The sequence below is a fragment of the Kogia breviceps genome, chromosome 6 (assembly GCF_026419965.1).
Source record: "Kogia breviceps isolate mKogBre1 chromosome 6, mKogBre1 haplotype 1, whole genome shotgun sequence".
In the NCBI taxonomy this organism is placed as follows: domain Eukaryota; kingdom Metazoa; phylum Chordata; class Mammalia; order Artiodactyla; family Physeteridae; genus Kogia; species Kogia breviceps.
This window is the reverse complement of record NC_081315.1, coordinates 57,487,767-57,727,399: the sequence shown is the minus strand read 5'-3', so window position 1 is coordinate 57,727,399 and position 239,633 is coordinate 57,487,767. Positions and strand designations below refer to the sequence as shown.

At 40.6% G+C, this 239,633-nt stretch overlaps 4 protein-coding genes and 1 long non-coding RNA gene across 7 annotated transcripts; 2 read left to right on the top strand and 3 right to left on the bottom strand.

The window, feature by feature from the left end:
- Positions 1–10,405: 10,405 nt before the first annotated feature.
- Positions 10,406–36,377, bottom strand: FAM47E (family with sequence similarity 47 member E). The gene is made up of 7 exons (XM_059066886.2): positions 36,011–36,377; positions 33,655–33,782; positions 27,561–27,711; positions 19,845–20,045; positions 15,010–15,165; positions 13,031–13,108; positions 10,406–10,775 (listed from the first exon to the last, which is right to left on the bottom strand). Exons 1-7 carry the CDS (start codon positions 36,152–36,154, stop codon positions 10,710–10,712), a joined length of 924 nt encoding a protein of 307 aa, XP_058922869.1. The 5' UTR covers positions 36,155–36,377; the 3' UTR covers positions 10,406–10,709.
- Positions 36,378–73,394: 37,017 nt separating this feature from the next.
- On the top strand, positions 73,395–142,112 carry SCARB2 (scavenger receptor class B member 2). The gene is made up of 12 exons (XM_059066873.2): positions 73,395–73,866; positions 92,805–92,962; positions 113,206–113,353; positions 114,420–114,608; positions 120,020–120,111; positions 124,005–124,124; positions 127,810–127,979; positions 130,600–130,718; positions 132,121–132,194; positions 133,543–133,594; positions 137,761–137,919; positions 139,408–142,112. Exons 1-12 carry the CDS (start codon positions 73,750–73,752, stop codon positions 139,444–139,446), a joined length of 1,437 nt encoding a protein of 478 aa, XP_058922856.1. The 5' UTR covers positions 73,395–73,749; the 3' UTR covers positions 139,447–142,112.
- Positions 142,113–145,999: 3,887 nt separating this feature from the next.
- NUP54 (nucleoporin 54) lies at positions 146,000–185,389 on the top strand. 2 transcript variants are annotated; one of them, XM_067035850.1, is made up of 13 exons: positions 146,033–146,190; positions 146,887–147,048; positions 150,005–150,088; positions 150,507–150,656; positions 158,186–158,412; positions 160,020–160,207; positions 160,945–161,141; positions 163,517–163,571; positions 164,001–164,094; positions 169,695–169,802; positions 174,129–174,248; positions 182,024–182,134; positions 184,542–185,389. In XM_067035850.1, exons 1-13 carry the CDS (start codon positions 146,124–146,126, stop codon positions 184,668–184,670), a joined length of 1,692 nt encoding a protein of 563 aa, XP_066891951.1. In that variant the 5' UTR covers positions 146,033–146,123; the 3' UTR covers positions 184,671–185,389. The 2 variants fall into 2 exon arrangements, with proteins under 2 accessions (XP_058922855.1, XP_066891951.1); XM_059066872.2 differs by lacking the exon at positions 146,887–147,048 and having other exon boundaries at positions 146,000–146,190.
- Positions 178,336–184,003, bottom strand: LOC136794361 (uncharacterized). The gene is made up of 3 exons (XR_010841024.1): positions 183,928–184,003; positions 181,520–181,604; positions 178,336–180,011 (listed from the first exon to the last, which is right to left on the bottom strand). It is a non-coding gene; the product is annotated as an uncharacterized lncRNA (long non-coding RNA).
- A 2,100-nt stretch (positions 185,390–187,489) lies between the features above and the next one.
- On the bottom strand, positions 187,490–223,130 carry ART3 (ADP-ribosyltransferase 3 (inactive)). Of its 2 annotated transcripts, XM_067035852.1 has the most exons (10): positions 223,025–223,130; positions 221,799–221,876; positions 215,169–215,880; positions 197,577–197,609; positions 196,695–196,727; positions 193,715–193,747; positions 193,065–193,097; positions 192,386–192,418; positions 189,406–189,435; positions 187,490–187,774 (listed from the first exon to the last, which is right to left on the bottom strand). In XM_067035852.1, exons 2-10 carry the CDS (start codon positions 221,865–221,867, stop codon positions 187,644–187,646), a joined length of 1,107 nt encoding a protein of 368 aa, XP_066891953.1. In that variant the 5' UTR covers positions 221,868–221,876; positions 223,025–223,130; the 3' UTR covers positions 187,490–187,643. The 2 variants fall into 2 exon arrangements, 1 of the variants encoding a protein (XP_066891953.1); XR_010841023.1 differs by lacking the exons at positions 187,490–187,774; positions 189,406–189,435; positions 192,386–192,418; positions 193,065–193,097 and adding an exon at positions 197,072–197,134 and having other exon boundaries at positions 193,717–193,747.
- Between the last annotated feature and the right edge of the window lie 16,503 nt (positions 223,131–239,633).

Below are 239,633 nucleotides of genomic sequence, written 5' to 3'. Positions count from 1 at the left end.
GGAGAGAGAGCCAGCCGAGACCTGGAGGAAGACGTGAGGAGGACGCGAAATCCTGGACGGGGATTGCGTGGGAAGGAGGAAGTCAAGAACACCAGCGGAAGGGGTGGCCTCGGAGGAAAGGAGGTGAGGAAACAGGCGTGGAAACAGAAAAGAAGGCGCAAAAGAAACATTTTGAGATACACAGGGCCCCGTGAGTGAGGTTAGCTCTCAGCTGAGTGAGAGAAAGGAAATCCAGGTGAGCTTCTAAGGAAAGCAGAGCAGGTAGGAAGGAAATGGCCGCTGGGGGAAGAAGTTGCCTTGGGAAATCCTGTGGGTCCTTCCGTCACAGGCTGGTTGCATCGCTCCCTTCCTGCCTTTCCCAGAGCCCGCACCTCCGTTCACCCCCCCCCCTCACCTGTCCAGACCTTACCATCCTCCCGCACCTCCCTCCCCTCTGGCTGTGATCCAGTCTGCAACCATTCCTGATTTAATTCTCCTAAAGCACAGTCCGGGGTAGGGTGTCTTCTCTGTCTACCAGACTAAATCCAACCCCATTTTGGCCTTCAAGGTCTCCCTGACACACGCCAACAACCTCTCCAGGCCTTTCTATTATGGTTCACCTGAACTCCAGCCAAATGGGGACTCTCCCGCGGGAGCCTTCTCTCATCGGTTTAGACGTTTTCCCAAAACCCACTTCCTTCCATGAACATTTCCCCAGCCCTCAATCCCACTCTTAGCCCCCAGCCCTCAAATGGATATGCCATTCTTTTCTTTGAACCCTGATTACATACTGTAACTCTGTTAGAGTAAAATACAAGGTTTTCTCTTATGGTATAATTATTTTTGTCGTTTATCTCATCCTCATATTAGATCATAAATCCTTTGAGGGCCAGAGTTTGATTATTCTTTGTATTCCCCAGAATACAAAGTTTGTTATGTAATAGGCCTTTTTATTGTCTTTGTTCATTGAATACCTAATACACACTGGCCCTAAGCTAAGTGCTTTATGAGGATTATCTCATGTTAAATCCCTGAGAGGAGTAATCCGCCCAAGGTCATACAGCTGGAATTTGAATCCAGTGTTCTGACCTCCCAGGACTCCTGCTTGAAACTCTAGCTACATTGAATCCTAATGCTTTTAAACCATGTCCAAATTTCAAAGCATATATTTTAGAAGTGAGTGTGCAAACCTGGATGTGTGATACCAGCGTATCCCTCTGGTAGTATTCCAATTTTTACGGTGAATTTCAGCCTCGCTCTTGGTTTGTAATTCCTCTCTCTGCAAGCCGTCACCTCATTAGGGAAATGTACTCACCACCAGCACCTGTCTGTTGCTGTCAAGCCTCTGGTTCCTGCTACTCCACATAATGTTAACCACAAGTCAAACCTTCTGCAAAGCAGTCACATTGGAGCTGCCCAGTTTCATATTTCATAGGGACATTTTCTGAGTGCAACTGTTTGCAAACCTCTGACTCATCTTAGTTCCAATATAGACTCCAGGCTGAGATCTCTTACGCTGAATGATGAAATCTTTAGAGCAAAGGAAAATCTGTGTCAGGAGAACAAGTTCACTATGTAGACAAGAATAAAGTTAGATTACTACTTTGTACCACGTAAAACGGTGGACTCCGGATAGAATAAAGTCCTGAATGTAAATGGTCAAAGTACTACTAATAGAACAAAATCCAAGAGACTCTCATTGTGATATTGCATAATGTAAGAGGCCAAAAAATTTCTTGACTTCATCAAAATAAGGCTGTCTCGTCAGTGAGGCTGCTATGGACAAAGTTAGCAGGTAGATCCAGATGCGGAGCAGATTTTCGTGTTGTTAGAACTGACAAGGCACTAATATGTAGATATAGGATGAACTCATACAAACTGATCCAAAAAATAATAATAACTTGACACAAGATCCAGTATAAAATGAACAAGGGATGCTTCTCCCCAGTGCCTGGAACATATAATAGGCACTCAGGGTAATTTTTGGTTGAATAAATGAATGACTAGCAAAAGATGCAAAAATGCTCAAATTCACTGGTAGGTAGATAAATGCAAATTAAAACAAGGATGTTACACCATTTTACATCCACCAGAAAGGCAAATATTAGAGAGGTGCAATGCTGCTGATGGGAGAGTAAACCGGTACAAACAATCTGGAGAACAATCTGGAAGAATTTTGTGAAAGTAAGTATGCATATACCCCATGACCAGCAATCCCACTCCTGAACATGTATGGCCAAGAGATTGCACAAGACTGTAAGGGGGCACATAGTGTTATTTGGGATAACCTTAAGTTCAAGGCCACCTGGCTGCCCATTGTGGGCAAATAATAAGTAAAATATGGTGGATGCCGATGAAATGCTATGAAGTCATTATAACAATGAACTTGATCTACACACAGCAATGTAATTAAATCTTAAATACATATTGGTGACTAAAAGGTAAGAAACTAATATCTCGCAAGTTGCACAGTCCGCCCCCCCCCCCCAAAAAAAAAGAGAGAGATTTGTGGCTTTCGCTCTTGAATAATGATGTGGACTGTCTAAGATTCACAGGAGACCTGCAAAGTTTTTTGAAAAACAATAGTGCAATAAACACTGCCAGCTTGGACTAAAATGGGGGTTGTCTAGAAAGGGGATAAGTGTATTTTGCATATGAGAGCAACATAAATAATTTGTGGCTAAAAGACAGACTGCGCTGGTCTTATACTATGGCCACACATTATTTGATATTCTTCCCTTCGAGGGAAATTTGGAGGAGTTCAGTTCTCCTCTTCTTGAAGGTGGGCTGTACTTAGCCACTTACTTCTAAGGAATAGAAGAATATGGCAGAAGTGGTGATGTGTGATTTCCAAGACTAGGTTATAAAAGGCATTGTGCTTCCTCCTTGCCTTCTCTTGGATCACATGCTATAGGGCCGACTTTTTCAACCTCAGCACTATTGATATTTTAGACAGGATTATTCTTTGTTGTGAGGGGATGCCTGTGCATTATGGGATGTTTAGCAGCATCCCTGGCCTCTACTCACTCAAAATTCCCAGAAATTGAATTGTTGTGTCAAAGGCTATATACATATGTACATATGTACACACACACACACAAAGTTGCTTATTTATTCTGTTGTGTTTTTTTAAGGCTTTGGATAGCCAAATTGCCCTTCAAAAAGTCTGTATCTTTTCCCACTTTCACAAGTTGAATATACACTTCTTTTTCTTTTTTTTTTTTTTTTTTTTTTTTTTTTTTTTTTTTTGCGGTATGCGGGCCTCTCACTGTTGTGGCCTCTCCCATTGCGGAGCACAGGCTCCGGACGCGCAGGCCTAGCGGCCATGGCTCACGGGCTTAGTTGCTCCGTGGCATGTGGGATCTTCCCGGACCAGGGCACGAACCCGTGTCCACTGCTTCGGCAGGCGGATTCTCAACCACTGCGCCACCAGGGAAGCCCCACGCTTCTTTTTCTTAGCATTTTTGCCAATATTAGTTTTGTCTTTAAAAAAATCTTTGCCAATTTGATAGACAAAAATTGATACCTTGTTTTAATTTTTTTTTTTATTGGTGACCTTGACCATTTAAGAAATGATTTGGTAGCTTCCCTGGTGACGCAGTGGTTGAGAGTCCGCCTGCCGATGCAGGGGACACGGGTTCGTGCCCCGGGTCCGGGAAGATCCCACGTGCCGCAGAGCGGCTGGGCCCGTGAGCCATGGCCGCTGAGCCTGCGCGTCGAGTCTGTGCTCCGCAACGGGAGAGGCCACAATAGTGAGACGCCCGCATACCGCAAAAAAAAAAAAGAAAAGAAAAAAAGAAATCATTTTGGTCTGTTTTATTTTTTTATGACTTAGCCCATTTTTTTCCTGCAGCATGAGCAAAAACATAGAACCTACTTTCTGTGCGAGCAGAGCAGGTGGCACTGCACATTCTGGTGTGGAGGACTGGAGAAGCCCTGCTTCCCTCGCCACCCCTCCGAGGCAGGAGCCCACTGTAGGAAATTCTTCCTTTAGAAATTCATTCCTTTGGTTCGTTCTCCCTCTAGATTTTAAAATATCAAGCAAATCCACTCTAAGGTATTGGCGACACATAAACTTTATTTTTGACACATTTTAACAGTTACCAGTACTTACAGTGCCATGGTTGGGTAGGTGGGTGGGATCGGGAAGCAGTTAAAAAATAATACCGGGGCTTCCCTGGTGGCGCAGTGGTTGAGAGTCCGCCTGCTGTTGCAGGGGACGTGGGTTCGTGCCCCGGTCCGGGAAGATCCCACATGCCGCGGAGCGGCTGGGCGAGTGAGCCTGCGCGTCCGGAGCCTGTGCTCCGCGGCGGGAGAGGCCACAGCAGTGAGAGGCCCGCGTACAGCAAAAATAATAATAATAATAATACTGAAAAGAGGAAGAAGACAAGAAACAGGGGATAATGGTCACCTCAAACTTTGCCCTCATCATAGTTTTGCTTAGGTATGTCCTTTTCTAGTCTACCTCACTCTTTCCCAAGAAGATAACTGTCAATTCTTAAAAATAATTTTTTGGGGGAAATTTGCCTCTTATGTTTTGGTGCTTCACCATTCCTGATATTCATCCATTCAGTCAATAAATGCATAGTCTGAGCCCCAACTATGTAGGACTCTAGGCACTCTGCAGGACACTAGGAAAAACCTATACATTCCCTGCCCTCATGAGCTTATACTCTAGTGAGGGAAACACACCATTAATGAGTAATCAAAGAAGATAACATGATGAATGATGGGTGATATAACGGCTATCAGTGAGGTTCCAGAACTGAGAATAATCTGCAACAGCTCTGTTGGCCTGTTGGTGCAGGAGTGGTGCAGGCATGACTTTGGAGGGGGAGGTTGAGAAAGAATTCTGACCTACGTTCACTTCAGTAACAGTTTGCTCTCATATACAAAATATACTTAGCCCCTTTCTAGACAACCTCCATTTTAGTCCAAGCTGGCAGGGTTTATTGCACTATAGTTCTTCAAAAAACTTTGCAGGTCTCCTGTGAATCTTAGACGGTCCACATCATTATTCAAGAGCCAAAACCACAAATCTCTTTTATTTGGGGCTGCAGCTTACGGGATCTTAGCTCCCCAGCCAGGGATTGAACCTGGGCCCCGGGCAGTGGAAGCACAGAGTCCTAACCACTGGACCGCCAGGGAATTCCCCACAAATATCTTGAAGATAAGCCCTTCTCTACCTTGAGAATATGCTGAAGAACCACATCCTCCAGTTTCTTAGATGCCTTGTTGTTTGACTAAAGCTGTGAGGCACACTTTTAAAAATTTCAGTAGAATTTTTGTCCGCCTAAATGTACTCTGAAGCATCATCTTTGAACTTTCAGAGGTCTTAACAAGGGATTTAACAATTATATCCTTGGATTCATCTTTAGACCATGTTTTCCTGGCATGTCCTTTTATGTGTCCTTTTGGATTTGATCTTTGCTACAAATCATTTCTTAATTTAAACATCGTTTGTCATCTGAGAGTCTAGGAGTTTATAAAACCATCAACTCCTGGTTGCTTTTGGTTAACTTGTCCCTTTGGCTTATCGATCTCCTCTTGCATTTTACTATAAGCAGCAAGAAACCAGGCGGTACCTTCAACACTCTGTATAAAAATCTCCTTAGTTACATCACCAGTTCATTAGGTAGTTTTTCTACTTTCCATGATACTTCAGGTGACAGTATGGATAAACTTCCTGCTATTACATAACAAGGAGACCACTTCTCTCAATTTCCAATTGCATTTACCTCATTTTCCTGCAAGCCTTCACCCACAGCCTCTTCACAGTCTATGAGACGTCTGCCAACAGTTTCTTCAAAGTTCTTCCAGTTTCAACTCACTTCTCAATCCTGCTCCTTTTCATATTTTACATTCTTGTTGTAGCATCCCACTTCCAGGCACAAAAATCTATTAGTTATCTATTGCTACATAACAAATCATCAGTAAATTTAATGGTTTAAAACAACAAACATTAGAGTCATTTTTATGGGTTAGGAATTCAGAAGCATCTTCTCTGAGTGGTTCTGACTCAGGATCTCTCATATGGTTGCAGTCAGGATGTCAGCAGTGGTTGCAATCTCATCTGAAGGCTTAATGGGGGCTGAAAGATCCACTTCCAAGATGTCTTTTCACATGGCTATTTGCAGAAGGCTTCAGTTCCTTGCCATGTGAGCCTTTCCACAGACAGCTCGAGTGTCCTCACAACACAGTAGCTAATCTCTCCCAAATGATTCAAGTGAGAACAAGGAGGAAGCCACAGTGTCTTTTATGATTGAGTCTCAGGATGACACCTCACTTCTTCCACGTTCTGTTCCTTAAAATCAAGTCTAGGTACAACCCACATTCAAGGGAAAAGGGGTTAGACACTGCATTTTGAAGACACATGTATCAAATAATTTGTGGACCTTTTTTTAAACAAACACAAACCTCCCCAATTAGGAAGTCCTTGGGATTGTCTAAAGTAATCTCATGTCTTGCAGCTATTGAACTGAGAAAGAAAAGGAAAGAAAAATGATCTTTAATTTGCTGAATCAAAACATCATTTGAATTCACAGCTTTGTAAGATCTCGTAGGTGAAGACAGAGTATAGATTGGGAAAGAGCGAGACCCTGAATGCTGAACTGTGAACATATGGGAATGTTCAGATGGCCTCAAGTTCCCTAAACTCCCAACCCTATGAAAATATGCTGCTCAGATCTCCTGTTGCAAGGAGTACAGATGACTGACGGACCCAGTTGCTACCCCTCTGGATCTTTCGCCCTCTCACTGGGGCCATACTCCCTTGGGCTGCTCCCAGCCAACGACAGAGCATGCAGAAGTGCCAAGGCAGGCCCATTTTAGCAAAATGTGAGACTCCTCCTCTTGGCGACTTTGACTTGAGGTCTCCCCATTGGCCAGGCCTTCATTTGAACTGTGCTGTAGTTCAAGACCAAATCTTCTTTTCCTTCCACAGGGATCACACATGCATTAGAACCTAAAGGCTCTCCCTATGTTCTGTTGCTCCCGCCCCAGTAAACCTCTCGAACATCTAATGCCCTTTTGCCATTTGCTCCCTGGCAGACCCAAACTGCTGCAGCCTTCCTTGTCAGAGAAATTCTCTCTACTCCCTCTGTGGTGAGGATTTTCCCACTTTGCGCGAAGACTCTGTAATGACCTTTGTGGAAATAGGCTGGCGGGAGGCTGGGGTAGCCAACTCTCTTTATTCTTCACCCCTAACATCCCTCACTGCTTTGAATGCTACCCATGTGCTAGAGGCAGCTTATCCTAGCTCACAAAAGCCAACTGTTAAATTTTCAGGAATTTAGCAAGTTGGTTGGTAAACACAGTCATTATTAAAACTTAAATAGACTTACAATTAAAATAAACTATATTAAAACTAAAGGTAACAGAACTCAAAACCTCATCTCTTCCTGGTTTTTAACACCTTTTTATTACTATCTATGCTCTTGAGGTTATTTACATCTATTATATTTGGGTGTTGGAAATAATATATAATGGTGTGCTACTTGCACTTCTCTTTGGATTTTGGAGGCCAGATTTAGATGTGCTGTTTCAGCTCATTTCTTTAGTAATCTGAGAGGTTGCTGGCTTTGAGGGCAGTCTGAAGCAAGAGAAGGCTTTCAGCTGGTCCAGAAATCTCTGCCCTCTGATCCAATGAATCCAACGTGCTCGAAGCACCTGTAGCACAGAGAGCTGCTGAATGGAGCTTTGGCATGTCCAGAAAGGCGAATCAGAGCACAGGCCCCCAGGGCTTTGCAGCTGAGCCAGGAGCTCTGTGGCATGTAACTGTTCTCCTTTAGAGACTCCAATCTCCGTTTGTTGCTTGGCACCAATACGGCAGCCTGATCATGAGACCTTAGGTAACCAAGCAACTGGTGCCCATCGTCGACCAAGGTCATCTGGTCCACTAAGCCATAAAGTCTGCTAACATTTAGTGTGTGTGCACAGCGCCAGGCTGTGTTCTAAGCACTTTACTGGTAACATACCCTTTAATCCCCACCACAATTCTGGGAGATAGTACTGTTATTATTGCTACTATCCTTACTTTAGATGAGAAAACTGAAGCAGAGAGAGGATAAGCAACTTGCCCCATAGTCATATAGCTAATAAGTAGCAGAGCTTGGTTTGAATCCAGGCCCTACTGCTCCAAAGTCCACACATGTAATTACCAAATTATTTTGCTTCTCGTAATCAAGTGAAAGTTTTCTCTTTAGGACTGGGCTTGACCAGGAATTGAAGACAGAACAAATTGCACGGTGTGCCCGCTCCTACCACACTGCCATCTTCCTCAGCCTACACATCTGACCTGGGGACATTCTCTAACTCCAGGTGACGAAACAGACAACCTCCACTATATGATGGCAGCAGCCACAGGTGGACTGCCACGACACTGTAGCCCAACTCAAGGGTGGCCCTGAAGAACAGCTGAGAAGGGGAATTTTCCAGTAGACAGAAATGTAAGCATTTCATCCCGTTGACCACTTTGTCTGAAACGAGAAATGGGCTGAGGTGCATGTCACCAACTCAGCAGCTGATGGCTTAGCTTAGTAGCCAGAGACTTGGAAGGATCAAGAATGCAGGGATAGTGACAAAGAGATTTGGGAGAAGAGGTATACAGGCGATCGCTCAGAATGGATCCAGAGTATGAGAGTATCTGGTTCTTTGTGAATACCCACCAAAAGACCTCTACTGTAGAGGAAGTGCTCAATAATCAGGTGGAAAATTTGACCTAGCCTCTGCATGCCAGCCCGCTTCTTTCTCCAGAAGTTCCAATGTTGCCCAGTGATCTCATGAGCAAAGTGGGCATGGAGGCAGAAATGCAGGCTCCACATGGGTTCAGCAACTTGGATTTCCCCTCACGAAGGCTGACCTGGCTACTGCTTCTGTGGAATAATTGTCCAGTAATTAAAACCAAACTTGAGTTCCTGATATGAATTAGGCTTGAATGTAACAAAGCCAGGAACAATGTGTCCAGGGAAAGAAATGAATTCTCTCCAGACCACCACCACCACCATCTTGGCTCAGCACTGGAATGTCAGAATCCTGCCCCAGCTTGCCTGGTAGAACTGGATGCCTCCTCTGGGCTCACAGGCTTTGGGGCTCCCATGGGCTACCATGAGGGCATGTATGACCAGTTGAAACAGCAAGGGAGTCAGAGGAAAGTGGCCTGATTAGACTAGCAACCTATTCTGCAATTGGATTGCTTTCCTGCTTAACAAACTTTTGCCCACACCAACATTCCTACACTTCCTGCATGCTCATTCACCACCATGATATCCCACTCAACACTGAAACTCATTTCACAGCAATGGCTGACACCATGGGTTCTTTGCTTCTGTCATGTACTCCATCACCCTAATGTGTCCAGATGCATAGAGTGTATAGTAAAGACTCACAGCCTACAGATTATTGAAATGGGATCATGACAGACCCAGAAGATGAAAGGTCGTACATCACCCAGAGATTCTGTATTTGAAGACAAATACTATAACTGATAAAACTTGGGGATCCAATATCCTTTTAATAAATTCCTTTTGATTAAATTATTTGGAGTGTATTTCAGAGGGAAAGATCTGGAAGGATGCATTCCAATGAGTAAAGAGAGGTTACTGCTGACTCTATAGGAAGTATTTGTATTTTCCACATTCTTTTTTTTTTTTTTTTTTTTTTTTTTTGCGGTACGCAGCCCTCTCTGTGTTGTGGTCTCTCCCCTTGCGGAGCAAAGGCTCCGGACGTGCAGGCTCCGCGGCCATGGCTCACAGGCCCAACCGCTCCGCGGCATGTGGGATCTTCCCGGACCGGGGCACGAACCCGTGTCCCCTGCATCAGCGGGCGGATTCTCAACCACTGCGCCACCAGGGAAGCCCTACATTCTTTTTGTTAGTCTATATTTTCTACTTTTCCTAACATGCGCATTAACATGTTAAAAAAATAATTTTTAAAAATTTAATGTAAAAATATGTCATCTTGAGTTTCCATTAAACTTTATGACCCATGACCTTATATTACAGGTACACATTTATTATCAAGATTAACATGCTGGGCTTCCCTGGTGGCGCAGTGGTTGAGAGTCCGCCTGCCGATGTGGGGGACACGGGTTCGTGTCCTGGTCCGGGAAGATCCCACATGCCGCAGAGAGGCTGGGCCCGTGAGTCATGGCCGCTGAGCCTGTGCGTCCGGAGCCTGTGCTCCGCAACGGGAGAGGGAGGCCACAACAGTGAGAGGCCCGCTTACCGCAAAAAAAAAAAAAAAAAAAAAAAAAAAAAAAAAAAAAAGATTAACATGCCAAAAAACCCTCAGTAAGCTTAATTCAAAATGAAAGAAAATTATATTGTAAAGAAAGAGTAAAGGAGCTATTCACTCAAAACCAGGGAAAATAATACTCTGGGAAAATGAAATAGAGCAATTCTGCTTTTTTATGGTTTTATTTATTTTTACAAATAGTTGATATAACTATGTAATGTTGACAATGCTACCAAAATGTTCGAATACCAAATATGAAATTGATCTCACGGTTGATAAAATATATAAAATGTTGATTAACTGAAGCAGAAGACTATTCTGAAATGTGTGTAAGTATTAGTTATAAATTTTATGGATGTTGCCAAGTCAAAATTATACAACTATGGTGGGACATTCATTATAAATTTTGTTTAATGTTTAAAGAGAGAAAGAAATAGCCAAGTATATAGTAAATGAAATCTGTCTAATCATCTTCCCAAGATTCTTCTGTGCTTGAGTTATTTTACAGAAGTCTTGTTACATTCATATTTACATTCCTTCCTCATACACATCTTCTCAAGGAACTAAAAAAAAAAGATGAGAGAAACTCCTTTTAATTGGCAAATGAAAATTGTACAGTCTAAAAAAAAATCTTTAAAAAAAATTGTACAGTCTAGTCACAACCACTACCATAGCTGAATTTACAATCTCACACTCTGATGTATATCCTGAGAGGACCCCAAATCTGATGTCAATGATAGACCACGAGAGATGGTGGACTTTGGAAGGTAGTTGCACACCATCAGAAGTATCTAGATATAATTCACACTTGTTCTGTGGCCAAGTCCAGCCCAGCCCAGCTCAGCACAGCCTGTGCTGCTTGTCTCTGCCATGAAAGGCCTGGGACTTCTGTGTAGCTGAGGGAATGAAACTGTAGGTAATGCACAGAGCAGTTGATCCAGCAGCAGATACTGGAATGTGTATGTAAGTATGTATGCTCATGTAACATGCATAAACATGTATGGATACAAGGTGTACCTAGACATTTAAGGGAGTAAAAAGAGAATGAATGCTCACATATAAATTTAAATAAGTAATGATTTTATAGATAGATAGATAATTTACCATCATAGATTCCCCCCTCTCTTTTAGTTGAAATCCTACTGATAAAACAGAGGATATAGGATGTAAGAATAAAGGGAGAAAATATTCCAGTGTTTTGAGTGACAGGTGTTCTCAGGGGACTCAGCCATAGCCAGGGGTATCACCTCTCTTTAGTTGATGCAGCTAAAAGAGTAACCAGTGAGTCAGGCATGCTTCCTTTTGCCCAAAATTGAACTAAATGTTCAACAACAGAATGGATTAAACCAACAGGGGACAAATCAAAATGATAAAACATCCTCTTTTGTCACTGAAGAAAAAACTATGAGTCACTATAATGTCAAGAGCAAATAGGGAAGTATACATATATCTCCTTGGCAAGAAGAATATATATGTCTCTCTGTGTGTGTGTATATATATACACATATATATCACATAATTATATTTATGCTTAAGTATAATTTTGTGTGTATTATATAAATATATAATCATACATATAATTATGTTATATTAAAATATATAAGCATATTTTATATATTATACATATAAATATATAAAATATACTTATGTAGGCCATATATGCAGATGAGGCAGTTACATAAATACATAAGTACAAAAATGTGTGTAAGTATATTAACTATATCTTATATATAAGATATATACTTATATCTAAGTATATAAAATATACTTATGTAGGCCCATTGTTGATGCTCAAAGCTATTGGAGAGATTTCATCCTACTTCTATAATGGAATCTTCTAGCCCATTAGTCTATTATTGTACTCTAGACTTTCCCTTCACATCGCCTGATTTAACTTTGAACAAGTCTGGATCTGAGATTGGTCAATATATCTATTTGCCAGTAAGTGTAAGCTGTTGTTAGTTCTATCGCTCTTGGAAAAAAAGAAATCCAGTATCCTAGTTCCAGGAACTTCTACCATCTTGGCTGCATGTCCTCCTAAGGATGCCACGGGCCGTGAGCACAGGGGACGCTGGACAAACACAGAACTTATCAGCCACGACTTGGGTCCCAGGCCCAGCTGGCTTCCTGCCATGGTGGCAGGGCTGGTCTGGGGACAGATCTCCAGGCTGCAGGCCCTCCTGCTAAATGGTCTGCTCTGCCGGCCTCCCACCCCACTCTTGTTATCTGTGGCCTCCCGGGGGAGCCCTCCATGTGGGAGGCGGGGGGGGGGGGACCAGCCCCACAAGCTCAGGGAGAGGGAAAGACAAAGTGGGAAAAAGACAGAAGAGGCTGCAGGGCTGCCCGGGAAGTGACCTTTTGCCCCAGTCTGCGTCCTCATGTACCCCACAAATAGCACAGTAATAGTCCTGTGACTCCCAGCTCCACTTCAGTCCTGACCCCAGCACGGCTCCTTGGAAGTAGAAGTGAAGAAGACTTGACACTTCCTAGAGAATTCATTGTTTTCGTAGCAGGCTCACCCCTGCACATGGATCCCTTTCACTTTGGCCCTGTTAAGGCCAAACCCAAGGAAGGTGAGTCAGCAGGGAGACAACACCTCTGACAGCAGGAGCCAAACAGGCAGAATGCAAAGAGCAGAACGCCAAATCCCATCTGTGGGCCCCTGTCTGGGGAAAGCACACCCCTTCTCCCAGGGCTGAGTCCTGGTGTGTCCCTGTAGCAGAAGTATTTTGATTTTGTCAGGGTGCTGACCCCTTCACGTCAACAACTGTGAGCCCCTCAGCAGGTCTTTCCGAGGTCTTCAGGACCCTTTACTCACACTCGGCATCCTGTAGCCCCTGCTCAGAACGAAATCCTTAAAGGTAACTGTTCCATGAAGGTCTGCAAGTAACTCCTCCTAAAAGAGGGTCCACACTTTAAAAAACTGGTCAGCTGTCAGAAGCTTGATTTCATATTTGTCCTAATTAAAAGCACTTAGCCGTTTATCAAGTATGTTATTTTATTTACTTATTTATTTAGCGGTACGCGGGCCTCTCACTGTTGTGGCCTCTCCCGTTGTGGAGCACAGGCTCCGGACGCGCAGGCTCAGTGGCCATGGCCCGTACAGGCTCCGGATGCGCAGGCTCAGCGGCCATGGCCCGTACAGGCTCCGGATGCGCAGGCTCAGCGGCCATGGCCCGTACAGGCTCCGGATGCACAGGTTCAGCGGCCATGGCTCACGGGCCCAGCCGCGCCGCGGCATGTGGGATCTTCCCGGACCGGGGCACGAACCCGTGTCTCCTGCATCGGCAGGCGGATTCTCAACCACTGCGCCACCAGGGAAGCCCAAGTATGTTATTTTAAACGACTTCCTTCTCATTTAGGAATATGTGTGTAAATAACGTTCAGAAGTTGATGAATACAAAGGCTTTCAAAAGATATCCAACCTTCTCTCCTTTCTCTGTTCTTTTTCTTACCCTTGTATCAAGGATAAGCAACACATTTTATCAATTATATCATTATTGACCTAGGATGTCCGGAATCTAACCTATTTGAGATTAATAATTGTGATACTGTGATTTATAATGAGACAGATATTTGGTCTTCTTCCCATCCCTGGCACAGAGGCCTTAAAACCCTTGGAATTTCCTAAGTGATGAGAGCCACAACAGTGAGAGTCTTTTCTTATTTATAACAAGCCCCTTTCAACCACATTGCGATTTATCTTAATGAAGTGTTTTTTGGAAAGCCCCTAGATAGCTACTAGATGGGGGCTGGTTGCCAGGGAAACCAACCACGTGATTAGAGGGTTGGCACTTTCAGTTCCACCTCCCCAACTCCAGGGAGGGGAGAGGAGCTGGAGGTTGAATTAATCACTAATGGCCAATGATGTAATCAATTACACCAATGTAATGAAACCTCTATACAAACCCAAAGGAGGGGGTTTGGAGAGCTTCCAAGTCGGTGAACCTGTAAAGGTACCTGGAGAAGGCAAGGAAGCTCCAAGCCCCTCCCCACATACCTTACCCTATGCATCTCCTCCATCTGGCTGCTCCAGAGTGTACCTCTTTATAATAAACTGGTAATCTTACTAGATTGTAAGTAAACTGTTTTCCTGAGTTCTGTGAGCTCTTCTAGCAGATGATCAAACTCAAGGAGGGTGTTGTGTGAACCTTTGATTTATAGCCAGTCAGCCAGAAGCACAGCTGACAACCTGGACTTGAGACTGGCATTTGCAGTGGGGGCAGTTTTGTGGGACTGAGCCCTTAACCTGTGGGATCTGATGCTCTCTCCAGGTAGGTGGTATCAGAATTGAGTAAAATTGTAGGACATACTGCTGGTGTCAGGGAATTAGAGAATTGCTTGGTGTGGGGAAAAACCCCCAACACATTTGCTGACCAGAATTGAGAGTGGTAGAGGAAGAAATGAGAGTGTTTTCCTACTCAATATATATCCACAAATTTTAGATCTTAACTCCAAAGGGCATGATAATCAAAAAAGATTTGATCCAGTCCCAACATCTTAGGGGTATTCATGCATTCATTTGGCTTTTCCTTTTATTTATTGGAATTTAAAATTTGGGATGTAGACGTTTTATATCATTGTAATTCTGTTCTTTAAGACCATTTCATCTTCCAAATGAACTCAATCAAGAATAGTCAAAAGTCATGTGTTTCCAGCAAGACAGCCATGTCATCATAGTGTCCCTTACCAGCATATGATTGCACCCATGTCTTGTGAATTGACTTCAATATGAGGTCATATTTGCACTGTGACAACCTTCAGCTCAGATGATCAAGTCTCAGCATATACACATACCTGTTCCCATAGCTCCTTTTTAATATTCTCATCTTGAGCTTTACGTAAGACCTTCGGATCAACCAAAGGTTCATTGGCTCTTTGCTTTTTCCACAACTTGGTGTTCAGATACCATGCTCCGTACCTCATCTTTACCCACTTTGGTTTACAAGGATTCTGTAGAAATAACATAATTCCCAATTTTATTAGTTTGTTTGGTTTGTCATTTCAATAAACCTAAGATTTAGCTTATGAAAGCAGTATCATTTATTTTTAATTTATGGTTACTCCTTGCCAAAGTATTTTATGAAGTATCAGTGTGCTTTGATTTACAAAGGTAACATGAAAAGTTCATGACTGAGAAAATAATGTGGTAGTTAAGCATGGCTTTTGGATTTAGACAAACCTGGGCTGAAATCCAGCCTTCCCCACTTAGTAGCTATGAGTCCATGGACAAGTTAGTTAAATTCTTCATTTGTAAAGTAGAGATAATAGTGTCTACCCCATAGGGTTGTTGGGAAGACTAAAGGAGAGAATTATGTAAAGCAGCTAGAATTCATGTAAGAATCACATATTTCAGTGAAGGGTAATGACCTTAAACAATACAGTCAACCAAAATAATAAGTTATCAGCCTCTCTATGAGCCCAGCTCTATACTCAGCTTTGTAAATGGTACACTACTTTTGATCCAAATGCTATTCAACACCAGGCTCTTGCCTCTTTATTTTTTAGTTTTTAAAAAATATTTATGTATTTATTTATTTATTTGGCTGCACCACGTCTGAGTTGCGGCACGTGGGATCTTCATTGCCGCCGTGTGTGGGATCTGCAATTGTGGCATGCAGGATCTTTTTAGTTGCAGCATGCGAACTCTTAGTTGCAGCATATGGGATCTAGTTCCCTGACCAGGGATCAAACCCGGCCCCCTGCATTGGGAGCGTGTAGTCTCAACCACTGGACTGCCAGGGAAGTCCCTCTTGCCTCTTTAATTGGAAGAGAGAAAGAGGGAGGAAGAGATGTCTTTCCTTTCTTTCTCCCATTCCTCAGGAGTGCATCGGTTGGTTCACAGCCTGATGCTGTGATGCAATACCCGCTGATTGTCTCATCATGAAAGGAGGTCTAACGCTTGTGTAGGACAAAGAAACATGAAACACAAAGACCCTGCTCCTCCCTATTCTCACTCATGTCTAAACTATGAGGTGGAACATGTGGCCATTCTAGAGTCAAGCTAGAAACACCTGCCTGAAACAGAGATGATGGGACAGAGCAGAGGGGAGGCAAATCCCTCCTCAGAGCTGGATTTAGCATTATGATCCCTCCATTCCAAGCAGACTGGCCTCCTTTCTATTTCTAGAGCACCTATTACACTGCTGCCTCAGTGCCTTTGCACTCACTGTTCCCTCTCCATAATGCTCTTCCCCAAGACACCCACATGGCTCACTCTCTTACCTATTTCAGGTAATCTTTTCAGTTGCATCCTCCCTGACCACCCAATTCAGAAACTGTAACCCCTCACAACACTGCTTGTCTTCTTTCCCTGCCTCATTTTTCTAAACAGCACTTATCGCCGCTTGATATGCTGTATATTTTTCTGATTGTTTGTTGTCTCACCTCTCATCTTCTAAAATGTAAGCTTCTGAGCTTGTTCCCTGCTACATCCCCCTGGCATCTAGAACAATACTTAGGACACAACAGGTGCTCAATAAGTATTTGTTGGGTTAAAATCAGGTTTCTTAACTTCAGCGTTATTGACATTTTGAGCTGTATAATTCTTTGTGGGAGGTGGGGGGCGGCGGTGCTGTCCTATGCATTGTAAGATGTTGAGCAGCATTCCTAGTCTCCACCCACTCCAAATTGTGACAATCAAAAACGTCATCTCCAACGTTGCCAAATATCCCTGGTGGGGTGCAGGGGTGGGAAGGGGAACAAAATTGCCCTGGCTGAGAACCACTGAATTAAAAGGAGAGTAGGAGAGGAAAGAGAGGAAAAAAGAAAGAAAGGGAGAGGAACGCAATCTACATACTGCTCCACTAAAGAACTTGAGCTCTGGAATACGTTAGGTTGCCGGGTACCTGGTGATCTTTCAAGATTCAGTACAAACATAATTCCTTCTGTGAAGTCTTAGCTGTACCCACCCTCAGCCCATGCCTGGTGGAACTGGTTACTTCTTCCTACAACTCGGATGAACCATGACATCATTTCATTATAGTTAGTCATTTATCCATTGACCTCACTAGACCGTAAGCTCCTTAAATGCAGGAAACAGTCCTTCATTTGCTCCCAGCACTTTTTGGCACATAGTAACAGATGCTCAGAAGCGTCTGTTGAATTAATGTATAAATAAATGGATGAATGAATATATAGGGAAAAGAGAAACATGCTACAATAGAGGCACAAACTGCTGTGAGAGATTAGAAGTAAGAATAAATTAATGTCAACCGAAGGACCTGGAGAAAACTCCATGGAAAAATTGGCATCTGACCTGTGTCTAAAGGAAGATGTAAGAGTGTAGACATGAGAAGAGGGGCACATCAGGCAGAGAGAATACTGTGAGCAAAGGTAAGGTAGTCGAAAAGCTCAGAGTTTTAAAGAACATCGAAGAGCAGAGGATAATAGGCCTGAGAGTATGTGGAATAAGAAAATAAAGATAGAGATTCCATCCCTGGAATAGGGACCAGATTTATCCTTCCACCTGCAACAACCAAAAAATGAAATATAAATATATTGAATTTATTTATTTATTTATAAGACACTGGACATCAAATAGCAAAGGACAGTGATCCCTGAGAGGCAAAAAGTGAATGAGATAAGCCCCCCAACTGCCCCAGTTCACTGTCTTCAGAGAGTTCCCAGGCCACAGAGCAGGAGAAGGAGCCCAGGAGGAACCTAGTGGACTTCCTGAGTTGAGAAAACAGAACTGAGAGTCCAGGAAGACCAAGGCAGCTAAAGTTTGAAACACAGAGTAACAGAAAGGAAAGAGCTGCACAGAGAGGGAACTACAGAGGTTTGCAGAGGGTCTCCATCTGTGTAGGTTTGGGAGGAAACCACCTGAGGTCTGGGAAAGAACTAACCAAAAGGATTAGAGAGAACAGTGTCCTGCATGCACACAGGGCCAGGGCCAGGGCCTGTTCCCTCCTGGGAAACTCAAAGATTCACAGGATACTGGGTAGAATACACAGAAGGGTCTTGTGTCAGTAGTAGGGAGTTAGCCCTAGACTAAACATTATTTTGACCCTTCTCAACAGTTCTTAAAAGCAAGACCCAAAAGGATCAAACTTTTCCAGGCACAAGAAACATGAAGACATATACACCAATGTGTATAATAATCACACTACTCAAAACCAGTGACAAAGAGAAAGTATTAAAAGCAGCCAAGAAAAAACAGGTCCAGAAAAACAAAGATAAGGATGACATAAGATTTCTCATCAGAAACAACACAACCAAGAGGACGGTGGAGCAACATTTTTAAAGGACTAAAAACAAACAAACAAAAAACTTTGAACCTAGAATTCTATACCCACAAAAATATCTTTAAAAATGAAGGAAGAACAAGGATATCGTCAGACATAGAAAAACTGGAAGAATTCATCACCAGCAGATCTACATTAGAAATAAAGGAAGTCCTTCAGGCGGAAGGAAAATGATACTCTGTGGAAATCTATTTGAACTTTTGCATAGTGATCCTCCATCGGCCAGTCAAAAGTTCGATTTTGGCAATAACCACCATGCTTTATAAAGCAGCATTTGTGCAATTCTTTGTAAATACAGAGAATTGAGCAATTTCACTCAGCCCAGATTCAGAACAAGCAGTGGTTCAGGCCCCACGTGCCTGAACCACATGGATATAATTTGCCTGTCCAGCATCATTCTGCATTTTACCCTTTAGAAAGATGAGAGGAGAATAGAAAATTTAAAGTGCTGAATTAGTGATGGAATGCATAGTTTTCATAAACTTTATGCAACAAAGTCAAAGATGGAAAACATCATGAATGTAAAAATAAGTCAGCTGATCATGTGCAGTTATGAAAGGACAAAGTTAGTATGTCAAAAATATTGGAAATACAGTATCAAAAATTTTGTGTAAAAGAGGGAAATTATTATCTTCACTTCTAGAGAAACTAACTCTATAATCTCCCTGCTTCCAACCCACACTTAGGCACGTAAATCTGTTGTTAGACTGGCACAATTTGACTTGTGTATATATATTTGCACTAACACATTGTGTAGAAAAGAACTTAGGGGCCCATAGTACTTCCCATTAGAACACAGCTTGTTTTTTCTCATCTCCGCTTCCTTGTTCTGTCTTCACAGGAAATTGGTGTGGGAAACTGAGCGATTTGTTAATTATCAGGCAAGCATATGGTCAAGAATGATGGTCTGTGGTCAAAAAGACCGCCGTAAAAATTCAAGAATTCTTTGGACATACACAGTATTCACAATTGTTAACTGCAGCATTTTACTCTTGCAATAATAAACATTCATGTATATTTCTACTGACTATTAGAATTTCAACATGTAAAACACATAAAGAGATAGATTTCAACATATACAACACACAAAGAGGTCGTCTCAACATATAAAACACATAAAGAGAGAAATAATGACTGTTCAGATATTAACAATAATGCTGAATGGCCTGCCTTGTTTGTATAACTGACTTTTTAAGATGTATTAAATATTCATTCATTTAATAAATGTTTATTGTATTTTTTTACAAATATTAAACATCAAAAAAATTTCAAGAATTTTACTGAAAAAGGTCAGTGCCTTCTGAAGTACCAGAAGTCAAGAACATTTAATATTTTAATACAATTTAATTTCCTTTGATTCCCAGTCTTCTCCCTTTTTGCAGTTACCTGTGGTTTCTGAAGTCTCTGTTCATAGTGTAGTTCCTGGAAAAACTGTGGCTCCTGCAGTTTATTTGGCTCAATCCTTTTCTTTAGCTCCAGAGAAACCTGGTTGGGTCTCATTGTATGGAGCACATTATAGCTTGGTTTGCTCTGACAGTTAATGTCAAACTGTTGCAGGATGAACTCCTCATCAATGTTCAGGCCCCCCTGGAAGAAAAGCACAGGGCATGAGTCAAGGACAGATGGTGAAATCCTCCTCCTTCCTTCTTTAATCTACAGGAGGTATTCGACCATGGCCAGAGAAGAGAGAGGTAGTTTAAAGGAGAGGTAGAAAGTGCTCTGTCACCATCTGTAGGAGACAAGAAGTATTTGGGGTCTGGAGAGCTTTGTCAGTGCATTAAGTTGGTATTTGATCCTGAATTCTAAGCCACCTAGGAGAAGTAGTCATTTTTCCCTGGGTATCTCCCATGTATATATGAGGTATACTTGTTAATAAACTTCTGTTTGTTTTTCTCTTGTTAATCTGCCTTTAGTTATAGAGATCCCAGAGAGAACTTAGAAGAATAAAAGGAAAATTATTTTTTCCTGCTCTACAGGCTCAACACAATCCTACTTTGGAATATATAAGTTGGGGAATATAGAGAATGAGGTCATTAGCAACTGAAGCTGATGTTGGAGTGAAATTTATAGACAGGGGTCATAAAATCGAGTCAGGGGTATAAACTAGAGCAAGCAGAGTCAATGGGGTAAAAAAATAAATAAATAAACAACACAGAAGGAAAGTATAAACTAGTGCTATGGAGAAAATACCACAGGGTGATGTGATCGGGACCAAAGTAGTATGACCGTTATGGGACCCTGGTCATAAGGGACTGAAAACAAGGCTGGTTACCACAGCAGTTAAACTATTATCCTAGGGTTCCTTACACTTCCTGTCTCGAAAGAGGAATAGTCTCCAGCAGTAGGAATGGGAGAAGTGGAAGGGCTGGGACTTGGGCAATCCTATCCAGTCAGCTTGTAGACAAGCAGTGGTAGAGTGGGCATCACCTACCCTGTCCAGCATCACTACTCCAGTCACACTCTGGGGAGCCTCCCTCCACCACTTTCAGTCAATTTGTTGCAAATGGGCTGGACATGCCCCCCTCTTGGCCTCAGGGTTGGACGTGTGACCTAGACCAGTCAATGAGCATATTCCATCTCCTTACTCATAGTGGATAATTCAGGCACAGGTGTGACCCAGGTTAGTCTGGTGAGAGTAAGCCCTGGATTTTTCCCTATGGGAAAAAGCTTGCTCTTTTCCCATGTTAGGTTGTTGCCTGGTGGGATATAAGCTTGGAAAATTTAGTGAATACTTTTGATATCTCTTAGGGAAAGACTACAAGAACTGAAGTCAGAAGAGAGTAGCTAAGTGACAGGGAGAGCACCTAAAAACATTTTAGCACCCAGATACAGCTACGCCTGAAGCTCTGAATACTTCTGGATGATTCCCTTTTCTCACTTAATCTAGTCTGAATTATATTACCTGCCAAAGAAATAGTCCAAAATAATATATTGACTAAAACTAATACACTTTAAAAATGGGGGGAGGGGGATTGAAAATTCTAGAAAGTCTTAAGTCCAGGAAAAAGCATCAGGAATCTAGACATCTACAGGGACTCAGGGAAAGGAATAGGTAACTAAAAAGGGTCTTAGAAGGAGGGCAAGAAAAGAACTTGATAACTGAGTAAAAAGTCTCTTCTTGTCAAATACTTTTCATTAACGACTGTAGTCAAGCACAGCTTTCCAAGTACTTACAGATAAATATAACTGAGAAAAATGAATTGAAGAAGGAGGGAAGGATGAGAGAAAAGAAGGTCCTAACACTGAAATGAAATATTAAAATATGAAACAAAGGGGTGGGGGAAATGGGGAGATGCCCAAAGGGTACAAGCTTCCAGTTATAAGATGAGTAAGTTCTGGGGAATCTAATGTACAGCATAGTGATTCTAGTTAACAATGCTGTATTATATACTTGAAAGTTGCTAACAGAGTAGATCTTACATGTTCTCACCTCACACACACAGAGGTAATTACATGAGGTGATGGATTTGTTAACTAACCAGATCATGGTAATCATTTTGTGATATATACATGTATCAAATGATCACATTGTATACCTTAAACTTACACAATATTATATGTCAATTGTATCTTAGTAAAGTTGGCTGCAGAGAGCCACTTTAAAAATATATGAGAGGGCAGACAGCAGAAGCAAGAAGAACTACAATCCTGGAGCCTGTGGAACAAAAACCACATTCACAGACAGATAGACATGATGAAAAGGCAGAGGGCTATGTACCAGATGAAGGAACAAGATAAAACCCCAGAAAAACAACTAAAAGAAGTGGAGATAGGCAACCTTCCAGAAAAAGAATTCAGAATAATGATAGCGAAGATGACCCAGCACCTTGGAAAAACATTGGAGGCAAAGATTGAGAAGATGCAAGAAATGTTTAACAAAGACCTAGAAGAATTAAAGAACAAACAAACAGAGATGAACAATACAATAACTGAAATAAAAACTACACTAGAAGGAATCAACAGCAGAATAACTGAGGCAGAAGAATGGATAAGTCACCTGGAAGACAGAATGGTGGAATTCACTGCTGTGGAACAGAATAAAGAATGAAAAGAAATGAAGACAGCCTAAGAGAACTCTGCGACAACATTGAATGCAACAACATTCGCATTATAGGGGTCCCAGAAGGAGAAGAGAGAGAGAAAGGACCCGAGAAAATATTTGAAGAGATTATAGTTGAAAATTTCCCTAACATGGGAAGGGAAATTGCCACCCAAGTCCAGGAAGCACAGAGAGTCCCATACAGGAGAAACACAAGGAGAAACACATTGAGACACATAGTAATCAAATTGGCAAAAAATGAAGACAAAGAAAAATTATTGAAAGCATCAAGGGAAAATGACAAATAACATACAAGGGAACTCCCGAAAGGTTAACAGCTGATTTCTCAGCAGAAACTCTACAAGCCAGAAGGGAGTGGCATGATATACTTAAAGTGATGAAAGGGAAGAACCTACAACAAAGATCACTCTACCCGGCAAGGATCTCATTCAGATTTGATGGAGAAATCAAAAGTTTTATGGACAAGCAAAAGCTAAGAGAATTCAGCACCACCAAACTAGCTCTACAACAAATGCTAAAGGAACTTCTCTAAGTGGGAAACACAAGAGAAATAAAGGACCTACAAAAACAAACCCAAAACAATTAAGAAAATGGTAATAGGAACATACATATCAATAATTACCTTAAACGTGAATGGATTAAATCCTCCAACCAAAAGACACAGGCTCACTAAATGGATAGAAAAACAAGACCCATATATGTGCTGTCTACAAGAGACCCACTTCAGACCTAGGGACACAAACAGACTGAAAGTGAGGGGATAGAAAGAGATATTCCTTGCAAATGGAAATCAAAAGAAAGCTGGAGTAGCAACACTCATATTGGATAAAATAGACTTTAAAATAAAGAATGTTACAAGAGACAAGGAAGAACACTACATAATGATCAAGGGATCAATCCAAGAAGAAGATATAACAATTATAAATATATATGCACCCAACATAGGAGCACCTCAATACATAAGGCAACTGCTAACAGCTATAAAAGAGGAAATTGACAGTAACACAATAATAGTGGGGGACTTTAACACCTCACTTACACCAATGGACAGATCATCCAAACAGAAAAGTAATAAAGAAACACAAGCTTTAAATGACACAGAGACCAGATAGTTTTAATTGATATTTATAGGACATTCCATCCAAAAATAGCAGATTACACTTTCTTCTCTGGTGCACATAGAACGTTCTCCAGGAGAGATCAAATATTGGGTCACAAATCAAGCCTCAGTAAATTTAAGAAAATTGAAATCATATCAAGCATCATTTCTGACCCCAATACTATGAGATTAGAAATCAATTACAGGGAAAAACACGTAAAAAACACAAACACATGGAGGCTAAACAATACATTACTAAATAACCAAGAGATCCCTGAAGAAATCAAAGAGGAAATCAAAAAATACCTAGAGACAAATGACAATGAAAACATGATGATCCAAAACCTATGGGATGCAGCAAAAGCAGTTCTAAGAGGGAAGTTTATAGCTATACAAGCCTACCTCAAGAAACAAGAAAAATCTCAAATAAACAATCTAACCTTACACCTAAAGGAACTAGAGAAAGAAGAACAAACAAAACCCAAAGTTAGTAGAAGGAAAGACATCATAAAGATCAGAGCAGAAATAAATGAAATAGAAACAAAGAAAACAATAGCAAGGATCAATAAAACTAAAAGCTGGTCCTTTGAGAAGATAAACAAAATTGATAATCCATTAGCCAGACTCATCAAGGAAAAGAGGGAAAGGACTCAAATCAATAAAATTAGAAATGAAAAAGGAGAAGTTACAATGGACACTGCAGAAATACATAGCATCCTAAGAGACTATGACAAGCAACTCTATGCCAATAAAATGGACAACCTGGAAGAAGTGGAAAAATTCTTACAAAACTATAACCTTCCAAGACTGAACCAGGAAGAAACAGAAATATGAACAGACCAATCACAATGAATGAAATTGAAACTGTGATTAAAAATCTTCCATCAAACAAAAGTCCAGGACCAGATGGCTTCACGGGTGAATTCTATCAAACATTTAGAGAAGAACTAACACCTATCCTTCTCAAACTCTTCCAAAAAATTGCAGAGGAAGAAACACTCCCAAACTCATTTTATGAGGCCACCATCTCCCTAATACCAAAACCAGACAAAGATACTACAAAACAAGAAAATTACAGACCAATACACTCATGGATATAGATGCAAAAATCCTCAACAAAATACTAGCAAACAGAATCCAACAGCACATTAAAAGGATCATACAACATGATCAAGTGGGATTTACCCCAAGGTTGCCAGGATTCTTCAATATGTGCAAATCAATCAATGTGATACACCATATTAACAAATCGAAGAATAAAAACCATATGATCATGTCAATAGATGCAGAAAAAGCTTTTGACAAAATTCAACACTCATTTATGATAAAAACTCTCCAGAAAGTGGGCATAGAGGGAACCCACCTCAACATAATAAAGGCCATATATGACAAACCCACAGCAAAAATCATTCTCAATGGTGAAAAACTGAAAGCATTTCCTCCAAGATCAGGAACAAGACAAGGATGTCCACTCTCACCACTATTATTCAACATAGTTTTGGAAGTCCTAGCGACAGCAATAAGAGAAGAAAGACAAATAAAAGGAATCCAAATAGGAAAAGAAGTAAAACTGTCACTGTTTGCAGATGACATGATACTATACATAGAGAATCCTAAAGATGCCACCAGAAAACTACTAGAGCTAATCAATGAATTTGGTAAATTTGCAGGATACAAAGTTAATGCACAGCAATCTCTGGCATTTCTATACACTAATGATGAAAAATCTGAAAGAGAAATTAAGGAAACACTCCCATTTACCACTGCAACAAAAAGAATAAAATACTTAGGAATAAACCTACCTAGGGAGACAAAAGACCTGTATGCAGAAAACTATAAGACACTGATAAAAGAAATTAAGCATGATTCAAACAGATGGAAAGATACACCATGTTCTTGGATTGGAAGAATCAATATTATGAAAATGACTATACTACCCAAAGCAATCTACAGATTCAATGCCATCCCTATCACATTACCAATGGCATTTTTTACAGAACTAGAACAAAAAATCTTAAAATTTGTATGGAGACACAAAAGACCCTGAATAGCCAAAGAGGTCTTGAGGGAAAAAAACGGAGCTGGAGGAATCAGACTCCCTGACTTCAGACTATACTACAAAGCTACAGTAATCAAGACAATATGGTAGTGGCACTTAAACAGAAATACAGATCAATAGAACAAGAGAGAAAGCGCAGAGATAAACCTATGCACCTGTGGTCAACTAATCTATGACAAATGAGGCAAGGATATACAATGGGGAAAAGACAGTCTCTTCAATAAGTGGTGCTGGGAAAACTGGACAGCTACATGTAAAGAATGAAATTAGAACACTCCCTAACACCATACACAAAAATAAATTCAAAATGGATTAGAGACCTAAATGTAAGACCAGACACTATCAAACTCTTAGAGGAAAACATAGGAAGAACACTCTTTGACATAAATCACAGAAAGATCTTTTTTGATCCACCTCCTAGAGTAATGGAAATAAAAACAAAAGTAAACAAATGGGACCTAATGAAACTTAAAAGTTTTTGCACAGCAAGGGAAACCATAAACAGGACAAAAAGACAACCCTCACAATGGGAGAAAATATTTGCAAACAAATCAATGGACAAAGGATTAATCTCCAAAATATATAAACAGCTCATGCAGCTCAATATTAAAAAAACAAACAACCCAATCCAAAAATGGGCAGAAGACCTAAATAGACATTTCTCCAAAGAAGACATACAGATGGCCAAGGGGCACATGAAAAGCTGCTCAACATCACTAATTATTAGAGAAATGCAAATCAAAACTACAATGAGGTATCACCTCACACCAGTTAGAATGGGCATCATCAGAAAATCTACAAACAACAAATGCTGGAGAAGTTGTGGAGAAAAGGGAACCCTCTTGCACTGTTGGTGGGAATGCAAATTGATACAGCCACTATGGAGAACAGTAGGGGGGTTCCTTAAAAAACTAAAAATAGAATTACCATATGGCCCAGCAATCCCACTACTGGGCATATACCCAGAGGAAACCATAATTCAAAAAGACATATGCATCCCAATGTTCATTGAAGCACTATTTACAATGGCCAGGCCATGGAAGCAACCTAAATGCCCATCGACAGGTGAATGGATAAAGAAGATGTGGTACATATATACAATGGAATATTACTCAACTGTAAAAAGGAACGAAATTGGGTCATTTGTAGAGACGTAGATGGATCTAGAGACTGTCATACAGAGTGAAGTAAGTCAGAAAAACAAATATCGTATATTAACGCATGTATGTGGAACATAGAAAAATGGTACAGATGAACCGGTTTGCAGGGCAGAAATTGAGACACAGATGTAGAGAACAAACATATGGACAGCAAGGGGGGAAAGCTGCGGGAGGTGGGGGCGTGGTGTGATTAATTGGGAGATTGGGATTGACATGTATACACTGATGTGTATGAAATGGATGACTAATAAGAACCTGCTGTATAAAAAATAAATAAAATTCCAAAAAAATGTAGTGATAATGGCACATTAATTTTTTCAAGTGTACCATACTAATTATTAACATGAGAGATGTTATTAATAGGAGGAACTGGGCATGAGAAATATGGGAAATTTCTTACTATTTTTGAAACTTTTCTGTAAATCTAAAACAATTACAAAATATAAAAAGCGAATTAAAAAATTATAATTAAAAATTTAAAAATTTAAAAATATATATATGAAACAACAGCAATGTACATATAAACAATAAACATTCAAACATTGACTATAAGCTTGCAAACTTTCCAGAAATTTCACCTACAAGAAACATTTCTATTTTAAACAGTGGGAGAGTCAAAAGATTCCTTTACGACTTTGCCTATTTGACTTAGATTATATCCAAACACTGTTTTTTTAACAAAAGCAACTTTGAGCTCAACTTGTAAGTATTACCAGTAACTTACAAACTTAGTAGCCCAGCTGCAGAAGTCCCTAACTCCTTTGCGTACGTTTTCGTGAAGAAGTGGACCATCATTGCAGGGCAGATCTGTTTCACTTGGCTTCTTTTCTTCATAAAGCCATTGGCCTGGATGTGACACAGGAGTCTTCTTGGGACTAAAGTTAATGAGATCATCAAAGAATCACAATATAAAGCGCCATGGATCCAGGTGGATTTCAAATAGTATCTTGGGGAGGAGCTCATAATGCAAGTATGTTTAACAGGCAGGCTCTTGCAAGCTGGTGCAAATTATATGTTAATATTTTTCAAAGATCATATTCTCATTATCAATATCATAAAGACAAGTATATCATATTTATTTAAAACAATTAAAGCTGATGTAGAATTTTATCACTGTAAGTTAATTTTCTTTAAATTATGAGTACCATTTATTAAGACCTATTTCAGGTAAAAACACAAATTACAGTGCTTGGAATCTGTCAAGACTATCTTGACAAGTAGGAGATAACCTTGCCTTCTCTCTCCCTCAGCCCTAAACTCCAGCCTATTAGTAAATCTGGTAGATTTTAACTCTGTCTCCTTCTCTGTACTGTTGCAAAAGGCTCCTTGCTGGGGTCTCTGTATTTTCTCTTAAGGCCCTAACTGCTAATCCCTAATCCATTCCCAAAATGTAAATCTTGTCTTACCAAATGCAGCTACCCTTCATCCTGGATTAAGCCTCTTCAATAGCTTCTCTTTAAAAATTGAGATATAATTCACACACACTAATATTTACCATTTCAAAGTGTACAATTCAGTTGCTTTCATATATTTACAAAGTTGTGCAACCATCACCACTAATTCTGGAACATCTTCGTCACCCCCCACAAAAAAGGCCCATAACCATTAACAGTCACTGTTCATCTCCCCACCCCCACCATTCTCTCTGCTCTTAAAAACCACTAATCTACTTTGTGTCTCTGTGTATTTTCCAATTCTGGGTATTTTTTCTGAATGGAACCACATAATATATGATCTTTTATGTCTGACTTCTTTCACTTAGCATAATGTTTTCAAGTTTCATACATGTTGTTGCCTGTATCAGTAGTTTCTTCCTTTTTATGGCTGAATAATATTCCATTGTATGGAGAGACCACATTTTGTTTATCCATCATCAGTTGGTTGATGGATATTTGAGTTGTTGCCACTCTTTGGCTATAATGAATAATGCTGCTATGGACATTCAGGTACAAGATTTTTGAGTTCATTAGCTTCTTGTTACTCCTCCAGTAAAGATCTAAGTCTAAACTCAGTTTTCAGGGATCTTCATGGCCTGTTCCTTGCCTATCTCTTCAGATTCTTCTGTAACTACACCCTCCCTCACTCTCTGAGCTCCAACCATAGTGGCCCCCTCTCAGTCCCATGAATTTATCATGCTCCCATCCAGCCACAGGGCCTTTGTACATGTTATTCTAACTGACTGCAATGCCAACTCCATTCCCTCATTCCCATTATGTCTCAACATACATGCCACTTCCTCAGGGAGGTATTCACACAGTCTGTCCCCAGAACCCACATTTCATTCATAGCACCCTGTACCTTTTATTCATAGCACCTATATATTAATTCATCCATCCATCCATTCAACAAATATTTATTAGGCACCAACTATGTGCCAGGCACCATTCTAGGCATTTGCATTCAGCTGTAAATAAAGTTAAGACCCTGTCCTCACAGAGCTTACAATTGAGTAGGGAGAGACAGATAGGAAAGAGCTAAACAAATATGTACCAGGTGATTATAAGTGGTATAAAGAAAAATAAAACAGGGCAGGAGGGATGGAGAGTGATGACAGGGGGCTCTTATTTATACAGAAAAGTTCTCTCAAAGTAATCTTTGAGCAGAGACCCAAAAGAAGAAAGGGATTGAAGCATGTAGATATCAAACAATGCAGACACCAGGCAGAAAAGAAAAGCATATGCAAAGGCCCTGAGGTTGGTGCTAAGCATGTATGAGGCACACAAAGAGGTCAATGCAACTGGAGAGGAGTACTTAAAGGATATAATAGTAGAGGATGAGGCCTGAAGAGATAATGGGAACCTGATCATAAGGAACTTGAGAGGCAACTGTAAGGACTATGGACTTTACTCTGAATAAGTAAGCAACTGGAGAATTTTGAGCACAGGACTGATACTGTATGACTTAAGATTTTTACAGAATCACTTTAGCTATTGTGCAACAAATAGACGGGCAGAGGATGCAGGCTTGGGGGAGGCCATGAAACCAGTTAGTAAACTATTCCAATAATCCAGGCAAGAGATGATGGTATCTTGGAATAGACTGACAGTAGTAGAACAGGTGAGATTCTAGGTATATGTCAAAGGTAAAGGCGTTAGGATTTTTCGGCAGATTGCAACCACTGTTTCAAAAGCCACTGGAAGAATGGAGTTACTATTTACTGATCTGGAGAAGACAGAAGCGGGTGTAGGTTTGGGGAAGAAATCAAGAGTTCAGTTAGGACTTGTTGAGTCTGAGATGCCAATTATACACTCAAAGGCAAATGTTAAACATCCATACATAGACGAACTGAATGAGGTGACTTAGATTGAGTAAACATGTAGAAAAGAAGACGTCAGAGACTGACGCACTTCAAGGTTAAAAAGAAGGTGAGGAAGGACCAGCAAAAGAAGACTGGGGAGAGGGCCATGACTCGGGAGGAGAACCAAGAAAGAGGATGTACCAGAGACAAAATGACAAAGTGTTTCGAGAAAGATGATATCAATTGTGTCAGCTGCTACTGTTACATCAAGTGGTGATCACTGAGAACTGATTAGGTAACATAGAGGCCAATGGTGACCTTGACCCAAGGGAGATCCAGTGGAGTGCTGATTGCTGTGAGTTCAAGAAAGAACGAAAGAGGAAGTGAGTATGGACACCTCTTTCAAGGAGTTCTGCTCTAAAGGAAAGAAGAGACTATATAGTTAAAGAAAGTTGTTTTAAAGATGGGAGATATTACCTCACGTGGGAGGCTGCTAACGGCTCCCAAAGAGATCAGGTGCTGATCTTTGCAACCTCTAAAGGTTACTTTATGTGGAAAAAGAGTCTTTACAGATATGATTAAAATAAGGAGTTTGCGATGGGGAGATTATCCTGGATTATCTGGGTGGACCCTAAACGCCATCACAGTGCCTTATAGGAGAGAGGTAGAGGAAGATTTGACACACACAGAGGAGAAGGTGATGTGAAAACAGGGCAGGGAGAGATTTGAAGATGCTGCCCTTTGAAGAATGGAGTGATATGGCCACAAGCCAAGGAAGGCTGGCAGCCTACAGAAGCTGAAAGAGGCAAGGAATAGATTATTCCCTAGAGCCTCTGGAAGAACGGGTACCTGCAGATACTTTGATTTCAGCTTCAGTAATACTGATTTGATTTCAGCTTCAGTAATACTGATTTCTGACTTCAGGCCTTCAGAACTGCAAGATAATAAATTTCTATTGTTTTAAGCCACCAAGTTTGTGTTACTTTGTGTAGCAGCCATAGGAAACTGAGAAAACACTGACAAAAATACCCTCGCCATTATATAATTATACATTCATTTTGTGATATGACAATTTATTAACACATTAATTTTGTTCATTTCCTCTATACTTTACCTTCTCTCCTCTTAAGTAGGTAACCCATTAGCTTGAAATTTCTTGCCCTGGAGATTTTTGCAGGGTTGACCAAGAAAACTGCCTAAGTGAAAGACAGATCTTATATTGTGTAGAAACCCAAGCTCACTGAAGTAATTATGTAGGTGTTGAGATGGGATGGGGAGAGTGAGTGGATGCATAGAGTGTGACAGAGACAGCAAAGGGTGGAGAAAAGAAAGAGTCCCCCAAACCAGAAAGAAATTAAATATCAATTTAATTGCCTCTGCAATTGCTAGAGGCCTAGCCCACTTTCTTACACTACAAAAAATGACCACGACTGAAGGTTTGCTATTCGGTGGGATGAGGGCTTGGTGTCAGATATAAATAGAAATTTTTAAAAAGTAATATTTCACAAACATATGGCTTTGTGAACAAAGACTCGATGCCCTTAATATTTAATGCTTTCTTCCACACCAGTCTGCAATCACCACGCAGATGGGGTCCTAACTTGTTTACCACTGTGTCCTCAGAACCTAGCACTGACCATGACATAGTAGGTGCTTGATAAGTACTGTTGATCCTTTTGCATAAATAGAATGAGGTAGTGGTCGCTGAGGGTCAAGAATTCAAAGATGCTCACAGGGCCACACTGACCCACACTGTTGGAGTCTCCAAGGGGACCCCCTACTTACAACACTCCTCCCTCTTCCCCACCCACATTCTAAGCACTGAATAATGATACAAAGAGCAAAGACAAGAGCCAAAATGTCCCCTTTATCACTGGCAGCAGCCATGTTCGAGCACTTGGGTTCAGGTCCAAGGGGACTTGCTAACTGAAATCCAGAAATGGGCAGACTGTCCCATCCGGGCAGCAGCAGCATGGACCAGTTTGGGGCTCCCCTCAAGAAGGAAGGAAGAGAGGAGAACTCGTGCTTCCATGGGCCATCTTGCTTTCCAGTAAAAGGGCAGAGCTGAGAGAAGTGTGCTCAGTTGTTCTCCCCAAACTGACCAGGGGTACACTAAGGGGCCAGAACAGTGGGGTTCCTGTCACCTCGTGTCCCACCCTAACCAACATGTATAATTAATCAGTGGATTCTCTCTCACTCCACTTCCATGTAGCTAACTCGTGTGACTAGCAAAACGCTCCGTGGCCCCTTCCAAACACCCTGGCCGTGGTCCTGGGTCCTATGTAAGTGGCCTGGGTGCTGTGGCTGGGCTGCCCTCTAGTTCACCCATACGCTTCAGTGCCTGCCAGTGATCTCATTAATTTCAGCAGTCAAATGCATATCCCAAATCTGTTTGTGTCAAGTATACTTATCATGGCATTTACATTTTAAATTAAATAATATGTGAGTGGGGAAAACAAAAGTGTGATATGAAAGAGAGCGGTTTCTATGAAAATTAAGCTTAGTGCTTTGGAAAAGTTCAATGAAGGTGGCGTTACTGGTGTAGTTTAAGCAAAAAAGATGACTGGGAAATTCCAAGCAGCAGACCCATACTCCAAAAAAGGCTTTATATTAAAAGACTAGCAAGTGAATGTACAGTTAGGTTTTAGGATAAAGTAAAATGTGTCAAATACTAAAGTATCATCTTCTACAATTCCCTATGTTAGCCTCTTGGTTGGTTGGTTTGGTTGGTTGGTTATTCAACCAACTACTGGTCTCAGATAATGCAGAAAGCCATTGTGGGCTAATCAAAGTCAATCAGGTTTTCTGCAGTTTTCTTCTTCTTCGACAGCTGTCCTAGAGTCACGCAGATACACCTGTACTCGCTCCATAGCTGGCTAATTCACATCCATTTATGAAGTAAACACTATTCAGAGCAGGACCCGAGGCTCCCTTCCCTCCTCCTCAGGAACTCAGTTACTTTTGCTTCTCTTAATTATTCTAAAGATTCTTAATTATTCCTAAAATATTCTAAAGATGAGAAGCTTTGAGAAGGTAACTACAGATAGTCACTGACTTATGATGGTTCGACTTACAATTTTTCTACTTCATGATGGAGTAAAAGCAAGCAACGTTCATTCACTAGAAAATGCACTTTGAATTTTGAATTTGGATCTTTTCCTGGGCTGGTGATATGCAGTGATGATACTGCCTCTTGATGCTGGGCTGCGAACCACAGCCCCCGTCAGCCACGTGACCACGAGGGCAAACAGCCAATACACTTACAACCGTCCTGTACCCACACAACCATCCTGTTTCTCACCTTCAGTGCTGTATTCAATAAAAGACATGAGATATTCGACACTTTATTATACAATAAGCTGTGTGTTAGATGATTTTGCCCAACTGTAGACGTTTAGGGTAGGCTAGGCTACGCTATGATGTTTGGTAGGTCAAGTGTATTAAATGTATCTTTGACTTATGGTATTTTCCATTTACCATGGTTTATGGAGACATAACCCCACCGTAAGTCAAGGAAGATCTGTACTAGAACGTTTCATCATGGGACAGGAATGAGTGAGAGGTTAAGAACGATACTTACCATCCCAGGTAGACTTGGGTAGAACGTTTTTTTAAAAGTTTTGTGGGTTCTTTCATTCTTTTCCCGATGTCCTGACAATAACCCCATGTGTCCTCTAGCTTCCTGTCAGGATCCAGCACTTCCAGCACCTTTAATAAGAGTTACAAACAGAAAACAACTTTGGAGGAAAGAAAGATGAGCTGAAAAGGGTGCCCCTTGATTCTAAAACAGAATGGACCTAGTTGTCCCTTTCCTTTTCCTTTCCAGTTGGTCAATTCTGTTCATCAGTTCCAGTGCAAATCCAGCGCTGGGTGCTACAGGTAAACGTCCATCACCTAGACATTAGCTATGTGGCCTCTTTACTGAAGTTCCATCTCCTCTAGATGGAACAGTGCCTCTGGGCCCACCCGGACCCCACTGCCCCACAGAAAATGTGTCTCTAGAGGATTTCCATTTATTTGACTGCCCACCATCTATTCTTCCTCCTACGAGTAACAGTATCTAGACTTTTCTTTGGCGAATCATGTCTCCCTCCACTCTCAGTCCTTGTGATCTGAATTGGCCTGACCACTCCTCACTCTGCAGGCTGACCAGCTTAATCAGGCCCACAGTGACTGGCTTAGGAATGGGTATAAGACCCAAGTGAGACCCAGGGAAATTTGGTCATGGAATTTTGCTGGAACCGTGCAAAAAGAGGTGTTGTTTTTCTGGGTAAAATTTACATCTAGAGCTGCTGGTGGCCATCATGGCACCACAAGAAGAGATCCTGCTTCAGAAGGAAGCCAACACATCTGTTTGAGGAGGTCAGACATGGGAATAAGAGCCACAGTCCCATGTGCCCTCTAAGGATGTGTGCAAACAATCTCTGTCACGGACTCAGAAGCTCTGGCCCGCAGGAGGCAGTGAAGGAAAGCCCAGGGGGCAAATGATTGATTCGAAATTCCAGTTGTCCTTTCTACAGACTTCCCTGACACTAATCACTTACTCATTCATCATCCATAAATACTTATTGAGTGTCTACCATATGCCAAGTATTGGTGGTACACAGTGAAAGACACAGATAAAATCCCTGCCCTTGAAAAGCCCTTCCCTTGTGGAGCTTTTACTCCAGTGAGAAGCCCAGCGCTGACAACTGCTAGGACGGAAACAGATCATGGTAAGGGACAGAGGATGAAGGGGAGGGGAGTATCATTTTATGTAGGCCTCTCCAGTGAGGAGATAATTGAGGACATCACTGAATCAAGTGAAGGAGTGAGCCTGGCAGACACCCGGGGGCAAGTGCTCCAGACAAAGGAACAGAGACCTAAACTGGACATGCTTGTTCACGTCTGCTGAGCAGCCAGGAGGCCAGAGTGGCTGCAGTGGAGTGAGGAGGGCACAGGAGTAGGCGGTGAGGTTGGAGAGGGTGGAGCAGGGCAGGAACGGGATGGAGCACAGAACACGCAGGGCCTTCCAGGCCATGGCAAGGACTTCACTCTGAATGAGAAGCTTTGAGCAGAGGAGTTTACCTTCTCAACAACTGTCATGCTTGCTGACCTAGGGAACAGACTGCAGGGGGTAGGGGGGTAGGGGGGTAGCAGGCACTGTTAGTTCCCTGTCCAATATCCATCCTGCCCCCTTTCCTTAAGTCGAATAGAATTTTGTCCTGGATTTTGTTCAGTGCTGCAATACCCACCCAAGAAATTCAATTTTCTAGACTCCCTAGCAGCTAAGAGTGGTCAGATGAATGAGATGTTTACTGGGAAAGCTACTATTTGCCTAATTAAAAGAGTCAGCTGGCATGCAACCTTTAAACTTTGCCCCCTCCCCTTCTTGTCTGAAAGACAGACTTGATGCCTGGAGGTGTGGAAGCCATTTTGAGCTATAAGGACAAGAGACATATGCTAAGGACATTAGACCTGCAAGTTAAAAGAAGCCTGGGACAGTGGTGACATAATGCAGCTGCTGCCCAGCCCTAGTCTCGGCAATCTGGTGAAATTTTCCATGACATTTCAGGTGCTCAGGTGCCTTTCTCGCCATCAGTTCATAATTCTCACGGACACCTCCCAAGACCAGGCTAACGTGACTGAAGGAAGACTGAACAACTCCTCCACTATATTCTCCCCCTAAAAAGTCACAAGCAAAGTAGACTGGTAGAGCTTCAGGGGTAAAGAAGGCAAACACTTCCGGTTTGCTGGGCCTTTATAAGTTGGATGGCCCCATAGGAAGCACAAGGAGCAGCGGGTATGTTGCTGCCATTTGCATTTCTTAGAAGGCTGCTCCAAACCCCAGGAGAACCCACCCCACCCCACCCACCCCCCGGGGAGACATTCATCACCCTCACCCCCTGGAGGGAACTCCCCAGGCATCTAAGGAGCAATATTCTCCAGGTGGTCACCTCCGCAGGCATGTCTTCCTCTAGGTCCGGGTAGAGAGCCAAGGGGTGCGGGGTCAGACGGGCCTCAACGTCCGCCAGGAAGTCCTTCTGTGCCTGCCAGGCCGGCGAGAGCCTGGAACACAGGGCTGCTTCCCTAGGCAGCATGTTCTTCTGTCTCCTCTTCGGGGCAGGTCGGGGAGCTCTGTGATAAATCTGGGGGAGAAAGCCCTCCTCAGGGCCCTGAGGGATCACACCTCCGCAAGGCGGGCAGCCTTTCCGGAAGTCATCCAGTGGCGTTCTCACAAATCTCCACTGCCGGCTGTTCAGTGACGTGGGGCACGGCGACCTGCGCCTGTGCTTTGTGAAGCACTTGAACGTTAGATCTTCTCTGTACCTGCAAGACAACATGCCGGTGTGATGGACCACAAGGACCACAAGGGTGGGGGGAAGGAGGTTGTGAGCAGGCTGGTCTCCACCTGTTTTAGGAGGAGAGTTGGGGGAAGGGAGGGTCACGTGGAGAAGTCTGAGTTAATCATAGTCCTGGCTCATGGCACGTTATCGCTGGTCTGTGCAAGGCCCCTCTCCTGTTTTCTTTATTCCACGTTATTCCCATATCCTACCATCATTGCCCTCCCCTGCACAAGCAAAACCACTCTAACAGATTTGGAACGTACCCGTTGTTTGCAGACATCCTTCAAAGACCTGTGTGTCCTTTGTGTACATAAATGGTACTATTCTGTTACTTGCCAAGCAGGATACCATGAAGGCTCATCCGTGCCACTATGTGTAAATGTAATCCATTATTACATTTGGTGGTGATGTCACCACCATCCAGCTATCCAGTCTCTTTGTGAAAAATACTCACCAGTTGTGACCCCCTCGTGGGACTCTTTCTTATCCTTTAAAGGGACACGGTGCAGTGGGAAGAACTAGGACACAGTGACAATTCGCCCCTAACTAGCTGCATGACCTTCGCCCTTCATTTAACCTTTGTGGGCCTCGATTTCTCCTCTGAACTCAGGGGGTCAAGGGTTGCAAACTGGTTGTTCATGGACTGTATCAGGCCCACAAACCTGTCATTTGATCCCATTTGTGTTTTAATAAGAATCATAATAGTTCACATGTATTGTGAACTTTCTATATAACACGTATTGTTCCAAGTGCTTTACATGAATTAACTTATTTTAATCTCATAACAATCCTATGAAGTAGGTACTAATATGATTCCCATTTTCAGATAAGGAAATTGAGGCACAAAGAAGTTGAAAAACAAACACTTGTCAAAGTTCCCACAGCTAATAAGGGGGAGAGCTGAAATTTTAATACAGGTAGTGTGCCTCTGGAGAAAGGTGTTTTTTAACCACTATGCCAGAGCTTCTGACATATAAAAAAGTTCACACAAATAATCTGGAACAAAAATCAGGAGCTCTTGGGGACACTGGGTCCACCTATCCATGGAGCCATTATTGGTATAAGGGCTGCCATCTTTAGATAAGTCCTATGCTCTCTTATTCACAGTCTCTACCACTTCCTACTGCCTTATATGCAGACTGCTTCACTCTGTTTCTTTACCCATCAGACCCCTGTTTGCACTGACTAGTTAGGGCATGAAGCTAAGATGGACAAATAGGAAGGAAAATGGGACCTGGATAATCTAATACATCCAGCCATTGCCAGTCAGGACTTGGGACCTGAGCAGCTTAATGGCAGGTCTCTCATTATCCTAATACATCACACTGCCCTAGTCAGATATTTCTATATTATTGGTGTCTTTCCTTGAAGCCTCTTCCACCTCCAGGCCCTTCTCATCTATAATTACTCGTTACAGCAAATCTACTCCTTGTTGAACTCATCCTTATAGGCACAAAACATTTTTAAGAGGTTCCAGCTTGATCTCTATTCTTTTCTTATGAGTCCTAGAAACTTCTTGCTGGCTGTGCGTGCATGTGTGTTTTAAGGGCCTAACCCATCTCTACTGCGAAGATCTAAATGAAAGGATATAAAAACATGAGTTTACAAAAAGTTGCCCTTTGCAATTAATAAATCACTCAAATGGCTAAGTTGTGGGAATGTCAAAATTCCATCTAATCTTGAGATTTGATGACCCACTCAGTATGACCTGTTAGCAAGTCACCCTCCACAGTATTAAATATCTTTACCAAAGTGTATTTTCCACACATTTACAACAAATTCAAACACCTAAGCACTTCATAAAATCAAATCTGATAACCAATATTTTTACTTAAGGACAGTCATACAACTCAAAATGGGAAAGGTGTGGCAGCTAGCTCAAACCTCATAGATTGTTAGAGCTGGCAGAAACTTTGAAAGAAATCTAGTCTACCTTCCTCACTATTCAATAAGGAAACTGAGTTCCAAAGAGGTGAATAAGGCAACCAATCTGGCTGGAGGGCTTCCCATGACCCCACTTTACCTCTCATAGCTCATAAGTTTACCTCTCTGCATTCTGTTAAGTTCATGAAAAATTTTGCTTGACCCAGAAAATAAAACATTTTTTCTAAACATTTACTATTTTCACAGTCACTATATGATACTTGGATATTTCCACTTTTAAGAACTGCAAAAGAGTGTCAGGCACTTATCCTAAAGAAATGAAAACTTATGTTCACACAAAAACCTGTATGCAAATGTTCATAGCAGTATATGGAATAGCTAAAAACTAGAAACGACCTGAATGTCTTTCAGCACATGAATGGATAAGCCATGGTACATCCATGCCATGAAATACAGCTCAGCAGTAAAAATTAACTAACTCTTGATGCACACAATCTCTTCGATGGATCTCAAGGGCTTTCGCTGAATGAAAAAGAGCCAATCTCAGAAGTTTTATACCTTTAATAAAGGTATTATTCTATTTATCTAACATTTTCAAAAGAACAAAATTATAGAAATGGAGGCCAAATTAGTGGTTGCCAAGGGTTGTGGGTGGGAAAATGAATGATAATAAAGGGATAGCATGAAGTGGTTCCCTTGCGGTGAGGAAACAGTTTTGTATCTTGATGTATACATATGGCAACATTTTACTGAACCACACACACACACACACACACACACAAGTACAAGTGAAAACTGGTGAAATTCAAGTAAAGTCTACCGTCTAATTCATATACTGTGCCAGTGCTGATTTCCTGCTTTGGTAATGTACTATCATTATGCAAGATGGTACTACTGCAAGCATCTGGAGGAAGGGTATATGGGGCCTCTGCACTATATCTGCAACTTCTTGTGAGTCTATAATTATTTCAAAGCAAACAGTTTGAAAATGGGGGTGGGGAGAGATTCTCAAAGAGTTCATAATTGCTAACATGTATACAGTGCATGTATGTGGCAGTAACTGCTTCACAGATGCTATGTCAGTAAATCCTCACAACAATCCTATAAAGCTGATTCCTTTTATTGTCCCCATTTTACAGGTAGGAAAACTGAGTCCAGAAACAGCAACTAAGTTGCCTAAGGTCACCAGTCAAACAAGAGGAAAACTGGCCTTCAACTCCAGCCTTTCTGATTCTAGACTTTGTAATCTTAACCACCACATCGTGCTGCCTACAAGAGAGTCGAATTCCATTCTCATAAGCAGCTCGAGAAGTCAGCAAAGGCAGAAAGCCTCAGCTTCCTGTCCTGCGGCAGTGACACTGAGGTAGGAGACAGATGGGCCCCTGGGCTGGACAGCTGGCGTCTGTCACGGGGAGTAAAATCGAAGCTTTGTTCTCCCCCAGACACTCCAAGGACAAAGCTAGTGGCAGAAGCTGAGCTCTGCTGAAGTAAAGAGATAAGATATCCACTCCTGAGGTCAGGAAAACTTCCCTTTCTGCACATGCGCAGGAAGGCTCCTTGGGGGTCAAAAAGGGAGGGGGCGCCACCCCATAGTAAGTGTGGACATGCACCCACAGGCCTCTGCAGTGGGATCCATCTTAGCAAAAAGTTGCACACACATGTTGGGGAGCATCCTAGGACCAGTCAGGTGTGAAGGAAGAAACAAGATAATTGGCCAGATGTAAACAAAGACCTGGAAGGACTGTCCTATAGAAGGGATTTAAATCACCTCTTCACTGCTTTTCTCATTCAGGAGGCCAGCACTCCTCTCAGGTAGTTTCTTTTTCTTTTCTTTTTTTTTAAAAAACATCTTTATTGGAGTATAATTGCTTTACAATGGTGTGTTTACACCATTACACTGCTTTACAACAAAGTGAAACAGTTATACATATACATATGTTCCCATATCTCTTCCCTCTTGCGTCTCCCTCCCTCCCACCCTCCCTATCCCACCCCTCTAGGTGGTCACAAACCACCAAGCTGATCTCCCTGTGCCATGAGGCTGCTTCCCACTAGCTATCCACCCTACGTTTGGTAGTGTATATATGTCCATGCCACTCTCTCACTTCGTCACAGCTTACCCTTCCCCCTCCCCATATCCTCAAGTCCATGCTCTAGTAGGTCTGTGTTTTATTCCCGTCCTACCACTAATCTCTTCATGACTTTTTTTTTCTTAGATTCCATATATATGTGTTAGCATACGGTATTTGTTTTTCTCCTTCTGACTTACTTCACTCTGTATGACAGACTCCAGGTCCATCCACCTCACTACAAATAATTCAGTTTCATTTCTTTTTATGGCTGAGTAATATTCCATTGTATATATGTGCCACATCTTCTTTATCCATTCATCTGTTGATGGACACTTAGGTTGCTTCCATGTCCTGGCTATTGTACATAGAGCTGCAATGAACATTTTGGTACATGACTCTTTTTGAATTATGGTTTTCTCAGGGTATATGCCCAGTAGTGGGATTGCTGGGTCGTATGGTAGTTCTATTTGTAGTTTTTTACGGAACCTCCATACTGTTCTCCATAGTGGCCGTATCAATTTACATTCCCACCAACAGTGCAAGAGGGTTCCCTTTTCTCCACACCCTCTCCAGCATTTATTGTTTCTAGAGTTTTTGATGATGGCCATTCTGACCAGTGTGAGATGATATCTCATTGTAGTTTTGATTTGCATTTCTCTAATGATTAATGGTGTTGAGCATTCTTTCATGTGTTTGTTGGCCATCTGTATATCTTCTTTGGAGAAATGTCTATTTAGGTCTTCTGCCCATTTTTGGATTGGGTTGTTTGTTTTTTTGTTATTGAGCTGCATGAGTTGCTTATAAATTTTGGAGATTAATCCTTTGTCAGTTGCTTCATTTGCAACTATTTTCTCCCATTCTTAGGGTTGTCTTTTTGTCTTGTTTATGGTTTCCTTTGCTGTGCAAAAGCTTTTAAGTTTCATTAGGTCTCATTTGTTTATTTTTGTTTTTATTTCCATTTCTCTAGGAGATGGGTCAAAAAGGATCTTGCTGTGATTTATGTCATAGAGTGTTCTGCCTATGGTTTCCTCTAAGAGTTTGTTAGTGTCTGGCCTTACATGTAAGTCTTTAACCCGTTTTGAGTTTATTTTTGTGTATGGTGTTAGGGATTGTTCTAATTTCATACTTTTACATGTAGCTGTCCAGTTTTCCCAGCACCATTTATTGAAGAGGCTGTCTTTTCTCCACTGTATATCCTTCCCTCCTTTATCAAAGATAAGGTGACGATATGTGTGTGGGTTTATCTCTGGGCTTTCTATCCTGTTCCATTAATCTATATTTCTGTTTTTGTGCCAGTACCATACTGTCTTGATTACGGTAGTTTCTGACCTATTGCCTCCTCCTCATTAAGAGAGGACACCCATACCCTTTCTCTCTGGGTGTGTATTTCTGCCTAGCTCCTGACTTAAATAAACTGTTTCAGTGTATGCTCTCCCATACATTGTGCTGTGTCTCTAATAATAAACTCTGTAACTGTTTTTACAGTTTTTGCCTCCTTGAAACATTCTTGCTTTCAATGGGGGTAAGAGGCAGGGGAACTTTGCTTCTAGCCTCTAGCCCCTGGTGGCTAGGATTCCTGGTTTTCATCCAGGCTACCCAGGTTCAATTCCTGGGCAGGGAACTAAGACCTCTCTTCAGGACAGCTGACTGCTGTCTCTCCGAGATCAACACATTCAAAACGGCAGCAGACCACCCCAGTACCCGAGGTACTCTCCAAACACGGTTTCAGCTTGGCCACAGTTACCAGCTGGGTGGCCAAGGCTCCAGGTGCTGTCTAACCTGGAGAAGGGCGGGTCGCAGGCTAAACCAGTCTCCGCAGAGGACTCTATGGCCATCAGTTTCCCATCTGGAATGGGTATATTCATCTACATCATCTGGGAGGCTGTGAGGATAACAAAGAAACAAAAAAAGGTGTCCTTGGCGTTGAGGAACGTTGCGCGCTGGTTATGGTCTATTTTTGCGGGGGACCATGAGGAGGAAAGGGAGTTGGGTCCTTTGCGGCCCCTGGCCATCCCCTGCCCCAGCCGCAGCAAGCAGGGAGTGCAGGCTCCCCCCACGCTCCACTCGCAGGATGCGCCCTCGCGCCTGCGCGCGCTTACCAGGGCCTGCAGTCCATGCCCACCGACATCCGGGCCCGCGCCGCCGGTGCGAACAGCCGCTTGTGGTCAGCCCTGGTTCCCCGGCTGCCCACCCGGCCTCCGGTGGTGTGTTTCCCCCCGCCTCTCGGGTTGCTAGGAGACCCGCGGATCTGTGCGCTGCCCAGACTCGCTCGGGGCGCCCCCCTGCTGCTAGCGGGGAACACGCGTCCCCGGGGCGTCCCTGCGTTCCCCAACCCTCGCCTCACCAGATCCTTCTCCAACGTCCCGGGGCTTGGACCGTGGCAGGGGAAGCGCGAAGGATCAGGTTCTTGGTTTAATTATGTTTTAATCTGTTGGGAAGGCGTGTTCGTGTTTATTTTGTTCACCACCGTTTCAAAAAATGTGTTGAAGAAAAGGAAGAAAGCAGCTGGAGAGAGAGCAAGAGAAGGAGTGGAAAGGGGGCGAAAGGAATAGACTGATTTCTAATGGTGGGAAGGCCTTTTAGCACGGAATGCCTTTTGGGAGGTCTTGGAGCTCCGTGAATCTCACCGCCTCAGTAAATCGGAGGCTGCGTACTGGTATCTAGCTAGTCACCAGCTGGTTTCCAGAAGCCCTCCCAGATTTCCTAGTCTGAAAATGAGGGAAATAGTAGTATCTGCCTATGGGGTTATTGGGGAATTCAGTGAGATAATGCATGTGAAGCATTGAATGTTGTGCTGGCAAGTAAGAATCCCTCAATAACTACTGAGTATTATTATCTCATCTGTGAACTGGGGATGTTAATATTTGCCCGGCTCCTCCACAGAGTTCTTATCATAGTTGATAGAGAAAGTTATGAATGTAATCATGAAAAGGAGCCCTGTTAGTTGTTTTCATTATCTTCGATAATATCGTTAATATTTGTTTGATTCCAAATTCCAGCTTTTATTACTCTGAGGAAGTAGGATTTCTCCTTAGGACTGAGGATTCGGGTCATGTCCACCTTGCTCCTAGTACGGTGTATAGTACACAGTAGGTCCTCATTCAACAAATATTGTTTGTTATGGCCATGCTAGGCACTGGGGAGGCAATGGGGGATAAAACAGACTTGGTCTTCGTCATCTTGTTACTTAGTTTGTAGTGTTGTATGAATTAATAAAAAGCCACCTATTTTCAGGACTCCTGTATCCTCGCAAGCTGATATTTGCTCCATGTAGTAAGTCTGATTTCATATCTGGTAGGAAATAACTAAGATTCTTTTTATTTCACCACATTCCATGCCTTAATTATAGTCATTACTCAGAGAATCTCTCATTCATTCTCTTCTCTCTCCCCTTCTTTCTCTTTTGCAACACAAAGGTAAAATGTGTTAAGTATAGTAATCCAACAAGTAGATGTTATTTAAGAGTGAGGATGATGGAGTTTTGTTTTGTTTTGTTCTTAGCCCTATTGGCAGATAGTGTGACCATTTTATTTCCAAAGAGGGTTACTCAAATACCCGTAACAGGGTTGCCAAACACTGTTACTGGATCTTTCCCACTCAAGGACTAATTACTATCTCTGTAACATTTTACTACATACTCAGCAATACTTAGTGCATGGTACTTTCCAGAAAAAAAGCATTTGAACGACAAAAACCACAGAACTTTAAGCTGAGATATTATAAAATGGTCTTGGCTTAGTAGAAACTCTTGGCATCTGGACAAGGTGTTAGGTTGCTTCCATATGTTGGCAATTGTAAATTATGCTGCTATGAACATTGGGGTACGTGTGTCTTTTCAAATTAGTGTTTTTGTTTTCTTTGGCTATACCCAGCAGTGGAAATGCTGGATCATATGGTAGTTCTATTTTTAATTTTTGAAGGGACCTCCATACTGTTTTCCACAGTGGCTGCACCAATTTACATTCCCACCAACAGTGTACGAGGGTTCCCTTTTTTCCACATCCTCGTCAACATTTGTTATTTGTAGACTTTTTGATGATAGCCATTCTGACAAGTGTGAGGTGATTTCTTATTGTGGTTTTGATTTGCATTTCTCCAACGATTAGCGATGTTGAAAAATTGTTCATGTGCCTGTTGGCCATCTGTATGTCTTCTTAGGAAAAATGTCTATTGAGAGGCAATATTTTAAAAGATAATAGCTAAGAATTTTCCAGACTTGATTACAGATACAAATTCTCAATTTCAGGAAGGACAGTGGACTCTGAATAAGATAAATAAGAATAAAATCTCACTTAGCATTTCACTATGAATACAAAAGACAAATATTTGACATTAAAAATAGCCAGATAGAAGATAGATTACTTACAAAGGAACAAAAAATAGACTGAAAGCTAACTTCTAAAGCAATTATAGAAGTCAAAGACATTACATAATCAAGGTTTGAGTAAAAACAACTGTCAATTTAGAACTGCCTACTTAGCAGAACTATCTTCCAATAATATGGCTCAAAAACATTTCAGACAAACAAAACATGGCAGAATTTATCATCAAAAGAGCATAACTAAAGAAGATTATAAAGGTTGCACTTCAGATAAAAGGGAAATGATCCTCAAATGAATATCAGTGTGAGATGGAATGTTGAACAAAGAAAACTATAAATACATTAGTATTCTTTTAAAAAGTGGGTTGTATAAAATCATAATACATTCTAATCAGTGGATATTAACAAAAATAACTTATCTAAAATACTGAATTATTTTATTTAATCAGTAAGAAGATAAATACATTGATTGAAGAAATATAAAGAAAGATGTACCAGGTAGATATTAAGCAAACGAAACCTGATGTAACTATATTAATATCAGACAGAATAGACTTTAAGGCAAAAAAGATCATTTAGCGATATATAAAGAGTATTAAATGTATCATTATGCAAAATGATAAAAGGTTCAATTCACACACACGCATACACAGTAGATAGAGATACACAATTCTAAACTTAATAACATAGGTTAAAATACAAAAAGGAAAATTGATAGACCTACAAAAGAAATTGATTAATACACTATCCTGATGGGAAGATTTTAGTACAACTCTCAGTAATAAATCAAACAGACCAAAAAAATCAGTGAGGACAAAGAATTTAAAGCTTGATCTAATGGACATATGCTGAACGTTGCATCCAACAGTCATAGAAAACATTCTTCTCAAGAACATATACAACATTATATTTGCAAATTCATAAAACAAGTTTTACACATCTCTGACTTGGTATCATTTAACCCACAACCCTGATCATATTGCAATTAAGTTAAAAATCAATAATAAAATCATATTTAAAAGCATTTATTTGAAAATAAAACAAGACAAATACTTCATGGGTCAAGGAATATATCAAGACAGAAATTTAAAAATAAATGTAAAAATATCAAAAGCTGGGAGATGAAGCTAAAATGATACTTAGAATGAAATCACCTTAAATTATTAAACTAAAAAAGGAGAAAGGTTAAGACCTAAATAAATGGAAATATCAATATATCTCATGTTCACAATTTGGAAGATTTATTATTAAGACAACAGTACTACCCGAAGTGATATACTGATTCAATGCATCCCTATCTAAGTCCCAATGATGTTTTCTGAAGAAATGGAAAACTCTTCCTAAAATTTATATGGAATTTTGGGTTAAGAGACCTAAAATAATCAAACAATTTTGAAAAAGAACAAAGTTTCCTTATTTCAAAACTTACTAAAAGCTACAATAATCAAAAGCATCTGTATAGACCAGTGGAATAGAATTTAGAGTCTAGAAATGAATGGTCAACTGATCTTTTTTTTTTTTTTAACATCTTTATTTGAGTATAACTGTTTTACAATAGTGTGTTAGTTTCTCCTTTACAACAAAGTGAATCAGTTATACATATACATATGTTCCCATAACTCTTCCCTCTTTTGTCACCCTCCCTCCCACCCTCCCTAACCCACCCCTCTAGGTGGTCACAAAGCACAGAGGTGAACTCCCTGTGCTATGCTGCAGCTTCCCACTAGCTATCTAATTTACATTTGGTCAACTGATCTTTGACAAAGGTGCCAAGACCAATGAGGAAATAATAGTCTCCTCAGTAAATAATGGATAGCCACATGTAAAAGCATGAAATCGGACCCTTACCTTATAGAATATACCAAAATCAACTCAAAAATGGATTAAAGACAATTTTAAGAGCTAAAACTATAACAATCAGAAGGAAATACAGGATCATATTTGCATAACCTTGGATTTGGCAATGGTTTCTTATATATGACATCAAAAGCAGAAGTAACGAAAGAAAAAATAGATTAACTGGACTTCATAAAAGTTACAGACCGTTCTGTTGTGCATCAAAGGAAACGGTCAAGAGAGTAAACCGTCCACAGAATGGGAGAAAATATTTACAAATCATATATCTGATAAGAGTATAATATCCAGAATATATTTTTAAAATCTCCTACCACTCAATAACAAAAAGACAAACAACCCAATTAAAAAATAGGCAAAGGACTTGAACAGTTATTTCTCCAAAGATATACAAATGTCCAGTAAGCGCATTAAAAGATCCTCAAAATCATTAGTCATTAGTGAAATATAAATCAAAGCCATGATGAGATAGTACTTCACACCAACTAGGATGGCTATAAAAACAAAGAAAGGGACTTCCCTGGGGGTCCAGTGGTTAGAACTCTGCTCTTCCACTGCAGGTGGTGCAGGTTCAACCCCTACTCAGGAACTAAGATCCCACATGCCACGCGGTGTGGCCTAAAAAAAAAAAGAAGAAAAAAAGTTAAAAGGTTGGCAATGATGTGGAGAAGTTGGTACACTTGTGCATTGTTGGTGGGAACATAAAATGGTGCAACTGCTTTGAAAAGCAGTTTGGCCATTCCTTAAAAAGCTGAACATAGACTTGCTGTATGACCCAGCAACTCCACTCCTAGGTATATACCCAAAATAATTAAAAACAAGGACTCAGTTATTTGTACAGTATGTTCATAGCACCATTATTCACAATAACCAAAAGGTAGAACCATCCCAAATGTCCATCAAAAAATACATGGATAAACACAATGTGATATATACGTACAATGGGATACTATTCAGCCATAAAAGGAATTAAATTCTGATACGTGCTACAACATGCATGAACCTTGAAAATATCATGTTAAGTGAAATAAGCCAAAAGCAAAAGGACAAATATTGTATAACTCCACTTATATGAAATATCTAGAAGAAGCAAATTCATTGAGACAGAAAGAGGTTACCAGGAACTCAAGGGGGAGAAGAATAGGAAGTTATTTCTTAATGAGTACAGAGTTTCTGTTTGGGATGATGAAAAATTTTGGAAATAATCATGATGGTTGCACAACATTGTGAATGTAATTAATGCCGCTGAATTGTACACTCAAAAATGGTTAAAATGGTAAATTTTATGTTATATGTATTTTGCCACAATTTTTAAAAATTGTAAAAAATGCAAAAAAAAAAAAAAAAGAAGAAAGGTTGAAATTAATGAGCTAAGAATCCAACTTAACAATTTGGAAAAATAGCCAAATAAATCACAAAGGAAGGACATTTTTCATGTTGAGCAAAAGAAACCAGACTCAAAAGAGTGTGTACTCTATGCTTCCATTTACAGAAGTTTTAAAACAGGCAAAATTAAGTAATAGTGATAGATGTTGGTATTATGGTTATTTGGGGTAACTGATGGAAAGGAGGCAGGAGGGGGCCAGCTGGGAGGCTAAAAATGTTCTATATATTGATTTGGGTCGTGGATATATGGGTGTACACATGTAAAAATTCAATGAGAGGTACACTTCAGCCTTGTGCACTTTACTGTGTAATGCTGTAAATGAATAGAAAAGCAAAAAACATACGGAGCATGTTCTATCAGGAATATAATCCTGGAGAATTCTCTCTGCCATCATCACACATAGAAAGGAGGCTCCTGGGAATCATAGGACACCCAAAAGTCTACAAACTTTCCCCTATGCTTCTTTTGTGATACTCCTCCAGGGGAAGGATATTTAAAATATTTAACAACCAGTAAGCCATATGCAGGAACCAATTGGGAAAGTGGCGAGGCAGATTGCAGCAGCAGAGTTCTAGAGTCCCCTGGCCAGGCCAGACATATCCCTTTAGTTGCTGATCTTGGAGGGAGGGGTGCTTCCAAGGAAGTGGCTGAGGCTGTCCGGGCACAGTGGTCACTTGGCATTGCTCAGAGCAGAGCCTATTTATCAACCAACACAGTGTTTTGACAACCATCATGGTCTTAAACTACGCTTGTTGACTGAGTATCAACTCTCTCCCTCACCCACAGGCTCTCCCTACAGATTTCCCTCCACAGTGCCACAAGTGGCTTGTTGAAGACTGCCACCAATGCAGTCTGCAAGCCAAATCATAACAATAAGGGGTAAGGCATGACACCAGTAATCAAGTATATTTATCACTTGGTCAGTAGCATTGAGCATAATGACAAGTAGGGCCTTACAAATAAAACTGATGAGGTGGGGGCTTCCCTGGTGGTGCAGTGGTTAAGAATCCGCCTGCCAATGCAAGGGACATGGGTTCAAGCCCTAGGCCGGGAAGATCCACGTGCCACAGAGCAACTAAGCCCGTGTGCCACGACTACTGAGCCAGCACGCCTAGAGCTTGTGCTCCGCAACAAGAGAAGCCACCACAATGAGATGCCCACGCACCGCAACGAAGCGTAGCCCCTGCTCGCCACAACTAGAGAAAGCCTGTGTACCGCAACGACGACCCCACACAGCCAAAAAAACCCCAAGAAAAACCAAAAACTGATGAGGTTGCTGCCCTCAAGAGGCTATGGCCCAATCCACGGATGGGTTCCCGAGCTCCAGGAAGCTGCTAGATTTAAGGAGCTACCTGAGGCATCTGCAATAGGCTAGACACATTCAAAGGAAGATGGAAGAGATGTCTACTGCTACTTTCTGGAGTATAGTAGACCATAAAGAGTAGATGGTATGTGGGGACATGCTGCTGAGAGGAGTATAGCTGGTGCTAGTTATTATGGAGAGCAGTCTAGCAGGACTTAGTCAAATCAAGTATAGGGTGTGCTTACAACTGTCTGCCCTCTCTTTGTTCCTCACCTGTCCCTGCTGTGCTCTGGCACCTGCAGGATGCATTTGGTAATGCAACAGAAAGCACTGATAAGACACTGGGAATGGGAGAAGGGAAGAGTCAGGGTATTTCTCTCTTTCCCTCTGTCTCCAAGGGGGTATCTATATTTTTTCCTTCTCTTTCAGCTTCCACCGGGCAGCTTCCATCAGACTCAGGCTCCTATTACAAGTAATTCCTGCAGTTTGGGTGTGGTAATCGTGTTCTTGCCATTGCTAATCTCTCAGGTACCTCATATCCCCAGTTTGGCTCTCAGCACTTCCATCACCTCTGCAACATGTTCTTTGCATTAAAGTCCCTTGGTTTTACATGCTTAGAGTGGGTTCTGTTTTCCTGGTGGGAACCAGACACATATATTACGTATACCCCAGTATTTCTGCTGCCGGGAATGGTATAGGAATCCAGAGGGAGTCTCACCTGTAAGGGAAGATGTATGAGGATGTTTGTCACAGCATTATTAGCAATATCGGTGAGTTGAGGACAATGTGCATGTCCACTTTTGTGATGTAGATGGGTAAAATGGACGGATAACTAGGTATCAGATGCAACAGTCTAGATTTTACTTGACAACATGGTTAGACTTTTTTTAAATGTAGTAAAGAAAGAGAGTGAGATTTTTTACGATATGATTTATATAAATTTAAAATGTATGCATCAAAACAAAAATATACATTTTACAGAACGCATACACTTAATGATTGCTTATGGTGAGAGCAGAGGAATAGAAGTGGAAAATGGAGAAGAAAAGGAGTATATAAATGAATGATTAAGAGAGGGCCTTGTACACCCAGTTGCTAATGGAGTGCCATCAATTAAAGAATAAGATTAACTAATGTGCTGTACCTGAAGTTGAAAAAAAAAAAACGGTTGCCAGAAAAATAGTTACTAGGTGGCACTGCGACATAATTTCCAAGAACACTTTGTGGCTTGTGGAATGTTGAAACTGCTTCAAAGCCAAGTTAGTCGCAGTAATGAGAACACAGGACAGATGGTGAAGCAAGGAGCCGGAGCTAGTGACAAGTACTGGATAAAGTGGGGCTGCTATCGAAATTCCGTGGCAAAGTTATGTGATCCGAGCTTGAAGAGGATTCTAGGTCAGATTTTTTTGTCAGTTGCACTCAAGCATGAGTAGAGATTATGACTTGGAGTCTCACAACGGAATATAAGCAATACCAAAAATTTCTCTTTCATGCTTTTAAGGATCAGCTATGGCCTTGAAGAGTGAGCTGCTTTCTCAAGTGGGGCTCAGATTATGATCAGTATATGCACTAAAAAATTAGAAACAAGAAGCATGTGGAGTGTGTTAGGGAGGACATGAATTCTCACCAATGTAATTAAAATATGACAATAACAGAAAAGAAATACTTCTGCATGGCACCAGGTTTTCCTTTCCCTTGCTTTTATGTTGAGAGTTGGTATGATTTTCTTAGTCCAAAACAATTCAAGTTCTGGAAGATTCTTTGTGTAAGAGGTTGTAAGAATACTTGAAAAATGATCATATGTGAAACACCCAATATAGTCAATATCAATTCAAAACCATATTGTAACTGTTGTTCATTAAGTTTAAAGTGAGCGTTGCTCTTCTCTTTCTACAACTGGAAAAGTTAAAGTGTGTTCTGTTCATTCATTCTGGTGTTACTCCAAACATAATTAACTCCCTCTCAGGAATTAACATATTTGATGGTGTTTATTTGGGCTTTTTCACAATTGTACATAGTGATGTTAAGGAGACATTTGCTAAGTTGAACTGAATCTTTGTTTCCATAGATTGTGAAGCCAAAGAAGTGATTCAAATAAGACAATAATGCATTATTGACTTATTAGATGTATTAGGCTCCTGTCTAATGACATAAAGAGATTAAGATAATCACTCAAGCTCATGCAAGCAATGAGCAGGGGAGACCACATCCTAACCCAGAGTTCTACACTTGAGTCACCCACAAAAATACTGACTCATAAAGCAAGCTGAAGAGGCAGTTTATTATAATATAGTGGTTAAGACCAACCCTGGTTTGAACCACAGCCCCAGCACTTAATAATGCTGGGCAAGTACCCTGCAGTCTCTACACCTCAGCAATTTCTTCTTCAATAAACAGACCTAGTAATAGTCTATGTTATAAGGTTGTTATGGGGATGCAGAATGGAGATCATCTAAAGCTGTGCTCTCCAATAGAAATACAATGCAAGCCACAAGTGTGAGCCATTTATGTAACTTTAAATTTTCTAGTAGTCATATTTTTAAAAGTAAAAAAAAAAAGGTAAAATTAACTTGAATAACATATGTAACCCAGTGTATCAAAAATATTATGATTTTAACATGCAATCAATGTAAAAATATTAATGAGGTAGTTTACATTCTTTTTTTTGTACTGAGTCTTCAAAATTTAAGCACATCTCAGTTTGGACTAGCCACATTTCAAGTGCTCAGTAGCCAGCCACATGTGGCTGGGGGCTACCACATTGGGCAAGACAAATATTAAGTGTTTAGCCAAGTGCCTGGCACAGAGGAAGCACTCAGGGAGTACTGACTCAGAAACATTCCCTGGGTTTATCCACAGATTGGTTTGCATTCCTTACTGTTACAAGCATAGAAAATATTTGTTAGCAACGCAACCTTGAAATCACGTACTTCCTCCATTTCAGTTATTCTTGCACTGTTTACTCCCGGGAATGTTTCCTTTTTTTCCCTCTGACATGAGCAGAGGGTTGCTAGCCCTGTGAGCTTTTTCAGAGGAGGGACTTTCCAAGATGAAGAGTGTAGCCTCCATAGAGGATTTCACAGGACTTTTGTCCTAGTGAACAAACTGCATTTGGCCGGGTAGTTATTTAATGTGCTCTTATTACCACTGGAGTATGCCTAGAGTCAAAATGATAACATGTATTTATTTGAACCTGACATGGGTAAACACCTTCCTTTTATCCTTCTCATCAGATTTCTCCTAGGCTTCCTTGGGAGTCTGGCCCCAAACGGTACAATTAATTCATCTGAATTGCCTCTTTTACGTCTGCCTGTGGCATCATTGTTGCCTTTACCTGCTGAATTCATGGTGATCAGTAGGCTGAGCTAGGAACCCTGCCTTCTGCTAGTGTGGCTCTGCTGAAGCTAAGTCTAGAATGAGGGGCCAGACTCCCCATGGCCCTGGAAGGATCTCTCAGAAAGCCCACAGGGCAGTGTCCAGGTGTCTTGGAAAAATAGCACTTATATTTGTAGCATGGTAGAAACAGGTTCCCCAAGCAAGTTCCAAGTGTGCAGGCAAAGGAAACTCTGTCCACAGTCCCTGAAGGCTGAGGCAGGCTTGGAAACATCATCCTAACCCAGGGTGACCTGGAGACATTCAGCCTGACCCAGATCAACAGCTGATGCAGGAAAATCTTTAGAGTCTTGGCAAGCACAGACTAATAATGCCATAACCTTCCCTAAAACCTTGCACAGTTACCCATTAAATACAGAATACATTCAGGCTCCTCAGGCTGACATTCAAAAACCTTCCAAATCTGGCCTGCTCACATAGTTCTCTTACATCCCAGTCCGTCTTCTCTCCAATTATATTATTCTACTTTCTATTTTTCCCTTCCATATTCTTTCTTTCTTTTTTTTTTTTTTTTTTTTTTTTTTTTTTTTTTTTTTTTTGTGGTACTTGGGCCTCTCACTGTTGTGGCCTCTCCCGTTGCGGAGCACAGGCTCCGGACGCACAGGCCCAGAGGCCATGGCTCACGGGCCCAGCCGCTCCGCGGCATGTGGGATCTTCCCAGACCGGGGCACGAACCCGTGTCCCCTGCCTTGGCAGGCGGACTCTCAACCACTGCGCCACCAGGGAAGCCCCTCTTTCTTTCTTAATGTGGTTCATGTTGTACCCTTTACCTAAAAAATCCCTTAGTGGTTGCTCTCCACCATTATCTTCGAAATCCCACTCCAACCACACATCTTTCCAGAGATGGAATCCTTCCTTCCCCCTTTTACCTTCAACAGAGCCCCCTTCTATTAAGTATCAAGCATTTGGCATTTTTATTGGACATTATAGATATTTCTTCAGTAATTATACTACCCTTTCCCCATTATGTAGCAGTCACTCATTTGCAGAGAATGACTGTACCAGCTCTAATGATTGACTCTGATTGATAGAAACCACTATAATTGAATTCTACCTATGACTGGTTCAGGTATGGACAGTAACCCAGTCTGAGTCAATCAGTGCATGGCATTCCCTAGGGGTCTGGTTCAGATTGATCTAGTGTTTGATGTAAGTTCAATGGCTGGGGGAAGGGAAGACCTTTGTCATGCTCCCAGTGGTATTTATCATTATAATTTTTTTTATGGAAGTGTAGTTGACTTACAATATTGTGTTAGTTTCAGGTGTACGTCAAAGTGAATCCAGTTACATATATTTTTTCAGATTATTTTCCATTATAGGTTATTATAAGATATAGAATATTATTTGCTGTGTTATATATAGTAAATCCTTGTTGCTTATCTCATTATAAGTTATAATTAATTTTTTTATTCACCAAAAGTATTTGGGATGGTTGACTTTACCATTGAATTTGAGCCATCGGAGGCCATAAAGCATTTACCATCCTTCCTAGCTCCTAGCAGAGTAGCTAACAAGGAGCTCTACAAATGTTGGTTGAATTTATGTGCAGTCTCTGTGGACTCGGAGGACACACGCCAAACTCATCTGTGGACCCAAACTCCTGGGTCTGTCCTTAGAATGGCTGGACTTTACTTTCTGTGATACTGGCAATATATGGAACAGGATTGTGACAGACAGGCATCTAAGGGACTAAAACTAACCCTGAGTCATACATACCTTTGCTCTCCTTCCTACCAAGTCAAGCCAATTTTGACCTAAATGTGGACTCTACCAAGCTGTAGCAGTTTCTAACCTGTGTTATTACATGTCACCTTTGATCATCTCATTACATGAAATGAAGATAATGTGGAAAAGCTCCAGACTTGGTCAAGGTCACAAGACATCTAGATTACTACAGAAACAAAGGAATGTAGATAATTGTGCTTATACTGGGGTGAATCATCTAATGCCTGTTTGTTTTCATTATTTTCCTTTAAAATTCTTGTGACAGCTAGAAAGTGACTTCACTTGAATAGCCAGCCTGACAGGTTTCTGTCGGTTTGGGACAATAATTAAAATGGTCCTTAATCTCTCCAAACCACTCCATATATGTACAAAGTTCAAACTGATTATTCCACTTTGTTTTGGTGTCAGAGCTTATACAGGAGACTGCTGAGAGCATGAACGGTGGTTCCAGACTGCCTAGATTTGAATCTTGGCTCTACTGTTTACTAGCTGTACAATCTCAGGCAAGTTATCTAAACTCTCTATACCTTATAAAATAGATAACTAATAAGGACCTAAGGCTTGTGTGTAGGCTGTGTATAGCACAGGGAACTCTATTCAATACTTTGTAATGGCCTATATGGGAAAAGAATCTTAAAAAGAGTGGATATATGTATAAAAAATAAAATAAGTAAAGAACTAATAGAACTGGAAAATAAATAAACTAACTCTCTATACCTTGGTGTCCTCATCTGTAAAAATGAGAATAGTACTAGCATTGTGAGGATTAAATGAGTTATCACATATAAAGTGCCTGGAACAGTGCCTAGCATGTAGTTAAGCTCTCAGTAAATACTAGGACTATAATTCAGAGGATTTCTGAAATGGGGACTCTAAATAGAACTAATCAGTGAATTGCAGTGATCTGTGTATCTGGAGATTCCCAGGCCAGTTTTGTTAAACAGCAGGACATGGTAACAAGGGAGTAATATGAAAACAAAATCCACTTTCTTTTCCCTCATCAGGTTGACAGTCTCTCTTGAGCCCTTAACTGGGAATCCATATCTGTGCCTAGTTACTAGCTTCATGATTTTAGGCAAGTTATGTAATCTCTCTGAGATTACCCCCGTCTTTTTCAAATGTAAAGTGAGGATATAATCCCTACCTCAAAGGATTCCTGTAAAGGAAGGAAAATATGGGGAGTGCCAACCACTGTCCCTGGCACGCAATAGAGACTTCTCTCCTCCTAATGCCCACCTTAAATTTATCAAGGAAAGATAGGTTGAAATTATATATTTAAAACTATTTCCCTAAAATGAAATTGATCTTAGTTTAATTTTACTATTTGAATCAGCCACAAGACAGTTTTAAAGATAGACTAACATTCCCCAAAATGAAATAATGTTGGGGCATCATTTAAAATTTTCACTTAAACAAATCCCAGTGGTCCATTGTATATGAATGAAAACTATTTACACACACACACACACAAAGATTGTAACTATTGTTTAATTGACTTTATAATCAGCATTTTATTTTTTTCCCTTTTTAAAAATTTATTTACTTATTCATTTATTCTTTATTTTTGGCTGCAGTGGGTCTTCGTTGCTGCGTGCGGGCTATCTCTAGTTGCAGCGAGCGGGGGCTACTCTTCGTTGTGGTGCATGGGCTTCTCATTGCGGTGGCTTCTCTTGTTGCGGAGCGCTGGCTCTAGGCGTGTGGGCTTCAGTAGTTGTGGCACGCGGGCTCAGTAGTTGTGGCACGCGGGCTTAGCTGCTCCATGGCATGTGGGATCTTCCCAGACCAGGGATCGAACCCATGTCCCCTGCATTGGCAGGCAGATTCTTAATCACTGCACCACGAGGGAAGTCTCAATTCAGCATTTTAAGAGAAAGTTTCTAAGTTATTTCATTTCGTACCTATTCAGCATTTCTATGTGTCAACTTTTTAGGAAGGCATAAAAACAATTTGTCTTATCTAAGTGAAGCTTCTTGCCTTTTATAAAGCTTCAAATGAGAGCACCAGCAAGTTTTGTCCCTCCTTGTAAACCTAATTTCTGTCCTATTTAGAATACTTAAGAATGGTAATAATATTTATTGACACTTATGTAGTGCCAGGCACTTTATATGCTTCATCTCACTTAGTCCTTAAAACATCTCCATCAAGTAAGTACTATGTATTATTCCCATTTTATAGATGAAGAAACTGACACACAGAGAGGTTAAGTAATTTGCCTAACGCCACAGAGCTTCTAAATGATGGAAGTAGGATTCAAACACAAACGGGCTTTAGTGTCCACTGACAACGTTGAACTTTGTCTGAGCCCTGTGCTCCTAAAAAGCAATTGAGATATCTCCCGGCCTTTTTGCATTCCAGCTAACCTCAAAGGACCACCCTGCCTATGGGTGATAAGACCTGTCATCACCCTTCCTCAGGACTCTCTTGTTTACCTGCCTCTACAAAACTCTTGACATTCTTTCTTTCTTTGAGACATTCCTCCTTATTGAGCACTTTCCCCATTGCAATAGCCTGAATAAGATGATCTCTTTAATGTTCCAGTGTGTTTTGTCTTCACATCAAAAACTTACCCACTCAGGACAAGTTCCCCAATACCTGAGAAAATAAAATCCAATTCGGAGAGTTCTAAACTGTTGTCAGGTACATAATGCCTTTTCTGGTAGAGTGGCCTACACACATTTCATCCAGCCTCTCATAATCAATTCAGAAATTTTTACCAACAGGGAGAGAAGGCAGATCCCTGGGAAGATGTGAGGTAAGGTTACTTTATAGAAAACATACACTGCTAAAGCTGCCAGCTGTTGCTAAAAGAGAGTGTAAACAGATTTGAGGGTTTGAAATCAGAACTCCTTTCCCCAAATCAATCTCTCTCTCTTCCCCCTTTCCTCTCTTCCAAGATTTTGCCCAAATGCAAAGGTTCTCAATAGAACACTTGAGTAAAATTCTCAGTCAGCACTTATGAGCATCCGTTATGAACCACTGTACCCCTTTCTAGGGTACAGAAATAAGTAAAATCAACATCTTGCTCTCATGAAGTTCACACAGAAATGGAGCACAAATCTAGGTGTATTCCACCCTAAAGCTCTCTATGTAGGATTGCTGGTTGAAAGCACATTGGATGAAGACAGCTAAACAGGGAGTGCTCTAGAACAATGAATAATACCAAGTGCAGAGATGACCATGACAAAAAAAGTTTCATTTTCTCTTAACTAGAAACCTGAAATTACTCCCACCTTAGTCAAAGGCTGGACATTCAACTTTCAACAGATACTAAGAACCTCCTATGTTCCAGGAACTCTTCCAGGCACTGCAGAAATAATCACGTGGTTGAATCTTTCTGTGCCTCAGTTTCTCCATTTTTAATCCATGTCAAGAGTAAGGCACACATATAACACGATGAAGAGTTCTATCTCCTTTTCCGCATGACACTTGCTCTCAATTTCCAGGAGGGAAAACTTCAGGACATACAGCAAAGGTTTTTATCTCATTCTCAGAAGTCTACCCTATCTGGTACTGTTAGTGTCCAAGATTTTACTTTTTTTTCTCAAGATGCAGAGAAAAACTTTCCTTTTTCTTCTAATAGTACAATAGATGGTAAACAAAACAAATTATTTTTACAATGTTCTTTGGGACAATCTTAAAGCTCTCAGTTAAAATAAATTTGGGAAGTGTCTAGTAGAAGGGAACAAATATTGGTAAGGTCATTAATCAGATTAGCTATGTCATTGAGAATAATTAACTAGGTTTCTGTCATTGTTGTCTCTCCTTTATTATAGAAATTATGGCCCATTTACAGGACACGTCATTTCTTAGCAAGGGCTGTAGCTATACTCAGCATTTTCATGGTTGTAATAGCAGGTAATATTTAACTTTTGATGAGACAAGAGTAAATAGAGAATTTGAGAGGCTTTCAACATTAGCAAGAAAAGGATGGGTTTATACTCTTTTTTTTTTTTTGGCCATGAAATAGATGTCTATTTTATTTTTTATTTTTATTTTTTTTTTAACACTTTTACTGGAGTATTGGAGTATAACTGTTTTACAATAGTGTTAATTTTTCCTTTACAACAAAGTGAATCAGTTATACATATACATATATTCCCATATCTCTTCCCTCTTGTGCCTCCCTCCCTCCCACCCTCCCTATCCCACCCCTCTAGGTGGTCACAAAGCACAGAGGTGATCTCCCTGTGCCATGCGGCTGCTTCCCACTAGCTATCTAATTTACATTTGGTAGTGTATATATGTCCATGCCACTCTCTCACTTCGTCACAGCTTACCCTTCCCCCTCCCCATATCCTCAAGTCCATGCTCTAGTAAGTCTGTGTTTTATTCCCGTCCTACCACTAATCTCTTCATGACATTTTTTTTCCTTAGAGTCCATATATATGTGTTAGCATACGGTATTTGTTTTTCTCCTTCTGACTTACTTCACTCTGTATGACAGACTCCAGGTCTATCCACCTCATTACAAATAACTCAGTTTCATTTCTTTTTATGGCTGAGTAATATTCCATTGTATATATGTGCCACATCTTCTTTATCCATTCATCTGTTGATGGACACTTAGGTTGCTTCCATATCCTGGCTGTCATAAATAGAGCTGCAATGAACATTTTGGTACATGACTCTTTTTGAATTATGGTTTTCTCAGGGTATATGCCCAGTAGTGGGATTGCTGGGTCGTATGGTAGTTCTATTTGTAGTTTTTTACGGAACCTCCATACTGTTCTCCATAGTGGCCGTATCAATTTACATTCCCACCAGCAGTGCAAGAGGGTTCCCTTTTCTCCACACCCTCTCCAGCATTTATTGTTTCTAGAGTTTTTGATGATGGCCATTCTGACCGGTGTGAGATGATATCTCATTGTAGTTTTGATTTGCATTTCTCTAATTAATGATGTTGAGCATTCTTACATGTGTTTGTTAGCAATCTGTATATCTTCTTTGGAGAAATGTCTATTTAGGTCTTCTGCCCATTTTTGGATTGGGTTGTTTGTTTTTTTGTTATTGAGCTGCATGAGTTGCTTATAAATTTTGGAGATTAATCCTTTGTCAGTTGCTTCATTTGCAACTATTCATTGCAACTATATATATCCCATTCTTAGGGTTGTCTTTTTGTCTTGTTTATGGTTTCCTTTGCTGTGCAAAAGCTTTTAAGTTTCATTAGGTCCCATTTGTTTATTTTTGTTTTTATTTCCATTTCTCTAGGAGATGGGTCAACAAGGATCTTGCTGTGAGTTATGTCATAGAGTGTTCTGCCTATGTTTTCCTCTAAGAGTTTGTTAGTGTCTGGCCTTACATTTAGGTCTTTAACCCATTTTGAGTTTATTTTTGTGTGTGGTGTTAGGGAGTGTTCTAATTTCATACTTTTACATGTAGCTGTCCAGTTTTCCCAGCACCACTTATTGAAGAGGCTGTCTTTTCTCCACTGTATATCCTTCCCTCCTTTATCAAAGATAAGGTGACCATATGTGTGTGGGTTTATCTCTGGGCTTTCTATCCTGTTCCATTAATCTATATTTCTGTTTTTGTGCCAGTACCATACTGTCTTGATTACTGTAGGCTTGTAGTATAGTCTGAAGTCAGGGAGCCTGATTCCTCCAGCTCCATTTTTCATTCTCAAGATTGCTTTGGCTATTCGGGGTCTTTTGTGTTTCCATACAAATTGTGAAATTTTTTGTTCTAGTTCTGTAAAAAATGCCAGTGGTAATTTGATAGGGAGAGCATTGAATCTGTAGATTGCTTTGGGTAGTAGAGTCATTTTCACAATGTTGATTCTTCCAATCCAAGAACATGGTATATTTCTCCACCTATTTGTATCATCTTTAATTTCTTTCATCAGTGTCTTATAGTTTTCTGCATACAAGTCTTTTGTCTCCTTAGGTAGGTTTATTCCTAGATATTTTATTCTTTTTGTTGCAATGGTAAATGGGAGTGTTTTCTTAGTTTCACTCTCAGATTTTTCATCATTAGTGTATAAGAATGCCAGAGATTTCTGTGCATTAATTTTGTATCCTGCTACTCTACCAAATTCATTGATTAGCTCTAGTAGTTTTCTGGTAGCATCCTTAGGATTCTCTATGTATAGTATCATGTCATCTGCAAACAGTGACAGCTTTACTTCTTCTTTTCCTATTTGGATTCCTTTTATTTCTTTTTCTTCTCTGATTGCTGTGGCTAGAACTTCCAAAACTATGTTGAATAAGAGTGGTGAGAGTGGGCAACCTTGTCTTGTTCCTGATCTTAGTGGAAATGGTTTCAGTTTTTCACCATTGAGAATGATGCTGGCTGTGGGTTTGTCATATATGGCCTTTTTTTTTTTTTTTTTGCGGTACATGGGCCTCTCACTGTTGTGGTGTCTCCCATTGTGGAGCAGAGGCTCTGGACGCGCCGGCTCAGCAGCCATGGCTCACGGACCCAGCCGCTCCACAGCATGTGGGATCTTCCCGGACCGGGGCACGAACCCGTGTCCCTGCATCGGCAGGCAGATTCTCAACCACTGCACCACCAGGGAAGCCCCTATGGCCTTTATTATATTGAGGAAAGTTCCCTGTATGCCTACTTTCTGCAGGGTTTTTATCATAAATGAGTGTTGAATTTTTTCAAAAGCTTTCTCTGCATCTATTGAGATGATCATATGGTTTTTCTCCTTCAGTTTGTTGATATGGTGTATCATGTTGATTGATTTGCGTATATTGAAGAATCTCTGCATTCCTGGAATAAACCCCACTTGATCATGGTGTATGATCCTTTTAATGTGCTGTTGGATTCTGTTTGCTAGTATTTTGTTGAGGATTTTTGCATCTATATTTATGAGTGATATTGGTCTGTAATTTTTCTTTTTTTGTAGTATCTTTGTCTGGTTTTGGTATCAGGGTGATGGTGGCCTCATAGAATGAGTTTGGGAGTGTTCCTCCCTCTGCTATCTTTTGGAAGAGTTTGAGAAGGATAGGTGTTAGCTCTTCTCTAAATGTTTGATAGAATTCGCCTGTGAAGCCATCTGGTCCTGGGCTTTTGTTTGTTGGAAGATTTTTAATCACAGTTTCAATTTCAGTGCTTGTGATTGGTCTGTTCATATTTTCTATTTCTTCCTGGTTCAGTCTCGGCAGGTTGTGCATTTCTAAGAATTTGTCCATTTCTTCGAGGTTGTCCATTTTATTGGCATACAGTTGCTTGTAGTAATCTCTAATAATCTTTTGTATTTCTGCAGTGTCAGTTGTTACATCTCCTTTTTCATTTCTAATTCTATTGATTTGAGTCTTCTCCCTTTTATTCTTGATGAGTCTGGCTAATGGTTTATCAATTTTATTTATCTTCTCAAAGAACCAGCTTTTACTTTTATTGATCTTTGCTATTGTTTCCTTCATTTCTTTTTCATTTATTTCTGATCTGATCTTTATGATTTCTTTCCTTCTGCTAAATTTGGGGTTTTTTTGTTCTTCTTTCTCTAATTGCTTTAAGTGCAAAGTTAGGTTGTTTATTCGAGATGTTTCCTGTTTCTTAAGGTAGGATTGTATTGCTATAAACTTCCGTCTTAGAACTGCTTTTGCTGTATCCCATAGGTTTTGAGTCGTTGTGTCTCCATTGTCATTTGTTTCTAAGTATTTTTTGATTTCCTCTTTGATTTCTTCAGTGATCACTTCGTTATTAAGTAGTGTATTGTTTAGCCTCCATGTGTTTGTATTTTTTACAGATCTTTTCCTGTAATTGATATCTAGTCTCATAGCATTGTGGTTCGAAAGGATACTTGATACGATTTCAATTTTCTTAAATTTGCCAAGGCTAGATTTGTGACCCAATATATGATCGATCTTGGAGAATGTTCCATGAGCACTTGAGAAAAATGTGTATTCTGTTGTTTTTGGATGGAAAGTCCTATAAATATCAATTAAGTCCATCTTGTTTAATGTATCATTTAAAGTTTGTGTTTCCTTATTTATTTTCATTTTGGATGATCTGTCCATTGGTGAAAGTGGGGTGTTAAAGTCCCCTAGTATGAATGTGTTACTGTCAATTTCCCCTTTTAAGGCTGTTAGTATTTGCCTTATGTATTGAGGTGCTCCTATGTTGGGTGCATGAATATTTATAAGTGTTATATATTCTTCATGGATCGATCCCTTGATCATTACGTAGCGTCCTTCTTTGTCTCTTGTAATGGTTTTTATTTTAAAGTCTATTTTGTCTGATATGAGAATTGCTACTCCAGCTTTCTTCTGGTTTCCATTTGCATGGAATATCTTTTTCCATCCCCTTACTTTCAGGCTGTATGTGTCCGTAGGTTTGAAGTGGGTCTCTTGTAGACAGCATATATATGGGTCTTGTTTTTGTATCCTTTCAGCCAGTCTGTTTCTTTTGGTGGGAGCATTTAATCCATTTACATTTAAGGTAATTATCGATATGTAAGTTCCTATTACCATTTACTTAATTGTTTCAGGTTGTTCTTGTAGGTCTTTTCCTTCTCTTGTGTTTCTTGCCTAGAGAAGTTCCTTTAGCATTTGTTGTAGAGCTGGTTTGGTGGTGCTGAACTCTCTCAGCTTTTGCTTGTCTGTAATGCTTTTAATTTCTCCATCAAATCTGAATGAAATCCTTGGTGGGTAGAGTCATCTTGGTTGTAGGTTTTTTTCCTTCATCACTTTAAATATGTCCTGCCACTCCCTTCTGGCTTGTAGAGTTTCTGCTGACAGATCAGATGTTAACCTTATGGGGATTCCCTTGTGTGTTATTTGTTGTTTTTCCCTTGCTGCTTTTAATATGTTTTCTTTGTATGTAATTTTTGACAGTTTGATTATTATGTGTCTTGGCGTGTTTCTCCTTGGGTTTATCCTGTATGGGACTCTCTGTGCTTCCTGGACTTGATTGACTATTTCCTTTCCTATATTAGGGAAGTTTTCAACTATAATCTCTTCAAATATTTTCTCAGTCCCTTTCTTTTTCTCTTCTTCTTCTGGGACCCCTATAATTCGAATGTTGGTGCGTTTAATGTTGTCCCAGAGGTCTCTGAGGCTGTCCTCAGTTCTTTTCATTCTTTTTTCTTTCTTCTGCTCTGCAATAGTTATTTCCACTATTTTATCTTCCAGGTCACTTATTCATCCTTCTGCCTCAGTTATTCTGCTATTGATCCCATCTAGAGTATTTTTCATTTCATTTATTGTGTTGCTCATCATTGCTTGCTTCCTCTTTATTTCTTCTAGGTCCTTGTTAACTGTTTCTTGTAATTTGTCTATTCTATTTCCAAGATTTTGAATCATCTTTACTATCATTATTCTGAATTCTTTTTCAGGTAGACTTCCTATTTTCTCTTCATTTGTTAGGTCTGGTGTGTTTTTATCTTGCTCCTTCATCTGCTGTGTGTTTTTCTGTCTTCTCATTTCGCTTATCTTACTGTGTTTGGGGTCTCCTTTTTGCAGGCTGCAGGTTCATAGTTCCCTTTGTTTTTGGTGTCTGTCCCTAGTGGCTAAGGTTGGTTCAGTGTGTTGAGTAGGTTTCCTGGTTGGGGGGACTAGTGCCTCTGTTCTGGTGGATGAGGCTGGATCTTGTCTTTCTGGTGGGCAGGTCCACGTCTGGTGGTGTGTTTGGGGATGTTGGTAGCCTTATTATGATTTTAGGCAGCCTCTCTGCTAATGGATGGGGCTGTAGACCTGTCTTGCTCTTTGTTGGGGATAGGGTGTCCAGCACTGTTCATTGCTGGTCGTTGAGTGAAGCTGGGTCTTGGTGTTGAGATGGAGATATCTGGAAGATTTTCGCCATTTGATATTGCGTGGAGCTGGGAGGTCTCTTGTGGACCAGTGTCCTGACGTTGGTTCTCCCACCTCAGAGACACAGCCCTGATGCCTGGCTGGAGCGCCAAGAGCCTTTAATCCACATGGCTCAAAATAAAAGGGAGAAAAAATAGAAAGGAAAGAAAAGGAAGGAAGGAAAGAAGGAAGGAAGAAAGGAAGGAAGGAAGAAAGGAAGGAAGAAATGAAGGAAGGAAGAAAGCAAGAAAGGAAGGAAGGAAGGAGTAGAGGGAAGAAGGAAGAGAGGAAGGAAGGGAGGAAGGAAGGAGGGAAGGAGGGAAGAAAGGAAGAAAGAAAGGGAGAAGACAAAGTAAAGTAGGATAAAGTATAGTTATTAAAATAAAAAATAATTATTAAGAAGAAAAATTTCTATTAAAAAAACCCAGAAAAACGGGTCGGTCTAACAAATGGTGAAAGCAAAGCTATACAGACAAAATCTCACACGGCAGCACACACATACACACTCACAAAAAGAAAAAAGGGGAAAATAATAGTATATCTTGCTGCTAAAGTCCACCTCCTCAACTTGGGATGATTTGTTTTCTATTCAGGTTTTCCACAGATGCAGGGCACTTCAAGTTGATTGTGGAGCTTTAATCCGCCGCTTCTGAGGCTGCTGGGAGAGACCTCCCTCTCTCCTCTTTGTTCGCACAGCTCCTGGGGTTCAGCTTTGGACTTGGCCCCGCCTCTGCGTGTAGGTCGTCCGAGGGTGTCTGCCCTTCGCTCAGACAGGACGGGGTTAAAGGAGCAGCTGATTCGTGGTCTCTGGCTCACTCAGGCCAGGGGGAGGGAGGGGCACGGAGGCGGGGCGAGTCCGCGACGTCAGAGGCCGGCGTGACGCTGTACCGGCCAGAGGCGCGCCGCGCGTTCTCGCGGGGAAGCTGTCCCTGGATCCCGGGACCCCGGCAGTGACGGGCTGCACGGGCTCCCGGGAGGGGCGGCGTGGAGAGTGACCTGTGCTCACACACAAGCCTCTTGGTGGCGGCAGCAGCAACCTTAGCGTCCCACACCCGTCTCTACTGTCCGTGCTGACAGCCGCGGCTCGCGCCCGTTCCTGGAGCTCCTTTACGCCGTGCTCTTAATCCCCTCTCCTCGCGCCCAGGAAGCAAAGAGGGAAGAAAAGGTCTCTTGCCTCTTTGGCAGCTCCAGACTTCAACCGGACTCCCTCCCGGCCAGCCTTGGCGCACTAACCCCTTCAGGCTGTTTTCACTCTGCCAACTCCAGACCTTTCCCTGGGATCCGACTGAAGCCCGCGCCTCAGCTCCCGGCCCCCGCCCGCTGCGGGGGGGGTGGGGGAGCAGACAAGCCTCTCGGGCTGGTAAGTGCCGGTCGGCACCGATCCTCTGCGGGAATCTCTCCGCTTTGCCCTCCGCACCCTGTGGCTGCGCTCTCCTCCCCGGCTCCGGAGCTCCACCCCCTCCGCCCCCTGCAGTCTCCGCCCGCGAAGGGGCTTCTAGTGTGTGGGAATCTTTCCTCCTTCACGGCTCCCTCCTACTGGTGCAGGTCCCGTCCCTATTCTTTGTCTCTGTTTATTCTTTTTTCTTTTGCCCTACCCAGGTACGTGGGGAGTTTCTTGCCTTTTGGGAGGTCTGAGGTCTTCTGCCAGCATTCGGTGGGTGTTCTATAGGAGAAGTTCCACGTGTAGATGTATTTCTGATGTCTCTGTGAGGAGGAAGGAGATCTCCGCGTCTTACTCTTCCGCCATCTTTAAGCCGTCTTTGGGTTTATACTCTTGACCCCCTAGAGAATCTGGTGATTACACAGGACCTGAGAGGCCCGTCCAGGACAAAGCTGGGGTGCAGGGCAGTGGGGAAGGGAAAAGCTACGGAGATGATCAGAGAGATATCCTCAGAGGTCAACGAACTGGATGTTGTTCAGAAGGACTAGAGACTCAATTTAAAAAGTAACATTTTGGGGCTTCACTGGTGGCGCAGTGGTTGAGAATCCGCCTGCGGATGCAGGGGACACAGGTTAGGTTGAGAATCCGCCTGCCGATGCAGGGGACATGGGTTCGTGCCCCGGTCCGGGAAGATCCCACACGCCGCGGAGCGGCTGGGCCCGTGAGCCATGGCCGCTGAGCCTGCGTGTCCGGAGCCTGTGCTCCACAACGGGAGAGGCTGCAGCAGTGAGAGGCCCGCGTACCGCAAAAGGAAAAAAAAAAAAACCAAACAACTCTGGCATTATATTTGACTAGGACCCTCATTTCGTTTTGTTTTTTTTTTTGCAGTACGCGGGCCTCTCACTGTTGTGGCCTCTCCCATTGCAGAGCACAGGCTCCGGACGTGCAGGCTCAGCGGCCATGGCTCACGGGCCCAGCCGCTCCACGGCGTGTGGGATCTTCCCGGACCGGGGCACGAACCCATGTCCCCTGCATCGGCAGGCGGATTCTCAACCACTGCGCCACCAGGGAAATCCCTAAAAGATCATATTCCAAGAGTGATTATCACTGAAATCAGAAGTACTATATGAGAAAGAAAAAAAAAATCCTTGGAAGTATTTGATATCTATACATCTTCTTATACACTACCATCTCCTCATAAATTTCCCCTGCAATTTGCGGTTTTTATTGAAGTGAAATCCACGTAACATAAAACTAACCATTTTAAAGTGTACAATTCAGTGACAGTATAATTGCATTGTTGTACAACTACCGTCTCTGTCTAGTTGCAGAACGTTTTATTACCCCAAAAGAAAACCCCATACCCATTAAACAGTCATTCCTTATTCCCCCCTACCCTTTCCTGGCAACCACCAATCTGTTTTCTGTCTCTAAGGATTTACTTACTCTGGATATTTTACATAAATGGAATCATACAATATGTGGCCTTTAGAGTCTGTCTTTCACTATTTACAAGATTCATCCATGTTGTAGTCTGTGTCAGTACTTCATTCCTTGCTGTGGCTGAATAATAGTCCATTGTACATATTCCCACATTTTGTTTATCCATTTGTTGGCTGATAGACATTTGGCTTGTTTCCACCTTTGGCAATTGTGAATAGTATTGCCATGAACATTTGTATACAAAGATTTGTTTGAGCACCTGTTTTCAATCCTTTGGGGTACCTACCTAGGCATGGAATTTCTGGAATATATGGTCATTCTATGTTCAGTTTTTTGAGGAATCATGGTTGCTATCTTTGTCTCCTCTGGTTTAATTAGAAATGCAGAAAAACAGTGCTGCTCAAGATAGCCTGTAATGCAGTTGAAGCAATCCCTTATCCTGAATATTCTGAAACATTCTTCACTGAGGCTAAAAAGAGACAGTGTTTGTTGTTTATCAGAGAACTGGAAATGTTTCTAAACCAGTAGTTAACTGATTAACAATCTTCTTTGAAGTTGGACCCTTACAGGAGGCTTCTGAGTGATAATTTCAGAGAGACTCAGGGAATGTGGTCAGTGCAGTGGCCAGGAGTCCTGTGGGTGCTAGGCTAGAGGTGAGGTGCAGCTCTTATTTTTGCCCTTTCCATAGGCTAACTCCTTGACCTGCACCCCGACCCTTACTGCACCCTGTCCCCAGCCGAACACTGACCCTCACGCAGTCCCCTCTTCACTGCCCATTGCCCCATTCTACTCCCACTCAGAGATACTGAGTAAAGTTGACTTTGTCATTTAAGACAACTTCTAACCATGGAATACATCATTAAGGAATAACTGTAAACTCTTGTGTGGTTTACTTAGCACGGATTTCATAATGTGCAGGAATCAGACAGCCCTGATATTTCATAATACACTGGCTTGCCACACTGAGTTGAACGGCTATCTAAACACACAGCCCAAGCTTCATTTGCTTATAGAAAGTACCACCAAACCACTGAAAGTGACGACAGATTAGAATGCTTTCCACATGAGAGCGTGCATTGAGGATTATATGTTTAGCCATTTTGTGGTTGAGGGGAACCTGCAGCTCATTCCTGGCTTGCAATTCTAATCCATCAAGTCCAGGCAGGCGGAAGTATTCTCTCTCTCAGTGAATTCTGATCCACTGCTGCTCCTGAAGGGCATGGTTGCCCATGTGACTGAGAATGATGGTACTGCCACAGCTTCTTCAATTTGCCCTGCTTTCCTTTTGCTCTTAGTAAACACGAGGCCAGAAATCCCAAGCAATGGTTAAGCGGCTAAGAGCCCAGCTTAAGTGTCTGACAGACTCAGACTTCAGGACTAGTTTGCTTCATACAAGCCATGTGACTTTGGACCACTTTGTCAACCTCTCTTTGCTTCAGCTTCCTCATCCTGACAAAAGCATGTCTAGTTCAGGGGGGCATTATGCCTGTTAAATGAAGTAACGCGAGTCCAGGATCTAGCACAGCACTTGGCACATTGTCCAAGCAGCAGGTCGAACTGTTGACATATTAACCAATTTTTGCCCAATATTTCTTTTTTCCTCTTTTGCTCCTCTGCCTCCCCCTCTACCCACCCCGCTGCCCCGCCAACCAGTCTCAGTTAGAAGAGACTCTGATTGTGGTTTCAGGGGAGGGAAGGGAACAGGACAAAAAAGTTGTCTCTTCCTAGTTGTTTCAAATACTCTGCAGCCTTAGAGGAACAACAACAACAAAAAAGAAACATGGATTTGAAGAGGCAGATTCTCATTTTCCCGCAAACCCAAACAGAATCAGACCCAAACCCAAACCAAACAAACTAGAAAAGATTCCCCTCACTTGGGGTACAAAGATGATAACAGGGAAGCTGTAAGAGTTCTTGGTTGGATGAGGCAGCAGATGGGACAAGGGCAGCCTCCCGGATTCCCTCTGCCTTGGTTTGCTGTGTGATAGCATATGAATGGTAAAGCAGCTCTAATCCAGGAGCCTGTAACTTGTCTCATAAAGAAGTTGTGTAAATGTGAGAAGTTTGGGGTGCTTGTTAAGTGGGAAGGGAGGTGACAGAAATTCTTTCTTAGGGATCCAACATTGCTCAGGGTTAAGGATGCTCCACAAACATTTAGAAATAAAAATACCAGATCACTAGAGTGTGATGGTACATTTTCTAGGTCACCTTCAAATCACAGTAAGAAAGCTAAGAGTTTAGATTCCTCTTGGAGCCAGGCCAATCACAAAGTAAGTAAGGCCTAGGGCCACCTGCATCCTTGTTCAGGCTCCTAAAATAATGAATAAATAACAAAATATGGTATTTCAGTTATCCATTATGGCATAACAAACCACCCCAAAATGTAGTTGCTTAATACACAGAATTGGCTCCCAATTCTGCAATGTGGGCAGAGCTCACAGGGACAACTCATCATGTCTGTTCCATGTGGCATATGCTGTAGTCATCCGGGAGCTTGGATGAGCTGTGATTCCCCTCTCCTTCTCCAGGGTCTCTTTCCATGTGGCTTCTCATCACCCAACGGTCTAATCTGAGCTTCTAACATGGCAATTGGATACCAAAAAGGTAAAGGAAGGAGCTGCCTAGACCTAGAACGGGCACACTCCCATCAATTCTGACACATTCTACTGGTCAAGGCAGGGCACAGGGCCAGCCCAGATTTAAAGGGAGGGGAATAAACGCCATCTTTGACTGGAGGAGCTGCAGGAGCCTACAAAGAAAGGAAGACTTGCTGACAGTCATATTTAGAAATTATTTCCCACACAGGGTTGTAAAAACTGTGGTGTATTCTAAATGTTTACATTTAACACATCGACACTTTTAACATAACCGTGTACAGTGACTACACGATTAACCTCCTTTGAGTATAATATCAATATTTTAAATTTAAGGTGGGGCCCAAAGAGTCCTTCTTGCTTCTCCCTGACTCAGAGTCTGTTGTCCTGGCACCTGTCTTAGACTCTGTGAAGGAAGTTCTTTCTTTTCTGAGTCCTGAATGATTGTGTAATTTGCAGCGGGCACCAACAGTCATTCATTCACAAAGACACTTGTTCTTCTCAAGTTCTTGTGCTTCTGATTTTAGGTGTAGAGGGGTCACTGGGAAAATTCCTGACTGTCTCCCTGCCAGGGCATCAGTATCCCCATCCAACCAGTAGCAGCAGTAACCCCTTCCTCCACTGTCTGACCCTCCAGCATGTGAGAGGAGCTTAATAGTCTGTGTACCTGCCATGCAGCAGCTACTCCTTATATGTAGAGATGAAGGCTCATCTGGAAGGGGAGATGATTCAACAGCACAAAAAAACCCAAACGTAAGAGTGCCAGTGAGCAGAGGAGGTGACACATCCTACAGTTCAGAAATGAGGAGGAGGTCTCAGGAGCTTTGGAAGCTTGTATGAGAATTTGGGGGGCTTTGGGCAAAGTCTCTGTCAGTAGCTGCCACGGGATGGTGAAGATGAAACCGAACAGAAAGACAGCCAGGCCAGGAGCTCAAAAGTCATCAGCTCTTTACATTACGAAGGAAATTGCTGTGGGATCACAGATTGCTATTTTGGAAACACGAGTTTTTTTTTTTTTTTTAAGCTGTTTATATTTTCTGTAATTTAGGTCCTTTTTGTTCTCTCGTAGTGTTTATACATTTTTAAAATGCTAGTCTGGTCAGCTGGGCTAAGAGGAACCAAGAAAGAGGTTTTTGTCCAGTTTGGACCAGAGTTTTAAAGGGGAAGCAGCTTACCAACCACGTGACAAGGTGAAGACAAGTGCCGTTGACTGAGTGAGAGAGCCTCAAAGGGAAGGTAAACCGAGAGCAACTGAGTTGGAAACTGTGGTTTAGATGCTCCCCCCACCCCGAGATGTGTTTATCAAATCTGGGTCCATCTCTCCATCCCAGCAGTCTGTTACTCCCCTAGTGGCCCAGACAAGAGGCAAGAAGAGACCTCAATGAACAATGAGAAGGAACAGCACCCTGGGATTGGTGGCCCAGGGCTGGAGTGGGCGGGTCACCATGGAGTTTGCCCTCCAGAATGCAGCCGGCAAACAGAAAAGCTGCTCTTAGTCTGGAGACAGGGGAGGGGTGTTCAATGAGAGCAGGAACCTCTGGGTGCCAAGTACTCAAGCAAGCAGTTTACCAAATCTTTTTTCTAGTTAATGCAGGAGAGGACACACACAGGCTGCAGGGGACCCCGACCAGTGCCTAGGAAGGGGATGAGTGAGGGTTACTGGGGCACACGACAGAGCTCAGGTAGATAGGTGGAATCTAAAGCAGAGACAGGGTCAGAACAGGCCATTATCACGGCAGAATTGGGGGTAGGGAAAGGCTGCTGATGGTGGCATGAGGACTGGGGACCACTCAGGCATCCTGACCGTGAGGTTTGGAGGAGCTGAGTCATTCCAGACTCCACCCAGGCCTGGTTCTCTGGGACTGCTGCTCAAAGACCTTTGGTAGCTACAGATGGGTACAACTGGGAGTGGGCAGCCACTGTCATTGCCAGAGTCATGGGCTCAGGCCTGCCCTCACAGTCTGCTCCAGTTATCTAAAACCTAGTAACATGCCAAAACATAGTGGCTTAAAACAACAATAGTCCTTTATTTTGCATTTCAAGCAGGGCAAGGCAGAGACCACTCTGCTCCATGTGTCTGGGGCCCATGACTCAAATGGTTGGGGACAGCAGGGGGCTGGCAGGGCATCTCCCTGTGGTCTCTCCCCTGTTCTCTCCAGCATGGAGGCCTCAGGGTAGCTGAGCTTAGTGGTTGCTCAGGGCACCAAGAGCTACCATTTCCAGAGGCCCAGAGAGAAGCTGCAAGGTGTTTATGATCTATCTCAAGAAGTCCCAGGATATAGTGATTTAGTGCTTTCCATCCCTAAATCCAGCCCAAACTCAAGGGAAACGGTATAGACCCCACTTCTCAATAGAAGGAGTGTCAAAGAATTTGCCACCATTTTTAATGCATCACAGCCTCTCACAAAGTCATCAGCAAAGTCTCCCAGCTGAACTCCCTGTTTCCAGATTCTCACTGATGGCAGCTGGGAGAGAGCAATGCACTGGGTAGAAAAAGTGAGGGCTTTGAAAGTCACCGGGCCTGCATTCTGGTGGAGGCAGGATTTACCACGCAGCAACTGGTTGAGCTTGTTAGGTTACTCACCTCTCAGAGCCATGGTTTCCTTGTGTGTAAAACTGGAACAATACTACCATAGTGGCCAAGAAAACATACTCTCAGAACTTGCAGTGCAGAGCATAGCTGACCGATGGCCCTGTCCCAGCTCCTGAGCCCTAAAATCTATCCTCTGATTCTCATCCCCAGCTTGGTGCAGAGGCCAGTTTCCTAGGGCTGCTGCCAGCCCACACCTAATGACAAGAAGCCAATTCCTGGGGGATGCTGGACTCCTGGGACAGGGCACCTTGGCTTAGGATCCCCCAAGGCCTTAATGAACTTTCTGAGAGCTTCACTGTAGCATAAGATGCTTCCTTCCATTCAGCCTTCCTTCCTCACCTCTCTCCTTCACAAAGGCCACACCTGCATCCCAGGTCCAGCTTCCCGTCCAAGTGCCCTCATAAATCTCTGGCACAGTGCTCCCATCTGGCACTGCTTTGGGGGAACTGGGACAAACAGCCACAAGGCTGCTGTGTGTATTAAATAGGTGTGTGTAAGCATCTAGCCAAGGCTTGGCATATAGTAGATGTTCATTCAACTAATACTTATTGAGTCCCTGCTGAGTGCGGACTTTAGCCTGGCTGCCTTGGGACATATTGGTGAGCAAAGCAGATGAGAACATCAGGGCCACCTGCTTGAAGCCTCTTGCTGACCCCACTGAGCAGGGATAAAGTCCCAACTCTCCTATGGGACACAAGAGCCCTTCAAAGTCTGACCCCAAGGGGCCTCCACACGTCTCACCCTACACTGCACACCTGAGCCTAGAGTCAAAAGTAACTTCTTTCCTCCTACAATCTCGCTTTTTCACCCCCAATGTCTGAACACAGCTTTTTCTTCTCCTCCAAATGCTTCTTCCCTCCCTTGCACACACCCCTCACGTGACAAACCCTTACCCATCCCCCAAGACCCAGTTCAACTGTGAGGTCCTAGGTCGCCGGGGCAGAGGTGTGGTAGGCACACATCTCAGCACGCACCTCGTAAAAGCACTTGTTACAGTGCGCCTTAATTGCGGCTCACAGTGTCCCCGCTAACTTGTGAGCTCGTCTAGAGCAGGCGCAGTGTCGTATCCATCCTGAATCCCCCGTGCTTGGTCCATAGCTCGTATCTGAGGAGAGGGTAGAGCCGGGGAGGGCAGGCGATTTTCCGGGGTGGCTGCGGGGCCTGCGACGAGGGGGCGGGGGGCGCTGCCGGGCGGGGGTCAGGGAGCCGCTGGCGCTGGGGGGCCGCCGGGACTGGCCGCGGGTCGCGCGGGCCGAATCGCGACAGCCGCTGCGGGGCACATGACTGCGGGCTCAGCCTCCGCCCCGCCCGCTTCCCAGCGCAGCTGCCGGCTGTCGCCTCCCGGGGCTGCGGAGAGCCCGGCCGGCGAGCGTCCCCGCCCTGCGCGCTCCCTTTCCCTCACGAGCTGCGCCACAAGGGCGTTGCGGCTGCCCCGGCCAGGGAAAGCGAAACCAAAGCGGGCCTTCCACTGCCCATTGGCCGGCCGGGGGCAGCGGGGCCGCGCTCACCCGGCCGCGGAGTCGGGAGCCGCGCGCATCGGCCGGGCCGCAGGCGCCGGAGGGGCCCGGATCTTCCGGCCGCTACTGCGGCGGCTGCGGCGGCGCCTCCCTCCCTCCCTGCTTCCCGTCCAGTCGCCGGCTGCCCGGCCCGTGAGCGGTGCGCGGAATGGGCAGGTGCTGCTTCTACGTGGTGGGGACGCTGTCCCTGCTTCTGCTGGTGACCAGCGTCACGCTGCTGGTGGCCAGAATCTTCCAGAAGGCCGTGGACCAGACGATCGAGAAGGTGAGGCGTGGCCGGCTGTGTGTGTGTGTTTGCGCGCGCGCGCGTGCGTGTGTTGGGAGGACACTTCCAGCCCACCCTCCCTCTGCTAAACCTTGTGCAGGGAGGATCTGCACCCCGGCGAACCCTCTAGACTAGAGCCCTGCTTTCCTCCTTGTCTTCTTGGGGTGGGTTGGTAAGGGTTAAAGAAGGAGGAGAGGAATGAGAACGCTTCTGTTCCTTTCAGAATAATAAACGAGACTACGGATCTAGACTTTTAAAGAAAGATTTCACATCTCTTCTGTCGTTTGTATCCCCGCGCACCCCGGGCCCTCCCTATACCCCAATTTCTGTTGGGCCCAAACTCATTTCCCTCCCACTTCTTGAAGAAACAAAACTAAATGAAAGACCCTACAGGTGTGTTGGCTTCTTGCTGTGGCCTTGGAAGTGATGTGGGGTGGGGTGAGAAGCGGGTGTGCGGTTTGTTGTGTCCTTGCCTTCCTGGGCTGAGCCCGAGCTTGGTAGCCAGGCCAGGCCTCTGTGCTGGGTGACTTTCCAGTCCATCAGAGCCTGTGCTTACCCGCCGACTTAGATGTTTGATATCTTGTACCAGCAGTCTGTGTTGCTTTGTTTCACCGTGGATTCTTGCTCGTCTCAAACAGCCATAAGCTTCGGGCAGAGATACACTTAGATCCTTAAAAGAAGCTGAGCCCGTCTCTTCCTCCTAGATGTGTATGCTGGAGAGCTGGTCATTTCAGATTTCTCCATCCTATGATTTCACAAGTAGTCATTTCTCCTGCCCTTTCACCCACAGCCACCAACCTGTGTGGAAAGAGGAACCAGAGAGAGTTAATGGGATCGCTTTTTCCTTTAAAAAAAGATTATTGGAGCAGCCTTTTTTGTTAGCACTCATAACTGCATGGCTAATTTCTTCCACTGGTTGACACTTGCTGTTGGCCAGATAATAAAAGCCCTGGGCCTCCTCCAAGATTGATCACTGCACTCCCAGTTAGCAAAATTGTTTTGTTCCAGGTGGCAAAAGACATATTCCTTTAATAGAGGATTTTCTAAAGGCCATCAATTACTTGAAATCTGACAGTTAAAGGCAACTTAAAAAAAAATGCCATGACAAAGCATAGTTTCATTTTTTAAAAGTTCACACTGCCAATGGGAGACAAGGCCCACTGTCTGAGCTTCTCAAAGGCCATTGTTTTCTCTGAGCACCCATGTTCAAAGAAAAAACTAAATTGAATCTCTCCACACTTGTCCACCTGCAGATCCATGGCAAGATTGTTTAAGGATGTAACCTCTTGCTTGGGTGACTAGAGTTCAGCAATCCAATTGCAGTCAATTGAATTTTCTTGTGTGGCTTTGAAAGGCTGTTTCAGAAGAGCCCTGTAGGTTGAGTGATCTCCCTTGTGTCTCAGATATCATCAGCCTTCTGACGCTCTGTGGGTCTACATTCATGGGCGGTGTGCAGGGAGGATGCTGGGGGGTGTTGGCTGTAAGGCAGCTTGGCTGGGACTTGAGTTGGTGTTGATATTTGGTAATTGGCTTTTAAAGGTGGTTTTCTCCGTGAGGAGTGGACTCTGATCTGACTAATAAATTATAGTACAGAGGAAGTGAACTTTCAGAATTGCCTCACCCTGTTAAGGAATATTGCACAATGTGGTATGTGAAACTAAATGACAGGGCTAGTTTCCATGGGACAGGTGTGGGAATATTGTAAGGCAACCAGAGGTCACGCATTACACCATCATTACCATTCTGCTTTCCTGGATCACCTGTTGGACGGTAGCAAGAGATGGTGGGAAAGAGTAAGGTCTCTGCAGGTCAATTCGTGGGCATGAATCCTGGCTCCACTGTGTACTAGCTAGGTTACCTTTGGCTGGTGCTTAACCTTTCTTGATTTTAGGTTTTTCCATCTGTAAGTGGGGATAATAACAACTCACATAAATAGAAGGACTATAAGAATTATTGGAGAAAATGAGTGTACTTTTCATGGGGTATAGTTAGTATGTATAGTTATTTGTAAATGATAACAGTTTTATTTTCGTTAGAAGGCACATAAGCAAAGAAAAAATACATGAGATTTGAGGTCAGGCACCCTATGTTCAAATCCTAGCCCTGACATTTCCAAGCCTTTTGACTTTGGGCAAGTTACTTCTCTGAGCCTCAATTTCATTCCTTGGAGAAGTGAGGATGTTAGCCATTTGGGGCACAGTGGTGCATTTACCATGAAGCTCACGAAGCTCAAGCTTTGGGTCCCTCGCTTGCACAGACCCTTCCAAAGCCTTCTACCTAATTCTGTATCCAAAATTTTCTTTTCTTAGGGAGGGCCTCCACACCATGTATAAGCTTCACACAAACCCAGGATCTGCCTCTGTGTGTGCTGTTGTGAGACTGAGTGAGGTAATCTGAGCACAGTATCAGGCACGGAATAGGTGATCAGTTATGGCTGCCATCATTCTTTCCATTAATGTTGTTATGGAAAATTCATTCATAACTAGACTTTAATATACTTGTAATATTATCCACTCTGATACTCCCAGTTCTTAATTTTTTCATTTGAGGACTGTGTCCTGTCTTGTCTACATCAAAAAGAGAAGAGAGAAAAAGGATGAAAATCAAATGAGTAGGTTGGGTTAATTGTGAGAAGCTTAGTAACATAATTCCTATTAGAAGAATTTGTCTCATGTGATAATTATCTTTGATCCCACAGTAGCCAGGGGTGATTGAAGGGAGATTTAAATTTTGGCCATTGAATAGAGTGGAAGGAACCAAGACAGTTTGGTTCCATTCTTGGCTTGTTATATTATGCCTTGCATTGGGCAAGCCCTGTAATTGTTTCTCTTTTCTCAATTGCAGAAGAGACAGAGTAATGCTTCCCTCCTTGGCCCACACCCGCATCCTGGGGGATACTCTGAGCATTAACCAGGCCTTCTCTTTCCAGCATTTTAACCTCCCTGAAGACAGAGCTTTGCAGAGACCTAGCAATCTCTTTTCCTCCCTAGAACCTGGAAGGGCAGGATTTTATGTGACATTTCATCTGGTAACCCTGCTAATTGTTCTAGCACCTAGTGTAGTGTCTGGTACATGGTAGGTAGCTAAAAAGCCTGCTGCCTCACTTTTTGATCGTTTTACTTGAAAGAACAGTGTCCTAAGAATCAGCAGAACTTGGTTAAAACTCCTTTTTCTGTCACTAACAAATACTTGGATTAAACTGGACAAGCCAAGTAGCAAAGTATTGAACCTCTCAAACCCTTAGGTTCCTCATCTTGAAAATGGGCGTAATAAGAATACCTACCTTTGGGTTGGTGCAATAATGAAATAAAAGGATTGATGGAAAGCATATAGCACAGTCCCTCCCAAGCACCTGACTTTGTTATTGTTATTTGTATAGGCAACATATTTGTACAGACAACAGTAAACATTTGTTATTGTTTCCAGCTATTCGTTTCTCATCTAGGAACTGAAGCTTATATAGTAGATAAAGTTCCTTCAAGCTTCAAATTTCTGAGATTCTATGACACAGGCATACGACCTGTGCTTGAGATCAACTCTGCAGCTCAGGATATTAAATTTGCCTTTAGGCTTGTTGACGGTTTAAACATCTCTCAGAAATGAGGACACAGAGCTGGCCAAAGTCAAGGCTGGCTAATAAGAGATGGGCTGGCAAGGGAAGCAGTGAGAGGGCAAGAGACTGTTGACACTTTGCTTCCTATTCACAGACCAAGGAAGAACGATAGCCTTAGGTCTCAGCGATGAGACAAACAGGACAGATTCCCTTACCCTTTGCCAGAACCTGAGGCTCTGGGCAGGTACCAGCTGGCCTCCATCGGGAGCCAAAGCAACTTTGGAGCTGTTCTAGTGCCTCAAGAAATAAAATATAATCACTGATAATTTAATCAAATAACATTGATTGGTGAATATATGGAGTCTTTTTTAAAAGTCAAATGAGTAAAACATCTTCATTGTTGTTTATGTAAAGACAATCAAGTATATGTAATCTTAAAGAGCTCCTTCTTGCCCGTCTACCTCATCTCCTTAGTTGTCTCTTTTCAGAGTTAAGAAGACATAGAATCTTAGATTAAGAAAAAAACCTTAGGCATCACTTAATCTGTTATTTTCTAGTTAAGGAAACTGAGACTGTGTCAATTTTGGAATGGATGGTGGTGGGTATCGAATTACCTTTATACCTGTATGGCACTGGATACGTAGATAAGTGACTTACCAAAGTCCAAATGGAGAGGCTTGGGGGGCAAGCTGGGTCTCATTCACTTTTCCCATCCTGAGGATGACCCTACATCCCATTGCCTGTGACAGTTCTGGCTTATTTACACCTGTTATCCCGGAGCAGTTACTAGCACCTTATTTCCTTTCTAAAGATTCCTGGTGACAGTAAATTCTACCCTCGCATATCACATCATCCTCCACTTCTTGGCATTAAAGAGGAGCATGCTCTCTGAGGAAACGAGGCACCCTTACGCGAGCTCAAGAAAGAGCTAGCCAGCTTTTTATAAAGCCAGAAGAGGAAGCTTATAGAAATTGAAGGGTGAGAACCACATCACAGTCAGGCCTCCTGCCAATCCAATAGAAACTGGAAAGTCAGGAGGACCAGGCACGCTCTGTGTCTCCCACGCGTTCCTCTGCTTCCCCACCAACCAGCTTCCTTTGTTTCCTCGGGACCAGGCTGTTTCCTCATCTGGAGCATCCCCAGCCCTGACCCTATATGACTCTTCAGCTGCTGAGCCTCCCATGAACATGCTTCATCTCTCAGTTCCTTCTTTCCAGATTCGTGATAGAGTGATGTGATTGGCTCAGCACAAGCAGAAACCATAGATCTGTAAACAGAGGCCGTATCCTTGCCAGATGCTTTAACTCGTAAGCAAAATTTTCCAACTCCTCCCTGGCTTTTAGAAACATGATCTGGTGCCATCAAAATCATATTATGTTTCTTTCAGCTGTTACTAATTCATGGTGACTGTGCGTGCATTCATTACTAATGGTTAAGACAGTGGAGTAAACCAGTAGTTCTCAGTGTTGTCCCTAGACTCTAGGGAACCACATCAGAATCACCTATGGAAATTAAAAAAATAGAGACCAGCCCTGCTGAATCAGAGTCCTTAGGAACAGCACCTAGATCAAAGAGCTAACCCTGAAGTCTGTGACTGGTTTGGATGGTGATTATGTTAACCCATGTCTTCACTCCTTGAGATGGCAATTCTTTTTTTTTTTTTTAAACTTTGTATTTTATTCTTTATTTTTGTTTATTTTTCTGATTAAAAAGAATACATGCCATTGTAAAAAGTCAGATAACAAAAATTAATAAAAGATAACCACTGTTAAATATATTGTTGATTAATCCACATTTTTTCATTGTGCATATATAGTAATACATATACTTTACAGAAATGGGGTGCTTCTATTTATTTTTAATTTGCTGTATTTATTTTTAATTTCAACTGGTATGACTAACATATAAAAGAGTTGATAATTCTAACTGGGGCGATTACTCTTAGTAATTACTATTATTCTGCATGTTTACATTATAGGAGATATCTTTAGGGAGGGAGGGGAAGGTTCTAGATTGTTAGAATCGTTTTTGTTTTCTTGTTGAATAAAGTACAAGATTTCATTGTCAGGCCGCAGTGAAGGGGCCATCTGTTCTGCCAGACACTTGCTTGTTTCCCAGGGAAGAATCGGCAGGTGGGATTATAAAATCATTAATGAAAACACAGGATGTTGGCCAAGTGACTGGGCGTTGATGGCCTATATCATCAAGATATATATTCTATATACATGATACATTACATGAAGCGACTTTTTTTTTTTATCAAAGCTGGTAACTAGTCAGAAGCAACTGAGGAAAATAAATGCTACTTTCGGTGTTTGCTCTCTATATCCAAAAGCACTTATAGGTGTATTCTTTGGCAGTCATCTGTTTATTTAGCAAATATCAATATTTAATGAGTGTGAACCATTTGTGAGGCGGTGTTCTAAGAGCTACGGATACAATAGTAAATGAGACACAGTCCTTACCCTTATGGAATTTATGATCTAATTCAGACTTTTGGGACCCAGACCCTTTTATTCTCTTAACATTTATTGAAGACCCCAAAGAACCTATATTTCTGTGCGTTATATCTATTGATATTTACAATATTAGAAATTAAAACGGACACATTTTTAAATCACAAGAATACACAAACACATTCTGTTAGCTGTCAGAGCGATGACATCATTACAAGCTGTGTGACCTCTCGAAAGCTCCTCTGTATGTATGCTCATGAAAGAATGAGAGTGAAAAAGGCAGATTATGTCTTAGTATTATTATGGAAATAGTTTTGACCTTGGGGAACCCCCTGAGAGGGTCTTGGGGAACCCCCCAAAGGTCCTCAGACCACCCTTCGAGAACTACTGATCTGGTTTTCATTTAATTAATTTTGTTGATTTTTAGAATAATTTTAAAAATAACATAATGTCTCTGCTTTATTTCTGTAAGGCCAGTTTGGAAGCTATATTATTAATGTTTTCAAACCACCAGGATTTTGTTTAGTTTGTTATTGGGTTGGCCAAAGTGTTCATTTGGTTAGTGAATGTTCAATAAAGTTCTTGGTGAAAATGAAAAATGTGTCTTTTATGTTTACTTAAAACCGAACGAACTTTTTGGCCAACTCAATATATATTCACATGTCCTTTTAGTTTCATTAGTCCAGTGTGAAGGATAGTAGTTTGGGCCAACGGTAATGCAGGTTCAGCAAATCTCCTGTCTTTTCCTGCATGTGAAACAAACTAGACTAGAACATAAGCAGCTCCATAATTGAATTCCTTGATAATTCCCCTCTAGCCTCAGCCCTGCCAGGGATTTTCTATTCATATGACACAATTTAGTATTTAAAGCTAGCCTGAAAGCTCTCTTTGAAGGTAGGGGTCCTGCCTTATGTAGCTTTGTATCCTCTTCCCAACCTGCTGAATGAATGTCATACAAAATAGATGGTCATTAAACATTGCGTGGATGAATGGAAGAATGAAAACTTAACATCTTCAGGATGATTTTGTTTGTATATTGTTATTTGGCTTCACATTTTTGTTCCGCTCTGTAGGTCAGCGGTCACGTTTGCCTCACTAGTAGTTTATACCTTTAAAATCTGGAAAATTCACCAAATAATCCAGCTTTCCAGCTTCTCCGGAAACACGTGGCTGTTTTGCCGTGCTGACCCCATCACAGTCCTGTGTGGCAGCAGCCTGGGCAAAATAGAGACTGCTAACCTCCCTCCCTGTCCCCACATGGTCACACCCCTGTTGTCGCCTGACTGCAAGGCTCAGTGAGGGTGCCCTTTGTCATGGTGCTTGCTCTGCTGTCTTTCACAGAGTAGAGAAATATCTGTTTGTGTCTGACGCTCTTTACCAAAAGAAGGAAAATGAAAGACAGCCTGTGTTTAACAAAATGTGTTTAACAAAAATGGGAGAGGGCATATTTCTGTGTAGAAGTGAATATTATTGCTGGGATTTGGCTTGCAAATATGTACAAACCTGTACCTGCTTCACTCTTTGACCTTTCCTTCCCATGGGGCTCCTTTGGCATCTGAGTTTTATACTCTTTCTAGAGAAAGCAAGGCAGAATGCCATTGTTATGGGAATGTAATCATTACTCTTGCAAGTCCCCTTTTAAGGATATTACTTTTAAGACTATATTTCTGATAGTTCACAGTAATGGAGGGAAGAGGACACGTAGAACATTACTTATTTCATCTTTGAGAGATATAATCACAACCAAACAGGCTGTAAAAGAATGACTGGCTCTACAGGTTATACACAGAACCCAGCATTATTGTCACGGCCACACTTCTTATTTATTCACATCTTAAAATACTTTCTCTCATCCACTCGTTCAGCCTCTTCCCCCCAAAACCCCGCTGGCTGGAATCCACATATATTTCCCCAATTTTCACCTGGTCCTTTTGATTAAGTTTCTGTCTGGTGGCTGCCTTTTCTTTAGGCTGGCAGTTCTCAACCTTGGTTTCACATTTGTAATTACCTGGAAGCATTTAAAAAGTACTCTAGGGCTTCCCTGGTGGTGCAGTGGTTGAGAGTCCGCCTGCCGATGCAGGGGACACGGGTTCGTGCCCCGGTCCGGGAGGACCCCACATGCCGCGGAGCGGCTGGGTCCGTGAGCCATGGCCGCTGAGACTGTGCGTCTGGAGCCTGTGCTCTGCAACGGGAGAGGCCACAACAGTGAGAGGCCCGCGTACCACAAAAAAAAAAAAAAAAAGTACTCTAGTGTGAATTTTGTAGCAGGAGCTTTTTCAGGATAACTGTTCCACCTTCTTGTCTTGAATGTAATTTTTTTTTAAGGTCAAGTTTTTTTTAAAATATAAATTATTTATTTGTTTATTTTTGGCGGTATTGGGTCTTCATTGCTGCGCGCAGCCTTTCTCTAGTTGTGGCAAGCGGGGGCTACTCTTCAGTGCGGTGGCTTCTCTTGTTGTGGAGCATGGGCTCTAGGTGCGTGGGCTTCAGTAATTGTGGCTCACGGGCTCAGTAGTTGTGGCTCGTGGGCTCTAGAGCGCAGGCTCAGGAGTTGTGGAGCACGGGCTTAGTAGCTCCGCGGCATGTGGGATCTTCCCGGACCAGGGCTTGAACCCATGTCCCCTGCATTGGCAGGTGGATTCTTAACCACTGAGCCACCAGGGAAGCCCTCCTTGTGTGTCATTTTATAGACAGAGTAGCAGCTTACACATAAACTAACATTTGAACTTCAACTGTCAGATCTCATTAGCCGAAATTGTTGGAGTTGCAATTAAAGCAAAATGAGTTCAACAACAGTGACATTAAAAAAAAAAAAAAAAGCCAAGGCATTTGTTCTTGAGTTAAAATAAGGTCAGAGAATAAGGGTAAAATGTTAATGGTAGCGTAGTTCTTTTACCTCAACAGAGAATTTAAAAAGGTAAATAGTGCAAATTACATACATTAATTACTTACATTAATTAATTAATAAGAGTCTGCATTGGGTTTGCTTAATTTCAGGGAGAAATTTTTAAAATAACGCAAACCAACTGGTGTTTTGCTATATGGTGAGTTTTATTAATCTGGAATCCAATGAGAATCATCCACATGCTACTGGATCAGACTCTCAAAGTTGGTCTGCATCATCTCTGGGTGAATTTAGATGGTGTAGATGGCAACATGGATGCTGAGTTTGTGTTTAATTATTAAGTAGCACTTTGTTGAACTAAAAGAACAACCAGCAGTGCTCTTGAAGCCTGGAAGTTTCCTTTAAAGTATTACTTACTCCCATCAAGCCCAATGCAATTCCCTGAGTGCTTGTTTTTATCATCTGGACGTGGCTTATACCAGGACAGCTGGGTCAGCAGCCATCCTTGTGCTGCCTTCTCGAAAGATCTCTGTCAGGCTGGCTTGGATGTGTTGTATCTTGTGGCTGTACCAACTCATGTCAGCTCTCAGCAGATGCAGCTAATCCAGCCCATACTTGGGGGAAGGTGGGCACTTGAGCATTGCTGGTGCTTAAAGGACCTGTCAGCGGATGACAGAGGATGGCAGGTGATGGGCTGTGTCAGGTCAGGAACCTCAGACTTTATCCTGTGAGCAGTAGGGAGAGTGTCTGTCCTGATAGAACTCTCTGGGAGCTGATGTGGATAATAGCTTTGAAAGGGCCAAGGCTGGAGAGAAGGAGACCAGTTAGGAGACTACCTGTTACCTAATTACCTATTAGGAGACTAGCTCATACTGAACAGTATTGTCTCAGTCCACGCTGGTGATGAAATAGGCACAGGAATAGAAGTGGAGAAGAGGAGGAGGTAAACTCAACAGGACTGAGTGATTGATTAGGGGAGAAGATCATGAGTCCCTTTTTTGGTCACGTTGATGTTGAACAGCCTGTGAGGTATCCAGATGGGGATTTTAGGATGGATCCATACAATTGAAATGATCCAAATAATTTCAGGCATAAGCCCCTCTTTGGGCCTTGCACTGTTACATACAGGTCAATTTTGTGTCCTTAGCTAAAATGTCTTCTTGAAACAGGGCCTATGCTTGTTGGGCATAGAGAAAGCTCTCATTATATACATATTGGCTAATTAACGGAAAGGTGAGTTTTTCAGTCCAAATGATTAACTTGGCTGTTGACACTACAGATTGACCACATAACTTGATCATCTTTCCAATCACCTGTTTTGATGGTAGTGCCACCATGTTATGCCTGGAACAATTCACCATGTTCTGCAGTATCCAAAGTCACATTGTAAAACTGATTTTGGACCTTACGCTGATTGTTAATTTAGCATAAGTGGAAAACTCTGCTGGTTACAGGGTTGCCTAGTGGCCCAGGAAGGTCTTGGAGCCCAAGTGATGGTTTCTCTACAGTTTCACGGTCTCTCTGGGGTAGGTTGCCAGATAAAATACAGGATGTCTAGTTAAACTTGAATTTCAGATAAACTACAAATAATATTTTAGTGAGTATGTCTGTGCAATATTTTGATTCATTTCAATTTATCAGTTGTTAGCATCCTCCTATATAGACGTCATCTCTCTCTCATATACTTTTTCTTGAATTATTTGAATGCAAGTTGCAGATATTACAGCACTTTGCCCCTGAATTCTTCAGCATTGCATCCTAAGAATTAAAGCATTTTTGACATGGCCTATGCAATATTTGGGACATCCTTGGGCATCCTTTGTTTTTATTCACTAAATCTGGCAGCTCTACCCTGAGGGTGTGATGGTGGGGCAGCTGCTAGAGTGGCCGAGCATGGGCTTTGCAAACCCACAGACCTAGACTTGGTGGGATTTCACTTGACTTACTGGCTCTGTGAGTTTCGGAAAGCCGGTGCCAACATTTCCTTATCTGCAAAATGGGAATTCTTACCTTGCAGGGCCAGTGTAAGGCTTAGAGATCCTGTCCATAAAACCCTAGCACAGCACCTGATTCCTGGAGACTTCCAGTAAGTAGCATTTTAGCAATGATAATTGTCCTTCTCTGAGCTGAATGTCAGGGAAGGAGATAAAAATAAAGAAGCAACTGTTTTAGAAATGTTGGCAGCTGTATTTATAAACTCCCTTCTGTTCTCTCATTCCCCTTCCCTACTTAATGTGTACACACACACACATACACGCACACATGCACATGCACCACCCCACACCATCCACTCTGGGATTTACAGTGGGTTCCATGACAGCCATTTAGCAGGGGAAGAAAAGAGACGTGTTAAAGGTACAGGAAAAACCAACACTCTTGAGAGCAAGATTTGAATGGAATCAAAGGTGGTCTGAGACTTGTTTGAGTGTTGACTCAGCTAAGAGTAACCAGGGAGAGGCCGGTGATGGGGGTGGAGGAGAGTCCCGGGTTGTCACAGCACCTGCTGTCACTGTGGCTCTGGCAAGCTGTCAGGGATTGTTCCTGTTAGTAGGTTTTCATTTGCTTTGTTTAGCGAAGGACTCCAGTCTACCAGATGTTTATTTCCATCCTGGAACTTCGTCATCCACTTGAAACTTGGAGGAACAAGTTCACATCAGACTGTCATGAGAACAGCTAGTCTTACCCTGCCTTCTGGCAAAGATATTGCCTTCCTTCTTTCTGGGAACTCTTCCCCTTGTCTTTGGACTTGTTTTGGCTAAGCTGTATACAAACCAGGCAAGATAAACTTGGGCGGTTAACCGTCTGTTCACTCACACTGACTGACTCTTTTGGGGTTCATAATTCTGAGATGATTTTCTTCACTCTAATAAATAAACAAGGTTGCAAATCCTTTTTTTTTAATTGAAGTATAATTGATTTACAATATTGTGTTAGATTCAGGTGTACAGCAAAGTGATTCAGTATTATACACACACACACACACACACACATATCTATATTCTTTTTTTCAGTTCTTTTCCATTATAGTTTATTACAAAATATTGACTATCGTTCCCTGTGCCATATAGTAAATCCTTGTTGTTTATCTATTTTATATATAGTAGTGTGCATCTACTAATCCCATACTTCCAATTTATCCCTTCCCACTCCGCCTTCCCCTTTGGTAACCATAAATTTGTTTCTATGTCTATGAGTCTGTTTCTGTTTTGTAAATAGTTCATTTGTACTACTTTTTAAATTCCACGTGTAAGTGAAATCATATAATATTTATCTTCCTTGGACTTACTTCGCTTAGTGTAATAATCTCAATCTCTAGGTCCATCCATGTTGCTGCAGCAAGCCCTTTCTCACGGTGAAGTTCTTCACACACTGTGACGCTTGTCAGGAAAAGCTGGCGAGGAACGCAGAGTGTTACATCAACCGTCCTGACAATAACAGGAAAAGAAATGCTGTACAGCCCAGTGTGGCGGGTGGAGGCCCTTGGCGCTTGTGAGGGAGAACTGACCACAGCTGAGGAGGCATCGGCCTTACCTCTGTTTTGCAAGGACAGAGGAAAAGCTAGATGAAGCTTGTTCTCTGTATCTCCTCCTGCCTTCCCTTGGGGTCTGTTAATACATTTTGTAGAATCTGAGTTTCTTTCTTAGATTTTCACTTAAAAAAATGATAAGGGAACAGTTATTTTTTCTGCTTACAGAATTAGTTTACTTCTGTTGTAAAAAAAAAAAATCCAAACAATGCAGAGAAACATCACAGAGAGAATGCAAGACCCCTCATAATCCTGTTGCATAGAGATAAATGCTGTTAGACATTTAGTGTGGAGGCTTAGTGATTTTGAGGGTAACTAAAAGATTGAAATTTTAAAATTATCTATATATCACCCCCCTGGTTTCATGTTTGCACTTTATCTGCTAGTCTTGTCCACACTTACGCATATTTTACATTGTCTGCTTTTACCATTTAACATAGATTATGAACATGTTCCTTAGGTCTATGTAGTTTTTATAATTCTAATTGCTTTCTACTCCAGCCTGTGAATTATTGTAATTCACTAAGTCATTCTTGTCCTATTCAACATTTTGGTTATTTCCGAATTTGTACTAATTCCTTGTTGTTTCAACCTAAACTGAATTTTATGTAGGGCTGGAAGAGGGAATCATGACTAAAGACTTTATTTTTTCCCCCTCTTTCATTGTTTAACATTTGTTGGGTTGTCTATATTTGAGCAGACTCATGGAAGTGACATGATTCCTTTTTTTCTTCAGAGTAAGTCCTGGAACCCTCTCATCCCCAACCTGAAGATGGTAATAGTCAAGATCGCAGTCACCATTTATTGAGTATTTTGAGCATGGCCTGCGATAAGCGCTCTGCTGAATCTTCATTTAATCCTTACAACAATCTCAGCCAAACCCTCCTTCCCACATATGCCAGTGTGACCTTCTGAAACACCTCTTGCCTGGGTCAATGCAAAATAGGCAACGTGGCACAATAGTTAGGAGTGTCAAATAAAAAACAAATCTGAGGGCTTCCCTGGTGGCACAGTGATTGAGAGTCCGCCTGCCGATGCAGGGGACACGGGTTTGTGCCCCGGTGCGGGAGGATCCCACATGCCGCGGAGCGGCTGGGCCCGTGAGCCATGGCCGCTGAGCCTACGCGTCCGGAGCCTGTGCTCCACAACGGGAGAGGCCGCAGCAGTGAGAGAGGCCCGCGTACCACAAAAGAAAACAAACAAACAAACAAAAAAAACCCCAAATCTGATTGTAAAGGGGAAAAGACTTTGCAGTAAGGGCAAGGGGCTTGCATTAGGGAGAACCTCTGTGTGGTCTGCAGGGCCTCAAGGCTTAGCCAAAAGGGTTTTCCTTTTATAGGGAGGAGTTCATGGGGCTGGGAAGGAGGGAAACCTATCCAAAGTTTGGTTAACAAACATTTTTCCCCTCAGCTTTATTGAGGTATGATTGACAAATAAAAATTGTATATATTACAGGTGTACAATGGGATGCTTGATATGCACCGTGAAATGATTACCACAATCAAGCTAATTAATATATCCATAACCTCACGGAGTTAATTCTTTGTGTGTGTGGTGAGAACACTTGAGATCTACTGTCATAGCAACTTTCAAGTGTACAATACAGTGTTATTAACTATGGTCACCATGCTGTACCGGCATTTTGCTCCCATTGATCAGTGGGGTCAAACTGTTCAGCTAATCATTATGAGCAAAAAATGGGAATCTGGAGGGTCAGTGCCTAGCCTTGTCTTAGGTAAACAAGCGAGACATCTGTGAATCTAAGTCACATGGGGAAGGGTGTTTCTTTGCAGTCAACCATTTCCTGGAACATGGAAGCAGAGATTCCCGAACCATTGCTGTTTTCCAGGGTCATGAGGCTCTGGTAAAATTCAGCATTGCCAGGAGCACAGGTTTGCAGTGAGTCCTGGGGTGGGAGGCTGGCTGCACCCTCTGCTAGCAAACCTCAGGCATTCACCTAACCTCTTTGAGCTTTGGTCTCCTGAGTTGTAAAATGGGGATGATGATTTCCCTCTTGTAGACTATTAAGGGGATTAGATGAGATAAAGTGGCAACATAATGCCTGGCTCTTGATAGTATTCTGCACCTCGGAAACCTTCCATACCCCCTCCTTATATATCATATAAAATCTAGACTCCTGGGACCCCAACCGACCTCTCTAAATCAATCTCCCTACTCCCTAGAAAGCCCACACCCAGTCACATCTAATACCATCCCTCCTCTGTATCTTTTACTGTCCCATTCTCCACATCCACTCTTTCTGATTAAGCAGAGGGCTCCAGGAGAGATGGACATGGAGCAGGCAGGGAGGAAGGGCTTGCTCTGTCCAGCCACACAGGATAGTTGAATCAACCCCAGCTATCCGTAAGGAGCCCACCCCCATGACCTCCTCTGCTTGCCAAATTTTTATTCATTGTTCCTCGCTCACTTTAAGCACTACCTGTCTCCGTCTCAGTTCGTAGAATCCATTGTCTGAACACCACGGAGACCATTGCCTGGTATACTCATTGACCATTTATTACGGGCTCCTTTCCATTGTTGATTATCTTGCATGTGTGAATCACCATCCCACAAATAGAGGGTCAACTCCTGGAACACAGAAACCATATCTGTGTTGCTGGGTATCTCCTACCTGCAGTGCCTGGCAGAGACAGTGTTTGGATGATTTGCATGTATAGTTCTACACTTTGCAAGAAAACCATGGGTAAACCACTGCTTTAAATAGTTGTTAGGAAAAGGCATCACAGAGACACACAGATTTTTCTTTCCACCCACAAAAGGAACTGGCTGCACTTAGCTCTTTAGCGTGCTGGATTACCGATAAGACACGCAAACTAATAGGTGCTAGATCTATGTGTTTCTGATTCTAGTGAATCAGTATCTGAATTGCTTTCTCTGTATCTGAATGTGGCTGAAATGGCTAGGGAACAACCACTTTCTCTGGGTACACTTTAAAGGCTCCTTGGACTTGTAGCTGTCGAGCTGCTGTTATAGGGCCTTGACTGTGGCTTTGCCTTTGACCGATCATGCCTTTCTTCTGTTCTTCTCTGGTTGTCTCACATCAATTTCTTCTCTCCCAGCATCTTATAAGCAAAATTGACAGAAAATATAGTTTTCTAGTACTAAATTTTGTTGATTGAACCAGTATTTCTCCAAAACCTGCATTGTCCTTGAGGAGTGGGGAGGAGTAAAGAAAAAAAAAACCAAAAAACCCTACTCTTTTTTTGTAGGTCAGCACCTTCTGTTTTGAGAAGCCAACTGTTAACCTAATATGTTCCAATATAGTAGCTGCACTTTCCTTCTCATTTTTGGTTGCTAATATCACTGCTTCATGTAGATTCCAATTAACCTCAATTTTTAGAAGATGTTTTCTGTCCTGAGCACTTTTGTTCCTAAGAAATTCCTATGTAATGTGCTATAGGGTTCAAAGGAAGGGATGATCCATCCAGTGAAGGGGAGGGTACCAAGGAATTCATGGAGGAGGAGAAATTATTGCCTTGCCTTTTTCTGGAAATTTCTGGATAAGGAAAAGAGGTTCTTTTTTTTTTTTAATGTATGTATTTATTTATTATTTGGTTGCACAGGGTCTTAGTTGCAGCAGGTGGGGTCCTTAGTTGTGGCATGCAAACTCTTAACTGCAGCATGCGTGTGGGATCTAGTTCCCTGACCAGGGATTGAACCCAGGCCCCCTGCCTTGGGAGCATGGAGTCTTAACCACTGTGCCACCAGGGAAGTCCCCAAAAAGAGACTCATTTTAATGAAATCAGATGACTTTGAAGGTATCTGTGGGCCTTCAGAATCCTCTAGAAGACAAATAATTATTATTTATGTGTTACGCTTCTCGTAGTTAACATACTAGTTTTAGGTAGGTTATATTCATGTTACTGAGCTGTTTCTAGGTGCTGTGTGTATACCTTATACCAGAGAAACTCTACCATATATCTTGTATAACTAAAATGTGTAGTAGGTTTATACCCATTTTATTAAAATGTTGTATGCTGAGGTGGGGTGGGAGAGTGGAGGAAAGGGGCACTGGGTTCTAGACCCAGTTCTGACATGAAGCAGCTGTACAACCTTGACCACAGGCCCTTCCTTACCCTGCCAGGGCCCCTGGGTTCCAACTGGTAAGCCTCTCCAGTTATGCCGCCCTCTCTCTCTCTCTCTGGGCCCGACTCTCCCTTGTTCCTCCTCAGATAGCTAAGACTCCTGTTTAGAAGATAAGATAAAAGACCACAAAACTCTGAAAAAACTGCCTAAAATGATCGGTTAGGCTGCTCTATGGCCAGGGCAGGGAGAGAGTAATGTGTGCACGGGCAGGCGGGGAGGGCTTCACAAAGGAGGGAGTCTAAGCTGGACCCGGAGCTTGGAGGAAAGGGGTTTCGTGGTTTGTCTTTAAATTTTTCTATCTCAACAATCTGACCTCAACTCAGTAAATCAGTACTGATAGTAAAGGCCAAGAATATTTCTGTAATGTGTTGTTTGGCTATAAATCTGATGATTAGATGTTCCGAACTGATGCCAAACCACAAAGAGTCCCCAGTTCTATGACATGGCTGACTCATGGATGTGAGTTGACTTCCAGCCCTCCAGATGACTGTTTTTGCTTTGACAAGCTTAGGTTTTCTGCAGCCATTTATTCCGGTGCCACTGTGTTTCTCCCTGCAGAGATTCTTGGGATATTTTCCATTGAATAATAGAGTTATATCATTAAGTTCCCTTGCAGCATTGCTTCTATTAAATTGGAGGCCTGGACTACTAAAAATTGGCATCCTGTTATGTTCTGTGTCACAGGATGTTTTAGCGTGTGATTTCTGTCATGTTTTGAAGCTGTCCCTCTGTTGATTGTCATTCAAATCCTTACCGCTAGAGGAGTGACAGGTGATATCAGGGGATGCTTCTTTTGCAATCTAGTCATTGTTTCACTAGTGGCCCTACATTGTCTTTATCAGCAGATCCCATTTTCCTCTTTAAAAAATTTTTCTCAGTGTTAATTTTTTTTATTCATTATAAAAATTTGGAAAATACAAAATCTCATCCAGGAGAAAATAACAATGATCCAAATTCCAACATGCAGAGTTAGTCACTGTTTGCATTCTGGTTTATTTATTCTGTCTATGCTTTTATCCTTCTCGAGTACTTCAGTAATCTTCACTTTAAAAATGAAATTTTTCTTTATTAACAAGTTAACTACTAGATATTAGCTTTCTGTCTATTAACTTTGGGTGCTGTATTAATCAGGCTTCTCTTGCAATGCTGGATAACAAACAGCCCCCAAATCTCAGTGGCTTATAATAGTAACATGTACTCCATACTCCTTACGGCCAGGTTGGCTGCAGTTTGAGCTTAGCTGGGTCAGCTGACTTCGGCTGGACTCCTGGCTTCATGTCTGGTCTACACATTACCATTTTAGGGCCTTGGCTGAAGGATCACCAACTACCTGGGATAGGGCAACAGAGGGTGGCTGGTGGAAACTTGCCATGCCTCTTAAGGCCTCAGCTCGAAGTTGGCGCTTTGCCATTCCACTCACATTCTGTTAATCAAATCAAGTCACTTGCCACACCTGAAGTCTGTAGGGTGGGAAGGATTCTCCTTCCATAGAGGGGCCACGGTGTATTAGTTTGCGAGAGCTGCCATAGCAAATACCACAGACTGGGTGACCTGAACAACAGAAATTTATTATCTCACGGTGTTCTGGATGCTAGAAGTCTGAGATCAAGGTGTCAACAGGGTTGATTTCTTCTGAGGCCTCAGTCATGTTGGATGACAGCCCACCGTAATGACTTCATTTAACCTTTAATTTCTCTTTAAAGACCCTATCTCCAATACAGTCACATTCTGTGGTACTAGGGGTTAGGACTTCAATATATGAATTTTTTTTTGGGGGGGGTGGCAGGAACACAATTTAGACCATATTCCATGGTAAGGGTGGGAAACAAAGGAAGGATTGTAGACAAAGGATACCCTAAGCACTTAACCTCAGTGTGGCTTAGCTTTCTCATCATTAAAACAGGGATATGCAAACCTTTGTTAGGGGTTTGTTGGGGATTAAATGAGAAAATGCATGTGAAGCCCCTGGTGGTGAAAGTGGTAGAGCTGGCTGTGGTTCTACCTCAAATGGAAGGACCAAAGTAACCTTCTGGGGCCTCTCTTCCTGGTCTCTCACATGGGCGAGCTGGGAGAGTGCATGGAGCTTCTCAGAGTGGCCTGACTTCCACGGAAGCTGTCCGATCAGTAGACTCTTTGTGACGAAGCAAATAAGGCCTTTCGGGTACTCAGACTGTGGCCTTGGTTTTGGTGACACCGTGTTTCCACCCATGAGCTATGGCTCTAGCATCCTGTCTTCACAGATATGTATAGAAAACCTGTTTTGGCTTCTGAGGGCTGTGGGCTTCATATTGGCGTAAGGCATGTCCCTGCTCCCAAGGGACAGCAGCTGAATGCCTGTGGAAAAAATAAGTGAGCCGGGAGGTCAAAGGACAGGGTGTCCCTTGTTCTGCCTCTGTGTTCAAAGCCAACTGCCTTGCACTACGTAAATCCCCTTTTGGTTTTCTCCCCTAGAATATTGTGTTAAGGAATGGCTCGGAGACCTTTGAGTCCTGGAGGAAGCCCCCTCTGCCCGTGCACACCCAGTTCTATTTCTTCAATGTCACCAATCCAGAGGAGGTCCTCAGAGGGGAGACCCCTCGGTTGGAAGAAGTGGGGCCTTACACCTACAGGTGAGTCCCTACCCCCTCCCTGCCATACCACTGAGAAAATGGATCGACTTCCCGCTGTGGCCTGAGCCCCCGTCTCTTCCCACGAGCATCCTCTTGTGTGCTGCGTGGGGGGCACATGTTCGGCTACAGTTGTCTGAAATGCTGCTGGTGTTTGGCACACGTGTGTCAGTAGCTTTGTGGACCTGGCCAGTCTCAAGCCTGTTACGTTTAGAAACGCAGCTGCTTCCTCCTGAGGTGGCAGAATGTGGCTACTAAGCGACAGAGAGCTGCCCTCCACTCCCTACCCTTTTAAGGTCGTGCTGCGATTTTCTTTGGTGGCTTTTAGGGTCTTTTCCTATTTCTCTCTGCCACATACCTAGTTTTAGACCAGTTCCTAGAATTCATTGTTGGTCTGGAGACAGGCCTTTCTGTCTCTTCTTTTTCTTTTGTTTTTAACTGAGGTATAGTTGACTTAGAATGTTGTGTTACTTTCTGCTGTACAGCAAAGTGATGCAGTTATACATATGTATGTACATTCTTTTTTATATTCTTTTCCATTATGGTTTATCATGGGATAGTGAATATAGTTCCCTGTGCTACACAGTAGGACCTTGTTGTTTTTCTGTCTCTTCATATTCACTCCTTTTCCCACTCCTCCAGAGTACAAGAGATAACCAGGTGGCAGGGTGGGTTAGAGTCTTTGGCAGCGACCATCAATTCCAAACGCTAGGGGGTGGTGGTGGTTAGGAGCATTGCTTTAATCATTTTTTTGAAAAGATTTGTAGAGGTAGGTGCTGGGGCATCTTATGGTCAAAGTATTTTCCCCACTGTTGCCGTATCCCCGCAACCCGCTAGGACAGTAAACTGCCCCACACGCCTTGCAGTCATCTTTCCAACAAAGTTTCTCCTTACCAAGTTAAAAAAAAAATAGTAGAGGAAGCAGACAGTGAGATCTTTCTTCTTCAGAACTGCTGCATGGTAAAAATGCCTCACAGTTCTATTGTAACCGATTGCTCAATAAATGGTTACCAACTGACTCATTTCCTGTAAGTCAGCACTATCTCAGCGCTGGAACTGAGAGATAAAAATGCCCGATCCCTGCCTCAGGTGCTCATGGTTTGACTCTGGAGTCGAGTGACCTGTTGTGAACCTCACTTCTGCCACTTACTAGTCCTTCGTGCCTCAGTTCCCTTATCTATAAAGTGGGGATAAAAATAGGACATCCACCATGGGATTGTTATGAGGACTGAGTCCAGTATTTATAAAGTGCTTAGACTAGTACCTGGCACAGAATTAACGCTAATTATGTGTTTGATGTTATTATTAGTCTTAGGGAATTGTCTTAGTCTGTCCTGTGGAAATCAGTACCCAGAATTGTAAAGATGAGCTTTATCGTTATATAGTAGAATTTTAAAAAATAAACAACACTTGGGTCCTCATTTCCAAAAGCATTTTTATACCTTTAAAGCGTCGAGAAACTCCAGGTATGGGGTAGAATCAGGCCTGCATTTGAGGCTGTCCACCTTGGTGACAATTAGAAGTTGAGCCAGAATTAGGCTCTGAGCGTCCTATTTGTTTGTTTTGCAGTTTTAACCATTTTTATGGTGATTAAAAAAAGAAAACCCACATAAGATGTACCATCTTGGGCTTCCCTGGTGACGCAGTGGTTAAGAATCCACCTGCCAATGCAGGGGACATGGGTTCAAGCCCTGGTCCGGGAAGATCCCACATGCTGCAGAGCAGCTAAGCCCGTGTACCACAACTACTGAGCCTGCGAGCCACAACTACTGAAGCCCGCACGCCTAGAGCCTGTGCTCTGCAACAAGAGAAGCCACCGCAATGAGAAGCCCGTGCACTACAACAAAGAGTAGCCCCCGCTTGCCGCAACTAGAGAAAGCCCGCATGCAGCAACCCAAAGCAGCCAAAAAATATATATATATATTACAGTCGTTGTTAGACCTGCTGCTACATCTTATTTAAAGTGTCAGTAAAGAAGCACACATATTGCCAGATCACAGATTTTTACAGTGACACCTGTATTTCAGTCATTGGTTTCCTTTGTAATCCTGGGTATTTTATTTTCTGTATGTAAAGACATTTATCTGAGAAAGGATCTAGCAGGCTGCCACAGGGCCCAAGGCACAGCAAAGGTAAGAATCCCAAGAGCAGATCCTGTAGGTTGGAAGGCAGATTGGTCACTCACTGATATTTCATTTTTGCTCCATGAGTTTTCCTGCCTCCGGTTTTCACCCTGCCCTGGTCTCTCCCATTTCACTGCCACAGTGATTTTCCAAAGCACACAGCTGACATTTCCTTTCCTTCCCTGCTCAGGGTCCTAGTGACTCTCCCTGTGTGATGTTCAAGGCCTAAGCACCCCGCTTCTTCTGTATATATAGCCCCTTTGTTTGATTTTAATTTAATTTTTTGGCACTCTCAACCTAGAATTTTATTCTGTAACCAGAGCTAATTCTATGCTATAACCAGAACTGTCCAATAGAAATGTAATATGAGTGTCAACTTAAAAAACAAAAAAATGCACAACATAAGAGCTGTGAGTTGAGTTTATTCTGTGCCTTACGGAGGACTATAGCCTGAGAGACAGCCTCTCAGATAGCTCTGAGAAACTGATCCAAAGAGGTAAGGAAGGGGAACTTCCCTGGCGGTCCAGTGGTTAAGACTCCACGCTTCCAATGCAGGGGGCACGGGTTGGATCCCTGGTCGGGGAACTAAGATCACATGCCACTCGGTGCAGCAAAAAAAAAAAAAAGAGGTAAGGAAGGAGTCAGAATATATATGAATTTTTTTTGCAAGAAAAAGAAACATGTAGTCAAAACATCAAAAGATTACTTCTAATCACAAATACAGACATCTCAGGTTAATGGTTTTAGTGCTTTTCTGTGTATGGGGAGATGCAAGAATCTGAGGTCATTGAAATATTTCCTTAGGTAGGTACCTTAATTATCTATGGGCTGGTATCTAAAGCACAAAATGCTTCCTGTTTTTCTCCATCCTGAATTCCCCTCAGGCTCAGTTTTGGTGGGCAACTGCAGGAGCTAATGGCTTGATCCTATAGAACTAAAAGAGCAAGCAACATTTTTTTTGTTTGTTTACAGTGCCCCACGTTGGTCATAAATTTGACCGAGGCTTGGGAGGGCATTTCATGACCAATTTGTCCCACAGCCCTAGGAATGCTTATCCCTAGGTCAGGCAAGGACCTTAGTGATAGGCCATTCATATGCTATATCTGGCTTAGGCCCTATTAACCTAAACAACCTAAAGTCCTCTGGATCTTCTGTTTTACTACTCTATTATGATCCAGGAAATGTTTTCCTCTTGTTGTTTCTTCCCATATTTAAAGTTGCACTATTACAATTAACTTTATCTGTATATATGTGATATATATGTGATCATATATATATGTGTGATCAATTGCCTCAAGATATTTAGCCATCATTAATTTTGTTGGAGGCCTGGTTACACATCAGGTAATGCAGGTTATAACAATCTTATAAAGTAGAATATAAGTAATATAATGAGTAACATTAATAAGGTAGTATAGCAGAGAGACAAAAAGTATAAATAGTTTGAAAACAACAAAGAGAGAACAAATTAAAACAATGATTAGTATAACTAGTTGTAATCTGGATCTCAATAAGCCATCAAGTCCAGAGGGGAGCCAGTTAGAGAAACCAAATTCTGGAGAGATTAGGTAGAGAGAAAAAGATAAATGTTTCATCTTCATTTGCAGAGGTATACTTCATCAACTTGCCACATATCATAGTTAGCATAAGAGGAAAGGTTTGCTGGAACACAAAGATTAAAAGCCAGTATATTTCAGAAAAAAATCAGATTATAAATCATATTTATCAGTTCATTAAGTTCCATATAATTAATTCTTGTTGATCTTGATAAACGCATTAGGTTTTCTATTAGAGTTTTATAATTTCTTACCCCGTTCAGTGGTATGATCTAAAAGTCATCAGAAACCTATCAGAAACCTATATTTGTCAAAAAATCCTTTTTATGAATTTTCTTGAAGATTTTCATTTTTGTAAAAGCATCAGAGTAAAACAATGACTGTCTATAAATAAAAGATTTTAAATGGCATGGTTAAAGATTTGATTACAGTGCAGTTGACAAAGCAACTTGGTTATTTCTGTGACAGTACAACATTTTAAGGAATAATTAGAATCATAACTGATAATATTATACTAGGACATATCAGGTTGTTAAGAATTCCATATAATTTCTAGAATATCTATGTTAATGACATTTACCCATGCAATATAACCTAAGAAGGTTTGTTACCACTTGTTTGACAATGTTTCCCATGTAATTTAACATATCAAATAAACCTAATTAGTTAAATATCTCTTTTTTTGGATGCTTTGGGATCTCTCTGAAGCATCCGAAAGTTAGCTACAGGTCAGAAGGACTTCATTTAGAATTGACTTGGGGAAGTTTGTCAAAGATATCAAAAGGTTTAAAACACATGGTCATATAGGATCATAGGTCACTGTGAAACAATACTTATTTACTAAACCCAAATGACAAAAGATTTTAAAGGCAAATATAGAATGTTACAACAGATCACTTAAAAGGTAGAGAAACTTTTTATAATCTGTTATCAAAAATAGATCAATATTCTAAGAAAACTTTGTTCTCTTAACATAGAGAAAAAAACAAATTCTAGTATTGTACCAGCTTACTTTTAATGTTAAAATTTATTTACTCAATTAAATTTTATTTTAATCCTAGCCAGTCCTGACCATGTACAAAACTTTTTCTTTTCAGGGTTTCTTTCCCACAAAACTAATAAAACTTTCTTTTTTATCTTCAGGTTTTGTCCTATGCCTTCCTTTTCTTTCTCTCTCTCCAGGACAAAATTACCTTCTTTTCCCTTAGCAAAATGCATTTCCATTCCTTATACTTTTTTTTTCCTTTCATACAAAGATGTTTTCCTTATTAATTTTAGTATTTTTAATTATATATATTAATTAGAATGCTTAACCTTTAAAACCTTAATTTCTTTCTCCAAAGAAGACATACAGATGGCCAACAGGCACATGACAAGATGCTCAACATGGCTAATTATTAGAGAAACGCAAATCAAAACTACAGTGAGGTCAAAATGGCCATTATCAAGAAGTCTACAAGTAATAAATGCTGGAGAGGGTGAGAGAAAAGGGAACCCTCCTTTGCTGTTGGTGAGAATATAAATTGGTGCAGCCACTATGGAAAACAGTATGGAGGCTCCTTAAAAAACAAAAAATAGAGCTACTGTATGATCCAGCAATCCCACTCCTGGGCATGTATCTGAAAAAGATGAAAACTCTAATTCAAAAAGATAGAAGTACCCCAATGTTCACAGCAGTACTATTTACAATAGCCAAGACATGGAGGCAACCTAAATGTCCATTGACAGATGAATGGATAAAGAAGATGTGGTCTTTATGTACAGTAGAATACTACTCAGCCGTAAAAAAGAATGAAATATTGCCATTTGCAGCAACATGGATAGACCTAGAGATTATCATACTAGGTGAAGTAATTCAGACAGAGAAAGAAAAATATATGATATCACTTACATGTGGACTCTAAAAAAATACAAATGAACTTATTTACAAAACAGTAACAGACTCGCAGACATGAAAAACAAAATTCTGTTTACCAAAGGGGAAAGGCGGGAGGGTGGGATAAAATAGGAATATGGGATTAACAGATACACACTACTATATATAAAATAAACAACAAGGACTTACTGTATAGCACAGGGAATTATAGTCAATATCTTATAATCTATAAAGGATAAAAATCTGAAAAGAATAGAAATACACACCTAGAAACTATACACCGATAAATTCTTTTTAGGTGTGTATATGTGTGTATATATATATATATATGTAAAGGATAAGAGTCTGTAAAACAATCTGAAAAAGAACCTATAGAGGATAAGAATCTGAAGAAATCTGAAAAGGAATATATATCAATATGTATGTATAGATATATATACATCTATATCTATATCTATATATATCTGAATCACTTTGCTGTACACCTGAAACTGACACAATATTGTAAGTCAACTATACTTCAATAAAAATTTTAAAATTTTGAAACGTTAATTTCTAGTGAAAACTAATAAGTAAGCAATTATGTACTTTTATGTTAGCATTCTGTAGATTGGCAAACTTATAAATACCATTTATGATTTTTATAAACGTGCCTTTGGGGCTTCCCTGGTGGCGTAGTGGTTAAGAATATGGCTGCCAATACAGGGGACACGGGTTCGAGCCCTTGTCTGGGAAGATGCCACATGCCACAGAGCAACTAAGCCCATGCACCACAACTACTGAGCCTGTGCTCTAGAGCCCACTAGCCACAACTCCTGAACCCACGCACCACAACTCCTGAAGCCTGCGCACCTAGAGCCCGTGCTCTGCAACAAGAGAAGCCACCACATTGAGAAGCCCATGCACCGCAGCGAAGAGGAGCCCCCGCTTGCTGCAACTAGAGAAAGCCTGCGTGCAGCAACAAAGACCCAACGCAGCCAAAAATAAATAAATTTTAAAAATTAAGATCTTAAAAAAAATTAATTAAAAATAAACATGCCGTTTTATGGAAAAATTTTCAGTGTGACACAAAACATTTATTAATGGTGCTAAATATTTTTAATTTCTCTGTAAAAGGAAGCCTATTTTCAGTAATCAGTTTTTCAGTATCTTTATTTGGGAATGATCTAGATATTTAGTACATTTCCATCATTTAACTTAACTTAGCAAAACTCTAAAGTTTCAAGTTACCAAAAATCTGGAGAAACTCTTTTTAAGTAGACATATCATAAAACATAATAATTCTAAAACAGTACACTAAATGGCTCTTATCCCATTTATATCTATTTAACTCATTTGTTTCCAACAATTAGATTACCCATGAAAACTTCAGGAGACATTAGACCAAGTCAGCCATCATTCCAAGCTATTTTTCTTGCTGGTAAATTTTAAAACAGAAATAATATGAACATATTTGACTAGTTTCAATAAAAGTAAGACATGTCTGTATTAATTAAACCAACAAACTTAAACTTTAAACCAAATATTAATTTAATATTGAATATTTCCAAGATCACATGGACTTGAAATTCATTTGGGTTAGTTTCTATCACATTCAAAAATATTTAATTTCTAAGTGCTTACTTTTAAGTCAGTTAAATAGGGCTCCTTTTTTTGTTGTTGTTTGTGTTTTTTTTTTTTTGCGGTACTTGGGCCTCTCACTGTTGTGGCCTCTCCCGTTGCGGAGCACAGGCTCCGGACGCGCAGGCCCAGCGGCCATGGGTCACGGGCCAAGCCGCTCCGCGGCATGTGGGATCTTCCTGGACCGGGGCACGAACCCGCATCCCCTGCCTCAGCAGGCGGACTCCCAACCACTGCGCCACCAGGGAAGCCCAATAGGGCTCCTTTATAAATTAATATTGATGATACTGTCTGGAGGTAGAGACATATCTATAATGTACACACAGACATGTAACAGACATAATCAGAGATCTCATAACTTCATTTTATAACTTAGTCGTGAATCAGGTATTACAATATAAACTTACTAGTTTATAAATAACAGTTGGCATAAGTTAAATTTATTTGCTTAGATGACTTAGCGTTTTTACAAAGACAGTTGCTTTCAATTCCCCAAAGAACTGGTCTGCCTGAATGATATCAAATGATTGATTTGTGCAACTACATTTTCTTTAATTTGCTTTTTTATATCAATGAGAAGATTTCCAGCTAAACTGGAAATTAGGAGTTCTATGTTCTAGAACTTTAGGGTTCATTTTATCATGCCTTCAAAAGTTTGCACAAAGCATCAACAAAGGCCCTCTTTCTGAGTGCACAAGTCAAACCCAGACCACTTTACCCTAGGGGCAAAAAGAAGTCTCCACTATTGCTTTATTAGGCCCTGAATATTAGCCCCCAGTTTTTGTTTCATATTGTGCGGGCTCAGATAACTCTGTTTCCTTTAGTATGTTTAATTAATACTGCCTTAGGGGCAGATTTATATACCAGGCAGGAGAAGCATTCCCCAGTGAGACATAATGTCTATCCCACAGTATAATCAGGCAAAAGAGATGATACCATCTCACATAAAGCCCATTCAAATATACCAATTTTTTTTTAAAATTTATTTTTGCCTGCATTGGGTCTTTGTTGCTGTGTGCAGGCTTTCTGTAGTTGCGGCAGGCGGGGGCTACTCTTCATTGCGGTGCACGGTCTTCTCATTGCGGTGGCCTCTCGTTGCAGAGCATGGGCTCTAGGCACACGGGCTTCAGTAGTTGTGGCACACAGACTCAGTAGTTGTGGCTCGCGGGCTTTAGAGCATAGGCTCAGCAGTTGTGGCACACATGCCTAGTTGCTCTGCAGCATGTGGGATCTTCCCAGACCAGGGATTGAACCCGTGTCCCCTGCATTGGCAGGCAGATTCTTATCCACTGCGCTACCAGGAAAGCCCCAAATACACCAATTGTTTAAAAATAAATTTTTATCTCAATTCTATCAACTCTTATACCTTTAACTTTAGCCAAGTGACCCAGGCCCTTTTGTCAATCTTTAACTTTATTAATTGACCTAACTGTTGCCTCAAGCAACTGCTGGTTAGGTATCTTAGTATACTTTTATTCCAGCCTTAAAAAAAAAATTTTTTTAAACTGGGCTAAATAAACCAGACTTGTTTGGGGCCCTTTAATGTTGTGGGGACCAATAGGGGGTCTCTTCAGCCCATTCAACTTTAGGTAATGTTGTATCAAAGCCTTTGTTTTATTTTGTTTATTGGCTACTGCTGTGCAACTTGCAGGATCTTAGTTCCCTGACCAGGGATTGAACCTGGGCCCTGGGCAGTGAAAGCACAGAGTCCCAACCACTGGACCACCAGGGAATTCCCTGAAGCCTTTGTTTTAATCTCATCAATGTCCATTTTATTTATCGCATTTTAAAATCACCATCTAAAGATTTCTATCCTGCTGGGACGAGTCCCTTTAAAATTTCCAGCTTGTTGGGAAGCAGTCTCTTGACTTTCCCCTCAGCATTTCCTATTCCCTTGTTAATCAACCTGATTAACATTAATTAAGCTAATGTTTTTATTAGTATCCTAAGACCCATCAAGGGAAAGCCAAGACTACAAATAAGGCTTCCCAAATCGTTTTGTTTTATTTTGTTTTAAACTATGGGAATTCTTAAGTTTAGAATCTTAAGAATTCCCATAGTTTATTCAGAGGTTGTTAATAAACCTCTGTATCTACCTTTTAATTTGCTCTTTTCATAGGTACCAATAAAACAGCTATTTATAATGAGAGCTCTCTAAAAATTTACCAGTTTAGAAGTTTCTTCAATTTAAAGGATCCATTGTCTGGCCATTGATGAGTAGTATCTTAATAGTGATAACCAGTTAGACGCAACAGGCACCCGCAACAAGAGAGGGCAAAGGATGCAGCCTTCGGAAGATCCAGAAAGTTTACTCCAAAAAACAGTGTAAGAAAATAAAGGCCTTTGTTGTACAGGTGGATGCAACGAAGGTTGAGAAGACAAAGGTCTCTTATGAACTGGGACCCCTTATGACAAATTTTCCTGAGAGCTGGCACAGCCAGACAAAAAGAGTGTTTGGAATCCCAGTCTATTTGAGGGGCTGTCAAATGTACATCGTATGTGTACTTTCCTGATGGCTGACACTGTGCTCTCAAAACACAGAACAAAATGCCTAAGATGATCAGGTAGAACATTTACATCTCAAAGGCATAGGGAGAGAAATGCAAGTTCCTCCTTAGTCCTAAGAGGGCTTTTGTTCCTTTAAGGTCAGAAATCTGAAAAGATATTTTATCACGCTGGCTTTCTCTAACTGGGTATGCAAAAAACAGTTTTGGAATGTCAAAAAGAGCCCCATCTCAGCCATTTTTAGGGTGAGACTTCCTTAGTTCTCACTTAACTACTTGCGAGTATAAATTCTGTACATCCCTAAACCTGGCTGGGTTTTAGTTGTTAGTTGGAGGTTGGCTTTCTGATACCCCTCATTTCTCTGTTTGAGAAACTGTTTCCTATTTTAAAGTTGAATTTGTCAGGAATAAAATTTACTAATGAAATTGTGTGATGGGCAATGTGCTGCTTGTGAGCTTAACCCCTCTAGGTGTTACCCTAGAGTCACTTCTGCTCTTCTATGTGTCTCTTCTAAAACCACCGTTGGTGCTGGGATCAGTGAGTTAGTGGCCAACTGTCATACATGGTCCCCACACAAGCACGTTTTAAACTAATGAGTGGGTTTCCTTATGGGACTCTGCTTCTATCACTCCTATAAATTTCTTAGTTGCCTGAGAAAGCCATAACGGACTGGGAGAAGCCAGGGACAACTCTTCCTCTGAGCAAAGCTTTCATGTGATATCTTCACTTTTATCCCGACAGAGTCTGTTAAGGTAGCCAAATTGAGGAAGGATGTCAGGTCAGCTTCCTACTTAATCTCCTAGTCCAAGCCTCCTTAGGGTCTTTCAGCTGAGCAAAATCATCCCAGTGTTTCTCCTCTGAGGGTAACCTCCGTGTCTTTCAGTTGAGCAAATATAGGTACCTCTTCTGGAACCTAAGTTCAAGGATAACCTACTCCTCATAGTGAGGAGTTTAACAACCTCTGAGTAAACTCCGGATCTTCAGCTAAGAGTGGGAGATTCGGTACCAAGAGAGACTCACTTAAATTTGTCTGGACTCACTGAGGAGGCACAAGGGGCCCTGCTGGTGTCAAGGTTCTGGATCCTTGTAGAAATCAGGTGAAGGAAAGACGTCTGCTCTGGGTCTTCATGGTTGCCAAAACTGCTGACCAAAAAAAAGGCACAACATAAGAGCGGTGAGTTGAGTTTAGTCTTACTGAGGACTATAGCCCAGGAGACAGCCTTTCAGATAGCTCTGAGAATCTATCCCAAAGAGGTAAGGGAGGGGCCAGGATGTATGTGAACTTTTTTGCTGGAAAGAAACACATAGTTGAACATCAAAAAATTACTGCCAATCACAAAGAATAGACATTTCAAGTTAATGATTTAAGTTGTTTTCTATGTATGGGAAGATGCAAGAATCTAGGGTCATTGAAGTATTTCCTTAGATATGAACCTTGACTATCTAGGGGCTGATATCCAAAGCACAAAATGCTTCCTGTTTTTCTCCATCCTGAATTCCCCTCAGGCTCACTGTCGGTGGGCTACTGCAGTGGCTAATGGCTTGATCTTTGTGGAACTGTAATTGCAGGCAACATTTTTTTTCTTTATGTGAGCCACATATGTAATTTAAAATTTTCTAGGTGTCACATTAAAAAAAAGTAAAAAGGAACAGGAGAAATTAATTTGAATATTTCATTTACCTCCAGACTACTTAAAATAGTATCATTTAAACATGTAATCAATATTCAGAATTATTAACAAGGCACTTTGCATTCTTTTTTTCATATGAAGTCTTTGAAATCCATGTGTATTTTACATTATAGCACATTGAATTTAGGACTAAGCACTTTTCAAGCCTGTAATAGCCTCGTGTGGCTAGTGGCTACCATAGTGGACAGCATGGTTCTAACCAAACTCCAATTAATTTTATAGCCCTAGACACCCTACCCTGTCAGTAAGCATGCCGTTCCCTCAGTCAAGAAGAAACTCCTCACCACCTCTCTCCGTTCTCCCCTGATTTTCCCTGACTTGAATGCACTCTGCCTGGTATGTGATAAAATGAAAGGAAAGAACCAAAAATCCTTTTCATCTCCGAATATCCAGTTATTCATATCCAGATGAATATCCGAATATTCATCTCCGAATATTTATAGAATAAATGAATGAAACATCCTCAGCCATGGTTTAAATCCACAGGACACAGGTTGCTCAGCTGGAACCCCAGGACTGAATCAGGGAAACCCAGGACCCAAGGACAGGTTCAGGAAAGGGGAATAGGGTCCTGAAAATGAGTGACTTTGTTTAGGAACGGCTACTCACATGTGCGTTACAAACTGCTAAATGTTCCTCGTGGGGTTGAGTGGGTTGTGAACTGGGATTTGTAGGAAAACCTGGCTTTTTAGGGAGACCTACAGCCCCTCTGATGGGTCTTCTGTAATCATTTGGTGGATCTGATCTCTGTCACTTGTGACTTAATTATGCTATCCACGGGGAAGACAGAACATTCCAGTAGCTCTGCCCCAGTATTTGATAGTCCCACGGGTTCCCTCCAGACTGAGTCAGCTGTGTGTGTGCAAAGAAGGGGAGGGCATGCGGTCCCCCATTGGTCAGTGTGGACTGGCCTGGGGGTGGGAGTCTCTGAGATGGGGAGGCCACGCTGGGCAGTGCAGAGCCTGATTGATTGGACACACAATTTACAGTGGCACATTCCCCATGACTTTCACGTATTCATGAGTTCAGAATATTAGTGTTTTTGGAAAAAGATGGTGGAAGTTCCACATGTAGATAAAAAAAACCAGTCAGTCTGGTTTAAGGAATGTAGTGTGTTATTTACATTTTTATTAAGCTGCGGATGGAGCAGCCCTGGAATAGGTCTGTTGACACAAAGCTAATTTGCCTCCTGATCCTGTTCCTTAGTGACCTACTTGCCTAAAATTGTATATCCAATGGCTTCTGCAACCTTTTTGATATTTTTCATTTTGTCTGGTTTCTTTTTCTATTTTGCCTACTGTTTAGCATTTCAGGAATTTTTTAAAAATTAATTTGTCCAAGGGCTCTATCAACGAACTTTCATGTTTCTAACATGTACATGTGTTTGCTGAATTTACAATATCCCATTAAACATCTTCTCCTTGACTTTCTTAGTTTTGCTGTTTGGATTGCTAATTTCTTTTATAAGGTCTTATTACTGCTTTGATAGTAAGGAAAAAGATGTGAGGGACAAATATTTCATAAGTGTTTTTAAATTATTATTCACTGACCATTAAGTAATACTGGATTATAAAGTAATCAACATGTACAATATCATATATAGCATTACCTTTAAAAGAGTAAAATATAATTTATATTATAAAAATAATATATATAAGCAGCAAAGATAAAGTTGAAAGTACAGGAAAGTAAAATAAGAAAACTACTGCTACCCTCCATGGTTTCACTGTCTCAAAGATAACCAGTGCTAGTGGATAGATTCTCAGTCATTTTCACATGGTTGTGTTTTACTTCTACATGGTTATACTGTATATACTTATGCATGTTCATGTACATATATGTATATTCTACTCACTTAATATTACATCAGAGGTATTTTCTCACGTATGTGTTAGTCATTATACAAATATGTTTTCGTGATGATAATATTCAAGAGATAGAGGAAATATATTACTTAACTCCTCCCTTCTTGTTGGATATGTCTATCAGTTCTCGTTCCATCCTTTGATTACCACATGGATTGAATGTTCTCCTCATGTTTGCCAACCGATTGTGTTTCCACATTCTTAGTTCTTGTCCTTTGCCTGTCTGGGTTCCGGTGTGTTCATGCCACTCGGTAAGCTTTTTATATAGTAACGATGTTAACCCTGTGTCACAATTGTGGCAACTGTTTCTCTATTGTTTGCATTTTTAATTTTAAAATTTATATGTAACCAAATCTATTCGTTAATGAACTTTTCTATCATCTCTGAGTTTAAAAAGTCCCACTTCCTTCAAAGGTTTGATATTCAAGTCTATTTTCTTGTAGTTCTCTTTTTTTCACATTTAACTTCTTATGGATCTAATTGTCTCCTTACAATTTAGCCAAGATAGGAACTTAGTTTAAAGTTTCAAATGCTGTACTGTTATTCCTTTGGTCCTTTACTCAACTCTGAGCCAAGCTATATATATATATTTTTTCTTTTTTTTAAATACCAAAGAGATGGTAGAAAAAATTTAAATGCCATGGTTTTTGTTTCCATTATTGTAAGAGGATGCTTATCTCTTTTTCTAAACCTGACTCACTCTACTCTGATAGGACCGTTTTTCTCAAAATAGAAACAGAAATAGCTTTAGATAAATCAGTTTTTAAAAAAATCAAAAGTGAGGAAAATAGAAAAAGATCTGCTTCTTATCCTGTACAAAAAGGTGGCGACCAGGTGGGTTTTAAATGCATGTGGAGTCCTGGGTGAGCCAGCAGGGTCAGGGTAACACTTGGAGGACGGGGGACCATTTCCATCTTCATCAGTGAAGCTGTTTCTTATACGTCGCCAACAAACATGGGCCACCGCCCACCCCCTACCCAGTGCTTTTTCTCCGAGTCCTGCTCTGGACTCTGGGTTTTCAGTCGTTCTCCTAGTTGACAAGGCAGTGGTGATAGAAAGTTCAGCAGCCAGCTGTTCAGACTCCGCCTTTGGCTGGCTTTCCTGCTCTGCCCTTTCTTCTGGGTCGCCCCATCCACTCTGACAGCACTTCATTTCCCTGCTATGCCCCAAGCTGCAGACTGCGCTTTTTTTTTAACAAACACAAAGTTGGAAGAAGCTTTTTATTTATTTATCTCTCTATTTTTGGCTGCGTTGGGTCTTCATTGCTGCACGCGGGTCCTCTCTAGCTGCGGCGAATGGGGGCTACTCTTCGCTGCGGTGCACGGGCCTCTCACCGCGGTAGCCTCCCCCGGTGCGGAGCACGGGCTCTGTAGTTGTGGCTCCTGGGCTCAGCAGTTGTGGCTCACGGGCTCCAGAGCGCAGGCCCAACAGCTGCGGCACACGGGCCTACCTGCTCCGCGGCATGTGAGATCCTCCCGGTACAGGGATCGAACCCGTGTCCCCTGCATCGGCAGGAGGACTCCTAACCACTGCGCCACCAGGGAAGCCCGGGCTGCTCTTTCTAAACCGCCTCTGCAGTGCGTCATCCTCTGCCCCACCAGTTTTCTCATCCTCCACTTAGGAAACACATCCTGTGCTGTCATGCGATGCTGCCTGCCTTGCTCTCCCTCTGCCTCTGTCTGGAAGCCCCTCCACCCTCCCACCCCCAGGAAGCCTACTCCTTCCAGAACCAAGTGTGCTCCTGCCTGGTATTCCCTCAGGACAACCATTCCAGTTGCCCAGCCCCCATGCCCCTGACCTAGCACCTTGGGGTCAGCTTCAGAGTTCTTTCTACATGTGAGGTAGCCCTTTAAGCAGCAGCCTGCTCTGCTCTGCTGTGGATTCTTCAAGGATAGGACCCAGGTCTTAACATCTCTCCATCTCAAGAACTTAGCATAAGCCCCCTCCTATATGATATTAGTAGCTAATGTTTCCTAAAGCACTTAGTATGTGCCAGGTAGAGTTCTAACTGGATGACAAGCTTATGTGGATTTAATTCTCACAACAACCCTACAAGGAAGGGATGCTGTTATTTCCATTTTACAGATGAAGAAACTGAGGCACAGAAGTTAGTAACGGATGAAGCCAGGATTGAATGCAAAGCCTGACAGTCAGATCTCAACCCAGACTCTACCCAGTGTGTTCAGCCACTTCTTATAGGAATCCTCAACAGAGAGCATTGGGTGAACGGAGAACAGAAATGACTTGGGACATTGGATTATATGGTGGTATTGAATGTATCTAATTTATCCAACACCTCTGAGGAATTAGATATTGCAGAGATGTTAGTTTTCCAATTGATTAAAATTACTCCTTTTGGTTTCCTTATCTCAGGCGTATTTTTTGCCTTCTGTGATGGTGAGATTTTGCCTAAACATTCAGGAGATTAAAAATTCCTTTTTGTTTTAAAAAGTAAGAACTTCTCTTAAAAAAAGATTTTAAATGAAATATCTGTAAAATCGATTATGAATTTTCCTGCCAGATTAAATAGTTCATGGGGCATAATCAACCTTTTCTTAATAACTGGGGCTATCATTGTGATTAACAAATAGTAAACTGTATTCTGAGCCTGTGATGTCCTGGGGCGTTTGACATCAATCAGTAGGATTAATTAGTATCTACTAAGTACCAGGGACTATACCAGGCTCTTTCAAGTATGGTTCCTTAATTAATTGTCTAGGCCTGCGATTTTGCTTTGCCTTTTGTTTTTTAATTTTGTTTCAATTTCTGGAAGCTTCTTTGGTGTACAGTAATCCATCACTTCTTGCTCTCAGTGTGCTGTTCACCAGGACAGCGCCCTGCCTCTTTGACTATGATTGATCAGCTATGGGGAGATTTGGGTAACGAGACTTGTTGTTCTTGTTACTAAACTCCCTCTCCTTTTGCTGTGACCTCTTTAGGGTCACCAGAGTGACAGGAGTTCTTGGAAGGGGAAGACTTTGGGGTTTCCTCTGACTGTCACATGTTGTTTTGAGACGGAGGTCCCTTGCCATCCCTCCCCTCGGTTTTCCTGGCCTCTGCAGAGCTGGAGGCCACTCCTGACAGCCCTGTAGCACTGTCTTCCTTCAGTTAGATGGCTCAGCAAAGGCTGTGTGTCGATCATGGCTGAGGACGGCTGGGGGAAGTCACCTGGTTAGCCGTGAGTGACCTGACATGAACCCTTTGTGCCTGCCAAGGGAATGAAATGTTTTTATGGTTCGGGAACCCTTGGTTTTGACTTTTTGAAGTTTATTGAGAAACCAAGTCAAGTTACGAGGCAGAAAGTGATTGGAACATCCATGTGCAATTTCCCTTTAAAACATCAGGTTCTTACAGGGTAAGCAATAAAGAAAACATTTTAAAAGTTATCTTCAAAATCAATAAACATACATAGACATAAACAAAGCAGGCTCTAGGCTTGGAATTACTCAGGCCTCTAGGTGTATGACCTAAGGCTCAGTGAAAACAACAAAAAGTCTTGGGAAGGTCATCGATTTTCGTCATCAGTTTGAAAACTTGGCAGTGTTGGTCGCTGGCTTCTGAATCTGTGTTGAATCCCAGCTCTTGACTGCCTGGCCCAGCTTTCTGTGAGTGCAAGGAAACTGGCGTTCACCCTGGGGTCGTTTTTTCTACTTCTAGTTCCCTGGTGGTCAGCAGGGCCAAGCTGGGCTCCTGGGCCCCGATTATACACAGCTTCTCCTGGAGAAGTCTGTCCTTTCCCCTTGCCTGCAGGGTGGCTCTGGGACTAGAGAGGGGGCCCGGCCGTCTCTGCAGGCACCTGCCTTGGCTCAGGCAGGGATTTGCCTTTGAAATTTCTTATTTTTCCTCCAGCTTCTAACAAATCCCTTTGCATTCACTTAGATGTAGACTCAAGGAAGACCTTGGACATGAGGTCAGGCTACCAAGAGTCTAAACCTGGGTCTGACACTTCTTGGTTAGTCCTGGGCAAGTTATGTTAGCTGAATCTCTGTTTTCTCATGGGTTATGATTTCTCTATGAGAAGGTTTTTGGTTGCAAGCAAGAGAAACCTCTAATTTAAGTAAAAAGAGCATGTTTTCGAAGGCTATAAAGTGCGTTACAGATTCCAAGGAAACCTGTAAAGAAGAAAGGGGTAGGTGCCAGGGAAGCTTTAAAGACCCAAGTCACAGGAGCCCTTGGGTCCTCATCTGTGCATCCTGGGAGAAAACGTCTGTCTACTGTGTTTTCCACCCTGAGGCTCTGTGCTCAGAATTCTGGGGCCAAGGAAAATGAATTGGATACCACACCACTGCCCGGTGCAGGAGAGGAAAGAAAATGAGGGGCTCTGACCATCAGAAAGGGGAGTAAGTATCTAACAACCAAACATCCAGTGCAAACACCCCGAACTGCAAACTGCACAAGGCTCTTAACCAGTATTTGTACGTATTCCTTGCAAACTGGAAGGGCGTGCAGTTTTTTTCTCTCCTACTTATTTAGATTTGGCAATTGCTAGAGGCACTCATTGGTTTCATCCTACAGACATTTAGTAAGCACCTATTAGGAGAGACCATCTGATTCAGAGGAGAGAACACTAGGCAAGAATTAGAAGACTTGAGCTTAGGTTCTGACTCTTCCACTGCCCTGTGTCCCCATCTGTAAAAGATGGACGAAAATACTTGCTCCGTGTGTGCCACAGGCTTGTTAGAAAGATTAAATGATATCAAATGGCATAGTGTGGTCAAAGCCTTGAAAGAGCTGTACAAGTGTCAGATATTTATATTACTGTGTGTAGGTTGGTGCTAAGTACTAGAGAAGAATGAAGACTCATCTGCTTTTATGTATAGGTATGCGTTTGTTTATTGTTTGCTTGTCTATTTTTATTTTAAAATCTAGAAAAGATTTCAGGCATACAAGTTTCTTAAGCTTACTTACAATCTACCTGAGGCTTCAAGCTAATTTCTTAACAATCTAAATGACGTTGCTAAGCATTTTATAATGGAATGCCAGGCTCCATGGGTGTTCAGGGATGAGAAACCCCACGTGTGGCTGTGGTTGGGAAAGGCCTCCGGAGGAGGTGGTAGCCCCACTGCCTAATGCCTTCGTGCCCTTGTCTAAATTCGCTCTGTTCAATCGAAATATAATGTGAATCACATATGTCATTCCAGATTTTTCTGGTAGCCACATTAAAAAAAAAAAAGAAACAGATGCAATTAGTTTTAATAATATATTTTTAGTTTACTCATTCTGTCTAAAATAGTATCATTTCTGAATGGATAAAGAAGATATGGTAGGGCTTCCCTGGTGGCTCAGTGGTTGCAAGTCCACCTGCCAACGCAGGGGACACGGGTTCATGCCCCGGTCCGGGAAGATCCCACATGCCGCGGAGCAGCTAGGCCCGTGAGCCATGGCCCCTGAGCCTGTGCTTCCGGAGCCTATGCTCCACAACGGGAGAGGCCACAACAGTGAGAGGCCCGTGTGCCACAAAAAAAACAGAAAAAAAAAAGAAGATATGGTACACACACACACACACACACACACACACACACACACACACACACACACACACAGAGGAATACTACTCAGCCATAAAAAAGAACAACATTTTGTCATTTGCAGCAGCGTGCATGGACTTGGAGAGCATTATGCTAAGTGAAATAAGTCAGAGAAAGACAAATACTGTATGATATCACTCATCTGCGGAATCTAAAAAATAAAACAAACTAGTGAATATAACAAAAAAGACTCATGGATATAGAGAACAAGCTAGTGGTTACCAGCAGGGAGAGGGAAGGGTGGAGGGGCCTTATAGAGGCCGGGGAGTAAGAGGTACAAACTATTAGGTATAAAATAAGCTATAGAGATATATTGTACAACATGGGGAATATAACCAATATTTTATAATAACTATAAGTGGAGTATAACCTTTAAAAATTGTGAATCACTGTATTGTACTGTATACCTATAACATATAATATTGTAGAGCAACTTGCTTCAATTTAAAAAGTAAATAAAATAGTATCATTTCAACATGTAATCAATATAAAAAAGTTGAGATATTTATTTTACATTCTTTTTTTTTTTTGTACTGGTTTTGAAATCTGGTGTGTATTTTACCCTTACAACACATCTCAGTTCCAATTAGCCACAGTTCAAGGGTTCAGTAGACACAGGGCTACCAGGTGAGACAACACAGCCCTTGATGAAACAAGAACAGGTAAGCGGCAGAGAAGGAATAGACATGGCAATTTAGTGACCATCTACTATGGACCAGGCAGGCTCAGGACTGACATGAGGCATTTGATGGACAAAACATCAGTCCTGTTTTTATGTAAAATTTTGATATTTTGTTCATCATGAGTTTTTAGCATTAATTTTGATCTTTTAAAATTGCATTAAAGTATTATTTATTTTGACTACTGAGTGTTTGGGCACCTCTTACATTTTGTACCCAAGGCAGGTACATCACTTCCCTCACCCTAGTCTCAGGCCTGGCACGAGACACTTCCTACCAACTTTGCTAATACCTCATTTGGGGGGCACTCACAGGCGCCAAGCTGAAATGGATATCAAAACCAGGAGTGAACTCCTCTAATTTACTAAACCTTAAGCATTCGTTTTGTTAAATGGATTTTTAATTGAATTCAGCTTAGAAATAAAAAGATATTGGTAAACACATTGAAATTGAAACTGAATCTATGAACTGAAAAATTTGAAAATATTTCGGGACCAAACTATAACCCAGGAGAGAGTTCACTGGCTTTGATTCCCTATTTAAGGTGACCCTTGACCATTGCATTTCCCAAATTATGGGGGGAAAGAATGAAAACAACACTTTTTTCCCTCTCTCCAGGGCCTCATTTCCTTTCCACATTATAGCTTAAATCTCCAGTGTTTAGGGGGTCAGTATCTGCAGTCTCCCCCGATATGGGTTGTATTGGGAATGTTATATTGAAAATAACTTTGATGCTGAAAGAAAGGAAAAGTATTACTTAGTAAAGTGTTGCCTATTTTCAAATGACATCCTCTTCTTTTAGGGAACTCAGAAGCAAAGAAGATATTCAATTTGGAGATAATGGAACAACAATATCTGCCGTGAGCAACAAGGCCTATGTTTTTGAACGAGATAAATCTGTTGGCGACCCTAAAGTTGACTTACTTAGAACATTAAATATTCCTGCATTGGTAAGTAGGCATTTTAAATCTCATTATTGTGGATTTTAGAAGAAAGGAAAAAGCTAAGTTAAGGCCATTATGGTTTTATCTTTAGGAGCTATTAAGTTATATATGTGTGTGTGTGTATATACATATATATATATATATTTAATGTTTATATATATATATATGTGTTTGTATGTATATATTTATATTTTCCCCCCTTCTTTAAAGTTCGTTTCAGACTTTTTCTGAGGTCTTTCAAATGTGGTCTTTTCAGATGGTGACAAAATGTAAGTTTTAGGATTTTTTTTCAGTTTCTTCCTGTGTGTTCAGGATCAGCACTTGTGGATTTTGGAAGGTAGCTGATAATTTTTTAAATATTTATTTATCCCTTGTTTTGGTTCAGAAACTCTAGCAATATAATTCGCATACTACTTCTTAATTTAGCTTTCTATCTTGGATTTTTTAATTCTCAAAATATATATTGACTCCTCCCCACCCCGTCCCCTTTTCAAATAGCCGAGACTGGGCTGTTGATTACAGCCTAGCATGATTTATTGGGCTGTTTTTAATGGCAATTCCAGCTAATAAAAATACATGAGGCCCAGGAGACTTCTTCTGTCCCCTCTGAGGTTCCTGCTCCAACTCCTGGGTGACCGCTACATACGCAGCTGGACACTTATGGTGGACCCAGGACCTGGAAAGTATTAGATCCCAGGTCTGGCCCTGCCCAGCTGGCTAGTGGGCAGTTTGTGGGGACCCAGCCTCTAACCCTGATCGGGAGGAAGATGGTACCACCTTGTGGCTAAAGATGCCAATATATTGCAAGAGTTTTTCCCCTTCCATGGTGTTGGGAGAACTCTTGAGAGTTGCGAGTGAGTATGCTAAGATCACAGTTACAAAATGTAATACTGAGAAAGGGCAATAACTGAAGAGTCTTATTCTTCACACTCAGCCAGAGAGGAGCTATTTGGTTAACCTCTCAGCTGTGTGATCTCAACGTGTACATTTACGTTTGCAGCCCCCTTTGCTGAAGGGGCAGTAGGAGAGTGGGGTGGGGCCACTGCTCTCTGATTGTGCTTGTGTTCCTCAGACCGCCATGGAATGGGCCCAGCTACCCTTTCTCCACGAGCTCATCGAGGCCCTGTTGAAGGCCTATCAGCAGAAGCTGTTTGTGACCCACACGGTGGATGAATTGCTCTGGGGCTACAAAGATGAGATCTTATCCCTCATCAACATTTTCAAACCTGACATCTCTCCCTATTTTGGCCTGTTCTATGGGGTAAGTCCATTTTTCTTTTCAGAGGTTCTTTGTTCAGCTGGGGAGGAGGGCATTCCAAGCCAGATTTTATTTTCACTTTGGGTTTCTTCTAGGAGAAGACCAAAGTTGCTTGGAATTCTAGATCTCTTGTAGAGTATGTGAAACATAAGAAAGTGCTTTAGTAGGGAAAAAAAAAAGAACTTCTCCCACAATTTCAACATGCTACCAGTGCTGACTTTGAATGAGTGTCACTATGAAAAATATATAGAGTGTGCTGTGCCATTAATCAGGTGCAGTCTTTCAAAGTGTCATAAATTTCAGTGATCAGTGCCGAGTCTTGTTTTGATGACTTGGAGACCAAACCCATGGATCAGTCTGACAGAGGCAAATAAGAAACTAAATAGGGGTGTGGTAGTCCATTAGGGGTGGGAGCTACTTATTAGATTTTTAGACATCTTATTTGTGAAAGAGGCTGGATAATTTGAAACTCTGTGTGTCCCTCGTCTATGATTTCTTTTGTTTATAAGTGGAATTTTGTATCATTTTTTGCAGATTTTATTTACTTTGGCTTGAACCCCAAAATATCAGCATTCAAGTAATTATTATCCAAAGCATATGTTATTACTGCCTAAGCTTCAAATGAATTAAAATTAAAAGCAATTAAAAATCTATCCACCCCCCCACAAAAAAAAACTTGAGTAAAATGAATAGTTGGAAGGTTGGTAAATGCCAAACTTAAACTCAGGAAGAGAGGCAGTTTTGGGACAGGATATGGAATTATGATTAATTTCCCCATCTCTAAATTTGTGGTGATTCTCTGGGTCTAACTACTGGAGAACCTCACCCTCATCATGTAATCTCTTAGCATCAGTTGCTTAGTGGTAATAGTATTGCCTCTGTACCTTCAAGGATATATAAAACTTAAAAACTGTTCAAACGAAATGGTAAACAACTTGTAAATATTATCTTTGCAAGAGGAGGGTGGTCTCAGGAGTAGGGTCCCGCCAACCCTAAATCCTTCACTCTGGGCAAGCAGACCCAATAGATGTTCCCTAGAAGCTTCCGTCTCACAGGAGCCAGCTTCCACAGAACCAGAGGAAGCACCGATTTCTTGTCAAGCTGTGACTAGACTCCCTTCTAGAAATAATTTCCGGGAAACTTCCTGCAGAAAGATACAAAGGTTTCCTTAAGCCCCCTTTGGTCCCAGTGGCTAGCATCCATCTGCCAAGTAGATCCTGTTCCTAATACCTCAGTATTTCTCTGATAACTTTCATTGTATAGCTTGATTTTTGTTTTTACACTGACCTCATCAAACTTATAACTAATATCCTTAAATACCTGTTAAAAATGTAACTCACATTTACAGACAGATTTAAAAATTGGCACTTTTGCTTTCCTATGGCAAGGATGTGTGGTTTTACTTTATATTTTTTTCTCTCTCTGCCTCTCCTTGCAAGCACCACTGTAGCTCTACAAGGCCCTGTTAGTGAAAAGCCCTGGCATTGCTCAGTTAGATTAGTACCTGGTGTAGATTTCCCACATGCAGGAAAAGAGCATGAGACTTAGACTCAGAGGGCCTGGATTTGCATTCTGACTCTCTCGCTTAATAGCTGTGGGACTTTCCTGAACCTCAGTTTCATCATTTGTAACTTGAGGCTAAAGGTATCTACACTTCATAGTTTGCTTAGAATGACCAAAGGAGAGTCCACAAAAGTGCTTTGCAAACTATAAGTTGCAACACATTTTAGGAACCATTATTCTTTTTCCCCTCCATGACTGGCTCAAAATAAAGACCCTGAATTAATATGAATGACTGGTGTATGTTTCCATTTTGGAGCCAAATAAACTGTCTCTAGTGTTGCTGGTAAAAAGGCAAAGGTGTTTTTTGTTCAGTTTTTCATCTGCTCTGGCCAATCCTGACTCTGTCTCCAGCAGCACAGAGGACCATACTTAGGCCGTCATTCATTCAAGACCGGGACAGACCACGGGCTTCTGCACCTCCCTGGCACCTCCTGCTCTGTACCCATCTGAGCCTGGCCTCAAATCTTTCCTTAATCCCAGTGGCGTCTGCCACATTCCCCTCTGATCCCCTAGGTCTGTGTGCCCGTTCCACCTGCTCCAATACACGTTGTGATGAAAAAAGAAAACCTTAGTTAAGGCCGTTGAGCACTTTTCCTTCAAAGACTTTAATGATGAAACAGCCAAACAATGAATGGTGCGGGACAGAGTGTGTGAATGAGAAGGATGAGGTAATACAGACAGCGTGCTGGCACAGAGCTCCTGAGAACAAGGGACCTGGCTGAATATCAGGTGCTCTTATTTGCCTACTGGAAAGCCAATCAGCAAATCTTTACCCGTTGATTTTAGGGTTTTCCTTGGCATAAGAGAGTTCAAGCACCTCCCAGTGAGTGTGGGTTCTTGGATGTCTAAAGCGATGGTGGCTGGGGAGTATCCTTGAGAGGTCAGCCAGTCCAGCCAGTTGTACTGGGAGGATGGATTATGCGTGTATTACGCTAGTGGTATGAATGTTGTCTTATTCTCAGAACATTTCTCAGCCTCCTGCAGTAATATGTTCCTTGTATTCAACCCACAACCCTACTGCAGTAACACAAAACCTATTTATTCCTGCTTGTTCTCAAATAACAAAAGTTCTAGCACGTAACAGGGAAGCATTGACATTCAGTGTCTGACTCTAGGGCCAATAACAGCCGGGGAGAACTCTTGGAGATACTCTGAAATATTTAAATGCTTAACCACTTAGCTTAACGCACATCTGAGTTCATTGGAGAACTTCAAGAAGTAACACAAGCATTTTTTAAATTTGATGGTTCAGCATTTTTTTATGTGAATTTGTTTCTAAATTGTACGTTCATGTTGTTACCCTCAAAGAGGAGTCCTTTCTCATATCTTCAAGTCACGTAAAATTTCATATGTGGAACACAACATGACTATTATGTATGTGGACCATGTTGATATATTGACATAGCTGGTGAAGTAGTGTTAAGTGACAAAAAGAAGAACCCAAGTAGGCAAGAAAATTGAAAAGAGAATTCACAAAGGGTATGAATGTTTTTTAAGGAAAATGACTGAACGAAAAAAGAGTTCAACCTCAGTGAATACAGAAATGCAAAAAGAGATAAGAAACCCCCTTTTTGTTGATCCAATAAGCAAAGTTTAACAAAAGGCATTTGGGGAATGTAAACTGATTTATCTTGCTGTTTCCACTGGGTGACCTTGAGCAACTTGATACTATGTTTCAAAAGTTTAAAAAATGTTCATGTTCTTTTATCTGGCAATTTCACTTTTAGTGGTCTATTTAGAAAATAAAAGCACAGAAAAAGTTTTTAGTCATAAAGATATTCATACATTATTTATAGTAGCAAAACAATTCAAAACTAAATATTCAATAATAAGAAAATGGTTAAATTATTGCCACATAATATTATGGAGTCATTAAGTTGTACCTAGGAAGAACTTTCGATAATACAGGAAATATATTATACACATAAGTAAAGAAATTGTATATATGTATACACAATTGTATATATGTATAAAAATTGTGTATAGCAGATACTATATGTGTATGTTATATATAATATATCTTAGTTCTATAAACAGATTTTGTGTAGAAAAATGACTGAAAAGAAACAGACCAAAATACTAAAAAATAAATGCATGTATGTTGCTTCTTGAAGTCCTCCACTTAACTCAGGTGTGGTCTAAACTAAGTGGCTAAGCATCTAAATGTTTCAGAGTAACCCATGCTATTTCCCAGAAATCAAAGCTCCATCCCAGATGAAGAACTTGTAAGAATGTACAGTGTGTCTGTCTGTGCCATTAAGAAGTGTAACTTGGAAAGAATATACAGCTCAAGAAAACTTTAATTGAAAAATGGGATTATATTAATACCACCTTTTTTCTATTCAAGTATAATTGGGTCCTGGCCCTGGATTTATGCTTTTTTATTTTGTAATTGAGATATAATTCTCTTAACATAAAATTCACCATTTAAAAGTGTACACTTCAGTGTTTTTTAGTATATTCACAAGGGTGTGCAACCACCAGCACTTTACAATTCCAGAGCATTTTAATCAGCCCCCCGCCCTGCAAAAAAACACAACTTGTTAGTAGTCATTTCCATTGCCCCCTCCCACCAGCTCCTGGTAACCATGAATCTACTTTCTATCTCTATGGATTTGCCTATTCTGGGCATCCATATAAATGGAATGAAATTCATATGAAATCATATAATATATGATCTTTTGTATCTGGCTTCTTTTATTTAGTATAATGTTTAGAAGATTCATCCATGTTGTAGCATGTATCAGCACTTCATTCCTTTTTATGGCTGAGTAATACTCCATTGTATGGATATACCATACTTTGTTTATTCATTCTTCAGTTGATGAATATTTGGTTTATTTCTACTTTCTGGCTACTATGAATAATGCTGCAAATGAACATTTGTGTACAAGTTTTTGTATGACCATTAGATATAAACCTTGGAGCGAGATTCTCTTGAGTATATCCATAGGAGTAGAATTTTGGAGTCATCTGGCAACATCATGTTTAGCTTTTTGAGGAACTGCCAAACTGTATTCCACAGCAACTGCAACATTTTACATTCCTACCAGAAACGTAGCAAAGCTCTAGTTTCTCCACATCTTCACTAACACTTGTTCTTTTCCTTTTTTTAAAAATTGCCATCCTCATGGGTATGAAGTTGTATCTCATTGTGGTTTTGATTTGCATTTTTCTAATAACTGACAATATTGAGCATCTTTTCATGTACTTATTGGCTATTTGTATATTTTCTTTGGAGAAATGTCTCTTCAAATCCTTTGTCCATTATTTAATTGGGCTCATACTTTTTAAAACCATAAAGTAATAATATGGTTAATATGGGATTTAGCAAAATAGTTACTCTATTCCCTAGTCGTGGTTCAGTCTCATGAGGCAATTAGGCCCAACTAGGGCAGTTTCATAAAGATTAAATGTGTTAGTTACTGTATCAGTTAGGGTTGTCTAGAAAGACACAATCAATGGAGATCTATATATCTGTTGAGGAATTTATATTAAGGAATTGTCTTATGCACTTGTGAGTCCTGGCAAGTGGCAAGTCTGAAATCCATAGGACAGGCCAGCAGGCTGGAAGCCCAGGCAGGATTTCTATGTTTCAGTCTTGAGGAGAGAACTCCTTTTTCTCCAGGAAACCTCAGACTTTGCTTTTAAAGCCTTCAACTGATTGAATGAGCCCACCCACATTATCAACAGTAATCTCCTTTACTGAAACTGAACTGATCACATCTACAAAATACAGCAACATCTAGAGTATTGTTTGACCAAACAACTGGGCACCATAGCCTAACCAAGTAAACACATGAAATGAACCATCACAGTTACCATAAATGACCATATTCACTTATTTTCAGAAAAATGGGACTAATGATGGAGACTATGTTTTTCTAACTGGAGAAGACAATTACCTTAACTTTTCCAAGATTGTGGAATGGAATGGAAAAACGTAAGTCTAATGATTTATTGGTGTAATTATTTTTTCAATTTTCATTTAATTGAATGTCCACTTATGCTTTATTTCAAAAAAGTTTAGCACCATCATTTTTTGGATGAAATATCTATAAATTGAAAAAAATCTATAATTATGTAAAATATCCTATAATGTAAATAATATAGTATAAATATGTAAAATTATTATCTTATAAATCAAGATTGGGGTAAGGTACTTCACAAATTAAATATTAATGATAGGTAGGTTTCTCATGGTTAGTCATGAATCACAAGCCAATGAAAAGTTTTGCTCTTCCACTTAGTCATTGAATGATATGTAGCTGCAGCACAAACACTTCTCAAATCACTGCTTGTTTCGGGGGAAGGAGAGAGGTTCTCTTTTTTATTTAATTTAGTGATTCTGCATTGTTTGTGTATTTTTTTTTAAGATGAAATACATTTGAGTTCAGCATTATAGCATTTCAAAATATTTTTAATGTTTATAATTTATAAACAAACTACCTCCAAATAGGGACTGAGGCAGCTTGCAATAAAGCCACACATAAAGCAGAATGATTTTTTTAAGTCGTAGAAATTAGAAATCTTCGAGAGAAAAGGAGGCTAATTCTTCAGGAACTATGGTAAGAGGAATTTTGTTCTTGAACATTAAATTTACTTCGCAGCTTCCCAGAAATACAGGCAAGAAAACTGGCCTGTAATATTATCTGCACAACTTTTCTGTAAAGCAAAAACTGTTTTTAAATTTTAAGTCTATTTAAATTTTTTAAAACACACATATCCAGGTACATACACATACATTTGCGCATGCATGAGGGCACGCATGCGTGCACGCACACACATTCCCAAGGATATAAGCACCCTAAAAGAATATGAGAAACTGGCAACAGTATTGCCTTTGGAGGGTTAACTAGATGACTGGGTACTGAGCTGGGAGGGAAATTTACTTGTAAACAGAATATAGCTGGATTTTGTTTTAAACCCAATCTGTTATTTTCTTTCCACATTTTCTTTCCATATTTTCTTTCTCCTTTTAATAGGAGAGTTTAATCCTTTTATATACATGTTGTAATTACTGATATATTTACGATATAATGATATATTATTTGATATATTTAGACCTATTTTGACATTATTTTTCACTCTTAGCTGGTTTATATCTATTCTACCCTTTGATTATATTTAACAATTTTTTTTCTAACAGAATCTAAAGCTATCTATTATCTCTCTTCTTCAAATGAGACAATAACTTTACCCATTTCTTAATACCCACAACTTCTTTGTTATTCTTGTCTACAACTTGTTTCACCTTCTTTGGAAGCCAAGTATAAGTAAAATTTCATTATTTTTATAGTAAATAATTAAATATACCAACATAGTTTATTAATTTATTATTATTTTACCTTCTCACATCTTCCCCTTGGATTTAGTTTTCTTCTTGCTGAAGGTCATTAGTACAGTGGTTCTTAAACAAGGGCAGTTTTGCTCTCTAGAGGACATTCGGTGTTGCCTGGACACATTTTTGGTTGTCACAACTGGAGGTTGCTATTGGCATCTACTGGGTAGAGACCTGGGATGCTGTTAAACATCCTGCAGTGTACAGAACAGTCCCCCACAAAGAATTAATCAGGCTCAAAATGTTACTAGGTTGGGAAACACTCTATTAGTAGTTCCTTCAGTGAGGATCTGTGGGTGGTAAACTTTCTTAGACTTTGCTTATTTAAAAATATCTTTATTGCACTTTCAGTTGTTAATGGTTTTAGTTGGGTATAGAATTCTAGGTTGACAGTTCAGAATTATGAAGATGTTACTCCACTGGCTTTTGATATCGATCTTCTACCTTGGCCTTTTGCAGTTTTACTGCAACGTATCTAGATTTGAATTTATTTTATTTATTCTGTTTGGCCCTTGGGGCATACTTTCAATCCAAGGTCTCGTATCTTTCTTAAATTTTGGAAAACTTTCAGCAATTATCTCTTAAATTATTGCTTCTCTGTTATTTACTCTATTCTCACTACCCTTCCACAAACTCCTATTAAATATTTATTGGGGCCTCTTGATATATTCTCTGTATCTTGATCCTTTAATTTTTAATCTTTCTGAGTTTATATTTGTATAAATTCCTTAGAGCGATCTTTCAGTTAGCCAGTTCTTTCCAACTACCTACAGTCCAGAGCTTATCCCTATATGGAGTTTTTCTTTCAGAAAACTTTTTTATTCTGTTTTTATTCTGAAGATTTCTATTTTTCATTCTTTGGGGTCTCTCCACTCTTATCTCATTCTTTTTTTTTTTTTTTTTTTAAATAATTTACCATTCTTTTTTACGGATGCTATTCTTTCATTTGTCTCTTTGAGGATACTAAACAACATATTTATTAGCCAGATTGTTCAATTATTTTAATTTCTTCTCAAGTGAATTCATCTTATTGTTGATTTTGTTGCCTATCTCTTAGTATAAGTTTCTTTCATTTAAAAAAAATGTTGGGGCTTCCCTGGTGGCGCAGTGGTTGAGAGTCCGCCTGCCGATACAGGGGACACGGGTTCGTGCCCCGGTCCGGGAAGATCCCACATGCCGCGGAGCGGCTGGGCCCGTGAGCCATGGCCACTGAGCCTGCGCGTCCGGAGCCTGTGCTCCTCAACGGGAGAGGCCACAACAGTGAGAGTCCCGCGTACCACAAAAAAAAAAAAAAAAAAAAATGTTGACTTGCAGAATAATTATTTGGGAAGTCTGTCTGTTATCTATCTATCCATCCATCCATTCAACCATCCATCCATCCTCTCACCTCTCCCTAGGTAACACTGTTGCAGTTGCCTCCATGTAGCCTACCTAGGAACCCCAACACCAGTACACGTGGTGGGTCTCCACCTCACGATTACCCAGGGGTCATCACAGATCTGGCCAAAGAGTCCGCGGGCAGCTTGACTCAGGTTCTGGTTGTGAGGCTGTGCCTGGGGCTTTCTGTCTCCCAGCAACTCAGGTTTGCTTTCTTCAGCATCTCTGGCTGACCAGAAAATCCCTGCCCCCAGATCCTGGTTTCACACCCTTGATGGACCACTTTTAATCCTCACTAACCCCAGGAGCTAGACTTGCAGATCTTTCTCCTGGCTTCCAGACCTGCAGCCCAGTGGGCTGGCAGTTGTAGCCCTACTCACAACTTGGCATTTATCGCCTTTTCTTGTCTAGGGAGATGTTCTTTTGTGTTTGAGTAGGGTGTACACCTTTTAAATGTTCTCTTTTTTGTTCTTTCAACCACTGTTCTGGAAGATATCCTCAATTCATGAACTTAGAAGGCCACCTTGACCAGAAGTTAGAAGAATTACTATTTATTGCCTGTCCTTTCCTGTCTTTTGCATTTTATACCATTTTTCAAGGAATTAATTTTTAAAAACCCGCCATCTCAACTGTGCTCTTAGTGAGCATAAAGTTGATTCAAGGTTAAACTTTCCTGTGACCCCCAAAGAAATCCTCCCTTAGCTGTTTGGAGGGGGAGACAGTTAATGCTCTGTCACAAATATTATCTCGCTGCAATATCTGTCCAGGGCTCATCTGTCCACGGGCTGGCTGTGAACAAAGCTACTGTAAATGCCAAATGGATCACTGTTTTAAGTAAGTGCATATTCCCAAACCTCTACGTGAGATACTCTGTTTTAGAGGAAGGAAAGAAGGATTTTTGGCTCTTGCCTCTGTCAGAATTGATTGGGGATCGGGGGCCTGCTTTTCCACCTCTTGATCCAGTCCCCAACCAATACCACCCTTTGTGTCTGCGTGTGAATAAGATTCTGTGGGTGGCCAGCTCCCAGCTGAGTCTTGAAAAGTCCTGACCATTAAAAAAAAATAAAGCCTAAAATCAAGTGTGACCCTCTGGACTCTTTCTTGTCTCCCAATGACAGGTCACTTGACTGGTGGACAGCAGACGAGTGCAATATGATCAACGGAACAGACGGAGATTCTTTTCACCCATTAATCACCAAAGACGAAGTCCTTTATGTCTTCCCATCTGATTTTTGCAGGTAAGAACTTGAAAAATAAGTTCTTTGACTGTAAGACCACCAAAAATGTGAGGAATATATATAGTTGCACTTACCCGGTGAGGATATGTATGCTTAGTGAGTGATCAACGATGATGGCATATTGAGAAATGGCGAAGTGTAGTGGTTCACAGCACTAACTCCAGAGCCCGGCTGTGTTGGTTTCAATACCAGCTCCACCACTTACAGCTCTGTGACCTTGGGAACATTATTTAACCACTCTGTGCCTAACTCTCCTCATTTGTGAAATAAGGATAGAAAGAATTGCCTACCTTGGGAGTTGTTTTGAGGACAAACGAGTTACTTTAATAAAATACTCAGCCCAGGGCCTGTCACACTGTCAGTAACATTAAATATTAGCTCTTTGTTATTATGGTATGCTCTGTCAGGTGTGAAATTTGCCCTGGTCTTCTTCCAGTCAACAGGTGATCGCACCATAGAAGGTAAAGAAAGCCTACTGCGGTCCTTAGTTCAGAGTTCATAGGTCTTTGCTGAGCTGTGACCTTCCCAATGATCCCACCTGCTCACACGCGCCCCGCAATCTCTCCCTGTCTCCCACCTGCTATTTCTCTCCAGACGCACATGATGAAGTCCCCTCTGTGGCAGGAAGACATCCTGCTCAGTGACCTGATTCCCAGCTCCCTGTCATCACTGCGCCTTCTCCCTCCCTTCACCCTAAAACCGCTCAGCTGGGTGGCTAATCACACAGCCTCCCTTTCCTCTCCCACTCACTCCTGCAAGGCTTTTGGGGAGACTTCTCCTCCGTCAGAAGTAATCTAGTTGCCTTTGATGCTATGGAGTCAATATTCTCAAGGTCAGCTGTTCTTCTGGCTTTCATATCTCACACAGTTGAGTACCTCCTCAGTCAGCCCTGCCAGAATCACTATAAATCTCCCTCTTCTCTTGCACTGTATCAGTCACCAAGTGGTATCCATCCTCCTCAGAAAGAGCTCTCCTTTCACTCCATCCCTGCTCTCTGTACCGCGGTGCAGACCCTTTCCAGCTTTCACGCGGAATATCTCAGTCACCTTCCATCCAGCTGCAGTCTTCAGTCAATATTTGTGAAAGGACTGAAGGAAGAGAAAATATGAGTGCAATTGGTGAGACAAAGAAACTTCGGAGGGTAGTAGGAGGCTTATTAAAGATAGGGCACAGAGGAAACTCATTCTTGTTTGGTACCACTACTTCTGAGGAGCCACTTGGCAATGCTTAGTAAAGCCAAAGACATGCAAACCCCATGATTCTGCACTTCTCTCCTAGGAAGGTTCCCTGACCTGAAGAACTCATGTACATACACGAAGGAGATTTATACAGAAAAGTTCACTGCAACATGGATTGTAGTTAGGAAAAATTGGAAGTGTCAACGGAAATAATAAACAATCTATAATAGGAATAGAAAAGAGTTTTATTTGAGCCAAACTGAGGACTGTAGCCTAGGAGACACTGATTCAAGGAGCACTTGAAGTGTGTTTTATCAGACTAGAAAATGGGGGTGACGTACAAAGGCAAAAACCTCAAGGTTGCAGTTAGTTACATGAGTTGTTTATCAAGAATTATAACTGGAGCTGGCAAGAAGTAAGAGAGCTTGTTAAGCAAGGATTGGTTGGTTGGGATCTGAAATGGTTGCATAGTTACAAGGGGAGACCTTGAGACCATAAGGTTGCAGCTGGCCACTGCTAGCAGACACTGTTTTGAGATTGGCTAGTGGTGTCCTTGAGTTTGATGCAGTTCAGAAAATTCAGATTCTCAGTGATGCAGGAATGTGTCTTGAAACCACATCCAAAATGGCCTCCCGGCTCCATCCTGAATGTGTGACCCACAATTACTCCATTTTGATTTTTAAACGCATTCTTTTCTTTAATAGTTAAAGCAGATGTACAATGCGTGTTTGACAGGCTATAAGAGAGGCTGTTCTCATTAGCATAAAGTTTAAGTTAAATCATGTGTAAGCCAGAATAACTTGCCCATATCTCAATATGTGAAAATTTCTTCCATCCAAAGCAATCTAAGTGCCTGTGAAAAGGAAAATATAAATAAATAATGGGGCTTCCCTGGTGGCGCAGTGGTGAGGATTCTGCCTGCCAGTGCAGGGGACATGGGTTTGAGCCCTGGTCCGGGAAGATCCCACATGCCACGGCACAACTAAGCCCGTGTGCCACAACTACCGAGCCTGGGCTCTATAGCCGCAAGCCACAGCTACTGAGCCCACGCGCTGCAACTACTGAAGCCCGTGCACTAGAGCCCGTGCTCCACAACAAGAGAAGCCACGACAATGAGAAGCCCGCGCATCTCAACGAAGAGTAGCCCCTGCTCGCCGCAACTAGAAGAAAGCCTGCGCGCAGCAACGAAGACCCATCGCAGCCAAAAATTAAAACAAACAAAAAGTTTAAAAATAAATAAATAAATAAATAATGGGGTATTTGTTTGATAGAATATCATATTAAAAGTAAAATACAACAACCAGAGCCATGTACTTTAATGCAATAAATCTTAAAAATATAATGTTGAAGGAAGAAGCAAATTGTAAAAGAGAATATGGTATACTGTTGATATAACACTTAGAAATAACAAACAGTGCCACAAGTTGTTTATGAATATGCATGTAGGTGAAAGGATAAAGACCTGCATGGGAACGATAAACCCCAGATTCAGGATAGCAGTTACCTCTGGGGATGCAGAGGACCAGAATCAGGAGTGTCACGCAGAGAGCTTCAGTTGTATCCGTAAATATACATTTTATTTATCTAAGTGGTGTTGGTTATAAAAGATACTTACTATAGTATTTTCTCTGTTTTTCTGTTTGCTTAAAATTGTCATGAAAAAATGCTCTGGGGTGGGTTGTGCTGTGGAAGGCGATTCCTGTTAGTCACAGCCCAGGGAGAGATGTGTCCCATCCTGGCTTCAAAGATGAAAAAGTGAGGCCCCCAAAGCAGTTCCCCTCAGCCTTCAGATGCCTTCAGATGCAGGGCTGAAGGGTCAGTTACCACAATGTATGTGAAAACTGCCTTGGCTGTCACTCAGGGGCTGTGCAAATAGAAGGGTGGTTAGTATCCTAAGGGACCACTGTTTGAAACTCTGTAACCACTGAAGGCAGAATGATGTTGAACGCCATTGAAATAAGTGACCTAGGCCAAATATGGAAACTATTTTTATTTGGGGGAAATGGGTATCAAAGTATATATTCCAATCAAGTATCTGTCTAATGGGGCGCTTTTCCAGGCCTTCAGAATCCACCGGGCCACACCGTTTGCCAGCTCTTCTGCGTTTGCTTTGCCTCTGCCTCACCCTGGCTTCCTTTGCTTTGCTTCTGCTTCATGCATACTGGCCTGTGTCCATGCTAGTCTAGACGACTCATTTCTTTCGGCACAAATATCCATTCTAACTCATTTTGTTGATTTTCTACCACACATTATGTTTTTTTCTAAGCCTTGTTAAGATGTTAGCGTAGCTGCTGCCTCTTAAACATCTTTCATTATAATCTGTCTCCTACTTTATTATACATTCAATGGGTTGAGCTCCTTTCAAGCTTTCTTTTGCCTCTTCATTTTCCACTTATCCTGTAAGCATTTAGCCACGTTATATCCAAGAATGGTAGGCTAACTCACTGGTACGGGCAGATCATGCTGATGGGAGCTCACATTGACCTTTTATTCTTACTTCCTAACAGGTCAGTATATATAACTTTCAGTGAGTTTGAGAGCGTACAGGGACTGCCTGCCTTGAGGTTTAAGGTGCCTGCAGAAATATTAGCCAATACCTCAGACAACGCTGGCTTCTGTATACCTAAAGGAAACTGCCTGGGCTCAGGAGTTTTGAATGTCAGCGTCTGCAAGAACGGTAAGAACTCAGAGAGGGGACATGGGCAGGAGGGTCTGGATGCAGAATTGGTGTTCTTCAACAAAGAGTGTTGTCAGCCCAATAGAAAGCGCGATTTTGACCTTTCAAGAATAACGTTTTGTCAGAAACAGACTCACAGACGTAGAAAACAGACATATGGTTACCAAGGGGGAAAGCAGAGGGTATAAATTAGGAGTTTGGGATTAGCAGTTACAAATTACTACATATAAAATAAAATAGAACAAGGTCCTACTGTATAGCACAGGGAATTATATTCAATATCTTGTAATAACCTATAAAAGAAGAGAATCTGAAAAAAGAATATATATATATATATATATATATATATATATATGTATAACTGAATCACTTTGCTGTACACCAGAAACGAACACAGCATTGTAAATCAACTGCAATTAACAAAAAAAGTTTTGTAACATGGCTATAGCATAGTTGTTTTTTTTTTTTTTAAAAAAAGCATGGGCTTTCCTGTAATGATTTGTATTCCTAGATTGCCATGTTATGTTTTTTCTGGGCAGTAATTTAAGAGTTTGTTTGTTTTTTTCTTGAAACCAGTCCAGGGCCAGTGTTTCTTAATGTCTGAGCTAATCTGCTCCTTTCCGTGAATGAGGTGGAATGATCAGGGGTGCAGCTGACAGAAGCATTTTTTTCATCACGGGGACTAGTTTTTGCAATCATATGGTGCATAATATTCACAGTAGCCTTGCTAGATAGACAGCCAGTAGCCTCTTTTCATAATTGTGGAAACCAGGGCTCAGAGAAGGAACAGGATTTTTTATAAAATCCTTACCTCTGAGCAAATTCCTGCTAGAACTTAGGGTCTTCTCATATCTGTACTGTGATCTTTCTTAGGCTACAATTCTTGTTTAAAGTTTCTCTTGAGAAACTTTGTAACTCCTTTCTCTTGATTAAAGTTGTACTTTTTCCCTGAATAATGTGCTAACTTTTGCCCCCTTGTCCATTTGGTTTGAAAATCTCCTTTTGGGATAACCCTCCCTTTCCTTGTCTGATGGGGTCATGGCTCCCAAGCCTGGCCTCAGAACTATCTGGAGAATCATTAAAAACATCTGTCCCAGGGCCCACCTGCTAGCACCCCAGAATCTGTAGTTTTAATGAGCTACAGGTCATTCTCATGAAGGTGGTACCTGTGTGTTCTGGGGAACACACACCCCTGACCTAGAGATCAGACCTCTCCTGCTGGCTCACTGGGGGATGGTCCTGAAGTGGCACCTGCCACTCAACCCGTGTTTCTGGGGCTCAAGGCATACATGTAGGCACATTTTTCTCGTTGTTTTGTTAACAGTCTGCTTCCTCAAGAAGTTGATGTCAGAACCAACAGAACGATTCTACTTTGCAACAGCCATACCTCTCGCTATAATCCTTTTCCTCTTGCCTGTTCTGTGTTCCCAGATGTGGACTGAAATATTACCCTTCAGGACTATCGTCCAGTGTTTTGCATTCCCCAGGGGAACATTCTGGCTAGTGGGATGAGTGAGCGTTCTGGAGTCGGGGATCTGGGACTGAATTCTGTTTGTTTGCAAATTGGCCACGTTGCTGAAGGAGGGTTCCAGACAGCAGTTTTTTCATCTGTAAAATGGGGGTGATTATAACTTCCTTGGAGGGTTGTGTGAAGGTTAGACAAAATGTATGTAAAACACTCAGGACTGTGTCTGGCCCTTATTAAGTCCTTAACAGATCTTTAAAAATACATTTTAAAGGTCAGTGTGGGAAATTCCCTGGCGGTCCAGTGGTTAGGACTCTGCCCACTCACTGCTGAGGGCCTGGGTTCAATCCCTGGTCGGGGAGCTAAGATGCTGCAAGATGCCTATTTTGGGTAAAACATAAACAGAAAAGCAGAAAAATGAGGGGAAGAAAGTTCATTTACTGGTAGAGAATAACAGTTGAAACAAGTGCTTTAAAATGAGCCGTCCCTGGGGGCTTCCCTGGTGGTGCAGTGGTTGAGAGTCCACCTGCCGTTGCAGGGGACACGGGTTCGTGCCCCGGTCCGGGAAGATCCCACATGCTGCGGAGCGGCTGGGCCCGTGAGCCATGGCCGCTGAGCCTGCGCGTCCAGAGCCTGTGCTCTGCAACGGGAGAGGCCACAGCACTGAGAGGCCCGCGTACCGCAAAAAGAAAATGAGCCGTCCCGTATTCGATCAGAATTCTGCCTCCATCGCCTGAAAGCTGGATGTCTTGGGGAAATTATATAACTTCTCTGAACCTCCCTTTCCTCAAATGCAAAAGGAAGGAAATAGTTCTAACTTCATAGGACTTCTGGGAGCGTTAATTTAAATAATGTGTGTAAAGCATTTGTCTATTATAGGTTCAGCAAATGTTTGTTGAAGAATAAATGATTTAGCCAGGACTTCATTATCATATTATAATATAAAATAATGTAGGGATAAATGAGATGTCAGAAGATGAAGTATAAATCGCAAACTAGGAGATGTAGAATATACTTTTAGCCTGCCCCTCTCCCCGACCCAACTTTTCTGTGTATAGCTTTCCCCCCACTGAGAAACTGGATCTGTGGTCAGGAACTATATATTCATCCTAGACTTTTAAGAACCTATTCATTTCTGTTTTCCTCAAAATGCAGGTGCACCTATTATTATGTCTTTCCCACACTTCTACCAAGCAGATGAGAAGTTTGTTTCTGCCATAGAAGGCATGCACCCAAATAAGGAATATCATGAGACATTTGTGGACATTAATCCTGTGAGTACACACGTCTTTTTGGTTAAAAAACATACATTTTATTCTGTCTCTACAGTGTTCACCAGCTTAGTCCTGGGTACTCTTGAGAAGTGTATTGTCTTCCTTTCATTCACATATTCAAGTGGAGGGAGCTCAGCTCAGTGTGATATGGTGCAGAGTCTCATAGCACTGTATTTAGAAGGCTGAGTTGTATGGAGCTAATATGCAGAAATATCGGCAAACCCACTTTAACGAAAAAGCAACGGTGAAAGTCCCATCCTTGGAAATAACTGGAATCAGACCCAGGTAACCTGGTCAGTCGTCTGTTGCCAAAAGACTGGACCTGAACACACACACATTCCTCCACAGATCAGCAGGGTGAAGATATTCCTCTGCTTACTCCCTGCCAGGAACGTTTTGGTTGAAATTTAAATGTATATATATTAGTTTCAGTCACTTTTGGCAAAACTCTTTATACAGGTGCTTTTGAGAGTTATTATATGACATCATTAATTTAAAAAACATCAAATATATACATACTCTAATCCCGTATTCATAGAGGAGGAAACCTAAAAACCATATTGAAAGGATGTGAGTATCATTTCACAATGTGAGAACCTTTCACTGTAGGGACTGAATTAAAGGTGAGATATCTTCATTCTTGGGATTTTGAATGCATGCATGGAACAGTCACAGAAGAGCCAGCACATTCCTTGAGCACAGCAACTTATGGGCATTTCACTCTTAGCTACACTCGTTGCATTTATATTTGAGAAATCGGTGCTCTTATCGTTTTGTGAATAAGGTCAGGTGTGGTTTTCTCCCTTTTTTCTCTTAGCCATCAGTCAGTTCCTTTTCAGTAGCCAAACCACTTGTCACCAGGGTGAGGCACAGCCCCACCCGCGTGGTGCAAAAGGTGGCGTGGCCATGGGTGGACAGTGCTGCGTCTGTCCTCCGGGCTCTGTTGGGTGGGCCTGGCCACACGTGGGCACCATTCTCTGGCTGTGACCACATCCTCCTTGTAACACTCTGGCCCTCTGCCTGGAAACCCAGACCCGACAGGGTATCTGCTGGATCTCCTTCCTGCCTGGGTCCTCTAGGACTTTGCTATTCAAAGTGACAGCATCCTGCCCAATCTCAGGCCCCACCCAGACCTGCATCAGAATCTGCATTTTAATAAGGGGCCCAAGGACTCGCATGCATAGTAAAGTGTGAGAAACATTGGTCTACCAGGCACCTAACACAATCCACAGCTCTCATTCTGCCCTGGGGAACAGTTTTCCCTCATCCCACTGTGCCTAGCAAATGTGGCAGTGGCCGCCCTGTTTATCAGAACCACACAGAAACGGTGCTCTAGCGACAAAAACTGTGTGTTTGGTTTTAATAAATCCTAACATTTTCTTTCTACTTCTCTGATTCACAGTTGACTGGAATTATCCTAAGAGCAGCCAAGAGGTTCCAAATCAACGTTTATGTCAAAAAATTAGATGACTTTATGTAAGTTTTGCTTGTTTCTGCAGAGGCAGAGGGTGATTTTGCTACATTGACTTTCTGGTGGGGTTGATGTCGAGAGGGGTACAGCCCACTTCTAAGTCTGTTCACCCTGCCCTTCAGGGATGAGGCACAATCAGCATTGTCATGGGCAGCCTTGGTCTTGGAAGTTATTATTTAACCAAACACTTATAGAATGCTTTCCATGGATCAGCCATTATTCTAAGTAGTTTACATACATACTCATTTGTTCCTCACAGTAACCCTGTATTACCCCCATTTTACAGATGAGGAGACTGAGGCACAGAGTCTGCTCTTACCCACTCTGCTAAGCATTTCCCTCACCAGGACTCTGGCTGCCTCCCTCCCTCCATTTCTTTCCACTGCTCCCACCCAGGCCAGCCACAAACCCTCCCGTGGATGGTTAAATACTCTCTGGAGTCCAGTGTACCCACACTCCATCTACTTAATTAGGATTCTCAAGTATAGTCTCCTGCTCAGACTTTTCAGTGGAAATTGAGAAAATGATTTCATTCCATGTTGAATGAAAAAACAGAAGGCAAAACTGTAATACATACCTACAATATATCTATATTTATCTAATCTTTCTGTCTGCCTATCTATCATTCAAACTTGGTTGGCTCCCCCCATAAAATTTGCCAGGTTTAAGTACGTGTGTTTGGGCTCTTTCTAGGAAGCAAATGTGATTTGTAAGGATGAATTTTGTGTGTGTATTTCTGAGGGAGTGTAAGTTAGTAGTTACAATCTAGAGCCTTAGAATCAAAAGTGGAATTCCAATCCTAGCTCCACCACTTCCTCGTGGTGGTCCTGGGCAGATTACTCCGAGCCACCATCTCCTTGTCTTAAGCCTGGGACAGTAATACCTACTGCATGGGACTACCATGAGAATTAAGTGAGATAATGTTCCCAAGACACCTGGTACAGAGCTGGTGCATAGTAAATGCTCAGTAAGTGATTGCTCCAGGGTCTTGTAAAGACAATACCGAGTAGCCTGATTATAAAACATTCTGAGGAATAACAGCATTGTTCTGCTGGAACCTCCCCTCCAATAACTCTTGGGAGTATAGTCATCGTTTTGATGAATTTACTTTCGGCATCTTGTGTTTTGGTTAAACACACTTTACATAAATATGCAACACTTTGAATTGCTAGACTGTTTGTGATCGAACTGCTGATTACTATGTGTTTGCAAATATAATGAGAGGTCTGCATAAATTCCAGGTAATTTAATGAAATAACTGGGCTGGCATTTTCATATAAACTTGTCTTGCCAGGCCAGTGTGCCATCATAATGAGGATGTCTATAAAATAGTCTCTTTTTTTGTGTTTGTAGTGAAACGGGAAATATTAGAACCCTGGTTTTCCCAGTGATGTATATCAATGAGGTAAGTCCAGGGAGGGAGCCACAGGTACATTTTACCTGTGGAAGCCTGGGGAACTTCCTACTTCTGCGATTGTAGCTATGTGTAATTTAAGATGTGAGAAAGGGGCAAAGGTGATTTTTTAAAACCTATTTGTCCTCAGAAAATTTCTGTTTATATGTTTACATGAATCTTCCTGTGTCTGAGATTTGAAAACGACAGAAAGAAATTTCCCTTGTCAAGAACATTATTTGGGTGAAACTTCTTTCTGGGAAGCTGGTTATGTAAGAAACAAAATGCAAAGGTAATTAGTTTACCGTTCATCAGTTGAGGAGAAAAAGAGAGTACAAAAGAGCATGGGGTGGTTGAGAAATGATTAAATACAATGTGATACATGCCCATTAATTGCAGTGATACGTGGTTGCCTTATCCTTCATCATAGCATAGAGTCTTTTCTACTTTCTGGTTCCTGTCTTAGTTCAAACAAATGGAGTTTCTCTCGAGAAATATTTCTTTCACAGTGTGTCCACAGAAATGTTATCCCTAATTGTTAGGCATAAATTAAAGTTTTGTAAAGCATATTCTGAAAGCTCATAAAACATCCACTATTCAAGACACCTGTGATAAATTCTTTTCTGAATCACATAAAACATTTACTGTAGTTATATCTCCTCAATTTCCCTTCTCTCTTTCACCCAGTTTTGAGGGGAAAATTGCAGAATTTTCCCCCTCAAATTCATGATTGGCTGCCTCCCATTGTTAACAGCAACAGTTTTTAAAGTTTTATGAGTTTTCTCCCCTAAAAATATTTGTTCTTTGTAGAAGATTTAGTAACAAAGATTAGCAAGAAAAGGGAACATTCAAATGACTTCTCACAAAACCTGAGCCAGACTGATAAATTGGTGTTTTAAAAAATTAATTAATTAGTTTATTTTTGGCTACTTTGGGTCTTCGTTGCTGCGTGGGCTTTCTCTAGTTGCAGTGAACGGGGGCTACTCTTTATTGCGGTGCGCGGGCTTCAGTAGTTGTGGCTCACGGGCTCCAGAGCAGAGGCTCAGTAGCTGTGGCACAGGGGCTTAGTTGCTCCGTGGCATGTGGGATCTTCCCGGACCAGGGCTCGAACCTGTGTCCCCTGCACTGGCAGGTGAATTCTTAACCACTGAGCCACCAGGGAAGCTCCTGATAAATTGTTTTTAACTTGCTTTATTTTCCTCAACAATATGTTGTAAAATTTTTTTTCCAAAACAACTTTGTAAAAAATAATTTGATGTTTCGCATTTTGTGAAAGTAACGTGCTCTCTTTAGAACTCAGGAAATTGAAAATAGTATTTAAAAAGCAAACTGCTTGATAAGCAAGCCCATCCCTCAGAGAAAGGTGCAATTGACATCTGCTTATGTTGCCTCAGTATTTTTCTGGTTTTAATATTACGTAGCTGAGACCATGCGGTAGATACAGTTTTCTATCCTTTTTCAACTTAGCATCATGTTGGTAGCCACATTGATAAACTTTTGAAGGGTTTGTGATTACAGTTCTAAGACAAGGCTTTTATTGTTTCATAGGAAGAATTCAGGCAATATTTACCATTTATAGGACCTATTTGCAGTTGCTCCTGGGTCATTACAGTTATTGTTTGTGGGGAGAGCCATGGAGGGAGGGCTTTTTGAAAGTGTGGAAGGGCCCTGTTCTGCCAGCTTACGTTCATTGTTGCACCATATTTGAAGTCCCCTCCTCCTTAACTTCTGCTTTGAGTTTTTGTTAAAGACTAGATTGAGTCCAGGGAATGATGGAGTGAAACCTCGTGCTTTTACTCCCTCCCAGAAAGAACCTGACTTTTCTCTTCTCTAGAAAAGGAAAACATCAGACCTGGAAGTGACCTTAGAGACTGCTCTCCCACCCCTTTTTTTTTTTTTTTTTTTTTTTTTTGTGGTACGCGGGCCTCTCACTGTTGTGGCCTCTCCCATTGTGGAGCACAGGCTCCGGATGCGCAGGCTCAGCGGCCATGGCTCACGGGCCCAGCCACTCCACGGCACGTGGGATCTTCCCGGACCGGGCCACGAACCCGTGTCCCCTGCATCGGCAGGCGGATTCCCAACCACTGCGCCACCAGGGAAGCCCTCCCACCCCTTTTTTTCCGGAGGAGGAGACTCTGACCACAATGGGCCTTCATCTGCAAATTGAGCCTAAATTAAGTCCAAAGTCCCAGTTGTTGCTAATAATTTTTATAGAATTAAGCTCTTCAGATACCTCACCCATGACAGTTTAAGATGATAATACTTTTGCCCTTAGTTATCTGGAATTCTGTTTAGCCTGAAGAATTCCCTGAACACTTTCTATCTAGACCTCTGGTCCCGATCAGTATAGATCCAACCAAGAGAGAAATGATGCTTTCCACATGCCATTGTTGGAATATTGCATTCATTCACTCATTCATTCATTCATCTAATCAAGTGACATTAATTGAGCACCTACTGTGTTTCAGGCTCTATACCCAGTGTTTAGTTGACTGAAATAAAAGTCTTGCCTTCAGGAACCTCACAGTCAGGAGGAGACAAGTAAACAAGACAGTTATAATGCAGAATGTGGAGACAGTGATGGAAGATTTTAGAATGTGAGATGGAAGTGCAGAAAAGGGGCCTTGAACCAGGCCAAAGGAGACTTTTGGAAGGAAGTTATGCTGAGTTGGATTTTGAAGGGTGACATGGAGTTGTCTGATACAAAAGAAAAGATGATATTATCTCAGTATTTCTGAATACTTTCCCCCTCCTTTTTCCCACCAATTTTTTTTTTTAACATCTTTATTGGAGTATAATTGTTTTACAATAGTGTGTTAGTTTTCCCTCTACAACAAACTAAATCAGTTATACATACACACATGCTCCCACATCTCCTCCCTCTTGCATCACCCTCTCTCCCACCCTCCCTATCCCACCCCCCCAGGCGGTCACAAAGCACAGAGGTGATCTCCCTGTGCTATGCAGCAGCTTCCCACCAGCTATCTAATTTACATTTGATAGTGTATATATGTCCCTGCCACTCCCCCACTTCGTCACAGCCCACCCCTCCCCCTCCCCATATCCTCAAGTCCATGCTCGAGTAAGTCTGTGTTTTATTCCCGTCCTACCACTAATCTCTTCATGATATTTTTTTCCCTTAGAGTCCATATATATGTGTTAGCATACGGTATTTGTTTTTCTCCTTCTAACTTACTTCACTCTGTATGACAGACTCCAGGTCCATCCACCTCATTATAAATAACTCAGTTTCATTTCTTTTTATGGCTGAGTAATATTCCATTGTATATATGTGCCACATCTTCTTTATCCATTCATCTGTTGATGGACACTTAGGTTGCTTCCATGTCCTGGCTATTGTAAATAGAGCTGCAATGAACATTTTGGTACATGAGTCTTTCTGAATTATGGTTTTCTCAGGGTATATTCCCAGTAGTGGGATTGCTGGGTCGTATGGTAGTTCTATTTGTAGTTTTTTAAGGAACCTCCATACTGTTTTCCATAGCGGCTGTATCAATTTACATTCCCACCAGCAGTGCAAGAGGGTTCCCTTTTCTCCACACCCTCTCCAGCATTTATTGTTTCTAGAGTTTTTGATGATGGACAATCTGACCGGTGTGAGATGATATCTCATTGTAGTTTTGATTTGCATTTCTCTAATGATTAATGAGGTTGAGCATTCTTTCATGTGTTTGTTAGCAATCTGTATATCTTCTTTGGAGAAATGTCTATTTAGTTCTTCTGCCCATTTTTGGATTGGGTTGTTTGGTTTTTTGTTATTGAGCTGCATGAGTTGCTTATAAATTTTGGAAATTAATCCTTTGTCAGTTGCTTCATTTGCAAATATTTTCTCCCATTCTGAGGGTTGTCTTTTGGTCTTGTTTATGGTATCCTTTGCGGTGCAAAAGCTTTTAAGTTTCATTAGGTCCCATTTGTTTATTTGTTTTCCCACCAATTTTGAGTAAAACATGTCTTCAGGAGAAAAGAGACGTCAATGAATAAGTGCCCCATCTGGTTATTCTAACTTATAAAAGGATTTTCAGTTTTTTCTCTGGTTTGCTAACAGGAGGACATACCCAAATTGTGTTTAATGGTTTGGAAGAAAGATAGAGCAAAAAACTTTACACCCTGGATATTCAGTAATCAAAGGAATACTATTTTCTTGCCCCTCCCCCCAGAGTGTTCTCATTGATAAAGAGACTGCAAGTAGACTGAAGTCTGTGATTAACACTACTCTGATCATCACCAACATACCCTACATTATCATGGCGCTGGGTGTGTTCTTTGGTCTGATCTTCACCTGGCTTGCGTGCAGAGGACAGGGATCCATGGATGAGGTGAGCAGTGGCTGGCGGAATGTCTCCCTTACTGAATAACGTTCCCTGAGGACTTCAGCTGTGCTTCATTGAAGGGCTGTCAGCGGGCTTATTAGGGTGGATTCTGAGGTTTTATGCTGGGCACAGTGATTTCATGGTTATATTACTGCTGAGCCAAATGAGAGGCAAGGGAAGTGTGTCAAAGGTGAGGGGGTGATAGAATGGTATTTTCCAGTATTTCAGGCTTTCTTGGTGGGAATGGAACCCCTGGGAGAAAGCATTATGTCTTTGCCAATAACCTGAAAAAAAAGAGGAAGAATATAAAACAGCTAAGCACCCGGGCTTTGGTGTCAAGACTACCCAGGTTCAAATCCCAGTTTGGCCACTTAATAGCTGTGTGACCCCAGAAACTGTGCCTTCGTTTCTCTGTCTGTAAAATGGGATGATAATGATAACTTGCTTAGGAGTTTTTTGTGAGGATTTGATGATATTTTAAACATAAAGCACTTGGCCCAGTGTAAGCATTTAGAAAGAGCTCAATAAATATTAGTTATATGACAAAATAGCTCCATAATTATAGAGCAAGGCAGCCAGAGATCTGCTTGGAAAGAATCCCTGGTTTATCAGAAGATACGTACCACTGAGTCGTCATTGCATAATAAATGATTGGCACAGGGCAGTAGTTCCTCTCCTGCAAGGGTGGGAACAGCCCCAAATGGGTGGGGTAAGTGGTTAGGTTGGCTTCCCTAAGTGACCATCAGGCCAACCCAGGGGTCTTAACACCTTCAATGAGCCCTTCTTAAATTCTCACCAGCCTCTCTGTTTGCAATAAAGACTTTTTTCCCCTCTCTTCACTGCCTCCATTATGTGTCTGAGGCAAATGTGAAATAGGAAATGAAATAGGCTAAAACCGTATAAATCATATAAGCTCAGATGTCCCTGTCTTCTGCGTGCTTCCAGTATGCCTTTCAAGCTATGCCCATCACGTTAGCGTGAATTAGGTGTGAGGCAACGATTTTTCCATTTCTATCCATGGATTGATCTTACAGTCACTGTAAGATGGATTGTACTGTCAACTGAGATTTTCGTAGGCACAGATGAAAGCCCACGTAAATACTATGACTGTTCCTACAATTAGCCATCTTCACATATTCAACAAGCAAGCATTACTGAGCACCCATCACCTCTGAGACATTGTTCTCTGATGGGCCTCCAACTGAAGGAGAGAAATTCCATAGGGTGTGATGAGGCTTATGGTCCAGGTCAACACAAGGAGTGTTGGGGTAGGGGTGTGTCAGGGTAGGGGTGTCAGAGCAGGCCTCCTGGAGAGGATTAGGGCTGAATGTTAAAGAAACAGCAAGAGGAAGCAGGCCAAGGTGACTGGGTGATTGGGAAGACAGTCTTCCCATCAGTTTCCCCTCCTTGCACCCCTCTCTCCACTCTTCACATCTGGGGAGAAGTTGGTCACGTGATCTCCTAACCTCACTGTCCTCTCTCACCTGGTCTCAGGGAACTGCAGACGAAAGAGCACCCCTCATACGAACCTAACCTAACCATGGGCTGCGCTTGGGGAAGGAAGCGTGCGAGCTGTCGTGACCTGGACCACGACAGTGGAGCAACTGTCTGCGTCCTCACAGGCTTGTGAGCTGGTGTGAGAGGAGGGAGGAGACCCCGTGCCTGCGTGATGAGCACCCTCTGGCAGAGGTTCAAGAACAGGCTGACCTGGTTGGCCGTTAGGATCCTGTGGTCCCTGACAAATTGTTTTGTTTTTCATGTGTCTAGCAAGTATTTAATAAACTCTGGTATAGTAATTTTTTTGTTGTTGGGTGCTGGTAGCTCCAGAATTTGGTGACCACTGTCGTGGTTATAATGTCTGTGCATCACTTGTTAATGCTACTTGGTCTAACCTTATTCACTACTCTTCATTCACCAAACTCTGTGCTCAAAATACATAAATACTGTTTGATGTTGTATTCCTCCATTCATTTCATCCACAAAACAGAAGTAAATAAGATTTTGGGGATGCAGGGTAAAATGGTAAGCCTCATTCCAATATCATTCAAATGCATCTAATTTCCTCTTTTGAAAAGGTGCATATTGCGTTTCTTGCGAATCTCCAGTTCATAATTCCTCCAGGAAAATAATTCAGACAGCTTTCATACAGGGTAGGAATCAAACAGAGAAGGGGTTTGTGGAGGTGTTACCCATGAGTCAATAGTGACAAGCACCTGAGGATTTTTGACTTATACTTTTGTGAATTGGGAGAACGCATAAATGATGTTGGCGAGGACAAGTACAGATATTTCATATAGAATAGAATACTAGTTATGACATTTGTGGGTAATTGGTTATTTTTTTAGTCAAAATGATCTTGATGTGGAAACATGTTTCTGGGAGAATGTAATCAGTAACTGATTTTTTTCCCCAATCACCCTTGCCAATTGTGACTGTATCAATTACAATACTATTGAGTGATTATTTGTAAAATGATTTATAAATATAGAAAACCCATCTATCCACAGCCTAAGTTACACTTAAATTTCTGACTACACTAAAGAGACATTTCTTCTAGGGCAGTCTTCTTGGTAACTTTGAAATTGTTTTTATAAGTTGTTCTTTTCTCAGATTCAGTTCCTTCTGATGTTTTGTGTCTCACTATCACTCACTGAATACAGAAAAATGTGCCCTACACTTCCTGTGACAATCATTTTGCCGACAGAGTGATGGTGTTTTAAAATATTGCACAGGAAGTGTGCCTTTAAGAAAGGTCCCTTGGGACCAGAAGCAGAGCCACCTCTCTGCAGAAGACCTCTTGGCTTTCACTGTAACCTACGTCAGGATTGGGAACCATCAGCTGTCACAGAATTCAAGCATATTTAAAGGCAGTTTCTTTGATTCTCAACGTGCACTATTCATTTTTGATTGAGAAACCTGTACAGTTAATATGGCAAAGTGCACAGATAATTTCTTAACAGCTGAATCATTCTGCAGGATTTTTTGTTTAAAACTGGGTTTCAGTGTAAGCAAATGAAGGGGAAAAAGCCACAGATTTCACAAATACAACTTCTGATCCCTGTATGGAGGTAAAAAATCATTTCGTTTCCTTGCCCCAATTTTCCTACTCTCTACACTAAAGCAATTTGTAATGTTTCCCTTTTTGAAGGGGCAGTTCATTAAACTCTCAGTTTCTCTATAAATTAAGATAGAACCTATAGATACCCCAAATCACCGAAATGTGAAAAGCTAAGTTGAAGATATTTTGTCTTCAATAATGCCAAATATCTAGATTTTTTTTTAATTTATCAATATTTAACTAGATAATTGGCACATCTTATTCTGTTATGCACCCATTTATTCACATTAATAAAACGGATAAGTCAGTGCATACCCATTGATTCATTCTCTTACCAGAATACCATCATCTGTGAGGAGGAAATTTTTAAACACTATGAGTGATAATATCACAGTTAATGATGTACACCTTTTGATTGAATCCCACACAGGGAGGCCAAAAGCATAATATTTTCATGATTCTTAATAGTCACTCGGCTTAAAACTCACATTTGATATCTTCCTTCTGAAAAATCTGTGGCAAACCCATACACTGCAGTCAAGATTATAGATTGGTTAAGAAGAATGAATGTACCTATTTGGTTTTAGGTTGAAATAACAAACAGTTCCTCACGTTCATTTTTGTGGAGCCATTATCCTAGAAAGGTCCCCAGAGGCTTTGTGATTGTCACAATCAAAGAATACAGTGTCCTGTACTATGATACTCAATTTAGGGAGAAACCAAACAGAGAGAGGTTACCTCGCTTCTCTCAGGGAAAATTAGGAGTTGAACACAGGACAGGAAATGGGCTTTGCCACTTTCAGCTCCAGGCTTTTCCCACTAGACTTTATTCTAGAAAGCTCACTAATGGTCAGGTAGACCAAGTACTACACAACTAACCTTTATCGGGCTTTTCACTTAAGAGAGGCTAATTTTTTTATTTCACTTGCTCAAGATAAGAGTACTGTAAAAGGTGACCACCATCCTTGGCCCTCTGGGCATTATCACTAGGATTAATTGCTTGTGGCTATTAAAGAGAATGCTGACCAGAATGTTCTTCCTATAGTTTATACCGCTGGTTCCTTTCATGTGATCCTTGACATGTTTATTTCTACCCTTAATGCAATGAAATATTTCACTAATAAAAAAACTTTCTATGAAATTGCACTGCAAATTGTGTGTTATGTCATCAGATGTTCAGTGGTCTATGGAGTTTCGTTTGAAAAATGCTCTTCTCCCTCCTGATGGACTCAGGCCTGAGCCACACCCTTGGGCCACCTCTGATTTCAGCTCAGCTGTGGTGGACGGTTACAGGCAGCCTGACAAGCCCCACTTCAAGCAGGTCCCACACTGTGCTCTTCTGCCTCAGAGCTTTCTCCAGAGCCCCGGAAGCCCCTCAGGAGCATGGGGGTTAATACTCCTATGTATTGAGGCTCAATCAAAGGGGGCAAGAGTCAGCTGACAAGGGTCCCAGTCCCAGAGGGACAGTTCTCAGGCTCATTCTACTTGGTTCCTCAGCTAGGGTTGCCCACACCAGAAACTGCTTCCTATCATCATTTCTTTATCCCCGGTCTCACTCTACCCACCCCCTCACTGCTGCTTCCAACCAAATAATCTACCTGCACTAACATCCTTATTCAGGTCTGCTTCCAGGTAAACGCAAACTGAAATGCAGACAAGTCCACCCAGAGGGCTCAGCAAGACCAGAGAGCTGTTGGAGAAATACCAGACCTTTGTTTCTGTGGACATTTGGACTGAAGTTATTAATCCAAAAGTTTAGATTACCTTTAAAACCTTTCCCATCCCAATAATATTGCAACTTATTTCTGAAGTCGGAGCAAATGCAGATCAATCATAAAATATTTAGTTCAGTGTTACAAATGTCCTTATGTATTAAGGACACTTGAACCTCAGCATAAGTGCTTCCTAGGAATCCCAAATCTGCTTAACTGGCTTCTGTCATAGGAGAAACTCCTTGTTTGATCATAAATGTAAACTTTCAACTAAGTTGCATGACGCTCTGGGAACCTGACTCCGAGTTGAGGGAAAGCTCGCCCAAGGAACTAACATTTAACTGAGACTGAAGAATAGGTGTTAATTAGGCAAAGCGAAGCATTTCAGACAGAGGTAGCCAGAGGTGCCCAGGAGCAGGAAGGAACATGTTACAAGCGACTGAGAAAATATTTGGCTGGGATTCAGAGAAGGAAGAAGAATAGTGGGAGATGAGGCTGAAGAGAAAGGCAGCCTTATTGAGCCATGTCAAAGGTTTTGGTCCTTTTCAAGGCAAACGGGAAGCCATTGAAGTGTGAACTGGGTTGTTGGTCAGTGTGTGTGTGAGGGGGGTGGGGGTGGAATGGGAGATATGACAGGTTTGTTTAGAAGGACTCACTCTAGCTGCAGGGTGAATAAATTGGAATAGAGTCAACGTGGATACAGGGAGGTCAGTTAGCAGGCTGTTGTGTTTGGTGGTTCCTTTAGGGTCCCCACTGGATCTTGTCTGGGTGTCATGCACTAGCCTGCAGGGTGAATTCCACAAAGCCACATACATAGCATAGGTCAAGTAATGGCTTTAATGGGGGAAAAAATTAAGGAAAAAGGAAGGCACAGACCCTCCATCTTCCTGTCATCCCATGGTGAGGCAAGCTGAGGGCCAGGGCACTGTTTGGTCTCAGTGCAGAGGGCATATTCTTTCTAGTCCACCTTTTTCTAGGGCGAAGTATTGTCAATGGAGGAATCCACAAGCAACTGAACAAGGGGCAGTTTGAACTTGGGCTGCCCATGAAACGTTGCAACCTCCACTGCTGGGGTGAAGAACACACCAGTTACGTGGGACATAAGGTTGGGTGCAGCCCCTTCCCCTCCCCTAGGAGAAGGAGGAACCCCCAGCCACAGCTAGCTCATTTGCCAGGCAACCTAGAATGAATCCTGCTCATTGCACTGCAGTAGTCTAGGTAGGAGCTGGCAAACTTTTCTTCTGTAAAGGGCCACTTGGAAAATAGTTTGGGCTTTGCAAGCCTCTCTGTCACAACTACTCGACTCTGTACTTGTAGCATGAAAGCAGTCATAGACAACATGTAAGCAAATGCGTATGTCTGTGTTCCAACGAAACTGTGTACAAAATAGGCAGCAGCCCACATTTGGCTCATGGGCTGTCTGCTGATCCCTGGTCTAGGCAAGAGATTACAGTAATTTGAATCAGGGAGATGGCGGTGGAAATGAAATATTTTAGAAATATTTAAAAGATAAAATATATAGGCCTTGGAGATGAAAATGGGAAAGGCAAGGGAGAGAAACATGTCAAGGAAATCACTCAGTCATTCCACAGTACTGAATAAGGGCCTATCATGTGGGTGGGCACTCTGCTAGCACTAGGGACACAGCCAGTAAATAAAGTTTGCTGCCCTCATGGAGCTAACATTAAATGGGGGCTGGGGGGCAATAAATAGGTGGTGGTAATGCTAAGAATATTAAAGCAGCCAGTGACAGGAGTGGGATGTGCAATTTTAGAAAGGGTGATCAGGGATGGCTTCCTCCTGAAGAAATAGTCACCATTCTTTTCCATCTGAGATAGTTCTCCCTTTCCATCCATAATTTCTGTGATTTGCCTTGGCGGCTGCTTCTTATTCCTCGCAGGCTCTCTTGAGGGCTGTCTCCTCTGGTCTAATTACTGATGCTCAGCTGCATCCTCTCACTTGATCCTCTCTCCCTGACAATCTCATTGGCTCCCAGACTTCAATTACACCCTAAACATGGGCCTCTCTGTTCTGCCTCAGTCCCACATACCCAAGCGCCAGCTGGATATCCTCAGCCAGGTTGTCCTCAAATCCAGTAAGTAAAGAAAGGAATTCATTTTTTCTTGTCTCCCTCCCAAATTCCAACGGCATCACAGTGTACAAGCCAGGACCCAGGGACTCTTGCTAGACTCCTCTTTGCCTGCCTCTCCACACCCATCAATCATCAAGTCTACCTGCTCCTCAGTCTCCATTCCTGCCGTCCTCATCCGAATATCAGCGTTCTCACTGGGACTTCTGCAATGACCACTATTAGCATTCTTTAATTGTATGAGTAGGTAACCCGTTTACATTTTCAAAAACTAAATGGGGTGTATACTGCAAAGTCCTCCTCCACCCATCGTCTTGCCACCCAATTCATCTTCTCAGAGGCAACCAATGTTATTCATTTTAAAAATATATCTTTCCAGGAATATTTCATACAAATATATGTAATTACATATTCTAGCCCTCTTTTTTTCCCACCCAAATTGTAGCATACCATATACAGTGTTCTAAATTGTGTTTATATAATTTACCTTTGAGATCTTTCTTTTCAGTACATAAAGAGCTTTACTTGGCTGAATAGTATTCCTTTGTATGAATGCAACTATTTAAACAAAGCACTGTTTCCAATCATTTATTATAAATAATGCTGTAACCTATAACCTTGTATTCCATTAATTTTGCCAAATCATTTACAAGATAAATTCCTAGAAGTAGCATTGCTAGGTCCAAAGACAATTTTAATTTCGATAGACACAATGACTTTATTGTTTTTTTTTATTAAAGTTACAGAAGCACATAGATTTAAGAAGCAAATAATTCTACAAAGTTTCTACCAAGAAGTCTACAAAACAAAACCCTTAAATGGACATCATTCTCAGAGGCACTTCTTTTAGGCTTCTTCTTTTTTCTTTCTTTCTTTCTTCTTCTTTTCCCCACCATTACCCCATGACTTTAAGCGACATGCTGCTTCGTGAATTTTCAGTTTTAGTGTTATCCACTGTCTCCCCACTATGGAGAAGAAGGATTTAGCTTTCTTTCCTACCCTGGCTTCACTGGACACTGATATTCAGCCTGCTGCACATCTTTTCCAAGGGGCCTCCCTAAAGCCAATTTTTAAGGGCTCTCAGGCGGCACGCCACGGCGAGCTTCCCAGCGTCTCACGTTGGTTGCGACGCTCCACACCACGTGAAGCCACAGACCCCTGGAAGCAAGCCCGGCCGGGGGCGTTCCCTCTCCACGCTCCACCCCCCTACGATTTTCAGGCGTTCCGGCTTCTTAGGCTAGGCCAGAAAAGAGGCGGAACTCGGAGATCCGGGGGTGGTTTCCCCGCGGATCGAAGAGCGGCGTGCACCGAGTGCCGCGGGAGCAGCACCCTGGGCCCCTGCTCCCAAGACATGGCCTTCAACTTTGGGGCTCCCTCGGGCACCTCTGGTACCGCTGCAGCCACCGCGGCCCCCGCGGGTGAGTGAGTACCCGGACCTTCTCCCGGGGAGGAGGGAAGGCCTTTGGTCCAGCCCTTCGGTACGAGACTCTTCGGCTTGGGGATCCTGGGGTCTCCTGCCCGCGCGGAGACTTTAGGGGCTTCGGAAAAGGGCGGGCGGCAGCAGAGCGGGCGGAGGCGGCTCCTGAGTAGGCCGCGGGGAGAATGGAGGCCCAACCCGGAGCTCGCGCGCTGCGGGTGGGTCCCCGCAGGGCCCTCTCCTCCTAGGGCTCGTTTCCCGCCGCCCGGGAGTCGGACTCGGAGAGACCGGAGGCGGGTCCTCTCACCCTTTGCCGGAAACCCATCCTTCCCTCCCCAACCCTACTCACCCCTCCCCACCTCAGCGTCCGGGACGGGCGGGAACGCTCGCTTGGTTCCCGCTGCTGGGCTCGTAGAGGACAGGGCTGGGGGGCCTTGGGCGCTGCTCTGCGGCTCCCTCGGCCCTGGCCCCTTCGGTTCTTGCTGCGGGTCTACACGTTCCTGCTCCTTCCCGTCCCCGCCTCCTCGGCTTTCTTAACTCGTTTGGAGAAAAATCAGGGTTTGTCTTTGTTCACTTCTTTGAAACCTCCTGCAAACTCTTCTAATCCTTACCTTGCTTTCTTTTCTTTTTCTTCTTTCTTCTTCCCCCCCTCCCCCTTTTAAAATTCTGTTTGTTTCTTTGCCTACACGCCTATCAGGATTTGGTGGGCTTGAGACTGCCAACTCCACCGCCAGTGGGTTTAATTTTGGGGGTTTCGGATTAACTGCTAATCCTGCAGTGAACTTTAATATTGGGAATTTCGGTGTTTCTACTACCTCGGCGACTCCGTTCAATTTTGGTAACAGTCTGGCAAGTGCAGGTAGATATGCGGGTCGTCTGTGTAACGAATGTTGGGAGCTGGAGTCCAAGAATATTTTTTTGTTCCAGAGTTTGGGAAAGAACAGCGACTTGTCTAACAAGGAAAGGAAATTCATTTACTAATGTCAGTCAAAAACATTTTTACCAAGTTTTGACTCTCTTAAAAGATTTGGTTTGGGGAAGTCTTGCAAGTTATAAAGTTCCTTTGTTAAATTTGCATTTAATTGAACCGAATATACCTTCCAAGTGATAAGTATTTGGAATGGATTTTTATTTTGAGTAGAATATATCTTCCAAATTATTAGATATCTCTTTCGAAGTATAAGCTCAACAGTCAGGCCCATTTTCCTGGAATTCTTGGACTCCTGCAGTCATTTTTTTCCATTTTTCCTGCATCTTTCATTGGAATTTCATTTGATTGTCCTTGTGTTTCCTGAGAGAAACAAGTCTTATACGAACAGCAGCAACCTGTCTTGTTTTTTAACCTGTACAGTAATAATAATGTGTTTCTTTGGCCAACTGAGCAGATTAGGATACATTTCTATAAGGTAACACAATTATAGAAAGAATCCCCAGTTCTTTACTGGATTTTTTGAGAAATGATCAGAGAGAGCAATTTAATTTATTGTCAGATAGCATTAACATCTAAAAGATAGGCTAGACGTCTTTGTACTCAAAAAGGTAATTATTAAGATTCTGGTATCTATATGGATTGTTTGAAGCTCGTTGGAAATTCTGCAAAACACAAACTATAACGTGTGTGTGTGTGTATATATATATATATATATATATACACATATATATAAATTTAAAATAGGTCTATGTGTACCTTGCATACAGTGACGCTATAGAAAAGCCTTGTTCCTCAGCTGCTCGTATATGAATTTATTATTCATATTCTCTTACATATGCCACTTATGCCCATGCCAATTATATGCATTTGGTAAGCATGATTTATTCCCTATGACATATTTGGGAAGTCTGGCATTTTGTGCAGTTATTTGTTACTGCAGTGTGAATATGACCTTGGCAATCTGATTCGAAAACGTTTTGAAGAATACTTGAAATTCCAAAGATTAAACAATCCATATCACTAAGGTATATTTAAAGTGATCACATATCACTGTTGTTTGGTATGTTTACTTTTCCCTGTTTGCTTAAAATTGGCACTGGGTAAAACAGAAACATTATTTTGAAGTTTGTGTTTCCGAACAAACCCACCCAGCTCATAATTCAACAGTAATAAATAAACTTGTTGGTATTTGCTTGATTTCATGTTCATTTGGAGTTATCACTGTGAAGTTTTGAGTTGTGATAATATAACTGTTTTAACTACTTTTATGTATGTTTATGTATGTTCATCAATTTCAGCAAAAGGCTGATTGAAATTCTTGTTTACTTTTTAATTTTATATCTTTGCAGATCCATTCTTACTAATAAACATTTTCATATTACGGAGCATGTTAAGATACCAATGTTTTTATTGTATAGCCAATTCAGAATATATCTTAGTTTTTCTGTGAAAATTAGAAGTAATGAAAAAGATTAGGAACAATGTTCAGTACTTTAGGTGATTTTTATCAAAATGTTTACAGTTTGCAGTACTGCAGTAGAACCTACAAGTAAACAGAGTATTTGGTTGTGCCTGCTTGCAACATGTAGTCTATTCTTGAGTAATTTTCCAAGTCAGAGTCATATGATGACTATCAGTGGGTTGGGCTTTTTTCCTTCTTATATCCTTTATGTTACAATATTGATGAATCTCCGTCTCTTATGCCAGAAATATATGAGACTAAAAGTTAGAATCCCAGAGAGTCTGCAGCATAACTCAGCGCTAATGGTTCAAACATTTGTCTTAAAAGTCTTTTTTGACACCACATTGGTAATCAGGTAAAGACTGACAGTAAGGGGAGAAAAGCCATTGTGTATTGGCCAGAATTCCATTCCATTCATATGTCAGCTTCGATATGGTTAAGATTAATTCCGTCTCTAGTTTTATCTAAAAGTGAAATCTGTGCATCTGTCAGTGTTGTGGCGCAGAGCCCTGTGATAGCTCTGCTCTCCTTGCCGGCCACTGCTGCCTTGTGATTTTTTTTTCCCCCTTATCTCTTCACGAAACACATTCTTGTTTACATACCAATATAAGAGTCAGTATATTGGTATGTTTCATTTGAAAAGTTGCTCAGTCTTGATGGAGACTAAGTTGAAATATAAGCTAAAGTAGAGTATAAATTAATTCACTGAAGCCAGGGTTGCAAACTGGCAGCACAGTCTGCCAGTATGATCTGTTTGTCACACTGTTTTAAAAATATTTGAATTAGTTGCAAAAATAATCAATTGACTTCAGGTTTAAAATTGTGTAAATTTCACACGGAAAATCTAGATTTTCTATTTCTCGGGAAAAATGGGAATATATAACACTACTAAACTACTGCTACTAAATTCTAAAGCCTGTGCTCTACTAAATTCTCCTGCAGCAGTAATTTGCTGGAATTTAGGAACTGCTGCCGTTTAAAAAAAACTGTTCACACTGATCTTCTGGCAGTCAATAAACACCTAGTCTATTTCATTCATGAATGTTATCAGCCTGTATCTTGTAGGCATTTGAATTTGCAACCCCTGATGTAAAAGTACAGTCATTTTAGCAACACTATGGCAGTAGGCTTATTAACATGTTTACTCAGCTGTAGCTTAATCACCTCTTCAGTCGAAAGGTATATATTGCATTGTGGTATTTCTACTTTAAATACTTAGCAGCTCATTTCTTGCAACATATTGACTTCTTGATTAGTAGTGTAGTTTTTTAAAAATTGACGTTAAAGTAGAGAAAGGAAAAGTTAGACCAATATATTTTGTCTTTATATAGAGCAATTGCTTATCATGTAATTTGAAAAGGAAATTACCTCATGTATACAAAAGATTCTTCCTTGCTATTTTATTTATCCTTTTTTAATTAGGTGGGTTTAGTGGATTTGGGACACCGTCTACAACAGCAGGTTCTGCATTCAGCTTTTCTGCTCCAGCTAACACGGGCACTACTGGTAAGAGGACATCTTTTTTTTAAATTTTATTTTATTTTGGCTCCGTTGGGTCCTCGTTGCTGTGTGCAGGCTTTCTCTGGTTGTGGTGAGCTGGGGCTACTCTTCGTTGCCGTGCGCGGGATTCTCATTGCGGTGGCTTCTCTTGTTGCAGAGCACAGGATCAATAGATGTGGCTCGCGGGCTCTAGAGCGCAGGCTCAGTAGTTGTGGTGCACGGGCTTAGTTGCTCCACGGCATGTGGGATCTTACCGGATTAGGGCTCGAACCCGTGTCCTCTGCATTGGCAGGTGGATTCTTAACCACTGCACCAAAAGGGAGGCCCAAGAGGACCTCTTATATCATTTATTTGTAGAAGCAAATGAGCTACAAGTCAGCTTTTTTTTTTTTTACGTTAAACAATTTAAATTTTTCATTCAAAGGACTCTTCGGTGGTGCTCAGAACAAAGGTTTTGGATTTGGCACTGGCTTTGGCACAACAGCTGGAACTAGTACTGGTTTAGGTACTGGTTTGGGAACTGGACTTGGATTTGGAGGATTTCATACACAGCAGCAGCAGCAGCAACAAACTAGTAAGTATAAGAGGTTTTCATTTTCAGATATAAAGCCATAACAATGTAGCCAACATTGTTGAGTGCACTGTTGAGAACACTTTAGTGGATATCTTTTTTTTTTTTGGAGGAATTATAAAGTATTCCAAAAGCTACTTCTTGTGTTTATATATGACGATAGCACCTGGGGAAGAGACAGATTGGCATGATTCTGATTATAAGGCCTCTGTGTTTAGTATCATTCCTTTAAAATTTGTTGTTGTTGTTGATAAAAATAACACAAATACAGAAAGCAGCACAGAAGTACAGCTTCGTGAATTGTATATAAGATGAACGCCATTGTAACCACTACCCATGTGAGGAGGTAGATCCTGGCCAGCCACTTCAGAAGCCCACCACATTTTCCTCCTAGTCACTTCCCCATCAGAGGAAATACAGTTTTGCCTTTTGTGTTGATCACCTCCTTTCTTTTCTTTATGGTTTTGTCTTGTATTGTTTAGTTTCATTTGTCTTAAATCTCTGTAAGTTCCCCTTTAAGCTCTTTCTTTTTTATTTATTTTTCAATTTGTTGAAATCAGATCATTTGTCCTGTAGAGGTTGTTAGTCAGAACTTTACTGATTGCATTCCTATTGTATAGTTAAGCATATCCCTTTGTCTGTATTTCTTGTAAATTGGGTTGGATCTAGGGGCTTATTTATGTTGATAGTTCAGGTTTTTGTTTGTTTGCAAGACTACTTTATAGGTAGTGTTTTGTTTTATGTTTGTTTTTTTTTTTTTTTTTTGGTACACGGGCCTCTCACTGCTCTGGCCTCTCCCGTTGCAGAGCGCAGGCTCCGGACGCGCAGGCTCAGCGGCCATGGCTCACGGGCCCAGCCGCTCCGCGGCATGTAGGATCCTCCCGGACCGGGGCATGAACTCATCGGCAGGCGGACTCTTAACCACTGCACCACCAGGGAAGCCTGGTAGTGTTGTATTTTTATCAAGAGGCATATAATGTCTGATTCTCTATTTTTTTGTGATGTTAGCAGCAGCCATTGGTGATCATTACCTAGATCCATTAATTCATTAGAGGTTGTAAAATGGTATTATTCCAGGGCTTTCTTGTGGCACAGTGGTTGGGAGTCTGCCTGCCGATGCAGGGGACACGGGTTCGTGCCCGGTCCGGGAAGATCCCAAGTGCCACAGAGCAGCTGGGCCCGTGAGCCATGGCCGCTGAGCCTGCGCGTCCAGAGTCTGTGCTCCACAACGGGAGAGGCCACAGCAGTGAGAGGCCCGCGTCCCGCCAAAAAAAAAAAGGTATTATTACAACCATCTGATTCCTTTGTCATTTATTTGTTGAAATACTTCTATAAAGAGAAACTTTACCTCATCCACTATTTGGTTGATTCTTTCCCTTTATTCTTAGCTTTCAAAATAAAGAGTTGGTTCCCTATCATTCTCCAAAGGTAACCAATTTTTTTTTATGTCAGGAATTCAAGTATTTAAATTATTTGATATTTTTCAGTCCATTGCAGTTTTCCATATTTATGTTTAAATTGTTCCATTTTTGGCCAGTGTAAGCCTCTTCAGGTTGGTTCCCAGGTCCTTTCAGATGTGTAGAATTAGTCTTTGATAGCTTCCTTACTAGCTGGTGTGGCAGTATGTTCCAGGGTTATCTTGTATGGATTAGTTTATTTAATTACCACAAGAACTCTATGAAATAGAACTCTTGTTACCTCCATTTTATAGGTGAAGAGAGGTAACTGAGAAAATTGTGACTTTTCCATATATCTTCCAAGATGTAGTATAGGAACATAAATTCAAGTTCCTCTCCTTCCTTTGTAATGCTCCTTTTGCTTTTCCATAGTTTGCTACCTCTTAAAATCACTTTTGTTTCATTTTTCTTAGGTAAGTTGATTGATTGGCTGAAATTCACCCTACTCAGTCATTGACGATTAGTAACGTATTAAACATGAATTTCAAGAATTATCTAACCAGTAGGATGAAGATAATAGAATTATTCTTTCTGGTGTTACAATTATATCTTTCTTACTGTCCTCCTGCAACAATAGAAAGTTTGATGGAAATCCAAGTAGTTAAGGAGAAGAAAGGAAAAATGAAGTTTTTTCTTTGTTTCTTGACATAAAGTCTCTTTAACTAGAAGTTATTATAGTTGTGCTTACTCTTGTTAGGAAAAACGGGAATTTGAATCTGGTTCTGTTCATTTTCAGAATGAAAAGGGCTCCTTCTGCTGAGTGTATGTTTTATGTCAGGCACTGGGTATATAAGGTATATGTACCGGATATATAAGGTTGCTCATAGTCTATAAGGAGATAGAATAACAAACATCCAATTAGATAGAATAATAAATATTCAATTATAAAAAGTATATATGTGTGAAAGCACTAAAATAGACCCATCCAAGGTGCTTTGGAATGTAGAGGAAGAGTTGAATCTTAAGGGAATTAGCCAGTTGGATAAAGTCAGAAACGTGTATTCCAGGCAGAGGGAATAACGGTGACAGAGGCACGAATGCATGGCACGGCGTGATGAATTTGGGACCTGCTGTTGAAAGGAGTTTGAGTTTCATCTGCAAAGATTGTGGAGCTTTTGCCTCATTTTTAAAAACTCCTGCTTGTATGAGGTGCTTGCTGTCTGGTTACACCATCTCTGATATGTCTAATCTCTGTTATCTGCTGATTTCCTGGACAGTACCTTTTGTTCATTGAACACTTTGGCAGCTGGCTCTGAGTCCTGCTTTTCTTTCCAACTTGTACTATCAATCTGGGTTATTTTAGCATTCACATGGCTATGTACTCAGATGGCCATACCATCTACCTTTTATTCCAAAGACCTTCTCCATTCCATTTTAGCCACAATTCTTACCTTGGACTTTGGCAACATCTGAAACTGTTCTAATTCCATATTCAATCAATAATCTAATTCCAATCATCAATAATAATCCATAATCAAACATCCCACAACCTATTGCTCTTTTAGCCTGCCTTTTCAACCACTTCCAACATAGCTGTTCTTAGACCTCATTAGGATCTTAGAACACTGACACTTTCTGCTCTTCCATCAGCTCCTTCCTGTCTCACTGTCCTTTCTAATTAGCTTAGAGCCCTTGTCCTTCCATTTCAGTCACTCTTGCCAATATGCTAAACTTCCTTATCCTTGTATCATGTCTGCTGGGAAAAACAACCCCAAGCCTGTGTAAGCCCAACTGTCTGTCTAGATACTGCTTGAGAAAATCATACAGTATGGAAGATTGAATCTCTAAATTCTTAATCACCAACCCAAGTTGGGGCCTCAACATTGCCTGGTAATCCTGTTAAGTTTTTATTTTCAAATTTATCTCCCACTTTCTGTAAGTTATTTTAAACCTTTATTCTCTTCAAATCTCAAAGTTCTCTGTTCTCACTTTTAGTAGATGGCCTTGACCTCTGCTTCAAAGAGAATATAGAATCCCTCCTTGTAATTCCTTCAGTTGCCCACTACCGAATCTTATTTATCTACCTACCGCTGTAACCCATCCTTTTCTCTTTTCACCCGTGCTCTGGATCTCATATCCTCCCACCTTCTGGAGCTCCTTGTGCTGTTGATTATTTTTCCCAGCAGACCCCCACCCCATTCCACCTCTCACCCCCCACCAAAAACAAAGTCTTCAGCTTCTATATCCGAGGATTATTCTCATTCATGTTTCAATGTCTGAAGTTTCTTTTTTCTTAAAACAGAAACAAAAAAATAAAACTACTTTAATTTCACATCTCACTTCAGTTATCTCTTGCTATCACTCTCTTCTCCCCTTCATAAACTACTTGAAATAGATATAGAAGAATGGGATCCCCTGCTGCTGTCTTCTGTTACCTCTTAGCCTACACTAATCTGTTTTCTACTTTCTTTATCCAGTCAAATAGTTATGGTCATTAATCATCTCAAATCCAGTGAACATCCACTGTTCTTTAATTGTGAAAAATTCTAACACAAAAATAGTAAAATGACCCCATGTTGTACCAAGTAGATTCAACATAAGTCAGAACTTGCCACATTTGTTTTATCTATATCCTCCTTCCTCCCCCCCTCCTTTTTTTTTGAATTGCTTAAGTATCAGTACTTTAAAGCAAATCCCAAACATGTCATTTCACCCTTACTTTACTGCTTTATTGTGCTTCTGTCTTTAAAAACATGGAGCCATTCCAACTCACAATTACTAATTCCTTGGTATCATCCTTAATCAGATTTCCCCGTATGTCTCAGTAAAGTTTTCTTTAGTTGGTTTATTTGAATCATGATTTAAACAAGGTCCACATGTTATGTCTCTTAAGCTTCTTTTTAGTATAGAGAATTCATTCCCTGCTTGGGTTTTTTTTAACCCCACTCATGAATTGTTACAGAAACTGGTCCAGTTGTCCTGTGAAATATCCCCCAATCTAGATTTGTTTGTTTCCTTGTAGAATCATTTGACTTTATGCCCCATATTTCTGGTAAATGAAGTTACTTTCAGGTACTTTATTAGATTTAAGTTTGACTTTTTGGCATGAATACTTTGCGGGTGGTGCTGTATGCTTCCTATTGTATCATATTATGAGGCCATCTCTTTTAGAGATGCAAAGATTGATCAGTGGGTTCAGGTGGTGAGAGCCAGTCTGTCTTGTAAAGTTCCCCATCAGTCTTTAACCTAACGGTTTCATTCATTGATGGTCATTGTCTCAATCAGTTATTTTATTAGGAGTTGCAAAATTAGGAGTTAGTGATTTTCTAATTCTGCCCTCTCTTCCACACTGAAAGTCTTCTGTAAAAGTTTTTCTTCATCCCCCCAAGACTGCTTGGTCACCCTGAAATGGAATCTGTATCGGAAAGGCAGGATAAGTTCTTTCTTTTTGACTGACAGTTTTTGTAAGAAGTTGTTGGTGGCCTTATAATTATTTCCATTGGTGTCCAAGGTGTTGAGATTTTTCTGAATTTTTGATTTTTACTTTTAAAAATTATCATTTTGAATGCATGAGATTTAATAAATTGAATGTGTTTGAGTTGGATGCATTCATTATTCTTTTTGATGCTCAAATTGTCACATTTTTGGCCAATGTGAGCCCTCAACTTCAATCATAGTCTGGTCTTTTTTTTCTCTTACCCTATTGTTTAGTACTCCATATTCCTTTTGCCAGCTCATCTTCCCCTCCCTTTTGACACAGAGATTTTGCACATGCTGTTCTTTGATGCTACCCCATGGCCTGGCTGACTACTTCCTTTAGACCTTAGCTGAAGTTCTTATGGGACAGCCTTCTCTTAACCCTCCTGCCCCAAGCTTGATTAGCTCCCTCATTTAGGATTCTCAGAGCCTCTACTTCAACGCACTTATCACAACTGTTAATATTTGTTTGATATGCTCAGTTTGTTTAAAGAACCAGTCTTGTTTACCACCATATCTTTAGTGTTTGCCTCTATGTCTGACACTTAAGGGGTACTCAGTAAATATTTGTTGAATGAATGCATGGTGAATGAATGAATGAAAATATGCATGTATGTATATATGTATGATGTATAAAACCAGGAGATTGTCAGGAAATCTAAGGGAGAAGAGTTTTTCAAGAAGGATGTGTATTCAGTGAAAGTTGAAGATTTTCTTTGAGGATTGAAGGAATGAATAATCAACAGCATGAGGGCCTGAGAAGGTAGAAAGGTGTGAGAAATCTAATATGCTAAGGCTTTAAAAGCGTCTGTTGGATTTTGTTATTTGCGTTTCTCAAATGCCTTCCAGCTAGTGAGCTCTGAGTAGACTAGTGTGGTTGGAATCTAGTGTGAAGTGTAAATTAGTATAGATGATAGTTTGTTAATCTTATTTAAAATTTGAGGGAGATAAAACCTAGGAATTTCTTGTCTGAAGCTACAGAGTGAGCATATAGCAAATCAGGATTCAAGTCTTCTGGCTTCTAATCCACTTCTTTACCATTTTCATAAATGCCCATTTGGGAATTAATAATACTCACATTGAGGGTAACAGCAGCCCCTCTCTAGCCCTGTAGAAGCCCCATTGGCCTTGTGGTACTTGCAATCTTTAAATCTGAAAGAAAACTAAAATTTCATCTAATATAGTGGTCCTAAGACTCAGGTCATTTTGGTATTCATGATTTTTCTTTTATCTACATACCATTTTATTATTAGAGAATTTTCTTTAAATCAATTTACTTTTAAACATTAAATATGTTTATTTTGAAAGGAAAATCCAAAGTATTGCTATCAATGGAAAACCAGTATCACTTGCTATAGCTATTGTTTCTTTATACAGAAACAATAATTGAACTTAAGTCCACAGAAAATATAATAGTGTTAATAAATTCTAGCTAGATACCTTTGCTTTAAGCTCCTAGTCTTAGATTTGTTCTCCCTTTTGTTAAAAAGTGAGATAAGTGATGACACGAGACATTAAAGTCATAACTAGCACCAAACTGAGACTTTAAAAATATATATAATCAGATAATTAAAAGAGAAGTTTTTGTCGTATGATTTAGTCCATCTGGTGACTCAACTGTTGCTTGACAAAATAATTTCATGTACCAAGGTTATTTACTTATCTAGCACTTTGGAAATACTGATCTGATCTAACAACTCAGCCCTTCTTTTATTGGAGAAATTTTAACACAGAATAAGTAACTTGTCCAAAGTTACACAGCCAGCTAAAGCTTTAGCTTAGGATTTGCCCATTTGTTGTTTTTTTTACTATATATTTCTTTGCACTAAGAGAAGGAAATTGTTTATTAAGCTGATATTGACATAACATTGATATGATTCTTTTTGCTAACATTGATATAATGATTCTTTTTGCTTATTTTGTATCCTCGAATTTGTATATATTATACAAATATAACAGTAGTAAAGGTTGTTTAAAAAAAAATTCTGCAACTTCACAGACTTTACCCTTTTTTCGGTGTGGGTCTAATATTAATGTCATGGATCTAAATTGTGTTTAATGGAATTAATTGTATTAAGATGATATCAGAAATGCAAGTTTAACATTATAAGGATTGTTCTAGCATATTACTTTCCTATTATTGCCATAACAAAGCGTCACAAACTTAATGACTTAAGACATATTACCTTACAGTTCTGGAGATCAGAAATCCAGAACTAAATTTCACTGAGCTAAAATCAAGGTGTTGATAGGACTGTGTTACTTCTGGAGGCTGTGGGGAGAATCCATCCACATCCTTGGACATTGCCTTGTCCAGCTTCTAGAGTCTCCATTTCTTAGCTTATATAGCTCCTTCCTCCGTCTTCAAAGCCAGCGGCATAGCATCTTCAAATCTCACTTTGACTCTGACCTCCCTCTTCCCTTTTAAAGAGCCCTTATATTATGTTGAACCCACTCTGATAATCCAGGATAATCTCAGTTTAGTTAATTTAATCACATCTGCAAAGTCCTTTTTGCTGTACAAGGTAACATATTTACAGGTTCTGGGGATTAGGATGTGGATCTCTTGGGGCGGGGGATATTATTCTGCTTACCATGTCTAGGACCTGAATTGATTGATTCTTTTTTTGAAAAACTAATTTTGGGGTACATTTTTAGCATTAGGTGGTCTCTTCAGCCAGCCTACACAAGCTCCTGCCCAGTCCAACCAACTGATAAATACTGCAAGTGCTCTTTCTGCTCCAACACTACTGGGAGATGAGAGAGATGCTATTTTGGCAAAATGGAATCAACTACAGGCCTTTTGGGGAACAGGAAAAGGATATTTCAACAGTAACATTCCACCAGTGGAATTCACACAAGAAAACCCATTTTGCCGTTTTAAGGTATTAATACCGCTTTTGATCTTCACTTTTGAAGAGTATACGAGGAAATGTGATATTTGGATTAAAATAATACTAAGAAAACAATTGCTTGGTTTTTTAGTACTTCTTGAACATGGTACAGTAACACTTTCGTTTTAAAAGTACAGAAACTATAAAATTGAAGTGATTTCTTACATATGTGTGATTGAGATGACTAGAATATGACGGAAGGTGTGACTAGAATGTAATTTATAGCAGGAAAAAATGTTAACAGAGGGGAAATGGTCTGTTTGGCACCTATAAAGGGGAGACCCAAAACTAGAATTTAGTGGTTTTCATCTAATATTGTCCTGGAAAGTACACCCTAACCAGCATATCAGAGTAACTCTTCTGCTTGGCATGTATATGTTGTCACTATTATAGGTGACTGCCAAAGCCAGTACTACAGCAACATAGTATGTTTTCTTTGCTCTGATTCCATGCCTACCAAACAACTTTCTCATTTGAATTTAACTTCTCAGAGATTCTACCTATCAGCCAGTGAGATTTAGGTCAACTTGGTGATGTATTTTTCATTAAAAAATTAACGTATTTCAATCCAGTTTATACGTCAGCCTCTTTTAAGTTTTGTTGGCCTATGTCAGTCTCTTAAACCTAATCAATGTGTACATAGGCTGGTGTTTGGAGTTGCAAGGCTGAGGATCAGACCATTGAACATGGTTAAACAACAGAAAGTGACTAACCTATCTTGTTAGGGAATATCTCTTTATCTCATCACTCTACAAAAAGACAGTATACCTTTTGAGTGTATATAGTTGAAATTTTAATACTTTTGTGTAGTGACTAAGAGGTATATAGTAGACATAGGTTGAATATAACAATTTAATTTTTTTCTTTTTTAATTGATATATTAATATACATATGGTAAAATGCATAATGAACTAATACAGAGTGAATTTAAATTCTTTTTTAAAGTTGCATTATAAGTGGTGATAAAAGAGAAAAAAGGCTTCTGTCTAAGAGTAATTCTTTAGAAAGGTATAGTTTGTCATTTAATATATGTAAAAAAAACTAACCTGTTTCATAAAGTTTTGTGTTACATGAAACCATAAAATAATGTAGACATTGTTTATAGCATTTATAAGTTGACAGTGTTATTATGGTACTTTAAAAGTATTTATTTGGTAAACATTTCTTTATATATCTTGATATAAACTTAGCTTAAGATTCCATGAGTCAGATATATAATAAAGTAAATTACATTTTGGTCCATGACTTTTGCAGTCATTTTTATGGCATGCAGAGTTGTTTCCACAGTGTTCCGAAACACCCAACAATGATGGATATCAAAGTTTTTCAGAGGAAAAAGCTATTTAGTTACTCTGTGGAAGAGGAAATTTTAATTTCTCTCTCTAAGTTTATGTTATTCTTGGGTTAGAAAGTTTCTCTATATAATTGTGTGACCTCTTGGGCACAGAGTTGTGGAAAGAATCATTACATATTCCCTTCATTACCAGACATTAAGCTATTTTCCTTCCCTGTTTTAGCAGATGTTAAGCTGTTAATATTAAACACGTGGTTTGAGATCTGTACATGTTTTTGATATCGTTTGTTTTGTCATTCCACAGGCAGTAGGTTATAGTTGTATGCCCAATAATAAAGATGAAGATGGGCTAGTGGTTTTAGTTTTCAACAAAAAAGAAACAGATATTCGAAGCCAGCAACAGCAGTTGGTAGAATCATTGCATAAAGTTTTGGGAGGAAACCAGACCCTTACTGTAAATGTAGAGGGTATTAAAACATTGCCAGATGATCAGTAAGTATACATTAAATATACTATATATTTATTTCTGTATGCCTTGGTCCAAAGAGAGTGATCAACAGTGTTTTTGTTTCTAAAGCACAAATTAAATCTCAAAGCAGAATATTTCTCAGCTAGTGATTCTTCAGTATTTATAGAAGCATTTGTTTAAAAGCTTTTTTCTTAATCTTGGGTTTCTTATTAGATGCTAGTAATTTCTTAGATTTCTCATTCAGAAACAGGAGGAAACTTAATTATGGCTGTGTGCAAATTAGGGGCCACAAAGACATTGGAATGTTTTAACTGATTACTGTACATGTTCATTCATGGATAAATATGATTAACTTCCCTTGTCCTATGTATAATTATCATGCTTAGTGGCAAGACATTTGCTTTAGGATATCTTGGGTTAGAAGATTTATTGTTATCAGTGAGATACAATAACTGAAATCAGATTTTACTTTTTGGACTAAGTTGCAATGAAGCAACCCATAAACTTCAATGGAATCTCCAAAGTACTTCTCAATTCTGGGGAAAAAAAAATAACATTTACATAGGACTTTGCAGCTAAGCATACCTTTTATAAATAATATCTTACTTGCCTACCTCATTTTAACTTTATTTAGCACCCTTTAATTTAGAAGGGTGCTTCTGAATTCAGCTAGCACCCTTCTAAAATCACATGCTGCATTGATATTTGTGGCTGTAAGTTATGTGCTCCATATTTTATAACTTGGTTATCTTTCCCCCAGGACAGAAGTTGTCATTTATGTTGTTGAGCGTTCTCCAAATGGTACTTCAAGAAGAGTTCCAGCTACAACACTATATGCCCATTTTGAACAAACCAATATAAAAACACAGTTGCAGCAACTTGGTGTAACCCTTTCTATGACTAGAACAGAACTTTCTCCTGCACAGATCAAACAGCTTTTACAGAATCCTCCTGCTGGTATGTTTCCAGAGTCATGGAGTTGAGGAAATGAAAAATTTAGAAATACATGCTTCCTCTATTTTTGGAGGTGTTGCTTGGTTATTAATATTAATAACATCAGTGTCAGCTTATTGTGTCTGCTTATTTGGGACATAGTTTTGAATGTTTTTATTGTATTCATTCATTTAGTTTTTTCTATTATATAGCTAATATGTTTGTTAGAAATGTGGGCAATGATGAACTAAAGAAAAATAGTCCATACTCCATCTACCCAAAGACAATGTAATCTTAGTATTTTATTTTTGTCTAGCTTATCTCTTTTTTTTTTTTTGTGGTATGCGGGCCTCTCACTGTTGTGGCCTCTCCCGTTGCGGAGCACAGGCTCCGGACGCGCAGGCTCCGGACGCGCAGGCTCAGCGGCCGTGGCTCACGAGCCCAGCCGCTCCGCGGCATGTGGGATCCTCCCAGACCGGGGCATGAACCCGTGTCCCCTGCATCGGCAGGCGGATTCTCAACCACTGCGCCACCAGGGAAGCCCTAGCTTATCTCTTATTTTAACTAAGTATTCAAGTAAAACCTGAATGTGTTCTCACCATAAAAGTTTCTAGATTGACTGTGTGATCTTTACTTCTCTTCCATAGAAGTAACTATTATCAATAATTTATTGAACTTTATTAATCCTGTATCTGTAATTTTAATGTAAGCATATGTATACTAAGTCCTTCAAAAAAGTATTCTGCACTATACATTTACTGCAACCTGCCTTTTTACTTATAGTATTTCTTAGTATTTTCCATGTCAGTACATAAAGATAAATCTTATTCTTTTTATTATTTTTTTTTTTTTATTTTTTTTTTTTTTTGTGGTATGCGGGCCTCACTGTTGTGGCCTCTCCCGTTGTGGAGCACAGGCTCCGGACGCTCAGGCTCAGCGGCCATGGCTCACGGGCCCAGCCGCTCCGCGGCATGTGGGATCTTCCCAGACCGGGGCACGAACCCGTGTCCCCTGCATCGGCAGGCGGATTCTCAACCACTGCGCCACCAGGGAAGCCCAATCTTATTCTTTTTAAAAGCTGCGTGGAATACTGTGGATATACCTTACTGAATTTAACCTCTAAGTTGTTTCTACCTTTTACTATTATAAACTATGCAACAATTAACATCCTTGTAAATATGTCTTAGAACACATAAGCATGTATTTTTTTAAAATAATCTCTGGGGCTTCCCTGGTGGCGCAGTGGTTGAGAATCCGCCTGCCGATGCAGGAGACACGGGTTCGTGCCCGGGTCCGGGAAGATCCCACATGCCGCGGAGCCGCTGGGCCCGTGAGCCATGGCCACTGAGCCTGCGCGTTGGGAGCCTGTGCTCCGCAACGGGAGAGACCACAACAGTGAGAGGCCCGCGTACCGCAAAAAAAAAAAAAAAAAAAAAAAAAAAAAAAAAATAATCTCTGGTACTGAAATTTTTGAGTCAAGATTATGTATACAGTCAGCCCTCTGTATCTGGGAGTTCCACATCTGCAGGTTCTGCATTTGCACATTCAACTAACCACAGCTCCAAAATAGGAGAAAAAGATTTTATGAAGTTCCAAAAAACAAAATTTGAATTGCTGCGCCTTGACAGCTATTTACAAAGCATTTACATTGTATTAGATATTATAAGTAACCTGCAAATGATTTAAAGTGTATGGTAGGATGGGTGTAGATTATATGCAAATACTACACTATTTTTTTACAAGGGACTTGAGCATCCCCAAGGAGTGGGGTGGGCCTGAACCCTATCCTCTGTGGATGCCAGAGGGATGACTGTACATAACATATTGTTAGAACTGCCAAATGGCTCTCGAGGGGAAGTTCTACCATTTACATTCATAACAGGAATGTATTACGTTTCCTCATATTTTTAATTTTTCTAATGTTTTCTCATTCTGCTCTATTTTTGCCAAAAATGGAGATTATCAGTCTTTAATTTTGCCACTCTGATGGCAAAAATTAATACTTATTTTCATTTGCATTTCCCTGATTACTACTAAAGTTGACTACTTTTTGTATGTTTATTAGTTCCATGTTTATAATTTTGTGAATTACCTATTCATGTCGTTTGCCCATTTTCTGTTAAATTTTTTGTCTTTCTGATTTAGAGGAGCTCTTTCTATATTCTGGAGGGTAATCTATTACCCTATAGGTTATAGATATTTGCTTTCAAGTCCTTTTTTTTTTTTTTTTTTTTTTAGCTTTATCCTACAATTTTTTGTTGTGGTGGTCATATTTGACAATAATTTTTCATTACAGCTTCTAGGTTTTGTGTCTTACTTTAGCAGGGCTTTCCCCATACAAATATTATAAAAATGGAAAATAGTTCCTTTCAGAAAAAAATATTTCTTCTTTGTGGTAGGTGTTGATCCAATAATCTGGGAACAAGCCAAGGTGGATAACCCTGATTCTGAAAAGTAAGTGTATTTTCATCTTGCTTTCATATAAGAACTAATATTTACTACCAGGGAAGCAAACAAATGCAAGCTGTTAACTATAATTCTTACATTCGAGGTGAGTTTATTTTCCTTTTCATTGCTTTTTAAAGAATGTTGATTATGTTAAAGCAGCATAGTGTGGTAAAAACATTAAAATCTGACTACTAGTGCTCTAATTATATATTTGCATTTAATAATGCCGTTTTTGAACAAACTGTATTTCCTCATTCATAAAATAAGGAGGTTAGATGATATCTCTGTGGTGTAACATTGTTGATTTCATAGTCATATGAACCCTTTGAACCCTAGAAATATAGTGAAATTACATGGGTGTTATTATGAAAACCTTACCGTGTATTTTGTAATAATAGGTTTAGGTCTGAAAATTGACCACTTGTATTTCTTCAGGTTAATTCCTGTACCAATGGTGGGTTTCAAAGAACTTCTTCGAAGACTGAAGGTTCAAGATCAGATGACTAAGCAGCATCAGACCAGATTAGATGTAAGAATCTAGCTTCCTTCTCTGGCCCTAGGAGTAGTATAGGGGTTACAGACCCTTCTTTTTACCATGTGTTTTTAGTTACTGTTCTGTCATAGGGGAGATAGTATAGTATATACTGCAAATTAACAGTTACACTTTTATATAACTTCTTTATTATGGAGCCTCCAAAATCATGTAAATCTAACAATGTTAAATCATGTAAATTTAACAATGAATTTAGAATTGTTGGCTTTTTTAATATAATATAAATTTATTTATTTATTTATTTTTGGCTGCATTGGGTCTTCGTTGCTGTGTGCGGGCTTTCTCTAGTTGCGGCAAGTGGGGCTACTCTTCTTTGTGGTGCATGGTCTTCTCATTGCGGTGGCTTCTCTTCTTGCGGAGCACAGGCTCTAGGTGCACAGGCTTCAGTAGTTGTGGCTCGTGGGCTCTAGAACACAGGCTCAGTAGCTGTGGCGCACGGACTTAGTTGCTTTACGGCATGTGGTATCTTCCTGGACCAGGGCTCGAACCTGTGTCCCCTGCATTGGCAGGCGGATTCTTAACCACTGTGCCACCAGGGAAGTCCCAGAATTGTTGGCTTTAACAGATTAATTAGACTGTTATTTTCAATTTCAGCCAGAGAATGCATATTATTTTATTAAACACTTTTGAAAATGAAGGCTACAATTATGATTATGTTGTCATAGTGTATTATAATTTGTAGGTTAATGAAGCAAATTTAAATTATTGAATGCTTAAATCTACTTAATATTTTATGAAGTAGACTTTGGTAATCAAATGCCTAAAGGTGCTTAGATGTCACCTCCATGTTCTCTTATATGGAATTCCTCATTAGATATTCATTTGGACTCTGAGTAATGAAAAGCTCACTGTTTTATGAAGCAATCCATTTCATTGTCAGCTCTAATTGATACAAGTTCTTTCTTACATTGACCCAGAATCTGCCTTGCTATAATTTACACCCGTTTTCTCTGGCATGTTTTGTAGGTAATCACTGTGCTCCTATGATAGCCCTGCAGGTATTTGAATTTCATAATCATTCTTCCTTTTTTTTTTTTTTTGGCAGTTCGTGGGCCTCTCACTGCTGTGGCCTCTCCCGTTCTGGAGCAGAGGCTCCGGACGCACAGGCCCAGTGGTCATGGCTCACGGGCCCAGCTGCTCTGCAGCATGTGGGATCCTCCTGGACCGGGGCACGAACCCGTGTCCCCTGCATTGGCAGGTAGACTCTCAATCACTGCGCCACCAGGGAAGCCCCATTCTTCCTTTTTAGTAGTATTTTCTCTGGCTAAAAATTCCAGCATTTTTAAAAAATGTGACATGATATCCAGGCCTTATTATCTTAGGCTGGATACACTGAATTTATTTGGCATCACTTTTAAAATGAGTTGTCCATAGTACTATGAATGGGGTGTGACCAAAGTTCTTCAAAGTAAAGCCAAAGAAGCTATTATTTCTCTTTATTTTTATCAGTCTTGCTAGAGGTTTGTCAATTTTATTGATCTTTTCAAAGAACAAATTCTTGGTTTCATTGGTTTTTTTCTTCTGATTTTCTGTTTACAGTTTTGTAACCTTTTGCTCTTAACCATTTCCTTTATTCTGTTTGCTTTGGGTTTTTCTCTTCTTTTTCTAGTTTTTTAAGGTAGCAGCTTAGGTTATTGAGATTTCTAAAAAGGGCATTTGATGCTATTAATTGCCTTCTAAGCGCTGCTTTATCTGAATCCCCCAAATTTTGATAATGTTCTATGTGTCATCTTTGATTCATTAAAAATATTTTCTAATTTCCCTTGAGTGTTCTATTTGACTATTGGATTTTTCTGACTAATGGATTATTTAGACTTGTTTCATATTCAAGTGTCTGGAGATTACTCTGTTACTCTATTATTATCTAGTCTAATTCTGTTATGGTCAGAGAACTTTGTATGATTTCAATTCTTTTAACTTTGTAAAGGTTTTTTTAAATAAATAAATTTATTTATTTATTTATTTTGGCTGCACTGGGTCTTCGTTGCTGCACGCGGGCTTTCTCTAGTTGTGGTGAGCGGGGTCTACTCTTTGTTGCGGTGCGCGGGCTTCTCACTGCGGTGGCTTCTCTTTTTGTGGAGCATGGGCTCCAAGTGCATGGGCTTCAGTAGTTGTGGCACACGGGCTCAGTAGTTGTGGCTCGCAGGCTCTAGAGCACAGGCTCAGTAGTTGTGGTGCATGGGCTTAGTTGTTCCATGGCATGTGAGATCTTCCAGGACTAGGACTTGAACCCATGTCCCCTGAATTGGCAGGCAGATTCTTAACCACTGCGCCACCAGGGAAGTCCTTAACTTTGTAAAGGTTTTTAACCGACATGCCTACATGCCTACGAAAAGAATGTGGATTCTGCTATTCTTGGGAGTTTTCTGTTAATGTCAATGAGATCCATTGGATAGATTGTTCAGTTTTTCTATATTCTTACTGATTTTTCTGTCTACTAGTTCTATTGTAAGAGGAGAGTTGAAGTCTCCAGCTACAATTGTGGATTTGTCTTTTTCTCCTTTCATATATTTTGAAGGTTTGCTGCTAAGTACCTAAGTATCTAGGATTGTTACTTTTTTTGGCATATATACTTTTTATTCTTCCATAATGTTCCTCTTTATCCCTGGGAATCCTCTTTGCTCAGAAGTCTACTTTCTCTGATATTAACATAAAGCCACTCTAGCTTTCTTTTTTTTTTTTTTTTTTTTTTTGCGGCATGCGGGCCTCTCACTGCTGTGGCCTCTCCCGTTGCGGAGCACAGGCTCCGGACGCACAGGCTCAGCGGCCATGGCTCACGGGCTTAGTTGCTCCGCGGCATGTGGGATCTTCCCGGACCAGGGCACGAACCCGTGTCTCCTGCATCGGCAGGCGGACTCTCAACCACTGCGCCACCAGGGAAGCCCTCTAGCTTTCTTTTGATTAGTGTTTGTATGGTATGTCTTTCTCCATCCTTTTACTTTTAACCTACGTTTATATTTGAAGTACATTTTCTGTAGACAGCATAAAATTTAGATTTAGACCTACAATCTTATTGTTAACTGTTCACTCTGTTTTTCCTTCCTCTCTTTCCTCTTTTTTGCATTCTTCTGGGTTATTTGGATATTTTTTTGTATTGTTTTTAATTTATTCTCATTTCAACTCTCAGTTTTTTTAGTGGTTGCTCGAGGGCAGTAGTTCTCATTGGGGGTTGTGGTGGTGGTGATTTTGTCCCCCAGGACACATTTGGCAGTATCTGGAGACTTCTTTGGTTGTTACAGCTGGAGGGTTGGGGGGGATGCTACAGGCATCTCGTGGGTAGAAGCCAGGATTCTGATAAGTATCCTACAGTGTACAGAACAGTAGCACTCCAACAAAGAATTATCTGGCCTGAATTAATAGTGTTAAAACTGAGAAACTCTTTTCTAGATACCATAATGTATTTCCTTGCACTAGAGCTAGAGCTGGGTTTTAACACAGCCCAAAACTTTCAGATTTGGGGCTGTGTTGAAACCAAACTTGGGGGGCTGCCAGAGAGGAAAATAATGGTAAACTCACCACTAGTTCAGTGGTACTTCAAATTCATGTCTTCTTCCTCCTGCCACTTTTCATTTTTCAGAGTCCTCAGGTAGTTGCCCATGCATTCTGTTCATTTTACCGCTGTCTTCAACAGGAGAGATAGAATGGCATGTACCTAGTCTATCTTGTCCAGTTTTTCTATTGGGCGTCATATCTTTTCTTTTGGAATTTCAGGAGTTTATTATTTATTATAGATTTTAACCCCTAGTCTGTTTATAACATTTTAAATATCTCCTCCTTTTCTCATCTCTCTGCTAACTCTGTCTTTAGTGTCCATAGTTGAACAGCAAACCTTTATTTTGTTGTTGTTGTTGATTTACAATGCTGTGTTGATTTCTACTATACAGCAAAGTGATTCAGTTTTACATATATATACATTGTTTTTCATATTCTTTTCCATTATGGTTTATCACAGGATATTGAATATAGTTCCCTGTGCTATACAGTAGGATCTTGTTGTTTATGAAAACCTTAATTTTAATGTAATGATATCCATTGGTTTATTTTGGCCTTGTGTTTTCTTTTTTGGGAATTTGCTTAAGAATTCATTCCTCACCCAAGGTCTTAGAGTCTCCTTTTTTTTTTCTATTATTTTAGACTTTAACCTTTCACATTTGAGTCTGTCCTCATGGAGTTCACTTTATATATACTAAGTGATACGAACCCAACTTTTTCTAAATAGTGGGTCAATGTCATTCACAAAAAAGCTATTTTCCTCAATGATTTATCAAAGCATTTATCAAACCAAGTTCCCATATATATGTGATGTAGTCTGTTCTTAAATCAGTTTCACATTTTTTTACTCTTATGGCTTTGTAGTATATCTTAAATATATGTGGTAGAGTGAATCTCCAATCTTCGTTCTTTTCAAATTTTTAAGCTCTTTATGGATCTTCATTCTATAACAGTTTTAGAATGAGTTTGTCAAAATGCTAGAATTTTAGTTGGAATTGCATTAAATATATAATTTGTAGATAATTGAATCGTAATAATATTAAATTATTCCATCATGAACATGTTGTTTCTTTACTCATTGAGGTCTCTTGTGTCCTTTGTAACAGTTTTAAAATAACCTCTTTAAAAATCATAGGCATTTTTTCTTGGTTAATTCCTAGACTGTTTTAGTGTTTGTCAATAAATACTGGGAGTGGTAACATTTCTCTTTTTTTTCAGTATCGCTGGTATAGAAGAATAATTACTCTTTTTGTCTAGAAGCCCTGCCAACTTTTCAAAACTGAGATGGGGAGGGTGCCTGGGTTACATAATATAAAATATGGTCACCTAATTTTGTCTCTTCAACATGGCCTGGCATTGTAAAGTTTCCTTAAAAGGTGACATGTGTAGGCAGACATGCTAAAATATGTCTTGTACAATCTTCTTACCCTCTTAACTTATAACATCTCAATATAAGCCAGTGTCTTAGAATGATTAATTATGATAGGAAGAATAATGGGGTTAATTTTGATTGGGAAGCTATAATAAAATGGGATTTTAACTCACTCTGTACGGTTAAGATTTTCATAAGGTGGGACAGTAGGATTTCAGGCTAGGGAAAGAGCAAATCAAAGATCCAGAGACATAAAAATGTCTTCAGTTGTGTAATTAATATCCTTCCTTTTCCCCTCCACTGTGAGCATATCCCTCCATAATATTCTGTTACAGTTGATATTGGACTATATACTATATTTTAGGCCCCTCCTGCATGTCACTTTATAGATCTTAACTTTTTCAATTAATGGCCTGGTTGTTGGCCCTGTTCTACAGTATTACTTCAAGTTCCTTAATTATTTCTTAAGTATATTATTTTTCTATACACTTTGCTTTGTCACAATTTTCTGGAGCTCTAAAGAAAATTTTGAATGGTACTTTTTAATTTTTAGCTGTACAAAAGGAAGAAATATAAAAGGAGATTTAAAGGAAAAGAGTTTATATTTTGAAAGATGAATCTTAGGCTCATTTTTTGCATATAGGTAAACCTAATAAATAGTTGTGATACCTATATTTGATTTACCTTAAAAAATTTTTTTTTAAAAAAACAGATCATATCTGAAGATATTGGTGAATTACAGAAGAATCAAACTACAACTATGGCCAAAATTGCACAATACAAGAGGAAACTCATGGACCTTTCCCATAGAACCTTACAGGTAGTAATTTGGACTTTTTTCCAACATTTATAAGACTGTATACATGATGGAAATGCTAAATATGGATTTTTGCAATAGAAAAAAACAGACTAAAAGGAAATAACAATAATAGTCTGAAACTGAAAGTACCAAATTTTCTCATTAAAACCTGGAGGTTGGAGGAGAGATCTTACAGGACTGGGTGAAGAACGTGAAAATATCCTAAAATTAGCATTTTATTGAGACGGTGGGGGGAAAGCAGTGAAAAAAAATCATCTTGGTGCAAGAAAACTATGCATCAGATCATTAATATCTGGTTTTCATAAAAATAGTAGAAAAATAGTTTTCATTTTGAGTGCTAGAAAAGGGAGTGTAACTGTTAATGAATGAAAAACAATAGAACTTGCAAATTAACAAGAGAAAGTAAAAGAATGAATAGCGACAAAAGTTGAAATTATCATGAAAACAAACATATAGCAGAATCAAAGGGATACAGCAAAAGCTGCACTCAGGACAATTTATAACCTTAAAAAATCTTCATTTTTAAAAGTACAAATGCAAAAAGTAAAGAACTTAGTACTGATCTTAAGTTAGAAAAATACTATCGATAAGCCAACAGAAACCAATAAGAGAGACATAAAGATAAAGTGAAATAAGTAAAACAAAAAAATTAATCATAATAGAAAGATTAAATGGAAAAGCTGTTTCTTTGAAAAGACCATTAAGGGACTTCCCTGGTGGCCCAGTGGCTAAGACTTCCATGTTCCCAATGCAGGGGGCCTGGGTTTGATCCCTGGTCAGGGAACTATATTCCATATGCTGCAGCTACGGGTTCGCATGCTGCAACTAAAAGATCCCACATGCTGCAACTAAAAGATTCTGCACGCTGCAACTAAGACCCGGCACAGCCAAATAAGTAAATAATTTAAGAAAAAAAAAAGGCCATTAAAATGGTGAAACAGTCTGAAGAAGGAAAAAAAGACTCATCTCATGAGCCTGAAGAAGGTATAGAAAAATTAGAAGTGAGAACGGAGACATTACCACAGATATACACAAGAGAATAAGAAAATACTGCAATGGAATTCACAGCAGTAAACTGAAAAGTTAGAGAAAACAGATGATTTTCTAGCAAAATTGATCTACAGCGAAAAATCTTAAATAGACAAATACTATAGAAGCAATTGGGAAAGTTATTAAAGATCAAGCATGGAAAAAGCACCAAGGTCAGATAGTTTCATTGATGAATTTCGTCTAACCAGTAAAGAGCTAATTCCAAAGTTACTTTATTTCAGACAAAATGAAAAATATCGATTTTTTTAAAGTTTCATTGAGATATAATTCACATACCATACAATTCACCTGTTTAATGTAATTCAATGATTTTTAGTATATTCATAGTTCTGTACAACCATCACCACAGTCAGTTTTAGAACATTTTCATCACTCTAAACACAAACTCCAGGGCTTCCCTGGTGGCGCAGTGGTTGAGAATCTGCCTGCCAATGCAGGGAACATGGGATTGTGCCCCGGTCTGGGAAGATCCCACATGCCGCAGAGTGGCTGGGCCCGTGAGCCATGGCCGCTGAGCCTGTGCGTCTGGAGCCTGTGCTCTGCAATGGGAGAGGCCACAACAGTGAGAGGCCCACGTACCACACACACAAAAAAACTCCATACCCATTAGCAGCAACTCCCCATTTCATCCCAAACCCCCCCAGCCCTAGGCAACCACTTTCTGTTTGTATGGATTTGCCTCTTTGGACACTTCATATAAATGAAATCATATGGTATGTTGTATTTTTTGACTGGCTTTCTCTCACATAGCATAATATTTTCAAGGTTCATTCATGTTGTAGCATGTAACAGCACTTCATTCCTTTTTATTGATGAATAATATTTCATTGTATGATTATACAACATTTTAATTTATTCATCAATTGATAAACATTTTGGTTGTTTCCACTTTTTGGCTAGTTTGAATAATGTTGCTATTAACGCTTGTGTACAAGTGTTTGTGTGGATGTATGCTTTTGTTTCTCTTGGATACATAAACCTAGGAAGGGAATTCCTTGGTCATGTGGTAACTCTTACGTTCAACTTTTTGAAGAACTACCAAATTGTTTCTCAGAGCAGTGGCACCATTTTACATCTGTTTTTAGTACCCCAAAACAAAAATTTATAAACAGAAAATTCTAGTAGAGATGCAAATTATGCTAAGCAAAAGAAGCCAGACTGAAAGACTACATATGGTATGATTCCATTTATATGATTCATGCAAAAGGTATAACTAGAGGTGGGTAACAGATCAATAGTTGCTAGGAGCAGAAGGTAAGGGAGAGGAGTCTACAGGAGGCAGGAGGGAACTTTCTGGGGTGATGGAAATGTTCTATATCTTGACTGTGGTGATGGTAACTTGTGTTTGTCCAAATACATAGAACTGTCCACCTAAAAAGGGTCAATTTTGTTTTATGTGGATTATACCTCAATAAATCTGACCAAAGAAAACAAATGCAAAAATTCTAAATGAAATATAAGTAAAGAGAATCCAGCTATTTATCAAATTCTAAAGGAATATACTTTGAGTAAGGTTTATGTCAGGAATGGAGGGTTGGTTTTATAACAGGATATCTATCAACATAATTTATCATAGCAACACATGGAAAATATATAAGTTTTCATAAATGTAATGAGCAGGGTAGTTAACTAGTATAAACACTGAAAAGAGATCATCTGTTTTTGCTGATAACATGATTGTATATCTAGAAAACCCAAGGAAATAAACTATAGAATTAATGTGGCAAGATGGCTCAATATGAGGTAAATGTACAAAAATCAGTGTTTCTTTATACTATTAATGGAAATAGGAAAATATTTCATTCACTATTATGAAAAAACTGTAAAATACTTAGGAATAAATTTGAGGAAAATATACAATCTGAATTAAAGTTTTCACAAATAGAAAGACAGATAAACCATATTCTTAGGTGAGAAGACAATATCTACTTTATAAAATTTAAAAATGAACTACAAGTTTAAAAAAATGGATTAAAATCTTTCAGTTCATAAATAAAGATAACTGTTTTGAGAATAGCTTCTGGGGGGAACAAAAAAGATAGTGAAGGGGACTTGGCTTATCAAATTTTAGAACCTATTTAAAGCTTTTGTAATCAAATCAATATGGGATTGGTGTAGGATTGGAAATAAAGATCCATAGAAAAGAGTAGACAATCCAGAAATAGATGCACATGTATCTTAATATGACAAAGGTGGTATTTCAATTCAGTGGGTTTATTTAATAAGTAATGCTAGAGTAATTGGCTATCCATCTGGAAAATAAAATTAGACCACTGTATCACACCATATACAAAAATAAGGTGTATTAAAGACTTAACTCTAAGAAATATATGAGGCTGCATGTACAACCTAGGGACTGGACAGACTTTTAGCTAGAAAGCCAGAAACTGTAAAACAAAATTGACTATGTAAGAATTAGAAAATTTTGTACAGTAAAAGGTAATAGAAGCCATTTGTCAATAGTCAAGTGATTTCAGAAAAAGAAAAATTTGAATTTGCAAACAGCACTGATTTCAGTTGTAGTGTTTGTATTATACAGAGATCCTATAATTTGACCAAAAAAAACCCAAGTGAAATGTGGGCAAAGAATGTATAAAGGCAGTTCACAGAAGAACAGATGCAAAGTAGTTCTTAACCGTTAAAAGACGGTCCTTTAACATTCAAGGGGGGAGTTCCCTGGTGGTCCAGTGGTTATGACTCTGCACTTCCACTGCAGGAGGCCCAGGTTTGATCCCTGGTCGGGGAACTAAGATCCTGCTAGCCGATCCCACAGGCCAAGTGGCGCGGCCAAGAAAAAAGAACACATTCAAGGAAATGCAGGTTTTAAAAAAAATTTGTGTGATCTCTTTAATACTCATCAGGAGGATCTTTGGGAAAGCAATCTAGCAGGTTCTAAAGATTGAACACACACACTTTTAAACCCAGCAATCTCATTCCTGGGGGTCTATACCAGTAAATTAAAGATATATATACAAAAATGTTTATTACAGCATTGTTCATAGTGTCAAAACTAGAAATAAAATATATGCCCCTCAACATAAGAATACTTGAGTTTATTAATAATGCATGAAAATTATGTAGTCATTAAAAGTAACAAATTAATGTAAACTTGCCTAATAAAAATGGGCAAACATAATTCAAATCTTGAACTGTTAACGATTCTAACTATTGTTAGTGTATTCAGCTAATTTCTTTCAACAATTGATGTGTAATAAAATTACTTGCATAACGGAAAAGAGATGATTCTTGCGTTATTGGTGGGTTTTCTTTGTATAGGTCCTAATCAAACAGGAAATTCAGAGGAAGAGTGGGTATGCCATCCAAGCTGATGAAGAGCAGTTGCGAGTTCAGCTAGATACAATTCAGTGTGAACTAAATGCTCCTACTCAGTTTAAGGTAAGCACTTATAAGACCATAAAGCTGGAATTTGTTTCAGGTGGGTCTGCAGAGAAATGTTACTTGGTCTTCAAAAAGAGGAATTTTGTATACTTGTTTTTTATTAAGTATTTGTTCTCTGTAATCAAAACTTCCTTTCTAAAGTAGACTTTTTTTTTAACATCTTTATTGGAGTATAACTGTTTTACAATGGTGTGTTAGTTTCTGCTTTACAACAAAGTGAATCAGTTATACATATACATATGTTCCCATATCTCTTCCCTCTTGCGTCTCCCTCCTTCCCACCCTCCCTATCCCACCCCTCTAGGTGGTCACAAACCACCTAGGTGATCTCCCTGTGCCATGCGGCTGCTTCCCACTAGCTATCCACCCTACGTTTCGTGGTGTACATGTGTCCATGCCACTCTCTCACTTTGTCCCACCTTATCCTTCCCCCTCCCCATATCCTCAAGTCCATGCTCTAGTAGGTCTGTGTTTTATTCCCGTCCTACCCCTACTCTCTTCATGACATTTTTTTTTCTTAGATTCCATATATATGTGTTAGCATACGGTATTTGTTTTTCTCCTTCTGACTTACTTCACTCTGTATGACAGACTCCAGGTCTATCCACCTCATTACAAATAACTCAGTTTCATTTCTTTTTATGGCTGAGTAATATTCCATTGTGTATATATGTGCCACATCTTCTTGATCTATTCATCTGTCGATGGACACTTAGGTTGCTTTCATGTCCTGGCTATTGTATATAGAGCTGCAATGAACATTTTGGTACATGACTCTTTTTGAATTATGGTTTTCTCAGAGTATATGCCCAGTAGTGGGATTGCTGGGTCATATGGTAGTTCTATTTTTAGTTTTTTAAGGAATCTCCATACTGTTCTCCATAGTGGCTGTATCAATTTACATTCCCACCAGCAGTGCAAGAGTGTTCCCTTTTCTCCACACCCTCTCCAGCATTTATTGTTTCTAGAGTTTTTGATGATGGACAATCTGACCGGTGTGAGATGATATCTCATTGTAGTTTTGATTTGCATTTCTCTAATGATTAATGATGTTGAGCATTCTTTCATGTGTTTGTTAGCAATCTGTATATCTTCTTTGGAGAAATGTCTATTTAGTTCTTCTGCCCATTTTTGGATTGGGTTGTTTGTTTTTTTGTTATTGAGCTGCATGAGTTGCTTATAAATTTTGGAGATTAATCCTTTTTCAGTTGCTTCATTTACAAGTATTTTCTCCCATTCTGAGGGTTGTCTTTTGGTCTTGTTTATGGTATCCTTTGCTGTGCAAAAGCTTTTAAGTTTCATTAGGTCCCATTTGTTTATTTGTGTTTTTATTTCCATTTCTCTAGGAGATGGGTCAGAAAGGATCTTGCTGTGATTTATGTCAAAGTGTTCTGCCTATGTTTTCCTCTTAAGAGTTTGATAGTGTCTGGCCTTACATGTAGGTCTTTAACCCATTTTGAGTTTATTTTTGTGTGTGGTCTTAGGGAGTGTTCTAATTTCATACTTTTACATGTAGCTGTCCAGTTTTCCCAGCACCACTTATTGAAGAGGCTGTCTTTTCTCCACTGTATATCCTTCCCTCCTTTATCAAAGATAAGGTGACCATATGTGTGTGGGTTTATCTCTGGGCTTTCTATCCTGTTCCATTAATCTATATTTCTGTTTTTGTGCCAGTACCATACTGTCTTAGTTACTGTAGCCTTGTAGTATATACAGTCTGAAGTCAGGGAGCCTGATTCCTCCAGCTCCATTTTTCGTTCTCAGGATTGCTTTGGCTATTTGGGGCCTTTTGTGTTTCCATACAAATTGTGAAATTTTTTGTTCTAGTTCTGTAAAAAATGCCAGTGGTAATTTGATAGGGATAGCATTGAATCTGTAGATTGCTTTGAATAGTAGAGTCATTTTCACAATGTTGATTCTTCCAATCCAAGAACATGGTATATCTCCCCATCTATTTGTATCATCTTTAATTTCTTTCATCAGTGTCTTATAGTTTTCTGCATACAAGCCTTGTGTCTCCTTAGGTAGGTTTATTCCTAGATATTTTATTCTTTTTGTTGCAATGGTAAATGGGAGTGTTTTCTTAATTTCCCTCTCAGATTTTTCATCATTAGTGTATAAGAATGCCAGAGATTTCTGTGCATTAATTTTGTATCCTGCAACTTTACCAAATTCATTGATTAGCTCTAGTAGTTTTCTGGTAGCATCCTTAGGATTCTCTATGTATAGTATCATGTCATCTGCAAACAGTGACAGCTTTACTTCTTTTCCTATTTGGATTCCTTTTATTTCTTTTTCTTCTCTGATTGCTGTGCCTAGAATTTCCAAAACTATGTTGAACAAGAGTGGTGAGAGTGGGCAACCTTGTCTTGTTCCTGATCTTAGTGGAAATGGTTTCAGTTTTTCACCATTGAGAACAATGCTGGCTGTGGGTTTGTCATATATGGCCTTTATTATGTTGAGGAAAGTTCCCTCTATGCCTACTTTCTCCAGGGTTTTTATCATAAATGGGTGTTGAATTTTGTCAAAAGCTTTCTCTGCATCTATTGAGATGATCATATGGTTTTTCTCCTTCAGTTTGTTGATATGGTGTTTCACGTTGATTGATTTGCGTATATTGAAGAATCCTTGCATTCCTGGAATAAACCCCACTTGATCATGGTGTATGATCCTTTTAATGTGCTGTTGGATTCTGTTTGCTAATATTTTGTTGAGGATTTTTGCATCTATGTTCATCAGTGATATTGGCCTATAGTGTTCTTTCTTTGTGACGTCTTTGGTTTTGGTATCAGGTTGATGGTGGCTTCATAGAATGAGATTGGGAGTGTTCCTCCCTCTGCTATCTTTTGGAAGAGTTTGAGAAGGATAGGTGTTAGCTCTTCTCTAAATGTTTGATAGAATTCGCCTATGAAGCTATCTTGTCCTGGGCTTTTGTTTGTTGGAAGATCTTTAATCACAGTTTCAATTTCAGTGCTTGTGATTGGTCTGTTCATATTTTCTATTTCTTCCTAGTTCAGTCTCGGCTGGTTGTGCATTTCTAAGAATTTGTCCATTTCTTTCAGGTTGTCCACTTTATTGGCTTACAGTTGCTTGTAGTAATCTGTAATAATCTTTTGTATTTCTGCACTGTCCGTTGTTACTTCTTTTTCATTTCTAATTCTATTGATTTGAGTCTTCCCCCTTTTTTTCTTGATGAGTCTGGCTAATGGTTTATCCATTTGGTTTATCTTCTTAAAGAACCAGCTGTTAGTTTTATTGATGTTTGCTATCGTTTCCTTCATTTCTTTTTCATTTATTTCTGATCTGATCTTTATGATTTCTTTCCTTCTGCTAAATTTGGGGGTTTTCTTCTTTCTCTAATTGCTTTAGGTGCAAGGTTAGGTTGTTTATTCGAGATGTTTCCTGTTTCTTAAGGTAGGATTGTATTGCTATAAACGTCCTGCTTAGAACTGCTTTTGCTGCATCCCATAGGTTTTGGGTCATTGTGTCTCCATTGTCATTTGTTTCTAAGTATATTTTGATTTCCTCTTTGATTTCTTCTGTGATCACTTCGTTATTAAGTAGTGTATTGTTTAGCCTCCATGTGTTTGTATTTTTTACAGATCTTTTCCTGTAATTGATATCTAGTCTCATAGCGTTGTGGTCGGAAAAGATACTTGATACAAGTTCAATTTTCTTAAATTTACCAAGGCTAGATTTGTGACCCAAGATATGATCGATCCTGGAGAATGTTCCATGAGCACTTGAGAAAAATGTGTATTGTTGTTTTTGGGTGGAATGTCCTATAAATATCAATTAAGTCCATCTTGTTTAATGTATCATTTAAAGCTTGTGTTTCCTTATTTATTTTCATTTTGGATGATCTGTCCATTGAAAGTGGGGTGTTAAAGTCCCCTAATATGATTGTGTTACTGTCGATTTCCCCTTTTATGGATGTTAGTATTTTCCTTATGTATTGAGGTGCTCCTATGTTGGGTGCATAAACATTTACAATTGTTATATCTTCTTCGTGGATCGATCCCTTAATCTATATGTAGTGTCCTTCTTTGTCTCTTGTAATGGTTTTTATTTTAAAGTTTATTTTGTCTGATATGAGAATTGCTACTCCAGCTTTCTTCTGATTTCCATTTGCATGGAATATCTTTTTCCATCCCCTCACTTTTAGTCTCTATGTGTCACTAGGTCTGAAGTGGGTCTCTTGTAGACAGCATATATATGGGTCTTGTTTTTGTATCCATTCAGCCAGTCTCTTTTGGTGGGAGCATTTCATCCATTTACATTTAAGGTAATTATCGATATGTATGTTCCTATTACCATTTACTTAATTGTTTCGGGTTTGTTCTTGTAGGTCTTTTCCTTCTCTTGTGTTTCTTGCCTAGAGAAGTTCCTTTAGCATTTGTTGTAAAGCTGGTTTGGTGGTGCTGAACTCTCTCAGCTTTTGCTTGTCTGTAAAGGTCTTAATTTCTCCATCAAAAACTGAATGGGATCCTTGCTGGGTAGAGTAATCTTGGTTGTAGGTTTTCACCTTCATCACTTTAAATATGTCCTGCCACTCCCTTCTGGCTTGCAGAGTTTCTGCTGGAAGATCAGCTGTTAACCTTATGGGCATTCCCTTGTGTGTTATTTGTTGTTTTTCCCTTGCTGCTTTCAATATGTTTTCTTTGTATTTAATTTTTGGTAGTTTGATTAATATGTGTCTTGGCGTGTTTCTCCTTGTGTTTATCCTGTATGGGACTCTCTGTGCTTCCTGAACTTGATTGACTATTTCCTTTCCCATATTAAGGAGGTTTTCAACTATAATCACTTCAAATATTTTTTCAGTCCTTTTCTTTTTCTCTTCTTCTGCGACCCCTATAATTCGAATGTTGGTGCGTTTAATGTTGTCCCAGATGTCTCTGAGACTGTCCTCAGTTCTCTTCATTCTTTTTTCTTTATTCTGCTCTGCAGTTTTTATTTCCACTATTTTATCTTCCAGGTCACTTATCTGTCCTTCTGCCTCAGTTATTCTGCTATTGATCCCATCTAGAGTATTTTTCATTTCATTTATTGTGTTGCTCATCGTTGCTTGCTTCCTCTTTATTTGTTCTAGGCCCTTGTTAACTGTTTCTTGTAATTTGTCTATTCTATTTCCAAGATTTTGAATCATCTTTACTATCATTATTCTGAATTCTTTTTCAGGTAGACTGCCTATTTCCTCTTCATTGGTTACGTCTGGTGTGTTTTTACCTTGCTCCTTCATCTGCTGTGTGTTTTTCTGTCTTTTCATTTTGCTTACTGTGTTTGGGGTCTCCTTTTTGCAGGCTGCAGGTTCACAGTTCCCGTTGTTTGTGGTGTCTTGTCCCCAGTGGCTAAGGTTGGTTCAGTGGGTTGAGTACGTTTCCTGGTTGGAGGGACTAGTGCCTGTGTTCTGGTGGATAAGGCAGGATCTTGTCTTTCTCGTGGGCAGGTCCACATCTGGTGGTGTGTTTTGGGGTGTCTGTAGCCTTATTATGATTTTAGGCTGCCTCTCTGCTAATGGATGGGCCTGGAGTTCTGTTTTGCTAGTTGTTGGGCATAGTGTGTCCAGCACTGCAGCTTGCTGGTCGTTGAGTGAAGCTGGGTCTTGGTATTGAGATGGAGATCTCTGGGAGATTTTCGCCGTTTGATATTATGTGGAGCTGGGAGGTCTCTTGTGGACCAGTGTCCTGAAGTTGGTTCTTCCACCTCAGAGACACAGCCCTGACGCCTGGCTGGAGCACCAAGAGCCTTTAATCCACACAGCTCAGAATAAAAGGGAGAAATAATAGAACGGAAAGGAAAGGAAGGGAGGAAGAAAGAAAGAAAGAGATAAAATAAAGTAGGATAAAATAGTTATCAAAATAAAAAATATTAAGAAAAATTTTAAAAAGAAACGGTTCTGTCCGAACCCTAGTACAAATGGTGAAAGCAAAGCTATACAGACAAAATCTCACACAGCAGCACACACATACACACTCACAAAAAGAGAAAAAGGGGAAAATAATAATATATCTTGCTCCCCAAAGTCCACCTCCTCAACTTGGGATATTTCACTGTCTATTCAGGTTTTCCACAGATGCAGGGCACTTTAAGTTGATTGTGGAGCTTTAATCCGCCGCTTCTGAGGCTGCTGGGAGAGACCTCCCCCTCTCCTCTTTGTTCGCACAGCTCCAGGGGTTCAGCTTTGGACTTGGCCCCGCCTCTGCGTGTAGGTCGCCTGAGGGCGTCTGCTCTTCGCTCAGACAGGACAGGGTTAAAGGAGCAGCTGATTCAAGGGCTCTGGCTCAGGCCGGGGTGAGGGAGGGGCACGGATGCAGGGCGAGCCCGCGGCGACAGAGGCTGGCGTGACGTTGCACCAGCGTGAGGCGCGCTGTGCATTCTCCCAGGGAAGTTGTCCCTGGAGGACCCCGGCAGTGGCGGGCTGCACAGGCTCCCTGGAGGGGAGGCATGGAGAGTGACCTGTGCCTGCATACAGGCCTCTTGGTGGTGGCAGCGGCAGCCCTAGCGTCTCACGCCCGTCTTTGGTGTCCGCGCCGACAGCCACTGCTCGCGCCCCTTCCTGGAGCTCCTTTACGCAGCGTGCTCAATCCCCTCTCCTCTCGCACCAGGAAACAAAGAGGCAAGAAAAAGTCTCTTTATTCGGCAGCTCCACGCCCGTCTCTGGAGCTCTTTTAAGCAGTGCGCTTAAACCCCTCTCTCTCCTCGCACACCAGGAAACATAGAGGCAAGAAAAAGTCTCTTTGGCAGCTCCGCGCCTGTCTCTGGCTTTAAGCAGCGGGTTTAATCTCCTCTCCTCGCGCCCCAGGAAGCAAAGAGGGAAGAAAAGGTCTCTTGCCTCTTCGGCAGCTCCAGACTTCTCCCGGACTCCCTCCCGGCTAGCTGTGGTGTGCTAACCCCTTCAGGCTGTGTTCACGCTGCCAACCCCAGTCCTCTCCCGGCTTCCGACCGAAGCCCGAGCCTCAGCTCCCAGCCCCCGCCCGTCCCGGCGGATAAGCAGACAAGCCTCTCGCACTGGTGAGTGCTGGTCGGCACCGATCCAATGCAGGAATCTCTCCGCTTTGCCCTCCGCACCGTTACTGCACTCTCTTCTGTGGCTCTGAGGCTTCCATCTCTGCCACCCGCAGTCTCTGCCCGTGAAGGGGCTTCTAGTGTGTGGGAACCTTCCCTCCTTCACAGCTCCCTCCGACTGGTGCAGATCCCGTCCCTATTCTTTTGTCTCTTGTTTATTCTTTCTTCTTTTGCCCTACCCAGGTACGTGGGGTGTTTCTTACCTTTTGGAAGGTCTGAGGTCTTCTGCCAGCGTTCAGTGGGTGTTCTATAGGAGCAGTTCCACGTGTAGATGTATTTCTGGTGTATCTGTGGGGAGGAAGCAGATCTCCGTATCTTACTCTTCTGCCATCTTCTCTATGATCTAAAGTAGACTCTTAATCATGATGTTTTGGGCTTGTATTAGTGTTTCAAATAATGTACAGAGGGAGAACTGACACCTTTAATTAGAATAGTACCTATCCTTTTAAAATAAAACATTCTCTTTTAGAAATGGTTGCTGTTATGAGCAGTTATAATTCAACTCAGTATTTTTATTTATTTGATTGTGCCAGGTCTTAGTTGTGGCCTGCCGGCTCCTTAGTTGTAGCATGCAAACTCTTAGTTGCAGCATGCATGTGGGATCTAGTTCCCTGACCAGGGATCGAACCTGGGCCCCCTGAAATGGGAGTGCTGAGTCCTATTCACCGTGACACCAGGGAAGTCCCTCAACTCTGTATTATTTTTAGGGCCGACTGAATGAACTGATGTCCCAAATCAGGATGCAGAATCATTTTGGAGCAGTCAAATCTGAAGAAAGATATTACATAGATGCAGATCTGTTACGAGAAATCAAGCAGGTAAGTGTTGCACTAGAGTCACCTTTTAAAAAGGTGAATTCACCACCTCATATCCATTAGGATGGCTATTATCCAAAAAACAAACAAACAAAAAAACCCCAGAAAATAACAAGGGTTTAGACGATGTGAAGAAAATGGAACCCTCGTGCATTGCTAGTGGCAATGTCAAAATGGTGCATGCAGCCACTGTGAAAAATGGTTCCTCAAAATATTAAACACAGAATTACAATATAGTCCAGCAATTCTGCTTCTGGGTGCATACCTAAAAGGATTGAAAGTAGGGACTCAAACAGATTATTTGTATAGCCATGTTCATAGAAGCGTTATTCACAGTAGCCAAAGTGGAAGCAATCCAAGTGTCCATAGATGGATGAATAAACAAAATATGGTATATATACAGTGGAATATTAGCCTTAAAAAGGAAGGAAATTCTCACATGCAAACACTACATGGGTGAATTTTGAAGACATTATGTGAAATAAGCCAGTTTGAAAGGACACAAGTTGTATACGGCTTCCCTGGTGGCGCAGTGGTTGAGAGTCTGCCTGCCGATGCAGGGGACATGGGTTTGTGCCACGGTCCGGGAAGACCCCACATGCCGCAGAGCGGCTGGGCCCATGAGCCATGGCCGCTGAGCCTGTGCATCCAGAGCCTGTGCATCCAGAGCCTGTGCTCCGCAACGGGAGAGGCCAGAAAAGTGAGAGGCCCGCTTACCGCAGGAAAAAAAAAAAAAAAGTTGTATGATTCCACTTATATGGGGTACCTAGAGTAGTCCAATTCATAGAGAGTAGAATGGTAGTTGCCAGGGGCTGAGGGGAAGGGGAATGAGGAGCTAGTATTTAGTGGGTACAGAATTTCAGTTTGAGAAGAGTAAGTTCTACAGATAGATGGTAGTGATTGTTGCACAACATGATTTACTCAGTGCTACTGGACTGGACATAAAATGGTTAAAATGGACATGTTATGTATATCTTCCCACCAAAAAAAAGCTAATCGTTCTCTTCCCCTGTCCCCCACATCGATGAATTCCGAGGTAATACAGACAACCGAAGTACCCTAGACCCCGCTGCTGTGTGTGGGCGGCAGCAGCAGCACCTAGGGGTCGTTAGAAATGCAGACGCTCAGCCCGTACTCCGGACCTCCGGAAGCTACATTTTTCAAGATCACAGTGATTTATTTGTATGCACAGTTAAAGTTTGAGAAGTAACTGCTCTATATCACATATTCCCAACTTACATGATGCCACATATCAATTATAAATATGTAGAGTTACTGATCCTGTCAGCCCTCAGGGGACCTGGCTGTAGGCTGGGGTAGCCAAAACCTCCAACCACTTGTCTAAGGCTCCCTTTCTATGAAGAAGTTGGGACATACTGCTCTAGCTTAGTTTCGTTAGTATAAATATAGATTGGTTTAATAAAAGCTATTCAACCATCAACTGTGTCTAAAAAAATATATTAAGATGGTAAACTTTGTGGAACATACTAGGTAGGATTAATTGGCTTGGCAATTAATTAATTAATTGCAATTAATTAAATTAAAACCCTGAGGATTTTAGGTAGTTATAAATGTCATCAACAAATCTGATTTTATTATGTGCTTTAGAATGGATATTGCCGTTATATGCAACTAAAAACTAGTTAGGCTTCTGGGTTCTCGAAAAGTATACATACACTTGATTATATTCATATTTACAATAAAATTAACTGAGAAAGATTCCAGCATATTGGAATAAAGAACTATATAAAAGAGTTTATGTATGCAGTAAAATAGGGAATAATATAAACACCTACCTTAAACGATGAAAAGCAGTATATTGTTTTGGAATTGAAGCATCATGGCTCATCACCTGTATCTCAGTTTCTTTATCTGTAGAGAAGAGGTAATAATGGTACCCCCAAAGTGTGTGCTCAAAGGGATTTTAAATGAGTTAATACCCATGAAACTCTTCAAGCTGCCTTAACATCTGGGAAGGACTCTTTAAAATGCTAGCAACTGTAGTTATCACCATTATCATCAGTTTATAGTTTGTACTTTAAAACATGGAAATCCTTAGTTTTCAGAATGATTATTTTGTTAGTCATCTATATTTGAGTACCTTCTTGCATTGTTTTAATATACCTGTTTTTTATCAAAGGTTGATAAAAGGAACCTTTAAAACTCTGCATCTTTTGTAAAATTTCTGTTACAGATATTGTTCATTGTATATTTGATTTTATTGCTTTTTACAGTATTTTACTGTATTTAAAAGTGTTAGCAAAAGATATAGATAGTACAAATGTTTAAATATGCAGATGAGAGCAGCCACTAAGTGCTGTGTTGCTGATAAAATAGTGAAAAATAGCCTTTTTCCTGTGAGTAGCGTGCAGTTTAATAAAGACATTGATATTTTAAAAATTCCTTCTAGCATTTGAAACAACAACAGGAAGGCCTTAGCCACTTGATTAGCATCATAAAAGATGACTTAGAAGATATCAAGTTGGTAGAACATGGATTGAATGAAACCATCCACATCAGAGGTGGTGTCTTCAGTTGACAGTTCACAAACTTCTGTTAAAGGTTTGTGAAATACGTTTTCTTGTTATAGCAGACCTTCCCTAAGAATGAAACTGACCACGTGGAGGGGAAAAGAAAACAATCCTCTCTCCTAACTTGGTTTTTGAGAAGGTTCCTGACAAATTATTATTCATCAAATCTGAAATAACTGTCACTTCACTGCTCTTCAGAGATAGCCTTTGAAAGATTTACATCTAAAAGCTGTAATTACTTTAAAAAAGAAGTACATAATTACCAAAAATATTTCCTATTGTATATTTTTACAACAGCATTCTTCTTAGAAATAATCAGTGTTTAATGATTATTCTCCATCGAGCCTGTACTCTGCTCTCCATAGCAAGTAAATAGGAAATGTCTACTTTGCACATAACAAACTGTATAATTACTTGGCTGTTGGAGATTTGTACTTCAGAATGTAAATGTATGTCAGTTTTTATATTTGTGAATTCATCTGTGGGAGGAGTAAAGAAAATCCAAGAGTATTTAATGATTAATGTGGTTTTCTTTTCATTCTATAAAGATTTGAAAATATATTTTTATATTATTTTACTTATTTTGAATTTACAGAACACACCTAAGCAATTAGGATATAACAAAATTACATTTTATCATTTTTACAACCTTTTTTTAAACCTTTTTATTTCTAAAAAAGATGAAAAGTTATAAATAAATTCTTGATTATAATTATTTTTTATATAATTCTGTCTGGTGCTTTATTTGGCTCTGGGAGAATGACCATTCATGTCCACACAAATATTAAATCATAATCACAGCTCAAGAATTTCACTTTTAACCTGGATTTAAGTCTGACTTTACCCTCTAAGGAAAGTATATCAATACTGATATATTTTGACTAGGGTACAGCAAATAAAAATTACTTCTGTATCATCCAGGATAAAGAATTCTCTAATACATCGTTAGTACCTGAAAACACTGGAAAATCTGAATTAGACATGATAATGTGCAATAGTGATTCTTTAACTAGATAATTTTAAACAATTTTTCTGACTACAAACTGCACACCTGGGCTGCATCATGTTGGCCTCTCTTGGAATGCTTTAAGCTCTGCATTTCTGCATAATGCTTTGTCTTATGATGAGAGGTGTTAAAAGAAACAGCCCCATGAACCGTGCCACTGTGTTTATTATGAGGATGGCAAGGAGTGTGAGGCACTGTATATCCAGAGGCCTCCCTCTGAGATCCCACTGAAGGCATCTGCCAAGATGCAGACTAGCTAGCTAACAGTTGTGTAGGAGACACAAGGTTCACGGGGCTGTTTCTTATAACACCTCTCATCTTTCTCATCCATGTAGCCGAATGTGGAAGGAGTTTGCCCCTCTGCACACCCTCTCACTGTAGGAAGAGCTGGTGATCTAATAGATGAGAACTGTTACTCACTGAGCCACATTCTCTGTTGGGCAGATGGCTAATCATGCATACCATGCTTACTACTTCTCTAGCCTTCATTTTTCGTCCTCTTGTATTGTTAGGTTTCTAATTTCACAAGCCCCGGGGTCTGCCTTTTAAACACAGACCCAGTTAGCCTCCTAAGTTTTGATCCTGCTGGTGGCTACATGTGTAAGGCAAGGCCTGTGGTCCGTGTTCATGTAGCTGGTTAAATAACTGGACTTGGTCTGTACCCGAGTTATGTTCCAAGCAACTGATAACCAAGTTCTAGATTTGGGTGGAAGTGAGAAGAAGAGACCAACTTTGGCCTCTGGACTAAGTTGTGTTCTCCAGCACAATTTATAGACGTTCTGTGAACTGGCTAATGCGTCTTGTGGGAAGTCCACTCAAGATTCTGAACATGAAGAGAGGTAAATGGTAGACTTAAAGCACACTGAACCCCTAACACCTAGTACAGATTTCATGTAGTTTTTCTGAATCTCTGAAAGTGGCCTTAAGTCCTTTTTTGAAAACAAGAGTCAGTTACCAAAGCCCATGCCTAAATCAATTACTTTTCAACCACCACAATACCTGGGGGGAAAGAGTACTGTACTGTTCTCATTTTCCTTGCTTATTGAGCCCACATATTCATTCAGGACTGTCTGCCTTCCTGGGTTAACATGAGGTTCAAGTTAGGGACTACGTATGTGAAATACTTGGTAAACTGCTGTGTTTATAAAAATATAAGGTGTTCATATATAGAAGGAAAATGAAGAGACTGAAAGAATATACTATTTGAAGTCAAAGTTTGATCCTTTAAAGATAAGTAGAACACCTTTAAATTCTAATTAGGAATTAAATTCATGTTAACCACTAGCATTACTGACATTTTAATATCTAGTAATTCTACTGAAATTATAGCTATTTTAAAGTCTTACTGAATTAAATCAAAAGTATGCAGTTTTTTGCAATCGTAAGATTAATACAGAAATAAGTGAAAAATGAATTCTGTGACATCTGGGTCAGCTAGCTGAATTTGCTAATTATATTAACAAATATGTAATTCTCGTTTTATCAAATGACTTTGGCCAACAAGTGAAAAATACATCATTCCTTTTGATGATTTCTGTGGGATGCCTGTAGCATATTTCAAGTAATAAATAATGTATCAAAAAGCTAGTCTGGGGCTTCCCTGGTGGCGCAGCGGTTGGGAATCCGCCTGCCGATGCAGGGGACACGGGTTCGTGCCCCGGTCCGGGAGGATCCCACGTGCCGCGGAGCGGGTGGGCCCGTGAGCCATGGCCGCTGAGCATGCGCGTCCGGAGCCTGTGCTTCGCAACGGGAGAGGCCACAACCGTGAGAGGCCCGCATATCACATAAAATAAATAAATAAATAAAAACAAAAAGCTAGTCTGTCTTGAAACTTGTTTACCTTGAAATTATCAGAATCTCAGTGTTTGAAAGTATTGAAGCACAAACATCTCTGTACCGTTCTGTACTAAAGCACTCGAGTCTAATAAATAAATCAGCGCCCCCCCCCCCCAAAAAAAAAATTAAAAAGAATGTATCAGACTACAGAGCGACAGAGATTTATAACAGAAACACTGATTAAAATGATGAATGTCCCAAACGGTGGAAGGAGCATTTTGCCAGAAGATGCAGAGGTATGGATTTTGGGACCTGGAACTGGAGCTGGAGCTGGAGCTGTTAATGAGAACACATAGTCATTGACACATGTCATTTTTAGTATCAAGTTTCATCCACCTACACCATATATCCTGAATATGTGAACATTCAGGTTGAGTTTTACATGAAGTAATTCTAACCAGGATAACTTTAAAATAAATATAGTTCATTACAGATTTGGGGCTACATTTTCATATATATCATCAGGGTGTGCTGATCTAGGTTTTATCTAAGATTTCACAGGCTTTTTAGTATCTATGTAGACAAGGTAGTTTTTTGTTCAAGTTCTCTAGAATTTCTTGGCAATTTAAAATTTTCATTTTCTGTATATGCAAGATAAAGTTTAATTCTGTCTCTTTTCTATTTCAAGATAGTATATTTCATATGCATATTCTACCAATATACAGTGTAATATTTTACAGTGTAAAAACTTGCATTTTTTAAACAGCCCTGCAAGTTGATAAAAAAAATTTTTCCCCTCTATACATAAAACACTACTCTGGAGAAAACTGCTTCCCTTTCACCTGAACTAGTGGAGAGAGGTACAGTGGAATACCGCCATCTCAGGATGGTCTGTTTCACAGTGCCCTTAACTCAGATATCTCACTTCTGGATGTGTTTTGGTTTAGACTGTACAAGGGAAGACTGATTGGAAATATCCAAATGGGATCACCACTCACATAAGTGAAACCAAGAGAAATAGCTAGTAAATGTTATAAAAACCTTCAACTCATAAATTTACTTGCCGTAATTATAAACGTGCAGTTATATGTATACAGGTGGGGAAAACGGACAAGTAGATGCACTCATGCATTAGTATGTTACTAGAGAGCAGTGGTTCTCAAGGGGGCTGTACTGCCCCCTAAGGCAGTTTGGAAATTTGTCAGAGTATAGTTTTGACTGTCACAGCACTGGGGTGCAAGTAGAGGGCTAGTATCCTGCAGTGCTCTCGACAGTCTTGCACAATGAAAAATCGACCCACTTGCACATAAATTTCAAATGCACTGCTAGACATATATATGTTAAAAACCTATTTATAATGCTCAAACCCAGAACCTAAGTTTTACATATATGCAAAATATTTTTGGATAGTTTTAATAAACATTGGTTTCTATTCTAGTGTCCATGGTATTTCTTCGCTTTCATTTTCTTATATTTGTATAGAATAGCTTCCAGTCCTCTCTCTTAAATCCAGATTTCTCTGTGTAAGTAAATACAATCTACTTCATGACGTCTTCTAGAATAATCTAGGCATTTACATATTGAAAAGTATATAATTTTGTTATATAGTTAGGACATTATATTGATTTTTTTTATGGTGCAAGTGGGACTTATTTATGAATCTTATTTCAGGATACCTTTATAAAATATTTGTTCTAAAAAGAGAATTGGGTTGCAGGCTTGAGAACCATTGCTTGAAAAAGTACAGTCTATATACACAGTTGAAAATGAGTGCTTAAGAAGCAAAATCAAGTTGCCCCCCCCATTTGCACATACAAGCATTTGGATATGACATTATACTCTGTTATGATGCTTTAAACTCTTGAGATTTTGTTCCTTTTATTGAGAGAAAATAAATTTCTCAGTTTTTCTGTATTGCAGAAACAGACATTTATCAACTAAGGAAATGAGATATTTCTTACCAGGACTGTCGATATCTTGACTTTTGTCTTCTAAAATATAAACAGATTTTGAGTTAAATGCATTGTACACAGAGTTATCCCAAAGAGAAAAATGTGATTAAATGACTAAGCTAACTTGGTTATCTCTGCGTGTGGGACTGAGGGGCAGAGCATTAGTTTTAGAGGTATAGGTGGGACTGGGGGAAGGGTTGTGTTTACATGCTTTGAAATTTTTTACCATGTGTGTGTGATTCCATTAAAAGAAAGGTTAAACTTTGTTTACAGAAAAGTCTTTTTTCTACATATTGAACTCAGATTCCCAAGCACAACCATAACACTAATCATTTATTGAATGCTTACTGTGTGTCACGCATTGACCAAATGCTTTATGTACATTATTACCTTGTTACACTCCTAGTAGGTAGTAGAGTTATCCATATTATACAGAAGTTCCCCAAAACTTGCATAAAATCACAGAGGTAATCAGTGGTAGCAATGCCTGCTTTCAAACCCTCTGCTCTTACTTACTATGCTATTCTAACTCCAAGTGTGTTAGCATTGAAATATTACAATATTGCCATATTCTGATGGCTTTGAAGCCAAATGCCAACTCTAGGAGCCCTGGTTAGAGGTGTATTTTCTATAACTACATCTAGCTGGAAGACAAGTGTCATGTGACAGAAAATGAACAAAACTTGAAAAGTTTGGGTCTTGACTGTCTCATTCTAGCCTTTGACAGGTTCCTTAACTTCCCATATTCCATGTTTCCATCTCTGAAACGGTGATAACAATATTTCTTTTATTGGATTATATGAGATCCTGTGTAAATGTTTTGGCACCACTTTTTAAAAAGCCTGCACTACACACAGCTTTCTAGGAGAGGGCACAATACAAAACAGTCCCAGCAAAACAGTGGCCTATTTGTTGGGGGACATGGAGAGTGTAGTAAGGAGCACAGAACGGATGGCCCTACACGGTACGGTTCTCACACACACCTCTTTGATGATGCTATTCCTGTGACCGCAGATTCACGGTAGCCTGCGCGCCCTGGGAAGCCTCCTGTCCCATTCTGGAATAGACAGGTGCAGCGGGAAGCCAACCGTCCCAGTTTCAGGTCAACTGCCTTTTTCTCTGCCTGACCCAGGGAGGCATAATAGCAGTCTGCTGCACACACGGAAAGGAGTTCTCAACATTTCCCCCTCTGGCTTGCAGCCTGGGGCGTCAGGAGCTCTACTGTCCTCTCCCCATCCCCCATAAGATGGAGCTAACTGAACAGTTACGGTAAAGGACTCAGAACCCCATGGTACCTCCACCCCCAGGAAAGAATTTATTACCAGGTTTTTCACCCAGTTGTAACATTTTTATTCCTAAATGAAAAAAAGATTTTCAGATAATAAAGGCATCTACCATTTACTACTATTTTAAAGCGCCATTCATTCATTAATGAAGTCTCATTAGGACTTTAATCAGTCTTGCAAGACAGAAATTTTCTTCATTTTACAGATGTGGGAGCAGAGGTGCAGAAAAGTGAAATAAAGTTACCTCTACACAAAGTTACCCAGAGGAAAATGGCAGAGGAGAGACTTCATGAAGTTGGGTCTGTCTGTCCACACAGACCAGACCGTGTTCATCCTCCACATGCTGCTCAGCAGCTGCCTTTCAGGCAACCGGGGCGCCTAGTAAGGTGCCAGCGAGATACCATGCCAACTCAGGTCCAGCGAGCTAAAGAGATGTAGACACACAAAGTGTGTCATCAGTGTCATTAGAGGTTCACTTCAAAGTCGCAGCAGTTCAAATCTGGGTGAATATAAAAGTATTACTGGGGGCTTCCCTGGTGGCGCAGTGGTTGAGAATCTGCCTGCTAATGCAGGGGACACGGGTTCGAGCCCTGGTCTGGGAGGATCCCACATGCCCCGCGGAGTGGCTGGGCCCGTGAGCCACAACTACTGAGCCTGCGCGTCTGGAGCCTCTGCTCCACAGCAAGAGAGGCCGCGATAATGAGAGGCCCGCGTACCACGATGAAGAGGGGCCCCCGCTTGTCGCAGCTAGAGAAAGCCCTCGCACAGAAACGAAGACCCAACACAGCCATAAATAAATTAATTAATTAAACTCCTACCCCCAACATCTTCTTAAAACAAACAAACAAAAGTATTGCTGGAACCTCTCTGTGGGTCTGTCAGTGCTTTAGATCATGAACTGGGAATGGCCGTTTCTGTACACAGCACACAATATCCAAAGGCAGCAATGTGAGGCAAAGCTCAGTAATGTGCGGATGGATGTCATTTAGCAGATGCCAACAATCTAAGTTCCTTAACAGATGATCATTCCATAATAACAAAACCTAACACAAATTATTTTCAAAACATTACATGAACTTGGAAGCAGGACTGAACCATTAGATAGGGGCTTGCGCCCTGAGATTTTGTGTTTTTATAGTCCTTACAGATATCCCTATAAGGTAAGATGACATGTGTTAGCCACCTTTGAAAGATGACAATTCTGAGGCCTAGAGAAGTGTTATTACTGTCCATAACTCTCTGGTAAAATATTAGATAATGTCCACTGTTTTTTTTTTTTAATTTCTCCTTGTCTCAGGAAAAAAATTAAGTTTGAGGGCTGTTTCATTTTTTTCCTCCCCGTAAGCGTGAGTTCTGAGGCCCTTTTGACTTGACAGGAGTCACACTGTTCAGTTTCTCTAGCCACAGAAATTCAAGGCCCTACCCTCAGCAACAGTCTCATACTTTTTAAATACCTGCTTTCATGGTTATATCTTGAAGGTAGGTTAAATGTGTCATGATAAGTATACTGGAAAAACACCAGAGGAACCACAAGTTTTAAGAAACAGGTACTTGGTCATAAGGTAAGAGACCTGAGTCCTTCACTCACTCACGTGATCTTGCTCTGCAAAGTACTTAGCCTCCCTTGCGTATCTAACGGTGACAATTATATCTATACTCCCCAAATTGGCAGCTTCCTCTCCAGCATGTCTAACATTGCTTACCAGGTAGTGTAAAAGGTTCTGGAGTTTTCATTCCTAAGTGAGAAAGAAATTTTCAGTGACTTGCAGTTTGTTCCAGTGAGTACAACTTCCAAACTCCTTCTTGTCTCATGAACTCAAGAGATACAAGCACCAAAGGTCCCACTGCACTGTAGTTTCTGGCTTTTTACTTGAAAGTTCTGGCTACATGAACCCTCACTGTGCAAATCCATGCCAAACTCGGAGGAGCCTTCTGCCATGGCGCCTCATTAAGCCTGCCTCTATGCCAGGAGAGTACTATGCTTAGTTACCTGGCGATCCTAGATGCTGAGATGTTATTAGCCAAAGCTAACAGCTTTTGCATGAAGTTGAAGTTTCTTTTGAGTACCTCTAGCTATAGAACCTAAGGCTGGACTGCATGCATCCAGGTCCCAGCAGCCTTGTCTTCAGCCATGCCCCCAGCAGAGCTAACTTTCCTGCTCCAGGAAGGCATGAACACTAGGGAGGAAAGGTACTTTTCTACTCTCTCCCCCAGCTAAATCTTTGTAGAATGACTGGCAGGCAGCTGTCATTCTCATGACATTATCATTGTCACTGTCATTGTCATTGTCATTGTCATTCTCATGACAATATTCTCTTTAATACACGGGGGGATCCTTCTCTTCTCCTACTTTGGCCAAGAAAGTAAATAAAGCTGTCTTACCAGGTATTTGGGTGGCTTCTTGGCTCTTCATACCTGAAGACAAAAATGAATACTGGTTAGTGTTAATCAACTCTCTTGCATTGTTAATGCTCACTTTGGTCTATACCTCCCCCATCTTCAACCCCCCCCCCTCCCCGCCGAAAAAAGGAAAAAGAAAACAGTAACAACAAAAACACCTTTCAATTGCTCTTCATTCTCTAACTGGACAAAGCCCGAACTCCTTATGGTGGACTTCAAGAACTTCATTATCTGGCCAACCTTATCTTCATAGGGCAGTCAGTCCTAGCACATCGGGTTTTAAATGAAACAGTACTGGGTCTAAGACTCTGCCTGGCTTGGCTCTATTGTCATTTTAGTTATTAGCTCTATGACTGGGCAGGTTTGATCCCTCTAACCTTCATTTCCTTATTTACGTGCAAGAAATACCATGTAGGTGTGTAGTAAGTGGTGATTAAACGTGATACATTATAAAACTGCTTCATACATTACTGCATGGAACATAATAATCTCTCAATAACGAGAGTCCCTCTGTTTTGACTTAACTTATTCCTCAAACTCTCCATGTCCAGGAACGTCCTTAGTTCTAGGAGTCCTCATGCCTCCTTCTAACTGTGTAGCTAGTCTCTGAGAGTAAGTAAAAGATCACTTACCAGGTAAGACTGTGGATTCCTGGCTTTTCATTCCTAAAGATGAGAATAGGAAATATTTAGTGATAAACGCAGTAAGCTTGAAAGTTTAACCTTATATTTATATAGCTATTTACAGTGGAAAACTCTAAAAGCTTTGAGAGATGACCCACTCTCAAAGCTTTTAAGAGTTTTGGGTAAAAGGGAAAGAGATTTAACCCACTGGTGCCTAACTTACTGTGAGAACTATGGCTAGTGATGCAGGCACTCTCCTAGATTAAGTAAAATATCTCTTGTTGATTTTTTTTTTTAGACTCTGACCTACATTTGTCATGATTTATTTTTTAAAATGAAACTTCTTGATTATATAAGTAATATAATTACAGACACTTTGGAAAAATATAGGAAATTATTAAAAATTACTCATAATCCCAGATATCAGAGCTCTTCAGTCTTAATATTTTGGTATATTTCCTGTCTCTTTGCTATATATATATATATATATACACATACATGCTTATATACATTTTTTACTACTTTTCTCAGTTTTACTGAGATATAATTGGCATAAAACACTGTATAAGTTTATGGTATACAGCATAATGACTTGAGTTACATATATTGTGACAGGATTACCACAATAAGTTTAGTTAACATCCGGCATCTCATGCAGATACCAAAAAAAAAAAAAAAAAAAAAAAGGTTTTTTTTTCCTGTGATGAGAACTCTTAGGATCTATTCTCTTAACAGCTTTCAAATATATCATACAGCTGTTAACTATAGTCATGTTGTACATTACATCCCCTGTACTTATTTATCTTATAACTGGAAGTTTGTACCTTTTGACATTTTAAAATAAATTTGATATTATACTCCATATACTGTTTTTATCCTATCTTTTAACAAATTTTTATTGGAGTATAGTTGATTTACAATGTGTTGGTTTCAGTTGTACAGCAAAGTGAATCTGTTATATATATACATATAATCCACTCTTTCTCAGATTCTTTTCCCATATAGGCCATTACAGAGTATTGAGTAGAGTTTGTTTTTATCCTATTTTTATTGTCACTGTATTATAAGTACTTTCTCATATCTTTAGATATTTTTCGAAAACATGGTTTTTAAATTGGTTATTGTTTCATAATATGGATATAACTTATTTAACAATACCCAACTGCTGGATACTAAGGTTATTTATAAATTTCGGCTACGATAACACTGCATAAACATTTCTGTACATATTTTGTACACAACTTTTTATGTTTATTTCCTTAGAACAAATATCTAAAAGTGTTATAGCTAGGTTAAAAGGTATGGACATTTTTAAGGCTAGTGATACATACTATTGAACTGTCCTCCAGAAAAGTTCCAATTTATAATCTCACCAATAATTTATGAGAGTGTTTCTGTCCTAGCACCCTTGAAGAATATCATTTTTAAGAAAGACAAAAAAATTTGGGAATGAGTCATACTTTGGAATATACTAAATAATCAAATGGATATAGCTAATAGCATTTGTTACTCAGATTGCTAGAAACAGATATATATATACATATATAAAATCATTTTAATTTAGGAAAAAATGTCATTTTTTATGCTCCTGATGAACACCCTATGTTATAGAGTTTGTGGAATAATTAGTTACACCTTCCTCTATCCATGTAACAGCTAGCCTAAAGCAGAAAATAGTCAATTCTCTAGAACTAGTTTCTTATGTCATGTCTCTAACTGCTCCGCCAGGATGACCTATGGATTGTTAGATAGGACACAGACAGAGCTGCTGGGTCGTCCTTATAAAGAAGGATATCTGGAACTCAGGAGGGTCTCTTATATACCAAACTTGTAAGCTAATGTGGGTTCTGCCTTCTTCCCACTTTTCCTTACCATGCCATGCCCACCTGCTCCCACCCCTAAGGAAGCTGTCTTACAAATGTAAGCCCCTAGAGTTTATGAAAATGTCTTACCAGGGTCTTCAAGTTTCTGGTTTTTCTCACTTAAGTTACAAAAAGAAACTTACCAGTTTTAATGATAGAACAAAGTAATTGGGAGTGACCACAGTTGGAGCAGAACTATTTTCAGGTAATTATGGCCATAAAGATCCACTTGATATATCCAGTAAACTAATGCTCCTACATTTAAGTGTCAGCCACAGTCTAAATGCACCTTGGCTAATTGGGCTGGAACATTCCTCTGGTCCCTCCTACTAAGAAAAACTGTTATATACAGTAAGTCCCCTAGTGATCTCCACAAGCTAGAAAATCGTCTGTCTTGAAGAGTTAGCTGAAGTCCCTGTGAAGTGACCACTAAAACTTGTGACTGCCCTGCCAATAAGAAGTGTTACTAAGCAAGTCCTCAGGGGCATGAAATGCTTCACACAAGGACAGGAAATATCTTCCAAACGTCAGGTAAACTGCATACTTAAGGAAAGGCCAGATACTTTTCTCCCTTCAATAAAGAAAAACTTATTGTAGCTACATGGGCCAAATACATACCAAGGAACTTAAATGCAAAGAAGTGATTTGGGCCATATCACCATAAGTGGAAAATTAGGGGCTGGGGAAAGCGTCTAATCACCCAGAAGTTTTAGTCAAATAATGCCAAACATCACCTTACTTGAAAAAGGCAAACGACTAACTTTTTCTACTTTCATCTGGATGTTTGGTGTCACACAGGCTAATCTCAATGACTGAGAATAGAGCTATACATAAGAGGCCTCAGACCTGTCAAGAGTGCCTAGCTCTTCAGGTCCGCCTAGCCTTATTCCCCAGAATGGTTCCATATTGTTCAGATCTCCAGAGAGCCAACTCTCTCATTTGCAAGGAGGTAAATTTCCCCAGAATGGATTCTTTTTTTCTGCCTCATATCTGCCAGGTTACTCCTTCACATGTACAAAGTACTCTTTTTCATCAGCTAAGAATTGAATTTGCTGAAAAGGAAGGAGCTATTAAACATCCATGTAGCTAATAAACATCCATTATTTTTAAAAGTAGAGCACACTTACCAGAGTTGTAGACACTGATGTGTTGAAAATATTCTGAAATACAAACATGTTTTCATTACATAGTACTATACTTAGATGTGAATGTCAGGTTCAGTCAAGATACATGCAAAATATGGCAATATGAGAAATATAAAATTTCAGTCTCAAAAATAAATGGGTATAGATTCATTTTAATTACTTTAAGAAGAATTCAAAGAAAAACTAGCCAGGAAGACAGCTAGAAATGGACCCTTATTTTCAAACTATTTAAATAAATCTTCAAAAGGATCCACCCAAAGCACGCATCAGCCCAAGGCATTTCCTGTTAACTTTGGTTCAGATCTGTTGAGCCTAATTTGATAATGTTGTTCCTGAATACTCTTAGAATTCCTGTTTACCTTCCCAAGTCTTTTCCATGGTCCTCTAAGAGAGACTATTTTTGTTATATTCTTCATTTTTCCCTGAGGAAGAGGAAACAGACCACATTACCGTTCTGTCCCCCCAGTCTTTCCCCTGATGAAGGAAGGAATCCTTCATCAGTCTCCCAAATATTACTTCCCAAGATGTCAAAACAAAGGAATACAAGTCTAACTCTGTGCATAGGAGTCATGTAGGGGTATTCAGGAGTCAAAATCCTGTAATGACAGGCTAGGGTCAGAGTGGCATGGTCCCTGCACGCCCAAGGCAAATGCAATACAGCCGCAGGCAAGGCTGGGATCGGCTTGGGGGGGGCTCCTGTATGCTCCCCCTGAAAAGGTAGTAGCAGTAGCACAACTCAGCCTTGAGAAGACAATGGCTGACAGTATGACAGCACAGTGTGGTGGCTCTGACCTGTTATTTCCTGTGAGAAATAACACTGATAAAATTCCCATTACAGAGGTAATACTCTAGAGCATATCTTACCCATGTTCTCAACACAATTTGCAGTTTTTAGTCCTGAAACATAAAGATAAAGTTTTATTAGTTAGACACAATCTACCTTAGTAAAGATTTCAAATTGGTCTGTGCCTACTGGTAATCTAATCTGTCAGCTCCTAGTCTATCAGACTCATAATTTAGTGGGAAGCAAATTACATTTTTGTATTCATAGTACAGTCACCAAAGAGCAGTAGCTCTAGATAAAACATCTAACTTTTCTGCAATTCAGTTCCCTTATGTGTATCTTTTATTGGGAGATTGCTTCAAATGACCTCCAGAGTCCCATCCAAATCTAACACTTATTTATTTTTAATAGATCTTTATTGGAGTATAATTGCTTCACAATACTGTGTTAGTTTCTGCTGCATAACAAAGTGAATCAGCTATACATATACATATATCCCCGTATCCCCTCCCTCTTGCGTCTCCCTCCCACCATTCCTATCCCACCCCTCTAGGTGGTCACAAAGCACCAAGCTGATCTCCCTGTGCTATGCGGCTGCTTCCCACTAGCTATCTGTCTTACATTTGCTAGTGTATATATGTCAATGCTACTCTCACTTCACCCCAGCTTCCCCCTCTCACCCTGTGTCCTCAAGTCCATTCTCTATGTCTACATCTTTATTCCTGCCCTGCAACTAGTTTCACCAGTACCAATTTTTTTTTTGGATTCCATACATATGTGTTAGCATACGATATTTGTTTTTGTCTTTCTGATTTGCTTCACTCTGTATGACAGACTCTAGGTGCATCCACCTCACTACAAATAACTCAATTTCGCTCCTTCTTATGACTGAGTAACATGCCATTATATATATGTGCCACATCTTCTTTATTCATTCATCTGTTGATGGACATTTTGAATGGCTCCATGTCCTGGCTATTGTAAATAGAGCTGCAATGAACATTGTGGTACATGACTCTTTTTGAATTACAGTTTTCTCAGGGTATATGCCCAGTAGTGGGATTGCTAGGTCACGTGGTAGTTCTATTTTTAGTTTTTTAAGGAACCTCCATACTGTTTTCTAGTAGTTTTCTGGTGGCATCTTTAGGATTTTCTATGTATAGTATCATGTCATCCGCAAACTGACAGTTTGCTACTTCTTTTCCAATTTGTATTCTTTTACTTCTTTTCTTCTCTGGTTGCCAGTGGCTAGGACTTCCAAAACTATGTTGAATAAGAGTGGCAAGAGTGGACATCCTTGTCTTGTTCCTGATCTTAGTGGAAATGCTTTCAGTTTTTCACCATTCAGTATGATGCTTGCTGTGGATTTGTCATATATGGCCTTTTTTATGTTGAGGTAGGTTCCCTCTATGCCCATTTTCTGGAGAGTTTTTATCATAAATGGGTGTTGAATTTTGTCAAAAGCGTTTTCTGCATCTATTGAGATTATCATATGGTTTTTATTCCTTAATTTGTTAAGGTGGTGTATCACATTCATTTATTTGCATATATTGAAGAATCCTTGCATCCCTGGGATAAATCCCACTTAATCATGGTGTATGATCCTTTTAATGTGTTGTTGGATTCTGTTTGCTAGTATTTTGCTCAGGATTTTTGCATCTATGTTCATCAGTGATATTGGTCTATAATTTTCTTTTTTTGTGATATCTTTTTCTGGTTTTGGTATCAGGGTGATGGTGACTTCATAGAACGAATTTGGGAGTGTTTCTTCCTTTGCAACTTTTTTTTTTTTTTTTTTTTTTTTTTTTTTTTTTGTGGTATGCGGGCCTCTCACTGTTGTGGCCTCTCCCGTTGCGGGGCACAGGCTCCGGACGCGCAGGCCCAGCGGCCATGGCTCACGGGCCCAGCCGCTCCGCGGCATGTGGGATCTTCCCGGACCGGGGCACGAACCCGTATCCCCTGCATCGGCAGGCGGATTCTCAACCACTGCGCCACCAGGGAAGCCCCCTTTGCAACTTTTTGGAAGAGTTTGAGAAGGATCAAACTCTTGAGAATGATCAGTGTTACCTCTTCTCTAAATGTTTGACAGAATGCACCTGTGAAGCCATCTGGTCCTGGACTTTTGTTGGAAGAGTTTTAATTACCGTTTCAATTTCATTACTTGTGATTCATCTGTTTATATTTTCTAATTCTTCCTGGTTCAGTCTTGGAAAATTGTATCTTTCCAAGAATTTGTCCATTTCTTCGTGGCTGTCCATTTTATTGGCATATAGTTGTTTGTAGTAGTCTCTTATAATCCTTTGTATTTCTGCAGTGTCTGTTGTGATTTCTCCTTTTTCATTTCTAATTTTACTGATTTGCATCCTCTTTTTTTTCTTGATGAGGCTGGCTAAGGGTTTATCAATTTTGTTTATCCTCTCAAAGATTTTAGATTTTAGTTTTATTGATCTTTGCTATTGTTTTCTTCATTTCTATTTCATTTATTTCTGCTCTGATCTTTATGATTTCTTTCCTTCTACTGACTTTGGGTTTTCTTTGTTCTTCTTTCTCTAGATGTTTTAAGTGTAGGGTTAGATTGTTTATTTGAGATTTTTCTTGTTTCTGGAGGTGAGATTGAATTGCTATAAACTTCCTTCTTAGAACTGCTTTTGCTGTGTCCCATAGGTTTTGGGTCATAGTATTTTCATTGTCATTTGATTCTGTTTTTGTTGTTGTTGTTTTTAGGTATGCAGGCCTCTCACTGTTGTGGCCTCTCCCATTGCAGAGCACAGGTTCTGGACACACAGGCTCAGTGGGCATGGTTCACGGGTCTAGCTGCTCCGCAGCATGTGGGATCTTCCTGGACCGGAGCACAAACCTGTGTCCCCTGCATCGGCAGGACTCTCAACCACTGCGCCACCAGGGAAGCCCGATTCTATGTATTTTTTTTATTCCTTCTTTGACTTCTTCACTGATCTCTTGGTTGTTTAGCCTCCGTGTATTTGTGTTTTTTACAGTTTTTTTCCTGTAATTGATTTCCAATCTCATAGCGTTGTGGTCAGAAAAGATGCTTGATACAATTTCAATTTTCTTAAATTTATGGAGGCTTGATTTGTGACCCAAGATGTGATCTATCCTGGAGAATGTTCCATGAGCATTTGAGAAGAAAGTGTATTCTGCCACTTTCAGGTGGAATGTTCTATAGATATCAAGTAAATCTATCTGGTCTATTGTATCATTTAAAGCTTGTGTTTCCTTACTTATTTTCTGTTTGGATGATCTGTCCATTGGTGTAAGTAGCATGTTAAAGTCCCCTACTATTTTTGTGTTACTGTTGATTTCTCCTTTCACGGTTGTTAGCATTTGCCTCGTGTATTGAGGTGTTCCTATATTGGGTGAATAAATATTTACAATTATTATATCTTCTTCTTGGATTGATCCTTTGACTATTATGTAGTGTCCCTCCTTATCTCTTGTAACAGTCTTTATTTTAAAGTCTATTTTATCTGATACAAGTACTGCTACTCCAGCTTTCTTTTGATTTCCATTTGCATGGAATATCTTTTCCCATCCCTTCACTTTCAGTCTGTATGTGTCCCTAGGTCTGAAGTGGGTCTCTTGCAGACAGCATATATACAGGTCTTGTTTTTGTATTCATTCAGCCAGTCTGTGTCTTTTGGTTGGGGCATTTAATCCATTTACATTCAAGGTTATTATCAATATCTATGTTCCTATTACCATTTTCTTAATTGTTCTGGGTTTGGTTTTGTGGGTCTTTTTCTTCTCTTGTGTTTCCCGCCTAGAGAAGTTTCTTTGGTGGTGTTGAATTCTCTTAGCTTTTGCTTGTCTGAGAAGCTTTTGATTTCTCCTTCGAATCTGAATGAGATCCTTGCTGGGTAGACTAATCTTGGTTGTAGGTTTTTCTCTTTCATCACTTTAAGTATATCCTGCCATCCCCTCTGGACTGTAGAGTTTCTGCTGAAAAATCAGCTGATAACCTTATGGGGATTCCTTTGTATGTTATTTTTCTGTTTTTCCCTTGCTGCTTTTAATATTTTTTCTTTGAATTTAATTTTTGTTAGTTTGATAAATATGTGTCTTGGTGTGCTTCTCCTAGGGTTCTTCCTGTATGGGACTCTCTGTGCTTCCTGGACTTGGGTGACTATTTCCTCTCCCATGTTAGGGAAGTTTTCCACTATAATCTCTTCAAATATTTTCTCAGACCCTTTCTTTTTCTTTACTTCTTCTGGGACCCCTATAATTTGAATGATGGTGTGTTTAATGTTATCCCAGAGGTCTCTGAGATTGTCTTCAATTCTTTTCATTCTTTTTTCTTTATTCTGCTCTTTGGCAGTTATTTCCACCATTTTGTCTTCCAGCTCACTTATTGATTCTTCTGCCTCAGTTATTCTGTTATTGATTCCTTCTAGTGTATTTTTCATTTCAGTTACTGTGTTGTTCATCTCTGTTTGTTTGTTCTTTAGTTCTTCCAGATCTTTGTTAAACATTTCTTGTATTTTCTCAATCCGTGCCTCCATTCTATTTTTGAGATTCTGGATCATCTTTACTATCATTACTCTGAATTCTTTTTTAGGTAGATTGCCTACTTCCTCTTCGTTTATTTGGTCTTGTAGGTTTTTACCTTGCTCCTTCATCTCTGACTATTTTTTGCCATCTCTCTCTTTTTTTTTTTTTTTTTAAATGAGTGGGATTGTGTTCCTGTCTTATTGGTTGTATGGCCTGAGGCTTCCAACACTGGAGTTTGTAGGCTGTTGTGTAGAGCTGGGTCTTGGAGCTGAGATGAGGACCTCCATGAGACCTCACTCTGATGAATATTCTCTGAGGTGTCTGAGGTTCTCTGTTAGTCCAGTGGTTAGGACTCAGAGCTCCCACCGCAGGAGCTGTTGCCCAACTCCCAGTTCGTGAACCAAGATCTTGCAAGCCACGTGGGGTGGCAAAAAAAAAAAGAATAGCAAAGTAAAAAATAAAATTAGACTAGGAAACTAACAGATATGTTAGAAAGAATATGAAAATTAAAATATAGATGAAACAACAACCAGAAGGTACAACAGTACCACAATAGTAAAAGAGGGGAGGAGGGAAAAGAAGAAAAAAGCAAAAAAAAGGGGGGGGAAACGCCTTGGCTCTGGAGGGCGGGGCCTAAGCAAGGTCAAGTTTTGGGTGTTGGGCGGAGCCCGTGCTCAGGACCCACAGGGCTGGAAAAGGCCCTGGGGGGTTGTAGGAGGTGGGGCTTAGGCTCAACAGAACAAAAGGGGCCCAGGTGTGCCTCCCACCCCTGGTCTCAGAGGGTGGGGGACCTCACCTGGGAGCCCAGAGGCTTCCTGGGCTCGAGTGAGAGGGGCAAACGCCTTCCTCTCCTCTCCCGCTCCTCTGGTCTTGGAGGGCCCCTCCCGCCTGCCTCTCCTGATCTCCCCTGCCTCCTTCCTATGCCCCCAGGACCAATGTGGCCGGGGGGGGGGGGTCTTGGAGGGCAGGGGACTGGCCTGGGAGCTCAGCAGGCTCCCTGGGCCTGAGTGGGTGGGCAACTGCCCTCTCCCAATCCTCCTGGAGAGCCCCTCCGCCTGCTTCTCCTGATCTCCCTGGCCTCAGGGGCACCCATCTGGCCTCCACTTCTCTTCCCCTCTTAGTCCCCCCATGTCCTACCAGTTTGCTTGCGGGTTCCTCCCATCTCCTTGGCCATCAGGGTCCCCCATCAGCGGCCAGCAGGCACCCTAGTTGTGGGGAGACCTAACTCGGCATCTTCCCACACTGCCAATTTGACTCTGCCTCCCCAAGCTAACACTTTATGATTATATGATTAGTCTGAAAAAATTAGGAGAAAATTTATCTGTTTGTTTAACTAATTCTCTCTTCAGATATGAAATGTCCTCCTCAACAGTTAACCTAACCCTATACTATGGCTTGCTAGCAATCAGGGTGGAGAGAGACTGGTGCTGACAGCTTATACCTTGCTGCACTTCCCAGCCTGAAAGGCCTGCCGGGTAGGGCTGCTAGTACTGAAATTCAGGGAGATGGACCCTGGGAGAGGACTCTGTCTAGCTGTGCAGAAACAGCCCGGAGGGCCTGTGGTGTGATCTGGGCCAAATCAGAGCTCATTGTCAGTATGCATGGCAGGGCTTGGCTCCAGCAGTGGACTCTGTTGGTGTGCACAGTAGGTGAGAGGCAGCATCAGAGAATCACATGTGAGGAGTACTCAGATGTTCCTTTCCTGGCAGAAGGGCTCCAGTTCTGCCCACCTCACACAGCAGCTTGGAGCCGGATTTGGGGCAGACAGGTCCTGGGAGAGCCCTACCACAGAGGCATCCCCAGTCCCAGGTGGCAACGCAATCACCTCGATTCCTGCAGTCATAACACCCCAGCCCCCAGCACCAGCCTAGCACTAGGCAAGAAAGGGATGGGACTCCATGGAGCAAAGAGGAGGCCCCACCCAAATCCAGTGCAGGCTCTGGTCACCACAACACCAATCATATGCCCTCTCAAGGGGATGATGCTCTGAGGAAAGATGTGGCTAGCATTCATACCAAAAGCAGCCATTGCACCAAAATTATTGGACTCATACAGTCTACTCAGGAATGCTCCCACATAAAAACAAGCCCTTCAAGACCACAGTAGATAACTGTTTCTCCTAAATTTATAGAGACATAAATTTAAGTAAAATTTTAAAAGCACAGGGACTGCTCCAAGTTAAAAGAATAAGAGAGGGGCTTCCCTGGTGGCACAGCAGTTAAGAATCCACCTGCCAACACAGGGGACACAAATTCAAGCCCTGGTCCAGGAAGATCCCACATACGGCGGAGCAACTAAGTCTGTGCACCACAACTACTGAGCCTGTGCTCTAGAGCCCACGAACTGCAATTACTGAGCCAGTGTGCCACTACTACTGAAGCCCACGCACCTAGAGCCCATGCTCAGCAACAAGAGAAGCCACCACCATGAGAAGCCCGCACACTGCAACGAAGAGTAGGCCCTGCTCACTGCAACTAGAGAAAGCCTGCATGCAGCAATGAAGACCCAATGCAGCCAACAATAAATAAATAAAATAAATAAATCTTTTGTTATAAAAAAATTTTTTTAAACAAATTTAATAACAAGAGAAATCCTCTGAAAGAACAAACAATGAAACAGACCTCTCTACTCTACTTGACTCTGAGTTCAAAAAGGAAGTAGTAAAAATGCTAAATGAATTAAGAACGATTATTGATAGAAATACAGAATCACTGTAACAAGGAACTAGGAACTATAAAGCGGAGCCAATCAAAAACAACTCAATTACCAAGATAAAAACCAATCTAGAAGCAATGAATAGCAGACTAAATAATGTAGAAGGACGAATAAGTGATCTGGAAGATAGAATAATGGAAATCACCCAATCAGAACAAAAGACAGAAAGACAAATGAAAAAAAAAAAATGAAAGCAATATACGAGGTCTATGGGATGATATGAAATGTGCCAAACTTAAGGTCCCACAAGCTGCATGGCAAGGCCAAAAAAAAAAAAAAAATGTATTTGAAGAAATTATGGCTGAAACCTTCCCAAACCTAAAGAAGAAAACACATATCTAGGTACAAGAAGCACAGAGGGTCCCAAACAAGATGAACCTAAACAGACCAACACCAAGACATATGATAATTAAAATGGAAAAAGTTCATGATAAAAAGAGGAATCTAAAGGCAGCAAAAGAGAAACAAAGAGTCAGTTACAAAGGAACCCCATAAAGCTCTTAGCTAATTTCTCTGCAGAAACATTGTCAAACAAAGTCATAAAAGGGAAAAATCTGCAACCTAGGATACTCCACCCAGCAAGACTATCCTTTAGGCTAGAAGAGATAAAGGATGTCTCAGACAAGCAAAAACTAAAAGAATACAGCAATACTAAACCTAACCTAAAAGAAATATTGAAAGGTCTTCTCTAAATAGAAAAGAAGCAAGAATCTATAGGAAAGTTTCTAGAAACATATATCCTGCCAAAATTGAGTCAAAAAGAAACAGATAATTTGAACAAACCAATCATTAGAAGTAAAATAAAATCCATAATTTTAAAATTCCCTGCAAACAAAAGTCTAGGAATGGACAGCTTCACTGGGGAATTCTACCAAACATATAAAGAAGAACTTATACCTATCCTTCTCAAATTAGTCCAAAAGACTGAAGAGGAGGGAATGCTCCCAAATTCTTATGAAGCCACCATCACCCTGATACCAAAACCAGACAAAAATACTACAAAAAATGAAAATTACAGGCAAATATCTTTGATGAATATAGATAAAAAATCCTCAACAAAATATTTGCAAACCTAATCTAACAATACCTAAAAAGGGTCATGCAGAATGTTTAAGTTGGATTCATTCCAGGGTCACAAGGATGGTTCAAATAAGTAAATCAATCAATGTGATACACCACATCATCAAAAGAAAAGACAAAACCACATGACCATCTCAATAGATGCAGAAAAAGCATTTGATAAAATTCAACATCAATTCAAGATAAAAACACTCACCAAAGTGGGTATAGAGGGAACATAACTCAACACAATAAAAGCCATTTACAACAAACCCACAGCCAACATCATACTCAACAGAAAAAGCTGAAAGCCTTCCTGCTAAATTCAGGAATAAGACAAGGATGCTCTCACCACTTCTATTCAACACAGTAGTAGAAATCCCAGCACAGCAATCAGACAAGAAAAGCACGTATCCAAATTTGAAGGGAAGAGGTAAAACTGTCACTATCTGCAGATGACATGATAGTCTATATAGAGAACTCTAGACTCCACACAAAAACTATTAGAACTAATAAATGAACTCAGCAAGGTAGCAGGATATAAGATTGATATACAGAAATCTGTTGTATTTCTTTACACTAATAATGAAATATCAGAAAGTAAAAAAAAATAAATCCCGTTTAAAATTATGTCAAAAAAAAAAACTAGGAAAAAAAACTTTTAAGCAAGGAGGTGGAAGACCTATACCTTGAAAACTATAAAACACTGATAAAGAGACTGAAGATGATTCAAAGAAATGGAAAGGTATCCTGTGCTCTTGGATTAGAAAAAATAATATTATTAAAATGGCCATACTACCCAAAGCAATCTACAGATTTAATATAATCCCTATCAAAATATCCATTCCATTTTCACAATACTACAACTAAAAATCCTAAAATTTATATGGAACCATGGAAGACCCAGAATTGCCAAAGCAATCCTGAGGAAAAAGAACAAAGCTGGAGGCATAAACCTTCCAAGACTTCAGACAATACTACAAAGCTACAGTAATCAAAGTAGCGTGGAATTGGCACAAAAACAAATAGATCATTGGAACAGAATAGAGAGTCCAGAAATAAACCAACACACCTATAGTCAATCAATCTACAACAATGGAGGCAAGAACATACAATGGAGAAAACACAGTCTCTTCAACAAGTGGTGTTGGGAAAGCTGGACAGCTACATAAAAATCAGTGAAATTAGAACACTCTCCCATAGCATATACAAAAATAAACTCAAATGGTTTAAAGACCTAAATATAAGACATAATTCCATAAAATTCCTAGAAGAGAACACAGGCAAAACATTCTCTGACATAAATTGTAGCAGTATTTTCTTAGATCAGTGTCCCAAGGCCAAAAAAGAAGAAAAGAAAAGAAAAAATTAAAGCAAAAATAAGCAAATGGGACCTAAACAAACATAAAAGCTTTTGCACAGCAAAGGAAACAATCAACAACAAAAAAAGACAACCTACAGAATGCAACTGACAGGAGTTAATATCCAAAGTATACAAACAGCTCATACAACGCAACAGCAAAAAACCAAACAATCCAAACAAAAAAATAGAAAGAAAACTTGAATAGATATTTTTCCAAAGAAGACATACAGATGGCCAACAGGCACATGAAAAGATGCTCAACATCATAATTATTACAGACAGGTAAATCAAAACTACAATGAGGTATCACCTCACACCTATCGGAATATCTATCATCAAAAAGTCTGCAAACAATAAGTGCTGGAGAGAGTGTAGAGAAAAGGAAACCCTCCTACACTGTTGGCGGGAAAGTAAATTGGTGCAGCCACTATGGAAAACAGTATGGAGGTTCCTTAAGAAACTAAAAATAGAGCTACCATATGATCCAGCAATCCCACTCCTGAGCATATATCCAGAAAAGATGAAAAACCTAATTCAAAAAGATACATGCACCTCAACGTTCATAGCAGCACTACTTAGAATAGCCAAGACATGGAAACAACCTAAGTGCCCATCAATAGATGACTGGCTTAAGAAGATGTGGTATATATAACTATATACCACATATATGTATTATAATATATTATATATATAATATTCCATTGTGTATGTATATGGATAAACACAATGGAATATTACTCAGCTATAAAAAAGAATGAAATATTGTCATTTGTAGCAACATGGATGGACCTAGAGAACATCATACTAAGTGAAGTAAGTCAAACAGAGAAATATAATAATACAAATGAATCTATATACAAAACAAACAGATTCACAGACACAGACACAGAAAACAAATGTATGGTTACCAAAGGGAAAAGGGAGGAGGGGGTAGGGATAAATTAGGAATATGCGATTAACAGATACAATCTACTATATATAAAATAGATAAGCAATAAGGATTTACTGTATAACATGAGGAACTATATTCATAATGTCCTGTATAACCTATAATGGAAAATAATCTGAAAAAAAATATATATATATATAACTGAATCACTTTGCTGTACACCTAAACCTAACACAATATTGTAAATCAACTATACTTCAATTAAAAAAAAGTAGGAGGGTTAAAAATGGGTAAGAGATTGATCCAGAAATAAACAGGAGAAGACACAAATATATATAGGAATTGAAAAAGGGAATATAACCATGGATTCAGCAGGTGTAAAAAGACATGAGATTACTGTGACTAGCTTTATGCCAATAAATTTGAAATATAAGACAAATGGACAATTCCTAGAAAAATGTAACTTATCAAAAATAACTCAAGATTAAACAGAAAACTCACATGGTATTATAACTATTAAGCAGTTTAAACTTTTTCCACAATGAAAAATACCAGGATAGTTTGGTTTTTACAGAATACTAAAGAGAAAGGAGCTGCACAGAGAACCCCAGAGATCTTCAAAGGGTTTCTAGTACTCAGCAAAATACTGATCAGTTTATACTTGTCTAAGGAAACTACCCAAGGCCAGGGAAAGAACTCAAAGGATGAAGAATAGTGACTATTCCTACCAGCCACACTGGAAAACCTTATAAGTTGTTATTTTAGCAGGGAGCTCTACAGTAAGAAGCCTTGGAAGCAGTTCACACAACAGTAAATAAAGCCCTCCCAGGAGTTCCTATCTCCTTCAGATCTCAAGAAATTACAGATGTCTGTGACCAGACTCATAGCTGATTGGAATTTCTGGCAACAAGACTACAGCAGTATTTGTTGGCCACTGCACTTTTGGACACAAGGACTCCCTTTGCAGGCCCTGCTACTGCTAGCCTGTTACTGGGCCTAATGAGACAGACTGTCTCACTAAAAGTAAAGTCATGATTCTCCAACCTAATATCTTATTGTGCAATGGGTTCTCTTTGAACTAAATTCCCATGAAGTAGGACAAACTCCCCAAAGTTCCATTGTCACATGGAAATTTTACCTCCAATTAAGGGCCAAACCTGGCCTCTGAAGCCTTAGCCACTTCCGCTAATAAATGGCTGCCCATTCATTGGACCTGCAGTTTCCAAACAGTGGTAGAGGTGTCCCTGCACGCTCTAGCAAATTCACTGGGGTACCAAGGGATATTTTAAAATTTCAAGACAAACAGAGTCCGACTTGATATCTTTCAGACACTGCATGAACTACTAGCTTTAGATAGAACACAGTTTCAAAGTTATGTTACATTCTATTCAATAACATCATATATTTGCAAAGCTGGGTTTTTAGCAATTGTTTTGATAAAAAGCAAGTATATGTGAAAAATCAATGTGGATCAGGAAATTAGGTGGTATCTAATCTGATACCAAGGTTTGAGAAGCTGTGCAGTCAGTGTCCAATAGGCACATACATCCCATTAGCAAGTCACTGTGGTTAAAAATGAAATAATAGTTCTTAAAACTTTTTATATATATTACTTCTTAAAAAACAGCTACTAAGATATTAGGACATAAATACTTATTGAGTTGAGTTTACTTAATAAATAGAAATTTTTGGCATTTATTTTAGCCTAGGGACACTCTGAAAAAAATTATGACAACACTAAAGACACCATGAACCAAGAAAGTCTGAGAACCTCTGCATTAGACAGTACAAAACCTCACCTACTACTTTATCCAAACTATTGGCTCAATGGGGGGCCTTACCTGTAAGACTTCACACCTGAAAAGACAGCTGCCATGCTGTGAGACAGTCTATAAACAGGCCTATGTAGTTAGGAACAAGAGAGGCCTCTGGCCAACAGCTCATGAGGAACTAAGGCCTTAGTCAACAACCCACTAGGAACTGAACCCTGCCATCAACCATGTGAGTGAGCTGCAAAGTACATCTTCCCCAGTCAAGTATTATGATGACTGCAGCCTTGTGAGAGATCCCGAGTCAAAAGACCCAGGTACACTGAACCCAGATTCCTGACACAGCAACTATGAGACAATAAATGTTGTTTTTAGCCACTAAATTTTGGAGTAATTTGTTATGCAGTGATGGATAACTAATATAGGTGTGAGGGTCAGTTTTATGGTTCAACTTGTCTAGGATACAGTCCCTAGTTATTCAATCAAACATTAATCTAAGTTGTTGCCTTGAAGGTATTTTGAAGATGGGATTAAAATCTATAATCAGTTACCTTTATATAAGGGAGACTATCCAAGATAATCTGGTGGGCCTGATACAATGAGTAGAAAGGCCTTAAGCACTTAGGCTTCCCAAAAGAAGAAATTCTGCCTGTGGGCACAGCTTCAGCTCATACCCAACAGTTCCAGCCTGCCCTTCCTGACAGCCTGCCCTTCCTGACAGCCTGACCTATGGATTTCAGACTTGTCTTGCTAGCCCATACAATCATGTAAGCCAATTCCTTACAACTGATTCTGTTTCTCTGGTTGGAAACCTTGACCGATACAATCAGCATGAACAAGTCTGGTGGGTGAAAGTCTGGAGGGGGGTGGTAATGAAGAGTTCTCCCTTTTCCTATAAACATGGAATAAACAGTCTGAACACCCTTCCAAATGTTCTAGGCATTGATTCATAATGTGAATTTCTCGAGCTGATGGATATGTGATATGTCACTTCCTATCTGGTTTATCTATATGGAATCTTGTTGAATCCCCAGTCCCAGACAACAACACAGAAACTTCGCTACTCCCAGGGAAGGCTAAAAGAGTGTCCATCAGAACCAATAAAGGTACTTATATTGGATGAGCCCTCAAGTGCTAGGGGTGGATTTATAAAAAATAAATCTGGATAGCTCTGTAAGTTCATCTTCTTTCCCCCTTTTGATGGCTTAGCAGAGAGTTGCCTCAACATGTCTGAGTAAGCTCAACAAAATAGACTAAAACCAGCCACTGGAGTTCAGGGGCTCTTCCTTTCCAACAAGATTACTTCTGCAGTCAGGGAACACTGATATTCCCTGCCCCCATGACTCTATTAATATGTAAAATATATTTACATATATACCATCTGGTCCCTCTCTATGGAAATGCTGTCCAAAATACCAGATGATCTATGACCAGCCTGTTCAGTAAAATAATGAGAGTTCAGGGGATGAGGTATACTCTACTATTTCTCTGCTTATAAGTTTTCTTCCAATAAATCATATTATATCTACACTGTAAGGTGCATGAAATCTCAAAGCTATGGCTTCCTGCCAGGTATTTATAATTCATCTGTAGTCCTCCCAATCCAAGTGCAGTTTTCAGATGGGGTCATTTTAAACGATGAGGAATGTAGCCTGATTACACAGCTGACCTTCTACTTTTATCAAGTTTTCTAGAAAAACAGTATAAAAGAAGGTTAACCTGTGGTAATTTTCCCATAAAGACGGATCAAGGGTTTTGTTACCATTTACTCACTCCCAAAATTTTGGATTAATATGAGTATCTTTGACCACCAGGAATTATCCTCTCCACTTCCTAACCAACTGAACTATTTTCTTTAGCTAACTAGTTTTTGTAAGGCCCACATACATTTTTATCTTGAAAATCACAAGCAAGTTTAAAGTAACAGCACAGGGCTGTGTTAGCACACTAAATTTAGCACAGTATAATTTTTAATCACTTTCATAAATGCTGCCTTTTTACATCCAGAGGTATATTCAGTCACAATGGAACAAGGTTCTGGTTATATCCTCCTGGCTTGAGCTTTTAAAACCCCTGGTTATTATCCTACATAGTGTCTCAAACAGCCTAGCTTTAATGATCACTTCAGGGTGTTTTTGATCCTGAGTTCCCATTAGTTATCTCCAGATGGCAGCAGAGGACATTGGTCAGACTCCAGTTTAGAGGTAAAGCAACACAATCAAGTGCAGTGGCCTGACTTTGCCAGAGCTCTCCAAACAAATAGTACAGGTGAGCCTCCACGGGGGTTTTCCCTTGTGGCTGGTTTGAACATTAACCTGCTGCGTAGCCTCTGCCTGACTTTCTGGGCAGGCCCGCAGAAGTCTGCCCACTCTCCTCCCCCTTCCTCACACTGGGTTCATAACACACTTCCACATGTAGGTCTGAGACTGGCTCATTCTGAATCAACCCAGCGGCTCCAGCCCTTTCGTTTATCGTGATGCCACCCACAAACATGAACTCTGTGGGCTCCACTGCCCACCTCTGTTCATCAACCAGATACGAGTGACTGATCTGGCCTACTGCAGCGACTGTAGCCAGGGTTTCTGCAGAACCAACGCCTCCACAAATAGCATTCGGCTGAGTGCCTTAGAAGCACCAAAAGTGGTATCATTTTGTCAGCCCAGCTGCAACTGGGTTTCTGGCTATAATGTGCTGGTAAGATTGAACAGGTTCTGGGGTGGAGAACGGGGGTTCTAATTTGTAGGGTTTGCTGATGTCCACGGTATAACTCTCATCCACGGCCAATTTCAAGCCATCGTGATGTATGAGGAATTGCCAAGAGATATATGCCCACAGTCAGCTCCTGTAAGCTGGTGTGAACTGGCTCCAGCTGGCTTTGTTTTTGGTCAGGCCCAGTGTATGATTGGGTGAGGGAAATGGGCACTCTTCCTCTCACCATAAATTTGCTCACTTCAGTCTTCATCTGCCCCCTCAAGGAGAACAGTTGGTCTAACTTCCAACTCAGCGCCAGGACTAAGGTGAGGCAAATGAGGTGTTTAGACTGCAAAATTTAAGGAGGCACTCACTCTTAGGATCATGCAGGTGCAGGTTGTGCAAGGATATGACCCTAAGCATGAAGACGTCCTTAAATTTTGTGCCCCAGGGATCTCAATGGCCACATAGCTTCTACCATTAAATCAAAAGTGGACCAGCTCCCCTCCCCACTCCATCTCACAGGTATAATCTCATCAGCACTTCTCTACCTGTTCTTTTTTATCTCATAATGCTCTGGCACATTTGAGTCAAGGTCTAAAAGTCTATCCCACTTCCAAGGCCCTACTTCGATACTTGCTCTGCTTGACCAGCAGCTATAGTTTTGGGTTCAGCCAGACAATCATACTCATAAGACTCCAAAAGGCATCCCCTCACCAGTTTACTCAGTTTTATAGAAGAATGCAAGGCAGGGAACACAGCATACCTATTAAAGGGTAGCATGAGAGATACACCTTCAATGCAAGTCCTCACAGCAGTCCAGGGCTGTCCTTAAGTCCCCAGAATGACATCTCAAATACAAGAAAACGTTACACAGGTGGGTGCAGGAACTATCCTAGCTTAGTAGCCTCATGCCACACATAGAAGACAACATCTCTTATATCAATCACGCCATGAGTATACTCCAGGACTCAGCAAGAAGGATACCTCAGTATGTCACACCACATTCAGGAATGCCCAAAGCTATGGCTTTCCTCCAGGTATTTATACTTCATTCACAACCTCCCAGTTCAGATGCACTGTTAACGATCAACGGTGGTTATACAGTTGTCATTCCACCTTTAGTAGATTACAGAGAGACAGTGCTAGAAGAAGATCAACAAGAGGCCATTTTCATAAGAGCTAGGAGAAAGGGTTTTGTTAACCCTTTACTCATATACCCCAAAGCACAATATCATAAAATTTCAGAACGCTGGCAGTAAAGAAAATATCCTAAAACCTCCCAGAGGGAAAAACAAGTCTCATTCAAAGTTTTAGTAATTAGAATGGCTTCACACTTTTTAACAGCAGCATCAGAAACTAAAAGACAATGAAGGAACATCTCCAAAATTCCAAGGAAAATAATTTCCAAGACAAAAATACAAATCTACAAACTATTATTCAAGGTCTCAAACACAGATTTTTCAGGTATACAAAGTCTCAGAAAATTTGCCTCAATATCTCTTTTCTCAGAAAACTTCTGAAGAATCCCTACCCCTTCCAAACTAAGGAGTAATTCAAGAAAGAGAAGGAAATCCAAGATATAGGGGATTCCTCATAGGGTAGAAGCAAAAGAAAGTCTCAGAATAGTAGTGAGGAGAGATTTCAGCATATTTTCATAAAGCAAGATGATGGAATCCAGGAGTATATCCAGAAAAAAAAAAAGAGAGAGTATCTGACATACCTAAATGTATTAAGAGGAGATTTATATTTCTAAGGATTCAGGGGGTGAATTACTGATGGGATATAAAAAGCTAAGGAAACAGAAAATCGTACAACTAATAACTCTGAGGTAACAGTAGTACTTAAAAACAAAATGGTACCAGTCTTTACTACACTGGGAGAAGGGGAAATGCACAAATGTTGAGGAGGGTGGTGGTGATCAGATTCTTCTAATTCCCTTCTCCCCTGCCTCCTTACATGACAGAGTCTGGAAAAGCTAATTACCCTCTTTTCAAGATTTTCTTGTAGTTAACAGACGATCAAGTAGCTGTCCTGGTCAATGATACGCAATCAGAAGTCGATTCAGAATTTCTGGGAAAGCTTTTACTCTCCTGATTAAACAGGCAGGTTTGGCTGCCATCCTCCTATCCTTTCTTTTTGTCTTGAACATGGACTGATGCCTACAGCTGCCAACAGTCACGCTGAAAACATGAATCAACAAACCAACATGCTAAAATTGCTGGACAACAAAGAGTCTGAGTTACTCATGACATAGTTGAGCCCCTGTACCAACTCTGGACAGCCCACCTCTAGACTTCCAATTAAATGAGAGCCGCCAGGCAGGTTTTGTTCCTTGGCCTATACCCACTAGATGCTAGCAGCAACTAAAGATAGTTGTGACAATTAAAAATGTTTCCAGTTACTGTCAGCTGACCCTAGTGAGCAAAACTGCTAGTTGAGAACCATTACCTTACATTAGTATTTTGGTTTTTTAACTTTCAATAATACCGTAAATGTATTATTTTGATACAATTAAATTATGAAAAAAGAAACTAACAGTATGAAAAGAACTAGATGAGAGACCACCAATGTTTTGTCTCCTTTTAAAACCTCCCGATTTTCTTCCTGACCTCTCCCTGGGCCTAAGAGTCCCACTCCTTCTTTCCCAGACAAGCACAGACAGGACAGAGACACTTACCACCTAGAAATGCACACTCATAATGGCTGCAGGTCTTGTTTGTGCTTTGAAGGATAAGGTTATTGCCAGCCCCACCCTGTGACACATGAAAAACCTCATTCAGAGGTATTAAAATAATTCTTTCACTTTCTTTATCAAAAAATTTTTCAACGGCAATTCCAAAGCATGTGTTGATGGTTAACAGAACGTCTTGGTCATTAGCAACTTGAGGTTTGGTTGAATATGCCAAGGTGAAATGGCCAAATCGGACTTGGTTTAGTCCTCCAAATGTAAATAAAGTAGTCTGCCTTACGCTATACACCACATTTTTGTAACTGTTCTCACAAGATCTTCTCAGCAACTGCAGAGCTTTTGTCAGGTAAAAATGAAAAGCTTTGAACTGGAAGCCATAGACATAATCTTTTCGAGACTGACCAGCCATTTTCCCAGCTTCATTGAACAGATGGTAAAAGGAAGTTTGCTCTTGAGCTTCAGAAATATATGCCATCAGGGCTATTCCATGGTTATCCTTAAAACCCATAGGGAGAAAGAGCTGAGTCTTCCGAGCTTCCCACTTGGCTTCTGCATTTTCCCACACATCTTCCAAGAGCTGGAGGCTTGCTTTTTCCTCCTTGAGCAATTGGGGAACATATTTGATTTCCATCCTGTCAGTGCATTTCAGGTATTCGTCATCGAATGCATTATCTGCCATATCTAACATTTCAGCTTGTACCTTCAAAGGAAAAGGACATTAATACTCTTGAAATAAAGATATGTGGTGTACATCATTTCTCTCAATATATCGCATCCATCCCCTCATGCCAAGACTCTCTGCCTTGCTGACAATGAACTTTGGATATGTTTTTACATAGGAAGTATCTTCCACTGCTAATGATAACTTTTCTCACATATTTGTATGAAAGAGTAAATGACCATGCCTACAACTCATTCGTTTGAACCCTGTGGTATGGAGGAAAGAACAATGAGGGTGAAACTGAAGAAAATGGGTGGCAGTCCTGGCTTTGAACAATATTGTTAGCTAGATTTCCTCAACCACTCAAGACTGTTGAGTGAATCTGAAATATCTTGTATGAAACACTTTACATGAAGGATAAATATATAAAGGCAAATATTACCCCTTTTGCTTTGAGGATGCCCCCTCCCCCTTGTCTGTGTGGTTTGGCTAGGACTGATTCTGCATCTTCAGCCCCTGTGATAAGCAACGATGCAGGCTTAAAAACCAGAGCACTCCCAGAAAAACAAAAGGCTTTCTTTCCCTATAACCATAAGCTCTACGGATAATATTGGCTTGTGGCAGCCAATAGTTATCCATTTAGTCCCATGGAGAATCCTGTCTACAAATAAAGCCAACAAAGGAAGGTTTGCAGAGCTGAGAGGTGAAGAGAGAGATGAGGCCCTGATAACATTACTTAAGGCCTGAGTCTAGCTTTACCTGGAAACTGTATTTTACTTCAGTCATAAGAATCAGTAAATTCCCTATTTACCTGAGCTAGTTTGAATTGTCTTTCTGTTACAAGTAACTGGAAAAGGACTAAGCATCTTTAAATGACACACATAATGTAAGAAGCAGGGCAGTGTAGTGTAACGAACACTACTAGCTTTGAATCAGACAGATCTGGGTTCAAATTCCATTTCTGTTACTAACTAGGTACTAATTACTTATGGGAAAGTTACTTGACATTTCTGAGCTTCAATTTTTTTCATCTAAAAAATGGGGATAATGTGAGGAAATAATATCTTAATTGCAGGATTATTGTGAGGATTAAATGATATAATGAATATATGCAAAGTCCTTAGCCCCACGCCTGGCACATATCAAGCCTTCAACAAGCTGTGGTTATTCTTATCATTTCTTAATAGGAATATATGTACAGTCTTCCCTCAGCATCATTGGGGGATTGGTTCCAGGAGCCCCCGCAAATACCAAAATTCACAAATGCTCAACTTCCTTATAAAACTGGCATAGTACAGCCTTCCCCAGAGGTCCAGTGGTTAAGGCTCCATGCTTGCACAAACCAGGGGTGCTGGTTTGAACCCTGGTCGGGGAACTAAGATCTCGCATGCCATGTGGTGCAGCCAAAAAGAAAAAAAAAAAAAAGGCACAGTACAATGAATACAGTGGGCCCTCTCTATCTGCGGGGTCATGCATGTATGGATACGGAGGGCAGACTATATTATACTGTAAGTTCCTCAAGGGCATGATATGGATCATATTTATCTTCTGAATTCCAAGCATCTAGCATAGCAACTGGCAAAATATTTAGTTCAAGTGAACTAAGTAAGAACCCTGTGCTCAGGCCTATGGATCAAAACACAGGATGAGCACATCTGCCCAGAGACACCATCTAAGGGTTTCTACAAGTAAAAGGGTAATGCCCTCCATATCATTGTCTCTTTCCACTACTCTATGCTTGTATGGTACACTGACTGCATAAGTTGCAACCTCAGTTGGAGACTTTATAGAAACACTTAGCCAGGATCTGTTAAAGTTGTGGGCTCCATGTGAATGATTCTTAAAGTGTGTGAGTGTGTGTGTGGAAAGGAAGAGGCGGTGCAGAGAACCAACTTAAGAAAGCAAAATATAACTTGATTCCATATCCCACACTATCTCCTTCTCACTATCTCTCTTCTCCCCTCATAGTCAAACTTCTTCAAAAAGACAATCTGTCTTTGCCGTCTCCGTTTCATTTCCACTCATATCCCAACCCTCTTCAATCTGGTTTCCCACCCCCATTCCTCCATCCAAACAGCTCTCACTAAGGAAACATTTCTTCTTAGACTCCTTTGCAGATCTAGCATATTTTAGTTGGCCATTAAATGCTGGTGTTTCTCGAGGCTACTTATTTTCCAACTCTCAATTCCACCCTTAGGCAATTATATAAGACCCATAGTTTCAGTTATCATCTAAATACCTCTGACCTGTCCTGTAAATGCAAGATCTGTATAGCAACTGCCTACTTAATAACTCCACTTGAATTGCTCAAAGACCCTTCAAACAAAACAATCTAAGACCAAGACCAAACTTATAATCTTACTGCCTACAACTACCACCAACCTAGTCCTTATATAAAACCATCTATTCATTTGTGAAATTTTCTTAGATTTCTCCTTCTCAGTCACCCCCTGTGGCCACTTCATCATTAAGGCCTAACAAACTTCTCCAGAGTGCTTTCTGTATGTGAAGCACTATGTGTTCATATATATTATTTCATTTAATCTTCATGGTAACCCTGTGAGGTAGGTAGGTACCATTATTCGTTCCTTTTTTAAGGATGAGGAAACCAAGGCACAGAGAGATTAACTTGTTTGGAATTGATATTTGAACCCAGGCAATCTGGCTCCAGAGTCCATTCTCTTAACCAAAATGTTGTGTTTCTGATGACGAAGACCACTGACATTTATGCAGCACTTTTTTAAAAAAGAGTTTAATTTTGTCCTCATAACAACCCTTATGAAAGGCTGGGCAGACAATTCACAACACCATTTTACGAATGTAGGAACTGTGCTGGCATCAGAAACGGTCTTGATTACCAGCCACAGAATATTCTGCTGGGGAAGTCACTGAGACCCCTGAACTCCTGGGTCTGTAGGTCACTTTCCTGAAGTGGGAATTCGAGCTTCATGAGATCAAATCATTGCCATCTCCTAGCCAAGAAATGCACTTTCCTCCACAGCACAGAATGTACCAGAGTGCATCTTGGGCACCAATGTCTAATTTATCTTCAAGACTTCAACATCTTATAAGACATCATAGCCTGAAACCACCACCCCACATTCCTCACATCAAATCAAGGGTTGATCCAATATGATCCTGTCTTTCCCCCTGTGCCTCTAACCAGTCTCTGCATGTCTAATTTTAGACATCAAGTCTTTCTGGCCAAAGGCCACTGTTGATTGTGTGTTCTGTATAGTGAGTACCTTGAACACTGAAAAAGCCCACAAATGCCACCACAATTCAGGGGAAACTGAATGCACAAGGAACAGATACAAAGGCTAGGTGAACACACTGACTATATTTTCTTCCTCTGAGTTATCCATTGAAACAAAAGCCTATATGGATGAAATTCAATTACCAAAAGTTTATTACAAAAATGTGAAAATGACCTAAATGGTTAAAAAAAGAAATTGGTTAAACAAATTATGAAACATTCATAAAACAAACACATCAAATTTATGTTGCAGAAGAATATTAAAAAGGCAAATCAAAACCACAGTGAGATACCACCTCACACGCATTAGGATGACTATAAAGATAAGGAAGAAAAAGGAAAATAAGGACTTCTCTGGCGGCGCAGTGGTTAAGAATCCTCCTGCCAAGGCAGGAGACTCGAGACACAGGTTCGACCTCTGGTCTGGGAAGATCCCACATATCTTGGAACAACTAAGCCTGTGCGTCACAACTACTGAGCTTGTGTGCCACAACTACCGAAGTTCACATGCCTAGAGCCGGTGCTCCACAACAAGAGAAGCCACCGCAATAAGAAGCCTGCACACCACAACAAAGAGTAGCCCCCGCTCACAGCAACTAGAGAAAGCCTGCACGCAGCAACGAAGACCCAACACAGCAAAAAAAAAAGGAAAATAGCAAGTGGGATGTAGAGAAACAGAACCCTCATACCCTGCTGTATAAGTAATTAAAATGGTGCAGCCACTGTGGAAAAGTTTGGGGCACTTCCTCAAAATATTAAACATAGAGTCACATGACCCAGCAATTCTACTCCTGGGTATATACACAAGAGAACTGAAAATATATGTTCCCACAAACAAAAACCTTTGCATGAAAGTTTGTGGCAGGACTATTCATTCATAAGAACAAAAAAGTGGGGCCAACTCAAATGTCCACCAATTAATGAATGGATAAAAAAAATGTGGCATAACCATGCAATGGAATATTATTATTATTATTATTTTTTTTTTTTTGCGGTACGCGGGCCTCTCACTGTTGTGGCCTCTCCCATTGCAGAGCACAGGCTCCGGACGCACAGGCTCAGCGGCCATGGCTCACGGGCCCAGCTGCTCCACAGCATGTGGGATCTTCCCGGACCGGGGCATGAACCTGTGTCTCCTGCATCGGCAGGCGGACTCTCAACCACTGCGCCACCAGGGAAGCCCTAGAATATTATTAAACTATAAAAAAGAAGGATGTGCTAATATACACTGCAACATGGATGAACCTTGAAAATGTTATGCTAAGTAAAAGAAGCCACACAAAAGGTCAGATATTGTATGATTCCATTCAGATAAAATGTCCAGAATATGCAAATCCATAGAGACAAAGTGCATTCCAGGGGATGCAGGGAAGAGGGAATGAGGACTGACTGCTAATAGCTACAGGATTTCTCTTTTGGCATGATGGGAATGTCCTATAGTGAGATAGTGGTGATGGTTGCACAGCATAGTGAATATATGAAAATCACTGAACTATACACTTTAAAATGGTATATTTTGGGGACTTCCCTGGTGGAGCACTGGTTTAGAATTCGCCTACCAATGCAGGGGACATGGATTCAATCCCTGGGCCAGGAAGATACCGCATGCCGCGGAGCAACTAAGCCTGTGCGCCACAACTACTGAGCCTGCACTCTAGAGCCCACAAGCCACAACTACTGAGCCCGTGTGCCACAACTACTGAAGCCTGTGCGCCTAGAGCCCATGCTCTGCAACAAGAGAAACTACCACATTGAGAAGCCTGCACATCGCAACAAAGAGTAGCCCCCGCTCACCGCAACTAGAGAAAGCCCCACACACAGCAATGAAGACCCAACACAGCCAAAATAAATTTTTTAAAATTTATTTTTTTAAGTAAAATGGTATACTTTTATATGTGAATTATACTTCAATTTTTAAAAAGTCACACTGCAGACCAGGTTAACAGAAATACAGTGATTCTATAAACAGTATATCAGAATATTAAATTTAAAAATGGGTAAAATTTTAAGAATTTAACACATTTTAAAGAACGTACTTCAAATCAGTGGACAAACACTCATTCAGTAGTGATGTGAGAGCTAACAATGTGGCAGGAAATATCAAGTGAGATACCTGGCTCATCTTTTACATAAAAATATGATACAGAATGTTTAAAGATTCAATTGTAAAAAATGAAATCATAAACTCTCTATCAGAAAAAAAAAGAATACTGAATGTGGGAAAATAGTCACTATATAGTTTAATGGAAAACATGTAAATAAACATTGCAGTGTCATCTTATCTGAAGAAAAATACATATTTTTAGAATATCTGATGCCATGGACAGACATCTGTAGCACAATATTAACTTAAAAAGGTAAAAATATAAATACTATGTATAGTTTGAATGCATTCTTGTAAATTACAAACATAAACTCATAGAAGAAAGCTGAGAAGAATACACACCAACAGACTGAGTCTTTCCCTCTGGATGGAAGATGGTGGGTGATTTTTACTTTCTTCTTTTTGATTAATTTTAATTTTTCAATTTTCTACAGTTAACACATATCAGTGTGTAAAAGATAAGACCTACTTGTAAAAAACGAATTTACCTACTCTCTCTGTTCTCATTTCTATCATCAACCCACACAAATGCCTCAGGCAACCTTATATCAAGAGTTCCCATTTCAGTGACCACATGCTTCCCATTCCTAACATTACCTGGAAGATGTCCATTAGAATCACAGGTGCCAGCAGCATGGTGACCATTTCAAAATGTCCTGCCTTCATTTTTCTCTTCTAAATTAAAAAGAAAAAATTCCAATTTAATAGACTTAAAGAAAAGGTTTAGGGAAGTAGAAAAGGATAACACACTATATATATTTTTTCATTCTGGGTAAGAGTGGGTATCATAATGGTTAGGAAGTGATTATTAATAAATTTCCAATGGCTGGAAGGGTCATTAGACTTTGTCTGGTGGTCTAACACCCTCATTCTACAGATGAGGAAACCAAAGCTCAGAGAACTTCAGCAGTTTGCTCAAGATTAAATCTGACCATTTCCATTCTCTTTTAGACATGTCTCTCCCACCATAGTCACTGGTAGTCATTTTTTCTTCCTATCTCTAAACCTCCCCTCAGCATACATAGGAAATCACAAACTAAAAAACAACTGTTTCAAATTGGTCCCCTAGCTCCCACTCTCCAAGAATTCGTATCCATGCGTATCATCCATTCTTTGATCCTCTTTGCAAACCAAGTCATGCCCATTTGGCTAGGATGGAGGCCAGTAGTGGTTAAAACCAGAAGGTTATCAGAGGCAGTCTGCTTCTCTCAAATATTTACATTTAAGAGAATCCAAGGATAAAACAATTGTCTTGCATAACTTTCTGAAGGCAGGAACAAGAAGGAACTGGGTAGGAAGCAGTTCTAGTAAGATTATATAATTCTATCGGCTGAATGCCCAACATTCATCCCAAAGCTCATGAGACAGGAGCAGGCAAACAGGAGGGTAAGAGGCCATCAAGGTCTGAAGCTGTCTCAGAGCCATTAACTGATTCTGTTAAAGACTGGTTTATAGTTCCTTCCACATACCTACAACAAAGTTGACATGGCTGGAACTGAACTGAAATCTCTTTTTTTATCCTACCAATCACCATATTATGGCATCTGAAAACGGGGAAGAACGGCACAGGGGAAAGAAGATAATCTTCCCTTTGGCCCCAGATCCCCAACTTTATTCAGGAGCAGTTTCTTTCACTAAAGATATCAAAAGATAGTACAAACATGACACTTTTGTGTGAAGTTTCCCTTTAAAAAAAGATTTGGAAAATAATACTTGACAGATAACTGTCACAAGGCAGTATGTACCAAGCAAGCTCTGAATCAGGATTTTCTTGAAAATTCTTCACTTCCATAGTCTGAGTGTAAATAAGTAAAAATGTTTACCTGGCTTTTCTGCCTGTGGAGGTTTAAATGATGCTAGGCCTCAAACTGTTTCCCCACTCTCTCAGTGGTGGGGAGCGTGTCTTCAGGATAGGAGGCTGTTGACACTGAGAGCTGAGAAGGGAATGTTTTTCTTTTTATAAACATCCCCAGCAATAGCTTGGCAGTGGCACATTACCTCATTTGTGTTCTGCTATTTATATCTGCCCCCCAGACTATCCCTTGGAATCATTACTGTTAACACATGAAATCTCCAAGAGGCTTGTAAAGCCACAGCAATTCCCTCTAACCACACAGCATGTTCAGCTCTGAGCCCTCAGTTCTGGGCTTCTCAGAGAGTGATCACTTCCCATTCCTAACTTTTGACCCTTTGACCCTTGGACTCTGAGATGTCAGACTAAAGCAAGGATTTTACCCTAGCTAAATGGTTCACATAACTCAGGGGACTTGCTGTGTTAATCACTGGCAATGGTGATGGCTGTCACCATTCACTCAACCGGCTTGCTGTATTTTAGGTACTGTGCCAGGTGCTGGGACACACAAGTAAGTAAAATAAAGCTGAAAAGCACTCAAACTAACAAAAGACATGAATATGCATACTTAACCAGAATACATGTTAAGAATCTTAGGTACAGGCAAAGCCCAGTGAGAACACTAAGAAGGGAAGGATTTGGTAATATCTACAACTATAGCTCTCATCTGAGTAAAAGTACACCTAGTAAATATATTGACTGCAGTGCTGAAGAATACTTAAGAATTCACTGACTATGGATAAAAAACCGTGAAATGTCCTAGGAAATTCATGCATATGTGTATCAAAATTAATTAACAGAATATTTAGAAAGTAGCACTATTCATAAAAGCCCCAAACTGCAAACCACCCAAATGCCTATAAACAGTAGAATGGATAAATTATGGTGTATTTATACCATGGAATTTTGTATAGTACTGAAAATTAATAAACTCTTAACTATACATATGTGCATAAATACCACAAATTTTAAACCTATGAACAGATACAAACATCTACACACTGAATGATTTAATTAGTATAGAGTACAAAATCAGGCAAAACATTTCTATGGCATCAGATGGCAGAACAGTACCCTGAGTGGGAGGTAGTAACTGGAAGAGGCACAAGGGGAGCATCTGGGATGCTAGTTAGGTTCTGTTTTTGGTTCTGGGTCTCGATTACACTGATATATTGTTTATGAAAATTCACCAAGCTATTACATACTTAAATGTATTTTTCTCTCTGTGTGTGTACATATATATTTACTCAATGAAACATTTTAAACTGTCATGAAGTGAACTTACTTTTACAAAACCCATCTCTCCTCCTCAGACTCTTCCAGACATCTAGCCTCTACCCACCTCACTGGCTAAGCAATTTAAGATTAAATACACTGAACAGGCTCTTAGTAATTATATCATTTAAAAAAATAGAGTTTAGTTAGAAAGGAAAAAGCTTGCACATGTTTTCAGTCCTTAGGCTCACAATGACCAGCATTTTAGGCTCAGGCATGTGGGCCTAAAGGGGATGAAGTAGTGGGATTTTCCTGTATTTGGGCCCCTGAAGCGTATCAGATTCATCAATAAATCACACAAAAGACTGAGTCTACCAAAAAGAGCGTAACACTGCATCAAGTTCAAGGCAAGGTTGACCTTATTTATTCCCAGTATGCTTTTGCTCCATTCTTGTTTTCTTTCAAGAAAACATAGTGACTTGATATTTGTATATACTGTGACATGATCACCACAATTAAGTCTAATTAACATCCATTACCATACACAGTTGCAAAATATTCTTTTGTGTGATGAGAACTTTTAGGATTTAGTCTCTTGGCAACTCGCAAATGTGCAATATAGTATTATGAACTCTAGTTGCCAATTAGATCCCCGTGACTGACTGACTTTGTAACTGGAAGTTTGTGCATTTTGACTCTCTTCACCCATTCTGCTCAACTCCCACCCCATCCCTGGCAGCCACCAATCTGTTCTCTGTATCTATGAGCTTGGTGGTTGCTTTTGTTTTTAGATTCCACATATAAGTGAGATCATACGTTATTTGTTTTTCTCCATCTGACTTATTTCACTTGGCAAAATGCCCTCAAGATCCATCCGTGTTGTTGCAAATGACATTATTTCATTCTTTTTATGGCTGAGTAATATTCCATTGTATATAGGTGCCACATCTTCTTTATCCATTCATCTGTCGATGAACACTTAGGTGGCTTCCATACCTTGGCTACTGTAAATAATGCTACAAAGAACATGGAGGTGTAGAAATCTTTCCAACTGTTTTCATTTTCTTTGCGTAAATACCCAGAAGTGAAATTGTTGGATCCTACAGAAGTTCTATTTTTAATTTTTTGAGGAAACCTCATACTGTTTTTCATAGTGACTGCACCAATTTACATTCTCAGCAGTAGTGTACAAAGGTTTCCTTCTTCATATCCTAATATTTGTTATTTCTTGTCTTTTTGATAATAGCCATTCTAACAGGAGTGAGGTGATATCTCATTGTGGGTTTTTTGTTTTTTCTTGGCCGCACTGCACAGCATGTGGGATCTCAGTTCCCTGACCAGGGATTGAACCCATGCCCCCTGCAGTGGAAGCGCAGAGTCCTAACCACTGGACAGCCAGGGAAGTCCTTCTCATTGTGGTTTTGATTTGCATTTCCTTGATGATTAGTGATGTTGATCTTTCCATGTGTCTGCGGGCCATCTGCATATCTTAATTGAAAAAATATCTATTCAGGTCTTTGCCCATTTTTTATATAGACTTTTTTTTCCTATTGAGTTGTATGAGCTCTTTATATATTTTGGATATTAACCCTTTATCATATGTGTGATTTGCATATTATCTCCCAATCAGGCTGTATTTTCATTTTTTTTTTCTTTTAAACAGGTAAGTCCCTGGGGGCCTTTTTTAAAAAAAAATTAATTTATTAATTTATATTATTTATTTTTGGCTGCAGTGGGCCTTCATTGCTGCATGCGGGCTTTTCTCTAGTTGCGGTGAGTGGGGGCTACTCTTCGTTGCAGTGCGTGGGCTTCTCACTGCGGTGGCTTCTCCTGTTGCGGAGCAGGGGCTCTAGGCACAGGGGCTTCAGCCGTTGTAGCTCACGGGCTCTAGAGTGCAGGCTCAGTAGCTGTGGCGCACAGGCTTAGTTGCTCCATGGCATGTGGGATCTTCCCAGACCAGGGCTCAAGTCCATTGGTAGGTGGACTCCTAACCACTGTGCCACCAGGAAAGTCCCCTGTATTTTCATTTTTAGATGGCTTCTTTTGCTGTGCAGAAACTTCTTAGTTTGGTATAGTCCCACTTGTTGATTTTTTGCTTTTGTTGCTTTTGCTTTTGGTGTCATTTCCAAAAAAATCACTGCCAAGACCAATGTCAAGGTGCTTACCACTTATGTTTCCTCTAGGAGTTTTATGGTTCAGGTCTTACAGATTGGCCAAAAAGTTCACTCAGGTTTTCCCATAAGATGTTATGGAAAAACCGAAACAAACTTTTTGGCCAACTCAATACATTCAAGTCTTTAATACATTTTGAGTTAATTCTTAGGTATGATGTAAGATAGTGGTCCAGTTTCATTATTTTGCCTGTGGCTGTTCAGTTTTCCAAACACCATTTACTAAAGAGACTGTCCTTTCCACACTGTATACTGGCTCCTTTGTCATAAGTTAATTGATCATACACACACGAGTTTATTTCTGGGTTTGCCATTCTACTTCACTGATCTATGTGTCTGTTTTTATGCCAATACCATACTTTTTGATTACTATAGCTTTATAATATAGTTTGAAATCATGGAGCACAATGCCTTCAGCTTTGTTCTTCTTTCTCAAGATTGCTTGGGGGTTTTTGTGGTTCCATACAAGTTTTAGGATTTTTTTGGTCTTATTTCTGTGAAAAATGCCATTGGAATTTTGAAAGAGATTGCACTGACTGTGTAGATTGCTTTGGGTAGTATGGACATGTTAACAATATGGATTCTTCCAGTCCATGAGCATGGACTATCCCTTCTATCCATCTGAGTCTTCTTCACCTTTTTTCATCAATGTCTACAGTTTTCAACATACAGGTTTTTCACCTCCTTGGTTAAATTTATTCACAGGTATTTTATTACTTTTGGTGCAATTATAAATGGGGTTATTTTCTCTATTTCTCTTTCTGATAATTCATTATCAGTGTATAGAAACACAACAGACTGCTGTGTATTGACTTTGCAACCTGCAACTTCACTGAATTTATTAGTTCTGGTTTGGGGAGGAGTCTTCAGGGTTTTCTGTATATAATATCATGTCATCTGCAAATAAGTTTTACTTCTTCCTTTCCAATTCAGATGCCTTAATTTCTTTTCCTTGCTGGATTGCTCTGGCTAGGATTTCTAATACTATGTTGAACAGAAGTGATAAGAGTAGCCATCCTTGTTTGAACATTATTTTAGAGGAAAAGCTTTCAGCTTTTCACCACTGAGCATATTAGCTGTGGGCTCTCATAGATAGCCTTTACTATGTTGAGGCACATTCCCTCTATACTGACTTTGTTGAGAATTTTTTATCAAAAATGTCTGTTAAATATTGTCAAGCGCTTTTTTCTGCATTTTTTGTGATGATCACCATTTTTATCCCTCATTTCATTAATCTGGAGTATCTCACTGATTGATTTGTGAATATTGAACCATCTTTGCATCCCTGGAATAAATCCTAATTGATCATGGTGTATAATCCTTTCAATGTATTGTTGAACTCAGTTTGCTAGTATTTTAAGGATTTTTGCATCTATGTTCCTCAGGGATACTGGCCTGTAATTCTCATTTTTTGTAGTGTCTTTGTCTGGTTTTGGTATCAGGATAATGCTGGCCATAAACTGAGTTGTGAGCTCAGAAATGTTCCCTCCTCTTCTATTTCTTGGAAGAGTTTGAGAAGGATTGGTGTTAATTCTTTTCAAATGTTTAGTAGAATTTGCCAGTGACGTCATCTGGACTTTTATTTGGAGGAAGTTTTTAATTACTGATTCAATCTACTTACTAATAATCAGTCTGTTCAGATTTTCTGTTTCTTCCTGATTCACTCCTGGAAGGTTGTTTGTTTCTAGGAATTTATCCATTTCTTCTAGGTTGACCAATTTGTTGGCATACACTTTACTTGTAATAGTCTCTTATGATCCTTTATATTTCTGTGGTATCTGTAATGTCTTCTCTTTCATTTCTGATTTTATTTATTTGAGTCCTCTCTTCTTAGTGAGTCTAGCTAAAGGTTTGTTGATTTTGTTTATTTTAAAATAACAGCTCTTGGTTTCATTGATCTTCTCTATTGTCTTTGTTTCTTTTCATTTATTTCTACTATGATCTTGGTTATTTCTTTCCTTCTACTAACTTCAGGCTTTATTTATTCTTCTCTTTCTAGTTCTTTGAGGTATAAAGTTAGGTTGTTTATTTGAGGTTTTTCTTGTTTCTTGCAGTAGGCATTTATCGCTATGAACTTTCCTCTTAGGATTGCTTTTACTGCAGCCCATGAATTTTGGTATGTTATATTTCCATTTTTGTTTGTCTCAAGGTACATTTTGACTTTGCTTTCAATTTTTTCTTTGACCTATTGGCTGTACAGGAGCATGCTGTTTAATCTTCACATATTTAGGAATTTCCCAGTTTTCTTCTTATAATTGATTTCTAGTTTTATGCCACTGTGATTGGAAAAGGTGCTTGATATGATTTTAATTTTATTAAATTTGTTAAGACCTGTTTTGTGGCCTAACGTATGATCTATCCTAGAGACTGTTCCATGTGTACTTGAGAAGAACATGTATTCTATTGATTTTGGATGGAATGTCCTGTATATTTCTGTTAAGTCCATCTGGTCTAATGTGTCATTTAAGGCCAATGTTTCCTTATTTATTATCTGGATGATCTATCCACTGATGTAAGTGGGGTATTAAAGTCCCCTACTATTGTTGTACTGTTGTCTATTTCTCCCTTTAGGTCTGTTAATATTTGCTTTATATATTTAGGTGCTCCTATATTGGGTTCATAAACATTTACAAATGTTACATCCTCTTGTTGGACTGACCCCTTTATCACTATATAATCCCCTTCTTTGTCCCTTATCACAGTCTTTGTTTTAAAGTATATTTTGTCTGATATAAGTGTTACCAAACACAACTCTGTATGCTTGAGGCACAGTGAGGCCAAACAATACCAGAACATCAGATACATGGGGGCTCCAGACGGAAGTGGTGCCAGGTCCCAGGCCAGGGCTCTGCCGCAAGCCTGGCAGGTGGCTGGATATGAGCCATGGCTTTGCACACCACATCCGATGGAACCAGCTTGCCCAGTGCTGCCCCGCCTCATGCCACTGCCACTGCCCCCAGCCTGGCCTGGCCTGGCAGTCACTGATTCCTGCTGGACTCCCTGCTGGGATGACTACGACAGGAAGGTGAAGCAGGCAGCCAGGAAGAGGGCAAGGAGGTGGCACATGCCTGTGCCCACTTGGCCATGAGAACCTGACCTGCAGATGTACCTGCTGCTGTAACAGGGGCAGGGCAGGCACACAGCCGTTAGCTCATGACCATTAGCACATGGCAGTTAGAGGTTCTGCTCCACCAACAGTCAGCCGAAGAGTCGTCTTGGGGCAGAGAGTGTGGTGAGAAACAGATCGCAGCCTTCTCCAGGACCTCCAGGTCTGCTGGCCTCAGGCTGAGGGCTGTGTCCTGCAGACCTCCAGAGCCTTCGCTACAGCCGCCCACTGGCCGGCCCCAGGCCTTGAAGCAGCAGTGAACCTCTCCTCCATCCGCACCTCTGCAACCTAATGGTGGCAGCAATCTCCATGGGTTGCAGCCCAGGGAGCTCTCAGCAACTGGAGTATATGGACACTGCCATTAAGGTAACAGCAGTCTCCATGGGTCGCAGGCCATGGAGGCCTCAGAGCCTCTCCAGTTTAAATGAAAAGCATGAGAGCTGGCTGGATCCTGGGTGCCTTGCTCCCTAAGTGATGATGGCAGGGCAGCGTTTGGGAACCTGGCCCTGAGGGTGCCACCAGCTGAGATCTGCCTCTTCAGCTGGGCCTGGGCACTGGTGGGAGGACCCAGGCTGGGTGCTGGATGAATGCTCCCAAGCAGGTTAACACACCTGTGTAGGGATCCCCTTCTCTTAGCCAGGACCTGGAACTTGGTGGGTGAAAGTTGAGACTTGACACCTTGCCCTTTCTTGTTAGAACAGAGAATAACATTTGTTTTGGTGGAGGTTTACAGGAACACTGTGACCTGACCATGACCTGACCTCAAGGACAAAGGATCTGACACCAAGAAGTCTGCAACAACTAACCATGCCCCTCCTTCAGCAAAGGGCTTTGCTGAAAGTTTTAAGGGAGTTTGGGTTTTTTAAAGGCATGAGCCACCCATCTCCTTGCACGGTCCTGCAATAAACCAAACTCTGACGTTTTGGTATTATTTGGCCTCACTGTGCATCAGGCACATGGACTTCCATTCATAACATAAGTATAGCTACCCCAGCTTTCTTTTGGTTTCTATTTGCATGGAATATCTTTTTCCATCCCTTCATTTTCTTTTTTTTAAAGATTTTTTTTTTAACGTGGACCATTTTTAAAGTCTTTATTGATTTGTTACAATATTTCTTCTGTTTCATGTTTTGGTTTTTGGCCACGAGGCATGTGGGATCTTAGCTCCCCAACCAGGAATGGAACCTGCACCCGCTGCACTGGAAGGCAGAGTCTTAACCACTGGACTGCCAGGGAAGTCCCCATCCCTTTACTTTCAATCTGTGTGTGTCCTTAAGTCTGAAGTGAGTCTTCTGTAGGCAGCATATAGATGGGTCTTGTTTTTGTCACTCAATCATTCTATATCTTTTGATTGGAAAATTTAGTTCATTTTACATTTACAGTGATTATTGAAAGGTATGTTCTTATTGCCATTTTGTTAATTGTTTTCTGGCTGCTTTGTAGTTCCTCTGTTCCTTTCTTTTTCTCTTGGTCTCTTCCTTTGTGGTTGATGATTTTCTTTAGTGCTATCTCATATTCCTTTCTCATTTCCTTTTGTGTATCTAATACAGGTTTTTGCTTTGTGGTTATCGTGACACTTACATATAACAGCTTGTAACAGTCTATTTTAAGTCAATAACAACTTAACTTTGAATGTATTTTAAAGTTCTACATTTTTATTCTCCCATCCCCCACATCTTATGTTTTTGATGTCACATTTTACATCTTTTAATAGTGTGTATTCCTTAACTAATTATGGTAGTTACGGTTACTTTTACTACTTTGTCTTTTAACCTTCATACTAGCTTTAAAAGTGACTAATCTACTACCTTTACCATACAGGAATACCTTATTTTATTACACTTTATTATGCTTCATAGATATTACATTTTTTTTTTTTTTTTTTTTTTACAAATCAAAGGTTTGTGGCAACCTTGCCCTGACCAATTCTGTAGGTGCTATTTTTCCAACAGCATTTGCTCACTTCATGTCTCTGTGTCATATTTTGGTAATTCTTGAAAAATTTCAAACTTTTAAATTATGTCATGGTGATCTGTGATCTTTTTTTTTTTTTTTTTTTTTTTTTTTTTTTGTGGTACGCGGGCCTCTCACTGTTGTGGCCTCTCCCGTTGCGGAGCACAGGCTCCGGACGCGCAGGCTCAGCGGCCATGGCTCACGGGCCCAGCCGCTCCGCGGCATATGGGATCTTCCCGGACCCGGGCACGAACCCGTGTCTCCTGCATCGGCAGGCGGATTCTCAACCACTGCGCCACCAGGGAAGCCTGATCTGTGATCTTTGATGGTACTACTATACAGCTTGCTGAAGTCTCAGATAATGGTTAGCATTTTTTAGCAATAAAGTATTTTTAAATTAAGGTATACATACTGGTTTTTTAGACATATGCTATTGCATACTTAATAGTCTACAGTACAGAATAAACATAACTTTTATATGCATTGGGAAACCAAAAAATTCATGTGACTTGCTTTATTGTGATATTCACTTTTTTGTGGTGATCTGGAACCAAGCCACCATATCTCTGAAGTATGCTCATATATTTATCTTTAGCAGTGAGTTTTATACTTTCATATGGTTTGTTGTTACTAATTAGTGTCCTTTCTTTTCAGCTTAAATATGTCCCTTTAACATTTCTTGTAATGACAGTTTAGTGGTGATGCACTCCTTTAGCTTTTGCTTGTCTGGAAACTCTTATGTCTCCTTCAGTTCTGAATGATAACTTTGCAGGTAGAGTATTCTTGGTGGTAGTTTTCCTTTCCTTGCCACTCCCTTCTGGTCTGCAAAGTTTCTGCTGAAAAATCTGCTGCTGGTCTTATGGGGGTTCCCCTATACATAACAAGTTGTTTTTCTCTTTCTGTTTTAAGATTCCCTCCTTGTCTTTAACTTTTGACATTTTAATTATAATGAGTTTTCCTGTGGATCTCTTTAGGTTCATCTTATTTGCAACTCTCTGGGTTTCCTGGATCTGGATGTCTGTTTCCTTCCCCACGTTAAGGAAGTTTCAACCATCATTTATTGAAATAAATTTTCTCCCCTTTCTCTCTCTCCTGTCCTTCTGGGACTCCTATAATACAAATGTTAGTCCACTTGATGTTGCCCCATAAGCTCCTTATGCTATCTTCACTTTTTTGCATTTTTTTTTCTTTTTTTTTGCTACTCTGATTTGGTGAGTTCTTCTACCCTGTCTTTGAGTTCACTGACCTTTTCTTCTGTTTCATCTAGTCTGCTGTTGAATCCCACTAGAGTATTTTTCAGTTCGGTTACCATATTCTTTGCTCTGTGACTTCTGTTCACAACTTTTAAATATTTTCTATGTCTTTGCTGAAGTTCTCACTGTGTTCATCCATTCCTCTTCTGAGTTTAGTGAGCACTTTTTTTTTCAAATTATTATTTTTTTATGTTTTTAGCACCTTTATTGGAGTGTAATTTCTTTACAATGGTGTGTTAGTTTCTGCTTTATAACAAAGTGAATCAGCTATATATATACATATATCCCCATATCTCCTCCCTCTTGCTCAGTGAGCATTTTTATGACCACAACCTTTGAACCCTTATTCGGGTTAATTACTTATCTCTATTTTATTAAGATTTTTTTCCTGAGGTTTTTATCTTGTTCTTTCATTTGGAACACACTCCTCTGTTTCTTCACTTTGCTTGACTCTCTCTGTTGGTTTCTATGCATTAGATGAAAGAGATGCTTCTCCCAGTTCTGAAGGGTTGGAGCTGTGTAGGACACAAACCTTATCATTCAACCCTGCCCTAGCACTCTTGGTTGTTTCTCAACATGTTTGTGATTATCCAAGCAGCCTATTTTATATTTAATAGCTCCCAGTAGCTGAGGGTGTGCTAAGACTAGTTAGTGTCAAGGGAAGGATCTCACTCAGCATCTAGTTCAGGCTGATTACAAGCCAGACCCTCAGGCAGCAACTTTTAAAAATACAAAATAAACAGTTCTGTCAGACCACAAGTGCAAGCCCTGCTGGACCCCAGAGCCAAGTGATGTGGAGTTATCCCCTGGGCAGCAATCATAAAAATCAGGGCTCCAGATTAGTGTGTAACCTCCTTTCTGGGAGATACCAGTAAGCTGTCGCAAGGCAGAGGGAGGGCAAAAAGATGGTATTCCCCAGCCTACATTCCCTGAGAGCACCTCTGTAGCCTCTGAACATGTTTCATACCTGAGGTCTGTTCCTGTGGCCAAAGTTCCAGGACTAGCAAGTAGTCCTCTTTCACAGAAAGACTAGGGGAGAGTTTTAGTCCACTGTCTGTGCAGTGCCCTGGGGATGGTAGCCTTCCAAGAACTCTCTAATTGTTACAATCCTGTGGGACCTAGGAACGTCATCCCCCACAACAACCAGAGTCAGACAATCATGGGATACTCCCTGGGCAGCAGCTGCAAAAACCAGGGCACCAGATGCAAAAACTGGGACCCCAGACACTTATAAGAGCTCCCCTCCGAGAGATGCTGATACTCTGGGGTACAACAGGAAAAGGGGAAGATAATGCCTGCCCTCCAAGTTCTCAGGAAAGGTTTACAGTCAGCCCTTAGCTGTGTGTTTAATTAGAAGCCTGCCCCTCATGTTGCAGCAATAATGATAAGCTAATAGGCATTTTTCACAAAAACATTGAGCTCCTGAGTCTGTTACCTCCTGCTGTGCCCTGGGGATAGCTGCTGTTTAAGAACTCTTTCTCATTGGTTATAGTCTCGTGGGGCCCACAAACTAAGCCTGGCTGGCCACCAGAGCCAAGTGATGTAGCAGTGTCCCCTGGTAGCATCTGCAAAAATCAGGGCACCAGAAAAGGGTATAATATAAGCTCCTTTCTGGAAGATACCAGCGAGCTGGAATAAAGCAGAGGGAGAGCGCAAAGATGGAATCTACCTGCCTCCATTCCCTGAGAGCAGCTCTATAAGCCCCTATAAGTATGCCAAGCCAGAAGTCTGTCCCTCAGGCCAAAGCTCCTGGACAAGCAAATAGGTCTCTTCCTCAGAAAGACTAGAAGTGTGTTTTAGTCTGCTCTCCGTGCAGTGCCCTAGGAGTGGTAGTCTGCCAAGAACTGAATCTCCGAGTGTTACAGTCCCATGAAACCCAGGAGCACAAGTCCTCTTGGCCTCCAAAGCCAGGTGATCCTCCAGGTGGCAGCTGCAAAAACTGGGTCACCAAATATGAAAACCAGGGCCCCAGATGTATACAGAAGCTCCTCTCTGAGAAATACGGGTGCTCTGGAGTGCAGCAGAGGGAGAGCACAAAATGGCACCCACTGGCTAGAGGGAGGTAGGTGGGGGGAGGGTGTGCCAAAATGGCACCTGACAAAAAAAGGAAAAATAAAGAAACAAATTTTTTAAAAGTCGGGGGAGATGGCACCTGCTGGTTTCAGCAAGACAGAAAGGAATTGTGAAAAATGGCGCCCACCGACTGGAGCATAAATATGACACCCATCAGAAGGGGTAAAAAAGAAAGAAGAAGAAAAGATGGCACCCGTGGGCTTTAGCAAAGGAGAGGGAGGGCATGATGACGGAGCCCACTAGCCTCCATCCCAGGAGAATATTCCAGCAGGCCCCTGCTCCTCAGACCAATTGCTTTAAAATTAGCAAATGAGTCTTCTACATATAAGTCTGGGCGATTTTCAAGGGCTGCTCCTGCGCTGCACCCTAGAGCAGGCGAGTCTGCACGCGGTCCCTTTAAGAACTGCGCCTCGGTTTGCCTCAGCCCCACAGGTCTCGTGTATGTGAGCCTTGTTGGTCTTTAGACCCAGGTTTTTGAGGGCTTGTCTCTCAGGTGACTGTCTTTAAAGTTGGGGTGCCCAGTGTGCAGTAAGAACCCTTTACTCCTCAAAGCAAAGCTCCAAGTTCTGAGCTACCTTCCAATTGTGGGTCGCAGCATCAGAGGTGGAATTTATGGCAAGATTGTGCCTCAGCCTTTCCTACCCACTTAAATGTGGTTTCCTTCCCATTTGTCTAATGTGAAGGATTGCTCCACCTGTTTTTAGCTTTTGCCCAGAGGAAACTGTTCCGTATATGGCTGTAGATTTGGTATGCCCATGGGAGGAGGTGAGTACAGGATCTTCTTCTGTCGCTATCTTGAACTGGAACCTCCAGTTTTTAACTCTTGATTTCATTCATCCATCCATTCATTCAACAAATATTTGAGTCCTCACAATGTTCCAGGAGCTGTTTTAGGTACTGGAGGTATATCAGTGAAGAAAATAAACATCTTGACCTTGTCAAAAGCATTTTGTGGGAGGGGGCAGTCAAATAACAACTAAAATAAATAAATAAGTAATATAAGTATGTTAGAATATAGTAAGGTTACATTTCTTAAAAAGTAATACAAGAGAGACTGGGAGTAGTACATGGAGAGTTTGTATTTAAATTGGATGGTTGGGGGAATCCCTGAAAACGTGATATATAAGCAAAGATTTGAAGGAGATGAGGGAGATCAGCCATGTGGTAGAAGAGTGGTCAGGCAGAAAGAACAGAAGAGACTGATATGGCTGGAACAGAAGAGTCATTAAGTAAGGGAAGAGTTGCAGGAGATAAGGTCAGCAAGGTATGGGTGGTAGTGGGAAGATAAGTCTTTGTAGGCTATTTTAAGAATCTTGGATTTTACTCTAAGAGAAAGGGAGCAAATCACAGGTTTGAATGGAATTATGGAAAGATTTGACTTATTTTTTAAGATGATGACCCTGGCTGTTATGCTGAGAATAGTCTATAGGGTGAAAGTCAACCAGTTTACAGGTTATTACGATAATGCAAGCAGAGATTATGGTGGCTTGAACCAAGATGGCAGCAATAAAGGCAGTGAGGTTGTGACTGGGTTCTTAGCATAACTCCTTGAAATTCACCCATGTTGTTACACACATCAATAGTTCTAAAACTAACTACAGTGATGGTTTCACAATTCTGTGAATGTACCAAAGACAAATGATTTGTATACTTTATTTATTTATTTATTTTATTGGCTGTGCTGCACAGTTTGCAGGATGTTAGTTCCCCAACCAGGGATTGAACCCGGGCCCTCGGCAGTGAGAGGGCAGAGTCCTAACCACCAGACTGCCAGCGAATTCCCTGAATCATATACTTTAAATATGTGAATTACATGGTATCTGAATTAAATCTCAGTAAAGCTGTTTTTTAAAAGAGGAATGAACTGCTGATATAAATAACATGGACGAATCTGAAAAGCATTACACTAAGTATGATAATATTGGCTTGGCCAAAAAGTTCGTTTGGATTTTTCCATAACACCGTACAGAAACTTTGTCATTCTAGAACTTGGTCATTCCAGAAAAGACAAAACTGTAGTAACAGAAAGCAGATCAGTGACTACCAGGGCCTTGGATGGAGAGAGGAGACTGACTACAAACCTTTTGGGGTGATGAAATGTTTTATATTATGATTGTATTGGTAGTTACATGATGATACACATTTGTTAAGGGTCATAGAATTGTACACTTAAAATTGATGAATTTTATCTATATAAATCTTACATAAATATGGTTAATTTAAAAAAAAAAAACAATAACAACAACAACCTTGCCCACATACTCCCTGGAATGTTTTCATGACCTCTAGACTTATATGTATCCCAATTCGAAGACTACTATTGGAAAGCATCTGTAATGTTGCAATGGCCAAAGAAAGAGCCTTGAAAGAGAGCTAGGAAATCCAAAGGAGCTCAGGGTTGTGATCAGATAATGCAAAGGACATGTTATCTTAGAGACTGGAGCCCAAGGCAGGATATTAAGCAGAGAAAGTAAATTACAAATTACCATCATCCAAAGACCAGCAGAATCAGACACTTCAGTGAAGGCCAGAGACCACTAGAGGTCACCACCAAAACAAGTTACCTCTCACCACAATGGCAGGACTTAGCTTGCTCTTGGGAGGGACAAAGAGGAGAAGGGGAGAAAATAATTCCGAATTTAACTAAATTTTTACCTAAAGAAGACTGCTTCAACTCACAAGTAACTAAATTTTCATTGGCAAGATTAATGTTCTACCATTAGTGGACATGGGAGTTTGTGAATTATGTTTATTTCCAATATAGACAAATACGGTTTCCTTTTTGCACATGGTTCCCCATCTACACTGTGGCACTCTGCTATTGGGGAAAACTGTACTCTGTTCTCTGCTGGCTCTAGCTGTTGGTATGGTCTCCAGCAATGGTGACATTTAACTGCTGGTTTAATGACTTGGTATTTTCTACAGACTGTTGGGTGCCCTGTTTGTCAATCCCCCCACCAGTAAATCCCCCCATTACAGCCTCCTGGCACTGGGGATTCTAAAGAACAGTTTCTATGTCCTCTCACCTGTATTGGGTGGTCCTCCCACAAAATCTAGATGAGTTTCCTTGGCCTTGCTGGGCATCTTCTTACAGAAGATTATAGCTGATTTGTGCCCCGGTTACCTTCAGAGGCCCAAAGGGAAACCTAGGACTTCCATGATAACAACCTTGATTTTGTAGAAAACTGGCGAGAAAGAACCTTTGTCTGCTCCCAACTCATTCTGTTACCTTGCTATTTCCAACTTATTGCTTGGGTGGTCTCATGTTATACAGGATGGTTTTCTAAGAGACCTTGAAAATGGCCCAGTTTGCCCAAGGAGAGGCAAAAGAAAACAATCACTACTGTGCCAGGAGTCCCTGAAACAGGTTGTTTCTAAACTCCTACACCAGCCCTTTCCAGAGTTTCGTTCAGAGGAGGCAGGACACAGGAGTGTAATCATCCCCTTTTCCTTTTCTTTCTGTTTTACTCTTCTACTCCCAGTTCCTGTAGGGTACTTCCTACATGCTATTTCCTCCTCCTTTAGCCTATGAACCTCCTTGTTCTGCATTTTCTACCTTTTCCTTCCCTTGGACTACTAATGACTTAATCTTAAAGGTGTTTGGAGAACAGAATCTACAGAGGGGATGAAAGCATATTTACTTAGTATTTTCAAAATAATCCAGAATATTACCCCTATATCATTCAATATACAATAATTAAAATATATTATTATATTTGTAGACATGTTTTTGTTGGTAAATTTTAAGCCTCTAGGGTTTAATTCTCAACTTTTTTTTCCTACTACAACTAGAGATACATTCTTATCGAGGACAATGGATCTCTATGGCAATGATTTTAAAGTGTTTATGTGTATGAGTGGAGTGGGTTATATTACAGTGTGAGAGACACAGTATTTTTTTTAATGCCTTCAGATATTTTTCACATGTCCTTCATGACATATGTTAACTTATCTTCAAATCTCCTAGAATTCTCCTTAGTATATGTCTTTTACACTATGAGAGCTTCAAAGATGTTTATGAAACAAGGAAAGAGAGGGAAGGAGAGAGAGAGAAAAGAAAGCCTTACTAATAAGCTTAATGAGATTTCCAGGATGAACATTAGCAGTAACAGTATCAACATCTTTAGACACTAAGGGAAACTATTTAGTTTTTGTAACTAGATCTAATGTGCCTACTTCCTTGGGGAAGAAGCTTTACTCATAGGCATTTCCCAGTAAAAGTATTAATTTGTCCTGGTTTTGGTTACCTGGACTTAAAATTTAGGCTTCAGTGAACACTTAGATGAACTATGACTTGAAACCATATACTTCAGCAGTCTTGTACTATTTATTTCTACCTATTACACACACAGGCACACTCAGTCGCAAGTTCACATATAACACTATGTTCCAGGCCATAGAGCTCAATGTCAGTGCTCTAATATTTGCAAATTAACTTTATTTTCTTCACCACTGTGACAGGAGCACTTGCAAGTGGGAAGCACTAAGTTATCTGGTGAGTATTTTCCTACATGCTGGAAGGAGGCTAAAGCCAAGTGAACTGTGACTGTACTTAGCTAACCTGTTATGGTCTTACAAATCTCTTTTGCAGTACTAGGAATCACCCCAGGAATTTTTTTTAGTACACTGAAATCTACAGGCAGCCTTTATTTGATTATTTAAATCAGATAATTTGGCTGGTTGTCAAGAAATCTAGACCAAGATCATGAAGTTATTAGCAATTGTCTTTTTTGCAAAGTAAAACTCCAGAGTCCAACCCACAAACAATCACCATGGAAAAAGAGTAACTGAGACTACTGTGGCATAATT

Coding starts and splice junctions, on each gene's coding strand:
- FAM47E (XM_059066886.2), bottom strand. CDS start 36,154: ATGCTGCCTAGGGAAGCAGCCCTGTGTTCCAGGCTCTCGCCGGCCTGG. Junction 15,166..19,844: donor AGAGACTTCAGAAACCACAG/GTAACTGCAAAA, acceptor TTATTTCTACAG/AATCCTTGTAAACCAAAGTG. Junction 10,776..13,030: donor GGGGCTACAGGATGCCGAGT/GTGAGTAAAGGG, acceptor TTTTTTTTTTAG/TTCCTTGAGAAGATGTGTAT.
- SCARB2 (XM_059066873.2), top strand. CDS start 73,750: ATGGGCAGGTGCTGCTTCTACGTGGTGGGGACGCTGTCCCTGCTTCTG. Junction 130,719..132,120: donor CATTTGTGGACATTAATCCT/GTGAGTACACAC, acceptor TCTGATTCACAG/TTGACTGGAATTATCCTAAG. Junction 132,195..133,542: donor AAAAAATTAGATGACTTTAT/GTAAGTTTTGCT, acceptor TTGTGTTTGTAG/TGAAACGGGAAATATTAGAA.
- NUP54 (XM_067035850.1), top strand. CDS start 146,124: ATGGCCTTCAACTTTGGGGCTCCCTCGGGCACCTCTGGTACCGCTGCA. Junction 146,191..146,886: donor AGCCACCGCGGCCCCCGCGG/GTGAGTGAGTAC, acceptor CACGCCTATCAG/GATTTGGTGGGCTTGAGACT. Junction 160,208..160,944: donor AAAACATTGCCAGATGATCA/GTAAGTATACAT, acceptor TCTTTCCCCCAG/GACAGAAGTTGTCATTTATG.
- ART3 (XM_067035852.1), bottom strand. CDS start 221,867: ATGAAGGCAGGACATTTTGAAATGGTCACCATGCTGCTGGCACCTGTG. Junction 197,610..215,168: donor TGAGTGTGCATTTCTAGGTG/GTAAGTGTCTCT, acceptor TTTATGTTTCAG/GACTAAAAACTGCAAATTGT. Junction 193,098..193,714: donor GGAATCCACAGTCTTACCTG/GTAAGTGATCTT, acceptor TTTTGTCTTCAG/GTATGAAGAGCCAAGAAGCC.